The sequence below is a fragment of the Lepisma saccharinum genome, chromosome 5 (genome assembly GCF_977018435.1).
Source record: "Lepisma saccharinum chromosome 5, izLepSacc3.1, whole genome shotgun sequence".
NCBI classification, from domain to species: Eukaryota; Metazoa; Arthropoda; class Insecta; order Zygentoma; family Lepismatidae; genus Lepisma; species Lepisma saccharinum.
The window spans coordinates 26,832,654-27,121,011 of record NC_139233.1 but is presented as its reverse complement, the minus strand read 5'-3'; the positions used below and the strand labels follow the sequence as shown (position 1 = coordinate 27,121,011).

The following is a 288,358-nucleotide window of genomic DNA, read 5'->3' as shown; positions in this document are numbered from 1 at the left end:
AACTAGCTACTATTAAAAGTAAGTAACTATAACAATTACTATTTTGCTATAGAGTTAAAGTTATCAACAGTTACTTTCTTACTAAACTTAAAATGTTAACTTGAACAATTCTAATGTGGATGAGGTGCTAAAATAAAATGAATGATCATTCAACCACTCCTCAAGCACAAGTTGACTTCTTGTTCCATCATTTATTTGTTGTAATAATATAAATATATGAAGATTTTACAGTATGTACAACCAGAAATAATACTCCAGTAAGTCATTACTTATTTTTTTCATCACTATTAGCAATTTTAGATTGTGTGCGATTTGTTTACATGAAAATTTCCAGCAGAAATTAACTGTAAAACTAAATCATAGTTAAGTTTCAATTACCAGCAACTTTAAGTAAGCTACTTTATAACTGACAAGGGAGGTTATCTAAGTGTCCCCCTCCGATTTTCATGAAACGCGGCAGGTGTATAGAGGGTCCCAAAGGAAGAAATACGTTTTTGTGTTTCGGTTAAAAAAACGGTTTTAGGGGGCAACCTCCCCCCCTTCAAATGTCAAGATGAGGATAAATTGAAGTGGTGATCTGACCCCTGTGTCCCTCTCCGATTTCCATGAAACTTGGCAGGTGTATAGAGGGCCCCAAAGGAAGAAATACGTGTTTTTTTGTTTCAGCTCAAAAACTGTTTTAGGGGTCAACCCCCCCTCTCAAATGTCAAGATGAGGGGAAATTGAAGTGGGGATCTGACCCCGAAACCACGTAAATCTGGCATAGGAAGAACACGCACATATAATTGGAACACACACAGCACAGAACTGTAGGATTGTCGGTACCAAACGCAGTGCAATTGTAGAGGGATGCTGAATTCATAGACACCGTTGTTCCCGGATAAGCATGGGCATAACAATAGACGGACCAGAGCAGGGTAACGGAGCGTCGTTAGCTGAAACAAGAAAACACGTATTTCTTCCTTTGGGCCCCTCTATACACCTGCCACGTTTCATGGAAATCGGAAGGGGACACATACATAACCTCCCTTGTGAGTTACTTTTTCAATCAAGTATCTGTTGTTGGTGTAATAAAAGAATATCTACAGTTTATTCTGAGAAGTTTATTGTGCTTCTCACTCGGACGAACGAAAGTGCTACAAAAAAATATTCGAGAACCAAAACAGTTGAACATAGATAGTGCAGCTTTGCACAGACTGCAACCTATGTAGTATATTAACTCTTGAATTCCAGTTTATACTGACAAAAACACCCTACATCTGTAACTTAGTTACTTTTAATCAGTAACTTTCGAATACTCATATAATTTACACCCTACATTTTGAAAAGTGGCCATTTTGAACAATCTTCAATCTGAAGGGTTATTATTTTTCACGTCTTGCTCTGAAATGATTTATATTGTGTTGTATGCTGTGCACAGAATGGCATCTTTCGTTTAACAAAAGCCGCATTTATCATGCATAGAGTTTCCATACTAAAGATCTAAATTAGGTAGTTCAATACTGATTTATCTGTAGGAAGAGAAATGAGAACCTTTTGTGCGAAAAGTTCGATGACCTATCCACACTCACTGCGGCTGGAAAAGGAATTGATGAGAAAATGATCTTCATATTGTGCAGGAAATAAGAAAAATTGCGTCGGAAAAGAAAGTAAAAAAACAAAATGTAAAAGCCTCCCCTACTCTAAGGATATATCTCGCAGCTCCAAATCGGTACCAATGAGAAAATGATGACGGAGAACATGAACGAGATAAACTGAAGTGTCGAAAAGGGATCAGAGACCCTTTTTCATTCCCCTTAACATCTCTGGAATCATCCTGGGAATTTCTGTCTTATTTGTTTTGCTGCAGGAGCTTTCAAAGACGATCAGATTAAACTAGAAACCAGGACACGTTTTTGTTTAGGAGAGAGGGAGGCGTCCATTTCAACACAATTCCGTTTGACATTAATGACAATGCGATGTCGGCTAAAGTTTATTATATTCCTATGGAATCTGAAGGAAATAGTTCCTTATTTTTTTGTGCAGAGAGGAAACCGGAAGTTTCCAGCGGTTCCTCGGAATTCCTCATCCATACAAAGCCGGCATTGCAAAACCACGTCGGGGACGTCCCATCAGTCTTTCGCCCTTTCCCGTCATGCATACAACACTTCCGCGAAGCTGTCATCTTCGTAAAAAATGTCCCTTCAGAAATGCCAACAAACCCTACGTCACGAACGACAAACATTCATCTTTCTCATGAAAAAAAACCGGGATCAATAACATGCTAATGTGTATTGCGAGATGGTTTTCCTGGGAACGTATCCAAAGTATACACATTTCTTCCCAGCAAAAATACATGAAACCTCATTCCGATAACCTCAATTCCATTGCACATTGTTGCTGTTAGCAGACCACAGTTGTTAAATTTCTGCAACTGAGACTCTCGATTTCGGTGCTATTGTTGGGCTATTTCCGGTACGGAGAAAGGGCTGCTGACAACAATGACACTCAGCTTCCCACAGAGATGTGCTCCATATTGAAAAATATGTCCACCTCGTCAGCCAGTATAGTTACACAGAACTCCTAAATATCCTGAAGGCACTGGTCATTTGTAATTTTCAAAGATTACATTTCCACTTGGGGTTAACCACGACAAGATGCTTAGATAAAAAAAAATTAAAGAGCATTCAGAAAGGAATAGCCTGCCCAGATCAGGACTCGAACCCAGAACATATGGTGCTCAGATCGTGATTCGACCACTGAATGTGCTCGGTAGCCAAGACAGTCATCATCAATTCATCATTCATCCTCAACACCGTGATTAACCAATGAGGTGGAAAATACATACCAAATAGCTATTATGAAAACCGCAATATAAGAATGATAAATTTTCTAATACAACAAGAATAACTAATCTTACAGGAGGGCCTCCCCGATGACGCAGTGGTAGCGTCATTGCCATGTAATCTAGGGGTTTCGGGTTCGAATCTGGTGGAGGCACATAGTGGTTCGGATCCCACTTTAAACTGTAGGTCTAGTCCCGATTAGCCTTCCTGTGCATAAAGTGGGCTTAAAACACCAAATCAAATCAAATCAAAATAATCTTACAGGAAAAGTTAATCTACCTAGAACTGAAGAGAAGGTAATTTCCAATAATATGCATTTATTATAGGACACGCAGACTTGTAAAGAAAGGGACAATTAGGGATACATAGCATTCCACCAACTTGCAGGAAAAATCTTTCCAAACAATTTTAACCATAGTTTTCACCATAATCATTCCTTTACTTCAGTAACCAAATGCATTAATATTTTATCAAAAGACGATTTATAATAAATGCAACTATGTATAATTGTATTTGTATATTATTTATTCAATTTACTTAGAAAATAATCTAAAATATTTACAATGACAAGGTCTTATGTATAAAAATATAAACTTTAAATAAAGTCTGGTAATAAAAATCGAAATGTATCATAGAAGGAATCTAAAACGTAATATATTCTCAAATTACAAGATTGATTATCAGCACATAATAGTACTACAAAATGTCGTGCATTGAAAAGGTCTTGAATCAAATTGTACACATGAGAATGATTTTACATCATACTTCCAATCAATTCACAGTTGGTATCAAGAGATGGTGTTACAATATTAAATTAAGGATACATCACAATTTGAATAAGTATTAACAACGATCTTAGCATGATCAATATCATTATATGAGCTGTCAGTAGCTGCTATGTAGGTTCAGTGTGATATATATATATTTCTTTTATCACCTTCTTTTTGAGTGGAAGGTAAAGTAATTCGTACATGGGTGGAATTCGTAACGAAAGTGAAAGTTAAGATACCTGTACTTTGCAACTTACATGATCTACACGCAGAACTCATAACTCTGTAATTCCGTTAACCTCTCAATAATTATTTTCGTCCATTTACTGTTGAAACAAATTTCCCCTGTCCCCAGCATCAAGCGACAAACCATGATGATGGCCATCGTTGTCGTGATGGTCGTTTCCCCAATTCCCCCAATCTCCCCAACCCCAATCATTGTGATTTTCATCACTTTGACCTCCATGGTGTTCGTCACTGTTGCCATTATCATTGCTGTTGTTGTTTCCACCATCTTCGCCACCCTCATTGCTGTTGTCATTGCCGCCATCTTCACCGCTATCACCACTACTCCCGTTACTATTTCCACCATCTTCACCGCTATTACCACTGCTCCCGCTACTATTTCCACCATCTTCACCGCTATCACCACTACTCCCGCTACTATTTCCACCATCTTCACCGCTATCACCACTGCTCCCGCTACTATTTCCACCATTTTCACTGCTATCTCCACTGCTGTTGTCACTTCCACCATCTTCACCGCTATCACCATTCTCATTGCTGTTGTTGTTTCCGCCATCTTCACCGCTATCACCATTCTCATTGCTGTTGTTATCCTCACCTTCTCCACTGCTGTTGCCATTATCTTCATTGCTTTCTGTAGTAGAATCTGGTAACTCTGTAGTTGAATCATGTGCATCACCAGATGTCGGAGCATCAGTGGGCGTTGTAGGAGCAGCAGTGGTCGTTGTAGGAGCATCAGTGGGCGTTGTAGGAGCAGCAGTGGGCGTTGTAGGAGCAGCAGTGGTCGTTGTAGGAGCATCAGTGGGCGTTGTAGGAGCAGCAGTGGGCGTTGTAGGAGCATCAGTGGGCGTTGTAGGAGCAGCAGTGGTCGTTGTAGGAGCATCAGTGGGAGTTGTAGGAGCATCAGTGGGCGTTGTAGGAGCAGCAGTGGGCGTTGTAGGAGCATCAGTGGGCGTTGTAGGAGCAGCAGTGGGTTTAAGGGTAGTTGGAGGAGATGCTGTTGTGGGCTGTCCTGTTCCACTATCTCCATCATCCACTCCCTCAACGCTTATATTGTCGATTGCTACGACGTCATACTGCGTTCCATTTCCCAAGTTTCCATATATCCATATCTACACAAAAACGAAGATATAATGTTATTACTATATATGCAAATATATATACATAGAAAAGCTCTTTTAGGTGTTATTGGTGTGTTGAGTCGAAAACTCAATGGGTGTGTGTGTGTGTGTGTGTGTGGCCAGGTATGACTGAAAAAAGTATTTTGTATGAGAGGTGGCACATTGTGTTGGTCTATATGAATCCCCTTTCATATTGCAAAGCTCGAAAAACTGTGCTTTTTAAAAAGTAGCCACAATAATGCATAAGTATTGAAATATTTATAAGGATATTTAAGTATTTTTATCAGAGTTAACATGTCAAAGTTGCAGTTTGGAATTACTTTCAAATTGGTTAAGATATATTTTACCTCACTAGTTAAAGGTGTGTATTCATATTTCCACGGACGATACTCAATGCCGGCGCCAGAACAAAACGAATATGGAGACTGAAAGGGGAGGGGGAAATATTTTATGGAGTTCAGTCGCATTCAGCACACCCTTAAACACAATGAAAATACATATTGCGGATCTCTTTTTTATTTTTTGTTGGCGAGGAGGTAAAAGGGCGTTCGCCATCTTGCCCCTACGGTGCAGTCCTCGTAACGGGATGAAGCTGAAGAACCTTTCAAGATCTCACGTTAATAACGCCACATACTTGATACTCTTGCGCTCCAATAACCAATCAAAAGCCTAACTTCAATGTTACTACCAGAAAAGCATATATCTATACTCTGTCCCAACTATCTCTGGAGCAGGCGAACGAAAACAAGTAGTTACGCAAGACGGCTCCATCAATGGACACGTGAGAGGGAACGGGAGCGACTTCAGTTACCAGCCATTGTAACAGCGTGCACTGCTTCGCTCTGCCCACTCGATTTCCTTCCTTTCTCTGACGCTGTGCGTGGCCTTGCTCTACAGATACCTGGGACAGGGTATATACCGCGTGAGGCACCTAAAAGTACCACCTGAAATAGCGAAGAAACCAGAAACAGTAGCGATGTGAGGTTTGCGGGAAACAATAATATCAAATGGGGCTCGTAAATCGGAGGTATGGGGTGGGTCGAAAAATATCGACAAATGGGGCATCTGGAGCAAAGTCATATTTTTTTTTTAATGAAACGATATACGATAACATGCATAATATAAAAGAGCACATGCAGAGAAACACAACGCCGTTGGTCTCATGCATCTACTGCACATAGGAACGAAGATATGGCCATGTGAAAATATGTAAACAAACTAACAAGTGGCCCACTTGACCGTCAGTACCACGGCATGTACAAATATGAGATGTCGGAAGCCATTGGACAAGATGAAGACAGAACGTGTTAAAGAAGAAAAAATACAGTAGACATCGTCAGCACCATGTATTTGACAGTGTTACAGCATAATGAAAATGACAGTATGTCGAAGAACCACTGCGTAAGAAGCGAAAACCTGTCAAAGTGTGTGTTCAAAGTGGTGGTCGTCAGCTGCGATACAGGCAACGAGGCGCCCACGCAAAGATCGTTGCACAGAATGTAGCATCTCGTAGGGAATGTCCCTACAGGCCGTGTTATGCGGTGTTGCATATCCTCTGGAGTTGTTGGCACATCCCGGTAGACAATGTCCTTCAGCTTTCCCCACAGGAAAAAGTCTAACGGTTACAAATCTGGGGAACGAGCCGGCCATTTGACAGGCCCTCCACGTCCAATACAACGATTTACAAATGTATTTTCCACACATGCTGTAGCGCATCTTGCACTGTGAGCTGGACACCCGTCATGTTGGTACCACATTTCCCTCCTTGTCTGAAGTGGTATGTCCTCCAATAGTACAGGCAGTTCATGTTGTAAAAACTGTATGTATCGGTCAGCATTCAGTGTCCCTTGTATAAAAAAAGGGCCAATGAGATGTTCACCCACTATACCACACGTTCACACTCCATGGGCGCTGGCGTTCCACTTGGCGAAGCAAATGTGGATTTGTCACCGACCAATAGTGCATGTTCCTTAGATTGACATTTCCATGATTGGTAAAAGTTGCCTCGTCAGTGAAGAGGATACGTGACAAATCGGGTGTGTCGTGTCGTAACATCCATGTGCAAAACCGAACACGGTCCACAAAATCATTCCCGTGAAGTTCCTGATGGAGGGAGATATGATATGGGTGAAACTTGTGTGTGTGCAGAATGCGCAATACACTTCGCTGACTCATCCCAGCATCCCTGGCAATTTCACGGGAGCTAACGTGCGGATTCACAGCAACAGCGGCGAGAACATTTGTTGCACCTGCCTCACCTGTAGTTGGCTTGTTCCGCACACGTGCTCGTGGTGTTACACTTCCGGTGTCTCTTAATTTAATAAATAACTTACCAAACAGACGTCGAGATGACTGTCGTCTGTCCGGATATCTCTCTGCGTACACAAGGTAGGCTTCTGAGACATTCTTTCGGCATTCCCCATAAATCAGGATCATGTCCGCTTTTTCTATGTTTGTGAACACCATAATCTTCGCTCTTACCACTACGACTGCTTGCTATGAACTAACACGATCTCGTGGACCTGCTATCAAAAACTTGCTCTGCGTAAAGGCAGTTCTGTCAGGCACCTGAGAAATCTTACATGCCGTGGTACTGACGGTCAAGTGGGCCACTTGTTAGTTTGTTTACATATTTTCACATGGCCATATCTTCGTTTCTATGTGCAGTAGATGCATGAGACCAACGGTGTTGTGTTTCTCTGTGTGTGTGCTCTTTTATATTATGCATGTTATTGTATATCGTTCCATTAAAAAAAATATGACTTTGCTCCAGATGCCCCATTTGTCGATATTTTCCGACACACCCCATACCTCCGATTTACGAGCCCCAGTTGATATTATTGTTTCCCGCAAACCTCACATCGCTACTGTTTCTGGTTTCTTCGCTATTTCAGGTGGTACTTTTAGGTGCCTCACGCGGTATACATGCACAATGCGGCAACCACAGTTGTTAGTATACATTGGATCGGGTTGGCTAACCAGGACATGTATAAGCGAGTCACGACAATTATTCTTTCTGGAATAAATTGGTCCATCAATCCGATAAGAGAACAAACAGTGGTAGGAGGAAATACATACATATAGCTTTGAGTATCCTGAGTTTTCTTTCTGCTTTTGACAAAAAATATATTAACATTCGATTATCACCTCTCTCATCGAAATCTTATACCAAATTCTAGATGGCAGCACTATAAAATAATTTAACTATTAACCGAACATTAAGACTAAACTTCTATTTGTACAATGTGAACATGGAAAAAGAACATATTAATTGAATGTTTGAAAGTTAAGCAAACATATATGGTTTTAATATAATATTAATGAAAATTCGTGGTCAAGAATTCAACCATATGTAAGTGAAATTTTAGAACATTTCTTCCTATTAGGTGAAGGTTGCATCTGAATTGAAGTTGCATTTGGAATCTAGTGTTACAAAGATCCTCTTCCATATACTCTATTGAAAGGTTTTGACGTGCAGATTCCGAATATTCAATCGCTTTCACTCTAGCTCAATTAGGGGCAGAGCGTCTGTTTGAAATTTTTTTGGGTTTTATGGAATTTTCTACTTTTTCTTTTTTCTTTTTCTTTTCTTTCGAAAATTTAAAATCGCCATATCTCTATTCCTAATTGAGCTAGGAGCATGGTTGATAGCTCGTTGGACTTGGAATGAAGTCCTCTTTCCGATTCTACAATACAAAATTGGGATTTCCATTTAACATTTTACAGTTACCTACAAGGTGCGGAGGTGGGGAATCAAGTGTGATATCATTGAATAGCTTTCTTTCACTTATTAAACACGATTTTTTTCGTTTTCCGATTCGATGTGTATTTCTCACGATATGTGACCGTTCCGGGACTTTTGTACCACCCGGTATATCTAATCGAGCGTTCATTTCGCAGTTAAGTTGCAGCCTGTGCTTTTTCCCTAACTCTTCACACTGGTAACCTAGGAAGGGGTAGGAGAATAGCTGAATACTTTTATGTACACCCTGTACTATGGCGAACATACGGTTAAGGGTCTTGTGATAAAAATGGCCATTACTTTCGTCTTTCATGTGAAGGGGTGATGAGTTCTGGACGCCAATCCCGATGAGTATCTAGAGTATCAATGTTCAAGAGGACATTTGCTGAAACTGTTTTATAATAAGTAGTTTACTATGGAGTAACAAATCAGAACTTCAATACACTCGCCATGACCCTCAAAATAAATCACAAGATATTGTATTTAACGTAAAAGAGCAGATATTCAAGAGATCGTGTAACATGAAAATGTTTCACAGATAAGTGTATCGAGATTCGAAGTTCTTGATATAAATCAAAAGCGGCAGATAAGGAATGACATCTGCTCCAGTTTACCACTTAACAAAACTATATACACCATGACCATATCTTTGGATAGCATACGATAAAAATCTCAGCGAAAATTGCCCGGTGCACGTTTCCGATATGCGCCATTCGCTGAAATATTTCTAAATTACAATGTCATGCTTCACATAACGATATTCGCAAATAGTGACATGATAAAAGAAAGTTAAGTCACGCCCTAGGTTAATGTTAACGTATCTAGTCTTATGATTTCACGTGAAAATTTGTGGTGTTCGGTGCTGCCAAAATACATCTGATAATATTCGCCTGCAGAAGTGGTGCCGTGGAAACAATCGCTGTCAAGACAATTGAAAGTTTATATCATTCTCCAGCATCTCTTTTGCACGTGTGGAGGACAGTAAGAGCTCCGTGCGGCGCGAACTTTCCGCCTGCACACGACCTGAAGACCAATTAGCAGCACATAAGTGGGGGAGTCCATTGTGCCGAGAGGTAAAATTTTGCTGTCGGGAAGGGCTTTTCACGGAACCACCACCTGCTTCTTCCGCCGTGATTCTCACTGCACAAACGTGACCGACAAAGACTTCTGCTTCGCTCATTTTCTCGGTTTTGTCCTTCCTATAAAGCTACAGTACCGCTGCTCACTCTGCAGTTCACACGTACGCTCTTCCACAAATATGACGGGCAGAGTAGGCCTCGGTTACACAAAACTATAGCCGCTCCGATGAAATACTTTGAGGGACGGACTCGTGATTTGAGGGAAGAAGGTTGGTATAATTGTTCTTTCTTGTGTCTCTTCATCATCTAATCATCATTCATCGTCATCAGCGAGATTAGCCAAAATGTGGTGGAAAGTGATGTTAAGACAACTAAATTTTGAATTTTACGTCCAACGTAGAAACATGTAAATTATGTACACATTTTTATAGGGTACAAAATTGAGTACCGTCTTCCCATTACTAACCCTGAAAACGATTCTTCCATATGAACAGCACAAATGAAATTGTCTCACCTGTTTTGTAATATTATACTTCCTTGCAATAGGAAAGTAATAATTGATAAACATTATGTAAAAATATACATTTTACACTTGTACTTTTTCATTTGTTGGAAGTATCGACACAAATACACATGTATCCTTGTAAAGAGAAGAATTTTTAATCATTCTTTTCTGATCACAATGACACACGTGTATTTGTGTGGTTACACACAAAATGTACATTTTTATTAACGTTGCACATTTAGGAAATATATAAGCAACATGTAATAAATTGCAAAGCAATTATTATTGGAAATAAAAACATTAACATAAAGATGTCATTTTTGACGCTATGCTTTCTTATTTCTTCTCATTTTGTTTTACAATTTACACACATTGCTAATATTTCATTCTACTTTTCTCCTGTGCAGCACGAATGTGATTTTTGCATCAATACTATAAACGTTTTTCTAGCAGGCCTCATCTCCAGGAAGCTGTCAACTCGGGGCAATCCCCGGCACCTACCGACCTGTTGGGTGAGATGAGTCAAGGCAAGGATACTATAAACCTTTTCCTGCTTCCCCCAAAATAGGCAACAGTTAGGCTGGATAGTTCGATGAACTAACCGATCCCCAACTAAAAGAAAAATGTTGAGGAACGAATAAATTAAAATTCAAACAAAGTACAAACTTGGCCTTCATAATTAATATAACACAGAATATTCTTATGGCTACACAGACAATCTTAATAAAATAATTCATTTACCAGTGTTTAAAAGACTAGAAATTAGCTTGTGTAAACAACAAAGATACTATACTGACCAAATTTGCTTATTTTGATTAAGATACTGGAACAGAACGTCATCTGGTGAGATACTTATAGTTAATATTTTACTTTAGAGTGATCGACTGATAATTTGAAACAAATTATTCCAAATCATTATTTTGTGTACGAGCTCCAGTCTTTTGTGGGGCTATTTTATCGAGTAACCCTACACAAGCATTCAATGATTTGAACGTACTGTAAACGTACACGTGATTAGCCGAAGGTAAAGCTAGTAAAGACATTGAATTATACGAGTTGTCAACCCATACCTATTCTAACACACTGGAACTCAGTGCAGAATTTGAGTGAAATAATTCCATTACTAATCAACATGTAGCTGCTTGGAACTGCTCTACCGAGGCAAGAAAAATCCTTTGGCACTGTCGTCGAATTTTCAAACCTAAATGAGCGAGGGTGATGCAATCAGCTGCTTGCTTTGTCATCCTGTCCCTGCCTTGCCAAATGTGGGGAGTTCTTGAACGCACCTCATTGCCAAGTGTATTTGTCACAATGAAGGAGAGAATAGTGCAGAGCGAAAGTACAGTAGTAATATTTAACGTTGTTGAATTTTTGGACAACGAAACATGGGAGGTAGTTATAAGCATGGCAACACGAGGGCAATCGGTACCAGTGGCGTAGCATGGGCATTTCGGGTGGGAACGCCAAGTCCGAAGGAAAGGTCGGCCCTTTTTTGGTTAATAATTTACTTATGGAATTAGTCGCCACAGGTGTTGTTTATTTGCCTGAAGTCAACTGGGTTTGCAATAAAGCATCATCATCCATGCAGTTTTTAGCTAGAAAATTAGATGCCTCACTATGCAACAAATGTTTTGAACTCTGGTGTTTTATACCTTTCGGCATGACACAAATCATTATAAAACCTACCTGAATCACAAGCCTCTGGACAACAGTAGACGTCGTTGTTGTGAATGATCCAACTAATGATTGATTTGGTTTATTTTACTTCGCTTTTCTACCACTTTTGGTTAATCGCGAATATGAATATGAGTGATGATGATATTGATGAAGGGACACTCACAAAGAACACCCGTGCTCACCCCGGGATTCGAATCAGGGGCCTCTGTCGTCTTGGCGCGCTGTGCAAAACACTCTGACACGGAGGTGGGCGGATGATCCAACTATCGTACACTCTACTAACGTAACAGTGCCGATTAGTAATTCAGACCACTGTTTATTACGTCTTGAGAATGTTGATAAACATTTTAAAATAATTTTGTCCAGAGATGTTAAGAGTTTTCAAATGAATGCTAAACATTTCCATTGACACAATATTAAGCAGTTACATAATAACGAAAAAATAATAACCCGCAAAACTATTTTTTTTATTAAGTGGTAGAGCAGCCACAGGCTGAACTTCTACCACGAGGACTTGAGCAACTTATTTGACAAAAACTGTGTTGATCTTTTAGTTTTTAATGCACATCGCTGTTCGCGCGATAAATTATACAATGCAGTGGCAATTAAGAAGTGCTATATTTCAGTTTGGTAAAGTTACGTCAGTCAATATTGCGTATTGTAGCAACACATAGCACGAGTGGCACGAGCGGCACGAGCGCGAAGAACCGGGTAGGAATTCTACCACTGTCGTCTGCTTCAGAAGGCAGGAAGGGTCACGTGAACCAATCACGTAGCCCTCTGCTACATACGCTGGCGTAAGAGAGAGCATTTGGGCGCGTGCTGTAGAGATCCAAGCTTTCCCTCCAGATAGACAGCAAGGAATATAGGGTCCTGTACGCCGAACCTGCTCGGCGTCCGACCAGGAAAGGCATTGAAAAAAAATGCTAGAACTAGTGTTGTTAGTGGAGCGTTGTAAGCGGATCGCGAGAAATAGCTATTATAATGCCATGAAGGTCAGACATATATGAAATTAGTCAAGATTTACTTTATATTTACAGCATTTACGCATTTTTTAAATATTAAATCTGGGAACGCCTTGCGTACGGGCGTACTATAACGCTACGCCACTGGTCGGTACAATGTAAGTGGATTGTTTTCGTCTGCGGCGAAAAAATTTTAGTTCGCGAGTTGTTCGCGGTCTTTCTTTTCTTGATACGAATGTAAATTACAAGAAGGAATTATCAAAAGAACACTTGTTCTACTCATAACCTGTTCCATGTTACATTCAGCAAGAAAGAGGTGACATTTGTTTCTTACCTTACAAGACTAATTGCTTTAAAAAAATGGTTGAATGTATACTTTAAATTAGCTTTGCATGGAACTTTTTAATTATAAATCGCCCATATGTATGTGCTGTTATCGCGATCGAAATGTTTGAAATCTACGCTCTTCATATGTCAAAAAAGCTACGTCCATTTGTGTCCCCTGTGAAAGAGAAAGGGACATTGAAGAGATGAGAGATAGAGAAATACAAAGATATTAATGGAGAAAAAAGGGATGAAGAGAAAGAGGGAGAAAAACAGAGCGAAAAAGAGAAAACGAGAGAAAGAGATTAAGATAGAGGAAAGAATAGACAGGGAAGAGAGAAAGGATATAAGAATTGTGAAAGTAGAGAGACAAAGTGAAAGAAAGCAGAGATGGAGGCATAAAACGAAAGAGAACAAGCAGAAAAAAGAAATAGAGTGAGTGAGAAGGAGATAAATATGAAGAATAAAGGCTGAAGAAGAATTTTTAGTAGGGAGGATTGAAAGATGTTTGTATTGTGAAGAAAATCAAATCATAAAGAAGAAGAAGAAGAGAGAGAGAGAGATAGAGAGAGAGATATAGAGAGGTAGATTTACCAACTTACTTGAATGGGTTGATTTATTCCTGCGGGTATGTCAGCAGAGGCTCTGATGAAGCGATTATTGTCAATGCTGGACTCTGCGTAGAGGTTGAGAAGCTGGTACTGTATTCCGGAGACCTTCCCCAGGTAATATACTTGCACTCCATTGGCTTGTGGAAGCGCCGACCTCGTCCAATAATCCAGCAAGACCTTCCCTCCATTGGGCACATTCAACCATTTGGTCAACATGGCGGCCCCTCCTGAAACCTGACGTAGCAGATCGACAACGGCCAGCCCTTGGCCTCCATCTAAAGGTTTCGGAACAGGCAAAGCGACCAAACTTTCCAACTGATCGTACGTTGTCCGTCTCCACAACACAGTGTTGTATTCGTTCTGTTCAAGATCTCCAAGATCATCCTCGAAATCATAGTGCAGCGAGGTTGCCGAGATGGCAGCACTGCAGAGGCAACTTATTATAACGGCTGCGAGCAACATCTGTGCGATGTGATCTGTGAACGTCAAATTGAACTGTTGAAGACACGCGTGCTACATATCTTTATACAAACCAGCTTATCAGCTGAGGGGTCAAGTTCAGATATCCGATAGCAAGAACTGGTCAAGCACTTGAAGAGAATGACAGCTCTTTTCTTCGTTGCAAGTGGGCAACGCCAGTGTGACGTAACGCTTACTTAGTATTGTGGAAAAATCCTGTTTGATTCTTAATGTTGCGAAGTAGCTTTCTCGTGTATCGGACACTTTTATCAATTAAAAACAATACTTAACTAATTTCCGGAATAAGTCAACGTGCAGTAATTAGCAGGCTTGAATCGGTACCTTTGTGTCTTTCACAATGACGCACTTATTGAACTTTAAGTTTCTCGGTACAATGGAAGGGGAGTATAAACGTGACATAGTAATCTCGCCTTACCTTCTAGTGCGTCTCGTTACTTTATATAGCAAACTTGTCTAATATTGATCGAAGTGCACGTAAGACAAAACTGCTGCATAAAAAGCGGTACAGTGGGATGTACAAATACTGCTCAGCAAATTGTCCATGACTATTATCATTATATATGACTATGTTCATTATAATTGAATTGTTTGTAAGAAATGCATTTTTACGAATACTCATGCACAGATTGTCAGCAACTTGTTTGGTGTTTTCTTTCAATTCTTGACTATATACAAAACAGCTCTTTTCAGTTCTTACGTCGTGCGCTCTAGAAGCTGGCAGGGGAAGTGGGGAGCGGGGAACATGCCGCTGACCAACCAGAGAACAGGCCACCTAGCGGTGGAGCAAAGAATTACGCACTTGCGGGAGGAAGCTGCAGCGCTAACTTCGTTCTGCACGTTGCTGTGTTGCCAATTCACAGCGTTGCTGATGGTCTTTTGCCCCAGTGTTGATTCCTATTTGTTATGAGCGGAATGTAGGAATAACATACGTGGGAGTAATTGTTGTCGCGTCGTGTATTGCCTAACTGCATTGTTTCTTCGATAAACGTGTATGTGGCATGTGATGTGACGTTTATTTGTACTCTCGCTGTTCCATTGGGAGCTTTGTGTTTATCAACGCAGTAAGTATCGTACGATGGCGAACAGGAAGGAGGTAGTTCGTAGCCAAGGCAGGAAAATAATCAGTAGGGTTCATGGATATTTTCAAAAGGAAGCAGAAAACAGTGGTCCCTTGGTAAGTGTGCACAAAGTGCAACAGAGAGTATCGGAAGCTTGTGGAGTGACGCGAACTGTGCAGCATATTGTTAGGGAAGGCAAAGACAGTCTTGAGGCGTCGGGTTCCACGTCATTTGAATCACCGCGCAAACGAATCAAAAGGAACAGTATCAGAAAGGCAATCGACGGTTGCGATAAAGATATAACAAGAAGAATTATCCTCGGGTATTATGTAAAGGGTGAATATCCAACACTGAACAAGTTTTCGTTGATTTGCATACACAAATAAGCTTTCGGTGGGGAGTTTCGTCGTTGTGGAGGATACTGAAGTATATGGGGGGGGGGTTCAAGTACAAAAAGAGCAATGACGGTAGACGATTTCTGATGGAGAAAGCCGATATAGTTACAACCAGAGTAACGTTTTTGCGAAAAATGGATCTTCTAAAAAATAAGGAACCTTTGCCCTATATAGGTATTTCATTTAGATGAAACGTACATACATCAGAATTACGCTCCAACAAAAATCTGGCAAAATAAAGAGGGTACAGGGGGTTTAAAAGTGCCCGTGGGTAAAGGTGGGCGCATTATTGTATGTCACGTAGGTTCCAGTCACACTGGTTTTCTACAGGAATGTAAATTAGTTTTCAGTGGTTTTTGCAGTTTTTAGATACGCTTGACGAAAGGAACATCAAAGACGCAGTGATTGTAATGGACAATGCTAGCTACCATTCGGTTTGGTTGGAAAGAATTCCTACAACGTACACTTGATATCATACACTTATCGGTATTCTACTGACCACAAGATGGGGATAATACGCATTCTCAGGCCATACGCGAACAATGAAACGTCTGTATTTCATGGTTCTTTCGATTTCAACTCACCTTTCCCGCTACTCTGGCAACGCTGCAGTCTCTCTCTCTAACCGGCCTGTCTCGTTGCGCTGGATAGGTCGTTTCCCCGCTCTCCACTTCCCCTGCCAGCTTCTAGAGCGCACGCCGTAACAACTGAAAAGAGCTATAGTATTGAATCCAGCCACTCCTTCGGGGAGGATATCAAACTTCACTGGGCATCGAATTATAATAATAATAAAAAACAATACTAATATTTTTTTTAAAAAAAATCTCTTATATCTGAAATGTAATTAAATTGAAGTAAATGAAGGGTAAATTTCGATTAAACTACATAAGCTTGTCAAAACCATTCAAGAGCAAATTGTTGAATTTCGTTACAACAATAGAATCTCACATTACACCAGTCCTGTCAGCCCTGCCACTTTGCACGTGCCCATTGTTGAGTTTCAATGAAAAGGAATTTTTTTACATATTGTTAGTTAGCATTTATCGAAACGTACGATATTTAAATTCGTTTATTATTTTTACTTTTAATTATAAAGAAGACAATCGGTGCTTATTATTACAAAAAAGTAAAGAAAAAATAAGTACGTTCTACGTTAAATTAAATTGAAAGAAAGGCTCTGTCAGGTTATTGAAATTTTTTGAGGGTGTTCTATTTTCGGAGGGAAATTTTTCCCAGGCCACGCCCTGAATTCATCACTGTTCTTAACGCTTTCACTGTGTAAAACAAATAGAATAATCCTGGCGATGGGCAATTTGCTTGTAGCATTAAACTGTATCACTAAGCGAGGCGATGGCAGACACGGAGAACCCTATTTTTATGCATTGATTTGATTTAGTTTATTTTAATTCGCGTTTTGTGCCTCTTGGCTAATTTGCGAAGATGGGGATGAGTGATGAAATGATGAATTTGATGAATGGACAGTCACAAACAACCATGTCCGAGCGGGATTCGAACTCGGAACCCTTGGCGTCGCAGCCGAATGTGCTAACCACTCGGCTACAGGGCCCGGCCTATTTTTATGCATAAACTGAGTACTCATGTGAACATCCATGTGATTTCTAGTAAGTAGGCACGTGGAGTCTGACCAGTTGCAATCCGCATCTAACCATATCTGACAGCGCTGAAGTTCGCTTCTGTTGGATCCCGAGTCACGTGGTTATCAACGGTAATGCGGGTGATGCTGCTGTTGCTGTCCATCTTCTGCCAGTCAGGGACCTGCAGAATGTGTTTCGTTCTTCCCTTCTTGACACGTGGCAGGACGAGCGGAAACGCTCTGCGTTATCGAACATACCAATAGTGCCTGGCGTTTCTCCTACAGTCCCTTCAGTAGAGAAGGCTTCGCATTGGACACAGCCGTCTTACACATTCAGCAAGGGCTGAATCTTCCGCTGTGCCTTGTTTGAAACGTTTTAGTTGATGAAAAGATTCAAACGTCACTCTCATCTTCATGGTAGAAGTCACTTTCCACAACTCACCTGGCTGATGTCTCGTGAGAATCTTTTCATTATTTGTCTCCAGGAAAGCTTCAAGACTTAAGTATTCGGAACATCGTTATTGAATGTGCCCCGACAAACTTTTCATCTTCCATACTTCTTGGTATGATGAAACAGTATTTTAACGAATGTTTTTAGCTTTTTCATAAGCACAGGTGTTTTACACAGTCCCTGAGGAAATTTTTAATGTCCCTCTTACATTTTTAATGTCTTCTTATGCCCTTTGAAGGCCCCTTTAAAACCTTTCTCAAGAGTCTTTTTTTAAACTTTCAGGTAGGGATTTTACACAAGGGGACTTTTCCTCGTATACTTTGAAGGGTGTAAATTGACCCTACATGCCGAAGTACGCAAACATTTTAAACCCATTCATTCATCGACCCAGGATGTCGGTTGAGGAAAGATCGTCACTGCCGAGATAACTTTAAACAAAGACTCAACCCGTATATCTCTTTATGCATGATAAAATATTGGAATTTAAATAACGGATGTGTCTCGTTTTTGTAAATTAACAGGCCAACCGTTAAATTTTAACGTTACAATACTGCACATTTTACAATAACTTGTAACAGTGTAGGAAAATTTTATCTACGTTGTAGGTGACTACTTCCATAAACAATTCGTAGACGACGTGTCTCCACTACCGATCTCCTCCTTGATCTTCCTACGGGTCCCTCGCCATCACGTTTCCCAACAAGGCACCTTTTATCCAATCACCATGCACTCACAAGTCCTACCCGATGGCGCAATGATAGCGTCGTCGCCTCGAAATCAAGGGGTCCTGGTTGATTGATTTGGCGTTTTAAGTCCACTTTATGCACAGAAAGGGTAATTGGGACTGAACCTACAGTTTATAGTGGGATCCGAACCACCATGTGCCTCCACCGGGTATCGAACCCGTGAACCCTTGATTACAAGTCGACGACGCTACCACTGCGCCATCGGGGAGGCTCAAGGGGCCCTGGGTTCCATACTCGGTGGTTCGGATCCTACTGTAACTGTAGGTTCAGTCCCGATTAGCCTTACTGTGCATAAATGGACTTAAAACATCAACTCAATCAATCAAAAACCATGCACTCACACCGTCGCCATTAAACTCAAAGATGGGAGTAAAGCGCGTTCAGTAACCAAACACAAAACAATTCGGTCATGATGGAACTTGAATTTAGAAACTGGACAGTCTTAAGTTGCAACAGACTTTGCCTCAACTTGAAACTACGGGAACTTAGACTGAAGGCTTGCAGAATTGCAAACGATCTTCAAGAACTCATAACACTAAATCTTCCTTCTTGAATACATTACCAGTCACCTCCCTGACCGCCTCTTTAAGCAAACTTTTCGAATTCTGCCTGTATTAATTTACAAGTATTAACATTCTTTTTCTTCCCCTAAGAGAGATACTGTACTCTATGAATTTTTCATAAAGAGTGGGCATCTCTTGACTGGTGGTATACAAGGCGATCCATTTCCCTGTACAATATACTCAATACTTTAAACTAACGGCGTATCCAAGGAAGGGGCTGATAGGACTACAGGCGTCCCCAAATCAATGTGGCAAAATGAAATTGTGAGAAAAAAAATAGGTAATTTGCAAACAGTTTCGAGGAAAATACTTATCTTAGAAAGTGCAAAATTATTCTAGAGCAATATTTTGTTGCATTCTCTCACCAACCAATATTTTTATTTTATCTGGATAGAGTGATGAGAAGGGTGACAGAAAGAAGAGGAAGAGGTATTCAATGGGATATATATAGCTGATAGGTTAGAGGGCTTGGAATTTTCTGACGATATTTTCCTCCTAGTCCAAAAATTCAAAGATATAGATTCAAAATTAAAAAAAAAAACTTGAAAAAGAAGCAAAAGGAACGGGATTGTTCTTCAATGCAAATAAAACAAAGGAGATGAGGGTAAATAACAAACAAACAAAGAAGGGCTAAAACTTTACAATATTGAGATAGAACAGGTCGACTCATTTGTATACCCACTTATTGGAGACTGGGTGAAGCAAGGAGCTGATCCACGCAGGGATATTTGCTGGAGAAATTCCTGCCTGAAATGACCAACCCCGGGGATCGAACCCGAGTCTCCCACGTGGAAGTCAAGAGGCCCTACTCACTGGACTACCGTGGCATCCATATAAATACAGACAGACAAACAAGCCCGCACAACTTATCCTATCTGCAATGAGTTCGAATTTGTTTTGAAATCAACATTATGCACAGTAAGGCTAATCGGGACTGGACCTTTAGTTGAAAGTTTGATTCGAACCACTACAAGCTTCCAATGAGTATCGAACCTTGGACCCCTTGATTATAAGGAGAAGATGTTAATTATTCCATGTACGAACCTGTTGCATATACAAGGCCGCAAGTTCACCCCTCTTCAAAATAAAATGGTTGGTATCTTACAGCTTTAAAGGAACAACATTCACTTTATGTTCATTGAAGGAGTAACAAACAAGTTTATCGCTTTGTGTGAGTACAAGAAGTATGAAAGATGGCGCCCTAGTAGAGAGTTCAAAAACTGACAGAACCGGAGACTTACAAGACATTTATACAGTAAAACCTGTCTATCCTGGAACATGATGGTTCCGAGCAACATTTTTCGTCTTAACAGTTTTCCTTCTTATACAGGGTTGACTTTAAATACAGTATACAGCGCTGCAGGAAATAATGGAAAGACAGATTTACATTTCGCATGACTTATAATGTAGAGTACTAATGCATGTACGTACATGAATAAAAATGCGAAACATTCATAAATTTCATCATATCATCACTCATCCCCATCTTCGCAAATTAGCCAAAAGTGGCACAAAAAAGTGAAGTAAAATGGACACTCACAAACATTCATGCCCATGTCAGGATTCGAACCCGGGACCCCTGGCGTCGTAGCGCGATGTACATAGAGGGAAAGAGAAAGATGGAATAAGACAGGAGAAGAAAGATTGAGATAAAAGTGAAGAAAAAAGAAAGAAACAAAGAGAGATAACAAGAAAAATAGAAAGATGACGAAAGAGCAGAGGAGAAATAGACAAAGAAAGGTGGAGAAAGAGGGTAAGAGATGTAGGAAAGAAACGGAATCGTAACAGCTATGAGTATTGTAGCGCATTCTTTCATATCGACAATGTTACCGATAAGCGAGTGGCAACAGAGGCGTGTTCGTTCCACTTACAGTATTGCATTGTTTTCTTGGGAGCGAAAAAAATAAAGGAAGAAATTTCCGTCTTACTGAGAATAAAAACATCTCGTTGGTCTAAATGGTGTTCCGTTTCCGCGTTAAGGAGGTTTCAGCCTTAAGCAGGTCATTTTCAGGTATAAAATCGGTCCGTTCTGGGGACGTTTTTTCCCGTATTTACAGGATTCCTTCTTATAGAGGTTCCGGGATATGCAGTTTTTACTGTAATAATAAAGTACTAAGTTAGATATTAACAGTGCTCATAATTTGATGAGAATGCTTGCGTATCTTCAATTCTTAAATGGAATATGAAGGATCTAATTACATTTCACAGAGATGTTTGGGGTTACATGAATAATAATTGGATTTGATTTGGTTTATTTTTACTTCGCTTGTTTGTGCCACTTTTGGCTAATTTGCGAAGATGGGGATGAGTGATGATATGATGAAATTGATGAATAGACATTCACAAACATCAATGCCCAGGCCAGGATTCGAACCCGGAACCCTTGGCGTTGTAGCGCGATGTGCTAACCACTCCGCCACGGGGCCGGCAATAATAATTGTAAAAAAAACAAGAAAAACGTAAGATGCAAAGAAAATCATATAGAATGTACAGTTTCTCTTTTCTGCCTGACAGATATTCGAACTACTTTTTCCACTCTAGTGACATATTATTTGGTAAGAATAGTCGACAAGTTCATTCTTTAGTCTACTTTCTTCCCATGACGTCGTTTTGGCACGTGCCTTATGCCATTGGAAGGCCATTAAAAGCTCAATAGTTCTCTTCCCAGTGTAGTCGTACTGAAACGTACTAGTTTCCTCCGTAGCGACTGCAGCGCCAGTTGTGATGTTCTTGCCTTAATGCACAGTCTTTGCAATAAATATGGCAACAGCTTACACTTTTACTTATTAAAAAGTCCAGTACTTTCCGCTCACGCCGGCTGGAATGTTGTGCGAACATATTGTGCGATTTTATCAAGCAGGGAAGTATATTTAAGACAAATCTCTCTCTTTCCTAAGCTTCTATCTAATTTTGCATGCTCTAAATATTGTAAAATGTGTACTTGAAAGGTCACAAAGTGTAGAAAAGTTTCGCAAATAATTCCAAGAACTTCAAAAATGTACGACGAAACAAGGTAAATTAGCGCCTTCCGAGGTGACACTTTTTATAGCGGACTAGATTTATATTTGGTTATTGGTTTCAATATTTCTTGAAAACTTTTTATACATGCATAAGCATGATATACCTGAGTTCCGACAGGGTTGCCAACTGATATTGGTAAATACAATATGCGCCATTTTTCGATATATTTTTCTGTATCGATCTGAAAGGTTATTAATTTCTCAGGTCTCTTTCAGTCACACAGACAGTTTACTTGAAATAAGTTTGATGCATGTAGCTACTTATTGGTATATCTTTTGGGTTTGTAGCCATAGTGGTTCCTGAGATATATGGAAACGAGAAGGATGCTACATCAGACACCGACATCTACATCAGAGTAATTTTTCAGCTTTACTGATTAAAAGGCAAAGCTACCTCCTGCATATTACAACGTATGGGAGAAGTATAGATAGGGTCCAATACATTCTCTAACTTTGCTATTAATAGAGGTGCTGTGATCAGCACCACACCCAGGCCGCCTTTACCCTCCCACAGTTGTCCCCACGTACCCGTTTATTAGAGAATTAGTGAGCCCCAGAGCAGCTCCATGCCGGTACGTTACTAGAAAAATTCCTATCTGAATCGAACCCGGGTCTCCCGTGTGACTCTCTACCGACTGGACCATCGCAACTCTCAATTTCCTGTTTGGAGCCTAAACAAAGATATTAGAGAGATTTTTACGTGCTGACAGAAAGACAATATTCGACTATAGTTTATCATCTACTTGAAAGGGAATTGGTAGTTTCAATTCGTGTAACACTTGTCTGTTATCAACAATTTCGAGGTATGTACAAAGCGTTCAGCCTTATCACTAAAACATGAAAGGTCTTGGTTATATTCAAGATAATCCTTTCGAGCCATAGACGTCACTTTGTCTTGACTGATCAGGTGATTATGAAATGGCGTGTAAAAAAATTGGCATTGACCTTCCATGGAATGCTTATTCCGTTTTTTATGCAATGTTGTCACACGAAGGGAAAATTTTTCCTTTTGCACAAGGACATTCAAATACAATTTTAGACGAACGAGAAAACAAGGATGGGGATTCACAGCAACAAGCAGTCTCAACTAGCTTTTCTGTTTTATAAGTATGAAGAGATGAAAGGACACAATCTACACAGGTGTCATATTCGAAATTCACAATCACACTTTTGGCTAATTTGCAAAAACATGGGAATGAGTAATGATGTGATGAAATTGATGAATGGATACTCACAAACATCCATGCCCTTGCCGGGATTCGAACCTGGGACTCCTGGCGTCGTAGCGATGTGCTAACCACTCGGCCACGGGGACCGGCTGAGAAAGAAAGATACTTCAAACAGAGACAAGTTAAGATAATTTTATTATAGGTGTAAGTTCAGCACATACACTATTGCCCTAGAAAATATTTGAAAAAAATTGTTTTTGACCAAGCGAAATATGTGATATGAACTACATACCATGTAATGAATTATGCTGGTCTGAAAATTATGTAATGTAATATGAAAAACTATTTGTTAAGTAGTGAAATATAAAATATGTTATGATTCAAGTCTTTTACAATCAAGTAATGTATAGGCATTCTTTAAAATAGAAACTACTGTAACAAATAATGTAATAAATATACAGGCTGTCTACACCGAAATGCCCTATTTTCAATTTGCTCCATATACAAAATGAAATTAAATTAATTAATTTTTTTCACAAAAATAAGTTGTATGTCTAGTTAAGTTTCAAATAAAAATTTACAACAACAAATCAAAACACTTCCACGTGAGACCCTGCGGTGACACGAAGAATGTCTAGTCTATATTCAACTTCCATCCAGGTCCGCTGCAATCACTTCCACAATCCGAGTACGGAGATCTTCAAGGTCCCGCACTGCAATGGCGAACACCCTGTCCTTCACGTAGCCCCAGAGAAAAAAATCTAATAGTGTGATGTCTGGAGAACGTGGAGGCCAATGCACGGGTCCATCTCGTCCAATCCAGCGTCCTGAAAATGTTTCATTCAGAGTTTTCCGAACATCCAGTGACCAATGAGGTGGAGCTACATCTTGCTGAAACCAAAGGTTTGGTTGCAGGTCTTCAACGTGGGGAAAACAAAACAACTCCAGCATGTCTAGGTACGTCGTTCCTGTGACAGTCTCCTCAGCAAAGAAGAACGGTCCAATGATATTGTCGCACATGAGGCCACACCGAACGTTCACTTTCGGGCTATCTCGCACCTTTTCCCTGATACTGTGTGGATTCTCTGACCCCCAAATTCTAACGTTATGCTTATTCACAGTACCAGAGACATGGAATGTCGCTTCACCGGAAAACATTACACTTGACAAGAAGGCAGGATTCCGGTCGATTCGGTTAAGCATGTCACATACAAAGTCATATCGTCGTTGCTTGTCATCAGGCTTGATGGCCTGCAGAATCTGCATCTTGTATGCATACAGATGCAACCGCTTTCTGAGGACCTTATGAACAGTTGCACGTGGCATCTGAAGTTCCCGTGAAGCCTAACGAATTGATTTGCGTGGACTTCGCTGGAACGCTTGGCGGACATTCTCAACTTGTTCTTCGGAGACACTCCGACCCCGTCCATGCCGCTTCAGAATGCTTCCAGTGTCCAGAAACTGTCTGTGCCATGATTTAATCCTCTTGGCGTCTGGTGCTGCTTTCTTGTAAACACAACGAAAGTGCCTTTGCACCATCACAATGGATTTAAACTCCGCGTACCAAACCACAGTTTGTGCCTTCTCCTGCACTGATGCCATTTTGGTTTCGATGGACAACTACACCAACACCAATGCGTGCCACACGTTGAAAAAATTTAGGCAGCAACTTTAAGTCCTTCTGCACCCAACGGAGAAGTCAGACCTGAAACAAGAAAGATTTACTATTTTTAAACTGCCTCAAAAAATAGGGCATTTCGGTGTAGACACCCTGTATATATATATATATATATATATATATATATATATATACAAATGGAGGTATGTGTGTGTGTGTGTGTGTGTGTGTGTGTATATTTGTTTCTTCCGACATAACTCTCGAACACCTGGAGAAATTTCAACCAAACTTGGTACACGTATCACTTGCAATCTGGAAATAAATACTGTGGGAGTAAGACTCCCCTGGTACCCCTAGGGATGGGGTGGGAAGGGGTGACATGTAAAAATAATCGAGAACCACCGATATTTAATACCGCACAAACAGACATCCGTTACTCTATGCAATCCGCACATCGATAGTATCGTAAATAGTATCTTTTAATTATTATGGAGAACGAACTCCAACTTCCAGTCATTCAACCATCGTTTTCCAATCAGGAAATATTCAGAAACATCACAGGAATGCAGTGTCAGACAGCACTGAAGCTCTTCCTGGTCATCAGCTGTAAACAGACGAAATCCAGGAAGAGGCTACAGGCCTGACTGTGCATTCGTTTATTAAATTGAATTGCAATAAATGTCTGGGAGGCAGAGAGTTCGGGGTCAGTTCTAATTCAGTTATTGAGGAGCAAGTTACGATTGAATAGAGAGAGAGGAGGAGGTTCTAGGGAGAGCGTGTTAACGCTAGTCGCAAGTCAGACTCTACGTACAGTCACAGGCATAACCTCTCACGGCAGATCTTCAGTTGCAGTACAGAGACAGGTATATCCTTACATTACCCATGCTGATCCAATCTTTAGGGGTGTGAAACTCAAGTGTCATGTGTTGCCATTCAAGTGTGTAAATTTAGTACCTCTAGCACCTTACCACCAAGCTCACCACGAGCAGAGAGTGCTTTACCATCAAGGATGAATGATGATTAGTGAGCTACATTCCCAAAAGATCCCACATACCTAAGGGTATGAGACGGTATTTCCCGAGTTGTCTAACATTCAGGCTGTGTTGAGAATGGAATCCATAGTTTTCGTGACGCTCCCAATGCGGTTCAACTCCAAGTTCATCACCTATCGGCATGGGGGGTGAGAGGGGGTGAAAAATAAAATTCCACAAATGACCTAGATTAGTGTCGAATCCATAGTTTTTGGAGTCGCTAAGCTAATTGGTGACATTCACGATCACATTTAAAATTATTTACATTTTACACTATAGTTAGAATTCATTATTTTCCTGTCTAATACAAGATTGGGGTAAATATATACCCGGGCAACGCCGGCTAATCAGCTAGTTATAATATAAAATAAGATTTGTAATAGATTATTTTACAGTCAAATACTGAATTTGAAATTTAACTGCATCTAGAGTTAACTTTATTTTTTGTAAAACTGAAAGTATTTTTTTATTGTTCAATATTTTCATTGGAAACAGACGTAAATCGTTCTTAAGAACTGTTGGGAACTCCGGAACACAGTGGTCTAAAGCACTACTCGAATCCCAATATTAATCTCCCCCAATGAGATCAGTCAGTAACCAAAAGCTGCTTTTGGAGCGCCGCAGATCATGTTTGATTATAAGGGATTACAGGCATCATTAACTAATGTTTGTCTCTACTCTCACGACACAGAAAATGTCATAAAACGTGAGGGCGTCATCCACCAGAATTGATTTAAGGGTTCCAAAACGGCGCTGAAACGGGATAACTAGAAATCCTATCACAGGCAAAGGAAAGGGGTGTTAGTGGGTTACGTCAAAAGGTGAACAATTGTCAAACTCTCTTGCACGTGTAACACTATGGAAACTGGCTTACAATTCGCAACCCCGTCGTCGCTTTGTAATTAAGTAGTCCTGGGTACGATACCCGGTGGAGGCATATTGTGGTTTGGATTACACTTTAAAACTGTAAGTCCAGTCCCGATTAGCTTTGATTTGCATGAAGTGGATTTACGAGTAGAAACAAACTCACAATCAAGGTAGGCCTATTCATTCATTGCAACCTCCATGCTAAAAATGCACCTTAAACTTTGTGTCAGCGGAGGATACACGTAATATATTCTTCTTCCAAAGTTCCTTTTCCCTTTAACCTTTCCTTCCAAGTATCCAGCGTCCCAATTTATTTTTCTTCTCTTAATCTCTTCTTTCAACAACTATTTGCAACACAAATTTACGTCTTATATTACATGTCAACTAGAATGCTGCAGAGAGAGAAATTCACTCGAGAGCCAAATAGTTCGAATGGATGACGCTAGATAGCGTACGGAATTGAGAGCTTCTTCGCTCGAGCGAATAACGCTCGAACAGGCAGAATGGGCGGTATACGCTTGAAGCCCTGTAGTAGGCACATAACCGCAATTTGTCTGTGCTAGCGGGCCCTCATATATGGATCGTGAAGCGAAAGACGCAGTTAATTTTAAACGTAAGTGAACATAGTCATTATCTTCATGTTAAAGATGTAGTTTGGTCTATCTTACCGACACAGTGATATATGTAAATGAAACAGATGATTTTGGGCTGAAACTGCAAGAACGGATATTTTGCATACTCGAACGGGTACGAGCGAGCGAGAGTGATCCCATTCAGGACTCACTCTAATATCCACTTCACACGCTTCATTCTTCACCATTGCTTAATTTCTAGAGATTATAGTTGCTTTTCCTCAATTCTCTGTAGCGTTCAGCTTTTTGTAACACTCCGCGCAGACACGTCACTAGTTTCTTACTTGGTCCACAAAACACGCTTCTTCTTCTACTAAAGGCTTTCCCCCAGCCTTCCTATTCTGACTGCAGCTCATGTCGCTGCTTACGGTGCATCTCAGTTATCTGGAGCTGTCCATATGGGCGATGTTCATTGGCGGACAGCTTTAGTCCTTTCTACCCAGTCGTAAATCTTTCGCTGGTTCATGATGCTTGCAAATCCGTACTGAGTCAACACCCAATGGTGAATTTCTACAGGTTTCACCCCCCCCCCCCCACTGCCTCAAGAAAGCGCACCGCAGCGCGTTGTTTTTCGATGACCAAATCAGCAAGGGAGCATTTATGTTAGTGTTGCCACTCGACGAGCCCAAGCAATGCACGGTCGTTTTCCGGTTACCCGTAAATTTAAACTTACCTTTAATTTTTTATTAACCCTCGTATATAAGTAGTCACCTCTACAAATAAGCTGGAGACAAAATGTTAAAAATTATATTCTACAAGTACATCATCGGAATGTCATCACTTTTGTCTTCTCTCAACGGTCAATAAACTAAAGCGAACTTACCATTCATGTTTCTTCAAATGAATATTCTGCATATTGAATTAATAGGTGTTTCGAAAACTCCTGAAAGGCACAGACAACATTTAGGGGTCTCTACACATTGCGACGGTTCTTGCTGAGTTGGCTATCGCATCTCTGCTGAATAACCACTATGTCCAAATGTCCACGTTCATTTGGCATTATTTATTCTCAGACCTCCTTAGATTAACGGTGGTTTTGATTATCGTACTATATTTTATGTTGCTACACGTGATCCTTCAGTCACAGGTGTTGTCCTCTGTGTGTGTGTGTGAGGGGGGTAGAGCTCTAGTCCACCACCTTGCCAACCAACATATCCTACACCAGTTGACAAAAGAAAAGAGAGAAAGTTTTTGGATAAGAGAGAAACAGAGGAAGAAAGAGAGAGAAAAAGAGAGAAAGAAAGAAAGTGATAAGGAAACAGGATGAAAAGGAGAGGGGGAGAAGCGTGAAAAACAAGAAAAAGAAACCGAATAAGAAAGAGATGAAGAAGCAGATGGAGAAAGAAAAATAGGAAGAAATAAAGGGAAAGAAGCAGAAGAAGAATATAATATAGAAAAACATTGAAATAATGAAAGAAGGAGAAGTATATAAAGAGGATGAACGAAAGAGATAGAGAGACATATAAAGAAAGAGCATAGGAGAAGGAAAAAGAAATATAAAGATATAGGCCTAATGGTACAGAGAAACAAAGGACAAACTAAAATAGGATTGAAGAAAACGAAAGAGAGAAACAGAGGAAAATATCAATATAGGAAGAAGTAAAGTTAAAGAAGAGAGAGACAAAGAAAAAGAAAGACAAAGACAGAATGCGAAATACATAGAGAAATGGTGAGAATCTTAGCAATCACCGAAGAAAGCAGAGCCCACCTGGAATTATTTTTGTCCATCCTAGAACCTACCAAGTTCACTGCCTTCAAACATTCACACGGATTTAAGTCTGGCGATTATCGAGACCATATTCATTCGAGCCCAAAAAATCCAGAACCAATCACAATTTTTTAAGTTCTACACCCTTATTTGATTAAGGATACTAATGAGTAAAAAACTGAAGAATATCTTTATGTGATGATCTCATCTGCCTGTTCGTTTGTATCAAATACCGATACCTAGCAAACCTCAAGAGAAAAAAGTCGAATACTCCTACGACCCAAAACTTCAATGTGCATTAATTGATCGGCCTCTTTGTCCAGGAATAAGAATGATCAATATATCTGAGATGTTTTTAAAATCTCTCGTAAAGCAACAAAAGTGAAGATCTAAAATTTTCTGAAAATGAAAACTCATGAGCAAGCAGTACACACAACTTGAACTTGTTTTAAACTTTACTAAAGATGATTTTAGATGGCAGCAACTATTACATTACATACAATATACAGGTTAGGAGGACATTTTCAAAACAAGCATAACTTTTCAATGTCACTTAATACTATTCATACTGCTTTTAAAATCTGTTTTCTTTTCTACAAATGTCTTAATATCACAAATATTTTAGATAACTTCAACTTCTTTCAATACTCGCTGATATTTCATCGAGAAACTTTAATACAAACAGGCAACGATATAGACTGGCAAGACATTTTAGAATTTGTTAAGTTATAACTCGTGTATAAGAAAAATAGGTGGAATTTCGAAGTAAATAATTACAATGTAAAAGGAACTAATGTATAATTACTAAGGTGTGGATTTTGCCTATTTGCCTTATTTATTTATATGTAGTAAAACATAGGCTTTAATGTTTTAAGTTCTATGCCTAAAATGCCTATTCTGCAATTTTTGTTTACTTCAGTTTTCTTTATGTGCCTTTGGCTCTCCCTACATTGAAGAAGGTACGCCTTTGTTTATGTTTTAACTGACTGAAATTTGGTATTCGCCAGATTTGAGGGTCTCAAGAGATGTCAGATCTTTGGAAATGCCAAATATGGCTTAATCAGGGTAAGCGAACTGTAGAAACCTGTTGACTACTCATACTTGGACAAAACGACGCCAAGCCGCCTCTTCTCTTTTCCGCCTGAAAGCTTGTAGGAGTGAATCAATACTCATTTGCTTTGTTGTGTGTGTCCAAGGAAGTAGATAATTATATTTGGAGATATCGTGTTCATGTGTTTAAAAATGCCTAAGCAAAAGATGGTCAGATGCGTATTAATTATAGAAATGGATTTCTGTAAGTGTTTAACCGCCGACTGAAAATTTGATTTTTGTTCTTTTCTTTTCTTTTCCTTTTGACTAATCGCGACAATTAGGATACATGAGTGATGACGTGATGAAATGTATAAAATAACATTCACAAAGAATACACTGCCCAGGCTGAGATTCGAACTTGGGACTCCTTGCATCGTAGCCATGCTATGCTAACCACTCCACCACTGAAGTCGGTCCCACTAACAGAATAGTAATTGTCAAACTTGTGTTAAATTACTTTACAAATAAATATTTTATTCCACATGTACGTATAGTATATGTAGTTTTATGTAATAGCCTTGTTCAAAAGCATCAGCCTGCTGACGTGATTTCCGACCCCTATGAAAATATTTTCCTACCTCTTGCGTTAATCGGAAACAAGGCGGAGTCCTGCACGTTGAACCTGGCCCGGCCAGCAAATGCATTAGAAATACAGTATGCTATAACGAGAGCTGTTAGTGGAGCGTTGTAGGCGGATCGCTAAAAATACCTATTATAATGCCGTAAAGCTCAAACACAAATATAATTAGTAAAGTTTTACTTTATATTTACAGCATTCACGCATTTTTAAAATTTTAAATCAGGGAACGACGTGGGCGTACTATAATGCTACGCCACTGGTTAGCACAAGCTCTTTATGTGAGAATTACTTCTAACTGACGATTCCCCGCAAATGTGAATTGCGATCAAAGTAGTGTTAATAGGTTGTGAACCGTTTTCGCACTTTTATGTATAAACTGTAATGCTAATACAGTAGCATTCACAGGATTTTCGAAAGGTAGTGTTACGTATATGCACTTAGTAGTTAGCCCTAATTTTACCATATTTTCCTGCCTCTGATGTTCTTAGGAATATTGAGCCAAAGGGGGGGGGAGGTTATGTTCCCCACTTCCCACTCGCTTGGGCACACGCTCTGAGTTTAACTGTGCATTGGAAGAAGAACATTGAAATTGAAATAAGTTCACATTCAATGCCTGTTTTAATGTCTTTTTTAAGCATTTTTGGGTGCCTATTAAGTGCCTATTTTAGTACCTTTTCTTATTTTATCCTAACTTTTTAAGTGCCTATTTTTATCATTTTTGGTGCCTTTTTGCCTGCCTATTTCAGAGGTTTTTAGTGTCTATAAATCCGTGGTAACAGTTTCATGCATCGGAGACACATTTCTTCAATTTTACACAAGAAACTACTTACGGAAATGAGTTTCTCCAAGGTTTACAACCTTCGTCGATATATATTATTCCTGAAACTTCATCCTACAATGCAGCAGAACAATAAATAATCACTTTTCATGTAATAATATTGCGCATTTTGTGAAAATCGACAACATCATGCCGTTGTTTCCAAGATGTACCTGCAGATGGCTCTAGCGTCGGAAGTCACGCGATCTCGCTAGTGGAATCAGGGTTTCCAAACGCGCGAATTTTTTTCGAGAAACGCGCGGTTTTTGGTCGAGAAAGAAAAATGGTTTTTCGATTAATTTAGGGGTGAAATGGGTGCTAATGGAACCTAACCTAACAGGCCTAACCTAACCTCATGTGAATGGTTCGTGGGGCTACCCGTGGATGGTTTTTGGGGCTAACGTCAATGGTTTGTGGGGCTACCCGTGGATGGTTTTTGGGGCTAACGTCAATGGTTTGTGGGGCTACCCGTGGATGGTTTTTGGGGCTAACGTCAATGGTTTTTTGGGCTAACGTCAATGGTTTGTGGGGCTAACGAACAATGTTTCATCGAAATGTACAATTTTCAGGCGTGATCCCCGGTTTTTTACAACTTTCATGCACAATAGAGTTGGAAACATTGATATTCGAAAACAAAAGAAGCGTTACAATTCGCAAAGCAAGCGATATCGCACCGTGACGTGCTTTCCGTAGCATTAAGGAAAATGGTTTATTTTAGCAGAAAAAGTGTTTGTTTTAGTGCAAAAAGCATATTGGCACCTTCCACTATGTTCCGCAATACTTAATTGGTAAGTACAAACCACGAGAAAGACAAAATATCCAATTTAAATGTGTCTCCGATGCATGAAACTGTTAATAAATCCGTTAATAATTACTAAGAATATAGGATTTGCTAGATACACTCCATTATTTTAAATATTCCTATAGTGCCTAATACCACTAGAATAATTATGAAAATGTTGAAAAAAGCATCGATTTATTTAAAAAAATCGGATAAATAAAAAAGACATGTACGTTTTTAAACTACTACTTGAATTTTATGCGACCTTGTCATTATCCCATCATATAAACAGTCTAACTTGAGTCTTATCAGGGAATATGGTCCTAGAAACAGCACACGGGTATTCTCAAAGGGTAATGAGGTTCACGTCAATCAATACAAAGTTAATTACTAAATTCCAGGAAACTGGCAATACGTTCAAGGAAGTTAATTGCATTATTGCAAGTGGGCGGACACTGATATCCAACGTGTTATGGCATAACTTCACTTCCAATATCGTTCAACTGATATTCAATGTTTCTGAATTTAATATGTTCTACACATGTCATTGGAGACGCGTTTTTCGTATGGAAAGAGCATAACCAATTTTTTCTCTGATATAAAAAGTCATTTCGTGATCAAACCAGAAATCGGATATCGTTTATTTGTTTCTCTGGTCAACCAAAAAGCAAAAATATTAATTTGTTTCAAACCGCAAATAAAAAAAATGGCCTTTTCAATGACGCAGTGGTAACGTTGTCGCCTTGGAATTCGATATACCCGGTGGAGCACCGAGTGGTTCGAATACTACATTCATCTGTAGGCCCAGTCCCAATTAACCTTCAGGTGTACAAAGATGCCTTGAAAACAAAAATCAACAACAAATATTATTTCATTTGTTCGTCAGATCAAACCACAAGCATGTTTTTCATTTGTGTCTGTAATAAAACCACAAGCAAACATTTGTGACCAATTTAGAGTTTCTCACAAGAAAATATAACAGTTGTAATCTACATTTAAGGACTGTTGTACAGTATTGCGCTTGGCAGTATTTGTCAAGGTGTTTTAAGATTTCAATCTATAATAACAAAACTTGGAAAGTACACTTAGTGTCGTTGTTGAGGTAAAGAGATATTTTATGTTTTAATTTGCATTTACTTTCAGTACGTGTCCAATAAGTGTCTCTAAGTAAAGGGAAAAAGTGAAATTGCTAAATTATCATTATATGATTGGCGTTTGTTGGGTAGGTACGGGGTGGGATAAGAGAGATAGAGAAGGGGAAAGACGGAAAGAAGGAAGGAGAGAAATAGAAAATAGAGGGAAGAGAGGATAGAGAGTGACATGTGGAAGGAGAGGGAGGAGGAAGGCAGGGAATGAAAGGGGTTTGGATTGAGGAAAGGGAGGGCGAGAGAGCAGAAAGGAGAAAAAGAGAGAGAGGGTAAATAAAGAAAAAGAGAAAGGAAGAGAGGTAGGCAGGCATAACAGAACACAGCCAATTCCCAGCACGATACTCAATCCATGCAAATTATTCAGCCCGCAGTCGATACATTGGCTGCTGAGAGAACCGTTCCCGCCTTTGGCAATCTGCGTCGCGATACACGAGGGCCCATTTTTATTACCTTCCCCTTCTCTGCTGCACTTAGCGGGCACGCTTCCAGCTGCGTTGATATCAAAATCCGTTACATTTCTCAAGGTCTACGTTCGTTTCACCGTCAAAGAAAACTGACAACGGCGTTTGGCCGTAATGAATACCGTGATTTACGGTTTTAACGGTTTCCGATTAATTCTCCTCGGGTTCCAATTCGGTCACGCAGCGGGGAGAGGGAGGAGAGAATAGGAAAACCGGTTTCCTTCCACTTGACAAATTGAAAATAAGTAAGTGTACGTTCGACAGTGATTTAAGTCTGGAGATACGGTTGGCAATACATGAGGTATGGTCCGACCTGCTGAAATAATCTTTAGTGATTTCCTCCTATGGGTGTCGCCAGTAAGATGGGGGTTTGTGGTTGGGTGATTGATTTTGATAGTACGAAGTTGTGTATTTTAAGTCCATTTTATGCACAGACAGGTTAATCAGGACTGGACCTACTTTTTAAAGTGGGATCCGAACCACTATGTGCCTCCTCCGGATATTGAACCCGGAACCCGGTTTTGATAGTATAGTCACATCAGCACATTGACTATTTTTGTCAGTCACGCAATACGGTGATAAGCCCTTTAACTAAAACTAAAATTGAGGATGGGCCCTGTCTGTTAGAAACTTCCTTACTCAATTTTTAAAACTAATTCGTTCACTCACTACTTAACAAGAACTGATTGATTGATCGATTGATTTACTTTATTTTACTTCGCTTTTCTGCCACTTTTGGTTAATTCGAAGATGGGAATGAGTGATTATGTGATGAAGTTGATGAATTGACACTCACAAACATTCGAGCCCGGGACCTCTGGCGTTGCAGCGCAATGTGCTAACCACTCTGCCACGGAGGCAGGCTTCAGAAGAACTAAAACTATACTGTTTACAAGGATAAATATACTTTCCTTAAAAGTTGATTTGATTGATGGATTGAGTTGGTGTTTTAAGTCCACTTTATGCACAATATGGCTAATCGGGACTTAAAATGGGATCCAAACCACTATGTACCTCCACTGGGAATAGAACCCGGAACCCCTTGATTATAAGGCGACGACGCTACCACTGCGCCTTTAACGTTGATGCTGTAAAGGGGCAGTCAGCACAAAAGAGAACAAACACACGACTCAACAGAATATTATCCTGAGCGGGGGTCCCGACGCCAGGGCTTCGTTGGCCTGCAAGAAGCAGTTACAGGGGTGTACCACGTGGAAGCGAGGCCGGCTTTTGGGTGTCTTATCAAAAGTTACCTCTTACACAGCACGGAAGGTCGTATATATTAGCATGCAGTAAGTATTACTATCTAGGATTTGATTTCAAAATACTCCCTCTGTATCCAGACTTGTAGAAGAATATATGAGCAGTAGCAAACATGAATTGGCACTGGTTGTCATTTTTCCACTTATGGTAACTTCAGAAGACGTGCAAGAAGGTATTTTTCCTTAACCAGATGGGGAAGTTAATAACTGCCACATTGTCATCCATTTCTGACGTTTAAAATGATCGACTGCTGGTTCTTTTCAATATTATATTCCCGATTACGTGAAACCAGATGTATTGGTGAGTAATAAGCTCACTGGAGAAATGGCCAAGTTACATAAATACATATTTACATATAAAGCTTAAATTAGTTATATTTTGTAATCTTTGCGCATCATGTCATGTAGACTCAAAAAATTAAGTTTTTATTTCCATATTTGTACATATATTAAATTTTGCCTCATACTTTACATATTTTAGTTATTTTTACATGTGCATATTTTAGAACATTTCTCAACATATTCTCCATATTCGCGTAATAACTACATGCCCCCATGTGACCGAAAGAGTTAGGTGAATTTCTTGAGAGTAACTGACAAATTGAAATACACTCCCATTATTTCTTGCGAATAAACCCAGTTTCAGTCAATATACATAAATCCATCTTAAGAGACAACGGAAGGAAATCCACGTTCGAACACTTACAACAACATTTCGTTATTCATTGTTTTGGAAACAGAAAATGGAAAACATTTTTTCTTGTTTTACAGTTAATGTCAATGTAAGCGTACTGTATTTTATGTACGCTCGTGCAGTTTCTTAGGGCCTCCGTCGTCGCCTTGTAATCAAGGGGTCCCGGGTTCGATACCCGGTGGAGGCACATGACACAGTGGTTCGGAACCTGCTTTAAACTGTAGGTCCAGTCCCTGTTAGCCTTTCTGTGCATAAGATGAACTTAAAACAACAATTCAACAATCCTGCAGTGTCTTATATTATGAAAAAGATAAAATGTTTACAATTTTAAGTCCGTATTTAATTCATATTTTGGTGAAATAACTAAATATGTATTTTTTACTACATAGAAATCCGTTCCTGCTAATGTGCAAGGTGTATCAAAGGGTATACTATGCATACCGCCATATACCCCTGTGTTGTAGGAATTCCAGCAATCCAATTAACGACATCAGAATGTTAATATCGAGATTGCTTCACCGAATCAATAGCATTGATCCAGAACTTTCACGCCAGAATAAATACACGACAGAGACCGCCTTAACCCAATTCTCTAAGTTACAAGACATGTGAAAAATTCAAGGCCCGCTCCGACCAATGGTAAAGAACTGCCATGATGATAAATTCAACACAGGGATCAATGACGGCTTCCTTGACTCATATTCGCTACATGGAAGAGGCTGGGATCAGAAACACAAGACCGGAGAGCGAGACAAGAGGATCGCGTGTTCGTAGCCGGTTCGTGACACCGTTGCCGATTCATCGGAGAGGGGATGGACATGCGAGTGAGAGTGAGCGTTCGATCAATCGATAACGTCAATGTTATCGTGCGAACGTCAATTTGGTGTTTATTTCAAACGATTTCGCCTTGATCTCTTCTATATCCTGATTTCCCTTTCAACGGCTGATTTGAAATAGTGCTCGCTCTACAACAAACACCGCTTTAGTGCTGGAAAATATAATTTGCAGTCACGACAAAAACACTGAGAAATGTAAAAGCTCACCATTTTATGGAATGTGTTGCACATATAACGGAACTTCCTTTATTTCACCCTCTGTACATACAGACTCGAATTTAAACGGAGGGGACCTTCACTGGGGAAAATTGCTTTGAAAATAGCCTCATCTTTTTTTTTAAAAAATAAAATATTCTGGCATATGTCCACAGGCGCCGACTACAGGGGGCAAAGCACTTTGTGCCCCAACAAAATTCACGAGAGGGACAGATATATTAGGTTTTGTTATAAGAAATTCTAGAGATTTTAAGAGTATACATTGTATTACAACTCTATATAACAGCATAGTAAGAAGTACACTGGAATACGCATCCATTATTTGGTCTTCAATGCATAGCTCATACGAAAACAGAATAGAAATAATTCAGAAAAGGTTCTTAAGATATCTGTTTTACAAAAAAATATGATATGTCACCACGACAAAATAACGTGAATTATAATAATCTGCTTGACATATTTGGTTTTAAGAGTTTTAGTAATAGGAGGAAAATATTAGAACAATTGTACTTGTATAAAACAATTAATGGTGTCTTAGACAACAGCTCCTTTCTCGGTCAAATACAATTCAATAAGAGAAAATATAATTTGCGCAATATAAATATCCTAACTTCTAAAATTTTAAAAACTCAGAAATATAAAAAACTCACCAATAAATAGAATATGTCACAGTTATAATATCCTTGTTGCAAACAACCAATGTGTAGATTTTTCACTTCCATGTGACAGATATAAAAGAATATTATATTCAGTGCTATAGAAAATGAAACTCTGATAGAATATGGATTGTTTAATATAAATGTTACCATTTACAGTGTGCAATACCTATGAATTGCTTATAAACCTCTTGCCTAAACATATGTGTTGTGCGTGAATGAATATGTGTTTATATATTTCCATGTAATTTGTATTGAATCAACTAAACGCATACTACGCCTTCTGTAATTGGAGGCTCAATCCTCTGTAGAAGTGCAACGCATAAATAAATAAACACACACACACACACACACACACTCACATATATATATATATATATATATATATATATATATATATATATACACACACACACACACACATATATATATTTACATACAGAAAATTTTGTTTGTGACAACCTTGCACCCCAAAATTTATTTTAAGTTGGTGCCTCTGCATATGTCCTAATGTAGTTACAACTAAAATGATTAATTGTAATATTATGGGCATATCATTACACAGCCTATATTTGTCCGACACACATCACGAGAAAAAACCCTTTAGCTGGAACAACATTGAGAACATGGCTCTAACAAGAAAATTGAAAAACTTCCTCAGTTTATAAAACTAATACATTCATTCATTACTAAACTGCCATGACTAAAATTCCCTTACCTAGGTTAAAACCCGAGACTGAAAAGAGGCACTCAGCACACACAATTACAAAACAGAACAACATAACTCCAAAAAAGATTATCCTGACTGTGGGTCCAGGCGCCAGAGCCTGGTTAGCCTGCAACATTGCAATTATCGAGTTGTACTACGGGAAAATGAGATTGACTTTCGGGTGCCTTATCAGAAGGTCACCCCTTACACTCCGTGCGTGCGTGTGTGTGCATTATACAAATTCAAATCATGAAACTAAGAGAATAGTTAAGCCAAGGATTGAATACATATTTTAACGACCCTAAGTGCTCACCACATTTAACGATCCTACGTGATCGCCATATTGTTTAATGTATAATTATTAAAGCATGCTAAATGCCCTGCGAGGCTTAGGGTATCCCGGGGCTATATCGATCATTTCACATTGAACAGTATATAAAAAATTGAAAAAAACTTTTCCTTGCAAGACTGTTAATTTATTCTGAAACAACATTCTTTTGGCTACGAAAGTGCACAATTTAAAATTATATGTTTCTATTTATGATAGTTGTAAGAATGGAAAAACTGATACACTACACATTGCAAGATTTTCCAAAACTACGGGGTAATTCTGATCATTGACGGGGCTATTCTGATCACTTGCAAAATCACATGTCTAAATGCATTTTCCATAAATCAATTAATTCTTACCAAAAGACCCAACACATATTTCATGAAACCAAGTTTTGCATCGTTGGCATCGTATCCAGTCACCTTTGAGAGCATTTTCGTTGGAGTAGTACAACTGACCGCAAAGACCGCAAGGGATATTGACTTCATTGTTACCGACATTCTTAATTTGCTGTCGTTTTTTTTTTCATTTTCTTCCCTACAGGCGTATGCTCGTCAGATGTTAAATAGCATGCTCCTGCTTTTTTCCTACACCGTTTTGTCTTTTTTGGCTGTTTGGTGGGAGATGGGATTATTTCAGAGAATGGTGAAGTAGAAGAGGATGTGCTTGGTAAATTTGTAGAGGCCCTGAGAGGGGAAGATGGTGCAGTAGAAGGGACAGACTTAGGGCTAGGCCTATCATTAGGTTGTGGAGGTTCTTCTAGCACTGGAAATCCTATTCTGTAATGACGTATATGGCACGTTGAAGAGGGCCGCCACAGCACGGAAACTTAGATCTCCGCACAGTACGCTTGAAGCAGCCTTATTCATATTGTCCTTCGACCATGTCATGCGAATCCCTTTCGGCTTGTACGTGCGCACTATCTGCAAGGATAACAAAAGTTATCGTAATTAATTTTTGGAGTGGATTAGCACAAAATATGCTGATCGATATAGCCCAGGAAAAATGATCGTAAAAGCCCCAAAAGCCGACATTTCTTTCATTGGTTGGCTACACTGCGCTATACAACTTTGGCGCCATGAACGTGTATGACTAACAACTAATATACCTACCCCATTCTTACATATATAGTTACTCAGTTACTCATAATAATGTGGCTGGTACAGCTTACATTATAAAGATTATCTGTTTAACTATGCGAAAATGCACGTGCACCTTGTTTTCCAAACCAATGTTTTACAGGCACATCAATTTACAAACAGCAGCAGTGTCGTGCGCGTCTCAACTGTGTAGGTTCTCCTTCTCCACTGATGCCATGCAGTTCGCCAACCCGAGCATTAAAAATGCGCTAGGATCGAATATTCTTTCATCGATCGGAATAGCCCCTTGGTCGAAATAGTCCCGGGCTACCCTACGTATTCAGTGATTTTTTGTTTAATCTTATGCACAGTAATTGTTGCTTAATATGTAACTTGCATTGTTGAATATCTTTGTCTTGTGTATAGATTGTAAAATCATCACTGTAACGTGTTTAGTTTAGCACACAAGTGTTAAGTTTGTATCGCCACATGCTAGTGGATTTTTACGATAAAAAAACATGATAATTGTTAACGCACGAGTTGCATCTCGTAAATTGAAGAGAGTTTTCAACGCTGCAGCGAGCTTAGTTCCGATCTTCTCCACTCGCCACTAGACAGTATATAAGCGAAGCAGCGAGGCCCGGAGCTCGCAAACATTCTCATCTTTCGAATCCACGTACGTGCACTGCAGAAATGACAGGCACGAGGCCGTAGTACCTCGTCCGTTCAGCCCAGCAGAGGTAGAGAGGAGACACGCCCGATCCTGGAAACCCCCGGTCATGGACAAGGGGAAACCAAGGAAGAGAGTCCGCAAGAGACGACATAGAAAAGAAGTAGATGATGAGGACTCTACCACCAGCGAGTACGACAGCGACCGCCAGCCCGCATCGCAGCCTAGCAGTCAGACACGGGGACAAAAGGCCGTTCCCGCAACATCAGAGACGACACGCAGGCCCCCCTGCATCTCCATATACAACACGACTAGCTTAAAGATGGCAAGCCAAATAACTGCACTCGTCGGCACCACGGTGGATTATAAATTCACCAAAGGTTGTTGCAGAGTATACGCATCCGACCACAAGGAATTCATGGTTATACGCGAATTCCTACAGACCCACAACATTGGACATGCATACGGCTCATCAGCAGCGGCAAAGATAAAAGTGGTAATACGACACCTCCCGGTGGATTGTTTCCCCGCGAAAGTGAAGGAGTATTTGATAAACGACCTTGGGTATACCATTCATAGTGTCAGCCGACTCACTGCTCCCATTCGACGTCAGGAACAGACCAACCCAGTGGTCCAGGATTCCAGTGGCCACACTCAGACCAGGCGACCATTACCCCTTTTAATGGTCGTCCTTCCTAAAACTCCGCAGTCTCATCGAATTTATTCGCTTGAGTTCCTCAATCAGTTTAGAATCCGAGTGGAAAAATACCGCTCCAAGCAAATACTCCAATGCCACGCGTGCCAGCGGGTCGGGCACGGTCAGCGGCATTGCTTCGCTACACCCCGTTGCGTAAAGTGTGCGGGGCCACACAGATTTGCTGACTGTCCCGAGAAGGACCTGGACACATAACCCAGATGTGCTAATTGCAGCCTTCAACATTATGCCAGTTATAGGGGATGCTCCCTATTCAAAAAGGTAAAAGCAGAAGTTCGGACCCAATCGAACCAAAAACGCCCAGTTGCACCAAGGCCCATTCGACAGGACGTTCCCGTGAAGACACCCGCCCGGGAACATCGTCCGAGAACTACACCCGGTTCGACAAATCAGAAACCCGATGCAAGCCGCAGAGACCGTCGTCCTAACGCACCTCGACAGGCCTCTCGCCCTGCAGCATCTTCAACTTCACATCAAGCGTCATTGTTAGATCTGCTTCACCAACTGGCACAACCTGACGTGATCCCAGGACTGCTACGATTACTCCAGGGACTACAGAAAATCAGGGAAGCTCCTGACTCTTCGACTCGGCGAAGGGTAATTACCCAACTTGCCGATGAAATGGTGCCGTAAGGCAAAATGTGTTGTAATGTTTTGTTCCTTTATGTTTTTTCTTTTTTTCATGTATGGGTTACTTCTAGGGAACAACAGCTAATTCCACCTCTTGCGACAGATGCAGAGGACTATTGTATATGATGATTGTTAAACTTTTATTATTGTAAATAAAAATTGTAAGACACCTGTTAATGAATAGTGAAAACAAGAGGCAGGTTCCCTTAACAGATGACGTTCCGACCGACTAAGGTCATAAAAAAAAACAACCGGATATCAGTTATTTTTATTAATTTTGCCTTGACTCATCTCAATCAACAGGTCGCTAGGTGCCGGGGCGTGCCCCGAGTTGATAGCTTCCTGGAGATGAGGCCTTGCTCGAAAAGGTGCACGGAGGGAAAAGAGGAAATGACCCTCGGTGGTTTCGTCTGACTGCCACACGGGAGACCCGGGTTCGATTTCCGGGGTGGGTGATCTAATATCGGAGTTTTTTCTTGTTCCCGCATAAAGTGGTTCTGGAGCTCACCCAGCCTCAAATCAATGGGTACCTGGAGGCAATCGTTGGGGATAAAGGCGGCCGGAGCGTAGTGCTGATCATATCACCTCCAAAATGGTCGAGATCGAGAATGTGTGGGGCCCTACCGCTACATCCCCTAAACGTGCCTTAATGGCACGGTGCTATATGCCGGGGAACTTTACCTTAACAGTATTGTGAATGACGGAAAGCCTTGTTGGGAAACCAGGTGGTAAGAGACCTGTAGGGGGGTTCTCCGATGGTGTAGTGGTGTCGTCGTCGACCTGTAATCAAGGAGTCCCGTGTTCGATACCCGGTGGAGGAACATAGTGGTTCGAATCCCATTTTAAACTCTACGTCCAGCTCCGATTACCCTACCTGTGCATGAATTGGGCTTAATACTCAAACAAAGAAAACGAGTTTGCAGGGATATTTCACTTCTTGATACGACGGTTCTGGCTATGCTTTAGGTGCCAGATCGTCGTCAGCCTGAAAGTATATCGGTTCTAGGATGTGACATGTGGAGTTATGTGGACATGTGAGTGCCTTCATAAAAACAAATCCGTAGACTCAAATAACTAGGGCCCAGATATAAGTACAATCAAACAGTAAAATAAGCAAGTTAATAAGCATAAAAAATGAAAAAAAAGCACCAAAATAAGCATAAACAAGTACAGGAAAATCTGAAAAAATATTTGTTTATTTGATCTCTTATCTTATTCAAAGCTGTTACAGTATGTAAGGAAGGTCATCCTGAGATTTTCTTTTGTGAAGCTCCTGTGTCTGTCAGTGAACAATGATTTGTACGTAGCATGACATCACAGGCGCATGTGAAAAACACCACAGTTCTTCTTCGGTGAATTCCTCTTCAATGTGTGTTTCTTCACCAGAAATATTTTTATAAATTTGATACAGTGTTTAGTAACCGTGGTTTTTCAGTAATACCTGACTGAGCTTGTCTGACACATTTTTAGCGACACCGTGAGTTTCTGAAGACAACGTTACTGAAATTTCATCAATGAGAGAAAGCGAATGTTGAAATGCATTATTTCGAGCTTTCAACTGTGTTATAATATCACGAAATTTGAAAAATGATTTTGGATGGACTGTATCTTTTCTTAGATGCCGTTTCTCCCGTGCGGCTATTTAGAAGCATTGATCTCGTCATCCCAATGCCGTCGTGTGATTGAAATAGGATTGAAATATGACAGATTTGGGTAAAATATGCTATTTTAAACCAAAATCATAAAATGAGCAAGTATAACCGTTTCCTGCAGAAACAAGCATTTATAAGCACTTTCAACCTTAGTTAAATAGCTCATCAAGGTATGTAATACGAAGTATAACCTTTCTCCTTACCATTAGAAGTCTGGAAAAGAATATGCATTTCGCTTACAAATCTGGGCTCTACCAATAACGCATATAAATACACACATACAGGTAGCCATGTACAGATACAAACATAATTAATCATAGTTAGTTCTATTCCGTTATTGTTAGTTTTCCTATCTCTGTCGCAACGATTATTTGATGGAATAGATGATACCTTATCCTGGTCTAACCAAGGACCTTTGACGTGGTGAACTACACAAACCACACCTCTGCAAATGCCAGCTACAATTTCCAAATTGCCATACGTCACAATTTCAAATTCCAGATGCCGAATTTCGTATCGAAACAATACCAAGGTTATTTCCCCCGATAGGGAATAGATCGAAGCAAACTTGGATTTACATACAGGTTCTGGTTTGAGGTCCTGCATTAAATAGAGATTAGCTCTTAATCTCCCGCTTCCGAGAGTGGCTTATTAAACGGGGATTTCAATGCCAGATGAACCGTCTAGAGTAATAATTAATTTTCGATTTTGTGGGTTACAGGGGATGTCAATGAGGGCGGTAAACTTTCTCTCAAGCGTTAGGAAGTTTAGGGATTAAATTAGGCGGATTGCGACCTTGTAATAATTAATTAGAATCTTAACCTCCTCTGATTGAAACGATGTACAGTCACGGACAGTAACGACCCCATGGAAGACACTGTACATGCTGGGCCGTATACACGATGAGCGACAAATTTGGGGCGGCAAATTTGAAGAGTCACCTTTCACACTTGTTATATTACGCCTAGCGGTCGTAACCAGAGGTGGTAGTGGTAGCGTATAGACTGAGTCAAATCTATCATGTTCATTCAATTTATTTACATTCTTCATATAATCGAAATATACAAGAAGACACGTACCGAAAGTCTTGAGCCTTGTTTGATTTTTCTCAGGCCTTGAACATTTTGGTTGTAACCACACGTATGCAGAGACGGCGCTACAGTCCCCCCCAAAAAACAGGTCTCAGCCCCCTTGTAGCCCCCTAGAGTTTTGTAGTACGGTAGATGTATTTTGACCGAAAACTTAAAAAGTAGAAGCACAGATAAAGGTACACCCTTATCTGTGGTAGAAGTTTACATTTTCCATTATAAAACTTCAATTGTGGCAAGTACAGTATTCAAGTAAATTTTCTAGTTCGGTTGGATTACAAGGTTACTTTATTAACATGTGTTCTAAAATCAAAGGAGGGGCGAGGAGGGTGTCTGCAGATATGCCTGGATAACAGTGGCCACTGATCATTTGATACCAAGTAATTGGCCAATCATGAGTCGCCAAACTTGCTACGAAATCTGTTGCCTTCCTTGTATAGGTGGACGTATCCAGTGGATATGAGATTGTTCTTTGATTGTTGGCATATACAGCTAAAAATGCACAAATTATTACCCTCTATAAATCGTATCGCTATATTTCGAAATAGGTCTATCGGGTGTGACAAATAATTTTTTATAAGTACAACGACGTTCAAAATCGAAATAAGTGTTATGTTTCTCTTCTGTTTGTTAGTTCCTCATTCGAATACTGATAATTGCACGAGTGTTAGCTTTTCAATGTTCTCTCATTGGTTTTATCGTTATATCTATTTTTATCGTAGCATAATTCTGGAGGGAGAAATACAATGTTAAAGAATCAAAGAGTGTACAAACTACATAATTCTTAAATGCTAAGAATTGGAAAGATTAGAATTGGGCTCCCAGCCCCAATATTCTATCAATAAAACTGCTGCCTTGATATCAAGGGACCCCGAGTTCGATGCCAGGTGAAGGTAACATTCCACTAGAAGCTGTAGGTCGTTCCGATTAATCTCTGTGAATATAGTGGACGTTAATACAAATGCATCAACTAATCATTGCAATACGGTGAGAAAATCAACACTCTTGGGCAATTTTATTGCTCGCAGCCCTAGGCCATGTTAATTAATTATCATGTGTGAGGTTAGGAAATAATTTCTGTAGTACCATCATAGTGGTCAAATTTGATTCAATGCAGGAGAATTAATCTTTGAAGCACATCTCAAACTGTTGATCCAATTCGGATTAGTATTTATGCATAGTATATTCTGAAATAAAATTATAATCTTCAGCAGTTATTTTCTCTAATCAAAATGCCCAATGCAAGAGTTCTAATTATATTCATTGCTTTCATGTCAATGTAATGGAGGTGAAAATGTAGTGAAAAATGTTTTTGTTTCTTGAGAGTGGCACTTTCTCACACCCTCCCCCTTTTTAGCCCGAAGTTCTAAATTTCTGTCGTTGAACAAGAAAACGTAAGATATTTCATCATGGCAGAGATAACGGTATCATTGATACACTTTCTATTCAAGAGCGGTATTGTTTATTTTATTTATTTCAAATTATAATAGAAAGAAAGTCAAAATAAAAACCTTTAGCAGCTGCTTGCAATGGTTGAAAGCTTGAAACATTCAAAATTGCCTTTCACGAACTTCAAAGTTTTGTGTCATTGAAATGTGAGTCCCCCCTTCAACCGCTGCTAATTGGGACTGGACTTACAGTTTAAAGTGGGATCCGAATACTATACCAGCACCAGATATCGAAACCGGGGGTAACGAGAGGTTGAATGCTCTATTAGTTCTGTCCTATAAAGAGCTTGCAACATTTTTGGATTTAAACAAGGTTGTAGCTGCTCATTAAAACATACGTCTTATCCTAGTTTCTTGTGGTCCATTTTTTCAATTTAGCGAGAAGATGTTCTTACATGCAAGTAGTGTTACGTGTAGTATTTATATGTATATCCAGCGAGTTGTTAATGAGTAGTTTTTATTATGTATTTTGTACGGTTCATATGAATAGTAAGTCTGTGATATTATTCCACTCAATAATGGCTTAGGAAAAGAAAACAATATAATTATAACTAACTAACTCTCTAGCCTTCTTAAACCCGAAGGTTCATGGCTGCTGCAACACAGGCCTTCCATCTGTCCCTATCTTGAGCAAGATCTATATACTCTTTTCCATCCCTACCGATTTCCTTCAGGTCCATCTGAACGTTGTCCCTCCATCTTCATCTTGGACTTCCTATAGGTCTCTTACCATCAGGTTTCCCAACAAGAACCCTGTGAACTCCTCTTTCCTGTCCCATTCGTGCCACATGGCCTGCCCACCTAAGTCTTCTTGATTTAATTATTCTAATAATATAATTATTGCATTTTATTTGGCATAAAAGATTCATATCCCAAACTACCTTTCTATATAATGGAACAAAATACACCATCTCAGTGATTTATCTTCAGTTCTGACTGTCAAATATACCAGTGGTAAAATTATACCGTAATAAAGTATTAATTAAATACATTTTAGCCGGTATTAGTTAGTCCCCCGAGAATTTGATCCCAAAATCCCCACTTATTTCAGGCTGGCGCCGTCACTGCACGTATGGCAGGTGCAGCCATTTGTTGTCCACTGCATGAACCACATACGGGCGCATGCGCACTTCCGCTGTCAGTTGGAGAAAAATGGCTTCCACAGACAGTTCGTTTCGTCAACGTGCTGTCCTGGAATTTCTTGGTAGTGAAAACGTTAGAGCTGCAGAAATTCATCAATGTTTACAGAACTTCTATGCAGATGCTTGCATGAATTACAGTACAGTGAATAGGTGGGTGAACCATTTTGGAGATGGTAACACAGTAGCGGCAGACCGAAAACAGCTTCCATGCGCAACACCACGGAAGAGATTGACGAGCTTATTCAAAGTGACAGGAGAATAACCGTACTAGAAATTGCATATTATCTAAACATTGGACACAGTGCTATGCAGGACATCATAAGGACTCTTGGTTATCACAAGATTTTTTCAACATGGGTGCCAACGTGAAGGATGAGATTCGTCAGTGGTTACGTCGTCCCAAAACGGACTTCTACAAGGGTGGCATTTCCCAGCTGCAGTTACGGTTGCACAAATGTTTTGGTCGATCTGGATATTATGTGGAAATGTAAAAGCAAGATCCAAATTATATATTACCACAGGTAGAATAAAAATAGTGGTTTCTGACTTCGAGTATTCTCACTTGCCTCATTACTTTCAGCACATACTTTGTATTTATGATGGAGAAGGCAATGTTCGCTGCTGCTTTTATTTATTTCGTCTTGTTTTACATGGCGAAGTTAAGGCTGTGGAGAATTTTCTTCAATTTGAACATGATTGCTTTGCAATCAAATGGACCCTGGTTCGGTAGTCCAGCCTTTCTGAGTATAAGGGTGTTAAGGGTGTCAGTCTCTCTTTCACACTTTGAGCTGCATCCTCACAGGTTAAGAAGGATCCGGTGCCTGGTTCCACAGCCAGTACAATATCCTGTACTTTATCTACTTGTATGCGGAGTGTCAGTTTACAGTTTCAGCTTTTAGTCAGTTTTAATTAACAAGGTTTGTCTCACCAGTTATTGAAAAGAGGATTGTCACTGTATAATTTGACGAGTGCAAATAGCCTTAGTGTTGAGTCACCCAAAATGTTAAATTCAATTAGTACAAAATGGATTTGAAACAAGTTCTTTCTAAAACAAAATGGTAATTTGTAGTGCAAGAAAGGAAGGCAATGAAAAAGGGGAAGATAAAGAAGGAAATATTGTGCATTGCACTGTATCATGAAGGCCCACACAAGTTGCGAAAATAGGGTTTCACACGTGTTGAGATGATGTTGAATTGAATTGTTGTTGTTTTAGTAAGTCCACTTTATGCACAGGTAGGCTAATCGGGACTGGAGCTAGACTTTAAAGTGGGATCAGAACCACTGTGAAATGTATCTCTACCGGTTGATTGATTCGCTTTTGTGCCACTTTTGGCTACTTGCGAAGATGGGGATGAGTGATGATATGATGAAATGGATGAATGGACACTCACAATCATCCATACCCAGAACGGGATTCGAACCCGGAACCCATTGGTTAAAAGGCAACAACTTTTACCAACACGACATCGCGGAACTACTGAGATGATGTGATTAACTCCTCGGGCACCCATTGATTTGATTGAGTCTCATCTAGTCTCGACACCATCCGTACAAGGAATTTAAATGTGTATTTTAACCTCATTATCACAATCCAAGACATGTGAAGATTCATCACAATACTAATGAAACGATTACTTCCCACTAGTAAATTGGTTCGTAAAGCAAGAAAATAATATACCAACAAGTTTCGATTTATTGATTGATTTGGTGTTTTAAGTCCACTTTATGCACAATAAGGTTTATCGGGATTGGACCTACAGTTTAAAGTGGGATCTGAACCACTATTTGCCTCCACCGTGTATCGAACGCGGGAACCTTTGATTACAAGGCGACGACGCTACCACTGCGCCATCGGGGAGGCCTCCCCAAGTTGCGACAACTTGTCTATACTGAGCACGATTGCCAAACCGATCTGGAAGCAGTGTTACGAACCATGACACGCTATGTGCCTGTCTGCATTTACGAATACACGGTGGCTTAATGTACCAATTGAAATTCAGCATCTTTTTCCTAAAACCTACTTATTATATTTAAAGCCACTAAGTTAAAATAGGTTTGTTGTAGATGTCGTTCCCTTGCTCAAATATTGTAAATGTATCATTGTTACCTTCTCAACTTATTTCAATTTCAACTCGACTATCACAAAAAAATATTTAATTGCAACGGTTTTATTTTAACTGGAACTCTGTTACTTTTTCAATTTATTAAGACTAATAAATTACTGGGTAACTTACTTTCACTGCTATTTCACTCAGTTTTTAATTTATTTCAGTTGGAACTCACTTCTGTTTGAATTTATTTTAACTTGAACTCACATATTTTCCAATTTATTTTAATTGCAATTCAGTTATTTCAAATTTATTTTAGCTGCAACTTTTTGCATGTCAATTTATATTAATTGCAACTTGTCTTCTGGTGGTGGTGTCGTAGCCTTGTGGTCGAGATGTTTCGGATACTATACCCGTAGGAGGCGTATAGTGGTTCGGATCCCACTAAACTGTACGCCCGTTTCAAAACAAACTTTTTGAACTGAAGTTGAACTGATTGTTTCCTATTCATTTGAACTGCAAATAGGTAATTTTTGAAATTACTTGAACTGTGACTCGATTATTTGTCATATTTTAGCTGCATGTAGGATACTTTTTCAATTTGTTTTCACTAGAAGACTATTACTTTTCAATTTAGCGCCGGCTCTCGTGGTGGAATGGTTAGCAAATCGCTTTACGACGCCAGGCGTCCTGGGTTCGAACCCGGCCGGTCATGGATGTTTGTGAGTGTCCATTCATCGATTTCGTCATATCATCACTCATCCTCATCTTCGCAAATTAGCCAAAAGTGCCACAAAAAGCGAAGTAAGATAAAGCAAATCAATCAATCAATCAAACTCATTCAATTTATTTCAGGTGCAACTCGGTTACTTTTCAATTTATTTTACGTGAAGCCAGTTACTTGAAAAACATTTTCCGAACGAGCGGTTACAAGGATTTTCGTTGAACCTTTAGACTTTCATGCATCTAGCCTCAAAGAGATAGCTGATCCTTTTAACATTAATCTAGGATGAGTGGTCCATCCCGCTACGTAGGTGTCACTTCGAAAGTAAGGGAGCAGACAGAAGAGAGAGAGAGAGATCACAGCATCCTTCCAAGGACGAACGGCTCCATCCGCAGCCGAAACGGGAGTGTGGGTTAGGTTAGGGAACTGATTCTCCAAGCATAAAGTGCGCATGCGTCGTCCAAAACCACCCTCTCGCACCCTCAACAAGGAAAACAGTGCCCTAGAGTTACGTCAGTGTTGCCATCCGGTATAAAATATCACTGGATCAAGTTTATTCCCAGAAAGCTGTCCATATCTAGGAAACGCTCAAGACAGGTAATGAATAGAACGCAATGCACATTAATAGCAAGTGTAAGCAATAAGCAGAATCTGAAATGAAGTCCCTATGGAAAAAAAGTGAAAAATTATAATCGCTTAATAGATTAAGGAGTAAAGATCTTAATACGGATTAAAAATAAATCGTAAAGGAAAACACAATCCTGGCATGTCCGAATTTGTGGGGAGGGGTATAAGCCCAGTTATGGGGGGTACGGGCCTGGCTTGGGGGCTATAGGACCAGATCTTCATCTGCAAAGAGGCTCCCCCTAGGGAAAATTAGGTCCCTCCGATGACGTAGTGGTAATATCGTTGCCTTGTAACCAAGCGTTCCCGGGTTCGATACCCGATGCATGCACAGTGGTTCGGATCTCACTTTAAACTGTAGATCCAGTCTCGATTAGCCTATCTGTGCATAAAGTGGACTTAAAACAACAAGTCAAACAAGCAAAAGTAGGGAATATTGCTTTGAAAAGGATCATAAAATGAAAGGAATGAGATGCTTGAAATGGGAAATTATAAACATATAACCAATCATCGTGGCCTAAAGGTTATAACACAATGAACATTGGGAGCCTCACGATGATGTTATCCTCTGGCCTCCATTATTAGAAAGAATTGTTTGCTAAGCTTAAACTATGTATTTCGAGACCGATACTGCTCGTGTTTATAAATAGAAACAGACTGAGAACAAGGCGGACCTCTTCAAACACGAGACACTCGACACTCGACAACGTCCATAACGAAATGACTTCTATTTGCTCCAAGCGAATGTTGGGACGGTACTTTCAGTAAAGACCAGGAACGTATCAATTGCCTTACCAGTTATAATCCCTTCAGTTGCCCGCTTTCGTTCACCAAACGGTATTCAACCGGTCACTCACTATTCTGGTAACTTTCCAAGTCTCTTGGTTGGCAACACTAGCAAGGCCGATCCTCTGCGCAGCGTCGTTCCCCCACCTGTTGCGAGGTCTCCGTCCGATCTGGGCGACGCTAGAACCCGTTCGTAGTAGTAAAAGACCGGACTCAACCACCAGCCGCCACCACTCCACACCTCCGTAACCCGACGCTCACGTGTGAGCGAGGTGACGTTTTTTGACCAACACACACACACACGTGCGCGCACAACTACACAGCACGTCACACACGTATATAAGTTAAGGGAACTGCACCACGAGACATCAGTCACACACAGCAGGTCCTAGTTATAAGCATACTCAACTTCGTGTCGTGATGTTACACGAAGTTACAAGTCAGGACTTGCCCTGAAAGAACTCTGCACCAGGACAAATAAAACAGTTCTAACCTTACTCGGAACTTGTGTTCATACAGCGACATATCCACGACTGTACGAAGTGAAATGTCTCGTGGCAGTGCATCTGTGCAGTGACAAACTTGTTGAAACAAGTCCGGGCAAGGACAACGCGTTTGAAATCCCGAAAAATACAATCCCGAAATGGACATTTTGTTCAGTATGGAGGGGAACCAGGTTCTAGAATCCTGCACTAACCTCACCCCTGCACACAACAATGCTCTGACTTTCCCGCAGGTCACCGCTTCGAACCTTGACAACAGCATGGACACGTTGAAGCACTATTCTTACGGAGTCGCTTTACCAGTTATTTCTTCCTTAGGGATTGTTGGGAACTTGCTGAATCTTGTCGTCCTCACTAGGAAAAATATGAAGGGGATAGCCTACGTCTACATGAGGGGTGAGTACTATACAATGACCCTAACAGCACTCGTTGTTGCATGCAAATAAGATGTAAACGCTAAAGTTTGGAAAGTTCGTAAAGATGGCGCTAACCTTAGTTCAATCTTCTCTTGATAAGAACGATAGTTTTCCTAGTTTTACTTTCTAATGAAAGAGGAAAACTATCCCAATTTTATTTCTTCTTATTAAAAAATATTCACATCAGTTTAATCTCCTCGTGAAAAAGCAAACTTGCTCCACTTCGATTTCCGTCTCATAAATAAATAAATAATAAATAACTAAAAGTTATTCGAGTTCAAACTGTTTTCTTAAGCAGAGTTTTTTTGGAGTTTAATTTTAATCAATTGAAAGGGAAATTTTCTTCCACTGCGATTTCTTCCTAAAAAATTAAATTGATCAATTTGTTGTTTTAAGTCCACTTTATGCACAGATAGGCTAATCGGGACTGGACCTACAGTTTAAAGTGGGATCTGATGTGCCTCCACCGGTTATCGAACCCGGGACACCTTGATTATAAAGCGACGACGCTACCATTGCGCCATCGGGAGGCCATAAGAAAATAAAGTTGTTAGAGTTGTCCCAGTTCTATTCTCTCAATTGAAAGGGAAATTTTGTTTGAGTTCGGTTTCCTCCTAAAAGAGAAAAGTTGTTTCGAGTTCTCCAAAACAAATTGTTTCAGTTCAATTTACTCATTTGATTTTGAGTATGTTTTTTAAGTTCACTCTATGAACAGATAAGCTAATCTGGACTGGACTTACAGTCTTAAAAATGGAACCCGGACCACTGTGCCTCTTCCTGATATTACCCGGAACCACTTAATTATGAGGTTACGATGTTACCACTGCACCATAGGGGAAGCTCTTTGTTTCATCATAAAAAGAAAGATGTTACGAGTTTTATTTCCTGCTGATACCAAGGAAAATTGTTCCAGTTCGATCTTCTTGCAATGAAGATAAATAGTTACAGTTCGATTCTCGAGTAATAAAATCAAACAAGTTGCTTCGGTTTGGTGTCCTATTGGCAAAAGAGACTTATTGAAGCTCAATTTTCTTCTTAAAATGGAAAGCATTCCACTACAATTTGTTTCTAATAAAAATGAAACTTGACCCAGTTGGATTTCTTCTCAATGAAAAAGGAAATTGTTCCGTTCAGTACTCTCCTAGTGCAAACGGAGAGTAAGCACGAACCATTAACACACAAATATAACGAAAAATTACACAATAAATTGACATTTTTGCACGATGCACGTTAATGAATCCACACGGGTTTTGTACGCCGCCATCTGGTGTGGTATTACTATTCTGCAACGTCAACAATTACGGTAAATGCAATTGTGAGTGTAAACAGGTGACGTCACGTTACCAGCAATACTATTTGCTAGTGATATTCAAACTGTAGGGACGTAAACATTTCGATTAACATTTCTACGCATAGTTGAGCGTGAAACAAAATACTATTTGCTCTTGGCGCAAATAAAAAAAAAGACAAGGGTGTGTATAAATCAGGTTAGTTGAGATTAGCGGATGATAGAATGAGTAATAATTTGCCGTATCGTGGTGGGTTATTCTAGTGACTAGGAAATTCTAAGGTTTCCAGGGATATTTGGGAGGGGGTCGGGTCAAGGCCAGAAAACTTTCGCAAATTATCCCCTTATTCAGAGAAAATGTTTGCAAAAATTTAAAAGGCGCATTGCATTCTGTGGCATATCCCAACTCCATTAGAAGACTAAATATTGTATTCTTATACTACTTGAAGCTCATGATGAAGCTAAATGATACTACTCCATCCTGTTTACTAAACATCGTTTATCCACATCGTCGCGACTGGTCCAAAGTAGTAGAGAAGCGGCACAAAATGAGAAAAAATAAAAAATTACGATCTTAATTATAAGTTCAAGGCATAGTTTTCTTAAGTTTGGTATTGCGATAGAGTAAAAATTGCATGTATAATAAGTGATCATAATCCTTACGAGTTACGAATGAACGCTTTCTAGTTATTAGCGGATGGGCTCTTGAAAAAGCAACTATTAAAAAGATGCTTCTAAAAAGATTCAGTTTGGCTGTTTCTCGTTGACTACTGCGTTTCGCAAACATTTTATGACTATACAAATATTCAGGATGAATTTGTATTCAATTTGGAGTGGAAAATTCTCTTAATTTAAAGAACGGTTGGATATAATGTAAACTATGTACCTGTTCACTCCAACACTGCCATCTCACGGTGACCGCGTCCGCATGTATCGATTTACGATCTCAACAACGGTAGTTGAGGGTTCGAGTCCCGATAGGTGAATGGCTATCCCATGAATGGGTTCCATTTCCAATTTCATCTAACCGTACATCTCAATCGTTGGTACGAGCCTCAGGAGGCAGAGAAGCAATGCCAAATAAGAAAGAAACTCGACATTCATGCACTCTCATTGATTTCTATGGAATCGTTACAACCCAGAAGTGTCGTGACTGTACACTATACTTAATCTGAGATGAATATTAATTTATACTGCAGACCAATTGTTCCTGATTCAGGGTGGCCACTCTAGGACCATGATAAAATTCAAGTATAATTCCCGGTTTTCAAGGCGAACTTTCCAAAAATTCAAGCAGATGTTTTCTCTATTTCAACCTTACGTATTACCTGCTCTCAACATCCACACACAAATATCTTAATAATATAAAGGGTCTATGTGATTCCAACATCCAAAAATTATAATTCAATGAAACGGTATATGTAATATAATTAAAATATTTAATTTAAGGTGCTGAGTTTCTATTTACAATCAGAGGCGCAACCACGAATATTTGTCTGAGCGGGTGGGGAGAAAGTGCCATGATGAACGTACTAATACTAATAATAATAGTCTTTAAATAATAATATTATTATAACATTATTATTATTATTATTGATTTGTTTTATTTTACTTCGCTTCTTGTGCCACGTTTGGCTAATTTGCGAAGATGGGGATGAGTGATATGATGAATTGATGAATGGACAGTCACAAACATCCATGCCCAAGCCAGGATTCGAACCCTTCGGGACCAACATTGTTGTTGTTATTATTATTATTAGCAGTAGTAGTATCAAAGACGTTATTATCCTCGTAAATTATGCAAAAAGGGGGGTAGAAGTTGGTGCAAAAGTATTTGTGTTCGAACAAACTATTTAAATTATTTTTCTCCACACTGTACAGTAGTTCGGATCCCACTTCAAACTGTAGGTCCAGTCCCGCTTAGCCTTTCTGTGCATAAAGTGGACTTAAAACCAGAAATCAATCAATCAATTTTACAACATTTTTCATTAAGATAGTTCGGCGCCCAGGGCGGACTCCCGCCGCCTCCTAGCTATGGTTATAAACTTGATAAGACTAAGAAAAGCAGGAAGTGCGAGCGAAGCGATCAAGAAAATGTTACGGAAATAATTTTTATTTGCATAAAATGTGAATAGGATTTGGATTCGAAAAGGTTGTAATTTTTCACGTATACGGAGAAAAATTCAAGTAGAATTAACGCATAATTCCCGGAGCCAATAATTCACGCATAATTCTCGGAATTCAAGGAATTCCCGGTGAGTAGCCACCCTGTGATTGGTGCTTCGTGAAAATCAGCGGGTCAGGGAAAACGTCCACGTCGGAGGTGGGTCTATTTTAGTACAGCGAACTAGGCCCGTATTCAGAATATCTTGAGGGTTGAAGAAGATCCGAAAATGTAGATCGAATATATTCTTGATTTGGTATATTTTACTTCGTTTTTCTGCCACTATTTGCTAATTGCGAAGATGAGGATGGGTAATGATAGAATACAATTGATGAAAGGACAATCACAAACATCTCCCATGCCCAAGTGGCGCGCTGTGTTAACCACTCTGCCACGGAGGTTGGCTTGGAACAAAGAGAAGATCCAAATGTTGTTGGAGAATTAAATGTGATCACCAATGCTATGGTAATATTGCAACCAAACGTACAACTTTAGCGTTGCAACATTATGGTAAGAAGTAGCAAAGAAAATCAACTCACCGATAGACCCTGATTCGACAACCAGCAACACAGGCGGTTACAGTATAGGCTGTCACAGGAGGAGCTTTAGTACTAAGAATGCGCATTGGCTGTAGCAGCCATGTGACTCTCCACTGTATACCGCGCATAGGGTTAATCGGCCATCATATATGGCAAGCTGTGTTGACAAGTGTAAAGAATATACATATCTATATATATTAATTACTCAGAAGCTACTAAAGATGGAAACATAAAAATAAACAGGCTGAAACACGTACCTAATACGCACCTAACGTGATATAAAGGATCTTAATCAGAGTTTATCTTTATGTATGGATTCCACGGCAAATACAACTCAAATTTGTTTTATTCCTTAAATTTGTAAGCCTCCCCGATGGCGCAGTGGTAGCGTCGTCGCCTTGTAATGAAGGCGTCCCGGGTCCGATTCCCGGTGGAGGCACATAGTGGTTTGGATCCCACTTTAAACTGTAGGTCCAGTCCCGATTAGCCTTACTGTGCAGAAAGTGGACTTAAAATATCAAATCAATCCAATCCAATCCTTAAATTTGTTTGGTATAAAAGGACGGTGTGGAAAATATGGCTTTGTTTTATCTAAGTAATCTCTTCGTATAGGTAAAGGTGATCTGAAATTGCTTTTACACTATACAAAACATTGCTGCCAACCTTTGCAAATCCATTGAAGAAATCGGAGAGACAGGTAGCGAGAAAACCATTTTAGATAGGCGCTCAGTGATAAAATTTGTAACCAAATAGTTGTACAGCTATTGAGGAATGCATGGCGTTTAAAAGTAAAGTGAAAACAATCTTATTGGAAAATATACTTTATAGTAAGTTAGAGAATATCAGCGAGCGAATAATTTTATGTACTTAATAATAATAAATTTAAACTGTACACATTACTATAAAATATGAAGTGTCGAACTCAATGGCGGCGTGATTATCGCAACTTGTATGACACCAGGGGTCCCTGATTCGAATCCCGGCTTAGACATGGATGTTGGTGCTGGTCTTTCCTGAATGGGAAAGTACAGAATTAAGTCAAACTGAAACGAGAAGATGCGGAAGAAAATACTAAAAAGTCTGTAGAGCGTCTGCCTCCTACTCGGGAGATCCGGGTTCGATTCCCGTGATTTCAATTGGTTGGCTAGAGCCTTACAGCCCACCCTCAACATATACCATCACAGCAAGTTGCCATCTGTAGGGGATCGTTTTACCTTTTCCTTACATTATACAGTGCGTTCGTTTTGACTCTGGGCCGAGATAGCGCTTGACATGGCGCAGATGCCGACATTTTCGTCCAGTAACGTCTCGCTTATTTACGCACATATTTTTAGCATGCAGACAAGTATATTTATATTGCATAACGAGTACTAACCTCTGTTATAAGAGTTGTTCAAGGTTGTTCACGCGCCATCTCAGCCCGTAGCCAGAACGAACGCACTGTACAATGTTGTATTTTATATGTTACCAGTGCACAATATAATAGTAACTTAAAGACCTCACGGATGGCGTATTGATAACGTCGTCGCCTTGTGTTCAGGGAGTCCCGGGTTCGATTCCACTTTAAGCTGTAGGTCGAATCCCGATTAGCCTATCTGTGCTTAAAGTGGACTTAAACAACAATTCAGCAATAGTAAACTGAAAACAAATTGCCTTTGTGTGCTTTTACATTGGTTTTACGGCTATGGTACGCACACACACACACACACACACACAAATAATATATATATACACTCATACTGTATATAGTTTATAATGTAAATGCAGCAATACCTCTCAGGCATCCAAAGTTCAAAATCAATACTCAATATATTCACCATCTGTTACCTCCAATTCACACCTCCTTCCCTTCTTTTCCGTCACCTTGATATTAAAAAGCCCGCCCCAAGCGTCTCTCGCATTACAAGAAGGTAAAGACAAAGTAATACGTCATCAGCCGATAAATCAATACAGAGCATCATCCCAAATGGACTTTTGAAAAGCGCCGACGGCAAAGACAGCATAAATATTGCATCAAAAGACGCCGCCGTGATGGCATTAAACTGGGTGAAAGACTGCCTTTGTGTCGTGGTTCAGTGACATTGGCAAATTCGATTTCCGTACCCCCAGGTTTCTCCCCGTTCTTTCTCTTCTTTACTCCTTTTTGACGAGCTGTCCGTTGCGTGCGATTATACCCACACAAAGAACTCGGATCAGCCGCACGCATAAAGGGTACGAAGCCACGCACTCCATGAATGAACATGTTCCGTTCATATGCGTCCACCTTGACGGATATTGACGAATAAGACGTGAAAATATGTAAAGTCACCGGCAATAAATATGGGACGTCTGTATCCTGAAATAGCTGCTACTGTGCAAGGCGTTGTGTGTGTTGCCATTGAAAATTTGCCATCATTATGCGTCAACGTCCTAGAGTAATGAGTATTTTAGGATCTGCGTGTCCCATATTTATTGCCAGTGACTCCACATGCAAAATGAAAGTGATTATCATTTTTGAAGTGCTCCGTGAACAATGCATCGTACGTTGAAGGTACATGCGGTAGGACTCAGCACATTCACGATGGTGGATGTGATCAGCACCATGCTCTGACGCCTTTACTCCCCACCCGCATGGTTCACCTCAGGTGAGGCCGAGTGAACCTCAAAGCAGCTTCATGTAGGGCCATTGGAGGAACAAATCTCACCTCAAATCATACCCACCGGAAATCAAACCCAGGTCCTCCGCGTGGCAGTCAAGACGCCTTACTGACCACCGAAAGTCAATATTTATACCTGGATGCATTGTTTAAGATATATTTTTTATGACCTGCAAATCACAACGACCTACTAACCTAAACCTTTCATAAACGTGCTTCAATATAACCGCACCACAACACTCTTCTATTCCCACTGTTCCACAAGGGAGTTCAAGTCCATTCCATAACAGTAGTGGAGTAAGGTAGTGTTTGCCAATTTCCAAGTAGCAAAACTAATGCAAGCTAGGGTGACCTCGTCAGGACACACTGACATTAGAAGAAGAGCAGTTTCTTTCTCTGCTACTGTCTGGCAGGTCGAAAAGTCGCCGGGCTCTTTAGGCGAGATGTCACCACGACGCACTTCGAAGCCAGAGGTCTCGGTTGAAAACGTGGATAAGGCATCGTATACTTCACCATTTAACCTCATCGTGGCGATTAACCCAAGATTAAGGAAAGCGATGTATAAGAATAACATTTACATATGGATTAAGAGTTAAAACTACCATGCATGTTGCAACATACTATAAAGCCATAAAGGGAGGGAGTATGGAGGAAGAGCTCCCCACACATCGATAGTCACGAGATATTTTGTGGAGGTCAACACCATGCTTCATTATCTCCCTGGTATCCATTTATCAGAGGCTGTGTGAACTCCAGAGCTTCTTATTGCTTGGACATTACTGGAAAAATTCGCACCTGAAATCACTCACCCAGGAATCGAAGCCGCACCTCCTGCTTGGCAGTCCCATGACATACTCACTACACCACTGTAGGTGGATACATTATAGTAGTATATAACTAGAAATGTAAACCCCGTTGCCCTTTGAAGGCGTGCCAAAAGACGTTTCACTGACTGTACCCCAAATTCTAAGTAACTTCTTGCCCTTCTATTGGGTAGTCTTTAGTGTCTAGAAATCCCGTTTTATGTATAACGTCTGACCATTCTATTTCTAAAATTGTTCACAATGGTGATAAAGTATCATTAAACACTTGGGTGCGATTAGTAAGCCATATTTACAGCATGAATACATAGAAGTTTAAAATATGAAAACTGGCAATGCTGCTCTTACGTCACCACCAAGTTACATTGTCTACGACTATAGTTACGACGTTGCCAATTTTACATAGATAATGCCTTTTAAATAAATATTTAATGACATCGACACTACCAATGTTCTTATAGAGCTATCATCTGTACACTGAACCACGCTCTGTTGAACGAAACGTCACCATTGACTAGAACGTTCAAATTCTAGCCAATCAGCAACGTCTATCCCGGAAGCACAGAGAGAACCTTATCGAGGCTGAAAAATGGACTAATAAATTTGCGAGCATGTCCGAACCTGCTGCCGAAATGAAAGGTCCTCGCAATATTCGCACGAATAAGGAAGCGGTTTCGAAACTCTTTCGCCGTCGTCAGCGTTCTGGGGGGAGCCCAGAGACTTTGCAAATTCCTGCCATAGACTCTTCGTCGCGGGGAGATTTCCCGTGAGGAATAGCCCGGAAAAGCTTCATCAGCAGATGCAGAGTTATTGTCGGACGGATTAGGAGAGGACATTGCAAGGATTAATGCTGGAAAACAGGGGCGTACCTAGGAGGAAATCGGTGGGGGGGGGCAAGGTTAGATCATAATTTTCACAAATAATAATATGGTGGGAAATTCTTGTTCTCTGTACACTTTCATGCTCATATACGCTAATCGGGACTGGATTTAAAGTTTAAAGTGGAATCTGAATCAATCACTGTACAAAGTACAGTCAGCGGCAATAAAATTTGGACACCTATATCCTGGAATAATAGGCGACACATAACACCTTGAAGGGAAGCGAGTATATCAGGTTCTAGGTGTCCCATTTTTATTGTAGGTGACTCTTACCTCCAACGGGGATCAAACCCGAGAACTCATGTTTACAGGGTATACAATGTTTACCATCACGCTAGGGTGGAGGCCCAAATTGGATATTAGTATTATTTTTTCAGCACTGCATGATACGACTCCTAGTATGCATTTGCACATTAGGAATTTACCTTTTGAATTTTTTGTATATGCATTGTTATCTCGTTACTTAACATGGCTTTTCTGCCACTTTTGGCATTAATTGCGACGATAAGAATGACCGATGCTTAGATCACTGCCCATGGTCAGGCGAGTACTCGAACCCGGGTGGAATGTTTACCACGCTCTCGGCCACCGAGCCGATAAGTTTGGAACTTTTTACAGAATGCTGAAACAATTTACTTGTGTTTCTGACACAGGCTACCCAGTTATGTTGGTACATGTTTGCTGTGTGGAGAAAAGGATTTCTTCCACAGTGACCTGCCACCAAATCCACGCCAGATTACAAAACGGACTCAAATCTACACCACTCACATTTTAGTCCGATTTGAACCTGACCCGCCACCATCTTGAAATGAGACGCCATCTTGAATTATTTACATCAATCACTTTAAAACTCATTACCTCGAGAACCAGTGGACAGATTTTAACAGTTCTTGATTTGAAGTGAAGTTAAAAGATCAAAGATTTCACATTTTAAAGAATTTATATGTGTATACATTCATTCATGCATTTTTCAGTATAAAGAATAAAATTAGAAGTATTTAAAAATTTACTTAAAGTTTAACCGTTTTACCGGAAAACGTGTTCAATAACTTTTAAAGTTAAGGTATAACGCATGGTATTTAGTTAGAAATTGATGAAGTTGCAGCCGTTTAATTGAGATGTGCAGTGCATTTCTCGACACTGCAAGGAACATACTAAATTTTAAGTTGGATGCTTTGTAAATTGAACACGAGGAACCCATACAAACGCAGAGTGATCAAAAATTCAATCAGTTCTTACGCCATTTTAAAATATGGCGGCAAGTAATATGCTATGGACTAAATGAATCTACGTAGTGGAATCAGTAACAGTTGTTATCGTTATGTGAACGATTGATGTACGGAACTCCGAATATACTATCTCTACCCCTAATAATGGTGTCTGATCTGGAGGCGTCCGATCTACCCTTCCGCCATCTTGGAACAGGATGCCACGTTGACACTTTCGCTGTCCTCTCTTTACAGTACGATTTCGCAACAACCACTCGGACAATTTGCACCAAACTTTATAAAAATCGTCCATCGAAGTTCAGATTGTCATATCGAAGTAAAATCTGCTTTGAAGATGCGGTTAAACAACTGTACAAAATCGAAAAAGTATATTTTTCAGGAAATTTTTCTTTTCTAGTTTTCTAAAAGGTTTCCTGGTTAACCTATAACTGAGAAAAGCAGCGTAGAACAAAAAACACAAGAAGCGGAGATGAGAGTCGAAAGAGTAAAAACAAATGAGTAAAGATGGGAAGAAAAGTTCTCAAGAGAAGAAGGGTGAGAGGCAAACCTGAGAGTTCGGCGGGTCGATATAATCAGCAGGCGGCCAAGAAATGGCACGATCTGAGCAAGCTAGAAGGAAATCATTAAGCATTGTTTACACGCTCCAAAGGTACATAGGGACGGAGATTTCCACGACTGCAGGCAAGGCTAATAGGGAGTGTAAGGTGAAGGAGGGAACGTTAAGAAAAGAAAGTGGTGGGAGGTGATGAACGAGGAACGTGGCATTTGCTGAAGGTGCGTTATATGCAGTTTGACTGCAGGAAGGCTCGTAGGGAAAGAAATGCTCATTTATCTTCACAAAGAGCCCAGATTCATAGCATAAAACAGGTGCTAAAACTGAGAATTGATTGACTGAGTTGATTCATTTTACTTCGCTTTTCTGCCAGTTTTGGCCTATGAGGATGATGATAAGATCAGATGGATTAAGAGACAATCAGAAATATACATACGCTGACCTCCGTGGCGCAGTGGTTAGAACAGCGCCCTAGAAAATTAGAAGTTCCGGGTTCGAATCACGGCCTGGGCATGCGTGTTCCTTGTGAGTGTCTCTTTATCAAATTTCATCATATTATCACTCATCCTCATCTTCGCGATTAGCCAAAAGTGGCAGAAAAATTATGTAAAATGAACCAAATCAATCAATCAACAAACACACATGGATAGAATACAACACTAGTCCCACAGAAGCTTATAATGGGTACTGAGTCTAGACGCCAGAGCCTCGTTAGTCCGCAACAATACAGTCCAAAAAGTACTATGTGGAAGTGAGGCTGACATTTAAGTGTCTTCCGGAAGGTTCATAATTTACACCTATACAACTGAGAAGAATTAAACCTAGATTTTATAACATTTTAGGTCATACAGAGACGTGCTCTGTGTTTTGACGGTCTCAGAACATAGATGCTGATTATTCAAAATCATCTTCAGGGCCTCCTCGATGGCACAGTGGTAGCGTCATCGCCTTGTAATCAAGGGGTCCTGGGTTCGATACATAGTGGCACATATGTGGTTCGAATCCCACTTTGAACTGTAGATCCAGTCCCGATTAGACTTATTCTGCATAAAGTGGACTTAAAACACCAAATCAATCAATCAAACAAAATCAAAATCATTTTCAAGTCTCCGTAGGGTAACCACAATCCATGAAAATGAATGATCATTGGAAAAACGCAACGAAACACAATGCTCTTAGAAGTATTGAATCCTGGGGTACGAGGGTTGCTGGAAAGGTTTCTGCAAACTACCACCAACAGTGGCGCTAGTGTTCCGCTATTATAAAAATCGGAAGAATATTCCATTTTTATGTAAATTATCTTTGATTGTTTGTTTAAGACTATTCGTTTATTGACGCATTCCGAACAGCGGTTTCTGAGACATCAGCTTCAGAGTGGAAAAAATGCATTCAAAATTGGTTTGAGTGTATGCAAAAGTGTATCGATCTTAAGGGTGAATACTTTGAAAAACAATAAAGTCATTCCTAGAATTCCACATGTCTTTTTTCATATTGATTGCATAATCTTTTCCAGCAGCCCTCGTATAAGGGGTGACCCGTTCTCAACACACCCAATTGCCAATGTTACTTACAACCTGGGCTGCATTTTAGCAGATTTACGAGGCTCTGTCGTCTGGTCTCACAGCCAGCAAAATTCTCTGAGTTTTGTGCTGTGTCGCCCCTATCTGTTTGTGATTGTCCCTTCATCCATTTCTTCTCATCATCATTCATCTTCATCTTCACAATTAGCCAAAAGTGGCAGCAAGGTAAAGGTAAGGTAAAGTTTCCAGTGCACTTTGCACCATGCCATGAGGCATGTATAGGGAAATGTGGACGTAGGGCCCCACACATTCTATCGATCTCTGCCATTTTGGAGGTGATGTGATCAATACCACGCTTCGGTCGAAAAGAGGCATCAAAGGGAACTAAAAAGAAAGGAAATCAATCAAGAATTGAATCCTTCACCGATCCCTTGAAGGTAAGCAACCTGCAACACACACCGTACAAGAGGGTTGCATATTCGGTGATAATATCCTTTTCGATTGATTACAACGAGAGTACTTTTGCACACTGTGACAGGGGGCGCCACTTCAGCATCTTTTCCTTGGAGTTACCTCTTAAGGCTTTGCCTTTGTCGGTGCTTCTTTCTCTGTCATTTGCAATGTTTATCTGACGTCACAAGATATTTACCTTCGTTCCCGTAGCAGAGAGCGAGCGAAGAGACTAATTAGGCTTCTATGAACTTTTTCAGGCGGTGTTAATTAATGGAAAGTACTATTTAAACCTTTAAAGGACGTTTATTATTCAAAGGCTGGTTTGCAATCTCTTGTACAGTTTGTTGGCACTTCTGTGGCCAGCAGCTGACTGAATGTCCTCAATTCCGATCTATTCCATTGCTGGGTCCTGTTGACTCGTCTTCAAGGAACACAATCTTTTAATTATCAAAATATCGTTGTCAGGTGGCTGCATACAGGTACGTCGGCGATCTGCCATCTCGAGAGAACGGCATATCACATAATATACGTCATACATATCACATTATGACATTTGATTTTTACGAACATAAAATAAGTTTCTAATTCGAATTTGTCTGAGAGTTTAGCAAACCTCAAATCGAAGACAAATAATCTTCTTTAAATCTGTCTCAAGGATTTTTTGATTAATTTTGATTGTTGTTGAATAAACCTATTCGGTACCCCCGGTAATGTATCACAAGAAGATACGTTCGGCTTGTATTGATTGATTGATTGATTCTGCCACTTTTGGCTAGTCGCGAAGATGAGGATGAATGATGATGAGATAAATGAAGCACAAACACAAATGGACAGCACACAACACGAGCCACACAGAGGCTTATACTGGCCGTGAGTGCAGACGCCAGAGCCACGTTAGTCTGCAAAATGCAGTCCAGGGTGTACTACGTGGAAGGTTTACAACAAACATTCGGCTGCAACGTATTAAACCAAACAAACGTTTGACCATCGCAGACAACATATATCCTTAAGCGTTATGTAACCTGCAAAATGACCCTGTGTTGCATGTCTCCAGACCTTTGGGATAAGGGATTGATTTACTGCAGTCTTCATCTCCAGTCCACTTACGCTAGTGGCTTAACTAAAATTGGTTAAGTCTCGAGACAGACTTAGTTGTTCACGAGACATTATGGTATTTCTTATGTACAAACGACATCGGCAAAAGTCATAGTGTTTCCAACTCTAAGAAAATAACACAAATGGAAAAAAAAATTTTAACGTATCATTTTGCAAGCAAAGCTTGCAACACTGCCGCGACACCTTTGTAAATCTAGTACCACGGAGCTCAAGCTCCTATCGACTTCCAGAAATCTCGCGCGACCTGATACAACAGTTGCTTTCTTGCTTCGCACGTGTTATCTGGAAGGTTACAGGCGTTACATGTTTTATGGTTTGTTTTCGTGACACATTTAACCGGTTTACCTGATGCTGATAAGCATTATCAGCGTTGGCACTGCCACACTGAAGTACAAACCTTGCAACATTAAAGCAAATTCAATTTTGTAGTTGATTCAAGCGCTTTAAATAATATTAAGTGACGAATATCACGTCAAGAATTTAATATGCTTTAATATACAAGGTTTGTTCAAAAAGTTATCAGACTTTATTTTTTCATGACATTGCAGATATGATTTACTTAAGTTATTGTTATTTATTTCAATTATCCTGCTTCAGACAACGCTAAATAATTACTCCGTATTAATTACGAATAATTTTGTTCTGAGAGACTTGGGTTGATTTTACTAATGGTAAGAGCCCTGTATGATGTGATGGGTGCAAATAGCCTAAGTGATAAGGCACCCACGATTATCGCTTCATTCATTCATTCATTACTACTACACCATCCGGAGATTGTACTAATTCTATGGCATTAGATTGATTTTCTTAAATTTTTTCTCGCTTTTCTGCAACTTTTGGCTAATCTCAAAGATGATTTATGATGATATGATGAAAGGACACCCCCAGAGAACACCCGAGCCCAGTCCAGGATTCGAACCCGGGACCCTTAGCGTCGTAGCGCAGTGTCATAACCACTCCTCCACGGAGGTGTGCCTATGGTATTAGAAAATTGCTTATGTTGGCTGGAAAAACAAATACTGATTTTCTCATTACTGTTACTAATTTTTGGATAAGCATAGAGACGTATCTAAGGCTTGCTACAGATTTGAACCTATTACGTTACGCTAACCACTCCGCTACAGAGGTTGGCGACCAATCCAATCTTACGTGGCGATGGCTGGAGCTTTTGGCATGTATCTTAGCCTGTCAAGGTTCGTTAATGCTATGCACAAAATACCCTAGTTTTATCGAAGGGGCGACAGTCTTATCGACTAAGTTTTATAGCATCGTTAAAACAAAAATGGGGTCAGCGGGGCAGGGTCAGACCGAGGATCTGATTGTTGACCCACGCATCCGCAACGCACGGCGTTTCAACAATGGATATCGGGAATTTGAACAATAGATCCCCACCGCTCGATAACCAACGGAGATGATTGGCACACACATCACGCTAATGGACTCGCAAACATAGTGGGTGGGAGCAGGAAATTTCGCTGTGACGTAAAGATTCCAGATTGGCAACATCCCTGCGAACGTGACGACGATGGATGTAGCATTATGCAAGATGAAATTTCCATATGCTTCATTTATCAGTCGATTTTGGGTCGCTGTGATAATGAAGGTTGTTCCTGGCGCAGTGGTTGCGATCATCAATTTGTAATCAAACGAGGTTCCGGCGTCGATTTTCGACCGTGTCACTTGGTTCTGATCCAGCGATTGCGTTAATGGCGTTAAGGGCATGCCTTATGCATGACAATAGCGGGTAACGCATCTTAACGGAGATACAGCCTAGAGATGAGGAGTAATCTCGACGGTAACATTATAGTAAAGGGGTGACGGATTTCTTCAAATTTACAGGAGAAAGTACTTACGGAAATCATTTTCTGTAGCGTTTTGGAAGTTCGTGAATGTAGTTTTGATCCATTTTAATGCGAATACATGTCGTTTTCTGTGAAAATTTCTGTCCGACACGATGTTCATGCTGCCGCCATTTGCTTTCTGCACTAGAGCACAATGTTCCGTGTGTTACATGACGTATTGCCTTAGTCGGTGTTTCAAACTCGCCGTGTTTTCACTAGAACATGACGTGTCGAGTATTTTTTTTAACTATGCTTGCCTAACCTAACTTAACCTAACCTAACCTTACGGAAAATGGTTTTAGAGGCTAACGTGAATGGTTTTTGGGGCTAACGTGAATGGTTTGTGGGGCTAACGTCAATGGTTTGCGAGGTATTAGCATAATTTCAAATCCGGGCACGAAAGTAGGTATTTTCCTGTTAACGAGGTTGCAACACTGCATAAATCGACAAAACACTCGCACAACGCGCCCTGAACCAGTACGCTATCGCCCGCCATAATGTGTTACAGAATCGAAATAACAAGTAACAGTAAGTACTCGTAAATGTAACAAATATACATACATTATCTTAGTTAGAAATGCTTAATTTACCTTAGGAAATGTTCCGCATTCCAAAATAGCACGTTAGCAATGTAAAAAGTGCGAAATATATGATTTATAGGAGTCACCCCCATAGTATAATAGTATCATCTGGACTGCAAATTCCGGGATTGGCATTAGTCCAATTTCATTGGTGAGTGCCACTCCATCAATTTAAAAGAACTGTATGCCTCCAGTAGAAGCTTTTTTTTTTCAAAACACTTGTGGGGTGTAAGGGATGATTTTCCACGTAGTACACCCAACTGTCAACCTCACTTCCACGTAGTACACACTGGACTGCATTTTGCACACGAACGAGGCTCTGGCGACTGGTTCTATGGCCAGTATAATTTTGTGTGTGTTGTCCTGTGTTTTGTCCTTGTGTGTGATGATTAACCCTTTACAACCTCAGCTTTTAACGGAAGTCAGAAGATTTTAAGATTTTAGTTATGTAACGGTAAGGGGCTGGACCCCGTATAATGTGACGGGTGCAAAATGGCTTAAGTGCTGACGCACCCAACATTTTGAATTCAAAATTCAAAAATTCAAAAATTCAAAATACTTGTGTCACTTCGAAACATGCTAGATAGCATGTTGTCGGTCCATGTGACTTTTCCGTTTATTAAGCTTTCAAATGAACTCAGAACGAGATCTGTAGCTTTGAGCGTTTGGGAAATTAAGATTTCTTAGAGTATCCTCCACAAAACTCAACATGTTGAAAATATACTTTAAACAAAATGTTTTTATTTAATTTCATTTTATTTATTTGTCCATCACAGAATCGAAGTTCCATTTACGTTGAACAAAGATAATGTTAATAATAATGTCATTGTTAATAATATACATAAAATAATATTAAAATTTAAAATAGTTTAACAACATATATAAATATTTAATATAATAATTTGCGAAGATGGGAATGAGTGATGATATGATACTCACAAACAACCATGCGTAGTCGGGATTCGAACCCGGGACCCCCTGGCGTCTTAGCGCGATGTATTAAGCACTCCACCACGGGGGCTGGTAAATACTTTTAGAGATGATTGAGCAAAAAAAAGTTCTGCATAAATAAAATCCATTTCTACCACATGTAACTATTTGCACTTCTCAGACACATTTTCAGGGGATACTTTAGTACAGTAAAGTGTACCCACTCACGTATTCCCTGATCCTCCGCAGTTGAGACCAGTTTCAGCTTGGACTACTTAAGAATTTGTTCATAGATGACACCGAAATTACATCAGATAACCAAACAATTACAGAAGGAAGTTGTGATAGAACAAGCAGTTCCAATCAAAATTAAATACGTCTTTCAATTGCTCGAAATTGTTCTGATCCATTAGAATGCTCCTATGAGGAAAATTGTGGGCCATTTAGCTCCTCGAAGTGAAACTCGTTTATCTATGTATGAAAGTTTTGAATATGAAATGCTTATTACTGGAGATAGACCCAATAGAAAAGGTTATAAAAAGATAAACGACTAAATTCTGGGACAGCCTTAGACGGCACATCAACGCCGCAGTCAACGAAATGGGAACAGCGGTCATTTTTAAGCTCACACGTCGTACCTCTAGGCCACAGTGAGGCCTAACAATAGAAGATGACCAAAACCTCGAGCGACAGTAGCAAAGGAAAATAAAATCAGGACAACATAAACGCCAATAGAAGGGGGAAAATTCAAATAGGAGTCAAGAAAACGGCACTCCCACATCAACAAAACAAGAAAATTCACAAACTCACTCACTCGTTTATCAGAATATAGTCCTAAAATTCCGTATTCGTACTATTGTCCTCACGAATTAGGCTTAACAACTCTCCGGGTCTCCCGAATGAGCGGATTTATATATATATATATATATATATATATATATATATATATATATATATATATATATATATATATATATATATATATATATATATATATATATACATATATATAATGTTTTTTTGTATGCATTTACCAAGTGAAGAAATTTGTTATTGCAAACGAAACCATTAAACTTCACAAATGAGTCATTGTTTAAGTAATGTTTCAAGAAAGCGTATACGCTAGTGATGGGATATGGCCGTTCCTTTTCGGGAGGCACTTCACCGGAGCTCCCTCACCAACACCACTCGCCGTTGGCTTCGTGCATTGCGAGGAAGGGCAGGGGGTAGGGGAGGACTGTTGCTGGAAGTTAGTTTGAGTGAAAAGGATTAGGGGGAAGGGAACTCCGCCTACTACTCCACTTCACACAAGAAAACCAGAGAAGAGAACATACAGAGCAGTAAGAAAAGACTGGTGGGAGAGGAAGATGTTAATGTATTTTAACTTCTAGTTTATTTTTTTAGGTTAGAAACGTTTGTCAGATTCTGCATCCTTTTTTTGTTCGATTCGACACGTAGCCAGGGAAGAGGCTCGGGAAGCTGAAGGCCCCTCCCCGAAATCCTACAAATGTGTAATTTAAATAGTGTATATTGTTAATTAATGTTACTTCCTTGGCAGGATTAAACATCTGCATAATAAGTTGTAATATACTGAGAAATTCATGTTCAGCACTTCTACCCCCCCCCCCTTTTTGTTCACCTTTAGATGGTGGCTGGTGATAAAATTCTGGCTATGGGCCTGATTGGATTGGTTGGTTACGTACCGTTAAATTAACTGTGACAATTAATCATGGACGTACACAGTAATTTCTTTTTCTGGAGGGAAGCAAGCGAGGCATATCTTTCCACATAATAGTGGGAGACTCCTTCAGTTTGAAATTGTCATGTTCCTTTTACGCCCTTCTAGTAATGAAGAAATTAATGCGACTGAAACGAAATAACGTGTTGAATAAATAATTTTATTTTGAAAATCATTAATTTGCAGGGTGTCGTCACCCTCTTTCTCCTCCACTTCCGGATGTCCATGCAACTAAATGGATAAACGGTGAAACAAACACCCACAAGAGATTGGAGGACAGGACGCTAATCCTTGGAATACAAAGAATAGCACTGTATTTCGCACGCTCTCCTCCGTAGGAAGAGCACAGAAAAGGAACCCTGTATGTTTCATCTGAGCTTGTTTTCCACCTACCAAGTTCCTTTTACATTTCTTCTCACGTTGCGAGAACATGTAACAGAAGCGGCTAAAAGTGAATAACCCGCCTATCCCTCCCTTGGTGTTTCGCTACTGTATTGTTTCTATAAATAGAGTTGCGCGCATTGCTTTGTGGCAAAACCGCAGCAACAATACAGCAATCAGAAACAAAACATGGTCGATCTCCCTCGCAGGTACTTTGGAGTCGCCGACTGGGAGTGGGAACTGCGGGAACGTGAAGCGATTGGCAACACATGCAAAGTTCACGACTTCGAGGAACGAGAAACGACCACAGAGGAACTTATCGTTCACTCCGAAGGAGCGAGCCGTTCACACTTCCCAACAGGGAGTCGTTCAAAAGGAACGACTCGCTTACGAACGACCTGCTGAGAACTGAAACAAATGCATTTGTGCTTCAAAGTATCGAAACTTGTTTAATCCATCCATCCAATTTTGATTCATTATTGATTTATTTCGTAGTATGTTACAGTCGCATTGAGTGTGTTTCAGAAGAGTATTGATTTTGTTGTGTTTGCTTACAAATTGTGGTCGCTGTGTTGTTTTGATCAATTGTTTATTCAGAGTAGCAAGACCGCAAACATATAACATCTGATATTCTGAAACTTTGTATTTCAGAATAATTTAATGTAAAGGGTTTGAAGGCTGTAAGGAAATCTATGGAATTTTATTTGGAATTTTGGTGTTGCAATCTTTACTTTTCAACCTCTACAATTGTTGACTAAGGCATGGTTCACTGCTCCGTTCTCCGTACTTCATATCTGCAGTTCCCGCATCATATGCAAGCAAACACTGCGTGTGTTAATAAAATTCAGATGTGCCTGGCCAAGGGTTATGTTGGTGGCGTGGGAACCTTTCGCAGTCACGTGATGAGTCCATTCTCGTAATTGCTCCTGAAATGCGTGCGTATTAAGCGACCGCTGTGGGGAAAGACAATTGCCTTGATGGCCGAGTACGGGATTCGCATGTTCACTCTTAATAACCACTATGATTACAAAAAAGCATGTGGAGTTTGCGATTAGGTCGATGCAGTAATTGTCGTATTCAAGTAAGGAAAAGTCGTGGTGGCCATGTTCTAAGTTTGAATCCTGATTAAGGAGCCATTCCTTAACTGTGCTTTCCATTCATTTTTGAAGGAGTATATTGGAAATGCATTTCCAGTAATACATTAAGCGAAATCTTGAGTGTTAGGTCACTGAAAATAGATTCCTCGCATCTCATTTCTCATTTACATTCTTATGTTTCAAACTGTATGTTAAGGTTCCTAGGAAGAATCATGTTGGTAGAAGCTGAACCCTTGAGGAACATTATACAGGGTACTTAACGCAGTTTTAAAAATAACCAAAACATAAATCTGTTTGTGTCTGTAATTATAGATCTATTTATTGATATTTTGCATGAAATGAAGACCTCGCGCATATAGCGCATTTGCCATGAAAGCACATTTAGGGGATGTACATTTAGGGCCCCCAAACATCCTCGATCTGAGCCATTTTTAGAGGTGATATGATCAGCACCACGCTCCGGAACCTTTAAACACCCCCGGTACCCATTGATCTAAAGCTGGGCGAGCCAAAGAGCCGCTTTATGCGGGTACAACGAAGGAAAAATTCCGATCTTAGATCACCCACCACCGGGAATTGAACCCGGGTCTTTCTCGTGGCAGTCAGACGCCCCACCCACTAGACCACCGAGGCACAGAACGCAGTTGTAGTATCTTAGGTTACATGCTGGACTTTAGTTTAATTTTGCCTGTATTACCTCTGTCTCTATAAAACATAATCTTATAAATAAATTCCCGTTTCACAATTGTTATTAAGTGTAAATTGTAGGTTGAAACGTCATACTCCCTTGTCATTCATGTTAATTACAGTATATTCATTTCGAGCTCATGCAATAACAGTTTATCTGTGGTGGTACTTAGTGGATATATAAAAATTTAGGCTCAAAATCTCTAAATATGTGGTGGCATTTATCGTTGTCAAAGGATCGGAATTTGATCTCTTAGTAAAGAAAAACTTTAATATCAGGCATGAAAGCAACTTTAAATAACGGATTTCAAACAGCAAATGCCACTTTAATCCCTCATCATTACACAACAAGCACGGTTGTTTACGCAAATGGACAAAATCACTTTGTTTACATTTCTGTGTCACTGTTTATCGAAGTAGAGGTCAAGCGCCTGCAAATGCCGCAACCAAACACACCGCTGAACCCTTTGGGTTGCATACACTACAGGATATATCAGGAATCCTGCTTTACCGAATGTAACATAAGTTTATTATTCTAGGGCCAGGAATTAACTGAATACAGAACAATGAGCCTGATACCGCACTCGGCGACTCTAAAGTGCGTGGAGAATTTTGTTTCAGGAAGGAAACTAATACAAACATGCCGTTAGATTACTGTTGGCAATTGGTGAAAGATACGTAGAGAAAGGAAATGAATTGTTCATAGTATGTGTGGACCCAGAGGAAGCATTTCATAGAGTTTAATGGGATGAAACGTACTGAGTCAGTGAAGAAACTTGATGAAGATACAAACTTGAGCAATCTGTATATGAAACGAGAGAAAGGGAGACAAAATGACAGAGGGAAATGAAATTGGGAGAAGAGTGCAATAAGTATGCTGCATATTGCCTACGATATTCAATATCTATTTGGATTGGTTGGTTGGTTGATTTGGTGTTTTAAGTCCACTTTATGCACAGTAAGGCTAATCGGAACTGGACCTACAGTTTACAGTGGGATACGAATCACTATGTGCCTCCACCGGGTATCGAAACCGGGACCCCTTGATTACAAGACGATGACGCTACCACTGCGCCAACGGGAGGCCTAATATCTATCTATTTGGAATAATTAGTAAAGAAGTGTTTCTATAATAAGAGAGGGGTAATACTAGGAGGAAGAAAAACAAAACGTATAAGATTGGCAAGTGACATGTCCTTGTAGGCAGAAGACGAAATGACGGCGAACAGTATGTTTGAAGACTTAAATAATTCGGCTCTGTAACCCATAGCGTTAAGTAATCGACTTTCGATCCCGCCCGTCGATGTTTCTGGATTCGAGTTCCGGCCATGCTACTAGTAATTCTTCATTGATTTAATCTAACAATCACTCATCTTCATCGTCATGATTAGGCAAAAGTAGCAGAAAAGCGACGCGAAATAAAAAAATTGAAAATACCAAAAGGAGATTTAAATACCCACTGTGAGCAGTTCGGGATGAAAATAAGTGTGAATAAGACAAAGGCAATGGTTATTGGGAAGAAAACTTTAACGTGAGAATTCGAGGCGAAATGAATTAAAAAGGTTCGCAGCTTTATATACCTAGGATGCATGAGAGGAATGAGCAATATGGAAGAGAAAGTAAGAATTGCAGGTATCTTAAGCACTTTGAATGCGTTCGAGTCCTTGAATTAAATATTTTTGAATCGGATTCAAGATTAATACGGTGTATTCAGTTTTGAACGAGCGTGGGAAGTTTAAAGATCTTTTGTTGTCTCTCTATTTCACTGATCTCGTGTCTTGACATGATAAATAAAGAACCACATGTATCTGCACGCATCATTAAGATCAATTTCAATATTTTCAGGAAAGAGAAGGTACAGAGCCTTTTTCGTGACATGAGATGTGTGCCGACATTTTGGATTAAATCTCCAACTTGTTTGATATAGACCGCGAGCCAAATTAAACCCCATACGAACATGGCTAAAGTGGTTTGGAAGCACCAAATGTTGAATCCCTAGATAGTGTACCGCCGTGGCAATTAGTAACAACAAACGATAGAAAATCCTACCTAAGTGACCGACAGGTACCGGGTTCCGAGTTCAGGCCTGGGCATCAGTGTCTCTCCCTTCGTAAATTTCATCTGATCAACGTTTATCCTTAACGTCGCGATTAGCTCAAGGAGGAGGAAAAGGGAAGAAAATATAGGGTTGGCAACATTGCGGAGGGCGAGGGCGGAAGCGATGGACTTGACACACTTCCAGCGCCTTCGTTAAGTGGTCCGGTGGAATTACCCCTCACGAGGGAAATCCAAACATTTCCCGGAACCTCCCCCTTCGCCCTTTGTGCCCTGAAAGCGATCAATACGCGTACCTCTTTGTTAAACCCCCGGAGGCAATTGCTTTACGTCTGTGAGCAGAGCGGTGGTAGGTTGAGAAAATTTCTCTTCCGCTCAGAAAACATCCCTCAGCACATTGGAGAAAAGTAAAGGAAATGGGAATTTTTTGCCACAAACGGGAATTTTTGGAACGGAAATGCATTTTAAGTATAGTTATAAAAACATATATACTTTTTCTTATTATAAGAACGTTGTGGAGGGAGGGGTAAAGGCTGCCGGACCGTGGTGCTGATCACATCACTTCCAAAATGACCTACGTCGAGAATATGTGTGGCCCTACCCCACACATCCCCTAAATGGTACGGTGTTATATGAACGGGAAATTTACCTTTTATCTTACCTCTTTTGGAAATATACAGTTTTCGTAGAAATATCCATTTTGTGAGTTAAAAATTAACTTTATCATACAATTTATTCTTCACAGAAAATAAATTTTCCTTTCTTGTAGAGAGACTTTTCTCAAATATATTTATTAGGAAATTCTTTCCTAACAGAATCTTTTTGCAGAAATAGGGATTATTAAGAGAAAAAAGGATTTTTATTTAAAAAGTTAGTTCTTTTGAAATGATGTTTCAAATCCACTTTATGCACACTAACCTAACCAGGACTGAACCTACAGTTTCAAATAGAATCCAAACCACTATGTGACTCCACCGGATATCGAACTCGGGACACCTTGGTCCGTTCTTTATAAAAAATAGTTCTGTTTGGGGAAAAAATGGAATAAGTGAAAATATTTTAGAATAAATTTTACTTATTTTATTTCTAATAGGGGCACATTTATATGTAAAAATGAAATTTATCTCTAGAAAAGGGAAATTTCTATCATAAAGCGAATCATTTCTCATAATGTGTAATATATCATATGAGATAAATATTTTATTTCAAAAGAATCTTTCCCTCGTAAAGGGAATTTTTCTAAGAAAGGGGAAATTTCCACCTTTGTGCGAGGGAATTTCCACGAAAGGAAGCGGAGCATGGCACACAATCCCTGGTGCCATTAACTACGGAAAGGAGAGTCCGAAAAGAGAGAGTGGAAGTGAATGCTAAACTGAAGGGAAAGGAAAATGCAACTGAAGCTAATGAGAGAGGATGGAGGAGGATTCTTCCCTTAACAACAGCCTGTGTTGGATAACAAAGAGACGGTGCGTGAACCGAATCGTATATTCACCTAAGCCACCTTCTACGATCGCTGTCCACTCTGACCTACATCTCGGCCGCCATTAGTATGAACCGGAGCGTGTTGTCCAAACCGCAGTAGGCTCTAGAAGGAATTTCTAGGAATGTGGTTTCTTCCTTGTAGTTGCTTGCGCTAATGAGCCATTTGTAATGTTATTTGAACGAAAATAACGCCGTGTGGTGGTTATTCGTCCCAGGTGCGGCAGAAAGATCTACCGAGTTGTAGCACGTTTGGCTATTTGCAACATTCGCATTATTTAGGGAGAAACCGCCTTACGTAACATATGAAAAAAATGTCTCAGTGCATTACATATGAATGAACCTGCAAAGATCAAACGAAACACATCAAAAACATAATGAGACACTAAAACATATGTATCTTCTACAGAAATTAGTTTAAATGCTGGCATCATCTCCAAACATGGATAGTATTTCTTTGTATTGGTTATGGCTTCTTTGCGAATTTTGGCTAATTGCGAGGATGGATATGAATGGTGATTAGAGGATAATCAGAAACGCACATGAACGGGGCAAAACACAAGCACCACAGAGGATTATACTGCGTGTGGGTCCAGACTTCAGAGGCTAGAGCCTCTTTAATCTGATATTAGGTGGGGGAACTCAGGAAATGAAAATACTGTCTGGATATAATAAAATCTGGACATTGAACAAACATATATATATATATATATATATATATATATATATATATATATATATATATATATATATATATATATATATATATATATATATATATTGATATATATATATATATATCGTACACACACACACACGCACACTCAGAAACATAGGAGAGAGTGGGGCAAGTGACACCCCTTAAGAAAAGAAAGGTCATAGTGTGCACATTATTCATTTAAGAAGAAACAAACTTTTACCAGGCTACACGTAGAACAGTTATCAAAATTTTTATCTAGTTCAAATACAAAAAAATAATTAAATTCTCTGTTAAAAAAAATGAAATAAATCAAGTCTGCATGTGGACGCACTTGCCCCACCGGGTGTGGCAAATGAGACCAGCCAGATACAGAAATTGAACAATAAAACTTGGCAAATAACTTTCACAGACAAATGTTCTAAATCATTTAAATCGTGAGTCCTTCCTATAGCAAAATTAACTGCCAAAAGGAATGAGTGGGCGTTCCCCAGAACGAAAAATTTAGTATGCATACTACTCAACACACATGGGGGTATTGTCGTTAAAATTAAACTAACGGTAGTAAAGCAACGAAAAATAACCTAGCAGTGAATCAATCAACCTTGGAACAAGTGCGACCCTCTAACATTCTAGGTGGACGCTCTTACCCCACCCCACATGTTTAATTTACTCGACCCCTATATGCGAGTCTAATAATGCTACATTCACCGTATGTCAGTATGAGGTTCATAAAGAGATATATTATGCAATAAATATATTACAAGTGTTAAAATATATTGATGAAATGGAATGCAGGCTTCCGTATACACCATACTCCTTATAAAGATAACATCGAATATAAACATATATACATATAAAATCTCAATTTTCAAGTGAGCGTAAAACTTGTTCACACACAGCCTCTCCAGCTTTCATGATACCAACTAGCTTCTCGCGAGGGTCATTCCCTGTCGTGGTCTACAATTTAGCTAGGATGGACGCACTTGCCCAAAATGCCTTACATGTCCCACCCTCCCCTAAATGTATGTGTGTGTGTATGCATATAAACGTGTGAACTCCCGCGTAGGCAAATGATTAGTGCTCTCGCCTTGATGCGATCTGTCCTGGTTCGATTCCCGGTAGGAGTCCCGAAAATTTCGGTACTGACCCAGCATCTTGACGACAATTGGGGAGGGGACACTTGATGAGAAGTATCGGGATCAGGTCTCTAAATCCAGAAAACAGCGGCGATGGGGCTCGATGTGCTGCACCAAGCGTCACCCAATGAAAAAGCCGCTTGGCAAGCCCTGGTCTGCAGTACCTCTCATATAAGATTGACAAAAATAGTAACAAAATATTTCTGAAAGATAAGAGACCTATAAAATTTCGAGACTATTAATTGGAGCACATTTTACAAGAAAATATTAAAAATTAAAACTATGTAGTTTTCCTAATAGCCGCCATCTGATCGAATGAACTGACCTCGCAACCAAAGGTTCCGTGTTAAATCCTGACCTGAACATGGGTCTTCCTATGTGAATATCTCGCATCTTTCAACCTTAATTTTATCATCTTCATTATAAGCCATGTAATCACGCAATTGCAAAATTTACAAACATTTCTAATTTATAGAGGAACGCTTTCTATAAATATTAATTTGAGAAACAATAAACAAAATCGTTACACGTTTTGTAGATCTCGAAATATTTTTCAGCGAATATGCTTAGTTTCACGTTGATACTGAATTGCAGCTTACGAACATTTCCTATATGATGCACTGTACACCAGATTTCCCCCTAAACGAAATTCTATGTGCAACAGTGCATGTAAACAACTACAAAGGAACGTGGACGTGTACTTCATGCTTTGAAATTTCTCTTTTGCTGAAAACGGGGGCAATATCGGTTACTTTGGAAACCCTATTCAATAAACAAGTAGGTCCAGCCTCTGGAAGTCACTGTAGTGTGCGGGGAAGTTATCGATGAATCCACTTCGCTTAATATCTTTCCTAAGATAGCAGTTCCAGGCTCGGTACTAGGAATTGTAGCTTGGGAAAATTCAATGACCAAGAGGTGTTTCCACCACGGTGATCTCTTTCCGCGAAATCGAGGCAGGAGTGCAATTTCCATGAAGTCGGAGAGGTGGAGTTTGGGGAGTATTTCACGGAACTTATTTTTCCTCGCCGTTTCCTTGAGCTGGAAATAGACGGAGGGAAATTGCATTGCGCGTCCGAAGTGGCCAGCTTCGATAGCTTTCCGAGACATTACATATGTTTATTATCATCTCTAGAAGATTTCGTTTCTAGAAATCAGATACACCTGCGTCTTTCCCAGTGTATTAATAGGGTTTCATAGTGAATGTTTGTCTTGTTTCTTTCTCGTGTTTTTTTTCATTACACATCATCGGAACTTTCTCGATATTGCCTTTTCTATTACAGTTTTATTTTAGTCTCTGTACTCGCCGCTGCGGTATAGTCGCTCGGGCGTTTGATTGGCACGACCCTGATTCGATTCCCAGGGTGGGTGAATTTTTCGGGCCTTGTCCACGCCTAAAGGACTCTCTAATCCAGCCTCAAATCAATGGGTACCTGGGGACAACCCTGGCGGCCGGAGCGTGTTGCTGAGCACATCACCTCCAAAATGGCCGAGATCGAGAACGTCTGGGGTCCTTCCCCCACATCCACTAAATGTGCCTTCATGGCACTGTGCTATACGCACAGGAAACTTTACCCCTTTACTCTGTGCACTGTGTTATTCAATTTCCTTATTATACCCTTTGTTTTCCTTAACATATTTCAATACTGTAGTGACGTATATTAAAATACTACAGCAAGAACTAATAATACTACTAATAACAACAACAACCGTGAGGGTCTACCTACCGACTGCCGATCTTACTCCAGGAGAGGTGGGCGATCATCCAACCAGTTACGGAGTGACGTGTGGTCAGCACGACGAACCCCCAGGCGTTCTTGTAGGTTTCCGTGACCGGGTTAAGCTACTCATTCGTAACTTCTCAATTTCTCTCACGATTGTGGGTGGCCACCGGTCCCATACACAGGCCGAAATCTCAAGAAAAAAATTGTTACCCTTCCCTCAGGAGACTCGAACTTGCGAACGTCTCGTTACCGGAGCCCAAAGCCTGACGCCATGGGCCGCAAGTTAAATTAATATTGTACTAATTATTTCATTTAACCAGACACAATAACAATAAGCCGGCTTCCATAGCGGAGTGATTAGTATAGCGCGCTAGGACGCCAGAGATCCCGGGTTCGAATCTCAGTCTGAGCATGGGTGTTTCTTGTGAGTGTCCCTTCAACAATTCATCATATCACTCATCCTCATGGTCGTGTTTAGACAAAAGTAGAAGAAAAGTTACGCTAAAAAACAAAAATATAATGAACAATAACAAAGGCAATATGTGTATTGTATTACTTTAAAATGCCTTCGCCTTGCAACTCTCATAATTTGCAGTTTTAATAGCAAAACATAATCAGTGTAGTCACATAATTTCTATCGTGTCTATTCTTCTATCAAAAAAAATACCACTGATCTGTTCTATTGACTTTATGCTCGTTACTATTTTAATTCAAGTTTCTATTGGTTTATTTTGCAACTTTATTATAGCACTGAGCATAGAATACACTATTAAACAAAACTGAAAAACAAATATCTATAAAATCCCAAATCATGAACAATAACCCACTGAAGTAATGCTAAAGAGAACAAGTTTTCCTTTTTCTGTAATTAATTCAATTAGAACAATTCCTAAATTATCTCCAATATCATTGCTTTCATCTTATCAATTTCGTCTCACTGTCACTATTTACGAATGTGCTTGTCCTCGGCAGTATAAATTAGAGAGACGTACTTCGCTGACTCATTGGGAGTTGTTTTGGCATTTTGACGGTGACGGCGCCACGTAACGACCTCTTTAATTGAAATGTTAAATATCTCGTTCCATCACTTGAATGCCGTCTGAGAGAAATGAAGAAATTCTTCTTTATGCAGCAAAGACTCACTTGTTGTGTATCGAACCTCGATGCTTATAAACTGCGACAAATGCAGTCGGGTCATTGGTTCATTGTCGAACGTCGAGTGCCCCAGTTTCCTTAGTGGCGGGCGCGGCCTTGCCAAGAACTTGTTATCCGAAGCGATACGCTGTACTTTTCTTTGTTTTTCTTTGTCTTCAAGTAAAAGTCTCATTCGACTTCCAGTCAGAGAGACGGAGTACGGATACGCTAGTTTCTTTCCCCTCGCAACAACCCCCCTCCCCCCCGATAACCCACTTTGGAAACAAAGGCAGTTGAGCTCTGTTCCCGCTCTCGCTAGAATCTTTCCTTTTCTTTCTTTTCTCTGTTTATGGAAACGTTTATTGATCTCCCTTTCGTTTCAGTTTCGCTATTTAATATGTTCCCCCTTTTTTTCTCTTTCTTCGCAACGGGAAATTGCCACGATTCTTCTCCGCTCGGCTGTGCCTTCGAGAGGACCAAACACTTTTATTAGTTCTTTTCTTAGAACGTAGAGAAAAACTCTTTCAAACTCACAAAACCAGGTAGCCTCGTAGCAGACGCATATGAAATCATATGATGTTAAAGGCGGAAAAAACAAAAAAATAAAAAATCAATTTAATTCGTGTTTTTTTCTCTAAAAGTTATCATAATAATCTGACAAAAATAGTGCTAATAACGATTTAACAACTGAATTTGATGAAAATATTAAATCACAAATTTAAAAAGTCAATTATAATAACATATGATTAATGATAAATCATTTGGATCTCCGTTTATGCTCCATGAGTATTAATCATTATCTTTCATGTAAACAAGTCACTGTTTACAAGTAACGTTATGGAACAAACTATTGAGGAAAAATGTATGCGTAATGAGTTAGTTCCTTGTAGCTATTTTATTACACTTAAGAAAATGCTAGTAACTCTGAATACGCTCAAGTCCTGGGAAATACGTATATTTTGCTCAGGGCCTTGCAGATATGGTTTACGCAGAACCTGGCGGATATATTTGTTTTATTTCCACGTTGCTTTTATGTTAATTTTGAATAATCGTGACGATGAGGATGTGTAGGTGACATTGGAATAACCACGCCCAGTCGACCCTGAGAACTTTGATGGCGAGCTCCAAAGTCAACCACTAAAATAATCTCGTCAACCGAGCCTGTACGTGAGGAGTATACTTAACTCACTACATCACAGATATAGTTGGCTTAGAACCTTGAGCGTGCAATTGGCTCAAAACCTCGCGGATGTAGTTGGCTCAAAACCGCTAGGGTGTGATTGGCTCAGAACCTCGTGGGTACACCTGGCTCAGAACTGCGCAGGTTAAGTTGGCTCAGATCCTCGCTGTTGTAGTTGGCTCGGAACCTCGCTGTTGTAGTTTGCTCGTAACCTTGCTGTTGTAGTTTGGGTCGGAACCTCGCGCGTGTAGTTGGCTCGAAACCTCGCTGTTGTAGTTGGTTCGAAACCTCGCGAGTCTAGTTGGCTCGAAACCTTGCTGTTGTATTTGGCTCGGAACCTCGAGAGTGTAGTTGGCTCGGAACCTTGCAAGTGTAGTTTGCTCATAACCTCGCTGTTGTAGTTTGCTCGTAACCTCGCTGTTGTAGTTGGTTCGAGTTGGGTTTTTTGAGTTGGTGTTTTAAGTCCACTTTATGCACAGTAAGGCTAATCGGGACTGGACCTACAGTTTAAAGTGGGATCCGAACCACTTGTGCCTCCACCGGGTATCGAACCCGAGACCCCTTGATTACAAGGCAATGACGCAACCACTGCGCCATGGGGGAGGCCCTTGTAGTTGGTTCGAAACCTTGCTGTTGTAGTTGGCTTGGAACCTCGCTGTTGTAGTTGGCTCGGAACCTCGCTGTTGTAGTTTGCTCCGAACCTCGCTGTTGTAGTTTGCTCCGAACCTCGCTGTTGTAGTTGGCTCGTAACCTCGCTGTTGTAGTTGGCTCGAAACCTTGCTGTTGTATTTGGCTCGGAACCTCGCGCGTGTAGTTGGCTCGGAACCTTACTGTTGTATTTGGCTCGGAACCTCGAGAGTGTAGTAGGCTCGGAACCTCACGAGTATAGTTGGGTCGGAACCTCGCTGTTGTAGTTTGCTCCGAACCTCGCTGTTGTAGTTGCCTCGTAACCTCGCTGTTGTAGTTGGCTCGAAACCTTGCTGTTGTATTTGGCTCGGAACCTCGCGCGTGTAATTGGCTCGGAACCTTACTGTTGTATTTGGCTCGGAACCTCGAGAGTGTAGTAGGCTTGGAACCTCACGAGTGTAGTTGGGTCGGAACCTCGCTGTTGTAGTTTGCTCCGAACCTCGCTGTTGTAGTTGGCTCGTAACCTCGCTGTTGTAGTTGGCTCGAAACCTTGCTGTTGTATTTGGCTCGGAACGTCGCGCGTGTAATTGGCTCGGAACCTTACTGTTGTATTTGGCTCGGAACCTCGAGAGTGTAGTAGGCTTGGAACCTCACGAGTGTAGTTGGGTCGGAACCTCGCTGTTGTAGTTTGCTCCGAACCAAGCTGTTGTAGTTGGCTCGTAACCTCGCTGTTGTAGTTGGCTCGAAACCTTGCTGTTGTATTTGGCTCGGAACCTCGCGCGTGTAGTTGGCTCGGAACCTTACTGTTGTATTTGGCTCGGAACCTCGAGAGTGTAGTAGGCTCGGAACCTCACGAGTGTAGTTGGGTCGGAACCTCGCTGTTGTAGTTTGCTCGGAACCTCGCTGTTGTAGTTGCCTCGGAACCTCGCTGTTGTAGTTGGTTCGAAAGCTTGCTGTTGTAGTTGGCTTGGAACCTCGCTGTTGTATTTGGCTCGGAACCTCGCGAGTGTAGTTGGCTCAGTATTACACGGTCATAGTTCTTCCAGGACTTTACGGGTATACATCTCTCGATACCTCGTATGCACAGTTGCTCAGAAATTCTGATTTAAATTAGTTCAGGTCCTTGCAGATCTATGACAGTTCACTCAGGCCATATCGTTGATCGGTCAGTGTTTTGTGTTTTCTAACAACATACCTACATTCTACAAGAGGATAAAAGCGCTTCCTAAGGAAATATCCACAGTACTCATTGCACAGCGAGGCAACCGGCAAAGGGAAATAAATCGCGGAAAAGCTACAATAAAAGGTAGAAAATAACCATTCTCTGAAACTAAATCGAATTCTCGTCTTCCGTCCTAATATTGACGCTGTTTTCAAAACGCTTCTAGTCCCCCGAGCTGAAGATGGGCTTCTGTATCTCCAGCGAAAGAATGCTCTCTTCTCTTCCTCTGACAAGCAGATATATATTTTCCATCGTCCTTGTTTGCTGCCCCAGGGGACCGTGATGACGCTCGCAGTCCCTGCCTGCCTCTTCTCCGCCTACAAGATCGTGCAGTGTAAATACAGAGAGGAAGGTAATGGACGAACGAGATCCACATCAGGCGCAATGTGAGCCGGGAATAACACGGATGTTTGTCACGTTACACTGAAGATTCCAATTAACTCTGTCTTCATTGCATCAAAGAGTCGGAGTTTTATTCTTAGAACGTGTGGTCGTCTAATGAAATTTATCATACAAAATGGGATACGACTTAGGATGGGTGTCTCTAGGTTGGCGTTTTAAAGGTGTCACAGTTTTGGACACTGAGTGAATAAAATAGATGCGTCATAACTTGGGATCGGAAGTTGAAGACCTATAAATTGCCAAAGAAAAAGACCTAAAAATATAAAAAAAGGAAATGAAAACTGAAAAAAGGACGTATAAGTGTGATCCAAATGAATTAATAGCTTCAGTTTTAATTATGCTACACATTTAATGAATAAAAAAATACAAAATTCTGGTTCTATGGAACACAGTGCGAGAAAACTATATGAATGAAATGCATCTTCTTTCAGACATTATATATTTTTCAGATTAACATAATTTGCAAAATCATATTTGAAGAATCATGTTTGGCCTAACCATATATATATATATATATATATATATATATATATATATATATATATATATTATTTTTTACTACAGAAAGGATGTTTAAGATGTGATGAACTGATGAGATTCGAATTGAGAATGGGCAGTAAAAACGTAGTCGAAAGAAGGTAAAGTTGCAAAAAAAAGGCGTTAAGACCTAAAAAAGGCTAAATAATGACCAATAAGCCAAAAAACGCCGAAAAAGGAAAAAAAGGGACAAATAAAACCCACCTTTTTCTGGCCTACAATGACCCGAAATGAACATATATTATGTTGGGCCTCGTCTTCGGACACTAGGAAAAAAAAGGATTTTTCCTCAACTTCCGAGACCTAGTCATAACAAAGAATCTATTTTTTTAAATGAAAATGAGGCTACCAGCCGTTTGCAGCAGTGCGCGCTGTATTTGTCCGCGCACTCGCCTTTTACCCTGCGTGCTCTTGCTCTACAGATTCCAGAGACAGCTTGTAGAAACCAGAAAGTTTTAGGACCTTCTTCCTCTTGTGACGTAAAGCATCTACAATGAAGGGGTTTTATGTAGTTCAAGCCTTCAGGAATGAAAAATTGATATTATATTTTTATTATTTCGATACGCTTACAGTCCAAACACCTGCTTGGGGAAGTCCACACAAAGAATCAAACTAGGTTCTCCCGTCTTGCAAACACCTTGCCACGTGTCCTCAAGGCGGAATAATACACGTGGGAATATTTACTTAGAATGGTATCATCAGGAAATTTCAATAAGATATGCAGGACTGCATCGTAAATAACATTCAAGTCATGCCTTCCTGCTCTGACACTCAATATATTCTTCCAACTTCATTATTCAAATATCCCATGCCGTCAGCTTAATTTTTTATTGGTTGATAACGCAGCGAATAGAATGGAGTTTCGATGAGGAACAGTGATGCTCGAGAAGATGTCGACAAGGTGAAAAAGAGCCAGACTGGAAGCAAGGACTCTGCAAGATGATCTCTCCTTAATTATCCAGGTCTTGAGAGGATCAAGCGTCAGGGTCATAAAGATTTCATCTCTAGAGCTCAGCCTCCTGTCTGGAACTCCTTCCTCTTTCGAGATGAAGTGGCAGCATCAAGAGGATACTCTGCAATTGGCAAGTCTCAGCTCTGGCATGTTCAGGAAAATATCTTTAAGTTGCAAGTCGAGAAGATATCCAGCTCATGTACTTTTAAAAATGGAATTGGTTCCAGTTCAGGTGGAACCAGCGGCGTGCCGAACGATGGGCTGGTGAGTGATAAAATACCCATTTTGACATAGATACATATATTTATGGTAAAAATGCAGGGTGTTTATAAATATTTTTTTTTCACAACGTCGCAATGTGTCTGTTAATTTGCATATATGGTTCAAGTGATACAGCAACTTCAAAAATTATTTTGAACGGATATTGAACAACCACCTCATCGGGTATTGATTGTATTGATACAAACAGTCTAATTGCACAGTGTTGTATGATATGAGTCACACGGGTGGGGAAGAGGGAAAAAGAGTGATTGTTTGATTGAGTGAGTGTTGTAAGCCCACTTTATGCACATTAAGGCTAATCGGGACTGGACCTACAGCTTAAAGTTGGATTCGAACCACCATGTACATCCACCGGGTATCCACCCCTTGCTTACAAGGCGACGACGTTACCACTACGCCATCGGAGAGGCCAACAGAAAAGGGGTGATGGCTAGAGGGAGACAGAAATGGAAGAGGAGAGAGTGGGAAAAAGAAACATGAAAAGAAAGAAAGAGGGAGAAAGCGAAAATAGAAAAGGAGAGGAAAGGGCGAGAGAAGTAAACAGAGAAAGAGAGAGAGAGAGAGAGAGAGGTAGGAAAAGAGAAGAGAAAGAAAGATTGGAGGGGTAGAGAAAGAGAGAGAGAGAGAGAGAGAGAGAAGGACAAAACTTGACAGAAAAAGTTGTCTTTATGGTGTTACGTCAAAGGGTAAGCATACCAAACACCTGTGTGTGAATTAAGGACCTGAATGCAATTGCCGCTGCTGTAACGGCGAGATGATACGTCGAGTATCGACACAGAATGTTCTAACTTTAACATATGGAAGTGAGGTAACCACAAAACAATTCAGTGATGTATGACTAAAACCACAGTATCTCAAATAAACGTCATGTTATTAAATTGTGAAGTTTTAAACAACCTTTATAGACACCCTGTATGAAAATAGTAAAGATTTAAGTCCCCTTTTTTTCCTACATCCAACAAATACAGCCCCTCCGAACTGCAGCATCTTTGAGTATACTCGTCTCGCTTGTGATCTAATATTGGCTACAATTATTATTTTGCAAATTGTTATGTGATTGATTACATTAGTTACGCTGTGGTTGTTTAATATAGCCCTACACTACGCAGAGAATGGGCAACACAAGGTTTTTTGTTCATGAATGTCAATTATGTGATTTACCTGGCTGCAATGTTCCATATTCATGCACTCAACTCATACACAATACATAAATTAGGCACAGGGCCTCCCCGATAGCGTAGTGGTAACGTCGTCGCCTTGTAATCAAGGGGTCCCGGGTTGGATACCCGGTGGAAGCACATTGCCCAGTGGTTCGGATCACACTTTAAACTGTAGGTACCGGGTCAACGAAGTTAGTAATAAGGTGTGTTTTATACAGCGTATATTGATACACGTGTAGATTAGAATTGTATCTTATGCAAATATGCTGTATAAAGAAACAAACTGCCGGAGTACTTGATGAGGCCAGTGTACAGTCCCGATTAACCTTCCTGTGCATAAAGTGGGCTTAAAACAACAAATCACTCAATAAGCTAAGCACAATATAGCGCTCCAAGACAGCAGTGTTGTTGCCAATATTCAGATGCATTGATTTTGCAAACGAATGAAACAAGCAAGCAATCGAGAATCAACTATGCTGGAAAATTTTACTAAGAAAGAGAGAGAGTGATGAAGACAAAAGTATTAGGGAGGAAGGGAGAGCGAAAGGAGGGTACAGATAAAAGATGGAGAGCGAGAGCAAGAGAAGGAAGATATAGAAAATGAAGGAAATTAAAGAGAGGGGAGATATAATAATAAAGAAAGAGGTTAGAAAGGGAGATAGAGGGAAGAAAGATGGAGAGCAAGGGAAAAGGAGAAGAGAAGGAAATTAAAAGTGAGAGAGAAGTAAAACTTGAGATCGAGACAGAATGAAGAGAAGATATACAGCGGAGAAAATAGAGGGAAGGGAAAAGAAGACAGGGAAGGAGAAGAGATAGAGAAAGCAAGAGGGAGAGAGAGGATAAACAAGAGTGGGAGTAAAATAAAAGGAAGGGATAGAGGGAGGATGGAAACCGATAGAAAAATGGAAGAAGGAACAGAGGAGAAATAAAGGAGGAGTGGGGAAAGAACGAAAAGGAAGAGAAGGAGGGAGACGAAGAGAAAAGAGTAGGAGAGATAGAAAGGAAAAGAAAGGAAAAGAAAGAAAGAAGTCGGGAGGAAGAGAATGAAACAATAAAGGGGAAGAAAGAGAGAGGAGAGATAAATGCAGATGAAGAGCGAGAGAGAGAAAAACTCTACGTGAGAAGATGTCGAATATTGTTCTAAGGTGTACTAAGAGCAGGACATATTGATACTTGCTATACCATTACCAGCTTTCCAACATCAAAACTTACGACGGTCCTATTTTTGATATTCAAGTGTATAACAGCCGTCCGACTGAAGCTGTGGGGTTACATCAGAAGCGAAGGAGAAGATCGGCAAAAGCGAATAAGGTGCTGCGAAGAAGTGGAGAGTTAGCCGAGAGAGAAAAGCCCCTTCTGGTCTCAAGAATCACCTCATCACCGTCCAATTCCGCGACAACCCCCAACCTCCTTTTCAGACACCGACCTCAAGTGATGCTCGTAACAGCTCCGCGGCACGGAGAAGTTGAAAACTATCCGAAAGTTTCTCCCGAAAGTCTTCGTAGTCCGCCTCGAGGGGGCATCAATGCTTAAAATAGATCCTTCCCCGGAGAAGTCCGGGAGAAGGGGAAAAAACGGTGATCCGGTAATTTGAGCTCCGGGGCAGACTGTTCCGGTTTTGTTTTCCGAGGGACCGGAGCAAGACGGAGTTCCTTGAGGAGAAGAGAATGCGTTTCCGGGAGGATTAGGGAGGGGGGAGGATGCTGCCTGTACCACGAAACGGGAAGATAAGTGGGCGGAACTAATTTCAGCGTTGTTGATCGTTCCCCCTTTTCAATTTTGTTCCTGAATAAACTCCCAGAGTCGTTTGAACTGAAGAGATAACTGCGTTTTGACGCTTTAGTGGAAGAGGACGTGTGGACAGCAGAGCGAGCAGTGCTGCTGTAGCGTTGTAAGAGGTACAAAAAGGGAAGGGAGTGAGGCAGGAGGTTTCGTCGGCGCGTTCGTGCAGTAAATAACAGTGAAATGCGGAATTGTAATCGTGGGAGAGGAAAGGAGAACACCTTCTCTAGCATCTTGTACCCAGGATAGCTTACTATGAAGGGCTAGCCTTGCCTCCGCAAATGCATGCAAGACGCTCAAGTCTCTCATGGATGGTGCGATCAGCATCACGCTCCGGCTGCCTTCTACACTCCCAAAGCGACTGTCCACAGTTGGTCGCTAATATAGGGTTGAGTGAGGTCTAGACTAATTTACATCGGCGCAAACATTCCTACCGCCTCGATGCTCTAAGCACGTTGAGTGTTCGTCTCACAATGTCTTCCGGTTCGAATCATAGTCTTGGCACGAGTGGTCTTTCCTCATCAATTCAATCTGGTTGTCAATTATTCTCATTGTTCCGATTAGCCAAAATTGGCAAAGAAGCGACGCAACTCGAAAGCTTGGAATATTTTCCACAAGTCACCTGTTCGATAGCCCGAGAGAATCTATTCATCATTCGTCACCAGGAAAGCTTCAAGTCATACTTCAAGAGAACTCCCATTCAAGATCACCCACTCAGAGAATCGAACACGGGTTTCCCCGCATGGAGTCACATATCCTACTGGCTGGAGCACATCAGTCCTTGTCTAGTTCGAGGCAAGGCAAGATAATAACTTTCGACAGCTCAGTGGTCAATGCTGTCGCCTTGTAATCAAGAGCAAGTCACTTGTATTCCCAGTGGGGGCACGATGTGACATGAAGCCCACTTTAAGCTGGAAGTGCAGTCCCGATTAGCCTTTTTTAACCGAAACGAAATTGAAAACGTACATCGCCAACTTGTGGTCAACAATAAAGTTTCAGGAGTTTGCGCGTTCAATCTTCACCGCTGACTATCTTGACTGAACGTTTTCTGTAGTTTTCTCCAGTAGCTCCAGGCAGATGATACCTTCAACGAACGTCATAGTTGCATCCTGCCTTTTTCTAATCTCACAGTATACTCATTATGAAGATCGAAAAAGCACACCAGAATTACACCTGAGACAAACAAAAAGAGACAAAAAAAATCACTAACCCATAACAATAAATTCACTTTGATAATTAAGAAAACGTCCCATAGATGGCAGGGGAGAACTAAAACAATAACTTAAGGAAACAAGTATTGGATAATCACACAATACGATCTATATCAAAGAATTAAACACATATTTGAAGAAGAGATGTACCGTTATATACTTATGTGATGCGTCTCAAAGTAGTGACCCAATGATATTTCTGTTCTGAGGTATCCCAAGGTCATAAAATCACTACTCTTGTCTAATGAACAGCTGACGACCTGTACGTGTTCGTTATAGATATCGTGGCTTTACTTCATTTTGTGCTGTCGCTATTTTATCTCTGAAGAATTGCCTCCGTCAGTGCTACAGCGACTGGACCATTTTGTCTTTGAAACTTATATCGACTTCGCCTAGTTTCTTCCAGAGTAGAGCTACGCTTACATTACATTACGATTTGGCAAACATAGGAGATGTACTATGCTGAAATTTCAGCATATGTAAATCGTAAAGTTAAATTTAGACAGTAAAATCGTACATCTCTAGGTGGTTTTCCAAATGTTTTGTTAGCAAATTAATTTTTACGTAACTTGAAGCAGCAATGTCAAAAGGAATTGTAAATAACCTGCTTCTACTGAGTCTCTAGCCAATACCAGTGTTACAAACTAGTAAAAGAAAATATCACTACTTACCTAATCCACAAAAGATGGCGGTTCCGAAAAAGTTCATTTTTGGTTCACCAGTAAACGTTACTACCTGTAGAATAAAATTAAATATGTACTATATTTTTTAAAGAAAATTATTCTCTCTCTACAGTTTCAGTGTAATTTTCAAAATTAGAAACAATGTTGAGTCAATGAGCAGTAAATACGAAAATTTTTACGAGAAACATATAGTACTTTCAGTACATATATATATAAGAAAAAGGAAAAAGATCGGAGATAAATTTTACATTGTCGTTTGATAAAGGCCTAATTTGTATATTCCATCTTTGTCGATTGTAATCTCATTAGTAAATTGTTCTACCTCGCCTTTCTGTACTCCCTACTTTCTTTTCTCCTTTGAAAAACCTTCGTTCTCCATAATTTCTGTTTTCCTCACCGTCGAAAACATTATGCTATACAGTTTTTATATCTTCTCTAAATATTAGTTTGCACCTCGTTTCGTCACTTCTCTCGGTCGAAATCCTAACTTTTATTTGCATTTACTTATGCCCTTCTCTATGTCGAAAGTATGTTTCTTTTTATTTATTTTCTTCCATTTGTTGAAACTCATTATTGCTTACTTGTTTTAGCATATCTCCGTCTAAAAATCTTGTTATTTTCTAAATATATCAGATTCGCTCCGTCGAACACTCCGTTAAACACTTTATTCAACCGTTCAGTTCCGTTGAACATGTAGTCAAACTGAATTTACGTTACCTGTAAATTGAGGGCGAATTGTGTTATTTATATTTTTCCTTTGCTCATTGGACAGTCGAATTACAGTATATGCCTACATTTCGTGCTTCGATGCGAACTGGGTAACATTGACATCTAGCGGAAAATGTAGCAAACTTGTTGATTATATTGGCGACAAGCTGTGCATATATACGATGAAGAGGATTTGTGAAAAGATCATATCCATTGTCATTCCGTGCGCAAAACTAGAATCCCTGCTTGTCTCTCAGTGCAAAATTACCTTTCCTAACAGAGTACCATAAACCACGGAGGCTGGTATATTCATCTACGGATCTAACACAGGCGAAAAAAGGATGTTATTGATGCCGTAACAGGACATTTGTTCTCGCAAGAACAAACAGCACGCCACTCCAAAATTAAAGGGGAATAAATTGTGATTAAAAGATGGCCATGGTGAGAATTTATACGTGACCGGGGGGAATGAAAGAAGCCCCATCAGCATGCAGCCAGAGAGAGGGAGAGAGCCCCCTGGCGGATCATACCGCACGATAGCCTCGCGTGCGGTGCTGGGTTGCATAGCACGCAGGATGAGCAATATTTCTCCGGGGTATTAGGCTCAGCGCGGACGGAGGAAGATTAATGTCGGAGCAACGCGAGGCGAGCATAATCATGGGAACAACTGTTGCTCCCTGAGTGGGAGGGCGCGACGCTTTTGAAACGTTACGTGATCCCCCCTACTGAAAAAGAAAGCTAATTTGGAATTCAGAGCCAGGAACGGAGAAAAAGCGAGTTTTTTTAAAAAAAAAAAAAATAGGCAGGAATGTTGCTCGGTAATTGGTGCTGTAAGTTTTCAACTTTAAAGGGTGGAGATTACAGAATTCTGGGAGGTCTTCATTTAGTACAATGGAGGCCGCGGAATGGAATTACTTCGTGGCCTGAGCGTAGCTGAAAGGAAGATGCATTTAGAGTAGGGAAAGTATTTCCGCATTTTTAAACTCAACGAAAGCTTTTATTTTAATTTTTTATAAAGGAAAATAATTAGGTTAGTGAAATTGTGCTCTTTCCTCGGACAGAAGGATTGGATTGGATGCCTAGAGGAGTAGGCTATGATACAATGTTTCTAAATCTTATTTTGCCTGTCCAACACTACCGTCTCTTAAACGGAGCTCTCGCAATTTGTTTGCAGAAGGTCTTGGTTTTGAGTCCCAGTCACAAGATATCTGATTCATGGTATTTGCTCTTCTACCTATCGCAATGTTTCTAACAGTGGCGTAACCATGAGGGGGTTCATAATCCCCATCCTCGTGTAACATTCCTGAACAAAAAGAGCTTAAAATGCAAGACATTTTAGTAAAAATATAGGACTTAGTGAATTTACCGATTCAGGTTTTGTACGTGTAAAGCTCTTGCACATGAAAGACGTAATATGCTTGAGTGATGAGTCACATGACATGTCCGCGATAATATACGGTGTAGAAAGGCCCTAAGTTTTATTGTCAGTCATACATCAGCAATAGAAAGTAATAATTTATATAAATTATAAATAGTGCAGAAACGTTTCTGATTTATGAGGGTACAATTTCAACCTCCATGTATATTGGATTGATTTGTTTTTTAAGTCCACTTTATGCACAGTAAGGCTAATCGGTACTGGACCTACAGTTTAAAGTGGGATCCGAACTACTATGTGCCTCCACCGGGAATCGAACCCGGGACCCCTTGATTACAAGGCGACGACCCTCCATGTATAGCTACATATAAAAATTATTTGTGTTTTATGGGATTGTGCGCGAGCGTGTCTCCTTCGTTCCAGGACCGGGCACATAGCTTTCAAGTCTTAAGTAAAATTTGCATAACTTTATACTGCCGACATTTAAAATAAATTCCAGATAGTTTTAACAGGTTTAAAAACATGTTCCATTCTCGAACAGCCTAGGGTGCGTTTCATCGCTTTTCACTCATTTTATACACAAAGAGAACACAGACCAAAGTGTTCATAATGTTGTATAAAATAGATTCACGTTGATTTGAATTCCTTTGAATAACAAGATAATGTAGATATCATAACTTTTGCGTTTAACAATAAGAAAAAAAAACTTGTGGCGCAACAGCCCATGAGGGCCAGGGCCTACATACCGACTACTGAACTCACTCCCACATGCCTAAACAGAGGTGGGATATCAACCAACCAGTTACGGGCTGACGTGTGGTCATCACGACGAACCCCCAGGAGACTCGAACCTGCACGCGTCCTCTAGGCCGAGTCCAAATTGTGACGCCCTCGATCTCAGCCACGGTGGGAAATAAAGACTTTCCACTAGCTATGAAAAATATATTTTTTCAACGTCAACACATTGCGCATGTAAACTACTTGATCGGAGATTTAGAAATGATACAATTCGGGTCTAATGGATTTAGAGAGTACGGTACTACCTTCCCAGATGTAGTACCTTGTACTCACCCTTCCTGCACATCAAAAATGATTAACGTTTTTAAAATGCATTTTTTGAAGTGTACAATGTCTCTACTAATATTCGTTTTTGCCTAAAAGGGTCACTAGAGGTGTAAGGGGTGACACTATATCAAGACACCCAAATATCAACTTGAAATCCACATAGTACACACTGGACTCTATCTTGCAAACTAACGAGGCTCCGGAGTCTAGACACATGGCCAGTATAATCCTCTTTGGGACTCTTGTCCTTTATATGTGTGTTTGCGATTGGCCCTTCATCTCCTCATCTTCGCAATTAGCCAAAACTGGCAGAAACGCCAAATGAAATAAATCAGTCAATTAAAAGGGCCACTATTCCTAACCCGAAAGTGTTCTGGCTGTTAGACAATCTTTCAAAAGAGATGTACAAGTATGCCCAACAATTCGTCTTTTTTCACCGACTTGTGGCATTAATATTACCTGCTTGTATTTCAATAAGTACGTAATAGTACAGCGTCTAGAATAACGTAGTGTGGAAAACGGCATGGTTCTGCGCTCTCTGGCTGGTTCCACTCGAAAGTGATCCGCTAGAGGCGCTGGTGTTGACCCCGGTGCTTGGTGTTCGACGGCTTATAATGGAAGTAAATGGAGTTTTCGCTGCAACGTCTGATTCTTTTACATGAAGCATTTCTATGAACGTGATAATTGCTATGATATTTGGTAAAGTGCTCGCGAAGATATTAACGAACATTCTAGACAGTCGACCACGTCCTGTTATCGTCATACTTTCGTTAATAATACGGGAGAAAAAATACGCGTGGGATGTTCTTGGCAACTAAATTTTTGTGTATGAATTAGGTTCATGATTATTATCATCATCATCATTTCTTTTAAAGATATACACACTGAAGCATTTGTATTTTTGATATTTACTGTCTCTTTCCTTCCGCTTTAAACTAATCGCGGCGATGATGGTAATGATGATTGCATGAAACGACAAGGGGAACCCCACAAAACTTTCTTAGTGCCATCGACATGGGTGTAAGGCAACTTTCAAACCAATGGGACAAACGACACGGGATGTTCACACTGTCACACTAGGGACACACTCTTCCAGACTGTAAAATAGCATTCATTGCACATGAGGGTCCAAACAGCAAACGACACGTTCATATGGCGTATTCGCGTGCTACTTGTTACTTCGGTCGGAAAGCTCCTTAAAGGAAGGGTGCTGAGACCGAAGCGACGCGCTACAGGGGGAGTTCCCAACTAAGTGACAAGCGACATGGTGCCTTCAGTCTATTAGCAAGCGTTACTTGCGAACAACAGATAGGCGACACGATAAACCGCACATTACAACAACAGATCTAGGCGACACGATAAGCCACACGTGTCGTTTGTCGCTTCTGCGTCGCTCAAACTGGGCCATTTCCTCAATAGCTTACAACATGTTCCCGTGGTTTGTTGTTCGCGCATGCGCGATGCAATGAGTGTCTTGCTTTAGGGACATTGCTCACCAAAGCGACAAGCGGCACGCGACACTTGTCGTTTGAGGATTTCACCAACCGAACGCTGGCCTGTGCTTCCCGTCATGCCGCTACGATGTGAAATGTTGCTCTTGATTGGCTCCTTTCCAAGCAACATGTGTCACTTCGGTATGACAGTTGCCTTGGACCGAATGACCCGTGTCGCTTTGGTGTGAAATCCTCGTATCGTTTGTCGCGTATCGCTTTGGTGTAAAATCTCCTTGAGGAAACGGTGCAGTCAAAGCTTTCGTCCCTACGGTTCGAAAGGCTGCATTGATTTCCGACTGCTCGCTTTCGAGCGACATTTGTGGTTTGTCGCCTCGGTATGAAATATCTCTCAGGATACTATTTATATTCTAATAATATAGAAAAATAAACTCTTTACACACTCCAAGACCTGACGTCCGGAATCACATTGCGATGTTTCTTCTTGTGTTACGCATGCTATTTATTTATTAATTTTATTTTACTTTTCTTTCCAAATTAATACCATTTCGTGACTGCAAAGCACTCCACAAATATAACTGTTTCCATCAATTCACTTACCGCCTTTCTAGAGAAACAAATCTACACAATATATTCCAAAAACTAACTAAGCCGCATTACTTTCATAACAAAATTAGCACCTGGGTCGATCGCACTGCCATCTACTTGTCATCGTCTCGGGGAACCAGTTTCTTGGGTCGTTTTCCACTCTACGTTATTCAAGGCGCTGTAGTAATAGTTTACACGCTACTTTGGCATACACACACCATTGCTAAAAATGAAGGATCCATCAGCTTTCGAACACGGGTCTCTGGCAAGCTGTGATATTGTTTTAACAATCGAGCCAGCAATACTGTTTGCTTTTTCTGCCTCTCCCGCATGAACGGACAGCATCATGCAATACCCGGATCTCCGCCGGGAGGTACTTGTCACTGTCGACCTCAGCGGGGGTTCAAATGCAACGGATCCCGTTTCAGTTGTCACAGACGAAGACAGGTTTTTATTGTGTCAACCGCTGCGGCGACAGCCACAACCCAATACCTTCCCCCCCCCTTTATTCCCGTGTATCCCCGGTAGGTACCACTTTCGCCTTTTCACAGGTTCGTTCCCAGAACGCACAGTGGTTCGGATCCAGTGCCGATTCTGAACATACAACACACCTAAAGCGATATTGTACAGAGTTCAGCCGATACGCAACCAGTGCTATTGAGCTGTTGCCAAACTAACTGCCAGCGGAAGGGAAAGGCAGAGAATTTGTTGTGACCAATATTCAACTATTTGTTTTATAATACATAACTAACTAACTCTCTAGCCTTCTTGAACAGGAAGGTTCATGGCTGCAGCAACACAGGCCTTCGATCTGTCCCTATCCTGAGCAAGATCAATATAATCTTTTCCATCCCTACCAATTTCCTTTAGGTCCATCTCAACATTATCTTCGTCTTGGTCTTCCTACTGTTCTCTTACGATCAGGTTTCCCAACAAGAATCCTGTAAACTCTTCTTTCCTTTCCTATTCGTGCCACATGGCCTTCCCACCTAAGTCTTCTTGATTTAATCATTCTAATAAAATCTGGACATGAATAAAATTACGTACTTCTAAATTATGTAACCTTCTCCACTCACCTGTCTCCTCATCCCTTTTAGGCCCATTTGAATACAGTGAAATAATATAGTGAATATTTGTACACAGGATTTTAATATCATATCACTGCAGCATACAAGAACTCAAACTAGGCCTCCCCGATGGCGCAGTGGTATCGTCGTCGTCGCATTGCAATCAAGGGGTCCTGGGTTCGATACCCGGTGGAGGCACATAGTGATTCGGATCCCACTTTAAACTGTAGGTCTAGTCCCGACTAGCCTTACTGTGCATAAAGTGGACTTAAAACACCAACTCAATCAATCAATCAAAACGGCCACAACAATGAAGGGTCATTGTGTATATTGAGACGAATTTAACACCCATTTTTTAACAAGACTTAACAACTTAGCTGTGTCAACGAAAAAAAAGACGGAAGGAAAATGAAAGGGCCATTGTGTCTGTATTGAGACATGTTGTTTGCCAGTGTTTCTTCATGATGCTGTCGCCGGCAAAATTTTATGGGTTCAAAATGTCTTGTCCCATCTTATGATGAACTTTAAAGTGGCGAGTTTCATGAATACTTCTTGTGCGCAAATACAAATTATGCACAGAAAGGCTAATCGGGACTAGAGCTATAGTTTAAAGTGTGATCCGAAGAATAGTTTTCCTCCACCGGGAAAAGAACCCTGGACCCCTTGATTACAAGGCGACGACGTTATCACTACGGCATCTGGGAGACTGAGTTCTGTTCGAGCCTACATTTTCAGATGAACTTCTACACATTGCGTACTGTAAAATGCAACATTTTCAAAACTTGATTGGTCTCTCCGATGGCGAAGTGGTAACGTCGTCGCCTTATAATCAGTGGGTCCCGAGTTAGAAACCCATTGGAGGCATATGATTACAAATCAAGCAAGCTTTCACATAGAAACCACCGATATTTTTCCATTTCTAATCAACATTCTTGCTCTGAATGTCGTAATCTGTCAATAAATTCAACATGGACTTCTGATTTATCGTCTGCAAGAAAAACACGAAGTTCCTTATTGACTAACCTCTCACAGACCTTCCTTGTACATCGAAACGTGATTGACCAACCTGTTATCCACTTTCCTTCCAATACAGAAAAGATAGGTTGGCATTTGTAGTTGTAATATTGACATGTCAGACTGCTGACAGGGCAACTCCACGCACTCATCCTTGTCCGAGATCCGGGAATAACTGGAAAACGTTTTGCGAAATAGAATTAAATTATTACCGCTGTCACGACAAGAAACGGACCCATTTTCTTCCCTTCGGATGCAGAGGCGAGAAATCTGCGTGACGTCAATGGAAAGAACACAGAGCATAGCCTGAATTATTTTAACACGCCGTCGTCATGGCAACGAAATCTTCTCCTGGCCGAAACAGTAGGCTCAAAGGCGCCAGTGATGCGGACAGCTCGCTTAAACTGCGAAAATTAAATTGTTTCCAACAGGTTGTGCATTTGGGCTCTTAAGCATTACGGATTCTTGGAAAGAACGTACATTTAGCCCCATTTCTTCCACAAGCCAAACAGCTTTATACATACTGTACATCAGCACAAATTCAGAGCATTTATAAAATGTATTTTGTAATCTAAACGTATTCGCATTTAGTCATCAGTGGCGGCGTTTGGGTTCCAAACTGAGGAGGGGGGAAATTTGTTTACTTTTTCTTATTAGAAAAGGGTGGCTTAGCATTAAAAGGTCATGGTAAGGGAGCAACTGCCCCCTTGCCCCTCCTAAATCTCCGGTACTGCCATTTACCTTGTTTATGAAGATTCATCCACATAGGGTGGATTGAGGTCTGGCGACCCGGGAGGCCACTCAAAGGGCAACAACAACGATTAATGGAGCCGGTGAGCTGTAGTGGCACTCCAAATTTGATTTTAATTTCTTTATATTGTTATCTTGCCTTTCGTATTTCTTAGTTCGTGTTGTTCTTCTAAATTTAATCCAAGCCTCCCCGATGGCATAGTGGTAACGTCGCCACCTTGTAATCAAGGGGTCCTGTGTTAGATACCCTGTGGAGGCACATTGCACAGTGTTTGGGATCCCACTTCAAACTGTAGGTCCAGTCCTGATTAGCCTATCTGTGCATAAAGTAGACTTAAACAACAAATAAATTAATATTGATTTATTCCAAAGTTTCATTGCTTGATTTGGATTATTTTTCTTTGCATTTCTGCCAATTTTGTCTGATCGTGAAGATGAGGCTGATATGATGAAATTGAAAAAGTGACACTCACAAAGAACTAAAGATCACCCATGCCTGGCATCATAGCGCGCTTTGCTAAACACTCAGCTACAAAGGTTGTTCCTCTACGTATGATACTACTACACCTTGTCTCATCTATCTCTGCGCAAGTAGTAACGCGATATGTTTCAACCAATGGAGACGTGAGAGGAACAGCATTGCGTGGAGGGGAGAGGAGGGAGCCTTCCCAGCAGCGTGTACTGCTTCGCTCTGGCTATTCTATTTCTCCCGCTTCTCTGACGCGACCTTGCTCCAGAGATAGTTGGGACAGAGTATATCTGACCTTTGACGATTTCCTTTAATTATGTGTATTTTTTTTTATTCGAAAGCTGTCAGAGCGTTCTTGGCCAATTCTGTCTAAAAAAATAGACTAACATACAAGAATTACCCCCAAAGTATCTTTCACAAATCCATGAAGAATCGGGTATCATCTGTGGCATCAAAGTTACATAATATTTTTTCCTGCAAATGATACTTCTACATCACAGGAAATAATTAGCGAAAAACAGAAGTCTCAATTTTCTATTTAGTGTCAGAAATGCGTTGTAGTACCAAGATAAATTAACGCAACCCTACACGATGAGGAAACCCGATCTTCCCTAGGGATTAACCTGGAAGATATAGAGTTTCCAAAAATAGAAACAAAGCTGGAGATCCCTGGAGAGAATTAACTACATTCTCCTCTTTTTTGTTGCAGTGTCTCGACATAGTTTTCCAGGTTTGGTGTGTCAGGGGCGGGGATTGTTTTACGCTTAGTACTCTGTGAAGAAGGTTGAGCTCCCTCGTATCTGATGCTTGTAGCACTCGTCCTTTTCTGTTGCAAAAACACTGTAAACTCCAGCTAACAAGCGATTACGTTAGTGCCCCTTATTTGAAAGCAACACAAAACTACAGGCTTTCAGAACAAATATCCGTTGACACAAATTTATATATAGGGTGTCCCAAAAGTCTCCATGCATAGGGAACTTCATATGAAACTGGAAATGTCATATTATGTGTTTAATATGGCACCTTCAAGAATCAACTTGAACCAGCCAGGATCAAAAATCTCTGTTTGTCACGAGTCAATTGCATTTTGGCATCTCGCATTCAAACAAAGTAACATTAATCCTATGTTTGGAGACCTTTTGAACACCCTATATGTAAATTCTAATCTATATGACACTTTAATGGAAGAAATTGCATGACAATGGAGAGAATAGTCTGGCGATTCATCTAGATATACTTGTGACGTATTTTTTACCCCCAAAAAACTGTGAATTTTGTCCAACTAATCAATCTATTGTAGTTATTTTCATGAGAGATAAAGATTTCTCCTGAGAAACGTATGTGGAACGCATACCGGTTAGCTTGCAAGAAGTTTAAGTTTGTCTTAGAAAGATCAGGATCAACTTTTCTAACATTTCTTGTTGCCGATATGTTGACAGTCACCTGTAGAAAGTCCATAACAATATTCAAGTATTTCAGAACCTCGTTCAAGAAATCATGAACTACTTGAAAGAATTGGCGAAACTCTTTCAACAACACATACAACTCCTTTAAAAATTCTTTCCTGAATACCCAACGATAACTCACGAGCCTCATTGGATAAAATCTGAACTTGCTGCGAAAACCCATATGCCTAGTTTGATAACTCGTGAAGCTCGTTAGATAACTCATGAGCGTCTGTCAGTAACTAATAAGCCCCTTTCGATACCTCATGCACATCCTTCGACAATACCATGGAACTCGTTAGATATCACATGCGCATCTTTAGATTACTAGTAAGCTTCCTTCGATAACTCACGAGCCCCCTTCTACATCTCACGAGACTCTTTCGATAACTCGTAAGACTCCTGAGATAACTAACGAACTTCCTTCGATAACTCATGATCATCTTTCGATAACTCATGGAAATCTTTCGATAACTAATAAGATCCCATCGATAACTCACGGACCCCCTTTGGCAACTCATGAGCCTCATGGATATCTCATGAACATACTCCAACAATCCACGGACTCCTTCCGATAACTCGTGCGCATCTTTCGCTAACTCATTCGATAACTTACGAGCCTCATTTTATTAACTCATGGCTCTTACTCAATAATCAATAGTGTTCCTTTGAGAACACATTGCTTCCTTTCAAGAAATAGAAACTCTTATTTGAGAACTCGCCCGTTTCTTTACATAACTCACAAGCCCTTTCAACAATTCCAGAAATCACTATTACTAAAGAGAGTACAAAAGAAAACAGGAACAAAAAGTAAAACGAAAAAGAATAAAGCTTCGAACCCACCTTGGAGCCCCTGGTTTCGATATTCTGAAATCCGTTTCCACAAACTCGGAACATCGTACTTTTGAGAGGATTATTAATAATTCCATACAACAAATTTTGGAGTTGGCTTAACTTTGTACATCTTTCTCCATCTCCAGTTTGAGCTCGATAATGATAATGGAATCCACGGGATAACATGAACAAAGAGAAAACATTGACTCTCCCGGAAACTGAATCATGTTTTGTAGAGCAATGAACTTAGGATTAGTTCCAGCGAGGCGGGAAAACGGTCGATTATATTAATGCGAAACAATACCAACCGAAAACTGTTCATTTCCTCAAACACTGGATTTCAGCAAAGACGTCTTCTTATTTTCCCAGCCAGCTTTTATCGTTTCCATCCAACTGATATATGCGACATTTCAATGCTCCACCGTCCTTGTTGATAAGATTTCACTGCGCACTAGATTTCCTCCTATCGTCACTTCCATCGCAATCTTCAGCCATTCCGTGTCGACGCTCATGGAGCGAAATTACCCCCCAGCATCCCTGGAGAGAGAGACAATGCTCCAGACGCAGCTGCCCTACATCCAATCACGAAACAGACTCCAGTGTGTCAAGCGCAGAGAATCCTTCACCTGGTTCTTTTAGTTTTATTGCCGCACGCACTTCACCGTGTCCCATCAAGGGGATCTTTCTTGTCGTGTTTTAGCTTCAGGGTCTTCCTTCTGTTTCCGTCTCCTCTTGCTGTGTATGCTTCTTGTTAACAATGCATCGTGTTCATTGTTGGCTTGGGCAAAGGCGTCGAGATTGCTTGATGCGTGAGGGTTTTCATCTGTTGGACGTGTTGGCCAGGACAACACCCTCACCTTCTTCAAGTGTGCTGTTCTTGCTCAGGCCTGACTTGCTGCTGTAAATATTTGTAGGATCCTACGCTGTTCGTATATTTGAAGCTTACTGTTAAGGTGCCTGTCTAACCAGAGCTGGCGTAAGACCCAGGGGACTAGGGGAGGGTGTCATCAGCACAGGATCACTAATTATTGATGCGTACAAACTTTGCGCAAAGATATACGAACATTTTCCTACAAAGTTGTCAATCTAGATGTTGAAACACTCTTTTATTGACTAATTTGATTTCTCTTATTTTACCTCGCTTTCCTGCCACTTTTGACTAATCGCGAAGATAATGATCAGTAATGATATGATGAAATTCATGGAGGGACACTCACAAAGAACACATATTCCCAGGCTGGGATTCGAACCTGAGACCCATGAAATATGGAGAGAGAAACACGAGTTGAACATCCTGACACATGATTCAAAAAGGGAGAGGGGAAACTTCTTAGGATATGTTACCATATTGGAATGCGCCATCTTGGAGTCAAGTTCATTTCGTAAAATGGAAAGGTGGTATTGTGACATATGAAAATGGGGTGGAATTTCACAGGAAACTAGAAGGTGTGCTTAATTCCAAGGTACCTTAAACTCTATTTTAACCCCAATGATTTTTCTATACTTGTGACTCGATTGGCGACGATGTTAATCCAAGAAAAACTCGTTCAGATCGTGTTATATTAATGTGAGAGATTTCAACGAACCCAGCTTAGGCATATTACCAAGTTCATTAAGAAATTTGAGTAATAGGTAATTATAGTTAACATCATCTATGAAGCCACCTTATAACGGTAAACATTCGTGATAACATCATTAAGTCTTGTTTCCATGATAACCAAAAACTCAATATGCTGACCAAGGCAGAATTTATTTTATTTTAAAACATAAACTAAGTGTTACGTTTCAACCTTCTAGCAAGGTCTTCTTCAGACTCTGTACCAAATACAAATGAAGTAAGGTTCAAAACAGAGAGAGAGAGAGAGAGAGAGAGAGAGAGAGAGAGAGAGAGAGAGAGAGAGAGAGAGAGAGAGAGAGAGAGAGAGAGAGAGAGAGAGATGGGATATTTTAGCACACGAGAGAAACAGGACATGAGATAGAGTGGGATGAGGCTAAGCAGATAGGAGAGGAGAAGAAAGTACTAGTGAGAAAATAGAAGGAGGCCAAGGAAATAGAGAAGAAAGGTGAGGAAGTCACAATGAACTGGAATGGGGGACTGAAGATAAACAAAGAATGGAAGAAGGTGTTAGAAAGAGTGGAAGGACAAGAGCGAAGGAGGAGAGAAGAAGGAAGAGGAATGAAGAAAGAATGGATAAGGAAAAAGAGAGTGAATGAAGGAGTCCATCCACGTTCCAGATGAAAGGAAATGCTTATCTAAATCGCCTGTCAGGTGAAACAACAGTTGACAGGAGAAGGCCGGGACTGGAACTACAGTTTAAAGTGGGATCCGAACCACTGTGCAATGTACCTCACCCTGGTATCAAACTCGGGACCCCCTGATTGCAAGGCGACGACGTTACCACTACGCCATCAGCGAGGTCCAGGTATTCATCTCTAAATAAATTACAACGTGTAGTATCTTGAGCACTGAAGAAGTGTGGGACACACTACTTGCGTTAGTAAAAATTGTGCAACAAACTGAATTTGAGATCTTAATGCTATCTCCACTCATTTTCATCGTTGCGATTAACCAAATGTGGCAGAAACGCGACGTAAATACAAACTAAATACGTTCTGATATATATGTCATGTCATTAAGTTGTTTCATTCCACTACCTCAAAGCAATACACGCGTGCGGTGCGTATTCGCAGTGCTATATTGATCACGCAGCTTTCGGAAAGCATCGTCGTCCTTGTGTCTCATTCGCAGTCATGGCAACACAATAGAGACAGGAAACGAAGCATGAACGAGGCCAAAGAGGGGTTGAAGAGAAGAAAAGCAAACATGAGATACGCGTACCTAAATCAAATTCGCCGTCCACCCGCCCACGCACGAAGCTATTTTTAACCTCGTATCCCTCTCCTGTATTTCACAATGAGAGCGACTTCAACTTCCTTACGAGTCAAATCTTAGGATGCGAAGTCCCGGAGAATTATGCCTTTAACGAGAGAGTAAAATCTTTTCAAGAGTTCCTTTCGCCTTAATTTCCTCCAGCAGCTATAGACGGAAGGCTCCCCTTTTCACAACTCTTAGCGCTTCTCTCCATGCACCCATAGAAATCTTTTACGACACACAAAAAAAAAGTCTCCGGGGAAATAAGGCACGTTTAAATCTTCCCTGTGAATCGGCTCCGAGGTCGTCAACCGAACAGCTATTGACGAGATAGTTTTCTTTCATCAAGAATTCTTAGTGACTTTTTTCCTATGCTAATTTTTGTTTTGCAACCCCCTTCTCTTTCTTTGCTCTTTTCTTCTATTAACTTTATTTCCTCTGAAGCGCGTCGTCACGGTGGGGGGGAAGGGCAGAGTGGGCTTAATTCACTTTTTAAAGACTTCATGATAATTTTTTAGGTAGAGTAAGGTAGAATCAAAAGCAAAAGAGAAAGGGCAAGGAGAGAGAGAAAACAGTAAAGAAGATAGAAAGAAAAAACGAAAGAGAAAACAGAGGGGGAGAAAACACTAAAGAAGATAGAAAGAATACACGAAAGAGAAAACAGAGAGAGAAAGAGATTGTAAAAGATAGACACCAATAATAAAGGGAAAGGAAGAGAAAGAAAGAGAAACGCACAAAAACAAAGGGGGATGCAGAGAGAAAGAGATAGAGAGAATCCATCATGAAAGAGAAACAAAGAGAGAAAAGGGGAATCCAGGAAGGAAGAGAATGAAAGAGAGATAGAAAGAGAGCGAGGTGTTCCATCAATAAAGAGAAAGGAAGAGAAAGAGATAGAGAGAAAAATAGAAGAGGAAAGAAATTAAACAAAGAAAGAAAAAGGGGAATCCAGTAAGGAAAGAAAGAAAGAGATAGATATATAGAGATGATCCATCAAGAAAGAGAATGAGAAGGGAATGAGAGAGAGAGAGAAATAAAAGAGGATAGAAACAGAGAATAAGGGAGTATAGAAGAGGAAAGAAAAAGAAGGAAATACAAAGGGAAAGAGACTAAAAGAGAAAGGAAGTTGATCACAGAAGAGACCAGCTGAAAAATTCGTCCCCTCGAGACGTACCCCACCCTGCTTGAATAGAAATTATTTACCAACACCAGTGTTACTACTATTTCTCTTATTTTTCACGATTTCCCAAAACGTTTTTAGATTTATCATTCTTTATATTTGTATTATTTATTTCCTAACCTCCACATTGTCTTGGCCATAATCTCCCTTGTGCGTACTAGTCCTATATTTTTGCTAATGACTTACTTATGTTTCCGTGTATATAAAGTGTTAACTATTTGAAATGTTCTTGTCCATTGTTTGTGCTTTTCACGTAATGGCATGTTTTTTATCTTACACGTTTATCCTTTATTCAATTGTTTAACTTTATTCTGTTGAACCGTGGAATTCTTATATTAATTTGCATTTATATGTTGCGCCATCTACTTGTAATATTCTTCTTGCTGCATCCCATGTAGTATGCACGTAGCATGTTACCACAGCACATTCCTCCTTACTTATATTGTACATTTTCATCAATCTACCCCATTATCCTCTATCAAATACGTACATCCGGTTACTACAGGGTTCTTTTATCGTATGCGTTTTGCTATGCCTTTTTTTCCCTCATCTACATACGCAAATTTTCTATCTGCTTCATTTCATTCACCTTTCCTTACTGTTTTGTGTATTGCCATTTTCTGATTTATTATCAATATTCAGGTCAACTGTGTCAAAATGGTAACAAACAACGTCGAGTATGACCATGTAAAATCACATGAATTTCTTTTTCTATGAGTGATGGATCGTCATCTGATTTTGTAAATGAAGGTTCTGGGTTCAAGTTCTGATCTGGGTGTTTCTTCATAAAAAATATTTTATGGTAACGTCGTCGCCTTGTAATCAAGGGGTCCCGGGTTCGATACCCGGTGGTGGCACATAGTGGTTCGGAGCCCACTTTAAACTGTAAGTCCAGTCCCGATTGGCCTTACTGTGCATAAAGTGGACTTAAAACATCAATTCAATCAATCAATCTATGGATGTTAATTCACGTTCGCCAAATTTTAGTGATTCGTCGTCGAAGTTGGCAACTCTGGTCGTTTGGCAGGAAATCAACTTTCCCGGTAGTTGCATGGGTAAAAAATCGCGCCGAAAGTGCAATATTTGCAAACGCTTTCCCCTTCTTCGTCCGCTTGCAAAAACTCCAAACCCACCTTTTCTGCCGATGGACTGGTCCTCGCTCGAACCTCATCACGTAGTCCCCCCCTCCCCCGAACCACTCCCTTCTCCCTTAACCGCACGAATCATCCCCAGTCAATATTCGATGAGTGACGGGACTTACAGCGTGTCGTGCATGTGGGGGAGATTGCGTGAAGAATACATGCGTGAGGTAATGGCGGATCCTCCTCTCCAGCTGTGCGTGATGGAACTGGGTCAAAGACTGCAGCAACTCCTATCCACCCCTCCGCCTCCCCTGTCTGCAACGATCCATCTCGGATTACAATTTTACAAGTTGAGAATCGGGTGCGTGCCTCGCCCGCAACCCCTACGGTGCCATACTGAGTAATAGTTTCCTAAGATTGATGAAGAGGCAGTTACACTGCTACACGGAGCTCGGTTTACTAGCTGCCAGACCAAATGAAACTTCATCCTGCACGGAAAATGAGCCTAGACGCGTGGTTATTTATTAATTTACGATGCTGCATGTTCCAGTTGTGTCTGTCTCGGTCATAAACACAGAGTGCAAATTAAATGTTTTTTCTTTATGTATGTGTGTGTGTGTGTGTGTGAAAGGGGGGGGGGATTCTTGAATTCAAGCATGTTGGAAAAATGCATATGGTTCCCAAATCGTACCTGGTCTAAAAAACAATGTACGGAACATTGATAAAATCTAGCGGCTGTATATGGAACCTCAGGCACGCCCAAGGGCCTCGCCGATGGCGCAGTGGTAGCGTCGTCGCCTTGTAATCAAGGGGTTCCGGGATCGATGCCCGGTGGAAGCACATAGTGGTTCGGATTCAACTTTAAACTGTAGGTCCAGTCTCGATTAGTCTTGCTGTGCATAAAGTGGACTTAACACACAAACTCAAACTCACGCAAGTCCAAGAACACTACATGTCAGTTATAGCCATTGGTGAAGAGATAGGCGTTGTATGCGCATTTGAAGATAACACCTGTCCTTTACGCTATTTTTTGCACCTTTTCATAAGGATATAGGAGACGAATGAGTTATATTCTTTTAACTTTAGTTATTTGTCAATTCTGTTAGATTAATTTTAACCACATTCGCATTGTGATATGCTTACGAAAAGATGCAGGGATTTTTTTTCTAAATTGTGGGAGCTCCTAAATCGCACCACGTCGCGTCTGCCCAAACAGCACCACATTTCGGGGTGTAAGGGGTGCTCCTTCCACGTAGTGCACCCAACAGTCAACCTCACTTCCACGTAGTACACCCTGGACTGCAGACTAACGAGGCTCTGGCGACTGGTCCCATAGCCAGTATAATATTGTTTGTGTTGTCCTGTGTTTTGTCCTTATTCGTGCGGAGTGCTCCTTTACAGCCTCAGCTTTTAACGAAAGTCAGAAAATTTTAATATTTTATGATTTTAGTTATTCAACGTTAGAGTTGTTATGTGTAACGATAAGAGGCTGGACCTCGTCTAATGTGACGGGTGCAAAATAGCCTTAGTGCTGACGCACCCAAAATTTTAACTTCAAATTCAAATTGAAGCACCACATTTCGCTACTAAAACTATATGAAGATTCACGTTCGTGGAGAGACAGGGTCCCTCATCCTCATCGCAGGCAAAGAACCATACAAAGAAACAGATGAAAGGACTCAAACAACAACCTGCATCTATATTTCAAGAGCTCAAGACTACCAAGAGAGAGACCAAAGGTTAACAAGCAGAAGAGAAGAATCCCATGAGGCCTACAATTGGATCTAAGAAATTGAAATGTTCTGACCTATGTAAAACCCAAGCTGAAAATTACACACAATGGTATTGCTTCATATATGAAGAAACTGTGGAAGAAAACATGATACAATGCATTGAGTGCAAGAATCGGGTACACGTCGAGGAACTGCACTTCTACATTTCTGCTTTTGCTAATAAACTGCATTATAATGTTACGTTTACTTTTTTCTAATTTTCCATTTCTTATACTGAAGATCTGATATATCACAAATGTTAAAATGATTGCGGCTCTAAATGCACATACTTTCAATAGAAAATGTGGCACTGTATATAGTCTTGGAGCCCTTGAAACATGTTCTCTCTCAATATATTTAATAGCGGTCCGATTTGAGCTTCCTGTGGTACGATTTAGGAGACCAGTTGCCTAAATCGTACCGTTCGCAAGGGTTTGAAATTTCATATTTTTATGGTGCTTCCAATTGGAACAAAATTTTCTAAAAAAAAGAAGAGATAAAGAAAGGCAAAAGATCCCTTTACGAGCTGGTATATCAAAACCCTACGCCCATTTATTTGAAAACTGGTGCGATTTGAACACCTTTCCCATATACAGGGTGCGGCAATGAATCGGGCGATTTTGCAACACTGGATATAACTAGTTGTTGCGTTAGAGGTAACACGTTACTATCCTGCAGCCCCTGCTTTACCATTCAGTCAAGATGGAGTCGGGAATGGGGCACAGCGCGCATTCTCTGTTAAAGCGCATTACAAAAACAATCCACAGATCTATACTGAACGCAACTACAACTGGCGGTTGACCTTCATGGTTGTTTCTGGCGCGTCCTGTCCCCCAATCACTTTCGGGGGCGTGTGGTCCGATGGGCGTCAACAAACTCAGTTGCGAAGTAAAACCTGAAGGGATCACATCGCTCTCCCGAAGCAACGTTGCCAAGCGTACTTCTGTTTTTGCCAGTTGCCTTTATATGACTGTGTGTCCGCCTGCATTCCGACCTGTGGGTGGTCCTTCTGGAAACTTCAACGTGCAGAACCACGTGTGCAGTCGAACCCGCTTATTTCTGGTGTTGACTGAGAAAACTCTTTCTCCCTTTACAGTACGTTTGGCAACATGTGGTGAAGCCAGCGCTCATTTGTTTCGTCCAGCGAACAACGCTCGGTACCTTGTGACTCGAAAATACCCGATCTCAGTCGAAGAAAATTCAACTGATTGCTGATTCGCTGTTTCCCAGCTGCCAATTGGAGTTGCGTTTAGTATAGGGGCATCTATGCCGAGGCGCGAAACTATTTTCAGTTAGTGCTTCTTCTGATTGGCTACTCGAGAACAACATTTCTATGTTTTATCTTTCAGTCAGACCCGTTGCCAGGATTTTATTTCTGGGGGCTCATCCCTTATCAGCAGAGGTGTTGCCAGAAATATTTTACGGGGGGCAGGCCATTGATAAAACTTGATTAGTATAAATAATAATGACAATAACAATTCTTACCATTTTACAATAACTATCATAAGTTATTAAAAATAAACCAATTTTAATCCAACTTTATATTATTATTATTATATGAACTGAGAGACTTTGCTAGTCGACCACCGTACGAGTGAACTTTGTCCATTATTTTTCTTACATTTTGTACAATTAGTGTACTGTAATTCATACTTATTATATTTCGTTATTAACTTTTGCACGTTCCGTTCAAAAAAGGTCTTTAAGAGTTAGGGGCAAATCTTACTAATAAAGTTTATATTGTGTGACCTCTCACAAAGAAAACTATAAATTTTGGGAGATGTGGATGCATTTATTCTTTGGATTAAATGGCAGAATATAAAAAATATAAACTGGTTCCTGTATTATACAATACACTTTTCTTATCTAATATTTAATCTTGCTAAGGAAGTTATATTAATTATCACTATACACTATTTAACTTAGATATCTGTAGGATTTCAAGGAGGCGCTCAAGCCCCCCTTAGTTCTCCCCCTGGCTACGTGCCTACTTTCAGTATCTTATAATTTGCTTTTATTTCATTTTTATAACGACAAGGTATAGGTGTATTAGTTATTGATTTTAGCGTAGGGAAAATACATCACAGTAGAGACATCTGTTGAGCTACTGCTACACTACTGATAGAAACGTACGTAACATTGCTCACTGAGACCAATTGAACAGTTTTACTCCTCTCATTGTCTTTGGTTTCCAATTGTAATGCGACTTATCTTTGAATGTATCGTCACTAGTGTTGGACGATATATCGTCCAGACGACATATCGCGATATTGAAATAATATCGTCCACGCGATATCAACTAGACGATATGTCGTCACGATATTTTGGCGATATATATGGTGTCTGAGATATATCGTCATGATATTTGGCGATATATATCGTATCGACGATATATCGTCACAATATTTTAGTGACATATATCGTGTCAGCGATATATTATCACGATATTTGGCGATACTTATCGTGGAGACGATATATGCAACCCAAATCGTCACCAATAACATCATATTTTATTTTCAAAAAAATTATCAAAATCTATCAAGATCCTGCAGTCGATGCGGCAGATAAGGAAAATTTATAACCATTCATGGTCATCCCACTATACATATTAACACGTTCTTCAAAATAGTATAATAACCCCTCTTGAAGAATCACTGAAGAGGGTCGAAATGCTATCTTCATGACAAAATTTAAAACAAAATAGACAGCAATTCTCAATTTGCACGAGATGTGTTTACATCTAGCCCACTCCTATTGGAAGCGTCAGTTTGTAATGCAATTAACTACAAGCTCACATAGTGTGTTGACAAAGTTTTTGCTAAACAACAAGATACACTACAAACATGCATACCTTTTTATTACCCGTCATGGTATAATATGGAAATGGCTCTGACAGATTAAAGTTAGTTGTGGTCTCGAAGATAAACAAAAAGTGGAAAGTGCAAGGGAGATGGTAATAAAGACAAGAGATAATATAAGAGAATAAGGCACGAGTGAGGAATTGGAAGAAAACGGCGACAGAAGAAAGAATAAAGGTAGTATGCAAATCCCTTAACAAAGAGAAGAAGTGACAGAGGGGTAAGAGGGAGGAGGCAAGACAGACCAAAATAGGAAAAAAGTGTGTGTGTGTGTGCGCGCGCGCGCATAGAGATAGAGGGAGAGAGAGATATAAAAGAGAGAAATAAAAGAAAGCTGAAGAGAAATGGACAGTGACGGATATAGAAATAGTGAGAGAAGAACGAGTACAAGTGCGAAGAACAGACAGAGGGTGTGATAATGAACGAAGGGAATAATGTCAGTGTTATGAATGAGAGAAGGGAAGAAAATGCGATTGAGTGTGAGGGAGATACGTGGAAGGAAGATAACGATAGAAAGAGAAAACTAGTAAAAGGAATATAGTAATACAAAGAAAAAAGAACTAGTGGAAGAGAGATGGTGGTAGAAATGTGAATCAAAGATAATTATAGAAAGAGTGCGAGAACTAGTGGATAGCAACTAGTGATAAAATAGAAGGAATATAGTTATAGAAATAGAGACAGAACAAATGAAAGGTAGATAGTAATAGCAAGTGATATAGAACTAGTGGATGGAAAGTGGTGATTGGAAAAGAGAGAGGGAGAGAGAGAGAGAGAGAGAGATAGAGAGAGAACGAGAGAGCAATGAGAGGTATAGAAGCTCAGAGAAGGAGAAAGAGGAAGCGAGAGAGCGAGAGAGAGAAAGATTGCGTTAAGAGAGATAGAGAGATGAATATTAGTGAGAAAAAAACAGGGAAATACAGGAGCAAGAGAGAGAAAATGAAAGCGTATGTTTATGTGAGAGAGGGAGGGATGAATTTCTGGCTCCATCTCTCAACATTAAATGCAATTAAGGGGCGGTGATGCATAGTGCAAGGGTGCTCCATGCAGCAAAACTTTTCCTCAGTTTGCGATGCACCTATCGATTGCACACGCAGAGAAAGTTTCACCTCCTCTTCGCACCGAAACCAGCTTTTTTCCTCTCCAAAGCGTCTATTTCGTCGTTTTCTGTTTTCATGCGCTCCGTGTTCTATAAATGAAGTGCAGTTTCATTCGCTTCGAAAGCTATTTTCCTCCCAGAACTTTTTTCATTGTTCCCGGTGGAGCATTGGAAATTGCTCACAGTTGCCCATTTTTCATCAAGTGGAAAAAGGTTGATTTGTTTGAAGCGTGTTCCAAAATTGCCCAGAATGGTAATTATAAGTGTTAGTGTGCAGCGAGTGACCTATTCGAACAAAAAAACAACTAGTTAACAATGACGTAACGTCGTGGTTCCCAACTGTCCGTGCACAAACCTTTAGAGTAGGGGGAGATTATTTACGTAACATCTTTGACTGTTGTCCATTTGAAGCTTCGGAACGAGTCACAACTCTCGAAGCAGCCAATCAACTAAGCGAGCCGCTGACGTCATCTCAACGCAGAACCTATCGTTAAGACCTCTGCTCAGGCTCTACACGCCCACTAGGCTCGCTAGACAGACTCGCGTAGTTCGCTGGAGATGTTACGAAAGTAATTCGACTCTAATAATGTGAATCATTGTGAACTCTAAATGCAAGACTACATGATATGCACTGATACAGAGGTATGGAATAAGAACATTATGTTTGACATGTTCCATACGTACACTACTACATTCGTGTAGCTTACACAACGAGAATCAAGGAAGATTTAGGATATCAGTGAAGATATAATTTGTAGCAGAAAGTATGAAATATACTGTTTTCAGAAGGAAAATCCACATGCTAAGTATCATAAATTTAAATCTTTTGAACTGATATACTTATAGTTACTACTGATTTCACACCGCTTTTTAAGGTTTTAGCTTATACTGATTTTTAATAAATATGGTCCAATACTATCTCTTCCCAAATCCTTTTAATATGAAGTTCTAAAGCGTAAACTATTAATGATCCTCAGACTATATTACATTAGCATTTAATTAATCCCACAGTATATGGATTTACACAACACTTCTTCTTAAGCAAACATCTATGAACGTTACAGCTTTTCTTCCACTTATCCAGTCAAAGTCTACTCCCTATTATTCTTGGCCTTGCCACTATTTCGCCATTTCTGTCCTGACAAAATAATAGCCGGGGGGGGGGATTTCTTTCCATGATTGGAAACTAGCAATGAAAAACCAGAAAGAACGTTGAGAGCAATGGCGTGCCTAAGGTAGTTTAGTTGGAGTGGAGTCATAGCCAATACGGGAGTTTCGGGATTCAACACCCTCTCCCTAAAATGCCTACGAAATTAGTACTAATAATATGGAATGAAAATTATTTTTTGTTTAATTCTTTTATGAGCAATGCATATTTTGAGAGAGAGCAAAGTTCTCCATTTCTTGCCAACAGATGGAATAGGAGTGTCACATAAACAGCTGAATGAGCTATATTCAAATTAAACTTTCCCAATATCTAAACTATTCAATTAATAAGAATCTAACTTACGAAGTCTACTATCTCTCAAATCTATCTGACAAAATATATACAAAGATTTATTGATTTGGTTTAATAACTTCGCTGTTGTGCCACTTCTGTCTAATCGCGAAGATGTGGATGACCGATGATACGATTAAATTGATGAAGGAACACTCACAAAGAACACCCATTAAAACCCGGGTCACCTAGCGTCATAGCGCGGTGTGGTAACCATTCCATAACGGAGGTTGTCTTGGAAGCATAGAGACGCGGTACGTTTGGAGATAAAGTAACGGTAACTGTAAACCATTAGGTTTGAAGGCAAAATAATGCTAGCTGTAACGCATTACGTTTCGATGTAGAATATCGGTGACTGTAACGCGTTAAGCTTGGAAGCAAGGCTACCTCAACTTTAACGCGTTACGTTTGGAAGTAAAGTAACGATAACTGCAACGTGTTATGTAAGGAGGCAACGTAACGGTGACTGTAACGCATTACTTTTGGAAGCAAAGTAACTGAACCGCGTTACGCTTGGAAGTAGAGTAAAGGTAACTGCAACGTGTTTCGTTTGGAACCAAGGTAACGGTAAGTGTAACAGGGACGAAATATAGCACTGGCTACTAAAAAAAGGTACATTGCGGTAATAGACCCCTTACAGAAAGCCTGAGCACGCCCTGACTGAGAGAGGAAAATTCCGTAGCTTCCCTCAGAATTCAAACACTACATCAATGTACACGGAAACGGGCTAAACTGATTGTTAAGAGGATTTGCCAACAATGTTGGTTCTCTTGGAAGCAAGAGTTCAAAGCACGCCGGGACTCTCCCGCACATCTTTCACTTCCCTTTCGCAATGGCTGTTCTGCAAGGGAGGCAAAGACACGCCAGGATCGCTAATTACCCCGCTTTTAAGCCCCAACACCTTGGAGTTCCGCAAGGACGCCTTTCTTGAACGCTCGGCGCCCGCTGTTAGGCTTCGTCAGGGAAACTCATTATTTTCACGACAGGTGGCGCGCAAACGAGCTTTCCACCAAATATGCTTCGCAATCCATAAAGGCAACGACGGTTAAGGCGAGGTGAAACTTCTTGACGTTGATTATAACGCTGCGCAATTTAGTTTTGATATTTTTTACTCTCACTTCTTGTACATTAACATTTGCATAATAAGGATGTCATAACTTATTTTCAAATCATTCTTTACTATATTGAATTATGAACTTTCCAGGTTTACAATACAACACAATCCTATAATGTCCAAATTCAAATTAATTCAACTAATAAGAATGGATTTATATGTACTACAAAGTGTCAGATATGTTAATAATGTATATATTTATTAATTAATTAATTTAAATCGAAATATGGACTTACAATTGTGAGAGATGGAAATTTTTATTGAAAAAACGACTCACGTAGCTAAATAAAATGCATTAGGCTTACAAGACATTAATTGTGATCAAAAATTCAAATACGAAATGTGCATTTGTTTACCAAAACAATGGATTACCTAATATCTTTCAAGCGCTGAAAAGTAATTCTCCTGTTGTCCATAAAGATAGGCTGATATTGATTGCAACTGCGTTAATTATAGCACGAAGAAATGGGAGCATATTTAAAATATGCAATGTACGTATTCCACCGCGAAAGCTTCTTTATTGTTGACAAGAATGTTAGTATAACATATATTGCTAATGTAAACATTTAAAATAAACAAAGAGTATAAAACGAACACAATACAGAAAACTTTGGTATTTAAAACAAGACGGAAAACTGTAGTAATAGCATGAATATGGAATATACGTCGGAATATGTTTGAAAATGTGAAAATTATATGTAAAATAGCTAAAATGTGTGTGCAAAATAAGCGCCAAAAGCTAATATAAAATAAACATAGTATTTTCAGGCTTACATAGCACGATTCGCAAATTTAATACAAAATAACATTGACTTTAGCATCATATGAATTTACATCTCGTATATCAGTTCAACAACTACTCATTCCTTAACTTTTGGAGTAGATGCTAGATTTCGTATTAGATTTTACATGGGGAGCAACTCCCTCTGTGAAAACCTGTTCCAGTGGTGAGTATGTACACTTGTAGTTTGGAAATTATAAGGTGTCTGTTCTTTTACAGGGGAAAAGTGTTTTTTTTTTGTCGATGACCACACAACATGCATGCTGTTCCTCGTGTGCACATGTCTCCGACGGACCTCGACAAAATACACGCCTCACCGTAACATGTCTCTGTCTGCATCTCAGTGCAAATGCCACAGGCCATTCAATTTTTTATGATCTGTCCCCGGAATCTCTGAAGTAAACAAACGAAGACAAGTGTGTGAGCAAGTAGTGACTCGGAAGGGTTCTACCAATGAACGTGCGATAGGGGAAGTGAGTACATGGAGGGGAAAACGCGGTTGCGGATACAAGCCGTTTACAGCAGCGTGCAATATACTCCAAATATATTACAGGAAAGAACAAACGGCCGTAAAGAACAGTACCTTTGATGCAAATGGTTATGTATGCTCATAGTATTTCAGTTATAGTTGAAGTCCTGATTCGAACGCCACTTTACTTCAAAGAAAGTTCCGAAAGAACAGTTTCCTCATGACGACTCTATGTCAAGTCCACGTGGAGCCCAGTATATTCTCCCCTCAAACCTTTTCCATCAATAGCGTCCATTTTAGGAATAGACAGCTCTTGTCAAGAAGACGTGGAGTAAATCAGATGCTGCCAATTTTTTTCCCTGAGATATTTCATAACGTGAGGTTACGATTTTCTTTGCTAGCTTGTGCTATTGTGTTGAGCTATCATTTTAAACAATGTGGAGCCCTTGTGAGTGTAACGTCGTTGCAGTGAATAAATGGATGTCTAGACACTGCAGACAAAAGTGAAAATAGCTCTTCTAAGGAAAACAGGCGCTAGCTCGAAACTAGCTTCCTCTCGAGCTATGTGAAAGATACCGAGCTGCTATTCGTATCAGAAGTTGGACTATAACGTGCAGTAAAGATGAGAACCTCTTAGAAACAGGTTCTCACCTCTCCCCCTTCCCTCCTGAGGCAGCGGTTCCTGAGTTGGGAACATTCTACTTCAAACATTCCACGTGAAGGAATCGGTTCCTGAATGGGGAAATTTCGTCATAGTTCCTGAATTGGTGCTTCCTGAGTTCGGACATCCCCTGCCAGAACCCGCTATCATACACTAGTATGTCAAAGAATCTTACCATCAGCGCCGCCATGGAGAGAACTACCGTACTAAAATCCAATCTAAACTTAAAACACTCTTCATATATAGGACACTTTCCCTCCAGCGAGAAAGACAGCGGCGTGTCCTCAATTCCTCGTCCGGGAGGCACGAGATTAAAGTCAAAGCTCTCCTGCAGAACGAATCGTCGTATTCCGAGCTTAATTTGTCTCCTCCCGTGCAGATGCATAATCCCCGGGGCCGTCAGGGGGAGAGATCTAATCGAGCAATTTATCATCCACGCAGAAGGTGAGCGCGCAAAGCAAGCTTGCATATCTGCAGGGGGAAAAGATTATGAAAGTCCGCAAGTGAGGAAACAAACAAAAAAGGGTCACGTTTGACCTCATCTGTCGCAAGATTTTTTTATAATCTCTAAAGCCTTGCCCGCGGCATGGTACCGGACGTGCTTAATTATCCATATAGGGTCCTAAGTTTCCCGCGCTTATAACGCGAGGGTTAGATAATCGGCTTCCGAAAAAAAATAAAAGTTCACCATTGTGGGATTTTATCCTCTTTGTCATTAACATAGAAGTACTGGTGATGTTTCTTTAGATGAACTATTGCGGAAATGCTCATCTTGAATCTGAGGTCTGGACCATGTTTTAGGTAAAGTTACTGACTCCCACATTGTTTGACTGATTTGGTTATTTACGTCACTTTTCTGCCACTTTTTCACTAATCGCAACGATGAGAATGATTTGATGACATTGATGAAGGAACACTCACAAGAAAATATCCATGTCTGGACCGGGATTTCAACCCGGGCCGTCGATATTATAGTGAGCTGTCCCAACCACTTCGCCACGGAGATGTGCCTCTACATATTGCAACATACCGTTAAGGTATATGGGGGGAGATCAGGAAGATCAGAGACAAAATAAGCAACCATTCCCGTTGGAGTCAGACGTTTACATGTCTTGTCTCTTACGTAAAACTGTAGGTCCGATATAGATTATCCTCTCTACTTAAAGTGCCAAGTTGAAAACAAATATCGATATTATTTTGTACTAAGCAGCAATTACATATATGAATTAGAACTATGCAATGAGAAATAGTTCCAGTGAGAAAATTGTACCGGGTAAAATTTCACATTATTACTACTATGATATTTCATAGCGCTGGCTTATAAATGTTAAAAATGCGACAAAATGTAAGGTTCACTTTATGCAGAACTAAACGTTACTAATATTGTGTTTTTTCTCTTTTGCAGGTGAGTAATTATTCTTTCAATGACAATTGAGTGCAGTTAAAGTAAGTAAAATATGCACAAATATATATGTAAACACTCTTGTTGGTTAATATATGAAGCACACAATTTCAGAAACACGCGCTTCGAGGAATTACTGTGGGCTTGCAAAACGAATGTGTCAAAACCGAGCTACACTACCGCCACTAACTCCATTTTTCAACACTTCTGTATTCCTTACTGTTACTTCTTCCTTACTTTAACCTACAGTCACAGTTTCACGCTTTGGGACTAATTGAGGACTAAAAGTGGTAAACGTTGTAAGTGCCAAAAGCGAATGTGTTGGGAATTCGCATCCTGCAGCACATCAGCCCGTAAGAACGTTCACACTAGTGACCTCTTTACATGCCCTTTGAACTACTTAGAGGGCTACCAGCTACATTTCACGTTTACCACATTATAAAGCATGGCACATGTCACAGTTTAACGCGGAAAACGGTGTTTGAATTATTGTGGCACTTACAGCGTTTACCAATTTTAGTCTTCAATTCATGCTAATTAATGCCCTTTGCTCAATGTTGAATTGTTATACTTCTAACCACAGCAATTGTGTATGTTTATATAGGAATATGAATGCTGCAGTGATAGGATTTTGCTCGAGCGTCCAATAGTTCGCACGGACGACGCTAGATAGCGTATCGTACCCAAGGTATTGGGTAAGAAGTATAAAGTCTTAGCATAGAAGGAAGCAGAGAGGAATGCAGAAGAAGCAATTAGGCAAACGTTAGGTGAGTGACTTGGGAGACGGGTATGGAATGAGTGTTGGAATTGTATGGGGGTGTGATCAGTTGGCGAGAATACGAGAGAGAGTAAGGTCTGCGGATTGTGAGAGAGGAGCAAGTGGAGAACGATTAGTGGACGATGGTGTGTGATTGAATCGATGTCTGACAGGGAGGCCAGACAAGTGACATTTGAGAGGACAAGTGTAGGAACAATCTTCATCTATTTGTAAGGCAAGTAATATCCTTTTCTAAACCAATCCATATCGGTTCAGTCGTGGAGAGTATAAAACCCATATCTAACCTAAGTTAATTTCTATCGCCATTCCCTTAAATGTAACCTCTTGCATTTATCACATTTAGGTCAAGCGAGTGATAACCATCTGAAAGATGAATGAGGAATAGCTACATCACCCAATACAATCTAGAGGTTCTTGGTTCGATACCAAACGCAGCATGGGAGTTGCGTTACGATAGCGTACGGAATTCAGAGTTGCTTCGATCGAGCGAATAGCGCTCGAACTGGCAAACGAGCGGTATACACTTGTGGCCCAGTAGAGTACACGTATAACCGTAACTCGTATTTGGTAGTGGGCCCTCAAATATGGATCGTGAAGCGAGAGACGCAGAGAAATTGAAACTTAGTGAACATAGTCATCCACGTTAAAATGCAGTTTAGTCTATCTTACCAAAACAGTGATATATTAAAATGAAATAGATGATTGTGAGCTGAAACTACAAGAACGGGTATTTTACATACTGTAAATGTGTCTCCGATTATTTTCACACTAAAATGATATTCCATTGTAAACGCTCGAGGCTGGGAGACTCGAACGTGTACGAGCGAGCGAAAGTGGTCCCATGCAGTACTCTAATATAACGGGTGGCAACCCTGTCGGAATGCAGGTGCGCATGCGCAGAAGTTTCCCATGCTTAGGCAGCTGCAAGTCTCGCAATTAGTCTGCCATGGAACGTTGGCCGGTTCAGGCATGAATCGTGGCAGTAGAGGCGTTCATCAGAACGGGTCCCATTCAGGAGACGCAGTGGGTACTCCACTGGGAAGCATCAGGGCGCTAGAGAATCCGACTCCTTCGACCTGGAGACTTCTGTTTCTGCACGCTGCCATTGGCTCTCTATTGTGTGACCCATCGTATCGTGTTGTGACTCTCTGGCACTGGTTGATGGCAACCCTCATTGGGCCTTCGTCGCAGTCTCCTGCGTCTCCTGAATGGGACCCGTTCGGATGAACGCCTCTACTGCCACGAATCGTGTCTCAACCGGCCAACGTTCCATGGCAGACTAATTGCGAGACTTGCAACTGCTAAAGCATGGGAAACTTCTGCGCATGCGCACCTGCGTTCCGACAGGGTTGCCAACTTCTATTGGTAGATACAATATGCGCCACCCTATAAATATAGTCTATATATTCTATATGTATAAGAAACTATTAGTCTACCTTTACATGTGGTCTACGTTTACTGCCTTGATATAGTTTATATTACGTCATTTTGTGCCACTGATCGCGACGATGGGGAGGAATGGTTATAAGATGATGGGTAATCCGAAACACATAAGGACGATACAACACAATTCCCATGGGGGATTGATTATACTGGCTTTTGGTCCCGTAGCTAGTTTCTCGTGAGTTTCCACGACGTACCACGTAGATGAGAGGTTAACATTGGAGCGCCTTCAGATCCCTTATACACGATGTGATCTGCGTGTAGATACTGTTAGCTTATAGTTTATATACGTAAACAATGCTAATTACAGAAAGGAAACAATTATCAGAAATGTTTTTGAAAGGGAAAATTACATTTTAAATATAATATCTCTTCATATCTGGCCGCAAACCTATTTACAATATAACATTCCTCAAAATTGCCTCTCCGATGGCGTAGTGGTAACGTTGTCGTCTTCTAATCAAGAAGTCTCGGGTTCCATATCCGATGGAGGCACATAGTTGTTCGGATCTTACTTTAAACTGTAAGTCCAGTTTCTCGATTAATCTATCTGTGTATATAGTGGACTTAAAACTCGAACGGAAATGGCAAGTGCAGGGACATATAAAATGTAGGAGGAAAATCTAGAGTGTTCGGAAAAAAGCATTAATGTCAAGAAATGCAATTTTACAGCAGAATTTTTTTAAAATTTTTATTCTTGTAATAGCAAACATTACAGATTTACGAACATATACATATTGGATCTTTACTGGTTGTAATCATTATACATGCCCAATATAAAATATTTTACTTATAAATTCAATTTTGGAGAATCTCTGACAACAACAGAAAACAACCGAAAATCGTAATACGTGACTAATATGTCTTTTCCCGAACACACTAGAAATAATAGAGGTAGTAATTTGTGATTTCCTTTACCGTTATGATCTGCTTTAAGCCCGGAATTGCAGAGATACCAGAACACAAATTTGTTCCCAATCAGTTTCTGCTTGACTCCTTCCTTCGCTCGCACAACAGACCCGCAACTGTATTTTTTATTTGAACACAGTTTGTGTTACATTTACGTGTGAAAAATGAAACCCACGCCGAAACTCTTGGGGTTGTTGAACATGCTTCCTACCCCCACCGATCCTCGGAGCGAGAAGATGCGGTTTGGATATTCACGAAGCCTCGAGCAACAAGTGAGAGATGACGATTCCTCCCATGACTCATGCCGCGACAGCTCGAACGAGAAAATCGATTTGTTGTTCGTGGATGGAGGCCAACAAGCCATGATCGCTCGATCCTGACGACTCAAGTAGCTGAAGATCTTATGTACAACAAGCCTGTAACCGCTCAGTCCAATCCTGCCTTGGACGTCTGACGTCACAGGTCGAACATGATCCACCTAACCTACCCATATAAGATGCAAGTAGGTTAGGCACGTCAAGATCGGTGTTTCTAGCTCACGATATATTGCTCAATGCAAATACTTACTTAGTACTCTTGATTTCTATTGAATCTTGGTCTCGTTACGTCTAATTTAATTCGCCCAGTTCCTACCGGACACTGCTTATCCATATCCATTTTGGTATGTTTGTTCATTCGTCATGTTCTTTTGCTGTACTCCTTGTCTTGCAATGGTGGTGCTTGTTTTCTCAATTTATGACCAATACAGCTCCATTTCCTTCTTTTAATTGTTCTTTCACATTTCTCTGAAGGCACATAAATGCCAATCTTTCTTCCACATGGTACACCTTTTTCAGGCTGACGAGGCTCTGGCGCTTGGGCTCTGACTGACTTGTGGTGTGTCGTCCTTGTGTGTTCGTGAATTTTCGTTCATCCATCTCATTTTGTCACTCGCCACCGAAGTTCGAGTAATGGCCTGGCGGGGATGGGTGTTCTTTGTGAGTGTTCCTTCACAAATTTTATCTTACCTACACTCATACTCATCGTCGCGACTAGAAAATAGTGGCAGAAAAGCGACCCTAAGTAACAAAAATTCAAATACTTCATCTTACAACTTTTGGTTCTTATTGTCGTGCTTAGAAAAAAGTAACAGGAAAACTTCGTGAAATAAACTGAATCAAATCATTTTAAATCAACGTATGTTATTGGTCTACTATTCTTCATATTAATCTTATTGATAAATAATTATATGTCCATTTCGTTGTTGCAAAATCTATACTTTTTTATATTTCCTGTCGTTGATTCTGGTATGTGTTTTTTGGAGTGAGAGGAGTACCGCCTTAAACTCAACTATCCATTTACAAACGTCATTTTCTTCTAATTGAAATAAGTGAAGATTTACTTTCGGCACACCAAATAAGAGTGTATAATTATAGCTCGACCACAAGGAAAAAAACCTTCCCTCAAAAGCGTTCGCGCATTTTCCCTGCCGTTATCGGTGCTCGGGGCAGTGTTGCCAGGTCAGACTTGAAAAAATCGGGAGATTGTTCCTTGGGATACCAGAAGATCTGCTACAAAATCCGATGATCTAATAGTAGCGGATGAACGACCTTCTCGAAAGGGGGGGGGGGATAGGCGTGCGCACTGGGGGGCAAGAGGATGTCTGCAGATTTTTTCCAGCGAGGGGGAAACAATGTATTTTTATCAGGCGGGTAAACGAGGCATATTGCCCCGTAATAATGTTGCCATCTCAGAAAACGCCACTTGAGTTTGAAATTATCACGTTCCTACATCCCTATTATAATAATGGATGTAAATTACTGTGACTGAAATCAACTCATACGTCTGAAATAATAAGTACTTCTACGTCAACATTCATTTTCCAGAAGGGGAGGGGGTGGCGACCATCCTTGCACTTCCTTCTGGACGTCCATGCCGCTTTAAAATTTTGTAGAAAATTAAGTATTTAAGTATATAATAGTATATTAAGGATAGAAAATTAAGTATTTTCAAGCCGATGAAAGTTCCAAGCAACTACGGGGAAGGGGGTGCATTATTTCCTTTGTAATTGAACTATGCCGCTTCGTTCTCTAGCAAATTTCTTGTTATTAACACATGCTTTATTCGTCACTTATGCTGCCTCTATGTTGCTGCATTTAATATATAATAGACACACACACATACGTATATAAAATAATTTGCCCACGCTACGAAGTCAGTATTTCTACTTAGTAAGGCAAGGACGTTTCACTGTGTTTGTGTCACTTCATTCATTTCATCAGTTTTTCATTCATCCTTGTTGTCGTACTTACCCGTAGAGGCACAAAAGCGACGTAAAATAACTAAAATAGAAATAGATTTTCGCGTGGGATAAAATACAACCATCTAAAAATAGTAATGTACATGGACGTCCGCAGGATTTTTTCCAGGCAGGGGCAAGGAAGGCACATTTTCTCCAATAATAGTGTTGTTCCCTCAAAAAACATTGCTTAAATTTCAATGTATCATATTCATGCAAAAATTAACACACATTATTGCAGCTGAAATGAAATTATATGTGAAAAATATATAATTTTTGGTTGACTTCCGGACGCCCATGGTAATGTAGTAATAGTAATAAAATAATAATAATGTCCTAGCACATCGTTTGGCATAATTTCACAGTTCAAACAGCACTTTTCATGGCTGAGTGGAGTTCCACTCTCCCCTCCATGTTCAAGTAAGGTGACCAGGAAACTTGTTTTTGAGCAGGCCGTCGGAGGTGCCATAGTAATAGTTTATTATGGAATCCTACCGAGAAATCAATAGGTATGGCAACACTGACGTTGGCCGCTCTGAAGGCTCCTTCCTCCTGTCTTTTCCCCCCACCCTCCAGCGCGATGGGGTCTGCGCAGGTTTCTTTCCTTGTGGTTCCACTATAGATGTTCGTTTCTTGAGCACCATCTTATTGTTTGCCCAAGGTTACTTCGTTATAGGTATTAACTTTAACTTCTTATTACGTCTACTTTACGTTATGTTACGTTAAAACTCACAAGCCATTCGGACTCATACCACCTGCGCGGTAGCTTTACGCCTGATTTCTCCAACGAGGGTCATGGCAACTTTTTGAATCCCTATTAAGCGAACTGTTTTAATTAAAAGACGACAGGTGGCAGCACATAACGCCGTAACCTACATTTGCAGAGCGTCACTTCAAGTATCATGGGATTAAAAAGTTAGTTAAAACTCATTACAGTACTTTATGCAGTGCGTAAGCTAAATGGAACATAAAATAAAATGTTACAATTCCACTTCCTCTTTTCTGAGAAACAAAACAAACTCGCTTTTATACGTATTTTTGTCGTTTTGCTGTCGCTGCCCTCCAAACGTCGTTGCTAAGCAACAAGTCGCGATGCTTCTTTTTTTCTCAGACGGAGCATGTCGGTCGGAAAATTACGTAATAACCTCTAAGTGGCGCCGATTTCAAGATCCAATTATAAGCTTATTCCCCTCTCGCGGATTTCAAAGGTGTTAAATAAATGAAAGTGTGTGCCTTTTTTGTGTGGAAAACATTCCCTTTTCTTACTGGGTCACTGGTTCCGCTGAATTAACATCTTTGGAGAAAGGATTTGATGGGGAGTAGAGAAAAAAACGTTTCTCCCTGAGTAAAAAAAATAGAGGAAGAAGAAAGGGAGATCACATGGTACATTTCGGCAAGGGAAAGGAAAACCACAGACCGTCGCGGGGTTGACAAAAGCGCTCTGCAGACTGGGTGCCTGGTTAATTTGTTTTCCACGTTTCAGCGATTTTCAGAGTGATGTTTTTTTTTAAAGATTTGACCTTATGACCTGCTTTCGTCGACATTAAGGGGATGAGGAACAGTTTCGCATAAGACGCATATTAATTTTCTTTAGGTCCAAATGCATGCGAGTATTAGAATTATTGATTTAGTTTATTGTACTTCGCGTTTCTGCCACTTTTGGCTAATTGCGAAGATGAAGATTTATGGTGATAACATAAAATGGATGAAGGGATAATCACGAACATATATGGACAGGAAAGAATACAAGTTCAATAGAGGATTATACTGGCCATGAGTCCAGACGGCAGAGCCTCGTTAGTCTGCAAAATGCAGTCCAGGGTCTACAGTTGACATTTGGATGTATTGAGAAAGCGTCAACCCTTATACCCCACGAGAATTAGAAGAAAAGAGAACAGTATGTTCTAGGTTATAGATTTCACCATACGTTGCAGTTGTGAACGAATCTTTAAAGTTCAGTATACGTATTATTAATAACGTGTATATGTGTTCCGACTCCTATGTACTCCGAACAGCCTTATGAAATTAGACTAACATGGAAGTTTTATTTAAGTTCACATTCTCCATATTTGTATAATGAATGCTAAGACTTATGGTGCAAATATCTATATATGGGAGGGCACTTCATCAACGTCCATTTTCTGCTACGAGCCTCCATTCTTACTTAATCTCCTTGTTACGGGCTAAATCCGCTGTCGCTATGGCGACTCTTCATATTATCTTGATTTATCTCTGCTTCTCTCTCTGTCTCCGGCGAAGTAATCTCCTGTCTCTACCTGTTGGAAATTCAAGCGTGTTGTGTGTGCTTCAGAAATAGCCCATGAGTCACATTTCTATGGTAATTGACATCGTGTAGGTCAGACGGAGCGTCTGTTGACTCCAACGATGGTTGACAGCTGTAATATATCTTCTGGAAATCCTCTCACATGGGTCCATGCTTTGCCGAGAGGGAGAGAGAGATGGGGAATATATAGAGAGATAGATAGAGGACCATGTGGGATATATATAGAGAGGAAGGGACTTAATGAGAAGGAAAAGAGGGAGAGAAAGGGAGGAAGACAACGAAAGAGACAGGCAGAGAAGGAAAGGAAGGAAGAGAGCGAAAGAGAGGGGTACAGAGAAAGAAGGAGAGAATAAAAAGGGGAAAAGAACAGACAGTGAGGGAAAGGAAGCGAAAGAGAGGGTACCAAGTAAAGTTAACTTTTTGGCCGATATAGCCATAAATCTTGCCTTTGTAAAAATATTTAAGGGGGTGTTAAGGAAATTTTGGGGGTTATTAGGGCATGGTTTGGGGGGGAGTGTGGATAAATCACTGGTATGCGGTAAACCCCCAAACGGAGGCGGTGGAAATATACGGGTGGGTTTTTCCAAAAAAAATCCCAGCATGCCCAACGGACCTTAGAGAACAAATGCCGCAAATTTACTCAAACTCGGAGGGGAGGAGTGGTAAATTTGACATGAATGACTCATCATTTATAAATATACGGGAAAACTTATAAGATAATTTATAATGCTGAGCTTACCTGAGCTGGCAAATTAACTCCTACTGCCTGTGCATTATCAGCTCCGAAATCTTACAATTAGCACAGCTTCTTGGAATTTCGTCGCCTGGCAACAATTGCATCTCGAACGGAAACAAGAAAGAAATTGGCAGTGACAAACGACAATCGACATTCGCTTCTTCTTCTCCCTCCTCGTAATCCTCAATCCAATCCAACACCATTCAGGCGTGTCTTTTCTGGAAACTTTCCAGATGGAAAGGAAAAACTCCAATCCATGGCAGAAAAAACAGAGTTCCATCACGTTACGTGATCATTAGGTCGCTATCAATCAATATTTGTCTGCATGTGATGGAGTCGTTAGAGAAAATAGGTGGTTCTCAAGTGTTCTTCTACGATTCAACACGTGATTTGGACCCTTCAGGTTGTTACACGACCGGATTCAATTACAAACTTCCTGAGAGATTCCAGTCTTAAAGGCCATTAATGCAGGAAGACGATCTAATTACATCTATTAAGGAAGACAAACTTAGTTCACTTAATCTCTTAAACAATTGGGTGGTATTAATTAAATAAAAACATGCGTATAGCCTAAGTACTGGTGCCATGTACTGAGGCTGATATGGATAAAAGTGATAAGAATCTTGACTTGCATGAATAAAACTGAGCAGCTGGTCATAGCTCAAGTTCCTGGAGTATATACTGGAGAGGACATGAATAAAACTGATAAGTAGAGCTAGGCTTTTTATGACCAAAAAATCACCAAAATATGGAAAAAATATGCTCTTATGACCTAAAAGTTTACCAAATATGCACAATAATTTGAAAAATATGTCCTCATAGCTGGACTGTTTGAAACATCAATATCTAAATGCTGAGATATTTTCACATACGTACTATTTTTAGTTCACTTTATGGGCCTTTAGATGCAATGGACAAAACACTTTCTGTAAATTTTCAAATGAAAATGAAAAAAGATTTCACTGCAGTCCAAGAAAAAATATAACCCTCGAGTGAACATGGGACTAAGAACGAATCCACTACGAAAATGACTGTATATTTCTTGAAAAAGCGAAAATATGCTGAATATGACCGAAAATACATCAAACTATGCTCTATCCCGTAGAAATGGCTAAATATACAATATATTCCCATAAAAAGCACCTTAATTCAATTAGTTTCTTCACAATATAAATTTCCATATATTTAGGGAACACATCACCCTTATATAAAAAAAAATATGCTATGTCATGAAAATCCTAGCCCTAGTGATACGAATCTTTGGATGTAAGATTAAAACTGAGAATCTTCTCTTAGATCAAGTTCTTCAAGTATATACTGGATCTCGTATGGATAAAAGTGATGAGATATTGGGTTGTAGGAATAAAACTGAGAACCTTCTCTTAGATCAAGTTCTTCAAGTATATACTGGATCTCGTATGGATAAAAGTGATGAGAATATTGGGTTGTATGAATAAAACTGAGAACTTGCTCTTAGATCAAGTTCTTCAAGTATATACTGGATCTCGTATGGATAAAAGTGATGAGAATATTGGGTTGTAGGAATAAAACTGAGAACCTTCTCTTAGATCAAGTTCTTCAAGTATATACTGGATCTCGTATGGATAAAAGTGATGAGAATATTGAGTTGTAGGAATAAAACTGAGAACCTTCTCTTAGATCAAGTTCTTCAAGTATATACTGGATCTCGTATGGATAAAAGTGATGAGAATATTGGGTTGTAGGAATAAAACTGAGAACCTTCTCTTAGATCAAGTTCTTCAAGTATATACTGGATCTCGTATGGATAAAAGTGATGAGTATATTGGGTTGTAGGAATAAAACTGAGAACCTTCTCTTAGATCAAGTTCTTCAAGTATATACTGGATCTCGTATGGATAAAAGTGATGAGAATATTGAGTTGTAGGAATAAAACTGAGAACCTCCTCATAGCTCAAGTTCTTCAAGTATATACTGGATCTGGCATGAATAAAAGTAATGAGAATATTGTGTTGTATGAATAAGACTGAGAACCTTCTCTTAGATCAAGTTCTTCAAGTTTATACTGGAGCTGGTGAATAAAAGTGATGCGAATATTGGGTTGTCTGAATAAAACTGAGAACCTGAGAAAAATCGAGAAAATTTTGGGTTGTATGAAAACAACTGTATTTATTAAACGGGGAACCCCTTCTCATAGCTCACGTTTTGGGAACATGAACTACTATGCGAATCATAAACGGGACCATCGAGTTCATCATATTAGTTATCCAGGAACTACAGGAAAAACAAAGGTAAAATTTGGTGGACTATAGGATTACCAGGAACTGAATTAATCAGAATACATAATTATATATATATTCAACGTTTATAACTTATGAACAGGGTACTTTATGTAATTGAAATAGTTGGTTCCACCATATGTCTGATTCAATCTGAGGAATTGATACTTATCAATTTCTCAAAAACTAATGGAGATACAAAGACAATATTTTAAGCACCTAGAACCATTCCCTCAAAATCCAGTTTTTTTAATCAGGTAATAATTTTGTCTTCTAGTCTACTTACAACCAATTGGAAAATCGCACAGTACTTTTTCCTGAAACCTACCACTTTCCTGTTCAAATTGAAGATGAAAAAGTTGCTGTTTCATCATCCGCCACAGCCATGACAAATGTCACCATTTTCAGAACCAAAACTCGCGACGTCCCTGTCGTCCAATCCGTTCGCAATACTGAATGACGTGACCATTCCCAGCATGCTCCACTGCATCCACATAACTGACACTGTCTGTCAGGGACGTCTGAATGGTTGTAATATGAATATTGTGAGAAGAAAACTCAGTTACATTGTTTTTCAATGTGGAGGACGAACGATGTACAATACAGCTAATACAATGAACTCACTATTTAGGTAATAAACCTATTTGTAAATCTGTAGACAAATTACGTTTATTTACCCCTTCTGATTTCAGTAGAATAGAAATTCGCAGCGAATATTCATATTGTACACAAATTTGGAAACAAAACCCGCAAAATCCCTATTTTGGTAACAGAATCCGCCATAGCCACTCATTACTTGCCTGTACTTTGTTTATAAAGTACGACTCATAAACTTCCGCCGTGGCGTGGGTACCTCAGAGCACTGAGACACCAAAGGTGCGAGTTCGAATATTGGTTTGGCATGGGTGTTCTTTGTTGAGTGTTCCTTCATCAATTCATCATAGGCTATAATAAATCAGCTTCATGGTCGCGATTAGCCCAAAAATTGCAGAAATGCGACGCTAAATAATAATCCAAATGAAACTATACAATTGTGCAAAGGTAGCTACTTTCAAGCATGGAAAATCAAGAAATTAAAACGATGCAGTTACACTACACAGTTTTATATGTACAATGTAACATATTCTGTAATTATTTTCCTCATTATGGCGTGTAAACTGACCTAACAGTACTAGCTCATATGAAAACAAACTCACCTTATTGTTCAGTTAGTCCAAGAATTTGCAATCAATGAAATATAGACTTACCCGTTTTTGATTAATTTCCATGGAGCATACCGCGGTTGTACAGCAAACTTAGTTCCAGGTTGTATTAATACTGCCACTGGGCTGAAACCGCCCACCAATTCAAAAGTACTTGTTAGCAGTACAGATGGTCTGACAACAGAATACTGACCTGGTTTCAAACGCGGAATTTGCTTACACCAGCGAGAAACACACAAAACACGTTGCCAGGCTGCACAAGGGGTCTACTCGTGCCTCTCTGTGTGCACCACTAGACGCGACAATAATTTCCCAAAGCGGGATGCTGGGCAACGCTCCCTTTGATGTCCTCTTTCCGGGCCTCTTTAATTCGGTGACATCTCTCCACTGACAATTGTAGCGTCCATTCCGGTTTATTTATAGATCCGGAGGTCCTCTCCAGCTGCAACAAAGGCCTCTGGTGGAAAATGATACAGGTGGCCCACATTCTCTTCCTGGAACAGAACTCACCGAGGATGACCAGAGAGAAATTTCCCTTTGATGAGAAAGATGACGCTTGGGAATCAGAGGAATGTAACTCCAAATGTTAGGCTTTTAGTTTTGTTTAAATAAACTTATATTTGGAGTCGGATCGATATACTATTTCCTCTTCTAATCCACGGTAAGTTGGATTCACGTATCTCCACTTTACTAACTCCTTTTAAGAGTCAGATATTTTTGTTAGAGAACATTATTTCCCCTCTTCTGTAAATGTGATAAATTGGAATTATGTCCCGGTGATTCTCACACGACGATTTGAAAATTTAAGGGAAAATGTTAAACTAAAAATGGAAATTCTTATGGAGTAAACTGGAGAATTTCTAGTAAAACAAGTGAGAGGTGTGTTCATTTCATAAGCCCAATATGCTTTATAGATTCTAATGGTATTTAAATATTCTGAAAATTGAGATTTTTATAATTTCAGGGTTATTACAAACGATCATCCCGATATCAGACAAAAGTAAATCATGTTTAATTTAAATATTCTGAAAAATGAGATTTTTATAATTACAGGGTTATTACAAACGATCATCCCGATATCAGGCAAAAGTAAATCATGTTTAACGACACTCAGATACAAAGAGGTTAAATCAATGTAAAGAGTAACTCATAAAGTTTTATTTCATTACCTCATTACGTCAGTATCTCACAAGTGGGTCATTCCACGTCAAATCATCCAGGCCATGTCACCCACCATCCCCGATTTTGATGAAATTCGGTATGTTTATAGAACTTTTGATGCTGATTACAAATATGACAACTTTTTTTAAATTGGTCAAGGGGTTCAGAAGTTACGCACTTTTTAAGATATCAGTGTACGCCACATGCGGCTCTACTTTGAATGACACGCATTAGGTTATAAACGATCGTATCTTCCCTCGGGTTTGCCGTGGAAACTTCAACTTTGTTTTCTTTTGTTCAGAATAGTATAAGATTTCATTTAAATAACGTTTCAGATGAATGCATAAATAAACATGTATTTTTATATATAGTTTTATGTATTTTTTAGAAAAATAAATGACTAACTTCAAGAGCAAATTTCATGCAATGCCCCCCTTCAATTTCTCCCCAATTTTATATGTAGGTAGCTCAGAGTGTGTACTAATGCCTGATGAAAAAATTGGGATGGGTTGTTCAGAGACAGGGTGATAAAAAAATCATTTGCATAAAATGACATTAAAAGTAAATCTTATTAAAAATGCTTATGTATCTAGCACAAAGCCTGAAGTACAATATGTTTCAAGTTACAATATTCAAAATTTATGTTCACTATGTGCGAATGTAAGCATAGGGTTAACCTGGTAGGGGCAAAGGGAAGCACTTGCCCTATCCCAAATTTATAATAAATTTTAAATTTGCAAGTAATAATTACAGTTGAACCCCAATTTAATTTCCTCGATTTTACATTTTCCTTCATTTTGCATTCAATCTTGGTGGTCCCAACATAGCAAATTGTTTAGAAATTCTCCAAGATCTTACATTTTCCCGTGTATTTAGTTTTCAGCTTGATCTCCTGGATAACGTAAAATCGAGGTTCCACTGTATCTAAGTTAGTTTCAACTGTCTTCAATTTTTTTTAATTATATATATAATCATTATTAACATTCCCAAGTTTAGCAAATTTATCTTCGAGAACATTCTTTTTGTGCATTTTATCTCAATATGGAAGTTCTTTTTTGGCTACTCTTCATGGGGATACGTAATATGAAGTAAACATTAATACTAGACATTTGTGCTGATTGAAGTTTTTTCAAATGGAGCTTTTTCGCCACATACCACTGAAATATCCTTGTGACGGGATGGGTGGAACAGTAAAAATACTTCTATAGTATAAAGAAACAAGTACGGCAATTATGTACCAATTCCGTAGAAATAGTATTCAAGGCATAAATTTCTTAGTAATGATCTAAGGCGAAATGACAACAACCCACAGTACAATGTGTCAGCGATTGCAAAGTACTACAACAGAACCATGAAGTATGCAGTATTTTGAACTTACAGGTTCCGTAAGTTACTTTTTACAAGTAACTGAGTTACAGTCACTCATTTAAAAAGTTACTCAGTTATTGTTACTGGTACTTGAAAGTAACTGAGTTTCTTTTACAGTTACTGTAACAGTAAAATACTGTTAATGATCATTGATTTGTGTAAAAGTTACACACAATCAATGACCATGAAGACTTCCGTGTTTTAATTATGTTTCATAATATAATATAATATGTATTCACATATTTACATTATTACTGCTAATAAATGATGGAAAACACAGTCAGCTTTGCTTGAACGATTATAATTTTAAAAAAAACATTTGTATGTTGACAGTATTATGAATATGGTGTCATTGATTGATTCCCCTTCCATCTATTTCTCTCTCCTCCATTCCAAGTTCAACAAGATCCAAAGATCCACTCCCTCGACAATGACATTTTCCTAGCTGGACAACCACATTCCAAACGAACACAGCAGTCTACCAAAAACAATGGAGTTTTCACATACAATTAGAAATGAATTACAGTAAAGCGTGGATGTTCTAAATTTAGCATGCAACAAAGCATAGCTTCCTTGCCAGCAATTCCAAGAAAATCCTTTCACGTAGCATCCGGAGAAGGTACATATTTTATTTTTATAGTCTGGAACAGAATTGTCCAATTTTGCTATTTCCCTACTGCAAAAAATAACTTTGTTACCGTTAACGTTACTACTACTTTTAAAAGTAGCTAGTTGCAGTTAGAATTTCTAAGTAAAAAGTAACTGTTACTTGTAACTTTGTAACTAGTTACTTCGAAACACTAGTTGTTTAACAGTCAGAGCAAAAATAGTAAGTGCTGATGTAATATGTTTTGTATAACTGTATGGTTTGACTTTTGTGAAGAAGTGGCATTCCAAATTCCAACTGTAATGTAGTAGCATGTGTGTGCGTGACTCAAACTTGTTTGTAGTATTGCTTCAAAAGTCGACATGAAAATGGAGATGCAGCTATTAAATTCTTGCATCCACTTGGTCCATCAACTTCCTACTACTGGCCAAAAAGTATGCTGTATCCAGTGGACATCAACAACACAAATGAAAGGACATATTTACTTAGTGATAAGTCAAATACTTTAGTGTGTTTGAAATGGTCAAAATATCCATCTAAAATGTGAACGGCACAATTTATAGTACATTAAATTTTGGCAATGCATAGAGTACAATTTTTAGGTACTATATTAATGGGTGTAACTTGGAAACTATCTTTGGGTTGAGATAATCATGAAGTTTTCCATCGCATAAAAATAATGTCCTGGTTTATTTGATAAATACATTTGAAAAATCACAATTATTACTCTTTATTCATTTCTTCCTCAAGTGCCAGGAGGATCACAAAATATAAGGGGTCCCGGGTTCGATACCCGGTGGAGGCACAAGTGGTTCGGATCCCACTTTAAACTGTAGGTCCAGTCCCGATTAGCCTTACTGTGCATAAAGTGGACTTAAAACACCAAATCAATCAATCAATCGATCACAAAATATATTTAACTTGTAAATTTTAATTAATCTATAAATTTGGGAGGGGGCAAGTGCTTCCCTTTGCCCCTACCAGGTTAACCCTATGCTTACATTCGCACATAGTGAACATAAATTTTTGAATATTGTAACTTGAAACATATTGTACTTCAGGCTTTGTGCTAAATACATAAGCATTTTTAATAAGATTTACTTTTAATGTCATTTTATGCAAATGATTTTTTTATCACCCTGTCTCTGAACAGCCCATCCCAATTTTTTCATCAGGCATTAGTACACACTCTGAGCTACATACATATAAAATTGGGGGGAAATTGAAGGGGGGCATTGCATGAAATTTGCTCTTGAAGTTAGTCATTTATTTTTCTAAAAAAATACATAAAACTATATATAAAAATACATGTTTATTGATGCATTCATCTGAAACGTTATTTAAATGAAATCTTATACTATTCTGAACAAAAGAAAACAAAGTTGAAGTTTCCACGGAAAACCCGAGGGAAGATACGATCGTTTATAACCTAATGCGTGTCATTCAAAGTAGAGCCGCATGTGGCGTACACTGAGATCTTAAAAACTGCGTAACTTCTGAACCCCTTGACCAATTTAAAAAAAGAAGTTGTCATATTTGTAATCAGCATCAAAAGTTCTATAAGCATACCGAATTTCATCAAAATCGGGGATGGTGGGTGACATTTTTAAAAAATTCTGGATGATTTGACATGGAATGACTCAAGAGTTCAACAGTAACTCGACACACATGTAGCCTGTAGTCGAGTTCCTGCCAAACAGGCTGTAGCATATCACGATCGACTTCTTCCTGTAGGGGTTTGTTAAAGATAGAGTATACCAGCCATCATTTCTACAGACCATACTTGATCTGCAAGCACGCATCACAGATTCTATTGCAGAAATCGATCGTGATATGATAGGCAGGAACTCGACTACAGGCTATAGGGATGCTGGGATGGATTTGGGAAGAAGGAGTCGAGGGGAGGGCGGGTATGCAGGAAATGGGGGTCATACGGGACAGCTTGGAGGACATCAGCAAACAAAACATTTTGCGGGGAAAGTATATTTAATTTCGGCACACATCGTGGATGGAGATAGGCAATGGGGAAGGCGAAAATACGTAGACGTGTGTGGAGCGAGTGACAGGACGGGTTTGGCATGGTTCAGGCTAGGGGCTGGACACAATTCAAGCGCCTGAGAGGGGATGGGAGTGCAGAATGTCCAATATGTGGGGAAGACGAGTCGAAATTCCACATTCTCCTCCAGTACAAGGAATCAGCAGAGGCTAGACAGAAATACATAAGGGATATGAGCGAATCAAAAATGGAGGGGCTAATGAGGGCCATTACAGGGAGGGGAATGGCTGGAAGGGACGAAACTCAAATAAGGGACCTGGGAACCTTCCTTACGTCTGGACAAAGAGGGCGAATAAGATGAGGGACGGGAGTGAAAGTGCATGAGAGAAGTGTGTGCAGATAGCTTCTTTTTTGACAATATAATAACTAGTGCTATAAGTGTAAAATTATGAGAAAAATGAAACACGTTGATAGATTGTAGTGAGAGATGAACCCTCAATTAGTATGAAAGGTAAATTTAAACATGTCAGGGCATAAGGAGAGGGGTTATGGGTGGAAAAAAAGAAGGAAGGGGGAATATATATTTGAAAACAGGAACTTGGTCTAAAGGTAATATTTTCGGAAAGGGTTTAAGAAAATAAATTAGTTTTAAGAACAGCGTAATCTCTAGAGCAAGGCAACGTTTCAAAATGATATTTATAACGAAATAATGGTTTCTAGAAGGGATACTGGATATTTGGATATTGTCGAAAAGTAGGATGTTTTAGAAAGAACGGATTTTTAAAGCAGTGTTTTCTTAAAAAGAAAAAAATATGTTTTAAGTTAGTCATTTTTAAGTAGAACTTTTTAAAAATGTACAAAGATTAAATGTTTTTAGTAAATGGCGTTTCCATAAAATCAAGGGAAAAATTCACGGTCCCTAAAGGGAATTTCCCTGCCACAGTCCACGACCGTACGAACCACTCAGTAAGAGGATAAGAGGATGCTGCAGCTGCTCATCCCAGGAGATCAGCTGATGGGGTTAGCGATTCGTGGAAGGGACACGCTGCCACCCGAACTCATTGAAAATGGACGGAATTACACGAAACCTCCTATCGAACGCGCATCCCACGTTACGACGAGCTTTGAAAGTGAAATCTAAGCAGATTTGTTACCGTACCACACATACGTTCAAGTTACCCGCAAAACACAGCACGCAGGGTCCAGGCTTGAGGTTTTTTTTTCCTGCTTAGCTTGTGACAAATTTAGATGACAACGGACCCGGATGTTTTTCCCCTAAATAGCTTTAATTTCAACGGATATGCTCGTCAGCTTGGAAGGTGAGCTTGGCGAGTTTCCAATGCTAAGAGCTAAGGGGAAAAACGTGTTTCTCCATAAAAGTGAATAATTTAAAGGGACGACGTGTTTGTTTATAAGTGGATAATTTATATACCTTGCCAACTAGTGTTTGCCTAATTAAGGTACTGTCCCGGCAAGTAATTAGATTGTAAAGGATAAGAGAGAGCCTCTGTGGTCTAGCGGTTAACATAGGCGAGCGTGAACCTACGCAAGGATCTTGGATTGTTCTAGAGATAGAAATAAAAGATGCTCGAGGAAAGGAGAAATAGCGGAGTGGAGAGGAAAAAGGAAAGAAAAGGAGAAACAAAAGTTGTACTTGAAATAGAGAGAGAAAAGATAAATGATATAGGTTTGAGATAAAGAGATAGGGAGAGAGAGAGAGAGAGAGAGAGAGAGAGAGAGAGAGAGAGAGAGAGAGAGAGAGAGAGAGATGGAGGATAAAAGAAGTTCGAGAATCAGAGAGGGAAAGAATAAAGGAAATAAGAGGGATTCCAGATAAACAAAGAAAGAGAGAGAGAGAAAGAAAAATGAGAAATTAAAGAAACGAGAGAGAAAGAGGCGGGTTAAAGAAGCTCGAGAATGAGAGAGAAATGATTTGATTGGCTATTTATTTGAATTAGTTGATTTTACCTCGTTTTTCTGGAACATTTGGATGAGAAGACAATGGGGATAAAATAAGATGAAAGAAGAAACAATCACGAACACGTGGAGGACTGAACACAAATCCCAATACTGCATGCTCGACCAGAACTCGAACCTGGGTATACCTTGTCATTTCTTTACGCAAACGTGTGATAAATTTTAACGTAATATACAGCTGGTAGATTCTAGGAACCATCGACGTCATCAATGTTTCAAAGGCAACAGACTCCGTTGCAGAATCATTGTCAGAGACAATTCAACACAGATAAAAACAGCAGATATATTAAGCTGATATCTTACCGCATATGCTTTCCTTTCACACTGAATCATTTTCGAATATTTTCCTTTTCGTTCTTATTTCACTGTTAAGAAAGGACAACACTCATAAAATAGCTGACATTCTTCTCCATATCCTATTTCTATGATATCCCATTTCTTCCTTTCGCTGCTCCAATTTCTTAACTTCCCTACTTTTATTTGCTTCTCGCAACACAGGCCGAGCCAATCCCCTTTCATTTCCGTTCGACACCGCCTCGCTTCCCCTTAATGTAATGAGTGGATCTTTGGGTGTTCAGAATGCGTGAACGCAGATTGGAGAAAGCGATCCACTTAGGGAGAGCGTAGCATCTCGGGGCTCGTTCATCCTGCAGCTTATATCTCCCGGCGAACAATACTGCTCGCCGGGTTGCCTGCGCGGTAGGAAAGAAGCAAGCCGTGTGTATTGAATGGCCTTCTCCGGGCGTTGTGCTTGAATTATTATCGCTTGGAAGGCGAGAGACGGTATCTGATCCGACGGAAGTGTTACCAGCACCAAGTGTTTTATCAGAGTTTTGGTGGCTAACGCTTCAACGTATCCTTCATTTTCCAACATGGCAAACGACGCTCCAACGGAATCTGTGGCATTTACGTATTATGTTATTCTTCATGAATTTCTAAGATTTCTGATAAAATTTTGAAGTCTTTCGCAATCCAAATAGTTAATTTTAATAGAATATAATGAAAATAGAATACGAACTTCATTACCTTTTCATTTAACTTTCACAAATATGTTAGACTTGCATTGTAGGTGTAAGGGGTGATATTCGCTGACTTCCAAGTAGTATAATCCGGGCTGCATTCGCAGGCTAACGAGGCCCTGGCATCTGGATCCACATTCTGCATAATACTCTGTGGAGGTTTTGTGTTGTGTCGTTTAAATGTGTTTGTGATTGTCCCCTAATACATTTCATTTTATCACCATTCACTCCGATCGCCACGAATGCTCGAGAGAGAGAGAGAGAGAGAGAGAGAGAGAGAGAGAGAGAGAGAGAGAGAGAGAGAGAGAGAGAGATAGAGAGAAAGTTAGAAACTAAAAGGTTAGAGCAAGAAAGGAAACATACATGTTCATAAATATTTTGTAAAATAAAACTAAAAGTTTAATTGCAAAATACTAAACGCAATGACTAAAACCTTTTGTAAACTTTCACACTTTCCTTAAACAACGAAATAGCATTTTCCCTAATTTATACGAAAGAAAACGGTAGAGGGAAGGTCCTCTGTTACAAGTACGAAAAAAAATACGAACGTTTCATTCTGTTTAGTACCTCATTTAAACACGGCCGACATATTTTCTACGTTACGTGATTCTGAAAACTATCTGGTGTAAGTTACGGCAGCTATAATGAATTATTATAATAATTAAATCACGAGAAGATTTCGCCGTGGCACACAAGTGAAGGCAAAGAGCACCAGATTCCTGGGAAACATTATGGTGAGAGAGAAGTACGAATGCCATCATGAAGTGAAAATAGACCTGATGGAAATAGCAAGATTAAAATTGGATTGAACTTTGTAGGCCAGGAAGAGATGGCAGGCCTGTTTCCTGACCAAAATAATATTTTGGGATTAGAAACACAAGAGATTGAGTTTTTAGTTTTTAGTAGACAAATTAGAAAAATAAACGATTTAATGCAAGAATAACTATAAATACATTAAAGCAGATTGAAGTATGCAAATTTAAAGTTAATGTGATTTCTATTAGGGTACGTAGTCGAAATACGAATACATAAGATGTCTTCAAATACTCAACTACATACACCTTATGTTCAGTATGGGATGATTAGTTATTCCTTTAATAAGTATTATACGAGTACATTACTGATTGAATACCTACTCTTACCCGCTTCTTTGGCCGAGCGTTTGGTCTCGCCACATAAGTTCGCGGGATCGAATCCCGGTCTGGGCATAGACGTTCTTTATGAAGGTACTTTCATCAATTTAACCTAATCATCACTCATTCTCATCCTCGCGATTAGCCAAAAGTGGCAGAACATCGACGATAAATAACATAAGTACAAATAATTATTCTCAATTTTCTTGGAAGATTTCATTCATTGATTTGGTTCATTTCACTTCGCTTTTCTGCAACTCTAGTTAATCGCGAAAATGAGGATGAAATTGAAAGGGCACTCACAAAGAGTGGATGGATTCGAATCCGGGAACCCTTTCGTCGTAGCGCGCTGTACTAGCCAAGATGCAATGTATGGATGAGGATTGTGGACAGAGGCGCACGCAGAGGGGAGTGGGACACCTGCCCCCGTGATATTTCTGGAAAGAGTAAATGTAATTCGAAGGATGAAATTGTAGCGATATTTTATAACAAAAAATATTGTTTTCTGTGACTTACAGGCCGCAAGTTACAGAAACTATTATTATTATTATTATTATTATTATTATTATTATTATTATTATTATTATTATTATCGTTATCATTATTATTTTACAGTACCCTTCGGCATGCAAAAACATTGATTAGAGGTACAATGAAGGACAGTAGATTAGGTGGTCTCTGACTCTGATTGATATCTGTGCATTGTGAAAAAGTACAAAAAGAAAAAAAATACTGTTCATCAACAAAGTGATAGGCTAGATGTTTATCTAAATATGAGACTCGAGTCTGTATAGCTACAACGCCAAAGTATTTTCAATCCAATTTGAATTTTATGATTTGTAAAATAGTATAGTAGTAGTAACTAATAATAATAATAATAATAATAATAATAATAATAATAATAATAATAATAGCAATAATAGGGGTCCCGGGTTCGATACCCGGTGGAGGCACAAGTGGTTTGGACCTCACTTTAAACTGTAGGTCCAGTCCCGATTAGCCTTACTGTGCATAAAGTGGACTTAACACATCAACTCAACACAATAGCAATAATAATAATGATAATAAACGTTTCAATGACTCTGCTCCCCCTAAGAAAATACCCTGGAGACGCCCTTGGTTGTGGGTTCGAATTCAGGGTACGATTGGCTTGGCACAGATTACTTACAAAGATGACTGTGACCCAAATTAGTGAAGGAAATCGTGAGGCGAGTAGTGTTCCAAATACAAGAACTCACTTTTCACTGCAAAATATGCTAATTCTATATCTTAAATTAGCTTCCAGTTCGGTTCACTTAACTTGCTTGATTCTGAAGACAAATTGTCTAAAATTGGCTCAGCATTACAATGCGAGCCAAGACGTTGGTAAGGAGTTTTACATAAATCAAATATACGTTAGAATAAATCAGAATATCTTTCTCAGTTTCCGGATGGGAATGACGCATAATCGAAGAAAAATAGTGCCGGAAGAATGAGAAATGAAGTTGATATTTAGTGCGTTGTAAAAGAGGATGGGACACGTGCAGAAAGGATGGCTTTACTTTACGTTGCAGACGCTAGAGTGAAGCACGTTCGCATCTACATCAAAAAAGGAGCCATGGTCGTTACTTCGCATATATTTCACTCGAGGCGCTGTATTTTATTCGAAGATGCGTGCCTCGAATTTAATCTAGTTTTGCTTCGAGTCTCGATTGGGAAATATGCAGTTTTTTCTCTCTAAGTTTAACCTCTTGCTTCTCATTTGTTAAGATCTTTAGTTATGTGCTATTCGTGAAGCTGAATTAATTGCGTTCTCACCTTTGGTTGCAAAATGGTGTTCTTCAGAATGACGCATATAGGGATAAAGAGTGACACATATAAATCGAGAAGAAAGGAAGAGAGGAACACACACAGACACACAGAAATGTAGAAATAAAAGGACAGAGAAAGATGAAAAGATAGAAAAAGAGAGGAACAGAAGAAGAAAGAGTGGAAGATAGAAACAAAGGTAGAAAGAGGGAAAGAGAATGAAAGGAAATAGCAAAGGAAGAAAAGAAAGGAAGTGATAGAAAGAGAAAGGTGTTAGGAAAGACAAAATATATGAACAGATAAAAAGAAAGAGAGGGTCAGAGAAATAAGAAAGGGTAGAAACAAAAGGTAGGGACAGTAGAAGATAGAAGCAAAGGAATAAATAGAAAAGAAGAAAGAGATGTGAAAGGTTGAGCCGCGAAAAGAAAAAGAGATAGAGAAAAACTGAAAAGTGAAGTGAATGAGAAATATAGAGGAGTGCAAGAGAAGAGGAGAATGTTAGTATCCATGACCAGCCAAGCAGAGTCCAATCGAAAATAATTCGTCCACCCTGAGGCCCACCCCAACGATATTCCTCGGCAACACTGCTGTCCAGGACTCGATTATACAACTGGAATTGCAAAACTGCGGTATCAATCCCGCTCAGATATAGTAAGTCAAATAACAACGGTGATGGAACTCGATGAGGTGACCGCTCAGCAGGCACTGGCTCTGAAAGAACTCTTCCACCACGGAGTACAGTGTAGCCTCCCATACCATACTATTTTTGTGCGTCTGAGGCAAAGTCAAAACCAGTGCATTGCACTTTGACATGAAAGAGATAGAATCAGGCACATTCTTAGTTTTGTTGGTGATGATCAGTACGGAGCGGAATTTTAGGTAAAACAATATTTTTGTCTTGTGGTTTAGGAAATTGGCCATACTTCGTAGCAGTGCCGAACATACGGCTGCAATGTAATCTGCAAAGTCTTATTTCACATAAAAATTCACAATTTTACCTTATGAAAATAAAACACTATTTCTAGGGAAAGAACCTAAAATGTACTTATTGTAGACATTCCAGACAAAATTAAGTTTCCAAATTCTTTGTGTAAATACATATTTTGGAGTTTTTGCATAAAATTGAGAAAACATGGGGTTAATTAGTAAATTACTATCCTATTCTGGCATCCACAGTCATTACTGCCGATGTTATTTTGTCAACCATGTGACAAAGCAATTCAAGCAGAACAACGTTCTCAAGTCACCAGCATTTGTAATCAAACAGAAATTGGGATGCAGCTTTACATGTGCTTTCACGACAAGAGCTAACAGGAGTCTCAATATGCTCAAATGAAGGACGTTCTAAGTGTTCGCAATATTACTTAGACTTAAGTAGAACATTTGTTGTAGTGGAAATCCCACTGAAGAGAATAAACAATCCGATTCTGAAAAACTAACTAACTCTAACAATACATTCAATTTACGCCTTCTGATGACTACGCGATATGTAAACACTACCTTCCACAGTGTTACGAAGAAAATGTGCAAAAAAATTAGATCCGTGTGTGAAAAAAAACACATAAAAAGTTTGGTCCAGTAAGTGTTTTGAATGAAAATATTGTTGACTTTTACCCACATATTTCCGCTGTTTTAGAATATAAAAAATAAATATTTTTCAGCTTTCTCGCACTTAAAAATCCGCTCCGTAGTGATGATATGAGTACGATGCTCCGTTCGCCTGGACTAAGAAAAATGTTTCGCCTTGATGTCTTGTACGTTCTGTATAATCTCTGCTCCCCTTGGAGTATTTAGGGAAAAGTGTTTCGCTCCCCCTTCTAGAGCCTGTGCTTATGAACACGATTCCTCCTTATGACGTCTGGCTTGGTGACACGTTACACAAACCAAGGAGAAAGTATGAGAGTCATAAATGAAGAGTTTGAGTTTTTGCTTTAAGTCCACTTTATGCACGCACAGGCTAATCGAGACTGGACCTACAGTTTAAAGTGGGATCCGAACCACTATGTGCCTCCACTGGGTATCGAACTCGGGACCCCTTAATTACAAGGCGACGACGTTACCACTAATACTCCATCGGGGAGGACCTCATAAATAGGGAGAAAGAGAGGTAAACGAAGAAGAGGAGAAATAAAAAAAACAGGAAGGCACACAAAGAGATACAAAGAAAAAGCATGAAAGGAGGAAAGATATAAAAAAGAGGAAGAGAAAAAGACAGGAGAGATTGAAACAAATACAGAAATAGGGAGAGACAATAAGAGAACGAAGCAAAGGAAAAGAGAGAGAGGCAATGAGAGAACGAAGAAAAGTAAGAGAGGATAAGGGAGAGGCAATGAGAGAACGAAGCAAGGGAAGAGAGAAAGAGGGAGACGAAATGAGAGAACGAAGCAAAGGATGATAAAAACAGATGCAATGAAAGAAGGAAGCAAATGAAAAGAGAAAGAGGCCAATGAAAAAGGAAGCAAAGGAATAGAGAAAGTTGAGAGACAATGCGAGAACCAAGTGATGGAAGAGAGAAAGAGAAGAGAGAGAGGCAATGAAAGAAGGATGCAATGGAACACAGGAAAAGAAAGAGGGAGGAGCAATGAGAGAATGAAGCAAGGGAAGAGAGAATGGGGAGAGGCAATGAGAGACATAAGCAACGGAAGAGAGAAAGAGCAAGAGGCAATGAGAGAACCAATCAAAGGAAGAGAGAGAGAGACAGACAAACAAATGAAAACTAAGTATAGAAAGATAGGTGGAACTAATGAGAAAGATGCAAAACTATATGATTAGCATCACATATTTTAAAGTGATGCACAATTTCCACAAGTTGAACCACCACATGATCGAGTTACAGGTCATTCTTCTCCAACGTTTTCCTGCTTCAAAAATACCACTATGCGCAGATTCCATTTCATCTGGTTGCCACATTTTCCCGCTTTTAATATTACACAAAGCGGCCATTCAAAAGGAAAATATGGAGCGAATTACGCTCCACTTGGAAACTATTCATAATGGTCTGGCGGATATGGGGAGCGCGTTGCATGCAGGGTAATTTTCAATTTGCAAACTTGTGCCGTCATCGGGCAATAACTGCGTTCAACAATACATAAAGTGATAATTGTGTGCGTGCGGTTCTACCATGCTCCGTTGCAATATTGTTCGACGCTATCCCTGCGGCGCTGTGAAAATCATAATTCGACATGCTCAATGTAATTATGGTACGCCACGTTTCAAAACTGCACACTCAATAGCATAAGTAGGTTTCACAAACACAATTGCATCAGTTTGACATTTTTATATTCAATTTTATCCATACAATTATGAATATTATATATATGAATATTAAATTTAATTATAAGGTAGGTAAAATTAAAGCAAGCCTAATTTTAATTTGTTGTAAAATATTAGCAATCGGCATAAAAATAAGACACTTTACTACAGAATGTTCCACTCGTAAGGATGTTATAAAAATTTTAATAAAAGAGGATATGAAACCAAATTTGTACATGACATACCTTTATGGTTGAGAAATGAAGGTACATTACAAGAAGTCCTGGAAGTAACCTCCCCCCATCTGTATACACAGTTCAACACGGCGCTGCATATTTCGTGAATGTTGCTGCCAGAGTATTCTTATCTTTCAGTCTTATCGCTGAAAGGCCAGGGATATTGCAGTACACGTGGTACAGTGATGAAGCGTGGTTCCACTTGTCAGGATACGTGAACTCACAAAACACACGTTTATGGAGTAGTGACAACCAGCATGCAATCGTTGAGGAACCCCTTCATTCACAAAAGGTGGGCCTGTTCTGTGCATTTTCACAGCGGCGCTTCATCGGGCCAATTTTTTTAAAACTACTGTCAACAGGTATGTGCACCAGGTATTGTTTCATGAATTTGTGAACCAGTTAGATGACAAGGAACTGACACTTGCCTGGTACCAGCCAGATGGGGCAACACGCCACACGTCTGACGCGAGTATGGCTGCGGTGGAATCATTTTTCCCTGACCGAGTGATTTCGAAAGGATTATGGCCCCCAAGGTCACCGGACTTGACCCCCTTGACTTTTTCTGTGGGGTCACCTTAAAGTTAGTGTGTACAAGAACAAACCACGCACAATCGACGAGTTACGTGAGAACATCCGCCGTGAAATCCAGGCAGTCACGCCGAATACTCTGGCTGCAACATTCACGAACATGCAGCGCCGTGTCGAACTGTGTATACAGGTGGGGGAAGGTCACTTCCAGCACTTCTTGTAATGTACCTTCATTTCTCAACCATAAAGGTATGTCATGTACAAATTTGGTTTCATATCCTCTTTTATTAAGATTTTCATAACACTTTTTACGGGGACCCTTACGAGTGGGACACCCTTATAATTTGCTGTATTGTCTACAAATTAATATAGGCACACGAAAATTGGAGAGTTTCTACTGGCTCTTGTTACTTAAAAGCCTACTTTGGAACACACTGTTCCAATAAGTCCCATCTGTAAAATGCAAAGAAGCCGAAATAAATCAGATTTTAAGTCAATAATATTCGATTCTCTTCAATTCATTACCATTTTTGGTTAGTTTCAGTGCTTGAAGTGAGGGAGGAAATGGGTGGTATATCCCAGTTAGCAAATTTTCGAAAAACTACTGATGCATCATTGTCACAGTGATAAACCATAGAAGCATCGCCCCAACTAGACCCAAGGCTTGAATAAACATCCCCCAGATAGCAAATTTCCACTTCAAGCGCTGCTTAGTTTAACATTGAAAATAACACAAATTACATTATAATAATGAGAATATCAGGATAGATATGCTGACTTGTATTATATCCATTCAGCTATGAATTAAAATTAAAATAACAAGTTTTCTTGTATTCTATTCTAGTGAAGCGCTTAATCTGAGTTTTAACTATATCTACAGTTTAAAGTAGGTTTTGAACCAGCATGTACTTCCACCGGACATCGAACCCAGGCTTGATTACAAGATGAAAACGTTACTACTAGTGTTGGCCGATATAGCGTTCAGACTATATCAACTAGACGATATATTGTCACGATATTTTGGCAATATATCGTCACGATATATATCATATATCGTGGAGACGATATATCGCCGATATCACGATACTAAAAAAATATCGTATCGTATTGTCTGTGACGATATTTTCTTGACGATATATCGCAATATCAAATTTCCGATATCGTCCATCCCTTGTTACTCCTACACAATCGAGGAGGCAGTCTCGCTACATTATTGTAATTCCATAGCTAATTATTATTATGATTCTATTTTTATTCTATTCGTTCCTAATTCAGAAGGTCTTCTTACTTAAGTTTCTTACATAAGTTTCGGAAATTACCAACCGCTATGTACTTTTTTTGCTAGGTAGGTCGATGGATTTTAAGTTCCATGTTGAAACTGTTCAAATCTCTTAAAGGATTGCCTTACGCACAACACGCTCTTAAACAAAGTGCGTATCCTCATCTTCTCCTGTCCATAAAAATCAGGATACATATATAGTTTTTTTTAAATTTCTCATTTATATATTGAATGTATATTATTACAAACCTCTTTTATGTATTTTTAACCTTACCCTGTAAAATAGTTTTATGCATATATGTTTAACACACGGTGTTCTATAAAGGTTAATCTGTTAACAACACTTAAATAAACACATTTCAATTCAATTCAATTCAATAACTGGTCGCACACTTCTCAAACATCATTTTGGTCAAGCTCCGCCCTTCGTCTTCTGACGTCAGGAAAAATACCTTCGTTGTTTAGGTTTCTTTTTGGGTCAAGCCCCGAAAAATAGCATATTTATGCTAAGGGAACTAAACCTAACAAGGAAGGCATTCTGCACTTAAGAGTTTCTAAACAACTAAGGCATTTTGCCTGACGTCAGAAGACGAAGGGTTGGGCTTGACCAAAAAGGTGTTTGAGAAGTGAGTTACTAACAATTATGCATGCATACGAAGGAAAAGAACTCTGCAACACACTGGGGAACACTTTCCTACGTTCGTTTATCGTAACGGCCGTGCTCTGACTCAAAACAAGGTTTCCTTGCTCAAGAAAGCAAACACAAGATGCGAACGCGTGCAGCATCTTCCCGCAAGCCAGGGGAAGCCCCGTGCTATCCCCAGGCCGACTGTAAGTTAGCACAATCGAGGATTGTCTGGAAGAAACAGGAAAAGGCTGTTTCCGGGAACGAGTCCCGAGGGAATGATGAAAACGAAGGCGATAGAGAGAACTTGCAGCGCCTTTGAGTGCAATCCTGGCTCAAGGTGATAATGAAATTTTTACAACCGCCCTAGAGTTCCCTTGCGTCGGGGAAGCTCTTAACTTATTGCAAAGATGATTTTAGAGATGTTTTACGTCGCTTATTTGGGCATCTATAGTTCAACCCGGACGCTTATTTACAAAAACCTGAGTGGAAATTCGCAGCTAACGTAAAAAGCAACAAACACAACCCACGTAACGTAACGAAAACGTAAAATACGAAAAAACTAACGCAAAATTCTAACAACAAACATAACTCCGTGGCAAAGTGGTTAACAAAGCGCGCTACGACGCCAGGGATCAGGGTTCGAATCCCGGTGTTCAGGTGAGTGTCTCTTCATCATCAATATCATCTATTATCCTAGTCGTTGCGGTGAACCAAAAGTGGGAGAAAGTGACTCCAAAAATCAATCAGCCGATCCCAGCACATTTAACAAAACGTTAAAAAGCTAACATAGCATCAAACACAATACACCTGACCTAACTAAAACGTCCAAAAACCCAATGAAAACGTACAATACTAAGATCAAAAGTAACAAGCCTAACCTAACGCAAAACAACTAACTACTATTTATAAGACTTCTAGCTTGATCAACAGCTGGGGGGGGGGACACTTTTTGACACTTTTGCATCCGCAAACTAAGCTAAACCTTATCTAACAAGGGTTTAGTACCTTTCCCGCACCCTCCCTTCCCAGTCTTGGAACCCAATCGCCGCCACTGTTTAGGTCGATGCCATTATGACAATTTTACTCGTAAGTATCTTTCTAATTTTTTTACTCTTATGCATTAATTAATATGTTGATTTGATTTTGGTCACTTAGCGTCAAATTTCTGCCAGCTTCGTTAATCCTGATGAGGATGAGTGATGATATGATGAAATTGATTAAGGTTTTGCTCTATTTTACTTCACTTTTGTGCCACTTTTAAATTGATGAAGAGACACTCACAATGAATATCTATGCCTAGGCCAGAATTCGAATCCGGCACCTCTGGCGTTAACGCTCTGTGCTAACCACTCCGCCACGGAGGACGGCTTTTGAAATGAATGAATACGTAACCTTACAATTAAGTATTAATAAATAAATAAATAAATGTATTCTAAAACTAGTTAGAATGACGTGTATTCCGGTAGTTAGGGTAAAATATAACAGACATTCTTGTTTGATAATTTAGGGTGCTTATTACGGCATTGTGTCCCTCACCGTGGCCGAGCAGTCTAAGGCTTCATGCTTTGGGCTGCAGCTAAGGGGTGCGCACAGCTTCGAGTCTCCTGGGTAAAGCGTAATATCCTTTCCTCCTGAGATTTCGGCCTGTGTATGAGACCAGAGGCCACACACCATCGTGAGGATATTGGGGAGCTACGAACGAGTAGCGTAACCCGGTCATGAAAACCTAGAACGACTGGGGGTTAGTCGTGCTGACCACACGTAACCCCGTAACTGGTTGGACAATCTTTCACCTCGGTTAAATCACTTTAAATAGTGATCTCGAATCTCTAACAACATATATTCTGCGAAGAATAAAACCCCTCTTAATGAACTTGTAAAGATACCTCTAACATGGTTTCTTTACACAATTCTTTAACATTTCAGTCACAATTGTTCATGCTACGCGCAATTGGTGGAAATATGGTAATCACAGAAATCATAGAAAATCACAGTGATTGACTGGCAAAATGTGATTTTCAAGTAGCAATCACTGTTTAATCTGTGATCGTAAAATCCATCTCTATTTCAATATAACATTCAGAATCTAGTAACAACGTTAAAAATATAGCACGTTCTGTAAAACTGTAATAAAACTTCTGAATAAATGAACATAGTGTTTAGATAATAAATCTTTGCGAGCAAGGCCTCATCTCCAGGAAGCTATCAACTCGGGGCAAGCTCCTGCACCTACTAACCTGTTGGGTGAGATGAGTCTAGGCCAATGGATAATAAACCTTTTCCTGCCCTACAAAAGTAGGCAATAGTTAGGCTGGAGAGTTCAATGAACAAACCAATCTCCAACTAGACCTACTTATAAAAGAACATAGTGTTTAAATTGTGGACAGCAATATCAAGCTGTAACCTAGCTACAAAACTGAAGAATTCAATAGAATATATCTTTCTTAAATGTAGGTTACATAATACATCAGCTTAAAACTGAGAAGGTTAGAGAGGTAATAATTTCGTCTTTCGGAAGCTATGCAGTAACCTTGGTACACATTATTTACAAAACAAATACCCCAGCAGGAAATCTGCAGGCACGTGCTACCATCTGCCGGCAAAATAATGGAGCATGTAAATTTTAATCTTGAAGGAAGTAGGCCACAAAATCTCGCGCAGCCCTTTATCTCAATTTAGCAGCAGAATTTTCAGCGCCTCGTGGAATAATTTAACCTTCAGGCCTTCTCACGGTCGAAATATTTTCTCCCACAATTCCTTGCGAGTGAAGATAAACGGGACGCAATATTTGCTGTGTTGTGTACTTTAGAAAGTATTTTTTCGCGGTTTTGCATCAGAGCCATCTCGTGGTAACTTGCTGTAATGCCTTTAAGTGTGATTGCTGGTTAAGGTAATGCACATTACGGAATGTCGTAAGTTCTTTCTTATCTGTGTAATTATGTTGTTTTTTTGCTAATTTGATATAATTATGCAATATGGTTTACATTAAGTCCGCGAGATGGAAGTAATCCTACCCAAGGAAACACGAGCGCCGCGACTGTAGAATTTTTTGTTAGGCTCACGTGGTAAGGAAATATTACAGTTGAAAAGTTGAAATAAACATTATTAACGTTAAGGTAACGGCCGATCTATTCTGAGTTGTATCCCGTAGTATCTCCGCATCAATACATTTTAGCTGAACAAAAAAAGGACACCTAATACAGTCAGATTACTTTCTAGAACATATGCAGAAGACAGCCCGAGTCCAGCCAGCGAACCTACCAGCAATGTAGAGCGTGAACAAGAGAGTTAGTGATAGGTTCTGTCCTGAGATGACGTCATCGGCTCACTTGTTGATTGGAAGCTTTAAGAGTTAAGAGTCGCTCCCAAGCTACAAATTCAGAAGAGCCAGATATGTTATGGAAATAATTTCACTTTAACAAAAATCAGACAATGAGCAAAATTGAATTGAGCACATGATCTGAAAGTGTTTGAAATATCGTTTTGTTACGATATTGTCCATTAGGGAGTCTACATCTTCAAACGAGAGTACTAACACCGTTCTAGCTTGAGTCGTTTCCAACATATACAAATACACTCGCTCACAAAAAAATGTGTTGAAATCTTAAAGTTCGAGGGTAAACATATGCATGGAATTACCTCAAAATAAAATTTTACAGCCGCTTAATATCTTGCTCTGCATGGGACGATTGGATGTGGCAGTAGATATTTTAAAAAATAAATCTCAGCATAAAAATTACCTGCGGTTAGAATGTTCCGCGTGAAAGTAACAACACGAGGTTGGAAACACTGTTCAAAGAACATCTTACTTGGACCAGAGCGTATAGAAGAAATAGTGTGCGCACTCCCTGAGTTGCCGTGGTCCACCACCTAGATGGCAGTGGTGACGTTTGAGACGGCGCGGAAGATGCTCGCGTTACTTACATAACTAACTACATAAGAAACAAAAATGCATGTTACTTACGTTTGGAGAAGAGCTCAGCAGCTGGATAGTTTGGAGAATTTCCGAGATGATTTTGCTGTGTTCGAGGCACTTAATTCCTTTCTTATCCCCTTGATGCGGAAGAAAAATCGACATTTCAGATAGTGAAATACGAGTTTATGTAGCGCACGCAGCACATGATCTTCACAGCATCCTAATTGCGAAGTTTTTACAGCAATTATATTTAAATTGTCCAAACACTCAAAAAATATATCCTCCCATAAACTATTAGCACATGATATTTTTTCTGCAACAAATTCTTCCACTCGTAACAGCACATCATAAACGCTTTTCGATGCATATGTAAGGTATTTACAGCCGTCGCCCGAACCATAGTCTTGGATTAGCGTAAGTGGGGCAGGTACATTAGTTGGTTCCCCGTGCAGAAAAGTTGTACACAGTTTACAATCTGTCACTTTGGAAATATACCGCAATATGTATCCTGCCAAATGAGACACCAAGTATTATTTACCAACACTTTGTTCATTTAAGTTCGGTATGTTGTTTTCCCAGTCCGGTATTTGAATTTCATCTTCAACAATGGAATTTTTTTCCCTTATTTTATTTTCAGCTTGCTTCTTCACCGAAAGATTTTTATTTTCGGTTGTTCTAAAGAGTTCGCATTTGATTAACAAAAGACGTAAGAGGAGATTCAGTCCTGTATTCACAGTTTCCGCCCGAAAGTAAAGCAAGTTTTGCTGGTACGTAAATTGATTGCATAAGGACATTTAAGACCCTTCACCAATTTTTTCAAGTGATCTTCAGAAGGCAAAGGTAGCAAATCGTGATGCAAACAGTGTCTAATACCCCTTGGGGGACTTAATTTTTAAAAGAAGAGAATCCAATATAAACTCAGAACTGTGTCTCATTCCTCTCTTACTTTTCAGTTGTCATTTCTTTAAGATTGTATCAATTACAATTTGTTGATTTTTGCTAAGAGACGCGAACTGTTTTGACTGTGTGACCGTTGTCTTTAATTTAGCATCTTTAACGCCTTTCTCAAGCAAATTTATTTTAGCGTTCTAATTATTTGCGTTTCTGATTCTTAAGTTTTTTCTTTAGCAATGCTATTGCATTGCTAGCATCCGCAGTGTGAAGCAAATCATCCTCTACTGATAAGCTTAATGATACATTGCGACGAGTACCTACTTCATTATCATCTGTCCGCAAGGATTGCCTTTTCATGGGAGATTTTCGCTTCTTAACTGTCTTAGAGAGGTATTTAGGCAGATTAGGAAATATATGATGAACTGCTTCTGGTTTTAATTTCCATCTTTGTCGTGGAAATTCTACTGTTTCGCCATCCACTATGAACGAATCCGCTTTCACTAAACGGTCAGAGGAAAAATGAATATCACACACATAACAATTATGACTTAGTTTTTTATTCTAGGGATGGCACACTCCCATTTTGAGAAACCATTACTGTCTTTAGGTGGCCTAAAAAAATGTCTACTACCTGAAGAACAGAGATCATGTCCAGATCTAAAGCCAGGTACGAAACACGTAGACATCTTGTAGTTTTCGCTCGCTGCTGTCTCAAACACAATAATAATGCCTTGAACACAACACAAACTAGTCACAACGGATCAATCACAAATCTAACAACACTAAACTGAATAACGTAACAACGTTGTAATTAATAAAAGTACACAATGTTATTCTAGTACAACAAAACACAACGCTCTACATAAAGCGCGGTCGCACTGCAAGCAGAAGACGCTCGTCGCAAGCTAAGGTGCTGCCAGTGTTTCGGTGGGGCACCGCTCTATTCACTTGGCTTACGGGAAGAAACCGAAGTGCACACACTTTCTCTTCTATACGCTCTGCTTGGACGTTGAAAGATGTGAGGCAAGGATCAGAAACGCATTGGAAGCCTTTCGCCAAAGGGAGATCTTGGAGTGGGAGGAAAAAACGAAATTGGACTTCACTCACTACCTTTTCTCGGTTCATTTTTCTCCCTCTTCTGTAAAGCCACTTGAACACTACCTTACGTCGCTTCTTTCTCTCTTTCCCTCTCCCTCTCTCTATTTCTCTCACGCACACAAAGACGGAGAAACGGATTGGATGACATTCAAACAGAGAGAAAGAGAAAATGAGAAATCGAGTACGCAAGAGATACAAAGAGGGGAAGAGAAAGTGAGCGAGAGAATCAGAAAGGAGAAGAGTGATGGAGATTGATTGTTTAAGTCCACTTTATGCACAGATAGGCTATTATGGACCGGACCTACAGTTTAAAGTGGAATCCAAACCACTGTGCAATGTGGCTCCATCGGGTATCGAACCTGGAACACCGTGATTACAAGGAGACGACGAAAAGTGATGGAGAAAAGACGAAGATAATAAATGAGAACAGGAAAAATAGATAATAAGAAAGAAGAAAAGTAATAGAGAATGAGGAAGAAGAGATAGAGAATGAGAAAGAGGGAGAGAATTAGAGCCTTAAAAAGAGAAAATGTCAGAGATATTTTGATTATAGTGGAAGGTACAGATAATAACAGAGAAGGAAGGAAAGAAATACAGAAAAAGTAAGGCTGGGGGAGGAAAGAGATTTATAAAAAGAGAAATACGGAAACAGAGAGGACGAACTTGAGAAAGAGACAAAAAGAGAAAATGGGAAAGAGGAAAGGAGGAAGAGACGCGGTAACACACAGACAATAAAATTAGACAATGAGAAAGAAGAGATGCAGATAGAAATATATTGATTAAATTAATTGATGTATTTTTCTTCGCTTTTCTGCCATTTTTGGCTAATCGTGACAATGAGGATGAATGATGATAAGATGAAATGGATTAAAGGACAATCAGAAATATACAGGGTGTACCAAAAGTCCCATTACCTCCCTTTGAATTGTAGACAAACCTGCAAAATGTAATTTTAACAGCATGCGTATGATGAGAGGTTGGTATACCATTAAATCATGCCACCATTTACTCCAGAGGATCTGTGTGCACACCTCCATTTTCATGGCACAGTATTATTCGCCTCCAGGTGCGATGTGAAATCCTCCGTAACTTGGCTGGCGTGAGGGAAGCAAACGCACTGCGAACAGCTTCTTGAAGTTCCCCAGTTGTCTGATAACGATTATGGGCGACTTTCTGTTTGATGTGCCCCCATAGCGCATTATCACAAGATGCCAGATTTGGACTTTGGGGTGGCCATTTTAGAGGTGCTGGTAAATTTGGCGATACTCGTCCAATCCATGTGTCTCTGAACACATCATTGAGGTATTCTCTTAAAATGGCCACCTGAAATCCAGATCTGACATCTTATGTTACGGAGGATTTCACATCGCACCTGGAGGCAAATAATACTGTGCCATGAAAATGGCGGTGTGCACACAGATCCTCTGGAGTAAATGGTGGTCATTGGTCTGATTTAATCGAATAACGCATGTTGTGAAAATAACATTTTGCAGGTTTGTCTACAATTCAAAAGGGGGGGGGTAATGGGACTTTTGGTACACCCTGTATATGGACGACCAAACACAGGTCCCATGGAGTATTATACTGACCGTGAATACAGACGTCACAACTTCGCTAGTCTGCAAAATAAAGTCCGAGGTGTACTATTTGGGTGTCTTTGGAAACGGCCACCCCTCACATCCCAGATAGAGATAGAGAGAGAGAGAGAGAGAGAGAGAGAGAGAGACACCCAAATAGTGAATAAAATGACAGAATAAGAACGAAGAAGAATTGCAGAAAAAGAGAGAGAGAGATAGAGAGAGAGAGAGAGAGAGGGAAAGAGGGAGACAGAGAGAGAGAGAGAGAGAGAGAGAGAGAAGTGACCCCTCTACACAGAGAGTGAAATAACAGAATAAGATATGCAGACAGAAACAGACAGACAAAGAGAGAAATGTGATAGAGACGCACATATGGTGAATAAAATGACATGTAATGAGAAAGAAGAAGAGGCGCAAAGAGAAATAGAGAGAGACTAACAGAAAAAGAGATATACAAAAAGAAACAGACAGAGAGAGAGTGGGATATAGTTAGATTAAGAAAAAGAATCAGAGCAAAAAGCATTTGACGACAGGTAGAGCAAGAGAGAAAGGGACATAGAGGAGGACAGAGCGAGAAAGAGAGATGGAGACGTACGCTTTTAAAGAACGAAAACCCTATCGATTGACCCACTGGCGCTGCTCATGGGGGGATTAAGGACATCTCTCGCGAACCGGTCTGAAGGAGCGAATTGGGAAATGACAAAAAACATCCGTCCCCAGAGTGCCACGTCATGCTTTCGGACAGGGGCAGAAAAGGCAGCAGAACTATGAAATGAAAACTCCATTCCTTAATGGAACTGAAGTAAGTGACAAGGAAAATGCCTTCTCTAAATTTTATTATTTTTATTTTTTTATCTCGAGCTACAAGGAAATTATTACAGCTTCAAAATCGCAATTAAGTAGAAGTTGTAACGAGACCCACACATAACATCAAGGTTCATTATAGAGAGAGGAATATTTATGAAATAGAGTGCACTCTGGTGGTCAGATATTAGTCAATAATTAAAAATCATATAAAGCAGTGGTTCACAACTTTCGTAAATTTGTTTCTTAATAGTCAATGACCCAATTCCAACGATTCTACTTTTAAATAGCGTACTTCCTTTGAAACTTGATACGTTCATTAATTTGTGTACTTGAAATGTAAATTTAATGAATAAGTTGTGACATAGATCATCATATAGAGTCTTAAATCGATATGTCTACGTTTCTTGATAAAATATAAAATTTGGATTAAATTACTTGACAACGACTGGATTTAATGTAATCTTTTAGTTTCTCTGACAATCATATTAAATTAAATAGTTAAGTGCTAATTTTCATTGGAATGTTCCATTTCGGACACCGGAAAATCCCAAGTAATCAGAATATTTCTATGCAGTATATTTGTTGATGGAAATTGATGCACAAGCTAAATTGATCGTGATCCCAATCTGTCAACCTCTAAATTTGGAATCGGGAAGCAACACCGCCCCGCCCGGTTAGATCGTTCAACGCCACTGTCGCGAAAGGATTTCTCGTTATCGCAGTCGAAACCATCTTTCCAGGTAGTTGCCAGCTCAGGCTGCAAGTCGCTTCACCCGGCTCCACATCAAGAAAGACCAAACCATTAAAATTCAAATTTCGAGGCTGCACGGGGGACAATCCTCTCTCAGTCTCCTTGAATCCTCAACAGCACTGGCGAGAAAGGATTTCCTCTTAAACGCCGAACGAAATGACATCATTCCAGCTAGTTGCCAGCTCTGGCTGCAAGTCAAATCTTCAGAATATCCGTATAATTGACCGTACGGTCCCGCGGTTTAGAAACATTGATATAGAACCATGAGATACCGACCTAATAATTTGTTTCCATGTTGCTTCTTGGCACATTCAAGTAAATGATGTGCACTATAGTTAAGATTGAAGACATATGGACAAAATATGCTTGTCAACTGGAATATTGATTGCACGGATCTGTAGTGGTTCCGTTTTTGCAGTCGTAAGGACAGTTCCAGGTTATATTTTGTGCCAACTTGATTTATACACTTCCTAACCTCATTCATCAATTTCGTCTATAGCCTGTCCCAAAAGTCTGTGGAACAACGCCACTCATAACGGCAAACATTGGGAGAAATCGATTGGGCTGAGCGAAATAATACGCGCTTTTGCAAACGGCAGGATGCTGCAGTCACGTTGCCCTCCATGCAATCCCTTTGACACGTTCATTGGTCGAGTACTGTCGAGCCACTAATTGTACAGAGGACTTGTATTTGTTTGCTTGCTCCACAGACTCTTGACACCGAATATAATCGCCATCCATCTTCATCGTCCCGATTAGCCAAAGGTGATACAGAAGCAACACAAGCACAAAATGCAACAGGAATAATCTGGACCTCCTCGATGGCGCCTCCTTGTAATCAAGGGGTCCAGGGTTCGATACCCGGTGGAGACACATACTGGTTCGGATTCCACTTTAAACTGTAGGTCCAGTCCAGATTAGCCTTATGCCGGCTTTAGACGAAAACATTTCCAATAACATTTTTGGTGGCATAAATGCTATGTAAATGCTTCCAAAAATTATATAGCACTACTTTACACGAAAGTATTTCATGGAACGTTTCGGTTAGCTGTTGAGATTACAATGCATAATGCATACAGCACGAAAGGCACGTCGAGTTACACCATCTATGGTGAGAGCTCGGTGTTTACAATTGAAAAAAACTATAATATTCTTCCATACGAGTACAGTAAACGTTGTAAAGTATGTATTTTATCAGCGCCATTCTTCTCTACCTAAATCCATTTAATACGAAGCAATATTCCTCTCGGTTGAATAGTTATAGTATTTTAAAAGTGTGAAGTGATACATTGTTTACATCTCACGCGGCCGCCATTACAACTGCACACGTGACCTAGAGGTCGCTTCTGATTGGTTACGCTAAGAAAAATGATTCGGACCGAGCCTATCCTTGAGAAATGCCATGAAATATGCCATGGCATCTGAAATCCAATAAAATTTCTCACTTTACACGGTAACATTTTGGTCATGGCATAAATGTTACGAAAAATGCTAAGGAATATGCTTTCGTCTGATGTGAACCTTACTGTGCACAAACTAGACTTAAAACACAAACTCAATCAATCAATCAAGACAACATTTAGTCGGGAATTGAACTCTTGAAATATTCCTAAGTGGCAAAAGAGCATTACCTAGAAATCAATGACTGGCTAAAATTATTTAAGTACAAAGACACGTAGTGCGATAGTTCTTCGAGCTGCTTTCCATTGGGTGACACGCATCGAGTACCATCAAGCCTTATACACCAGAGTACAGCGCCTTGAATAACGTAGTGTGGAAAACACCCAACATAGTGGTTCCCGAGACGGATGACAACATAGATGGCAGTGCGATCAGCACAGCTACTAATTTTCTTATGAAAGTAATGCGGCTTAGTTAGTTTTTGGAATATATTGTGTAGATTTGTTTGTCTTGAAATGCAGTACGTGAATTGATGGAAATAGTTATAATTGTCGAGTGATTTGCAGTCCCTAAATGGCATTAATTAGGAAAGAAAAGTAAAATAAAATTAATAAATTAATAGCATGCGTAACACAAGAAGAAACATCGCAATGTGATTCCGGACGTCAGGTGTTGGATTGTGCACTAGAGTTTATTTTCTTTGTCATTAGAATATAAATAGTATCCTGAGAGATATTTCATAACGAGGCGACAAACCACAAGTGTCGCTTGGAAGCGAGCAGTAGGTAATCAATGCAGCCTTTCGAACTGTAGGGACACAAGCTCTGACTGCACCGTTTCTTCAAGGAGATTTTAGATCAAAGCGGCACGCGACAAAGGATACGGGGATTTCACAACAAAGCGATACGGATCATTCTTTCCAAGGCAACTTTCATACCGAAGCGACACGCGACACATGTCACTTGGAAACGAGCCAATCAAGAGCAACGTTTCTCATCGTAGCGGAATGAAGGGCAGTACAGGCTAGCGTTCGGTTGGTCAAATCCTCAAGCGATAAGTGTCGCGTGCCGCTTTGGTGCGCAATCTCCATAAAGCAAGACACTCATTGCATCGCGCATGCGCGAACAACATACCACGGCAACACGTTGCAAGCTATTGAGGAAAAGGGCCCTGTATGAGCGACACGCAAGCGACAAAGCGACACATGTGGCTTATCGTGTCGCCCAGATCCGCTGTTCGCACAATTAGCAGCAAATGCTTTCTAATAGACTGAAGGCACCATGTCCCTTGTCACTTAGTTGGGAACTTCCCCTGTAGCGCGTCGCTTTGGTCTGAGCACCCTTCCTTTAAGGAGCTTTCAGACCGAAGTAATAAGTAGCGCGCGAATATGACATATGAACGTGTCGTTTGCTGTTTGGACCCTCATGCGCAATGAATGCTATTTTACAGTCTGGAAGTGTCGGTGTCACTAGTCGCATTGGAAGTGTCTGTGTCACTAGTCACATCAGTGTGAACATTCCGTGTCTCTTGTCCCATTGATCTAAAAGTTTCCTTACACTCATGTCGATGGCACTAAGGAAGTTTTGTGGGTTTCCCCTTGTCGTCTTATGCAATCATCATTATCATCATAGCCGCGATTAGTTTAAAGCGGAAGAAAAGATACCAAAAATACAAATGCTTCAGTGTGTATCGTATATCTTTAAAACAAATGATGATGATGATAATAATAATAATAATGAACCTAATTCATACACAAAAATTTAGTTTCGAAGAGCATTCAACGCGACCGTCTAACCAACTGCTCCAGGAGATTTCTAACGTGAAACTCTGTAAAACAAGTTGATCTCAGTTGAAAGAACATTTTGCCGGAGTTCCGAACAATTTTTCGCCAAAGATCAGCGAAAAGACGCACTTTGTAGAATCATCCGTTATTGTGCAATTTTCATTACTGTAATTTTGCCTAAAATCGAGAGAAATTTGCTTCATTGCATTGAAATGTGATGTCAATTCTCTCCAGGTGGTGGAGAACCAGGTCAGTGTTTCCAACTGCACATAAATTCCTCTATTTTCAATTTCAGAACGAATACTCTTAAAAAGAATATCAATATTCGTATTTCCAATTTACAATTTTTGTTTAATTACGTATTATATTACTGGTTTACGGTTTCTGACTTCATGGAATTTGAAAGAATGAAAGAAATTCACATGAGTGTTTTCGTTTAGAAAGAAAAAAACTGTTGCTAAGTTGGATACTATTTGTGGACTCTGAAGTGCTACGAATTCAGGACTTTGAATTCTTTCAGGGCGGTCAATTACGATGTTGCGAAGGGTACGTACGTGGCCGCGGTGGCTCAGTCGGTAACGCGTCTGACTACCATGCTCAAGGTCCCGGGTTCGATCCCCGGCCGGTTCAAATCCGGGAACTTTTCTAACGTTGGAAGCGGCTCCGGCGCCCACCCAGCGTCGAATAACATGGGTACCTTGGGGGAAACCCTGGGGGGTAAAGGCGGTCAGGGGCGTGATGCTGATCACATCACCCCCACTCATGACCGGATCAAGAAAGTGTGGGGCGTTACCCCCACACCCCCTATACGCCTTCATGGCGTGGTGCTAAGCACAGGGGAACACTTTACCTTTTTTTTTACGAAGGGTACGTACATTTTACATGTAGCATTCCTGACTCTACCGTTTGATTTTCCAAGATGTGACGAAGAAGACACATAACCATCATATACAGTCGCCGGCAATAAAAATGGGACTCCTAGATCCTGAAATAATAGCTTCCCTGCAAAGCGTTACATGTGTTGACTAACTGTACGACGGTGGTAGATGTCAGCATTGAAAATTCTATTAGAATCCATCATAGAGTTAGGCAACATACATAACGCCTTTCATGGAAGCGAACATTTAAGAATCTGGGTGTACCATTATTACTGCCGGTGACTGTACATTTGCATTCGTTACGATTTACTTTACTGTTTTTGAATCGTTAAATTGGGATAAGTAGAGAACGGATTCTAAGCTGCAGCAACTTTCCAAAAACATAGCTTTTTTAATACCGATCGTTTGAGATATGTATTTTAGGACATGAAATCAAGTGAAATGAACACACTTTGTCGTACCTTTTGGCACCTTTTCGTAAGATTAGCACATTTATACTCTTTTTTTTACCCCTCTTTGATGATTCAGCAGCTTTTTCCTTTCCTTTTCTTTCATGTTATGTAAAAGAAAAATGGACAGAAAAATGAACGATTTTCACTCTTCTTGTGCAGATATATACCTAGTCTTACCATAAATACTGTCCCAAAGTTGTAAGTAAATAGAAACAAAATGGTGAGAGATATTGTAATATCAGAATAACATGAGGTGCATGGATGCATTATGAACCAAAATCACAAATAATTATTCGAAATGGCCACCTTTAGCACTGACACACTTCTGAAGTCTTCGTGGCCACTCATCAATGGAATTACGCAACACATCAAGTGGATACTCCACAGCTGCCTTCTAAAGAGACCGCTTTAAACTGTCAATATTGGGATGTCTCTTCTTGCAAGCCATCTCCTGAAGCTTGGACCACAATTTGTAGTCCAAAGCGTATAGGTCCGGACTTGCAGAAGGCCAATCTTAAGTGGAAATGAAGTCTGGAACATTTGCTATGAGGGCACGCTCCATTTCTGTGAAAAAGGGGTAAAAACATCAGCCAAAGTGTACCAGCAGACAGTGCTTGAAAAACGATGCAAGAATCTTACCGACACCATCTTCCATGGAGAGAACTGGAGCTTCCAGCAGGACTCAGCCCCAGCACACAAAGCACTCACCACCCAGCAGTGGTTGGAGGCAAATGTTCCTGACTTAATTTCCAAGTCAGATTGGCCCTCTGCCAGTCCAGACTTAAACCCTTTGGACTACATATTGTGGTCCAAGCTTCAAGAGATGGCTTGCAAGAAGAGACATCCCAATATTGACAGTTTAAAGCGGTCTCTTCAGAAGGCAGCTGCGGAGTTTCCACTTGATGTGTTGCGTAATTCCATTGATGAGTGGCCACGAAGACTTCAGAAGTGTGTCAGTGCTAAAGGTGGCCATTTCGAATAATTATTTGTGATTTTGGTTCATAATGCATCCATGCACCTCATGTTATTCTGATATTACAATATCTCTCACCATTTTGTGTCTATTTACTTACAACTTTGGGACAGTATTTATGGTAAGACTAGGTATAATCCTATAGTCTCATTTTGTAGAGCAGAACGAAAGCTATAAAATGATGTAATGTAATCATTGCAGCTCCATTAGTTCCCAAGGGAATGTAACAAAACCCGAGACAAAACAAAAACAACAAAACCTACTCCGCAGAACCACAGTTCTCTATCCAGTCCGCGCACATTATACCGGGTGGTCCATTTATAACGATAGTATGGAATATCGCATGCAGAATGCATCCAATCGAAAAATTGCAAAGAATAAAAGTTTGATACTATTGAGGGGGTAAGTTAATGCTGCAAAAATTTCGTCGCCTCCACTCACTCCTTAGGGGGGGTGGGGGGTAAATGTGAAATTTCAAATGGAACACCTCCATTTGTTTTACATATTTGGAATCCGAGTTGAAGAAGAATTAATTTTTGTTTGAAATAACAAAATTGCAACCTTCGAACATTTATAAACATTTGGTAGTTTCATTTTGTTCCCTTTATGTAATAACCGTTTTGGTTTCCGTTGAGAACATTGCAAAAACGAATTTTATTCAAAAACATGTGTGCAAAGAATTTGACAAAAGAAAATTGTTTGCAATTTATGTTTTTGTGTAACAATAAATAATATTAATTTGTTACAACTCTTTGGTTTGAAGGAACAATTTCATATGAACAACAAAATTGAGTATGTTACTACAAATTAGTTATAATTTGAGGTACACAAATAAATGTTTAAAGGATGACGACATTTTTGCGTTCCCCCTCAAAAGTATCAAACTTTTTTCTGTGCAATTTTTCGATTGGATGCATTCTGCATGCGATATTCCATACTATCATTATAAATGGACCACCCGGTATACAGAAGGCGCAGAAAAAGAGACCATTGTTGATTGACAGTAACTAATTACTAATTATGTTATTTGCTTCTGTTTTGAATAAAGAATGTTAATGTAACTGGTTTAGACCTGAATAAAGGATTTTTTATCAGTACCTCTTTTTGCACCTTCATGAAAAGCTTTTTTTTAACCATTTCCGACCATAATTTTGCACCTTAAAATCCTTTCCCTCGTGATAACGAACAATTGTTTTCCTTTCGAACACTTTCAACCGTTGAATTAATTGCAGTTCCAATATTGTTAGCCTAAGCTTTGTCTCTGTGCACACGCCCACAGAACAGCCACGTGTCGCAACACAATCAGCATTGTTGGGACAGCTTACCCAAGCAGAACGTCCATAAATAAAGCAATATCGCCTCCCGGCAGGGGGGGACGGCTGTAAAATACATTCTATTGTCTCTGGCGACGTCCGACTGTCGCAGCCTCTGTTTTACTTCGCTGACCGAGACACCGGCTCACCTCAATTTCATGCCGCCCCTAACCTAGTTTCGCGGCAATGACTTCGAATTCTGCATCGGACACGTGCCAGTTCAATTTTACACAATTCCCGTCTCCTGACATCAAAGGTTGCGTCCGCGAACTGGAAATTGGATTTCTCACCTGACGCTGAGGCTCCGAGATTAAGTTAACAATTCACATTCTCTTTCATCGCACCAACAGCAATACAATCAACACACATTTATTCATTGGCCTCCAGAAGAAGTCTACCCAACATGCGACAAAGTAAGAGGACTCTCTCTCCGTGATTGCATACAATGTTTCAAGTTTCCTCAGGTAGGCTAATTGGAAAATCAATTTCTCTTAGAAAAACGTTTGGGCCTAACATATCATGAGAATTAAATAAGTTATTCATTTGATGGATAATCATAATAAAATTATCACAATAAAAAACACATACTTGATTAACTTAAATCAAAGAAATATTGGCAAATTATTTTATTCCAAAAAGAGAATTGGGCAAGTTACCCGCATAAAGTAACGCTTTGCAGCTATCTTGCTCCCAAAAGTAACGCGTTACATTAACCGTTACCTTGCTTCCAAATGTAACGTGTTACAGTAGCCGTTACCTTGCTTCCAAAAGCAACGCGTTACAGTAACCGTTACCTACCTTCCAAAAGTAACGCGTTACAGTAGCCGTTTCATTGCTTCCAAAAGTAACGCGTTACAGTAGCCGTTACCTTGCTTCCAAAAGTAACGCGTTACAGTAGCCGTTTCATTGCTTCCAAAAGTAACGCGTTACAGTAGCCGTTACCTTGATTCCAAAAGTAACGCGTTATAGTAGCCGTTTCATTGCTTCCAAAAGCAACGCGTTACAGTAACCGTTACCTACCTTCCAAAAGTAACGCGTTACAGTAGCCGTTTCATTGCTTCCAAAAGTAACGCGTTACAGTAACCGTTACCTTGATTCCAAAAGTAACGCGTTACAGTAGCCGTTTCATTGCTTCCAAAAGTAACGCGTTACAGTAGCCGTTACCTTGATTCCAAAAGTAACGCGTTGCAGTAGCCGTTTCATTGCTTCCAAAAGTAACGCGTTGCAGGCGTTGCAGTAACTGTTACCTTGCTTCCAGAAGCAAATCGTTACAGTAATCGTCACCTTTCTTCCAAAAGTAACGCGTTACAGTAGCCGTTTCATTGCTTCCAAAAGTAACGCGTTACAGTAGCCGTTACCTTGATTCCAAAAGTAACGCGTTACAGTAGCCGTTTCATTGCTTCCAAAAGTAACGCGTTGCAGGCGTTGCAGTAACTGTTACCTTGCTTCCAGAAGCAAATCGTTACAGTAATCGTCACCTTTCTTCCAAAAGTAACGCGTTACAGTAGCCGTTTCATTGCTTCCAAAAGTAACGCGTTACAGTAACCGTTACCTTGATTCCAAAAGTAACGCGTTACAGTAGCCGTTTCATTGCTTCCAAAAGTAACGCGTTACAGTAGCCGTTACCTTGATTCCAAAAGTAACGCGTTACAGTAGCCGTTTCATTGCTTCCAAAAGCAACGCGTTACAGTAACCGTTACCTACCTTCCAAAAGTAACGCGTTACAGTAGCCGTTTCATTGCTTCCAAAAGTAACGCGTTACAGTAGCCGTTACCTTGATTCCAAAAGTAACGCGTTACAGTAGCCGTTTCATTGCTTCCAAAAGTAACGCGTTGCAGGCGTTGCAGTAACTGTTACCTTGCTTCCAGAAGCAAATCGTTACAGTAATCGTCACCTTTCTTCCAAAAGTAACGCGTTACAGTAGCCGTTTCATTGCTTCCAAAAGTAACGCGTTACAGTAGCCGTTACCTTGCTTCCAGAGGTAACGCCTTACAGTAGCCGTCACCTTGCTTCCAAAAAGTAACGCGTTACAGTAACCGCCACCTTGCTTCCAAAAGTAACGCCTTACAGTAGCCGTTTTATTGATTCCAAAAGTAACGCGTTACAGTAGCAGTTACCTTGCTTCCAGAGGTAACGCCTTACAGTAGCCGTTACCTTGTGTTCTATAAGTAACGCACAAGCATGGGAGATGAAACGAGAGTTTTTCAGGATTCTTGTTGGGAAACCTGGAGGTAAGAGACCTGTAGGAAGGCCAAGATAAGGTCTGAAACGGACCCGAAGGAAACTGGTAAGAATTGTCAAATCTGGATTGGTATTATTGAACTTATGTTGCTCTGACGAAAAACCTTCGCATCTATGACTGCCAGAGAGTGCAACACGGTATGTTCCGCTCTTTCATTTTCTTTTGATGTCTTGTTCCTACCCTTCGCCTGGCTTTTCTATTTTCTGTATTTTCGTTCCTCCCTCTCTTCTCTGTATTCCTCTTTTCTCACTGTCTGTCTGTCTTCCCATTTGTTTCAACTTTCCATCTTTTTCTTTTCACTCTCATACGTATTCTTTCCTATTTTCTCTCTTTTCCGCTTTCTCACTCTGTCTCATACAATCTCTCTTTCACTATCTCTTCTTCTTTCTCATTACCTCTTTCGCCTATTTTATTTTATGAGGCTTCTTTTCCTCGACATTTCTCCTTTCCTCATTCTCTGTCTCTTCTTTATCTTATACACACTCTTACTCTCCTCGCTTTGTCTTTCTTTCTCTATTATGCTCAATCTCTGTCTTCTTCTTTCTCATTCTTTTTCTCTGTCGCTCATTCTCAATTGCTACATCCAATTTTCCTCAGTATTTTCATTTTCTCATTATCTATTTTTCTTTCTCTCTCCCATTCGATCTCTTAGCCTATCTCCCTCTATCCCTACTTCTCTTTTCATCTTTCCATTTCTCTGTCTGCATCTGCCTTTGGCTCGAGCTTTCTCTCTTCCTTCCCCTATCTTCCCCTCTTTCTTTTGTATCTCTTCTTTATTCTTTGACACTTTCTCTCACCAATGAAATACCAGCACGACACGTTGTGGTTAGTACCCAACCAGCATAAAGCGATTGCCCATTAAATCGAGTTCAAACTTGTGCTTCGTTGCTACTCACTTCCCCTTCACTCCGGTGTTGGGTTTCACCATTCCTCTTATCCCTTCCTTTCTGTTATTCTCATCGTGCTTGTTTTCACGATATCCAAGTAGGGCTATCGATCTCCTTCCTTTGACCCGGAGAAAATGCGTGTGTGTTCGTCGAAGTAGCAAAAGAACGCATATATCAAATTTTCGAGTGCTTTGGACACAAGAAAAAGACACCGGGGGACGCCTGGCAGCCTACGCATAATACGCATGGCTGCGAATACCTCGCGAGCGACTTTCCACAGGGAGCAACGATTCAAAATCACGACGTCCGGAAATAAATCAAATTTTCCCCCCAGCAAAGTACGTCAGGGAACCGTTGACATGGAAATTTGAAATGTGGTCCTTTCCCTCTCTGTAGGTCGTGAAGTAGGTTAAAGGCTTCGGGGTTGAGTTACGGCTCAAGTTACTCTAGCGTGATGCGGTTTGACCCGGTAAATATTTGCGTCCTTGATGCTGTGGGGTGGTCGAAATCGTGTATACCCTCGGTTTTCAATACTGGGTAGATACAACACTATTCAATTCACATGTTTCTAAAATTTTGCTGAAAAACACACGTTTTCTCGTACTTTGTGGAAACACGACTTTTGATATTCGGGTTGGTCACTCTAGGACCATGATAAAATTCAAGTATATTTCCAAATATTCTAGGATACAAGTAGACGTTTTCTTTATTTCAACCTTACGTATTACCGCCTCTCACCAACCACATGTACACTATTACACCCAACTATTTGTATGAGAGAATGCAAAGAGACCAAAGAGAAAAAATAACAAGAAAGGAAATGGACAGAGAGAAAAATACAGAAACAGAAACGATGAAGTGACGAGAGACAAATAAAAGAAAAGAGTTAGAAGGAGAAGAGAGAAACCGAGAGGAGAAGGATAAAGCGAAAGAAGTGGAAAGGAGAAACGAGAGAGATGCGGTGGAGGAGGAATGAGAGAAGATAAAGATGCAAAAGAGAAAAGTGGCAGTACAAAGAGAGAGATAGAGAATAAATAAAACTAAAGAGAAATAAAGAGAAAAGTAGAACGAGATAAACTTTTATTTTCGTTTACCTTCATTAGCGTCCGTGCTCATTTTCAAAACTGTATATTTTTAGCAAATGTTTATTATTTTCATGTGCACGTTTAGTGATTTATCTTATGTTGCCATGAATAGCACTGGAAAGTTTCTAATTTTGGAGAAAGAAAGATCTACCTCTCAGATAAACTCAAAAATAACTCTTAGGCTTCATTTTCTCTGGATATTTTACCAATATCTGGAAACGTCTTGCAGAAAAGACACTACAGTAAAAATATACAATAAAATTTGAAACCAACACAGCGAATACTGTTTGCAGATTGTACAATTTTTTATGGTTGCTCTTAGGCCTAAAGTTGGCGAAAAATGCTTTGCTCTACTAGATTATAATTTCCCAAAATTTTGAAGGGATGCATTACTGGTTGTCATACTTTACAGTGAAACCAGTGCAGCGAGGAACCAACGAGAATGCACTAATGGCCTGCAAATTAATATAGTTCTTAACTTCTTTTCAAACGCACATTCCACATGATAGTGACTGGAACAGTGTTTTCACATGAAGGAAACATTTCCTACTTGCAAGGAAATTCCGAATGAATTCTATGCGATAAGGGAAAAATGGATATTTGATGAAATATCAAAATTTCACGGATAGAAAGTTTAACCTAATATAATTGGATGATAGAGTCTGAAGACTCCAGACTTGCTATTAATACCTATCGTAGTACGTTTCAGTCATATCCGTAATTTCTTTTATGCTACTTCATTTTTCACTCTTTTGATTAATTTATTGATTGATTTACTTTATTTTACATCGCTTCTTGTGCCACTTTTGGATAATTTGGAAAGATTGGGATGAGTGATGATATGATGAATGGACACTCACAAACATCCATGCCCAGGCCGGGACCCCCGGTGTCGTAGCGCGATGTGCTAACCACTCCGCCACGGGGGCCGGCTCGCTCTCTTGATTGATTATATGTCTAGTTACATTTGTATTTATATTTTTTCCCGTTTCTCTTTTACATCCTTGGTTAATAGCGATGATGAGGATGAATGATGAACTTATGAAATGGGTATTGGGACAAAACAATTGCCTGACCAGGATTTGAACATGAAACATCTGATGCGGTAGGAAGGAGGCTTACAGTAAGCATGCGTCTGGTTAATTTGTTTAAAAACTTCATATATATGAACATGGACCACCTCTGTTGCTGATACTACTACTAATCATTATTATAATACAATTTATTCAGAAAAATGAAAACAATAACGAAAAATGGATATTTTGCCCTTACAAAGGGAAATTTGCGCTTACATTGTGGCAACACTGGGCTGGAGTGTAGCTGCAATCAACGGAAGCTAAGCAATACCAACGTGTCGTTTCCACAAACTTTGAAAGAGAAAAGCGGACCAACCCTAACGCAGCAAGCATCCGAGGAAGACAGGAGAGTCAACTCGAGATAACTCTAATCCCCGCAGCATCCTCTTAAGGAGCTGAACCCTTAAGATGGATACCAACGTGACAGTACCCTCCCCCTCTATCTTGACTCCTGACACAGAAGCCCGAAAACATCAGGGAACGGAGATACAAGCCATTAAACAAGAATACATCCAGCGAAACAATGTCAAAACTTCCTGAATATCATTCGACTGAGATTTATCTGTTCTAGCATTTGAATAGCTTCAGGAACAGAACGTGCCTCATGTCGAATTCTATGGAACTTTACGGACGTTTCTCTTCTGAAAGAAGAAGTCTTCTCTTTCTTCTCCCCCCCCTCTCTCTCTCTCTCGGAAGAAACTTAGAAACTGTTAGAGATTAGGGAAGAGGAATTTCTTTACATTATTCAACAACGTCTCCCGTCCCTTCCTCCGAGTCCCAAAGGAATGGAGACTTCAAAAAGAATGTTTCTTGGCCCCGCCCTCTGAAGGAATATGGTGTATGCTGATTATTGCATATCGTTAAGGTGTGCTGTGTACTATATTTTAATACCGTGGCGCACTTGTCCCCAGAGAGGGAGGAGTAGAAAAATATGCAGAGATCCTACCGAATGGACCATTGCGGCTCCAAAACACACATACCCTATCTATAGGTAATATAGATACGAGGAGATAAGATATTCCAAGTGGACCATTACACAAGCAGACAGACACATACACACACCCTACTTTGCAACAGGGTTTTTTCAGCTATATTGATTGAATAGTAAAGCTGCCCCTTACACAGTGTTACATGTTGTGTAGACATACAGTGAGAAGTGGAAGTAGGTCATTTGAGGGGGTGGTGTGATAATCACCACGCTGCGCCTTCACTCCCAAGTCGCCATTTATTACAGGATGAGTGAATCCCAGAGGGAATTCCCACATGAAATCGCCAAACCGAGAATCGAACCCGGATCTCCCGTGTGGCGGGCAGAAGTCCTACCCACTCCACACACACATCCTATCATAACTTTTCTGGCATTTGCAAATATGTCACGTAGTAAATCAATCTTTCTTGTGTGGATTTTGCAGACACCGGTTGCCTTCTGTGTTTATAAACGACCCTTCGTCTCGAAATTCCAGATGAAACCAAGAGATTTGTCTCGACTCGCACTAAGCCAACCTACGGGGAAAATTCTTCAGAACCTTTCTCCCACATTTTTCACCATGGCTGCATTTGACTGGCACATTGTTACAATGTGACGCACTCGCAAAGTCCCACGGGAAAGAAAACACGAGTGCATTGATCCCTACTTTATCCCATAGACTTCCCTTCGGGTTCAAATTCTCAGGAATATAAAGTTTGAGAAAGAAAGAGAGGAAGTGTGACTCTGCAAATTGTCCCATGCCAACGAGCACCGAGTATACGAGAGTAGTTGAAACTTCAAGAGCCTCGAAGCCAATCGGGATGCGAGCACTTGCTCAGAAATGCAAGGGAAAGTTCTTGCATCCTTTCCCATTTGTTTACTGCCGAAGAAGATTGTGTGCAATAACCAAGGTAATGCCACTTCTGCATGCGTTCTCTGCAATAACCGAGAGTCGATCCCGGTATGATGGCAGTTTTGCAAACTCATTTACACTTTCCTATTACCCTGACAAAGTTCACGAAGCGTATCTAGTGGTCTATTTGTAAATATTAATATCTGAGTGCTTGTTTAAAGTTTTTCTATATATTGACTCGTGGGTGGTTGCAAACTACAATATTTGTCCAGTGTAATGAAAGCTGATGTCAATTGAATGTATTTCAGTTAAAGTTTTTTGTTCTAAGTCTACTTTGTGCACAGATAGGCTAATCTGGATGCAACTAGAGTTTAAAGTGGGATCTGAATCTCTAGTACATCGTCTGCCGGGTATCAAACCCGGGACCCCTTGATTACAAGGCGTCGACAATACAACTGCGCCAGCGGGAGGTCCTATTTTATCTCTATTGTTCTTATTTTATTAACTTAATACTTAATATAATATTCATGTAAAATAATACACTTGGTGCCCTATATAGCAAAGAAAAGTGAAGGTCCGTGGGGGAATAGGTACGTCACACTCACGATCTCGCCCATTTGTTTCCCGGCCTAATGTGGTCAGCACCACGCTCCTGCCAGAACAACTTAAAAACTAAAGTAAAACATACAAACCCCGTGTTATGGTGCTTTTAATATGTAATTTAGAACTGAAATAATGAGAACTATACTGTAAAACTGATTTAGGCGAAAATAATATTGTGTCATTAAGATAAGATCTTTTCAAAAAGATAACATGAAACGGATTGCAGACTTAACGTTACGGCGAACCCTCCAAACTGGCACACGTCATCACGAAAACATATTCCTGCTTGGATTCGAACTGCGGATTGTCGGGACGAAGCATTACAGCACGGAGCAAGCAAAGTTGGTTGGTTTTTACCCCGCGTGTAACGGTAGACTTTCAAAATCAAGATGTATAAATTCTGTATCTCTCAGTGTTTCCATGCATTTTGAAAGATAAGAGACGCGATAGAACACTAAGGCTAATTAAGATCCCACAAGTAGCACACTAGCATAACGTATAAAGCAATAAATCCTTACGAAAGCAAGCATGCAGTTATGTGGCTTCAAGATTTATTAATTCAGGAGAGAGAGAAACAATATCGCCAGTACACATGCTTCTTCCTCACATTAAACTCGCCCCGTGACAGTTATATGTGCATCCGTTCCCACAAACCCGTTCCAACCACCATATTACCAGAGCCTCACACGAATAAACAACAGGATTTGCATTTCCTGTCTAGTTTTATGGTCCTTTATTTCATCGACGATAGGAAGTATTGCTCCAATTATAAAGGAATTTACAAGCCACCATTGGAAACTTATGCAAAATACATTTCAAATAATTTTTCACGATTTTCCGGCCGTGTTAACACTACGCACACCTCATGATACTTACTTATGGTGAGTTTCGGAGGGTTCAAGGGGACAAAACTGACCCTCTCAAAGTTGCAAGAAGGGTGAAAGGGGTGATTTTTTTGCAAATCACTAAAGTTTAAACTACATTGCAGGCTAACAAGGCCCTGGCGCCTGGAACTAAAACCACGGTATTAATCATCTGTAGGGTTGAGTTAAGGTGACCAAATTTTTAAAACAACAAAACGTTACATTTTTAACATTTTCCTGCCAAACAAACGGTATGGTAAAATGTGCACATTTTAATACAAAAAACTCTTTCGTCATAAATACTTATGTTTGAATTATAACACCATTAAGCCTTGTTTCCATGATTATGAAAAACTAAATATGCTGACCAAGGCAGTAATTTATTTTATTAAAAACATAAACTAAACGTAACGTTTCAACCTTCTAGCAAGGTCTTCTTCAGACTCTGTATCAAGTACAAAAGTCTTTTTATGTTTGAAAACTAATTACTTATAAATCACTAACATAATATGGTGATATTCATGCACTCCAACCAATGAGCGCTTTAGAATTACAAGTTACTCATTGATATTTTGTTGATGAATGGATTTTCTTCAGTACATCCTTTCGTTAAAATAAAATATTGTAAAAGTTTACACACGTCTCTTAATAGTAATAGTAACTCAATTGTTTTTGTATGTACTTACGTTTATATCCCTTCCGATATCTAAAGAATTATAAAGAGGAATCACTATACTAGTGCCATGTGCATGGCATCTGACCATATAAACAAAACAATAATTTTCACTGTCAATATTTGTTCTTATCTTGATGAAAACAACAGACTCCTAGTTTACAGTAACAGTAGAGAAGGTGTATTGTTGCAGTAATTCTATGCTGCACTTTGGGACACTTTGGCTTCCCGTTTTTAAAACAATCTGGACAGACTCTCAAAAATAGGACTGTCCCGACTAGTACAGAATGTCTGATCACCATAGATTGAGTGTTGTCCTGTACCATGTCCTTGTGCGTTTTGAACTCGAATTCTTGACTATCTTGTCACTACTACTTCTGAAGTTTTCTTACTCGGTAATCTTCCGCCAAAAAATGGTGTTGCTGCATGGTTAACTTGTATCAAAGTAGTGCGTTTTTCGAAAATAATAAGAATGATATAAGACTCTTTTTCACATTTGTGCTTTATCAAGGTGAAAGATACAGTTATCACACAAACAGCCAACCATATCGCTTCTCCATTCTGTCCGTGCTTCGTCATTTCACGGTACTTCTTGCGACCGATTCCATTGTTTTGTGGCTTCCTTCGTCTCGGTTCTTGCATCTTCCAAGCATCGATTTCCGATCTCTCAGTGTCCCTTTGCTCCTCTGTGGTTTTATGATTCATTACGGTTTCGTATTCCTTCTCTCTTTTTTGAGATGAAAACGAAAGCAGATCTGGGAGAAAGTCAATGTCTAGGGAAAGGAATACGATCGCTAAAAACTCACGCACCCTGTCCGCTTCCTGACAAATTCGATTAAGAAACCGAATTATTTCGTGCAAGTTTCTTTTCCATTATCTTTTAACTTGGTACTTTGAACTGACACTATCTCTTCCCGTCGATCAGCACGACTCTTCACGACGAATCGAAACTATCTGGTTAATTAGTTCCACTGCAGTGCTAATTCAGAGGGCAATTCCCCTTCGCTCTTAAAAGCAACAATAGAATGTACGCTTTCAGTAGAAATATATGAATATATAGGTGTTCACAGCTCAACACACTGTTGCATACAATAGTCATCCCCGATGGAGTAGTGGTAACGTGGTCGCCTTTAAGCAAGGGGTCGCGGGTTCGATATCCGGTGGGGGCACATAGTGTTCCTATCCAACTTTAAACCGTATGCCCAGTCCCGATTACCTTCACTGTGCATAAAGCAGACTTAAAATACCAACTCAATTAACCCAATCAATCAATGTTAAACGCAATAACCGGTGCCGAAGTTCTGGATATCCAAGAGATATCCAGGAATATCCAGTGAATACACATTATATGCCCCTTGGATATCCATATCTCCGTCCAGAACACATCATTAGGATATCCAGCAAGGATGTGACATCCAGGACATCCAAGGAGAATAAAGGTCCTGCTCGGAATAGGTTTTAGTAACTTTTCTAAGAACGCGAAAACGATCTTCAACGGTTGATATGAGAGTCAAACTACATCATACATTAATTCTAAGTTTTTAGTTCCTCGTTAAAGCACCAATCTGCTCTCCTCCAAACCATTTATGGAACGGAAAATTGCGCCGTCAGAAATATCATATCACCTTCTGCCTAGTTTCGCTTCTGAACACAGATGACAGCAGTGCAAATATTAGGAATCAAATTTTCTTTTTCCTCTAAGATCTTTGGAAGATAAATCAATTTTCATTATTTTTATTGATAAATTTATGTCTCTAAAGTTCGATAATCGATATTAAACGATCATTTACACTTTTTCTTAGTGCCTCTTCTACCTTGTGGTATCTTACGCTTAGACACGTGGTATTTTTCAACAAGAGTTCCACACAATCTCTTCACTGTCAGGAAGCGTGTGGATATATCCCTGGAGAAACTAATTCCAGGAATCCCGAGGCTTCTTCCGGGACATTGAAGTCAGGGATGGGACTCGCAGGAGCGGAGATATGTAAATTCGGGAGGTTATAACGCATACGCGAGAGCCTAATGTGGATGTTCCCGGAGAGTTGGGGAAAATCTGGGGCACGCATCATCTTAGCAAGCTGGCGTCAGGGAAGAGAGCGGAAATTGTGACACGCAGATTCTACATGATATGAGCTGGGCTTCCCTCGATATTGTCGCGTTACCCTTGGTTACCGACTCGCAAAACGAAATAGCCGGCAGCTGGGTTGCGTTTACGACGTGCGTTCCCTTGCTTCACGTCGGTCAATTGTATAGAATCGTGATTTAAGTGGAAGCTAATTTGTTTTTCTTTTTTGAGGTCGAATTTCCGATGTCGTCCGAAATGACTTTCTGGAAACCGATACGTTTCGTTTAGAGAAGAAGAGAGTTTCTTTTCAAAATCAATCTCTGCTTTTTCGTTTCTCTATTTCTGTCTCTCTCTTTCTTCTTGACTCTTTCTACCTGCTTCTCTATTTATTTAGTGGGTTTACACGATTTCTCTCAATTTCCCTATTCCCCTGCTTGCTTGCCTCATTTTTCTCTCTTTCATTCCTATTATACGTTCGTCTCTCTTTCTCTCTCTGTTTCTTTGTCCCGTTTTATTCCTATTTGTCTCTTTCTCCTTCTTTCTGTTGCTCTATCTCTTATTTTGCCCTTTTCTGTTTCACAACCTCCCTTACTGTGCGACTTTACTTATCTTTCATTATTTTGCTACTTCGTTACCGTTCCCTTCTTTCTCTTTCTCTCCTTACAGTACTCCTGGTAGTCTGATTCTCTAATTATCTGCTTCTATACTCCTTTATCTCTCTTTTCCTCCTCTCTCTTTCCTACCACAGTACTCTTTACGCTCTCTGTGCTCCTCTACCTTTGAACTTCTCCCTTTCTCTGTATATCTCTTTTTCTATTTAACTCCGCTCTCTCTTTGTATGTTTTTCTCTCTCTTTCATTGACTCTGTCTCTATATCTCTGCCTATTCATTTTAATCTCCTTCTATTTACTCTCCATCTCATTTACTGGACATTTCTTTACTTCTTTTACCATTTAACTCAGCTCTTTCTGTGTATTCTCTTTCTTTCTTTCGCTGTTTCTCTATATCTCTGCCTATTCCGATCCATCTCTCCATATTTCATCACTATCTATTTTGCTGAACATTCTTAAGCAAAATAGTGTTGGATAAGATCTAACTATGATAGAATGATGGCATGGTGGTTGACTCAACAACCCACTGCCCTCTGTAAAAGAACCGTTCGTTACACCGCCATCTAGTGACGTGTCCACATACTACGGGTTTCTGGGACATAACGATCATATTGTGGTATCGCCGTTTAACTAAGAAAATAATAGTTTTCATCACTAATACCCAAGTTCTCGTATAATAACTTTGAAGCAATTTTGAAAATGAACATCCTAGAACACCTAGTGAGCAGTCCTGTCAAATAAAAGGAGCTGACGTTATACAAATGCACGACGCTACGAAACGAAACCCTAGTAACACAAAGAATAACAATATGAAACGATATAGCTTAGCAAAACCAGCACGTTATTTCCCCCTCTTTTGATATAGAATAGAGTAATTATCGATAATGACCCGCGGCGAGAATCGCACCTCAAAGAAGCGACCGTAATGAGGAGGCGCATTGATTTGTCGAAACACGAAAAAACATCAGCGGAATTCAGGATGAGACAATTAAGCATCCTTTGTGGGAAGGAGAAAATGACAAAGAGAGGTAATGAAGTCGGGATGGGCCTGTAAATCATCGATAGTGTTACACGCGGGAGAAGGGCGGACCTGTAATTATTACACCCCAATTTAGGTCACAAAATGTTTCCGTCATCGGAAAAAAGGTAACGAAAGAGACAAATGGGAGTCGTTTCTGTTGATTCGTTATCCGATCGTTCCGCGAGTTATTATATTGCATTCCTTTGTTTATGTTCATCTCTTCTTTGTTCTATGATTCTGTTAACGTTAATGGATTTACTTTAAATTGAAGCCTGCTTTCTCGTTTTTGGGTATTCTATTGCACAGTGCGGCCCAATGCAAACAGATATATTTTTAAATTTACTTCTATCAAAGGCTTGCAGAATATGTAAGCAAGATGAAAAAATCAGTGTGTTCACAAAACTTCCCAACCACAAGTCAGGTGTTCTGTAACACATAGGGAGCCATGAAAGGAAGCCAGGATGACCATCTTATTGTTGCTGTTACTTGTCGAAATATTATTTTAACTCCAGTAGCTTTCCTGTAATCCATCTTCTTCTCCTTTCTCTACTCCTTATGCCATGGATGCCTCGACCCACTGTTCCCATCTTCTCTGATCTTGTCCATCTTCCTTACTTCTTGGAATGTCTTCCCTCCTTTTCTTTCTATTTCTTCCACCATGTCCTCGTATGACTTCCTTGGTCTGCCTACTGGTCTTGCCTCCAAGAACAGCTTGGGTTTCCTTTCCTCCTCCATTTTGGTTACGTGGCCAAACTATTTCATTTGTCTTTTCATGAGTTTGTTTGTAATTGATGTTTGCTCTAGCTCTTCGCTTATCCTCTCATTTCTTAATGAGCTTTCCTGTAATAACACATGAAAATATATGCATTTTCAGTGGGGACACACTGTATGTATTTAAAATTTTCCCAGAGCAGTGAATGGTGAAGTGATGAAGTAACTATACAATGGAATTTCCAAATTTTTCATAGGGTTCCACCCTACTAAGACCGCAGATAGAGCAGTTGCCTTTAAAACTACAACGTCCTAGTTCCTTTATCGAGTTGCAAAGTCTCATTCGTGCTCGATCTCATATACATTTAATAGCCTTGAGTCTCAGTCAAGGGGGCGGAGCAGTAACGTCGTCGACTTGTAATCGCGGGGTCTTGGGTTCGATACCAGGTGGAGCCACATGACACAATGTTTCAGTTCCCACTTTAAACTGTAGGTCCAGTCCCAATTAGCCTATCTGTGCATAACGTGGGCTTAAAACAAGAACATCATTCAATGATTGAGTCTCGTTCTTATTACAGTCTCTTATTTTGTTCGACGAGTTGGTGCTGTGGCTGCATGTGCAGGAAATATTTTATAATTTGCACTTAGTTACGTAGAAAAAGTAGTCTATTCGGCTTTTAAGAAATACACTAGCGCAAGGTCACCCAAACTACGGTCCGCAGGGTGTGACTCGCCTTACTACTTATAAAAACCTGTAAATTTGTATTTATACATTATCTTTAAAGTTCCCTTTAGGAGCAGATAGACTATTTGGGACTGGACTTACAGTTTAAAATGGGATCTGAAACACTGTGCAATGTGGCTCCACCTGGTATCGAACCCAAGACCCCTCGATTACAAGTCGACGACCTGGAACCCGGTAACAACGTCAGCAGTGCGCCATCGGCGAGGCCTTGAGACATTATCTGTCCTACGACAAATTGCTGAATTTGTTTTTTAGCCCCACTCGTATGTTTTGACACTAGACACTAGATGACGTAGTGTTAATGTTGTAATCGTTTAACCTGGTTTCGATCACCATGGAGGCACAAAGCTGTTCAGGGGACACTTAAAATTGTATATCTATACCCGATTCAGATCGAAACGCGTGGCACGCAACACGCCACCTGTGTCATGCCACTTTGATGCCAACATATGCCTCTCACGAAAATACATTGATACGTCCAACGAAGTTCTTTTCCGTACCGATACGGAGCCGTATTCGTTCCAATCGGATCGAACCGAATTGAAAACCTTGTTGACCTATTTCTACTCCCCGTAATTTTCCGTAGGCCGGGTTAAAAAGGTGAGAAGATTAATTAGACTGCGGGGAAACAAAATGCTAATGCGACCGCGACAGAACAAGGGGCGCTGTTTCCATGGCAACCACGCTCTGTAGTCATCAATTACCGATACCCTTCGCTTCATTAACGGGGAGACAAAGGTTGGGTGGAATCTCTCGCCACGGTAGGGTGTGTAAAAAATATAATGGTTACCGCCACAAGTTCACCATTTTGATTATTCTGAAAAGGACTATATGTCTGGATAATTTCATATGGTGATGCTTCCTGCCAGGTAGGTTGCTAGAGAATTTCTTTCGAATGGGCTCAAGGGTGGACGCCATATTTTCAGGTGGTCATAGCCATGGGCGTCGCCAGAAAGTTTTGTAGGGGAGGGGGAGAGTCAGGTCATTGATAAAATTTGAATAGTGGAAAAATTAACAATAATTATAATGGTTATGATTATGACTGTAAAATAATTATTATAAACTAATAAAATATACATTTTTTCCAAAGTCATTATTATTATTATTATTATTAGAGATATAGTAGATATTGTGTGGCGTAGTGGTTAGCACTACGCCCTACGGCGTCCCGGATTCGAACCCCCGTCTGAGCATGGGTGTTCTTCCAGAGTGTCCATTCATCAATTTCATTACATCATCATTTATACTCATCTTTGCAATTAGTCGAAAGCGACAGAAGAGCGAAGTAAAATAAACCAAATCAACACAACAATGAACAACAATAGGAGATCTTGTAGAAAACTATATTTTATCCGTGTAAGTTTGTAGTTTTTTGCCTGACTTAGTGCTATATTAGATTTTATGCTGTGTTCGGTATTTAAAATCAACTATTAAAAAAAAAAAAGTAAAAAAAAAAAGGTAAAGTGCTCCCCTGTGCTTAGCACAACGCCATGAAGGCGTATAGGGGGTGTGGGGGTAACGCCCCACACTTTCTTGATCCGGTCGTGAGTGGGGGTGATGTGATCAGCATCACGCCCCTGACCGCCTTTACCCCCCAGGGTTTCCCCCAGGTACCCATGTTATTCGACGCTGGGTGGGCGCCGGGGCCGCTTCCACCGTTAGAAAAGTTCCCGGATTTGAACCGGCCGGGGATCGAACCCGGGACCTTGAGCATGGTAGTCAGACGCGTTACCGACTGAGCCACCGCGGCCACCTAATCAACTATTATTATTATTTATTATTATTATTATTATTATTATTATTATTATTATTATTATTATTATTATTATTATTATTATTATTATTATTATTATTATTATTATTATTATTATACCCGTTGGGAGACTTCTCTACTCGATCCACCATATGAGTGAATATCCAGCACAACTCTTCTTGTATTATTGTTTTGACATTTCATGTCGTCAGTGTACAGAAATGCAAAGTTATTGTATTTTGTTATTAACTTTTACACGCCTCGTTCAAGTAAAAGCTTTAAATGTTGGGGGCGGGGGGGGGGGTGAATTTTAGTCACAAAGTTTATGCTGTTTGGCCTATCACATAAAACACTACTTTTTTATTAAGTTTTGAAAACCTTGAATTAAGTGATACAATATGAAAATATAATTTCTGCGACCCAACGAAGTTTTTCTTTGCTTATATTTTTCGAATACTAACTGAACATTACTTTTGTCGTTAACAATAAAAAATAACAACGTATCTGCTGTTTTTGTAACTTGAACGATGGCAATTTCCAGGGGAAAGGCCAGACGGACAGATTCCAAAGAAATCCATCTTGGAATGGATGAGAAAGGAACAAGTGCTATAGTTGCCACTATTTTCAATTTTTCCAATTAAAAGTTGCAATTTACCTACCAAGTACGAAAGAACGGCAGTTAAATCACTGACTTTTTGAAACAGGTAACTGTAAAAGTTACTTACAGTTACTTTACAAGTACGAATAACTCTAAATAAATCACTTACGTTTTGAACCAAGTAACTGTAAAAGTTACTTACAGTTACTTTACAAGTACGAATAACTCTAAATAAATCACTTACGTTTTGAACCAAGTAACTGTAAAAGTTACTTACAGTTACTTTACAAGTACGAATAACTCTAAATAAATCACTTACGTTTTGAACCAAGTAACTGTAAAAGTTACTTACAGTTACTTTACAAGTACGAATAACTCTAAATAAATCACTTACGTTTTGAACCAAGTAACTGTAAAAGTTACTTACAGTTACTTTACAAGTACGAATAACTCTAAATAAATCACTTACGTTTTGAACCAGGTAACTGTAAAAGTTGCTTGCAGTTACTTTCCAAGTACGAATAACTGTAGTTAAATCACATACTTTCTTAATCAGGTAACTTCAAAAGTTACTTACAGTAACTAATTATTGTTCATTGTTGTTTATTGATTGCTTTATTTTACTTCGCTTTTTGTGCCACTTTTGACTAATTTGCGAAGATGGGGATGAGTGATGATATGATGAAATTGATGAATGGACACCAACAAATATCCATGCCAAGCTAGGATTCGAACCCGAGACCCCTGGTGTCGTAGCGCGACGTGCTAACCACGGCGGCCGGCACTTACAGTTACTTTTCAAGTACTAATAACTGTAATTAAATCACTTACTTTTTGAACCAGCTAACTGTAATAATAACTTGGTTACTTTTCAAGTACCAATCACTGTAATTAAATCACTTTTTGAACCAAGTAACTACAATTCACTTAATTTTTTAAAAAACCTAAATTTCCGAACACTATTTGAAACAAAATAAATAATATATTCCCTCATCTTATTTCTGAATATGTAAAATACATATTTCAATGTCATACTTTAGAACGGAGGGAGTAAGGTATTATAAAATTTATTGTAATATACTTTTAAAGCAGATAAATCTTCACAATTGCATAAAATTCCATTCTGTTTTTAATATCAGCACAAATATACGGATTCGACCTGTGCTTCGAAAGCCATTTTAAACTGTGGGTTCCACCCCGATTAGCCTGTCTGCCATAAAATGTACTCAAACAACGAAAAAATACGGAATTCTAGAAAATAACCAACAAATTTTAATTTCATGAGTTATATACAAATAACTGAGGAACTAAATTAACGTATATGATAGTTTGTGGAAAAGCAATTTTTAATAAAAAAGAAAAGCTGTACTGATCAACAGCGGGATAGTGAGTACTACACTGTAAAAGAGTTGGCATGTGACATCACCATACAATTACAGTTCTTCCGTCGTCAGAATAACACCAACTTCAAAATTATCAACACATATTACCACAAAAACAGGGAAAGCAAGGCATCAGCATCCCTTGACTTTCGGTCATTTTCGCATGCTGCCTTCCAGTGTTGGTACAGTAATCCTCGTTGTTATAGCTCTTTTCAGTTCTTACGGCGGGCGCTCTAGAAGCTGGCAGGGGAATTGGGGAGCGGTGAAGCGACCAATCCAGCACGATAAGAAACGTAGCGGCCAGTAAAACGAGTTTCACGTAGTGCTTCTTCCGGCCGCGTCGTGTCTCTCGGCGCCACTGCTGTTGTCTGGTTGGTCTGTTGCGTAATTCCCGATCCCCACTTCCCCTGCCAGCTTCTAGAGCGCCCGCCGTAAGAACAGAAAAGAGCTATAAATAAATGTCAATTTTTACTAACTTTACATAAATTATTGTGCGTCTTACTAACAGTTGCATTCTTCGCGATAGCGGAAAACGTATCACAACCGCTGTACAATAAAATTTTATTTATCGGTATGTATGCTATTTGTAATTTAGAAGTTGAATTCATTTTTAAAGGTTTCTCTTATTTATAGCTAAACGGCGGCAAAGCATCAGTAGATTTTCGGTATCATCTTGGCAAAGTTAGATAATTTATTTTTGGAATGTAGAAAAATACATTTTTGACGATGAAATTTATTTCTCATTACTTCAATTACTATGAATATCGCTACGACACCAGAGATCTCGGTTCGAATCCTGGCCTGCGCGTGGGTGTTCTTTGTCAGTGTCCCTTCATCAATCATCATATCTTCACTCATCCTCATCGTTGCGATTAGCCAAAGTGGCAAAAAAGCAAAGCAAACTAAATCATATGAGTCAATTACTGTGAAAAATAACTCGTACGTATTCCTCTTAAAAGACAGATAATTCTCTTTCAAATATATGTATTTTTTCATTCTAGTTTTTTGGACTTTTAACCACTGTTATTTTTTAAAAGAGATTTACCTACGTTTCGGAGGCTGAATCTGCCTCCGTCTTCAGGGTAGCGTGTAGCCTGTTAGGTCACATAAATGGTTGCCTAGGAGGATTATTCTTGGTGGCCTAGGCTCCACCGTGTCTGTCGGTCACAAGGACCTCTATATACAAAAAATTGCCAGGTAAGATTATGAGTGGCCCAGGCTCCACTTTGTCAGATGACCACGTCAAGGTCATCCTAGGCAACCATTTATATGACCTAACAGACTACACGTTACCCCGAAGACGGAGGCAGATTCAGCCTCCAAAACGTAGGTAAATCTCTTTCAAAAAATAACAGTGGTTAAAAGTCCAAAAAACCAGAATAAATAAATCACCACTGATTAGCTACAAAGAAGAATATGTATTTCTTGTTTACGTCTGATTCCAGCAGTGTGCACATAGCAAATAATAATAATAATTCGCACAATGTTAGGTATCATGTCCAGATATTATTAGAATAATTAAATCAAGGAGACTTAGATGGGCAGGCCATGTGGCACGAATGGGAGAGGAATGAAGAGTTTCAGGATTCTTGTTGGGAAACCTGATGGTAAGAGACCAGTAGGAAGGCCAAGACGAACATGGAAGGATAACGTTGAGATGGACCTAAAATAAATCGGTAAGGATGGAGTAAGATAGGATTGATCTTGGATAAGGGCAGATGGAAGACTTGTGTTGCTGCAGTCATAAACCCTCGGGTTTAAGAAGGCTAGAGAGTTAGTTAGTTACAATGTTAGGTACTATCGCTTTTCACACGTAACCCTAGATCAAAATTAATGTCACTGGCAATCACGAACCTTCCGCATGGTTGCAATATACACATAGTATAGTGTGCACCATCTGCTTGTGGTGCAAACGGTTCATTTGCCGCATGGTTTACCACCACTAACACGCGGATGGTCGTACACATGTAAACTCAATACGAAATCGCACCTCCCAGTAGCAACCATAGCCAATACTATTCCAGCGTCCCATTGTATTGCACCACAACGTGGTGTCCGATCTTGCAAACGCGGTTTGCGAAACCATTTGTCAATTCGAGAACCGCCTTTCCGGCACGACCGGAAGTGCGTACGGTACCGGGAAGCCATTACGTGAAAATTTATCGCTTGTTATTTTGTCGTTCATTCGCGCAAAACACACGCCAACAATCAGAACTCTCAAAAGGCCAAATCACCTATTCAGATTTACGGTTCGACCATTGATACGTTCTCCCGTGCGTACCTCAGCGCATGCGATACGCCCCCCTCTCCCCCTCAAACAACGCCATGATTGTGCTATACAATTGCAAACAGTAGCGCTTATTGACGTCCTATTTACTCCCAATTGGCGGATTTTGAGAAATAGAACAAAACAGCAAACGCCAACAAAAAAAACCTCTCCCACTTTTTTTTCCAATATAATCAATTTTGCATTCATTACTCATCCGGAAATCAACTGGTTATTTTGATTACAGCTTGCTATGAAATTTCATGAATAGAAACCAGGTTATTCATTAAGCGAACGGTTAAAAATTACTGAGAGAAAAATACTTCGTGCTGAAGTTATGAAACGCTAATATATTGCCTGTTAAATATTGATGCATATTTCATGGAAGAACGCACAATGAGCAGGACAAGTTCGTAATGAAGAGACGATTATTGGAATGGAATTTTTATGTACATGTGTCGGTCTGTAATTCCCTTAAAATGTCAATATTTTTCTGCGCTGCAGAAAGGTGTGTTGTCAAATAAGGCGAAGGGAAGGGATTGCAATAAAATCGAATTGAGGCTTTATTATGAGTGTCTTTCGACACCATTAACGTAAAATGACGTCATATTTTAATGGCCATATACACTGGCAGATTTAGAGGGAGGGCTCCCTGCCCCCCATAGATTTCTGGAAAGAGTTAATGTTATTCGGAAGGTGAAAATGTAGAGATATTTTATAACATAAAGTATTGTTTTCTGTGACTTACAGGTCGTAAGTTACAGCAACTATTATTATTATTATTTGAAGTAGGGTTACATTTAAGCTCACAGCCTATTTTACACTGATTACTGTTAGACACAGCTTTTTGTCCTACATGAATTAATGTTAAGTATACAGTTCTGCAAATTGTATGTAGATAAGGCTACAGAATATGGAAATTACAAATGTATGTCATTTAAAAAAAACATTAGTAGTAGTAGTAGTAACGTAATAATAATAACAAAAAATAAAAACAATAATATCAGCAATACTACTACTACTACTACTACTACTACTACTACTACTACTACTACTAATAATAATAATAATAATAATAATAATAATAATAATAATAATAAAAGTTTCTGAGACTGTTCTCTGAAAAAAATCCTGCGGACGCCCTTGATCTTCTCCTCTGAAAAGAGATGATATAGTATCATGAAAAGTAATGATAGCATTATATTACAACGATCAATCCTTTGACAGATAGTACAAGAATAAAACAAAATTAATGTTTATGATTTCGAGCGGTTTTTGTTAGAAATCCCATTTTTTCGTTGGAAATAAGAGCGTGCCACTAGCGCTTCACCTAACTCCAGAGTCACCAGCCGCTTCTGTATTACGTAAAAAAAACGATGAATGCAAATTCTAGGGAATGATAAATCACAACTCATATATTGAAAGGATATCCTTGCATCGAGGCAACACACAGTACACATCGGAAGTACCTGGTCCATAACCATCAAGGATATATCAAGTTCCATGCATAAAATGATATTTTTGCTTATTCTAGATTGCTGGTTAGTGTCAGTTGGCGACACATTTTTACTTTCCTACGTGTCAAATTATACAGTAATGAACGCTGTTCCGAGAAAAGGAACGTACTGAGAAAAGTAACGCAAGTGTTGTAGCTGCCATTGGGCCGCTTGATTTGTCCTCTTCGCTCGCTAGACTAATCAGAAGTGTACATTAGAGACCTCACAACACACAGATACTTTGCAACAAATTACAGTACATATTTGTTTTCTGAAGGAACCACGAGAAAGAACCAAGACAAACAACACGAGAATCCTTGAATATTCGCTGAAGTAGAACAAGCAAACAGACACCGTTTCCACAAGTTCCCTGTCTCCGGTGCAAACATGGAAATGCTGAAAATATCTACGAGTGAACTACTCCAAGTTTGGCGCGGTTAGGTTAATTGTGTAATTAACGTTCTGCAGGTTTCTCCATAAACAGTTTTGACTCTGGGAGAGGATATTTGTTGTCGACGTAACCAAGGATACCAAGAAACCATTATGCGAAACTGCAGAGAAAAGCCGCTTTCCGTGATGTAGTGGGTAGAGTAACACGCCGATATATTTATGATCTCGTTCTGAATTTGTTGTGTAAAGGACTTGAATACGATTAGACCAACTCCGTTAATAAGGAGAAAAACATTGTCGTTGCTATGTGTTGAGAAAGGTTAACTGGACTGGACCTAATGAACCAGTGGATGGTGCATCGGCCGGAAATTGAAATCGGGTCTCCATAATTATAATTCTAAGCTATTGAGTAAATACTGGGTATATGTTAGTATTATAGGAATAAGTGTAGAATGTATATTGATACAGTAAACCCTCGTTAACACAAACTCGCTTAAGACGAACACTCGGTTAACATGAACAAAATAATGGTCCCGGCAGGGATGTATTATATCTTATAGAAAGTTTTATCGGTTAACGCGAATTTCTGTTACCACGAATTACGAACTGTTTTTTAGTCCGTTACGTCATTAGATCTCATTTAACACGAACTTTCAAAGTTTTTCATAATTTTTTTCCTTTTTTCCCTCTGCTAAGTATGTAAGAAATCGCTCAACAATCTCTATAATCTTGTCAACAATGAACTTATCAACAGATTCACATCAACAATGTGTTCAAATGTGTTTTTCTATTCTTTAAAACGTAGCCAGTACGAGTAACATCAAGTAACATCAAGTATGGAATTGCCAAATCTACATTATCTACAATACTTAAATACATAATACGTATTCTAAATGGTTAATGTGTAGAAAGAACTGTATTGCAACAATAAAATTTGAGTGCCTGGTTAGCACAAATTTTTTAACACGAACTTTTGATTTTTCGGTCTCTTGGGATTCGTGTTAATGAGGGTTTACTGTATTTTTTTCACTAACTGTGTAATGTATTCGTATTGAGTTAACTAGAGTTTATGAGCTGTATCTTTTCGGGTGACCATGGCTATTACTCGAGCGAGGGATATATATATATATATATATATATATATATATATATATATATACACACACATATATATATATATATATATATATATATATATATATATATATATATATATATATATATATATATATATATATATATATATATATATATACAGGGTGTCATTTTAATGGCGCCCACGGACCACGGAAACGTACAGAGGACATCAAGACAAACAAGTTTTCTCAGTAACATTTTTCTCGTTCGTGCGTAATTTCGGCGCTACAGTCGCCCAAAAAATCCCGTTTTGCCGCCTGAATTCTGGCAACCACACACAACATTTGATTGCATTTGTGACGTCATATCCCGTCGTGAAGCGATGCGTACCAGGGTTGCCAGGAACACATATTCTGTGAAAAATGACATCAGCCACATTATGTACCGTAAAACAAAACGAGAAAACAAGTTCTGTAACCTAACAGGAAGTAAACAAACGATACGAAAAATGGTAGAAAGAATATAGAATTCAAGTCATATAGAATTTTATCTCAGCTTACATGTCAAATATTTGCAAATCTAGTTACCAAGTTGGCACCTACAATATCTATGCACTTCGTCCTTCTGATGATACTAGTTGTCTGTGACACACTGAACAGATGACAAAATCCGATATTGACACTTCATTTTGAATACGTTTTTACGTTTTCTCATATAGTTGGTTCACTTTCCCCTTCCCCTGAGATGACTGCTGATCTTCTGGCTGGTAGAATATGATGTTCGGTCTACTGGACGCCTTTCTCGCTTCGTTTTACAGCAAATAATGTGGTTGGTAGTTTGTCATTTTTCACAAAATTTGTGTGTTCCTTGCAAATTTGCTGTGTGCTGTTTCGTCGCAGGAAATGACGTCACAGATACGATCAAATGTTGTGTTGGGTTGCCAGCATCCAGGCGGCTAAACGGTCTTTCTTGAGCGACTGTAGCGCCGAAACTACGCACCAACGAGAAAAATGTTACTGAGAAAAGTTTTTTGTCTTGATGTCCTCTATATGAATCTATGGTCCGTGGGCGCTATTAAAATGACATATATATATATATATATATATATATATATATATATATATATATATATATATATATATATATATATAGAGAGAGAGAGAGAGAGAGGGGGGAGTGAGAGGGAGGGAGAGAGAGAGATTTCCTTAGTTTCCACCTATTTGCCTTTTGAGTGGTCGACAACCCATTCAAAGTAAGAGGATTGATCGATTTGATTGATTGATTTGCTTTATTTTACTTCGCTTCCTGTGTCACTTTTGGCAAATTTTCGAAGATGGGGATGAGTGATGGTGTGATGAAATTGATGAATGGACACTCACAAACATCCATACCCAGGCCAGGGATTCGAACCCAGTACCCCTGGCGTCGTAGCGTGCTGTGCTAATCACTCCGCCACGGAAGCCGGCTCAATGTAAGAGGAGAATGACAATTAGTGGTTAAGGCAGCTTATAGATCTTCCCCTTGCTACTGCGCATAATGGCTTCGTCAGGGCTCAGCCGCAAAGCTACAACTCGTCAACTCTAGTATCTTAAAATTCCTAACACCACAAGCGCCAAGTCTGTTCCTGCCCTTGGCACTATCAATCTAGTCACTGGCAATGTCTACTAAATTTTTCAGACGTGTTATACAGGGCGTCCATATTTTTTTTCCAATTTAATAATATGACTAACTGACATACTTACACGTACACTGTGGTTTATACAATACACCAACTAAAAAAGTCAGCTCGACGTAGCAGTACTGTTGTGCTGTTTCTAGCGCACCCTTAATGGGTGGAAGAACTCACGTGATGTTTAGGAAGGTCTTCCAGAAGACGACAGACCAGCGAGTGGCGGGAGCTGTACCTGAATAAACCTTCTGAGGTGTAGAAGCCTTCAGATAGGAACAGAGAGATTTTGAGAAGAAAATTGAATCAAGAGCCGTACGGAAGATATAAAGAGAGGAGACAAAAGGTAGACACTAAGAAAGCGAGACAGGAAGGAAATGCAGAAACAAGGTGTAGGGAGGGGAAAAAGAGGATCAAGGAATAAAATGGGAAAATATAAGAAAACAAAATGGCCCAGTCTAGTTCGTTGCACATTTTGACACTAGGTGTAGTGCAGGAGTCTCAGGGTGGTGTAAGTAAATAACGTTGAACTAAGTAGTCGAATAGAGGTTTTCAAGTTCAGAAGATTCAACAAATGCCTGTTCGCTGCTTTAAAAGTTCATTTGATTAGCTAACACGCACCATGTGAACACACACAACACATCACACCGCTCCAGAACGTAATGCAAACGGTTATAGACATCAAATACAGAAAATGAAAGTGAAGTTCAACAAAGGGTGCAAGCGAGAGACTGTGTTTCACATCATTTCACCAATCATTTCCATCGTCGCGGTACGAGAGCAACTTGAAGTAGCAAGAAGCTCACCTGTTCCACAATCCCATATTCCTGCTCGTCGAACAGGGAACACACTGCATATCCAAAATAGAACCTGGAAGAAGCTGGACCGTTGGGAAATTGGAAGTCTTGCAAAAGAAACGGCGGACGGAAGACTTAAATCTTGTACGTGAAAGGTTCTCCACAGAACTCTTCGTCGCGGTGTGCGATAGTCGTCTGTGCGTGACTCCCAGGAGAGTAGGGGGAGCGGGCTGATAAAGGAGTGGGCCCCAGAGACCGAAGACCAATACGACCCGGAGACCTTACGAAAGACCGTAGGACAGAGCGTGGTTGCTCCAAGAGTTGCGACTGGTCACCACAACAGGCATTGACTCCTTCTGCAACATCTTTTCAATAAACTAGGTCACATTTGACGGAAGACTTCAAAGAGATGCCTTCTTGACTCTTGGTTGTGAAGAAATATGGTTCTCTGCCCGGCATTCACTTTTAAGTTAATGGGTTTCTTCAGAATGGCCAGTACGTTATTATTTTGGAAGGTTTCTCGACCCACTTTCTTATATACAGGCTACTCTTAAGTCCTGGGAATTGGCATGTGCAATGAAAAGTATACATCTATATATTTTCTTTAGTTCTTGTACCCATACAGAAACTAAACTGCAACAGCTCTTTGAGATCAATGCCTGCCCATGTGGATTGTGATTGTCGTACGATTCAATATTGAGCATTACCGGTATACTGGCTTTCGGAATAAGCAGCAATGTATACACAGAAAATTAAATGCATCAAGCTATTTGATGTAGGAGAAACGCATTGATTGCGACATTCTTCACTTTTGAAAAAAAAAAAAAAAAAAAGTTTATATTTTTATGTATTGTTGTATATTATTTGTAAAAGTAACTCCAAAGTTCATCATATGATGCAGGTGAGCATTTCTTCCTCCAGGCCTCTGTGGCGGAGGGGTTATCACACCCAGGACTGGACATGGCTGTTCTTTGCGAGCGTCCTTTCTTCAATTTCATCATATCATCACTCATCCTCATCTTCGCGATTAGCCAAATGTGGAAGTTAAGCGAGGTAAAAGGAAGCAAATCAATCAATGTGGGGAATACGACAGATCGTTTTTCGCAGAAGATGCAGGAAGTAATCAGTAAACTTATCTTTTCCCCCCTCTCTCTCTCTCTCTCTCTCTCTCTCTTTTTATTGACTATTTATCTCTCTCTATCGAAGAAAGAAGTGAACCTTCTTCAATAGAGAGAGAGAAAGAGGGAGAGAAAGATAGACAGAGAGGAAAGAAAGAGAGAGAGAGAGGAATGAGAGAGAGAGAGAGACGGAGGGAGAGAGAGGAGAAAATCAGAGAAAAAGATGACGGGGAAAGAGGTTGAGGGATCGAGAGAACTTTCTTCATCCTTTTCTCTCTCAGAAAGTGAGAAAGTGGGGAGAAGAGAAAGAGAAAAAGCGAAAGAGAGAGAGAGAGAGAGAGAGAGAGAGCAAAGAAGAAGTTTTCTCTTCCTCTCCCAAGTTTATTTTAAGTCCACTTTATGCTCAGCTACGCTAATCGAAACTGAACTACATGTTTAAGTTGGTATCGAACCAGAGATCCTTTAGTTATAAGGAGAGATGTCCAATATCTACATACTTCTGAAAAAGGTACAGATTTGATTCATGTAGAAAACGCATTGAAATATATTAGGAGCAACCATAGCCAATGTTCAAAAGTGTGCTTTGTTATTCTTCTTGCTTTCCTCATGTGGCAAGGTTCTCAGGAGTTAGTTCTTCATTACTCCGCTGTAATTTGCCGACTGCCTATGTGGTCATTAACTAGAGTCCTCTGTTTCAATTCTCAAGACGGAGAAAAAGAGAGAGAGGAAAAAAGTAACAACAGATGTCTCTTGCTGAGCAATTTGAAATGCAAATAGAACTATGCAGAGTTCTTAATTCCAACTCCGAATCTGTTTTGGAGAAAGAAGAAAACCTATTGTTCACTTAAACGGATAACTCGAAAATAGGAAATGTTACAGATGTATCTCTAGAAATTAATGGCAAATTTATGTTATGCTTCATTAATTTGTATTCTGAGATATACTAAGTGACATTGTTGCATTGTAATTTAAGAGTAGCAAGTTTAATCTCCTTTGGGGATACACTTTAGGTTAGGGTAACACTTAAACGGTAGATCGTCTCGATTAGCCTATCCGTACATAAAATTGACTTAAACATTTTTCTTACTACGATTCATTTCCTACCACTACTAGTAAGCATTATTTTAGTAAAATATCTATTGATGTACAGTCAAGGACACTGCTGGATTTTAATGATTTAACTGAAAATCAATGGTGTTGTTACAACCCAGAAGTGTCCGTGACTGTACATAGATACGATTACGGACAGGCCTAAAGAAACTTGGACCTCATCTTCCTTACCAACTTGACGAAACCTGACGAATGGTGTGGCCATCACATGTCCACATGAGTAGGGTGTCTTTACAAGAATTGGCATCGAAGGGACCAGTGGCGTGCCGAAGGGGGGATCTGCGGGGATCATAACCCCCCACTTCGGCCCAGTATTCCTAAAAGAAGAACGTCAAAGGTAGAACTAGATGATAAAATGAGGGCTGGCTTCTTCCAGCAGAAAACAAAATTTTCAGACATCTAGGAAGGACAGTTGCATCGTGTACGTACACTTTCTTTGTAACAATTATTGTTTTTCAATATTTGCGAAAATTCAAGATCACTGGCTATGAGGTGGCGAAGCGCGGGCCACAGTGTGTAAACCATATTAAGCTGCATCCCAGCCGAAATCTAATTTAGATATATGAATGGGGAATAAGGAACTGGGTCGGCATCCAAGTTTGAAACAGGCACCGTAAAAGGGGGCGCCGAACTTGCAAAAGTCTAGCGAAAAGTTAATTTCGCGATGCAAAACCAAGTGCTTTAATTTAATTGTTTCCAGAATAATTCATGCTCTACTTCAGTGAAAAACTCGTTATCTCGGTTGGAAAAATACCGGCCGGTTCCCGCCAAGACACAGGCCGAATTAAATATTCAAATCTCATAACGACCTTCGTTCAGAGATGGAGAACAAGAATGTGATAAGCTTGCCACCAGACTTTTCCAGAGAGGTTTCTATTCATTAATTACCTCTTCTTGCAATACGTCGTCGTTTCTGAATCATTAATGGTGCTTGAGATTTTAACACAGCACCGTTAATTTGTAAACTACCACCAAAAGAGCCCTTGATTTCATCGTTAATTGGCATAACGCTCGAAAGCTATTAAGTACGTTTTCTGGCTAAGAGATGTCGCTAGCACGATATTTTAATTGGTAGTGAGTTTTCCTCTGAACATAGCATAAAAACACAATCTTTTACATGTAAAGGTAAAGGTGGTACTATGAGCCATTCATGTATTATAAGACCCCCCCAATATCTGTTCATGGAGTGGCCTCAACCTGGCGGCGACGATTTGAACTGCTAATTTAGTAACGCCTTTTGCCGCCAGAGAGTTCTCGGTCAGTTGCAGCTGATAGTTTATGAGTGAACGTGTTCTTTTTGTTTTCTCGATCTGAAAAACTTTGAAAGGTAAGTTTTTTGCTTTTAATTGCAGTACTTATTCATTTAAATTCATCCTAGTGCATTATTGCATTGGACAAAGCATGTTTAAAAGATTGTTTTTGTGTAGATACTATGTAATTTTGCAAGTAACAAAGATTTGTTATGCGTGTTTCAATTCCAATATGGCGAGGGTTGTAAAATGAGCCCCCATCGTGCTTAGTATATGAGCCCCCAAACTTTAAGGGGTTAATATTATATACACTACAGGAGTGTTTTCAACTTTGTCTTTTCAGATGCCACGAAAAGTGCTAGGTCCAAAAAACAAGACCAAAAGAAAAAACTGGAATACTGAAGATATGGTTAAGGCGATCAAGGCTGTAAGAAACAAAGATATGGGATTGAAAAAGGCATCAAAAATGTTTCTTGTTCCAAGACCTACTCTTCAAAGACTTGTTCGAGTTGACAAACCACCGGAAGAAGCCGCTTTAACAAAATTAGGGAGAAAACCTATAATGGGCGAGGATTTGGAAACAGATAGTCGAGTATTTACTTATCATGGAAAGTAAATTCTATGGTCTTACCAGACAAGATGTTCGCAGGGTAGTTTACCAACTGTGTGAAAGAAATGGAATTAATCACCTATTCACAAAAGAGGGGTTAGCTGGTAGAGTTTGGTTCGACCACTTCATGAATCGTCATAACAATGTTTTATCTCTTTTGAAACCTGCTGCGACATCGTTGTCAAGAGCAAATGGCTTTAACAAAAAGGCAGACTACAATTTCTTTGATATCCTGAAAGTCGAGTATGCCAAACACAACTACCCGGCAGATAGAGTATTTAATGTCGTCCCTCGAATGATTGGGTTGGGTTGAGAGGAAAAAGACAAGTGGGAGCTCTAAGTTCTACTGAACGGGGGTCTCTCGTGACAGTAGTCTGCTGCATGAGTGCAGGGGGAACTTTTGTACCTCCTATCTTCATTTTTCTTAGGAAAAATATGTCTGAGCTCCACCTGGGGCGCTCCACCTGGGGCAATTGGTAGATGTGACCCGTCCGGATGGATACAAGCAAACATTTTCCCAGACTGACTAACGCACTTTATTGACAAAACTAAACCCTCAAAAAATTACCCTGTGCTCCTTATTCTATATGGCCACAACTCCTACACCAAAAACATTGACATTGTGAATCTTGCTCGAGAAAATGGCATATCCATTGTAAGTTTACCCCCACACACATCGCATAAACTGCAGCCTCTTGACAAAACATTTCTTGGCGCTTTGAAACATCACTACAGTGAAAACATACGCAAGTGGATGCTTCACAGTGAGAGACCTGTTGGACCCTATGATATTGCCGAACTATTGGGAAAGGCTTATTTGACTTGCCAGACCGGATCCATTGCTGTGAATAGGTTTCAGGTTACAGGATTATATCCATGTAACCAGAATGTTTTTTCTGCTGTGGACTTTGCACCTTCCTCTCAAGAGGTACTGGATTTGGAAACCCTGCAAAAAAGAAAAGGGAAAATACCTTAATCCTCCAACAATGCAGTAAGAGGACAAAACACAGGTACCGAAACTCCACAAGAAGATGGTCAAAATGCATCTGGGACGACAATTGTAGAATCAAACCGCGCTGGAACTGCAAGTTCACCAGTTTTGGAGAATGTGCAAGTAACAAGATTGCAACCAGCTGCTGCAAATTTGGCATGGGCAGGGCCTTCCGGTCTGTGTAAAGATAAGGAGAAGAAGATTCCCGGACACACTGTGTCTCCAAAAGATATCTGGCCTGTTCCCGATCCAAAGAGGAAAGTGACTAACAAAGGTCCTAACCCCTCCAAAACAGCTTTGATTACATCGTCTCCGTGCAAAGATGCTCTGTTGGCTACTGGAGAAAAAGAAAGAAGTCAGACTCAGCTGAAGGGAAAATAAAACTGAAGGATAAAAAGCAAAAAGATGATCAACAGCCTACTGAAAAAACACAAACTAAAACAAAGCATGCAGTGAAACCGAAGCTTCATAAAGATTCAGATGAGGAATTCTGTGAATCAGATATCGATTCTGGGGAAAATGTCTTAGAAACACAAATCGGAGTGGAAAGTCCCGGTGATGAAGAAGCAGTTTGTCTGTTCTGCGAGGGTCTATTTTCGGCAGATGATCGAGGAGAACTGTAGGTGCAATGTCTCATCTGTGAAATGTGGGCACACAACGACTGCGCTGGATGTGAGAAGGATATTTATTTACATTTGCGACTTTTGTAAATATACATTACAAAGAAAGAAAATAAAACTTTTCAAATGGTTTCTTAATGACCCTTTAAATTCATTTTTAATTACCCTTACAATTGGTTTTGTAATGATTTTTTCAATGATCTTGTTATGAACTCTTTTATCGTATTTCACATCATATCTTTTTTAAGCTTTTGTAATGAATAAAATGTTGTTTGTATGATTTAATTTGTCATACACTTTTCTAAACCAGTTATTCTATTATTTTTTTCCTAGGGGCTCATATTACCAGTACAAAACTTTTTTTCCACAAATTGACTTGTTTTGTATTTTATTTTTTCATATCCTTAAAGTTGTTAAATTGGTTTATATTTTAACGGTAGTTTCATGAAATGTTGAAGTTAAAGTTATCATAAGAATCTGAACAAGAAAGATAAAAATCAAATGTTAAAAAATAAAGGTAAAGAAGATAAGGTAAAGTGCTCCCCTGTGCATAGCACCACGCCATGAAGGCGTATAGGGGGTGTGGGGGTAACGCCCAACACTTTCTTGATCCGGTCATGAGTGGGGGTGATGTGATCAGCATCACGACCCTGACCGCCTTTACCCCCCAGGGTTTCCCCCAGGTACCCATGATATTCGACGCTGGGTGGGCGCCGGGGCCGCTTCCAACGTTAGAAAAGTTCCCGGATTTGAACCAGCCGGGGATCGAACCCGGGACCTTGAGCATGGTAGTCAGACGCGTTACCGACTGAGCCACCATTTTAAAAAAATACAAAACAAAATGGGGGTTCATAATACCACCTTTACCTCTAGAAAAATAAATGTTTCAAGATTATAAAAAGTGCTAATATTTTGCCCAACTCGTAATCTATTCACTCTTGCATTCAATAGCAAATCTGAATATAGATGAATTATTATTAAATAAATGTTAAGTTGCAAAGCTGTGTTGTCAATTATAATTTTAGTTCCTGGTATTATTTAATGCATTTTTCATGGTTACACAAAAACGTTGCAATACCCAGATATAATTATACGATTAAAAATTAAAATAGATAGTAAACAAATGTCACCTATCTTTCGATATGAATGAATTTGCCTTCAGAAGAAAAAACGTTTTGTTGGGACAGAAGAAAGAAGCAACACAAAAACAATCAGAAGAATATGCGAATATACAATGCTCAGAAAGGGAACAATAATCAAATATATGCGTGATTTCACATGCCTATTGATTCATTCAAAAATCTAATCAAACTGTGGAAGATTTAATCGAGAGATTGAAAATATATGAACGCAAATTTACAAATTTTGTATTTCTTCCGTAATTTGTATGCAGTTCATACAATATGCACATTCTAGGGTATCAATTAAGTAGAGGTTCAACGGTACTTTATCGCCTGCATAGGCTAGTGTCTTTCTGCATGTACTCCTTTTATACTAACAAGGGACGTTATATAAGTGTCCCCCTCCGATTTTCATGAAACTTGGCAGGTGTATAGAGGGGCCCAAACGAAGAAATACGTGTTTTTTTGGCTAAAAAACTGTTCTAGGGGGAAAAACCCCTTTAAATGTCAAGATGAGGACAAATTGACATGGGGATCTGACCCCTGTGTCCCCCTCCGATTTCCATGAAATTTGGCAGGTGTATAGAGGGGCCATATGCCCCCTGTTTCTTCCTATGCCATATTTATGTGGTTTCGGTGTTAGATCCTCACTTCAATTTCTCCTCATCTTGACATTTGAGGAGGATTTGCCCCCTAAAACCGTTTTGTAGGTGAAACACAAAAACACGTATTTCTTCCTTTGGGACCCTCTATACATCTTCCAAGTTTCATGAAAATCGGAGGGGGATACAGGGGTCAGATCCCCACTTTAATTTCTCCTCATCTTGACATTTGAGGGGGGTTTGCCCCCTAAAACTGCTTTTTAGCCGAAACAAAAAAAAAACGCATTTCTTCCTTTGGGCCCCTCTATACATCTGCCAAGTTTCATGGAAATCGGAGGGGAACATTTAGATAACCTCCCTTGTGAGTACTGTAAATTGGTTTAGAACTTTTGTATTCTCTTAAATGAATGAATGAGAGTGAGGAAAAACATGAGATACAAAGATACAAGACTGAGCCAAACATAGAGTTCCTACGATTTTTTGAATACGAAATTCCCTGACATTTCCAGGTTTTCTAGTCCAAAAATGAAATTTCTCCAGACATGTTTATTATCATGATTTTTGCTTTTCAACCTTGTGTCTTCAATTAAATACATAATCCGTTAATTATTATGAATATTCACTTTCACAACTTTTGTTTAGCATGTTTCATTCTACACACACAACGAAACATGAAAATTTGAAGAATAAAATGTAAAATTCCAATCGGCATCAAATGTATTGGGTGCTACAATCACGTGCATCTAGCCTTCAGGCTAAGGTAACAGAGGTACATTATTTCACCATAACAGATCTCCACAATATAAAAACAACAGAAAAAGTTCATAAACCATACACAATATTTCATTTCCTGGCCTTTCTATAGTGTTGTAGAAAAGCTGTTATTTTGCTTACATTCATAAGTACACAGCATCTGGAGAAATCTTTTTTGCATAGAGGAATTTTATAGGAAATGCCAACAAGACTAAGATCTATAAAATAATAGACGATAACCTCATATTTACAAACCTTTCCGATAATTATGACCATATTGTCAATGTACTTTAGTTATCAATCAGATATCTGGACTGCAAGTTCTACTTTGATATTATTTCTAATATCTAGCTAGTATTATAAAAGTGAATATTTATTACATAAATTAGAAGGAACCATAATTTTGTACACGACTGAGAATCATAAGAACGAAAGAAACAAGTTTCTGTACTGAATTTTTTTTGGGAGTGGAATCACAAGAACCAAAGTGGAAGTAAAGTGCTTATTCATTTCACAACATTTTCTCTTGCAGACTCCAAAATGCACGTTCCAGACGATCTGCAAAATTCCCTGACATTTCTCTGTTTTCCAGACGCGTAGCAACCCTGAAAACAGGAAGAGAGAGAAAAAGGGAGAAAGAAAACAGTGTGTGTGTGTGTGTGTGTGTTTGTGTGTGTATGTGTGTGTGTGTGTGTGTGAGAGAGAGAGAGAGAGAGAGAGAGAGAGAGAGAGAGAGAGAGAGAGAGAGAGAGAGAGAGTAAGTACATGAAATAACGAACAAAAACAATTTTGATAAAATGCTCGGGCAACCCACTGAAACCTTCAATGCACAAACATGAGTATATTTATTTTGAAGCAGCTGGGGCTTGCAGGTATATGATCCACATATATATCCTATACAAATCACAACAGCATTATGCTTTACTGAAAACAAAACAAATGAAATATTGATCTTTACTGTGTATAGAGCTAGCTACTAGTTACAAGGATATCCTTGTCGTCACGTAATTTTTCCAAGTACAACGGTTTATCTGAATTTGCTTACCTGCATATTTTCATATTTAAATACACGAGAGTAAATTTAATTAAACAATATTTTTACTCTTACATGTAATCATTAGTAGAATACAGGAACAGTCTGCTTGTAGTTCATTTGTGAAGTATGAGTCATATCTTAACTCGAATATGATAAAGCAGTGGCGGCGATTAGGGGGGGGGCGAGGGACGGCACTTACCTCCACTTTTGTCCCCGCACAATGCTAAACCTTATCTACAAAGGAAAATATACTGTCCTTGCCCCCCTTCCAGTTTTGGCAACTGATCCGGTTTTGGAACCCAATCGCCGCCACTGCGATAAAGTATTTTGCAAGAAACTTACAGTTAATTCTTAAAGTAACGGTGAGATATGTTTCAAAATGAGTAAGATTTAATCTGAGTTACCTTTACCGAGATATAACACCATTAAGCCTTGTTTCCATATGAAAAACTCAATATGCTGATCAAGGCAGAAATCTAGAAAAGTCTTCTTCAGACTCTGAACCAAGTACAAATGTAACAAGGTACAAAACAGGACGATATATATATACACAAAAATACTCCCCTCCAGACTATTAGAAAGTAGTTTTGGAACATTCTAGCAGGTGGCTAAAAGAGGCTGAAAGACAGGTTGAAACAACACAGGGATGATGTACGACTTAAGGGAGAGAGAAATGCGAAATTTAAACACAGAGAGAAACAGGACATAACATAGAGTGGGATGAGGCTAAGCAGATAGGAAGGGAGAAGAGAATACTAGTGAGAAAATGGAAGGAGGCCAAGGAAATAGAGAAGAAAGGTGAAGAAGACACAATGAACTGGAAGGGGGACTGAAGATAAACAAATAATGGAAGAAGGTGTTAGAAAGAATGGATAGGACAAGAGAGAAAGAGGAGAGAAGAAGGAAGAAGAATGGAGGGAAAAGAGCGTGAGCTAAAGAGGAAAAGCCACCTGCTAGAATGTTCCAGAACAACTTTCTAAGTTTGTGTACATAGATCGTCCTGTTTTGTACCTTGTTACATTCGTACTTGGTGCAGAGTCTGAAGAAGACCTTGCTAGAAGGTTGAAACGTTACGTTTAGTTTATGTTTTATAATAAAATAAATTTCTGCCTTGGTCAGCATATTGAGTTTTTCTTTGCCGAGACTGTCTTGTAAAACTAAAGACGAGAATGAGACAGATTCCTGTAAAATCAAGACAAGAACGAGACTTATCCAGGAAGACTTTCAGTTTAATTCGAGACTTTCCTATAATGCCAGAGACATTTATCTTCACCAAGTTGAATTTTCTGTGAGAGTCAATTAGGACGTGCCATGAGGATATCTGCCCGATTAGGAAAATATATTTCTTTTAATGTCATGGTGTGGCTGTGCTTAGTGGCCGCATATATACTCAGGATGAAAATCCGTTTTATCTCGACGGTTCGTACAGTCGAAACGAGCCACCGAAATAATCTTATTAAGAAACTTCCCATATTCTAAAAGTCAGGTCTAGTAAATTCGATCTTAAGGAGGAAGGGATATAATACAAATTATCTATGTGCTTCCCCACCATGAATTTCCCAATGAGGAAGTAGAAACTGACCGATCCATGCTCCTGTCATCAACTTCCTCATCATTGTCTTCTGGTGCGGAGATTTCAGGAGCCGTGAAAATGACATGGGCAAAATAATAGAGATATTAAAGCGCTGCTTTCTCATAAACTTTCTCAAAACATTGGATATCTATTTACAATTGATTGACTGAATGAATTTGGTATTATGACACTTCAGCACATAGGCTATATTGGCCCATCACACAATACGGGGATATACAGTGTATATACCCCTTAACTAAAACAAAATTGAGGACAGGCCTCTAACAAAAAATCAATATATCTGTTAAAAACTGAATAAGGAAGTTTTAAAACTAATTCATTCATTTATTGCTTAAGACGATCTAAAACCATTCTGTCGGTGAGTTAAGACGATCTAAAACCATTCTGTCGGTGAGTTAAGACGATCTAAAACCATTCTGTCGGTGAGTTAGGACGATCTAAAACCATACTGTCGGTGAGTTAGGACGATCTAAAACCATACTGTCGGCGAGTTAAGACGATCTAAAACCATGCTGTCGGAGAGTTAAGACGATCTAAAACCTTTCTGTCGGTGAGTTAAGACGATCTAAAACCATACTGTCGGTGAGTTAAATCGATCTAAAACCATACTGTCGGAGAGTTAAGACGATCTAAAACCATACTGTCGGTGAGTTAAGTCGATCTAAAACCATACTGTCGGTGAGTTAAGACGATCTAAAACCATACTGTCGGTGAGTTAAGTCGATCTAAAACCATACTGTCGGTGAGTTAAGACGATTTAAAACCATACTGTCGGCGAGTTAAGACGATCTAAAAACCATGCTGTCGGAGAGTTAAGACGATCTAAAACCATACTGTCGGTGAGTTAAGACGATTTAAAACCATACTGTCGGCGAGTTAAGACGATCTAAAACCATGCTGTCGGAGAGTTAAGACGATCTAAAACCATTCTGTTGGTGAGTTAAGACGATCTAAAACCATTCTGTCGGTGAGTTAAGTCGATCTAAAACCATACTGTCGGTGAGTTAAGACGATTTAAAACCATACTGTCGGTGAGTTAAGACGATCTAAAACCATACTTCCGGTGAGTTAAGACGATCTAGAACCATACTGCCGGTGAGTTAAGACGATCTAGAACCATACTGCCGGTGAGAACTAAAATACCCTTACCTAGTAATAGATGAGACTGTAAAGGGCCACTCAGCACACAGGACAACACAGCCCCACGGAAGGCTACACTTGCCGTAGGCCCAGACGCCAGAGCGTCGTCGGCCTGCAACATTGCAGTAACCGGAGTGTACTACGTGGAAAGGAGGTTGACTTTTTGGTTCCTTACCAGAAGGTCGCCCCATCAAGGACGTATTTAGGGGCGGTCGAGAGGGTCCGGACCGCCGTCCCCCCGAAAAAAGACTTACCAAGTACTAAAATTAAATAATCAAAATATTCTTGTTTAGCATTTGTTGTATAATCGAGGTTTATTCATTTCCGCCGAACTTATTGGAAGGCAAAGATTAGATTTGACTCATGCGGCTTTGAAGGACAATTCCAAAGATGTATGCACATTACTTATGATAATATGCATGAAATATTAATCAGGAACTTTACTATTTGTCAATTGGATCTAACTCTTTTTTTAATTCAATAAATATTCAATTCTTCATCTTTTTACATTAATTTCATTGCAAGGACAGTTGTTGTTTTACAAATTTTAGCGATATTATTTAATTAGTATCATTTTATCTAAACATAATAATAATAATTATTATTATTATCATCAAGACACTTGGTCGGACCCACCTCCCGAAATGTATTTCTAGATACGTGCCTGTACTCGATCTGTCTACAAGATATCATAGGCTTCCCCACACGACTTTATTCCTGTTACACGTTCTTCTTCCCTGTGAGGAAATGGGGAAACCCTTACGTGTAATACACCCCATTAAAGAAAGACAGGCTTTTTCCTCACATCATCATTCCAGGCTGTCGCAAGAGCCCGTAGCCGCACGCTGGACCATCCTTCAAGGAAAACCCCGAGGTTCGGCTTTACCAGCGCCATCTACGATATGATGACGTCATCGCTTTAAGCCACTCCTGAGTTTATTACCCTTGGAGGGAGGGAAGAGGCGAGATTTTTATCGGCAGATTGTTTGTCGTGGAAAAATAAGGCGCGGAGAGTGGAAAACTTATTGCAGTTTTCATGGCTGTTCCAAATCCTGATGTAGGTAACTCTATTGTATTATCGACACGTATCTCTACCATTATATCCCGCCAACCATTTACGAGGTCTTTGTGGCCAATTTTATGAAGAAATCATCTCCAGTTTGATAGCGGAAGCGTAGACTCGCACACGATTTTGGCTTTTGCAATGCGAACGCAGTAAACTTATAAAATTGCTTTTATCAACGTTAACATCTGTGCGACCTAAAAATCGGCAGTTCACAGCGTCTGTCTACCTTTTATCTGGTTCTAAAAGTGAGTCCGCATTAGTTTAAGGAGTTTTTTTATAGAGTGAAAAATAGGGATGGTTTAAATCATCCAGGAAGGGTACAGTATGACAGCTGGGTAGTGTTTCCAACTAATGGATAGTGTTAGCAATCCTGCTCTTGGACCAGTTTTCATTTAAAATACTGAACTCCAAAAGATGAAACTGTTAAACAAAAGAGGGTATTCCTGCACACGGCACTGTGCATTTCTCTCTCTATGTGTATATTCCTTCGCATAATTTCATTGATTAATCAATCATACTATCATACTTATCTCTCATCACGACGATGCCGACGGAAGAGATGAAAGAACTGAGACAATATACAGACAAAGTACTGCCAGAAACTTGAATTTACACTCTAGTGTCCATACGGAATACAAATATCCAGGAGACATCTTGTGGATGTCTTCTGGATATCCGTACCGAAGTTCTGGATGTCCAACAGATATCCAAATGTATCCACTAGACATCCATGTGTCCGTCCAGAGGGTATCTATAGGATATCCATGAACTTTGGATATTCCTTGGATCACTTCGGATTATATTTCGGACATCAGTACTACTTGGTTCACGTGAAAGAGGAGTTATCTCGATGTCTTTTTTTTTCAATTCATTGTGAATAAGGATATATTCTGGACTAGAATTGGACCTAATATGGACATTATCCTGATATTATTCACACACATTTTGGATACGAAAAGAACATTCATTGACTAGATTTATGCATATAAAAGATCTCGTGCACACACGTTTATAAAATATACTCCTCTCCCTCTCTCTCACACACACAAGCACAAACAAACGTCTACATATTCTGAAAAAATGTTAATTTTAACAGGCATATCCATGACAAGTAGAGTATGCACCGAATTTGGATTTATTCTTCACTGCCACGGGTAAGCAACGCAACTTCCTAAATGCAAAATTGCCTTGTGCGCATGTGTCAGACAGTCAGTGGGCTTATTCACTACGCTATGCCTTCGGGTGATGTTTACGAGCTATGATTTAAGATAGCATCATATTGTTCGAGTCCTAACATATAGCTGAAAGACTACAAACCATGAATCTCTCCACGGATGTAAAACTATTTGTCAATTTTGAATAACATGTGGACATATACCGTAAAGAGATGCACACTGAAGATCCAATGGATAACCATCACTGGAGATCATCCGGAGAAAGTGAGAACACACGGACGTTCTATAGAATGAGATCTCTCTTGACAGTTCAAAGCTGATGAGAGGAAGAAAACTTTCTTCTTCTAGTATGCCTTGTAACTCTTAACTACTATGAACTACCTCTCAGACATTATTTCTTGCACCCCTCCAACCACAAGTGGACCCTTCTACATACCTTTCAGTCGGGGTGCTGGCTACACCTTCTGAAGATCATGACGTATTTCCTTTGTCTTTTTTCAAATCTTGCTGAATTTTATATTAGGCGAGCGTCTGACAGACGTACCATACCAGTTGCGTTTGTTTTTTGTTACGTTATGTTTCCAATGTTCATAACTCATTTTCAATTGAATCAAAATATTACATATTACTTTGAACTACTACAACATAAAAATGTAGAAATTTTAAGAATTTGGAAAATGCATTTTTGACTGATTTGTTTCCTTTTTGCATAAGGTACGTTACGTTTCTTTAACTAAACAATAATAATTGGAAACTGCTTTACAATATCCTTCTATATCCATGTCAAGGCACGTGAAACGCATCAGAAATTGAAAGTAGTAAAACAGCTATAGTGGAACCACAAGCAAAACAACCTGCGCAGACCCGCGACTCCTGTGCACCGTGGGCGAGGGGGAAATTGGACCATACTTCTTTATGGCCCGAGCTGAAAGGAAGAAGGGAAAGCTGCGCGGGGACTTTTTGTCCAAGGTTTTTTTCCTTGTGGTTGATCTTTAGTTCACAGTTCAAAATCAAAACGGCGGTCTAACAGACCTCTCGACAGTAGAGTGCATAGTAGTTAAGGGTTAAGGGTTACTCTGTCTAAAATTAAAACAATAAATTTACTAATTCTCCGATTTATACCCATGAAATTAGTTTTCTCTACTAAGTTACTCTGTCTAAAATTTAAACAATAAACTTACTAATTCTCCTATTTATACCCATGGAGAACTAACTCACCTTCAATATGTTTATTACTGAAACGTGATGTTTCAAGTACGGGTACCACAGGCAGTGGCGTGCCCAAGGTGGGGTTGATGGGGATTATAACCCCTCTTTCGACCAGTATTCCTAAAAAGATAGGAAAATAGGACAAAATGAGGGCTGACTACCAAGAAAAAGTATACATAACCCCTCCCTTTCGAAAATCCTGGGCACGCTACTGACCACAGGAGACATAAAATAACTTTCATAGCATCGATAGTTGAGACATATGAGTATAGATAGTATCCTAATAAAGAATAATCACTCACCAAAACCTGGTCAAGAAGGCAAGTCGATCCAAAGATGAGTCAAATGTAGTCAGCGTTCCTTTACATGCCGTGCAAAAACGAAGAAAAAGTAATTAAAAATTTAACCAGGGGCGTCCGCCATATCGTAGGATACAGTCTTAGCTAACCTTCCACCACGAAAATGGCAGATTTTCTGTTTCATTTACAGAAGGACAGAAGAACGAGAAACATAGAAAGGGGAAGAGAGACAAATGAAAGACTGAAATAGAAAGAGATAGGGAAACAGGGTAAGGAAGAGAGAAAGACCAAAGTGAGAGATGTAGAAAAACAATAAAAAGCCATGAAGAAAGAACGAAACGGATAAAGAGAAGGAAAAATGGGACAATAGAAAGAAGGAACGAAGCAAGGAAAGATAGAATTTTGGTAGCCATAGCAACAGAAGGAAGATCTCACCTGAAAATATTTAGTTTCCTCTTAAGACCACACTCGAAGAAATACGAAACGTAACATTATTTTCAAAACATAAAGATATGTATTTCCAAATTGTGAATCATCTCTCCTTGCTTTGTTTCGGAAAAGTGGGATAATATTTTTTCATTATTGAACTGTACAATCTGACTTTTCAAAATTCGGATAGAAAGGTGTGTAAAATTAACTGGAATTTATAGAATCTTCCATTCTTAATTTTTTTGGACAGCTTTCGTTCTGTGATCGTTTCCGTTTTATGACAAATATAGTGGTTGAACTTTTGTAGAGCGAGAGAGATCTACGAGTTGTAAATAAATATGCATGTGGCAACGCTGATTCTTAAAGAAAAATTACAGTTGACTTACGTGAAGCATTGTTCGGTATAGCGAGTTCTGTTAAACTCAAAATAAAATAGATAACATGGATAGTTTTGGTACCATTTGTATAATGATACGATTTGTCTAATCAGTAAACTTCATGGTTCTACGTAAGTGCTGACATCTATCCGGAGAAAGTGAGAAGTGACGATCGGATTAAGAAGGAAGATAATTTGCGACGAAGACCTGTAGCGATCGTTAATCACATCCCGGCTAAAGAGGGCTTCCGGGGTTTTGAGGTGACGGATCCTTTGCAAATGAGAGTTCGTTGTTTCAGGGCTTCTCAAATTGCCTGGCTTTAATTTCTGCATGATTTTCAAGGTGATGAAGAACCTCATCTTTCTAGATCCGACAGGCGACTTAGGTCGATGCCAGGACATTGAACTTACTGGTGTGTCTTTTCATTTTTTCATTGGAAAAGCGGTAAGGTGTGATAATACTTCATGACAACTACTGTGCGTCCACGGTAAAAATTAAATCAATGTAAGCAAACACACGTGTCTTACAGGGTTGTTAAAGGTCCAGGACCGGAACCTTTTTTCGCGCACAATATAAATTCGGTCCAAGTTGCGTATTGTTACATTGAAAAAGGTTCCTGGACCGAATTTAAATTCATTCTGGAAAAAAGGTTCCTGGACCGAATTGAAATAATTTAAATATGAAAAGGTTATACACTGTCTAGAACTCATTTACGTTTGCTGATTTTCTCTCCCAGTCCGGGATTTAATTTATTTACAATTACAGACCAGTCTTGACCATTTAAAAGTTTCCTTCTAAAAATGTCTCATAGCACGTTTTACATTGGAATGTCACACTGCGGTTGTAAAAAAACGTAGCGCAGAGAATAAATCAAAATGCTATTGTTCTCTCGTGGGCCAGATTCAAAAACTCCCTTGTCGAAGAGTTACTGTACATAACGCAATGGACTATATGGCGTCACATTGAGTTCAAACAAACCCGTCAAGTGTTGCTCCGGCATCCGATCCAGGAACCGCAGCCAATAGGAGCCGTCGATGAGGTAACGTGAGGCTGCTGTGTTCCCAGCATATATTACCACAGGGACGGGCAGTGCTGCTACAAACAAGTGAAGGAACGCGCGCGAGAGAATGGGGCTACATGGAGAGGGGTAACGTGACTGTAGCGTTTGCGTTTCGCTCATTTCTACATTGAACCTGAGACAGCCAGCACGTGGATTAGTCTTTCATGCTCACAAGTCGATAATTGTTTATCGTCATGTCCGTATCCGATCCAAGTTGTGTATTGTTTCATTTTAACACGGAACTTGGACCCTATTTAAATTGATCGGGAAAAAAGTTCCTGGACCGAATTGAAATACTTTACGGTCCAGAACCAGTTTACGCTTGCTGATTTCTCTCCTGGACCGGAACTGAATTTATTTAAAAGTCTTGGACCTTTAACAACTCAGGTCTTGGCTCAGCTCGCTTTAACATGCTCATTTATCAACCGTATGTATGCTTCATGAAATAGGTCTCACAACTTCACTGTATGATTAAGCTTTACCATGCCCTCTACAGTCCCACGTGCAACTTTCTTGCGCGCAACAGCTGTCTTTGGAATAAACCAATAGGTTTATCACAAGTCACGTGCATTTGTTTAAATCTACTTCATTCTTGTGGTGAATCGAGAATAGACCTTGAGGTAAATTTGACCCGAGAAAGCACGAAACTTAACACGAACGTCGGACTCCTGTTCAGTTAATCATGGGATCCAGTTCAACGTAAAAGCTCATCTGACAATAAAGAGCAGGAACCAATCACAGGACAGAGTCTAAGCTCTTTATCTCCACGCATATTTACCCTTACACTTGGTCTCTAATCAATCAACATTCCCTGATAAGAGCAATGTCTACGCTTGACACGTTGGAAGGTAACGCTGACTGATAACCCGAGAATACTGGTTTGAATCACGCCACCAGATACGCTACGATTCTTATTTATTTCATTCCAGTATTTCCTCTTTTCAACTGCATTTAATTTCTTGGCCTGTTTCAGCCACTTTCTTAAAACATATCTGGCCGTGCATATCACCTTTCGGCCTTTGAATTTCAGTATCGTGAAATTCCGACCTGAGCCATGCAATGAAGGCACCTAAGGGATATGTGATGATTCACGATCTGGGCCACTATGGAGGTGATGTGATTAGCACCACGCTTAGGGCACAGGATGCCTTGTACCAATTTCTTAGAACACCCAAACCAGTTTATGCAGAGACGAGATAGAAACATTCCGGTTATCGAACCCGAGTCTCGCACGTTGCAGTCTGACGCTCCATAAACTGGACCACCGTTAGATGTTGCGTCAGAATTCGAGACGAGACGAGATGGACATTCAGATCACAAATCAAGACTTATTGAGGCAAGAACGAGAATGAAACGTGTGTCTGTGAAATCGTAATCCAGTAAATTAGAATGTACAGTTACGGACACTTCTGTATTGTAACAACCCCATTGACTTTCAGTAGAGTCGTTACAACGTAGAACTGTCCGCACCTAAACCAAATTTCCTACTAATTATACTTGCGGCCACACCAAATGGCACATGACTTTGATGGGCATTTATTTCAACCAATCGTCTTTGTGGGGGTGATCCTCGGTGAGGCAGCAATCTCAGTTTCAAAGTAAACGTTGGCTATCCTTGTGGCAAAAGTTCTGTAATTGTTACCATTACAAATAGCCATTCAGTTTTTCATGAAATGTTTATTTGAATCTTGTCTCCTTTTATTTTTAATAGTCAATTCCGCTGTGGCAGAACCTATGTACGTGCAGCAGGTTTCGCAACATGTGTCCGGCATTCATTTGTTTCTCCCGCGAGCAGCGTTCGGCACCTGGAGAGTCGAAAGTGAACTATGTCAGTCGAACACAATTAAACCGATTACTGATTGGTTAATTTCTAAGCGGTGCACAGTATAGTACCAAACTCAGTTCCTTATCGCACCAAAATAGCGCTGCGAGTAGATAAAGGCAAGGAACTGGGTCAGTGTGTACCTTTGGTGACAAATGGACTCGAGTATCGCCACCGTTCAGGATTCCATGATGAATGTTCCCTCGTCCACTTCCTAATAAGAGTCAGCAGACATTGTAATTGTAATTTGTGAAAAGGAGAAGCGAGGTGAAACGGTCTGTAACAGTGAAAGGTGGGCAAGACAGGAAAGAAGCAAGACTGAAGATGATCAATGGGAGTAATTTAATTCCTCGAGACGGGAAAGGGGTCCAGCTGAGATTTTCACCCCCACGTCATTCCACAGAACGATCAAGGAAGATGGAACGGAAGGATGTGGAAATGGCTGCGGGGATTGGAAATGTTTTTTTTGTTCCTGTCTGACCCGCAGGAACCAGCTCGGAGACAGCCAATTTTTCGTTGGCATCTTCCTGGTTTCAAAAACTAGAGTTAATCTATTTAATTCAGAGTGCTTGGAACCTGGCGACTGAAACTCGTTTCTCCGTTCACAGGAAGCGCCCTCTATCCACTTGAGATATAGATAGAGTGATTTCTTGTGTAACTGTTATGGTTCTCTAGTTCATGAGATAGCCATTGTGGTAAGCGATTGCTTTGGGTGGAATACCTCTGGACGATTTCATCTCAAGAAATGAGGAAAAAACAAAGATAAAAAACCTGATGTTCTTTCAGAGGTAACTTAATTTCAAAGCAAGTTTGATTGTCACGCTTATCTTTACTTGTATGTGAAGGGTCGGGGAGGGAGGAGACAGCAATTTCTCTGTCGTAAGGGAAGCATTGGTGTCATTTCCTGCCATGTGGATGCTGTACTGGACTTTACAACATACTTTTTTGGTTTCATACACTTGACAGTTCCAATCATCCATTCTCTTACCTTCTCATTTACATGTTCAGTAAGGTAAAATAAGATAAAGCTTCTCCTGCACGTTGTAATATGGCGTAAAGGCATATGAAGGGTTATGGAGAATAGGGGCCGCACACATTCACAATCTCGGTTATATTGTGAGGTGGGGGTGATGTGGTAAGCAACACGCTTCAACCGTAGCGTTCCAACATGAACGCGGGGATCTTAAATAGGGATGTAACTTGCCCCTCCCGATTAGTACTATTGATGGTAGAGACAGCCCTGAACGGGCCAGGTACAGATATCTAACATAACATTAATATAGACTCATGATTAGGTTTTATACTGAACTGAGCAATGCGAATGGCAGATAAAGGGTGTAGGATAGCTTACCCTGTTCGGTTTAGGAAACAGACCAATAGCTCCTGCTTCTCCGATGATTCCAAGTAAAAATACCTCGTGTCGCTCTCATGCGCACCTATTTAAACCCTCGTTTGGCCTCTCGTCACCTCTAGTCAAGGGCCAGCGTTCTTACCATTTTCTGTAAAAGGCTTATCCTACACATTTCTGAGCAGGAGCTGGCAAGGTCTGCCAGGGTCAATATTTCTGAAACTGAACGGATATGCTACGATCCCCCCCTTGCAAAACAATTTCCAAAATTGAAATTGTAATCATTAAAAAAATTGAAATTGAACCTTCTGCCATTCACCAAAATTTAAAAGGTATTATTTTATTACATAAGATAATAATGTCGGAAACCCTTCACCTAAAAATTAAATTTGAACAAAATTGAAGCTCAAAGCTTGAGTGCAGAAATAAAGTCTTTTGTTTTCAATTGCCACACGCTGGAAGAGTCTTTCGTAATGAGAAATGCTGACGTTTGATCAACATGCGATAGCAAGTGTTGTTCGCAGGCCCGCGGAGTCAGCGGAAAGTTCAACACACTGGATCGTAACTCGAGACATGCGAATGGCTTCTGCGTTTCGCATAACAACTCGGAGACATAAGTAATGGCCACTGAACAAGTGCTAACTAAGCGTCGAACGTAAGCCGTGAGAAACCTTGAGGCCGTATGCTCGCGGTCTTTAGTCTCGTCAAGATGACAGTTCAAGAAGCGATAGAAAAAGACCGTGGTAAACACCAATCTCCGCCTGGATTGCTCGGCATTGAAATGGATGCACTGAAGCCAAACAACACACTCAGTATTGGCTACCCACAACCACACGAAGATAAGAAGATAGTTGAAGAATAATTTTTCACTTGTCATTGACGTTCGCAACACACTATATTGAGAATATCGGGAAACGTAAGATACCTCGTTGCACAACATGTGAAGTCAGATGACAGGGCAATCCGGACACACGCGAACCCTGAAGTCCTCGGGTAAGAAGTACTGTTCCGGGAGAACCACGGTCCTTGACCGAACACAATTGCACTGGGGGACCGGGTTTGAATCCACTCCAAGTAACGTTTGCAAGCCCCAAACTACATATATATTTTGTAAATATACACAACCCTCTCCCCCTCTAAGGGACAAGTTAGCACAGTACCTATAATAATTCATGTCCGTCAATCTTGGATCAGCTGGCGTCTGACTCCCACGCGAGAAATCCTGATTAGATTCCCGGCAACGGTGCTCTTATCCATGCATAATGTAGCTCTGCGGTTCATCCAGCCTCTAAAAACCGGATACTTGGGAGCAACTCTGAGACGTAAAGATATCCGGAGCATGGTGCTAATCACACCACCTTTAAAAATAGCAGAGATTGAAAGTGTGTGGAATATTACACCACAAATTTCGCTGTCTCATCAAGCCAGGGCGCAGTGGGCATGGGGAACTTTACATTTATCCATGTATACCAATCTTCCCCCCATATATATATATATATATATATATATATATATATATATATATATATATATATATATATAATAAATCTGATGTTAAATTAAGTCATTAAGGTTCACGAGCAGCAATGTCTGGCCATCTGATGTTTGTTTAGAAGGTTTCCAGCAGCCACGAGGGTCTGAAATGAGAACCTCTCATCCCCCAATCCCCCAGTGTTCCTATTCCTGTTCCAAGCTCTGCAAGCAACCCCCCAAGGGGCGAACTCCGCTTAAGCCACGCGTGCAACGTTAACCGTCGCGAGGTCCGGTTAAGTTAACTCAAGTCCACAATCTACACAAACGAAGAGACAAGGCGTTTGCACACAAATATCACGCTGGGAGGAGAGGAAGTCGGGTGGCGGCGTTGCAGGATACGCTTCTTGCTTCCCTGCAAAGGGAACCGCAGTTCCTGGTGTATTCTTGTCCCGTGTGTGCTCAAGCCTTGATCGGGAAACCGGAATAAGTTAATTACCAAGCCCTTTACTAATGTTTCGGGGATCTTTGTTAGAAATGAAGACCTTGTGCTTGCTTAAAATGTTTGCAAACGACGTTTCCACCATTATGAGTATGTAGAATGGAGGGCAAGTGCAGATGGAGAGAGAGAGAGAGAGAGAGAGAGAGAGAGAGAGAGAGAGAGAGAGAGAGAGAGAGAGAGAGAGAGAGAATGTGACAAACAAGAGAGAAAGAGAAATATAGAGGCTTAGGGAAAGAGGGAGAAAAATAGAGAGAGGCAGAAAGAGAAGAAGAAAATAAGATAAGTAGGGAAAATGAGAGGGTGAGAGTGGTAAAGAGAAGGCATATAAGAAAGAGAAGGAATGTAAGACAGGAAAATGAGAGAGCCAAACAAAAGAGGCAGAAATAAAAACTAGACTGGGAGATTAGACATCTGGCAAGACCGAGTAGTTGACAAGTTTCCTGATTCACGAGAAGAGGCTGTGAAAGTTTTGTCTCGGTGCATCCATATTTAAATTGTCTTTGAGATAAGTACACACATATCTAGTGAAAGCGTAATGGTAATAATTGTAATTTTTTTGTGTGTTATAAATTTTCCTAAAGTGTAGGATTTGATATCAAGAATCTTACTGGTGCTTCCTCGATGGTGTACCCAGTCTGCCTGCAGCTCGTGCAGGTACCAGTTCGTACCGAGCTCCGCTCTTCGCGTGAGAAGGCTTAGCGATCGAACTGTCCGAGTTAGCTAGGGCCGTATACGGTTTGCTAGTGTTGTGTTAGTTCTTTTTTCCTTTGGAGTGCAAGCGAGGTTTTGACTACAATTACCGTGAGCCAGTGAAGATACGATGAAATAGTTCACGATGAATACACAAAGAGAAAACACCTTGAAATTTGTTTTCCGTGAGGTCAAAACGCGACCTACGTCATTGGATTTTCATCGATGGTTTCATGATGTCTACCAAGTGCCTACGAACCAAGTGCTCAGTTTTGAAATAGATTACTTTCGTAAGTGTTTGTACGTGAAATTTGCGACAAAAGTGGTAGGAGAAAGGTTACTAAATGATTTTGGTGCTGAGGTAATCTACAGTGACGTAGATGGTGATCATAAAGTTGAAGTAGAATGGGCCCACCAGCGGCATGTAATCGTCAGAATCCATGTAGTCCCAATTGAATTAAGTGCAGAAGTGATAAGTCGTGTCATGAGGTCTTATGGGGAAGTGTTAAAAATTGAAGACGAGACATACTCTGCAGATCACATTTACCCTACTCGAACTGGACGTGTCTTGATTAAAATGATACTACGTAAACCCATACCCTCATATGTAACAATGAATGGAGACTCTTATTGGGTAACATACCCTGGGCAGGTGCGTACGTGCCTCGCGTGTTCGGGGGAGGATCATGTAGTTGCTCAGTGCCCTAAGCGTCGATCCTCAGGGAACCAGCCCCGCAGGGGTCCGGTTAATATACCCGCTGACAATGTACCGATGGTATATGAACCAACTGTGCTACCCGTACGGACTAAACCAAGAGATTCAGCTCCGTTAGTTGCAGAAGTCCCAGCGTCAGGAGATAGCAATGGAGGGAACACGGATAGCCCCAGAATCACCGACGAGGAGACAGGTACCAGACAGGAAGTTAGTGAGAAGAATGCACCAACAGGAAGGGAAGAGATGGAGCAGCCAACATTGACCACTTCAGAGGAGATGCATCACATACCCCCGCCCCCACCCCCAAGTGCTTTGTTCGCGGAGGCAGAATTCCCCGTAGTTACCTCTCCTAGGAAATCACGGTCAAGATCTGTATCAAGGTTACGGTCAGTGGCGGAAGAGTCCATGGTGCTACGTAGAAAGAAGAAGAAAAATAATGAATGCGTAAGTTCCACAATAGTTCATAACGAATTTAGAGTAGAACCTGGTACCCCAAAACAAGATGTTTCAAAGGGTAGTTTAACAAGTCATTCAGGAAATGTAATTAAAGAGAAACCTTCGACGAGTAACAAACTTACCCCAGATTTATTTAGTGGAAAGCATAGTTAATGCATTCTAGGCAGAAATTAGAGTTTAGTAATGTTGAAGAATGTAAGTAAGTTTAGTTTTCTTTTGTGGACAGTTCTAATCATGCAAACATTTACCTTGGCATCTATAAATTTGAATCAAATGCAAAGTAAGACCAAAATAATTGCTCTCAATGACTTTCTCATTAAATCGTCTATTGATGTGGCCCTCTTACAAGAGGTAGCCATAGACGATTTTTCTGTACCGAACATGTTTAAAGTTTACAACAATTTTACTCCCTTTGCACAAGGGACTGCCATAGCATGTAGGCGACACTTGGATTTACGTAATGTAGTGCCCCATCCCACGGGCAGACAAATAAGTGCCAAATTAGGCTCAGTGTTTCTCTGTAATGTGTATGCTCCGTCAGGAAGCCAAAACAGACGGGAAAGAGAAGATTTTTTTCAACAGTTGTAGGGCCCGAGTTGACATCCCACACACTAGACACTATACTAGTGGGAGATTTTAACTGCGTAATTCGTTCACAAGATCAAAATCCAGGATACAACTTCTCACGTGCGCTCTATGAATTAACGCAGGGGTAACAACTGCGTGACGCTTGGATACACACCAATGGCGAAAGTCAAGGTTACACACATATCACCTCCAATAGTGCGTCAAGGATCGATAGGTTTTATGTAGCACCAAGATTTCAGGAATATATCATTAGTGTTCAAAATTTTCCAGTATGCTTTAGTGATCATAGTGTCCCAATTCTCAAAATAAATTTAGATTTGATCAAACCCCGACAAGGTAGCAGATACTGGCTTTTAAATAGCACATTATTACGCAATGGTAGTTATGTCCAGCTAATCAGGGAAACGTGGAACGAACTCAAGGCCTCTCGGCCAGTGCACAAGACCCTAATCGAGTGGTGGGAAACTCGAGTTAAGCCTAAATTTCGTCAGGTCAGTAAATTCTTCAGTGCAGAGGTTAGTAGAGATCAAAGAAACAAATATAATTTTTTGTATGCAGTCTTGAATGATCTCCATCGTTTAGCATTGCAAGGTAATTTCGATCGTCCTTATGCAAATGAAATAAAAGCGCAATTACTTGCTATATATAGGAAACGAAAATCTGCAGCAATAATAAAGAGCAAGATTCTTCCTATAGACCCAGACGAGCAAGCCACACTAAGTCACATTCTTCAAGAACATAAACACGCCAGGAGTCACGTTATTCATAAATTAACTTTAGATTCCGATGAAGTTGTCACCAGCCCTCATAGTATACACGACAGGTTTTTGCAATACTATAAAAATCTTCTTGGTCAAGCCTTTAATCCAACAGAAACGCAATGCAATTTTTTGAACTACCTCCCTGCGTCACTGACAGAAAATGAAAGAACTGAGCTCACACAACCGTTTAGTAAAAAGGAGGTTCATGATGCAGTATTCAAAGCTCCGAGGAATAAAACTACAGCCGAAGATGGATTACCATCAAAATTCTATCAATGTTTCTGGGATCTAATAGGAGACGAATTAACGGAATGGGTCAACGGAGTGTTGACAACAGGGACCATAGGGAAGAACAGTAGCACGGGAGTTATAGTGTTAGTTCCCAAACAGGCAAATCCAAAGTTCGTCACAGATTTTAGGCCAATTTCCATATTGAGCAGTGACATCAAACTTATAAGTAGGTGCATAAATCAGAGTTTAAAAAAATATATGGTTAAACTTATTGGCAATTTACAGTTCGCTTGTAATACGTCCCAAAGTATACATCACTTGCTACAAACGATAAGAGACGTAATTATTACCAAACAAAATAAGAATGCATCAGAGGCAATTCTATCTTTAGATTTTTCTCAAGCATATGACAGAGTGAGCCACGAATATCTGTACAAAGTCTTAGAAGCATATGGCTTCGGAGACACTTTTCTTAATTGGATAAAAACATTATATAATCATATGCTGCTAAAACTCAAAATAAATGGTTTCTTGACAACAAGTTTTAAAATGCGACGAGGTGTACTACAAGGTAGTCCCTTGAGTAGCACATTGTACGTCCTCACAATAGCCCCCTTTTTGTTTAGTATCCAGCATCATTTACAGGGCATTTCTATGGCTTCCACCACAATACAAGTTGGCAGTTTCATGGACGACGTTACGATTTTTCTCAAGGATGAAAGAGATCTGTACAGTGTTAAAAGCCAAATACATACTTTTGAGCTCACATCAGGAGCAAAAATAAACAATCGAAAGTCATTCCTAATGCCCCTTGGCAAGGAGAATCCTTTCACAAACAATACGGAGATCCCTGTAGACAAGAAAATAAAAGTTTTAGGTATAAACTTCTATGCAAATATCGATGAAACGATCGAAGCCAATAGTAATCTCACGTGCGAGAGGGCAATCTACGTCCTCAGAGTGAACAAGATGCGCTCTCTGACTTTAAAAACACGAGTAAGATTTATCAACGTTTTTGCTCTCTCTAAACTTTGGTATGTAGCAAAAATCCTGCCCTTCAAAACACAGCACTTAGCCAAGGTCAACAAAGCTGTTGGCTGCTTTTTGTGGCACGATACAATTTTCCGGGTGGCAATGAATGAGGTCACGTTATCAGAGAAGACAGGTGGTTTGGCACTAATACACGTGAACACACAGGCAAGAGCATTGTTTGTACAGACTGGCCTTAAAACAGCTTTCTCACTGCACGAGTCAACGACCCAAGCATGTATACAGACGATAATACAGGACATTCCATTAGAAGCTCCCATCGATATCCAAAGTATCCCCAAAAGATTTTCGTTTTATAAGGACATCGCTTTAGAGGTATGGTACCAGCTATTACGACATGAGACAATTACACCATCTGTCAAAAAGTTATATAGTGAAATCAATAGTTTCAAGCACACAGTACCACGAATAGTCAGGGATTTCAATACACATAATTGGCCACAAATATGGGAAAATGTCTCCGCCAAACACCTTTCAAAAGCTGGCCAATCAATATGGTACAAAGTGGTTCATCGTGTTATAGTGACAAGAGATAGGACATACCAATATGGAATCAGTGACTCTCCTAACTGTATATCATGCAACGTGCCTGACTCTTTAGCCCACAGGATAACCAAGTGTCGAAACTCCTCCACGGCGTGGAACAAATTGCGAACAATGCTCAGTCGTATATGCCGCACCTCATTAACAAAGTTTACGGATACAGATATAGTTTTTCCTGCTTTCAATTTTTATCCACCAACAAAACAACGAGCAGTACAATGGTTGATAACAGAATACTTATTATATATATTTCACAATGACGAGAGCAGTTTTAAGAAACAATTCAGTATCTTCTTGCAAGAACAATATGAAAAAATTCCTCTCCAAGCAAGGAAGAAATGGTATGCAAATTTCTTATTAGTGCTTTATACTTAATTTAGGTCAAACAAAAATGTAAAGGTTAACCAGATAGAAATACGAATTGTAATAGCAGTACTACACTTATGTCAAAAACAATGTAATTCCATAACTTGTATATCAGAATGAGACAATAAAAAAAAAAATAGTGGAAGCGTTGTTGCCTTGTAATGAAGAGGTCCCGGATTCGATACCCGGTGGAGGCACATGACACAATGATTCTCATTCTACTTTAAACTCTAGTTCCAGTCCCGATTAGCCTTTCCGTGCATAAAGTGGACTTAAAACAACAATTCAATCAATCATTAATATTTTCTTCAATTCAATCACTTTAAGTATTTCTCTAATGGTATAACTAATAATAATGGTAAAAGCCTATGTTTTTTTTTCAAGTTGATGGGAAGGGAGACAGACAAAAGGAAATTGTGCACCCGTAAATGGGATACTGTGCTCTTAGAGTGTGGTAACACTGAATGAAAGTCTCCACTCTTCACTCCACCCAGAAATGGAAATTACAACACAACAGGAAATTCAGGAGGATGAAAATTCTTTAAGTTAACCCCTGACATAAATTATTGAATTCTTTGTTGATTATTCTCTCGGCATCTCTTCCCCACATAGTTTTTTTGTTTCAATAAAGTAAGAAGTACACAAAAGATGGCAGCACTGACGTAAAAGTCAACAACTTCGGTCTTCTAGAATAAAAAGTCCCGAATAAATTGAATCCCTGGTTGGGAAGCGGCGAAAAGACAAGGCAAGAAAGAAACCACTTCTTATGAACACAGAAAAATAGCTCTTAAAGCAAACGAGTTACTTTTCAAGGGAGAATGCCACAGGAGGAACCGACCTCTTCCATTATGAATCTTCCTCGATGTTCCATTTCCTTCAATCAGTCATACTCCATTTTCGGATAGTAGTGCAATTTCTCTTCAGAGGCGAGATGTCGATAATGTCACGTAAATTTCTCATTTCAAGTGCAAATTCATCATTGATAATGTGAAGTGCAGATCATAGGTGCACATATTGCATATTATAAAGGTCGGTACTTTTCTTTGGATTTAAATCTAATAAATAGGATACGTTCTAAATCAAACAGGGAAACGTATTTGATTCATTGATTTGCTTTATTTTACTTCGCTTTTCTGCCACTTTTGGCTAATCGCGAAGATAAGGATGAGTGATGATATGATGAAACTGATGAAGGTACACTTACAAATAACACCCATGCCCAGACCGGGATTCGAACCCGGGACCCCCTGGCGTCGTGGCGCGATGTGCTACCCACTCTGCATATAGGGAAACGTGAAAACAGCTGTGGTCCGAGTGCCACGCTGGAGCGTCGGGTTGGTGATGTCAGTCCTGCATAAATCGTCTCTGGGGTTCACCCATTCTATAATAAATGACTACCTTGTGGGCAACCTTGGAGAGTGGTGCTGATCACATCTATAAATGGTAATTGTAAAGTGTGCAGGTGGTAGTTTTACCTTAAAAACAGGGCAATATAATTATTTTGCCCCAAATAGGCATTCATAATTGCCACTCATAAAATTTCCAGTGGATCTCATGTATCGCATAACGCGACACCAAACTTGCGCTCTGAAGTCAGGTGCTGAATGCTTACGTTCACTGTGCGAATGAAACCTTTTGCTTTGGGGGAGGGGGGTGCACATTCCAAGGCCTCCCGCAGGATTTTTTCTCAGGCAGCATAGTAAGATTTGATATATTGTCCTTCAGTCAAAAAAACCTTTATTGTTTTGGTTTTTATTAGTATTATTACTATCATTTATATTATTATACTAGCTGATTGCCCGGTGCTGCCGGGTATTGATTTATCCCAATCTTCTATTAGACAGGAAAATAATTAATTCTAACTATAGTGTTGCTTGCTGAAGTTGGGTTTATCAAATAATTTAGCGACTCCGAAAACTATGGAATCGACACTAATGTAAGTATTTTTTTTTACTATTTTTACATGTCACCCACCCTCATCCCTAGGGCTGCCAGGGGTTTGAACGGCATTCGTAGTGTCACAATTGATCTTAGCGACCCCGAAAACTATGGATTCCACACTAATATCGGTCGTTTTCGATTATTTTTGCATGTCACCTCACTTCCCAGCCCCACTCCTAGGGGTGCCAGGGGTGTCTTACCTCCACAGTATTTCTTTCCAGATTATTATTACTACATTATTATTATTACTTTACAAATCATAAAATTCAAATTCAATTGAAAATACTTTCGCAATGTGTACAGGTTCAGACTCGAGTGTACTATTTAGATAGAAAAGGATTCGCCTGGCTTCCTTTCCAAAGACATAACTTCGTTGAGTTCTATGTCTTTTTTGTACTTTTTCACAGTGCACAGATATGAAACTTAATCTACGTCCTTCATGGTACCTCTAATCCATGTTTTTACATGCTGAGTGAAGGGTACTGTAAGAAAGTAATAATTCAAAATGACGTGGTGTGAATTATGAAGGTCAGATCCAGAAATTTTTGGAATCCCGAACGGCCGAGAAATTCCAGGGGATCTTATTTCAACTAGGTGGATTCTTGGTATTTTCTGTACTAGCTACTCTATAAGCGTCTGATTTTTTTAAAAAAATTAACAGTTTTTATTCCAGAAGAGCAAGAACAATCACTTGAAGAGGAAATAGCGTGTAACAACTCGAGATTTTCACCGCATCGGGAAATTTCGAAAATGTCCCGAAAATGTTTAGAATTTTTCAGTCCCGAATGTCAGAATTATTAATATTTCCTTCCCATCCCGATCAGCCCTGCGCATCCCTAGTTACGACAGTCAACATGATTCTAATGTATTTTGTGTAAACGTTCTCTAGTTATTTTGTTGGATATGGCAGTTAATTAATGCAACTGACAGCCTGTCAATTGCAGAAAACAATATTCTTTGTAATAAAATATCGCTACAAATTCACCATTCGTATTACATTAACTTTTCTAGATATCTCGGTAGGGGGGCATTGCTCCTCCCACTTGCGGGCGACATTGTTCCACTCAGGGGCGGATTTGTGAATTCAATTTGGAAGGAATTTTTTGGGGGGTATGCAAATTTGTATATATGTTATCAGTCAGTAAACTAAACTATTGTCTTGCTATTCTACGTACCTTCGACCATTTGTTCTAACCAAGGTCATTAAATCTTACTTAATACATTTTTATGACGTAATTTAGAAACAGTGTATTTAGATTCTCAGAAAACCAAAACGCGTACACAAGAAGAGCTATCGAACTAGTAACAACGAAAACTTAACCAATGGTTCAAACTTTTAAATTGTACACAGGAAACTTGTATAAGTAGGTTAAATGGAGATGAATACATACTAGGTGAGAGTGGTCTGTTGTAGGTCCTTCTTTAATCCACAAAGCTGTATATTTCGGCATGGAAATCTTTGATGGCTGGACCATTAATAGACACTATTGATTCAGTTGGTTTATTTTACTTCGCTTTTTCTGTCATTTGAACCACTGGAGTAGTAGCGTGATGTGCTGGACACGAATTGGAATAATAAAATAGCTAATTCTTTTTCTTATGTTTGTTACATAGTTACGAAATGGTATACTGAATGCTTTCAATTCAATTTTATTTGAGGGGGATAAAAACATTCCTGGTAGGGACAACAATAATTATCATTTGTCGGGGACAAAATGAAGACTAAAGTTGGTAAACGCTGTAAGTGCCAAAATAATTCAAACACGTTAGAATGTGAAATGTGCCATGCTTTATAATGTGGTAAACGTTAAAAGTGGCTGGTAGCCCTCTAAGTAGTTCAAAGGGCGTGTAAAGAGGTCACTAGTGTGAACGTTCTTACGGGCTGATGTGCTGAACGATGCGATTTCCCAACACTTTCGCTTTTGGCACTCACAACGTTTACCACTTTTAGTCCTCAAATGTGTTTTGGGGGGAAATCCCTGGCGTTCCCCCCCGTTAATTCGCACACTGCGTTTGTTTTCTTAGCATAAATACATTGCAAATGAATAATTTATGCTTAGAGAACTAAACCTAACAAGTCTAAAGACGTAGGCATTTATAGCCTCACAATGAAAGCATTCCGTGGAGACGACAGAACGCAAGTTTGGTGTTGCCAGAAAATTTTGTCCGCGATGACTCAAGGTGACATGAACCACAGTTAAAAAGTGATTCCTACCCGTGACTGATATTAAACAATACCTACAAAGATGATCGTCATTTAAGATTGAATATCCTGTCAATTTTCTTGCATTAATTTAGAAATAAGAAATATTGTGATGTGAGAATGCGCTTAATTTGTATCAAATTTCGATATTATCAGACAGAGAGACAACCTTTCATTTCATTTCTCAACATCACGTAATTCAAAGCCTCTAGAATTAATCCTCAATTATATTAATGGTGTGTATACGAATTCGAAATCGTCGAATTGAAAGATCATTTATGCTCAGAGCCATCTTTTATCGCCTTGTCGAAGGTTAATATGGATTTGTTTTCCTGTTGTCTTCATTTTGCAAAAATCAAAATTTCTGCCTTTTTGATTCCGATTCCAGCTCAGCATATTAGAGTTTAATGCAAATGGAAGCTGAATCATTCAATTGGGGCTTATCGGTGGTAGAATAAAGACTTTCTCTTTCTGTGGGATGATCTCTTTCTACTTCTTTTTTCATCTTTTTTTGTGCTGTCGCAAGTTATATTCATTACTGGCTTTAGTATGGGTGATATGCAGATTTATCTTATGTGAGGAGGTCTGGTTCGTCTTTGATCTCTTCCAGACATATTAAGCTTACTGCTGATACTAATATTTTGTTTTTAGCTTAGTTTCACTGGACAGTAATATTGGCACAGTGGTAACGTTGTCGGCTTGTTATTTTCAAATGTTTGAAATGATAGTGAGAAAAATAGGGCAATTTTAATAATCATACATTACTTATCTCCACCCTACACCGGAAAAAAGAAAATAAAACAATATTGGCCGAGTGGAGACTCGAACATGGGATCAAAATGCCGTGTGAGTTTATAAGTTGGACGCCTTAACAAACTACTCTAGATTTCTCTCTTCTCTTTCACTCTCTCTCTCCACTCAACATCCTCTTCCGGTCTTGCTCGGCAGATACCGCATGGCACGTTTCGTCCAGCCACTTCTTGCAACTTGATATTTCGCAAGAGACATGTTGACATATTTGCCCCATAAATTACAATTTGGTTTGTGGCCATGATATTTTTATGTCCTTACGTATTATTCTTGTAGCCTGTAGGAATGTAACCAGCTCCTACAAGCCAAAAGCTGAGAATGAAAGACTGCCATGATGATCGACGGTCTTACAAACTGTGAAAAACTCGCACCATTTGCAGTTTCATTGTCGACATGGTAGGACACGTAATGAAGATCAACACGCGTGTTGTTCATGTGTCCAAACACCCAATTGCTATTGTGTTCATTTCTGGTTATATATGCGTTTTGTGGGTGCGTGTTTGCGTGCGCGCATGTTTGTGTATTTTTTTTTCAATATTCATTTTATGCGAGAATTCAGCACGTAATGTTTATCAAGTTGAAAAAAATATATTTTATCATTTTTTGGAACCAACATAACAATCATCTTTTACATCTTCACCGAGTTTTAGAATATATCTGCAGGAATAGCAATGTTGACGAATGAAGCAATAGCAAAGAATGTGTTGCGAAATTTATCAATTGTTTAATTATATGTAATTATTCGTCAGAAATAAGTAAATACATCAATTACATATGTTTTGTAGACTTCGACGTACTGGCGATGCTACTTTCGTTCATGTGAGGTTTGCTACACTGCTCCGCCCTGTTGTCACATCGTGCAGATTTGGACTTTGAAATTTTCGAGGGTGGGCGGTTTTTTCGCTCACGGGTGTACATAGTGGTTTTGCATTTTAAACTGAAGTTTCAGTCCTGATTAGCCTTTTAGTGCATAAAGTAGACTTACAAAACAAAAACCCAACAGTACTATTGAATTTACTGCAATGTGTATTGAGTGAAAATATCTAGGAATCCTTTTATGGGAATGAAAACTAGAAGAACAAAAAGAAATGGCAAAACGGTTTACAGAACATTTTTATTCGTCTTTAAATATAAATTGCAACATATTGACTCAATTACACTCACAATCAGTAAAGTACGTATTGACAAAGATACGAGTAGTTTTGTGATCGAATGGTGATCGAACGTCATAGCGAGAAAACTTACCGGGCGGAGGATGTCCACCCAAGACAAAAATGTTTCTTAAGGTACCTACTAAGCATCGTATCGTACCCAAGGTATTGGGTAAGAAGTATAAAGTCTTAGCATAGCAGGTAGCAGAGAAAGGAATGCTGAATAAGTAATCAGACAAAGGTCGGGTGATTGACTTGGAAGGCGTATGTGGCATGAGTGTTGGAATTGTCAGGAGGTGTGATCGGTTGGCGAGAATACGAGACAGAGTAAGGACTGCGGATTGTGAGAGAGAAGAAAAGTGGAGAACGATTATTGGACGATGGTGTGTGATTGGATCGATGTCTGACAGGGAGGTCAGACAAGTGACATTTGAGAGGACAAGTGTAGGAACAATCTTCATCTATTACTTCTCAACTAGAACTTTTAATTAATCGGGCGTTTATATCCTAAATCATGGTACGCCACTCAAACTATAGCGGACATTAAATGTACAGCGTCCCCAGGAATATAATTAGCGTTTCGTTTCTTTACGTATAAACATGAATTGAAAATTTGAGGCAATGTATACGTAAGTTAAGGTAACATAAGGCAAGTGACTATCTCGTATAAACTTGACTATCTCCTTAATCTAAGCTCCCTTCATGAGGTGCTAGGAGACTTTAGTCATTAAGAATATAAATGAGTGGTCCTCGGGACCTTATTCGTTCCCAAAACCATATATTTATCAAAATGTAATATCCTCGTTACAATAATCTTAGCAGTTATAGTTCAAGCATTCTAAATCATTTACAAGTTACGGTCAGTTTTAAACCAAATTTAAATTAAACTTTTAAGGAATTTCAATTAATAATAATAACAAAAACAAAATATTGACTCAGAAAAGCATACTCTCTGCTATGACTCGTTAAAATGCACCATAGTGCCACTGAGTCAGAGTCAATAAACTCTAATTTATTTTCCTCGTTCATAATATAACTTCAATATTAACTTTTAATCCACATTTTTCCGGTAGTTCTTTAAATAAACTAGCTGTGAATGAAAAACGAAAAAAAATATCTTACGCCAACTTTCCTACATAACCATAGGTGGGAACAGGACTGTATCAAGCGTATCATTAAACAGGTTTAATCCGAGTTTTAAGTCCACTTTATGCACAGAAAGGCTAATCGGGACTGAACCTACAGTTTAAAAGTGGAATCCAGACCATCGGGTATCGAACCAGGGTTGTGTGCAACATGGGATTTTCAGGACAAAAGTACGGTTTTAGATAATTTGTAGAGTCCTAGTAAGGAGTACAACAGAATAAAGAAAAAGAAAAGTTATTTGCCTTTGTGAATTTGATACGCTGTGAAAGTTTGTAGTGGTATGCCGTGTTTATACTGTAGCCTATATTTCGAGATTCGATACGAGACACAGGCGGGAAGGAAAAAGTCTTAAAAAAATTAAAGGAGACAGGCATTTAGAACTTAAGACGATCGGAAATTTAAGGTAGATAGAAGTTTTAAGGGTTTTTTCACAAGTCCGAATTTAAGGGGTTTGAGGATACTGTATTGCCGGGCGCTCATCTGCAAATGGAGGGGCACACTCGGAAAAAAAATCTTTCAAAAGGGCCACAAAATAGGAGAAAATGAGAAAATTGAGTACAAGATATAAGTGCATCTGGTATATCCTTGTCTAACAGTTATAATTGAAGTTAGGAGGCCCGTCATGATGATCATAGAACGGAGCCTCCACAGACTGTATATATATTCGGTCTTGGATTTTCATTGCATGTTTTCAGCACTGGCGTCGTTAGCCGAGGAGACGCGTTCCCCCAATAATTCAGAGATGTACAGTCATTTAGAATTGTTACAAAAGGTGAAGAATGTATACTTAATATCAACCACATCATATTGCTGTTGGTCTCAGTCAATAGGATTTAAGCAGGAAAGCACCCAACGCAGTTCCGGGACGTAGATTGCATTGAATAGCAATCTCTAACCAATAAATACAATATTTTATTACAATGTTACAATTAAAATAACAACCAGAAGCACATCTCGCAAGCCATTTTTTACTAAACATTGATATTATAAATTAATAATAAAATTCCAAAATGAAATCCACATTAAATATAATAATAGCCGCGGTAGCTCAGTCGTTACGGCGTCTGACTAGCATACGAGAGATCCGTGTTCGATCTCCGGCGGGAGGAGAACCGGGATCTTTTTCCATCTGTTCAAGTGGCTCCGGCACCCACCCAGCGTCGTATAAAGTGGGTACCGGGAGGAAACTCGGGGAGGGGGGGGGGTAAAGGCGGCCAGGGGTGTGGTGCTGATCACATCACCGTTTTACATACGCATGTACCAAGATTACCAATGGTTGCACGTAGTTAGTGGTCCCAATAGTCTTATAAATTTTTTTCTGTTACCTAATGCATGTACATTTCTGGTAAAAAACTTTTACCACATCTTGAGTGTGATTTGTCGTCATTATAAGTTCAATCAAGCATCTGGCTTGAAAAGGATATTTTAATACTGTGGGAAATTTCATCGAACTGCTAAAAAGATGGTAGTCAAAAGTGGTCCGTTAGCAAGAATGTTTTGTAGACGAAAGGGGGTACTGCAAGCTTCCTAGTTTCAATTTTGAACAAAATAATAAACAAATTAATATTTCACATTTATCATTAAATACTTGCAATTCTTAGAGACCGTAATGTAACACGTTTCACAGTATTAATCAATATATATCCTATTTGTTCTTATGAAACTCACTTGTATTAGTTTGAACTTCTCCACTGTCAATGTATTAGTTCATTAATTTATCATATGTGTATGTATACACGTAATAACAATGCATACACTTCTCACGATTAACCTAAAACGTTAGAAGAGCGACGTGAAATTAACAAATGAAAATTAAAAAAATCAATAATAATAATAGGTTTATTACTATCGTTATCTCTAATCATAATGATGATAAAAATTAATACTAACATTTACAATTTCGGTTAACTCAAGGACGCTTTGTTTTCCATATTGCTTGTACAAGTATTTGCTTTTCCCCTCCTCCATAAAATCATAGAAATCTGCGCCTATGACTGTACTCCACAATAATTTTAAGCTAGTGATGCCTATGTTTTCAGGCCACGTTGAGATTGAGTTTGAAAATAATCTACTTCGCGCCTGCCGTACTGAGAACGTAGTTCTCTTAAATTCGAACAGATGGCAGACCCAGTCCATGAGACCTCTGCCACCATGCGGCGTTCTGCACAACTACCACAACCAAGATAGACGTGAGAAGCTTCACTCAATTAAGAAAGAACACACCAAAAAACCGTTATTGGAATTTTGTCTGAATTGAACCACGAAATAAAACTCATAATATCTGGCATTTTTTCTTTAGCAATTCAAACAATGACAATATTGAAGTTTTGCGAAAAACTACGTGTTAGGAGAGTTACAAAACAATATTGGATTACAAAGTTTTGAAATTTCCATAGCGCACTGTAGGATGAACATTTAGCGCTTGATGTAATTATACAAGTAATTATACTCGTAAATTTATACTCATGTATACACACGTTTATGTGTAGTTTTAAGTGTTAGAACCTAATTTAAAGTGAGAAATTGGTAATTGTATTATCCTTCCAGGACAAATTTTTACATTCAATTATTTACATTTTTTCTTACTACGAGTACACAATTCGAATATCCTTCATTAAGTATATTTGTAAGTCACAACACTATTAAAAATACATATGCTATTTGTTCAATTTGAATACTTATCTCATTGTCTGAATATTTGTAATTTGTTATTTAAAGTATATTTTAGCAAACGCAAACATTTTAAAGAACAATGTTTTGTCTTCTAATTCCAGGTTATTCCGCAGCGGCGCTTCTGGCCATCATTTTCGTCATTCCTTTCGGAATTCGAGTTCTCATCCACCAGGAGATTGGTCCTTGGACGAGTCTAGCACTAGCCTTCTATCACACGCACCTAGAATTGTTTCTAGGCAATGCTTGCCTAGGTAAGATATTGTGATGCTATAAAAAGTCTAATTGATTTAAAGTAAAAATTTATGAACTGCGATTTTAAATAAATATATAACGGGTATTAATTTTATCGGGGAATAAAGGAAAATCTAATTATTTTAGCGAGAAAAATTCTCATTACTCATGAAATAGTTGACTCGTAGAGCAAAATATTTATTTTCCATAATTTATTAGAATATAACTTATAAATTTTGTATTTGTTAAGAATTTAGAGCTTGTGAGAATCTGCTTCTAGTGGTGCTACCTAGGAAGTGCGTACTGAACCAAAAGTCTTTTCATGGCTTTCACAAATGGGAATGCCGTTTACGGATATATTATATGTCATTCTATCAGATAATATCTCGCGCTCTTTCTGACGCCTCGCTCTGTTTTCGGCATTTTTGAACAAAATATTGACTGAATTTTCGGAAAGTAGTACCTTTTCTCAAATAATACTTTTCAGTACAGAAAATGCGGTTTAAGATTATGTAAAATATTGTCATGTACTATAAAAATCTTTAAATATCCTCCTTAATTAAGTAATATTGAAATTAATGTTTCAAGTATGAACATAATATTACAGTAGAACCTAGATAACTCGAACTTGAGGGGGGGAAAGAAAAAAAAAGCGAGGTATCAAGGATATCGACTTACCAAGGTTCGAGTTATTGAGGGCCAAAAATCACCGACTTCGAGTTATAGAGGTCTAACGCACACTAAGCACATTAACAAGGATGGTTACATACACGGCAGGGTGGGGGAGTTCAAGTCCCGACGCGATTGTTGATCACCTGACTTTGTACCTACGCACCCTACACTTCGAATTATTGAGGTTCCTTGCGACTAAAACTTCGAGTTACAGAGGTGATTAGAATCTAACTTCGACTCATAAAGGTTTTTCATACTCTACCTTGGAGTTATTGAGCTCGAACGGCATCCCATAAACTGTAGAAAAATTCGTCTTATCAAGGTTTTATTCGAGTCGTTGAGGTGAAATTAGTATTGAGTGTTATGGACAATTCAAGGAGATTACAAAAAAATCGACTTATCAAGGAATTCGAGATGTTGAGGTTCGAGTTATAAGGTTCCACTGTATTTGTATTCAAATACACACATAACTCTAGAGGCATCAAATCAAGGTTGATGCGCCATTTGTACATCAACTGACACAGTTAAATGTATAATTTTGATTTGTTTGAAATGATCGTGTATGACTCTCTCAATTGGTGCATTTTTGGTACATTACGCGGAATAGCGTGTATTTCATTGATGTATTTCGATGCACCAAAAATTGCAAAGTTATGTGCGTTGTTAGGTACCTATTCAAAATGTGCATAACATTCTATTTAAAATAATAATGTCTCTTCTTGCATTTGTTAATCATATACATTGTCTTATATGCGTGTTTGTTCACACTTAAGGTGTAAGCCTTTCTCTTCTGTAATTGAATACTCTTTCTTTTCACTGAAAATAAATAAGCCAAAAGTTTGTTTGATCACCACTTAGTGTTCAGATAGTCTAATCGAACTGCACATAGCCTACAGTTTAATAATAACTAAGTACATGTGTTTAAGTTTGTATGTGCGTGTATAAAATTTGCTTCCTTCCAATAATATCAGCCAACCTGCTGAGATACTCAGGTCTTCGTTCTGAGTAAGTTCCTTGATATTCGTAATAGTTAAGTGCCTTATTGATTACCAGAGATACGATTAATATGTAAATATATACTTTTTAGTTTGACGAATTACCACTGAAATCTTTACGAATAGTAATGTTTATTGTGATTTAAGTCAAATTTTATTGCCAAATTTCCCTATCTGCCTTTAATACATGCTATTACAAATTTCAACATCTTAATTTCACATATTGTTCATATATATATCTTCATTTCGGAATTGTTCAAAATAAAGTAATTATGTTGCTCCATGAGCATTTCGACTCTCGGCTCCGGCACGTGTTCTTCTAAGAATTGTATAAAGGAGGCTGTCATCTTGCTGCTTAATGTGATATATATATTTTTTTTTAAAAAAAAAATTGCCATGTTTTGGTGGGTGACAAGTTCAAAAAAGAAAATGAGTAATTGAAGGTTACTATTAGAACATTTGTGTGCAAATAAAATAATGTCTGAATAACATTAGTATCAATCCATACTGAGTTAATCATTTTAGAAATGGTTATAACACTATTAAGCCTTGTTTCCATGATATGAAAAACTCAATATGCTGACCAAGGCAGAAATTTATTTTATTATAAAACATAAACTAAACGTAACGTTTCAACCTTCTAGCAAGGTCTTCTTCAGACTCTGTAGTACAAATGAAACAAGGTACAAAACAGGACGATATATATACACAAACATTACTCCCCTCCAGACTATTAGAAAGTTGTTCTGGAACATTCTAACTGGTGGCTTTCCCTTGTCTAGTGTACTTTCACCTAAAAGGCTAAACATATTTTCTTCCATCTAGAATGTGATTGGACTCTTTATCTCACGCTCTCTTTTCTTCATTCTTCTTCCTTCTTCTCTCCTCTTTCTCTATTTTCCTTTCCACTCTTTCTAACACCTTCCATTCTTTGTTTACCTTCAGTGCCCCATTCCAGTTCATTGTGTCTTCTTCACCTGTCTTCTCTATTTCCTTGACCTCCTTCCATTTTCTCACTAGTATTCTCTTCTCCCTTCCTATCTGCTTAGCCTCATCCCACTCTATTATAAATTGTTGTGTTAAAAGATTTAAAAATGAATAATAAGAATGATTTTATGAAGAAGTATATTCTATTAAGAATGTCTTGCTAAATTGTTCTCAAACTATTGTACTGCGCACCTTTGTTTTGTTATTATTATTAGTATTATTCTTTTAATTTTGTTATATTTTCTTTCCTCGTTGGCAACCCGATCAGTACTTTTTCCCCCTTCGTTGTTCTTAGTCGACCATTTCTTGTTTCTTTGCCCCCCCCCCCCCAGAAGACAGAGAGGCCGTAGGGCTAGCCCAACCACTGCATTCCAGCGACATCCCATGACCCAGTATAACCAAACCCTATATAAGTAACTAAACTTTCCATTTACATAATTTGGACAATTGAAAACTGAAATTGGTACACACTTTGTAAGTACCACAATAATTCAAACACCGTTTTCCACGTTAAACTGTGAAATGTTCCATGCTATATAATGTGGTAAACGTGAAATGTGGCTGGTAGCCCTCTAAGTAGATCAAAGGGCGTGTAAAGAGGTCACTAGTCTGCACGTTCTTACGGGTTAATGTGCGGAACGATGCGATTTCCCAACACTTTCGCTTTTGGCACTTACAACGTTTACCACTTTTAGTCCTCAATTAATTAATAATAGAATCGTCTATCCATTGCATATGAGTGAAGGGTGATTATATACACGTATGTAATAGTTGAGTACAAAAGCTACCACAAATAATGTGTATAGGAACTAAGCTGGGGGTAAAAAAGGACACGAGTTGGCAGTAGTGTGTGTTACATGAAAAGGAGGGGTCTCGAAGAAGTGACTTTTTTCCTGTTTTTTTTGTGCAAAACCCGGCAAAAAGAGAGGAACCACAAAAGACGGTTGACCATTGGTCCAAGGGAGGACAGAGGAGCCAAAGGGCGATATAACTGAGGGACTGATTGGCTGTTTCTTCCTTCCTTTCAAATTTGTTGGAATAGGGGCGAATATGTGTTTTTCCAGACAAAGTGTGTTACAGAATCTGACGAGAGGACGAGAGTAACTGTGTTAAGTGTGGGAAGGACAAGAACGTTCGTTGTTCTCGTGCTGTGTTGTGTCTTTTGGTGAGGTGGACGGAACAAGAGTACGTTGGATGTGAGGATTTATCTTCTACTGAGTTGTGCTACACCACGAGGTGAGAGCTCCTACCACCAGAACAATTTAGCGCTCTGCAGGCGAGGATAGCTGATCCAGACATGTAAGTTAAGCCAGACAGCAGTAGTGGCAGTGGCACTTCCTACTATCGCCCCTCGTCTCTTAGACCCTCACGGACAGAGGAAATGTGGCAGCCAAGCAGCGTGTGTACCTCCACTTTATCAATTTGATTTCTTAACTTGCAGGAACTGCATAAAACTCACAATTCCATTTTTTTTCTTTGGCCAAGTGTGTTTTATCTTATGTAAAACAAATGGGTGGGATATTTGGTAATTATTGATTTTGCTTATTTCGTTATATAGAATAGATTATAGTATAAATTGACAGATATTTATTTTCATTGTTGACCAAGAATAGTAATAGAAAATGACAGCACCCCTTTTCCAGTGATTGGTTGTAGTGGTAACGGAGGAAACTTAACCCTGGTAGTTTCATGCTCTGAAAATTCTTCACCCTTTCGCTACTGCTCTGCCCAGCACGCTATCAACTAATGAAAACCATGCACAAATACTTATTATTCAAATTATTATTTTGTAAAATACATATCTTAAGTTTGCAACAAGCTGGCTTTTACAATCTCACCTATTCGATTAGGTTAAGTTCGTTTTCTGTGGCTTGAAATTTTTAATCATTCCATATTTTGCCAGTTTTTAGTCCATATGTATGTACGTACATGTAAAGCCATTTGTTAGTACATATTTGTCCCAGCCCTGGTGATTCCACATTATGGGTAGAATATTTCTTACTACCACCGTGCTTTACTCCGAACCTGGCAGTTCAAGGTCACACGCAGTAGTCGCTTGTTAATTTATTTTGTCACATATTGAATAGCAACAATTTTTCCAGCTCTGACATGAGCTTCCAAACTGACTTATCTTATTGACACACAAGTGATAGTCTACCGGTTCTAAATTTTTCAGCGGAAATCAATGGTGCTTATGGGACAAGTTACAAATTTTGATGACATCCCCTCGTTACTTCAAAAGATTCTTTCAATGGTGACCTGCCCGTGACCGTATTCACCGTTTTCTTATACCTGCACTAGTTACCATATGATTTGGTATACGCCGTAGAAATTCAGAGCTCCGGTCTAGTCGATAGGGCACCTGTATGTCACTCGGGAGACCCGGATTCGATTCCCGGGTGAATTTTTCCGGCCTTATCCCCGCATAAAGCGGCTTTGGGACTCACCCAGACTCAAATCAATGGGTACCTGGGGGGCTACCCTGATGAGTAGGGCCCGGGACTTTATGTTATAACATATTTTTCATTTGGCTTCGGATCTAATATTGGGGTGAGATCTTTACATATCTGATGAAAATCAGCCGAAATAGACAAACTTGACAAATCATATTTTGACATATTTCACCAATTTCGCGTTTTTACAACATATTTCTTCAATTTTGTTGTAACAAGACATATTTCTGTATAATTTCGTAATTCTCTGGCGTATAATCGGTTATTTCATATTGTTTTCTTCGTAGCTTTAGCATAACGGATAGTTCATATTTAGTGTTGCCCACGGGACGAGACGGGACAGGCTTTTAAAAATTCGAGACGAGACAAGATTAACCATGTGTCATAAGACAAACGAATATTTTCGAGACGAGACAGCATTTCCACGAGACTCCACGAGACGAGACAGGCCAAAATCTCGTCTCGTGGGCAACACTATTCATATTGTCGATGGCAGGATATTGAAGTTATGGAGGAAGAAAGGTGCCGTCTCTTCTTAGTACAGAAAAATAATACCCCACTTTTTTTTTATCCTGCCGACAATTGATAGCCATGCAAACATTATTGAGGAAATATGTTCTCTTTCATTGTTGCACGGGAAGTAAAGAAGTTTCGTTCTCTTTTCTTTGCCTTTCTCGCTTTTCACAAAAATCAGTCAAAAGTAAAAATAACATTCGGTACATTGCACCCCCTACTCTACTCTATCGGGTATGGGAGAAATTCGAGAGTACTGTTGTATATATTTTTGACTTTACTGGGAATATTTCTGCATTTTTATGACATATTTGTAAATTTTCATGACATATTTTCCAATTTATATGACATAATTACATACATATTTTACAGTTTTATAGGACATAAAGTCCCGGGCCCTACTGATGAGTAAAGGCGCCCGGAGCGTGGTACTGATCACATCACCTCCAAAACGGCCGAGATCGAGAATGTGTGGGACCCTAATCCCACATCCACTAAATGTGCCTTCATGGCAAGGGGAACTTTATCTTACCGTAGAAATTCAAGCGGAGAATAATGCAGCTTCGATCAGGACTCAATGGTTTCCATACCAGGGTGTCAAATACGCTGGTGGATTGGTACCACGTGTAAGTACAGCAACCTGCTTAATGGAAACGGGAATAGTGTTCTAGACAGACTCAAAGGCTCTACGTAAAGTAACTTTCACATGGCCTTACGCGCATGCGCAACTCGCTGCATCAGCCAATGGCATTTTTTGCAATTTTGTAGAAACAAAATTCCATGACTTTTCGAGATTTTCCGTACCAAAAACCAAAATTTTCAAGACCAAATCATTAGGGCAATTGGTGTAAATGAACATGTCTGGAAGAAGTTCCACTATATTTCATCTAAATGCACACTTAGAATACCACTTAACCAAGTACTGAAATATTTACTTCACATGTAAAAGTAATAACAGTAGTGCAGGTGGCCCGGTTCTAAAACCTCATTTGGGGCTCGAATCATCATGTGGGGCTCGTCGTAGCCTTTTATGATGTATATTTTGAGGGCAGAGTTGGCAACACTGTGGGCTCTTACTGTAGCTTTTTATGAGGGGGGTCCATTGCCCTCTGTTTACATCTGGTAATACTGCCGTAGATTCTTTGACAGTGTTGTTAAACCTACTGGGTTTTTCACTGTAAACTTTTATCAAAGGACCTGAGGGGCCCATGTATTTTTTATGTCTGGCAACACTGTTGGGGGCCTAGTGTTGACGACCTGTGGGCTCTTATTGTAGCTTTTTATGAGGGGGACCTATTGTTTTTTTTTATATTTGGCAACTCTATTGGATGTTCCTTTTTTGAGGCTTGGGTTTTACCAACCCATCCGAAGAAAATTCCACTATATGATCTTTCACTGGCTAAGCTAACCTACAAATAGGAATTGGCAACACTGACGAGGCTCGAATTATCATTTGAGGCTCGAATCATTATTTGAGCCTCGTCGGTGTTGCCTACCCACTCTACAAAAATTCTACTATATGATCTTTCACAGGCTAAGCTAACCTACAAATAGGAGTTGGCAGCACTGACTTATAAACCCATTGGGTCCTCTTGGCATGTTTTTTCATGATGTGTTGCTAGGCTATTGAGCATCTTGGCGTATACAATGTATATATTTTGAGAGGGGGGTTATAGCTTTTTATGCTGTACGAATACTGGAAGCTTGACAGTGACAACCAACAGAGTAGGTAAACCTACATCCAGGAACTGGCAACACTAGTTTCTGACAGTGAATTTGAAATAAAATATTAAACAAAATACATGAGTAAGCACTGTGAGTACAAATAGTACCAGTGTTATGCCCCCAACTCCAACTGGACAACTGGGGGAAATAATTGTACAACAATTTGTACCTAATTGTACAATACTTGTACCTAATTGTACAACATACATATACACAGACATAAAAGAGAGAGCCTTCCCGCAACTTACTTCATGTACAATTTATATGATTTTACAACTGTGAAAAGAAAGCATATGTGTTCTGTATGCACACATTTATTCTTATTTTTCGAAGTTGAATGAAAGCACATGTTTTTACGCTCTCGTAATACTAACCTCGCTCCACTGATTTTAAATTGCTTCCATCCGCTTTTTTTTTCTGTGTTATTTCCGTATGCACGCAACATTCGCTTTCAATAGTATAATGAAACACAGAAGGAATGTTAGTATAGCAGGCTTCGAGTTTACAATTTATTAAATTAAACAATAATTTATGTAAGAATATACTTGTACTTACCGAACACAAAATAATAAAAGCACATGTGAATGTTTGCGTGTGTTTATGTTATATGACGACTGAGTAAAAAAATAATGTTGACTCCCCGAAAGATAAAGTTCCTAGTTCGACATCAGATGCATGCAAATTTTATGTTTTGCTCTCCAAAATCTTGATTTTATGTTTGTGCTATTTGTCATACAGCAGAGGAGGAGGAGGAGGGAGAGGGAGGGGAGGGGGTACTATCAGCGCCATCTATTAGCAAACAATAGAAATAAAAAGTAAGTCAAACTTTTTCAACACCCAAACATTTTAAACGTCTTCGCTTAGTAATACGATCTAGCTGAAGACGTTTAAAAGAGTACTCTTAGTCGACGAAGCTAATTGCTAGGGCCCTTATATTACTAAAATATTCTTTAATTTGCATATTTCTCATACCGCCATATGTTGTTCTAGTTGACTTCTTCCAAAAAAAAATGCTAATTAGTGAGAGTTAATTAAGCAAGGCAAGTAAAAGAAGCAAAATAGAACAACATATGTGCCGGCGTGAAAATATGTAAAAAATCGATTCAGAGGTGGATCGAATTAAAATTGGGGGAATATTTTGAATTTTTTCCCTATAATGTACAAAACATTTACCGTACATAATCTTTTCCATTTACAACAGTATAAAATAAGAGGAATGTGTGACAATATCCATATTAATTAGGAAGGTATGTTGTATGCTAGGTTAGCTAATTGTGTCTTCTACAGCTTCACTGTATAGAGGGAAGATGGAAAAAGAGAGCTCTACGGAAACTGACGCTCTTAACAATATTGTACGTTCGTGAAAATTATATATAAATAAGACTTAAGCGTATTATTTGCTTTCATATCAGATTTTGCCAACCTGTAAGCTGTAGTGTTTAGGTGACAAGCGACCTGCTCAAATATGATACTGTTGACAATATTGTACGTTCGTGAAAATTATATATAAATAAGACTTAAGCGTATTATCTGCTTTCATATCAGATTCTGCCAACCTGTAAGCTGTAGTGTTTAGGTGACAAGCGACCTGCTCAAATATGATACTGTTGACAATATTGTACGTTCGTGAAAATTATATATAAATAAGACTTAAGCGTATTATCTGCTTTCATATCAGATTTTGCCAACCTGTAAGCTGTAGTGTTTAGGTGACAAGCGACCTGCTCAAATATGATACTGTTGACAATATTGTACGTTCGTGAAAATTATATATAAATAAGACTTAAGCGTATTATCTGCTTTCATATCAGATTTTGCCAACCTGTAAGCTGTAGTGTTTAGGTGACAAGCGACCTGCTCAAATATGATACTGTTGACAATATTGTACGTTCGTGAAAATTATATATAAATAAGACTTAAGCGTATTATTTGCTTTCATGTCAGATTTTACCAACCTGTGAGCTGTAGTGTTTAGGTGACAAGCGACCTGCTCAAATATGATACTGTTGACAATATTGTACGCCCGTGAAAATTACATATAAATAAGACTTAAGCGTATTATCTGCTTTCATGTCAGATTTTACCAACCTGTGAGCTGTAGTGTTTAGGTGACAAGCGACCTGCTCAAATATGATACTGTTGACAATATTGTACGTTCGTGAAAATTATATATAAATAAGACTTAAGCGTATTATCTGCTTTCATATCAGATTTTGCCAACCTGTAAGCTGTAGTGTTTAGGTGACAAGCGACCTGCTCAAATATGATACTGTTGACAATATTGTACGTTCGTGAAAATTATATATAAATAAGACTTAAGCGTATTATCTGCTTTCATATCAGATTTTGCCAACCTGTAAGCTGTAGTGTTTAGGTGACAAGGGACCTGCTCAAATATGATACTGTTGACAATATTGTACGTTCGTGAAAATTATATATAAATAAGACTTAAGCGTATTATTTGCTTTCATGTCAGATTTTACCAACCTGTGAGCTGTAGTGTTTAGGTGACAAGCGACCTGCTCAAATATGATACTGTTGACAATATTGTACGCTCGTGAAAATTACATATAAATAAGACTTAAGCGTATTATCTGCTTTCATGTCAGATTTTACCAACCTGTGAGCTGTAGTGTTTAGGTGACAAGCGACCTGCTCAAGTATGATACTGTTGACAATATTGTACGCCCGTGAAAATTACATCTAAATAAGACTTAAGCGTATTATCTGCTTTCATGTCAGATTTTACCAACCTGTGAGCTGTAGTGTTTAGGTGACAAGCGACCTGCTCAAATATGATACTGTTGACAATATTGTACGCCCGTGAAAATTACATATAAATAAGACTTAAGCGTATTATCTGCTTTCATGTCAGATTTTACCAACCTGTGAGCTGTAGTGTTTAGGTGACAAGCGACCTGCTCAAATATGATACTGTTGACAATATTGTACGTATATTGTATTGTATAGGAGACTAGAAGCATATAATTTGGCGAAAAAAAACAAACCCAAATAAGGTCATAGAAAATAGTTAAAAAAAAGTGAACAATTATATTTTGCATTGCACAGCATTGGATATTAAATAACATACCCCCAAAAAATCTCTGCATTATGCGTTCTGTAAAAAATTGCCCTACGTGCCAAACTGCTGTGTCAAGTAAACATTTTCAAAGGCACTGTCGTACTTGTGTGCCGGGAAAACAAATATGTGCGACCAAACTGTGCTCTAAGTGTGGAAAAAATATTTCTATTGCCAACTTCAAGCGACACCAGCTTACTTGCAAGAGCACTAAAACATCTCTACCGCAACCTTCCAAGCGAAAGGTAGACGTAACCTCCCTCGATGCATCGCCACCTGCCAAACGCGTCAAGCTGGCGAAGAAAGCAGACCGATTTGCGTTTGAGCATTTATTAGAAGACTTTAACATAACATCAGACAGCTTCTGCGATTTGCGTAGTTTTCTGGAGAGCGAGCGAGCTAAGATAATATCCATCCTCAACGATGCATTGGCTACACACTCCACTAAATTCTATGCTGTGCTATGCTGCAAGTATAAGAAACCGTCTGATGAAATATATAAATTCTTCCATGCGACAAAAGCAAAAACACTGCATCAGGCAGATGTCACTGACCTCGACAGCATCTACGACAAGTTTGTCGAGGAGTTTGTGGCAAAGCACAAGGAGCATCAGGCTGAAGGCTCGGGCGGTTCGCTGTGTGGCGACCCCCACAAACTTCGTCTGAAACTTAACAAATTCCTGCCACTGGCAGGGTCTAGCTATATTGCCCTGCCACCCGAGGTTAAAGCAAGGAAAGCTGTTCTCAATATTCAGAACAAAGACACCAAATGCTTCCTCTGGTCGGTGCTGGCAGCATTACACCCTATACCTAGGGAAAACCACTCGTACCGTGTTAACCACTACACGCTGTATGAGTCGGAACTGGAGGATGCAATGGCCGGGATTGCCTACCCTGTAGAAGTCTCGCATATTCGCAAGTTTGAGGTTCGTGCTCGTGACTTGTTGGGCCTGCAATTAGCCATCAATGTTTACGGTCTCACCGAGAACAAACATGAGGTCCACCCCATCCGGGTGAGCAACGTGAGCAACAACAACGAGGTACGAGAAATCAACCTCCTGCTCATCAAGGACGAAACCCATCACCATTACACCCTTATCCGTTCCCTCTCTCGGCTTGTTTCGACCCAACGGAGCAAAGACAAAACCCACGTCGAGGTGTGTCGCAGGTGCTTGGCTACATTTCATAATCAAGAACAGCAGGATTACCGGCGCATCAGAGGACCCAACATTGCTGCTGAGAAGCTAGCTCGCCACATGCTCTACTGTGGTACCAACAAGCCTGCACGAACTATCCTGCCCGAACCTGGTGCAGTAGAGTGCTTTCGCATGCACAGTGCTATGGTGAAGCATCCTGCCTATATTGTAGCAGACTTCGAGGCCTTTCTTCAACCTCTGTCTAACTGCGAGCCCAACCCCGAAACATCCTCTACCATTCCTTTCCAAATCCACGAGGCCTCGAGTTACTCCTATGTTGTGGTGTGGCGAGACCAACATATTGCCTCCGAGCCCTATGTGTATCGCGGTCCCGACCCGGTCAAACACTTCCTGCAGAGAATGCAACAGGAAGGCATCAAGATAGGGAAGGTGCTGTTGGCCCCCAAGCCCATGCTGCCTCTGTCTCCGGAAGACAAGCATCAGCACGAAATGGCTCTAAATTGTCCTGTTTGCAACTCAGTCTTCAATGACGATAACAAAAAGGTCCACCACCATGACCATTATGGGACCGGAAGCTACATTGGCCCGTGGTGCAACAGGTGTAACTTGAGAGCCAGGGACCCGCGCTTCATACCGGTTTTTTTTCACAATGGCTCGGGATATGATTTCCATCACTTGGTCACACATCTAGGGTACGACAATGCAAGAATCAATATCCTGGCACAAAACGAGGAGCACAAAACGAGGAGCGTCAGCAAGTGGGTGCCGATCCCCGACTCAAAAAGCAGGAGCATCGAGCTTCGGTTCCTCGACTCTCTGAGGTTCCTCCAGGCAAGCCTGGATGCTCTTGCTGGGAAGCTCAGAGACGACCAACTAGCCATTACCACATCAAGTTTCCCGAACTTAGATGTCGCACTCATCAGACGTAAAGGGGTCTACCCCTACGAATACGTCACCGACCCTTCCAAGTTCGAAGAAGAGTTGCTGCCTCCCCAGGATAAGTTCTACAGCCAGCTGAGAGGTTCAGGTATTACCGACGAGGAGTACAAGCATGCTCAGTCTATGTGGGTCAAGTTGGGTTGCCGAACTTTTGGTGATTACCACGATGCATACCTGAAGCTTGATGTGACGCTTCTTGCCGATGTGTTCCAGGCGTTTCGGGCGACTGCGATAAACATTTACAACCTGGACCCTGTATATTTTTACAGCCTTCCTGGACTGGCATGGTCGGCCATGCTCCTGCTGACTAAAATTAAACTTTCACTTATCTCCGATATTGATATCATGCTTTTCATCGAGAGAGCTATCCGGGGCGGCATGGTCCAAGTGTCGCAACGCTTCGCACACGCCAACAATCACCACATGGCCACTGGTTATGACCCCTCCCAACCATCAAGCTACATCATGTACACTGATGTGAATAATCTTTACGGGCACTCCATGATGCAGCCACTCCCAACAGGACAGTTTAAGTGGGTTGATCCTTTATACCACGACATCGAAAAAGAGTGCGACGAGTTTGGGTTTTTTGCCGAGGTGGACCTTGACTTCCCCGAGAAGCTGCAGGATACATTCTGTGACCTTTCGCCTGCTCCGGAATTCAAGTGTCCACCTGGCTCGGATCAACCGAAGCTCGTCATGGACTTGGAGCCCAAAAAGCGTTATGTGCTACACTACCGGAACCTCCAGTGGTTAATGCAGCAAGGGGTCTCGGTCAAAGCAGTTTACCGCGTGCTCTTGTTCAGGCAGTCTCCATGGTTGAAGCCGTACATCGAACTGAACACCAAACATCGCACTACTGCCACTTCGGAACTTGATCGCGATTTTCTCAAATTAATGAACAATGCGGTATTTGGGAAGACCATGGAGAATGTGCGAAATCGCGTTGATGTGAGGTTGGTGACGAAGAAAACACAGTGTCGTCGACTTGTTACAAGCCCGCTGTTCAGGTCTCGAACAATTTACAACGAACAGATGTCTCTGATTCACATGAACCGGGGCGAGGTGCTACTCAACAAGCCCATCTATGTGGGAGCTGCAGTTTTGGATCTGAGCAAGTTGTGCATGTTCGAGACATATTACGGCATACTACGTGCACACTACAACCACAATATCTCGCTCCTCTACACAGACACAGACAGCTTGGTGTACCATGTTCGCACGGCCGATGCGTATGGTGATATAGCCAAAGTTCCAGCTCTTGTCAAGCTCTTCGACACATCGGGCTATCCCCAGCTAAACCGGTATGGAATTCTGCCCCGGAACAAAAAAATACCCGTCAAACTCAAGGACGAGAAAGACGGGGATGTGATTGTGGAGTTTGCTGGACTTCGTGCCAAAGCCTATGCGATCCGGGCTGAGGGTTCTGTAACAAAAAAGGCAAAGGGTGTAAGCAGGCAAGTGGTTCGGGAGCACCTCAAGTTTGAGGATTACCTCGAGTGCCTCAGAACAAAATCGCCCATTCTACAAAAAGAGCATCGTATCCAAAGCGTCGATCATGTGCTTACAACTAATATTGTCAGGAAAGTTGCTCTGGATGCACACGACGACAAGAGGTGTATTCTTGAATGTGGGGTCCATACACTTCCGTGGGGCCACTATCGCCTCCAAACTAGTAAGGCCTGCCCAGAGTGTAACAAAAAGTAATAGGCAATGCGAAAAAAAAAACAATTTTAATTTACTTCCACTTCCTCGATTACATGCATGCATGGCACAGCAAAATTAAACTTCTGGAAACTGCTAATTGCAATTTGTACTTATATATATAAAATTCCACATTTCTTATTGTGTGCTATTTTTTTTTATTTATTTAAAACTGTTCAGTCACTCTTTCATTCTTGACGTCATACACAAATGTTTTCTCTGAAATAAGAATGACACTGCACAGAGTATCTGCAGGCAAGGCGTCGTGGAACTCGCATACAATCTTGATGTTGGTACGATCGTTGACCACCACTTGCTTTCTTTTCGTGGTGTTGATAACGAACATCGGCCTGCGTGTTTTGAATTCGCTGGGCGCGTAGTACACGTCCACGCTTCCCTCGGTCACGCGTTTGTAAGCCGTGTAAGCTTCGTAAAGTTTGAGGTAATCGTCTTTGGTCATGTCGAGGTTGTAATTCTCGCGCGGGAACACTTCGTTCCTACCGTTCTTCAGATAAACGTTCTTGATCTTGCAGTCGTCGAACTTGCTGGAATCTTTTTCCTGATTCTTGTCCCTCCCGGTCTGAAAAAGCACTACGACGAAATCTGGCATGTCGAACTGTATGTTGTTGAACTGCGTCGTCACGTCGAATTCCATGTGACTTCCCGACGCCATCTTCTGCACGCACTGGTAACCGTGAAAGTGAATCGGCACCTGCGGACTTTTCAAGATCTCCGCTTTGTACTTGAGGGCGTAGTTCGTTTCGTATTCCACCACCGGCATTCTCAATTCCATGCTCCGGATGACGCATTTCGCTGCTTCGGGTAAAGTGTTGGCTATCGGCGTGGTGCCGTCCGGACCCAAAGTAGCGTATCGCATTAGTGCGTCGTTGTCGTTGGCCGCTCTTCGAAACGTGATCTTCAGTCCTCCCTTCCACATGATCTCCTTGTAGTCCGAGAAGAAACCAGGCAGCAGACGCATGGGAAAGAGCACCGTGTGACTTCTCGTCGATATTTTGGTTCCGGCTTCGAATCCCCCGGCCTGGTAGTACGCTGCGTCCGTTTTGGATAATTTCAACGTTCCCACTGCCGTCGACGTGATGCCTGGATAATCTATTCTGTCGATGACGGTGTTGTGTTTCCTCACCTCCACCTGCGAGAACAGGTGAGGCACGAAGTTGTCCACGAGTATCAAGTTTGCTGCTGCAGGAAACGCGTCTCCGCTTTCCTTCTTCACCACGTCGAATTGAAGGTAGAGGTCCGCTCTGTGAGGATGAATGAACCCGTCGCCTACGTCCACGTCGTATTCGATCTCCCTGTTCGCTTCGTTCAGATTGGCGAACGTGCGACGGTTGGGAGGGAAAGATTGCAATTCGTAACTTTCGATTTGCTCCATTTTACATGTATGGTTATTTATTATACGTTGATCTCCACGATGGCCGTCGTAGTGGCACCTGCGAAATCCACCACGTCTCCTTTCTCGTTCGTCACCACCAACTCTATGTCGTCTATGCGGTTGCGACATACTGGAAAATAGATCGGCGAAGAGGGCGTGTAGATGATCGGTTCCATGAACTCGGAACTTGGTTTGAAAGTGGCTATGATTCCCGTCTGCTTGTGACTTACTAATAATCCGTCCGAAGATTTCGTGATCATACCTTCCGCCACGTTGCAGTGTACGTTCAGAGTCTCTATGGCCAAGAATTTAGGAATGTTGGTTGCTACGTGCTTGATGCCAGCTTCGAGTTTTGGGTGGTTGTTCTCGAAACCTAAAAGCTCTCCCATGGTGCCCAGGTCCACGGTCTCCGTCGCGGATAGGATTTCCACTCTGTGCGTGACCGAATTTTGAGAAAGGTATGTGCCTTTGGGTAATTGAGCTTGCAAAGTGGAAAGATTTTATTGTCCTGGCGTGACGACGATGTGTTCGCTTCCGACGCTAATTTTGTTGTTGTGCTGCGTGACGTTAGGTATGAGGTACATGCTGTAGAATGCACGCAGAGCCACGGATTTAGGATAGACGATGTCGTCGTGCAGCGTGAGTTTCAAGATTGAAGATTCGCTCGTGAGATGGAACACGCCCATCCTAGTGATGCTGTTTGAGGTTCCACAATGCTTTCTGGAAATCCTCGATCGTAGGGTTATTTATTTTAGAGAGAAACGCGAGCACGGAGAGGCAGAGATGACCGCAGTTCACGTCTCCGAAATTTTGAATGCGTTCGTCGTTGTAGTATATAGAGGTTTTGTTCGTTTTCAGATAATGAATTAAATTTGTAGGTGGAACACCTCCGAAAGAATCGAAAACAAATGCTTTATCATTATTTTTGTGGTAACATATCCAATGCGTGCCTGGATTTTCTTGACCGTCCAAGTTGACTACTCCGCATTCTCTTCTTTTAACGCTTGAAGGTAACGAGTCGGACATGAAAACTCCTCTGAAGTGTTTGATTTGTAACGGTTCGATCAGAGATTCAATGTCTCGGTTGGTGAGTGCTGTTGTTTCTTTTTTTTAAACTTCTTCATCACGCCCTTCCCCCCTTTCTTCTCCATGGCCAGGTTGTGACGTTTCTGTTCTTCCAATTCCGCCTTGTTCTTCTTCGAGTCGATGACGGTTTTCGCGATGGCGGCACTTCAGCCAGCCAAACTTCCAACGGCCCCCAATGCTGCCAGGATGGCCGGGATGCTGAATATGAAACCTCCGATCTTTTGCTGTTTCCGCGAACGCTGCAAGCGTCTCAATTGAGGTGTGCTGAGCAGCAATTTCATTCCGTGTCCTTTCGACAAGCAAGAACGTTTCTTCTCGCGTTGTTTCTTGGTGAGTAACCCATCGAGGGCACCTAGATTTTTTAGATTCGAATATGGTATCTGGTACACGACACCCTTGGGCTTCATGTTGATGCTCTATGTGTTATTTTTTCACGGTATGTTATTTATATATAAATGTTCTGAGATTTTTTTTCAATGGATGTTATTTTATATATACTCCGCGTAGCCCCGTTGCACAAATTCTATTACATGCTTTGTTTTCTTACCAAGAAGTTCCTTTGCCCCCTTGTACACGATTCGAGTTTTGTTCTCGATTAAGATAGCTAGCTTCTCGTCGGATAACATGATAGCGTATCGATCTGGTAAAAATAGACTGTATTGCCCGTTGAGCAACAGACGCACCTTGGGACCATACTGGGTAGAAACGATTGAACCGGAAGTTATCGTGTAAGGTTTGTCAACTTCCAATTCCTGAATTTTTACATACTCGACTGATAAATTTAGCATTTGTTTTAATGCTTGGAGGTCACTCATTTTTTCACTCGTCATATCAAAGAAAAATTTTCAGGATGTTAGAGAGAAATTTAATTTTTATTCACGATGTGTGTTATTTATATATATATTTTTTCACGAGATTTTTTTTTGTATCGAATATTTTTTTAACAGAGGAAGAAAGTTCGTGCTTCCGAAAACGCGATGATGTGCGTGATGATTTCTTCCGTCTCCTGCTTAGATTTTCTCCAATCATCGGTGTTCCGTCTTCTCCCCTGCCTCGCCTCGTACAGTTCGTCCAACCTCTCGTTCAATTTCTCCCCCGCGGCCGACAGAAGAGTGTCGAGATCACCGCACCTCATTCCACTGATCTCCCGAAGACGGTCCTTGAGAACTATTTCGCATCCCATGTGAAATGCCGGCGTCAGTAGACCTAGTGGCCGGGTTCTGGGCCATCATTTGAGGCTCGAATCATCATTTGAGGCTCGTCGTAGCCTTTTATGATGTATATTTTGAGGGCAGAGTTGGCAACACTGTGGGCCCACTGTAGCCTTTTATGAGGGGGGTCTATTGCCCTCTGTTTACATCTGGTAACACTACCGTAGATTTTTTGACAGTGTTGTTAACCTACTGGGTTTTTTTCACTGAGGCTCGAATCATCATTTGAGGCTCGTCGTAGCCTTTTATGATGTATATTTTGAGGGCAGAGTTGGCAACACTGTGGGCTCTTACTGTAGCTTTTTATGAGGGGGGTCTATTGCCCTCTGTTTACATCTGGCAACACTACCGTAGATTTTTTGACAGTGTTGTTAACCTACTGGGTTTTTTTCACTGTAAATTTTCATCAAAGGGTCTGAGGGGTCCATGTATTTTTTATGTCTGGCAACACTGTTGGGGGCCTAGTGTTGGCGACACTGTGGGTTTTTACTGTAGCCTTTTATGAGGGGGGTCTATTGCCCTCTGTTTACATCTGGCAACTCTATTGGATGTTTTGTTTGAGGCTTGGGTTTTACCAACCCATCCGAAGAAAATTCCACTATATGATCTTTTACTGGCTAAGCTAACCTACAAATAGAAATTGGCAACACCGACGAGTCTTGAATTATTATTTGAGGCTCGTCGGTGTTGCCTACCTACTCTACAAAAAATTCTACTATATGATCTTTCACTGGCTAAGCTAACCTACAAATAGGAGTTGGCAGCACTGACTTATAAACCCACTGGGTTCTCTTGGCATGTTTTTTCATGATGTGTTGCTAGGCTATTGAGCATCTTGGCGTATACGATGTATATATTTTGAGAGGGGGGTTATAGCTTTTTATGCTGTACGAATACTGGAAGCTTGACAGTGACAACCAACAGAGTAGGTAAACCTACATCCAGGAACTGGCAACACTAGTTTCTGACAGTGAATTTGAAATAAAATATTAAACAAAATACATGAGTAAGCACTGTGATTACAAATAGTACCAGTGTTATGCCCCCAACTCCAACTGGACAACTGGGGAAAATAATTGTACAACAATTTGTACCTAATTGTACAATACTTGTACCTAATTGTACAACATATACACAGACATAAAAGAGAGAGTCTTCCCGTAACTTACTTCATGTACAATTTATATGATTTTACAACTGTGAAAAGAAAGCATATGTGTTCTGTATGCACACATTTATTCTTATTTTTCGAAGTTGAATGAAAGCACATGTTTTTACGCTCTCGTAATACTAACCTTGCTCCACTGATTTTAAATTGCTTCCATCCGCTTTTTTTTTTTTCTGTGTTATTTCCGTATGCACGCAACATTCGCTTTCAATAGACAGAAGGAATGTTAGTATAGCAGGCTCCGAGTTTACAATTTATTAAATTAAACAATAATTTATGTAAGAATATACTTGTACTTACCGAAAACAAAATAATAAAAAGCACATGTGAATATTTGCGTGTGTTCATGTTATATGACGACTGAGTAAAAAAATAATGTTGACTCCCCGAAAGATAAAAGTTCCTAGTTCGACATCAGATGCATGCAAATTTTATGTTTTGCTCTCCAAAATCTTGATTTTTATGTTTGTGCTATTTGTCATACAGCAGAGGAGGAGGAGAAAGAGGGGGGAGAAGAGGGGAGAGGGAGGGGAGGGGGTACTATTAGCGCCATCTATTAGCAAACAATAGAAATAAAAAATAGGATCAAACTTTTTCAACACCCAAACATTTTAAACGTCCTCGCGTAGTAATACGATCTAGCTGAAGATGTTTAAAAGAGTACTCTTAGTCGACGAAGCTAATTGCTAGGGCCCTTATATTACTAAAATATTCTTTAATTTGCATATTTCTCATACCGCCATGTGTTGTTCTATTTGACTTCTTCCAAAAAAATGCTAATTAGCGAGAGTTAATTAAGCAAGGCAAGTAAAAGAAGCAAAATAGAACAACATATGGCGGCGTGAAAATATGTAAAAAATTCGATTCAGAGGTGGATCGAATTAAAGTTGGGGGATATTTTGCATTTTTTCCCCATAATGTACAAAACATTTACCATACATAATTTTTTCTATTTACAACAGTATAAAATAAGAGGAATGTGTGACAATATCCATATTAATTAGGAAGGTATGTTGTATGCTAGGTTAGCTAATTGTGTCTTCTACAGCTTCACTGTATAGAGGGAAGATGGAAAAAGAGAGCTCTACGGAAACTGACGCTCTTAACAATATTGTACGTTCGTGAAAATTATATATAAATAAGACTTAAGCGTATTATCTGCTTTCATGTCAGATTTTACCAACCTGTGAGCTGTAGTGTTTAGGTGACAAGCGACCTGCTCAAATATGATACTGTTGATAATATTGTACGCCCGTGAAAATTATATATAAATAAGACTTAAGCGTATTATCTGCTTTCATGTCAGATTTTACCAACCTGTGAGCTGTAGTGTTTAGGTGACAAGCGACCTGCTCAAATATGATACTGTTGATAATATTGTACGCCCGTGAAAATTATATATAAATAAGACTTAAGCGTATTATCTGCTTTCATGTCAGATTTTGCCAACCTGTGAGCTGTAGTGTTTAGGTGACAAGCGACCTGCTCAAATATGATACTGTTGACAATATTGTACGTTCGTGAAAATTATATATAAATAAGACTTAAGCGTATTATCTGCTTTCATGTCAGATTTTACCAACCTATGAGCTGTAGTGTTTAGGTGACAAGCGACCTGCTCAAATATGATACTGTTGACAATATTGTACGTTCGTGAAAATTAAATATAAATAAGACTTAAGCGTATTATCTGCTTTCATGTCAGATTTTACCAACCTGTGAGCTGTAGTGTTTAGGTGACAAGCGACCTGCTCAAATATGATACTGTTGATAATATTGTACGCCCTTGAAAATTATATATAAATAAGACTTAAGCATATTATCTGCTTTCATGTCAGATTTTGCCAACCTGTGAGCTGTAGTGTTTAGGTGACAAGCGACCTGCTCAAATATGATACTGTTGACAATATTGTACGCCCGTGAAAATTATATATAAATAAGACTTAAGCGTATTATCTGCTTTCATATCAGATTTTGACAACCTGTGAGCTGTAGTGTTTAGGTGACAAGTTATTACGTAATATAATGATGTCATATCAGTTGTGTTGTTTTCTGATTGGCTTAGTGTCTCGAGTAAAAAACAGAGATTTTGATTGGCTAATAATTTATACGTGGTGTTTTCTGATTGGTTTAAGTAAGCAAGATTTCTATTGGCTGTCTAAATCTCACCTTTACTAAATTAACAAAGGAACCCACATAATGGGGGATAGAACCTGAACGGGCTCCACCAAAGTATAGGAGACTAGAAGCATATAATTTGGCGGAAAAACCCATGTAAGGCCATAGAAAATATTTCAAAAATAGATTTTTCATAAAAAAAAATTAACATTTATATTTTGCATTGCACAGCATTAGGTATTAAATAACATACCCCCAAAAAATCTCTGCATTATGCGTTCTGTAAAAAATTGCCCTACGTGCCAAATTGCTGTGTCAAGTAAAAATTTTCAAAGACACTGTCGTATTTGTGTGCCGGGAAAGCGAATATGTGCAACCAAATTGTGCTCTAAGTGTGGAAAAAATATTTCTATTGCCAACTTCAAGCGACACCAGCTTACTTGCAAGAGCACTGGAACATCTCTACCGCAACCTTCCAAGCGAAAGGTAGAAGTAACCTCCCTCGATGCATCGCCACCTCCCAAACGCGTCAAGCTGGCGAAGAAAGCAGACCGATTTGCGTTTGAGCATTTATTAGAAGACTTTAACATAACATCAGACAGCTTCTGCGATGTGCGTAGTTTTCTGGAGAGCGAGCGAGCTAAGATAATATCCATCCTCAACGATGCATTGGCTACATACTCCACTAAATTCTATGCTGTGCTATGCTGCAAGTATAAGAAACCGTCTGATGAAATATATAAATTCTTCCATGCGACAAAAGCAAAAACACTGGATCAGGCAGATGTCACTGACCTCGACAGCATCTACGACAAGTTTGTCGAGGAGTTTGTGGCAAAGCACGAGGAGCATCAGGCTAAAGGCTCGGGCGGTTCGCTGTGTGGCGACCCCCACGAACTTCGTCTGAAACTTAACAAATTCCTGCCACTGGCAGGGTCTAGCTATATTGCCCTGCCACCCGAGGTTGAAGCAAGGAAAGCTGTTCTCAATATTCAGAACAAAGACACCAAATGCTTCCTCTGGTCGGTGCTGGCAGCATTACACCCTATACCTAGGGAAAACCACTCGTACCGTGTTAACCACTACACGCTGTATGAATCGGAACTGGAGGATGCAATGGCCGGGATTGCCTACCCTGTAGAAGTCTCGCATATTCGCAAGTTTGAGGTTCGTGCTCGTGACTTGTTGGGCCTAGAATTAGCCATTAATGTTTACGGTCTCACCGAGAACAAAAATGAGGTCCACCCCATCCGGGTGAGCAACGTGAGCAACAACAACGAGGTACGAGAAATCAACCTCCTGCTCATCAAGGACGAAACCCATCACCATTACACCCTTATCCGTTCCCTCTCTCGGCTTGTTTCGACCCAACGGAGCAAAGACAAAACCCACGTCGAGGTGTGTCGCAGGTGCTTGGCTACATTTCATAATCGAGAACAGCAGGATTACCGGCGCATCAGAGGTCCCAACATTGCTGCTGAGAAGCTAGCTCGCCACATGTTCTACTGTGGTACCAACAAGCCTGCACGAACTATCCTGCCCGAACCTGGTGCAGTAGAGTGTTTTCGCATGCACAGTGCTATGGTGAAGCATCCTGTCTATATTGTAGCAGACTTCGAGGCCTTTCTTCAACCTCTGTCTAACTGCGAGCCCAACCCCGAAACATCCTCTACCATTCCTTTCCAAATCCACGAGGCCTCGAGTTACTCCTATGTTGTGGTGTGGCGAAACCAACATATTGCCTCCGAGCCCTATGTGTATCGCGGTCCCGACCCGGTCAAACACTTCCTGGAGAGAATGCAACAGGAAGGCATCAAGATAGGGAAGGTGCTGTTGGCCCCCAAGCCCATGCTGCCTCTGTCTCCGGAAGACAAGCATCAGCACGAAATGGCTCTAAATTGTCCTGTTTGCAACTCGGTCTTCACTGACGATAACAAAAAGGTCCACCACCATGACCATTATGGGACCGGAAGCTACATTGGCCCGTGGTGCAACAGGTGTAACTTGAGAGCCAGGGACCCGCGCTTCATACCGGTCTTTTTTCACAATGGCTCGGGATATGATTTCCATCACTTGGTCACACATATAGGGTACGACAATGCGAGAATCAATGTCCTGGCACAGAACGAGGAGCGTTATATTAGCATCAGCAAGTGGGTGCCGATCCCCGACTCAAGCAGTAGCATCGAGCTTCGGTTCCTCGACTCTCTGAGGTTCCTCCAGGCAAGCCTCGATGCTCTTGCTGGGAAGCTCAGAGACGACCAACTAGCCATTACCACATCAAGTTTCCCGAACTTAGATGTCACACTCATCAGACGTAAAGAGGTCTACCCCTACGAATACGTCACAGACCCTTCCAAGTTCGAAGAAGAGTTGCTGCCTCCCCAGGATAAGTTCTACAGCCAGCTGAGAGGTTCAGGTATTACCGACGAGGAGTACAAGCATGCTCAGTCTATGTGGGTCGAGTTGGGTTGCCGAACTTTCGGTGATTACCACGATGCATACCTGAAGCTTGATGTGACGCTTCTTGCCGATGTGTTCCAGGCGTTTCGGGCGACTGCGATAAACATTTACAACCTGGACCCTGTATATTTTTACAGCCTTCCTGGATTGGCATGGTCGGCCATGCTCCTGCTGACTAAAATTAAACTTTCACTTATCTCCGATAATGATATCATGCTTTTCATCGAGAGAGCTATCCGGGGCGGCATGGTCCAAGTGTCGCAACGCTTCGCACACGCCAACAATCACCACATGGCCACTGGTTACGACCCCTCCCAACCATCAAGCTACATCATGTACACTGACGTGAATAATCTTTACGGGCACTCCATGATGCAGCCACTCCCAACAGGACAGTTTAAGTGGGTTGATCCTTTATACCACGACATCGAAAAAGAATGCGACGAGTTTGGGTTTTTTGCCGAGGTGGACCTTGACTTCCCCGAGAAGCTGCAGGATACATTCTGTGACCTTTCGCCTGCTCCGGAATTCAAGTGTCCACCTGGCTCGGATCAACCGAAGCTCGTCATGGACTTGGAGCCCAAAAAGCGTTATGTGCTACACTACCGGAACCTCCAGTGGTTAATGCAGCAAGGGGTCTCGGTCAAAGCAGTTTACCACGTGCTCTTGTTCAGGCAGTCTCCATGGTTGAAGCCGTACATCGAACTGAACACCAAACATCGCACTGCTGCCACTTCGGAACTTGATCGCGATTTTTTCAAATTAATGAACAATGCGGTATTTGGGAAGACCATGGAGAATGTGCGAAATCGCGTTGATGTGAGGTTGGTGACGAAGAAAACACAGTGTCGTCGACTTGTTGCAAGCCCGCTGTTCAGGTCTCGAACAATTTACAACGAACAGATGTCTCTGATTCACATGAACCGGGGCAAGGTGCTACTCAACAAGCCCATCTATGTGGGAGCTGCAGTTTTGGATCTGAGCAAGTTGTGCATGTTCGAGACATATTACGGCATACTACGTGCACACTACAACCACAATATCTCGCTCCTCTACACAGACACAGACAGCTTGGTGTACCATGTTCGCACGGCCGATGCGTATGGTGATATAGCCAAAGTTCCAGCTCTTGTCAAGCTCTTCGACACATCGGGCTATCCCCAGCTAAACCGGTATGGGATTCTACCCCGGAACAAAAAAATACCCGGCAAACTCAAGGACGAGAAAGACGGGGATGTGATTGTGGAGTTTGCTGGACTTCGTGCCAAAGCCTATGCGATCCGGGCTGAGGGTTCTGTAACAAAAAAGGCAAAGGGTGTAAGCAGGCAAGTGGTTCGGGAGCACCTCAAGTTTGAGGATTACCTCGAGTGCCTCAGAACAAAATCGCCCATTCTACAAAAAGAGCATCGTATCCAAAGCGTCGATCATGTGCTTACAACTAATATTGTCAGGAAAGTTGCTCTGGATGCACACGACGACAAGAGGTGTATTCTTGAATGTGGGGTCCAAACACTTCCGTGGGGCCACTATCGCCTCCAAACTAGTAAGACCTGCCCAGAGTGTAACAAAAAGTAATAGGCAATGCGAAAAAAAACAATTTTAATTTACTTCCACTTCCTCGATTACATGCATGCATGGCACAGCAAAATTAAACTTCTGGAAACTGCTAATTGCAATTTGTACTTATATATATAAAATTCCATATTTCTTATTGTGTGCTATTTTTTTTATTTATTTAAAACTGTTCAGTTACTCTTTCATTCTTGACGTCATACACAAATGTTTTCTCTGCAATAAGAATGACACTGCACATAGTATCTGCAGGCAAGGCATCGTGGAACTCGCATACAATCTTGATGTTGGTACGATCGTTGACCACCACTTGCTTCCTCTTAGATGTGTTGATGACGGTCATGGGTCTCCGTGCTTTGAATTCGCTGGGCGCGTAGTACACGTCCACGCTTCCCTCGGTCACGCGTTTGTAAGCCGTGTAAGCTTCGTAAAGTTTGAGGTAATCGTTTTTGGTCACGTCGAGGTTGTAATTCTCGCGCGGGAACACTTCGTTCCTACCGTTCTTCAGATAAACGTTCTTGATCTTGCAGTCGTCGAACTTGCTGGAATCTTTTTCCTGATCGTTATCGCGTCCGGTCTGAAAAAGCACTACGACGAAATCTGGCATGTCGAACTGTATGTTGTTGAACTGCGTCGTCACGTCGAATTCCATGTGACTTCCCGACGCCATCTTCTGCACGCACTGGTAACCGTGAAAGTGAATCGGCACCTGCGGACTTTTCAAGATCTCCGCTTTGTACTTGAGGGCGTAGTTCGTTTCGTATTCCACCACCGGCATTCTCAATTCCATGCTCCGGATGACGCATTTCGCTGCTTCGGGTAAAGTGTTGGCTATCGGCGAGGTGCCGTCCGGACCCAAAGTAGCGTATCGCATCAGTGCGTCGTTGTCGTTGGCCGCTCTTCGAAACGTGATCCTCAGTCCTCCCTTCCACATGATCTCCTTGTAGTCCGAGAAGAAACCAGGCAGCAGACGAATGGGAAAGAGCACCGTGTGACTTCTCGTCGATATTTTGGTTCCGGCTTCGAATCCCCCGGCCTGGTAGTACGCTGCGTCCGTTTTGGATAATTTCAACGTTCCCACTGCCGTCGACGTGATGCCTGGATAATCTATTCTGTCGATGACGGTGTTGTGTTTCCTCACCTCCACCTGCGAGAACAGGTGAGGCACGAAGTTGTCCACGAGTATCAAGTTTGCTGCTGCAGGAAACGCGTCTCCGCTTTCCTTCTTCACCACGTCGAATTGAAGGTAGAGGTCCGCTCTGTGAGGATGAACGAACCCATCGCCTACGTCCACGTCGTATTCGATCTCCCTGTTCGCTTCGTTCAGATTGGCGAACGCGCCACGTTGCAGTGTACGTTCAGAGTCTCTATGGCCAAGAATTTAGGAATGTTGGTTGCTACGTGCTTGATGCCAGCTTCGAGTTTTGGGTGGTTGTTCTCGAAACCTAAAAGCTCTCCCATGGTGCCCAGGTCCACGGTCTCCGTCGCGGATAGGATTTCCACTCTGTGCGTGACCGAATTTTGAGAAAGGTATGTACCTTTGGGTAATTGAGCTTGCAAAGTGGAAAGATTGTATTGTCCTGGCGTGACGACGATGTGTTCGTTTCCGACGCTAATTTTGTTGTTGTGCTGCGTGACGTTAGGTATGAGGTACATGCTGTAGAATGCACGCAGAGCCACAAATTTAGGATAGACGATGTCGTCGTGCAGCGTGAGTTTCAAGATTGAAGATTCGCTCGTGAGATGGAACACGTCCATCCTAGTGATGCTGTTTGAGGTTCCACAATGCTTTCTGGAAATCCTCGATCGTAGGGTTATTTATTTTAGAGAGAAACGCGAGCACGGAGAGGCAGAGATGACCGCAGTTCACGTCTCCGAAATTTTGAATGCGTTCGTCGTTGTAGTATATAGAGGTTTTGTTCGTTTTCAGATAATGAATTAAATTTGTAGGTGGAACACCTCCGAAAGAATCGAAAACGAATGCTTTATCATCATTTTTGTGGTAACATATCCAATGCGTGCCTGGATTTTCTTGACCGTCCAAGTTGACTACTCCGCATTCTCTTCTTTTAACGCTTGAAGGTAACGAGTCGGACATGAAAACTCCTCTGAATTGTTTGATTTGTAACGGTCCGATCAGAGATTCAATGTCTCGGTTGGTGAGTGCTGTTGTTTCTTTTTTTTAAACTTCTTCATCACGCCCTTCCCCCCTTTCTTCTCCATGGCCAGGTTGTGACGTTTCTGTTCTTCCAACTCGGCCTTGTTCTTCTTCGAGTCGATGACGGTTTTCGCGATGGCGGCACTTCCACCGGCCAAACTTCCAACGGCCCCCAATGCTGCTAGGATGGCCGGGATGCTGAATATGAAACCTCCGATCTTTTGCTGTTTCCGCGAACGCTGCAATCTTTTCAATTGAGGTGTGCTGAGCAGCAATTTCATTCCGTGTCCTTTCGACAAGCAAGAACGTTTCTTCTCGCGTTGTTTCTTGGTGAGTAACCCATCGAGGGCACCTAGATTTTTAAGATTGGAGTATGGTATCTGGTACACGACACCCTTGGGCTTCATGTTGATGCTCTATGTGTTATTTTCACGGTATGTTATTTATATATATATTCTGAGATTTTTTCTTGTGTAGTTTTTTACGGTATGTTATTTATATACCCCACCCCAATTTTTGTTTCGTCTTCATGGCGATGGTGGTACCCAGTGCGGCGACCCGTTCACCCAGCGATGCGTCTCTGCTCACGAACCTTTCGAAAGCTGCATGTTCCAATTTTTTGTCTGCTTCGTGACGTGCGTCCAGATCCGTCTGCGTGGTGTTGTAAGCGATGTCGTGATCTTTGCATGCCGCGTCCAACGGATTCACACCCTTGTCTCCTCTCTCCAATCTTTTCTCGAGTTTGGTACCCGGTCCGCAGTACTGGTAGCCAGGTAGATGCATCTCGAAAGGTAACTTGTTGATGATGTCGTTCACGAGTCCCTTTCCTTCGGCCACGTTCCAAAATTTCGGAGGCAGCGTGTTGATGATTTTGATCAGGTAACCTATGCCCTTGTCGTCGTTCACGATGAAGTTGGAAAGTTTCGTGCTGATCATGTCCACGATGCCAACCTTCTCGTTGTAGAAATTACGATTGCCTGCATTCTCTTCGCCGGCTATCACCAACAATCGGTCCACGAGTTTCCTAACGTCGTCCACCCAAACGAATTCTTTGGGTAACGTGTTGTAGCGTTTGACGCCGCTGCCTGTTTTGACCTGGTTCCAAATCGGTTTGATGAGATTCCTGTACTTCTCGCCGCTGCTCGATTTCACCCTATTCTGCGAGGCGTCGTTGTTCTGGTACAAGGCATCCGTCATGATCAGAATTTCCTTGTAACTTTGGTAATCTTCGTCGGTGTAATCTTTCGGCTGCTTTTTGGCGACGAGCTCCCACAGTCCCACCGTACCCGGATACCTGTTCCAACTATCCTTGTCGCCTAAATTGACTTTAATGTCGTTGCCTTCGAAGGTCACCTTCGATTTCCCAATCTTCCACACCACACCGCCGCCTTCGCTGGTTTCCATGCTGGGATACAATCCGAACACTTCATCCTTGTCGAATTTCCCCGTGCTCAGGTAGTCTCGTGCCAAAGGTCCCAACTCGATTTTATCCGAAGACGTGCTGCCTATGGCTCGACGTCGTGCCGGTGCATCCTTCAGTTCGAACGGCGTCGAAGGAATGCTCGAAATAGGCGTGGGTACGGCGTAACTTTTAGCTGCGAGCGGTACGAGTTCGTTGATCAAATTTTTATTTTGTTCCGTGACACTTTTAATTTCTTTACCTAGACCGCTGATGGCATCGATCACAGGTTGATCCTGACGTTTCTTCTCTTCGTAGAATCCGCGATTCTCGGATTTCCAACCTTTGAAGCGTTTCGCGAGGTAATCGCGAAGCTCGAGATTTTCGTCTTCGATTTTTCGTTTCGTCATGACGTTATTTATACACGTCGTTTCTCACAACGTTGCAACGTTTAGAAAGTCGTTGATTTTGTTTCTGTATTTTCCGTCGTTGGGTTTCCTCGTCATGTCGATCGTCGCGAATCCGAAATCGTCACCGTTCCAGCAAGTAGAGCAGCAGCGTTCCGAAAATTGATTGTAGTTCATGTCTCCGCCTACGTAGTCATCGTACGCGTGCTTGAGGTTGGTGTGATCTTGACGAAACAAACATATGAAATTAGCGTTGTCGCGTACTAACTGTTTTGGAATTTTGGAAAACGTTTGAGCTAGGTAGAAGCAATCCATTCCTTTGTGACGACCTTGCGTGAAAAAGTTGCGAATTTCATTTTGATTTTCCAGGATGGCGTCGTCGAACACAACGACTGAATTTTCACGACAATCGTCGAGTGGTTTTATTTCCGAGGCGAACGTTGCAATGTCCAGACCATCGTACAGTTTCATCAGTTGCTGGTATTTGGATTGCTCCAAACTTTTCGAGAACACGTACAGGTGCCTGTTCTTCCAATCTAACCAATTCGGTGCGAGGAGAAAATTGTCCACGAGCAGTGTCGTTTTCCCACACCCCGAAGGACCTACGATCAGACAGCGGATGCTGTCGGGAAGCAACTCCCCGTTCTTTTTTTTTCTAGTTTGACTTTCCGGATCCGGTAGACGCTTCACCACGTTCCACGTACTCACAAGATCACTTCGTTCGCGTCGATCCAACTCTTTTCCGGAAGTCCCAGCCATTTGACAAACAGTTTGTCACCTTTCCTACGCAATACTTTCTCGATGAGGTACGTGTCGGGGTGTTTCGTTTTAGAGAGTTCCTCTTCGTAAAATCTTCCTTTCAAAATCTCGCCGCTACTATCTTTTATTATATACGTGTGTCGGTTTCCAGGTAAAACTCGAACCACCGTAAAGAGTTCCGTGCTCCAATTTTTTGTGAATCCCTTCTCGAAGGTGCGTTTGAATTTGCTGATCCTCACCTGGTCTCCAATTTTGTATTTAGCTTTTTTGTCGTGGGTGTGTACTTTGGACAGTAAACTGTAGAAATTAAACGCTGCTCGTCAGACTTGGTAACGTCGGCTGGCTTCATGCCTATCGTTCTGTGTACCGTATCATTATAGGTGTCGACGAGTTCCGGCAGGATGTCGACCCATTTGTAATTTCTCCGAAGCGTGAATCGTTTCCACATGTGTGTTTTCAAGGTTCGATTGAATCTTTCCACGATGCTGGCTTTGATGTGACTGAAGGTCGAAAAATGTTGAATCTTGTGTTTTTGAATAAACTTTTGGAATACGGCGTTGTAAAATTCTTTACCGTTGTCCGTTTGCAGAAACCGTGGTTGTCTGCCGCCGCTTTCGCGAAAAATTAATTTGAATGCTTCCGTGACGCACGATCCCGTTTTCGCCTTCAAAGTTAGAGCCCATGCGAATTTCGAAAATGTGTCTATGACGGTGAGGAGGTACTTGTTGCCCTTGTTCAATTTATGTACGTTTTTCAAATTGCCGCTACTCATCTCCACGAGGTCACTTTGCCAGAGGTCGTCGATGCCCTTGGTTACCACAGCCAAACGTTCGTAGTTACGGCGTGCAGGTTTATGCAATTCTTCGACGATGGCTTGCCTAGACATTTTTTAGAGATTACGTTTCAAGAGAAGCACAAGCGTGATGGGATTCAAAGAGGGTGGCACTTCGCTCGTGTTTTGAATGATCAGCTTATCGCCGGCACTCACGTCGAAAACGGTAAGATCTTCGTCTTCGTGTATTTCATATATGTTGCGCGTTTCGTTCCAACGTGCCAGAGGAATGTTTCCTGCTTTCTGAACACCACGATTCGATATCAAGGTCATGGTGGGAACGCTAGCTTTTCTACCGTGAGACCAGTACGAAAATTCGTTTATCTGAATCGTGCCATCGAGGAGAAACTTGTAGTACGGATGATAAGGATGTAACATGTACAGTTTGTTACCTTCGACGAACGTGGAGATTCTCTGTTGATTGGGAACGCTGTTGATTTCGATGGCTTGCAAGGTGAACAATTTGGCGAATTTAGTGTCGAAGGTGACGAGATTACTGTGAACTTGTCCAAGTTTATTTTCGATGGGCAGCAAATGCTCGATTATGGTATCTGTTACGGCAGAAAACGACGGTTTGATTTTCACTTCCACGTTCAACTGCTTGTAGTTTTCGTTGAGTTCTTGCAACTTGGCACCGAAAGAGGCCAGCGTCGATTCCTGCGTGGATTCCAGCACTCCAACTTGATCTCTGATGTTGACGACAATGTTCTGAAGGTTCTCGACTTGATTCAATTTCGAGCTCTTCTCGGTAAGATCGTTCACAATCCTTCGCATCTCTGTAAACTGCGTGTGAAGGTCGGCGACGCTCTGCGAAGTGGGCAGCGTCGACACCAGCGAACTAATTTCGTCTCGAATCTGTTCCACGTTCGCCGTTTCCGTTTCTAGTCGTTTCAGCATTCGAGATATGTTTCTTTTCAAAGCGTGCAATTCTTTGGAGGTGGGGAGATTGGCCACCCTACTCTCGAGATCGCTCAATGAACTTTTGATGTCGTTCGAATCGGATAGTGCCGTCACCGCCGTTTTCAATTTTTCCAAATCTTCGCTCGAAGGCACGCTCGTCCGTAACGATTCCAAGTCACCCTGTATGTTGTCGAGTACGTGATGAAAATGAGCGAGATTCGTTTCGACGTTCAAATTTTCTAAATATTCGATCTTCTGCTGAACCGTGCCCAACGTGTCTTGAATGCTCGTCAACGCTCTTGCTTCAGCGTGAATATTTTTAATTTCTTCGTTGATCAATTCCAAGGACGCCTGAAGCGTAGCGATGGTGGTTTGAATGTGTTCGAAATCTCGATACGCCTCCAATTGAATTTTTATGTTCGCGACGCTTTTACCGATGACCTGCAGTTCGTCCGACGATGGTAGGTTCGTCATTGTATCTTCCAAAGTCTGCAACTTGGATTTAATTTCTTCTAACGTGCTGGTGAATTCTTCTTGTAATTTGGAAACGACGACATGTAAGCGTTCTGCATCTATATCGTTCACGACGGTTTGAAGTTCAGAGAAATTCTTTTCTATTGCGGAAGTTCGTTCTTCGATTTCGAGTTTCAATTTTTCCAAATCTTCATTTTTCGATTGAAATTGCTGTAATTTGGCCAAATCATTTTGAAGCGAATACACGCTCAACTGTATATTTTGAACGTTGTCGTAAGAAGGTACGTCGACATAATTTTTTATCAGCGTCTTCAGTTCGGAATCGATTTTCAGAATGGGGTCGAGACATTGCGTTTGGAGCGTAGCGATTTTCGACTCTAAACTTTTGTTTAAGGTCTCCTGCAAAGCAATCAAATCGGTCCTCAACTTCTTAACTCGAATGTCCAACATGAGAATCTCTTCTGCGTGGTCTACACGCTTGGTGTTGCCGAAAATGTCGTTAGGCATTTTTGGTTAACGGTTATTTATAATAGGATAGACGATTCGTAATTCTACAAAGAGAGGAATGAGTTTGTCGTAATCTCCGAGAAGTTCCATGTAAAGATAATCTCCTGCAGAAACATCGTACGTAATGTTAGAAAGCATCTTGTCGTGCTTGATTCGAAAAATGTTCTTGCCGGTAGAAATTTTGATTTCGCCTGCGTTTTCCGGATTCACGGTGATTTGAAGTTTCCCGTCGATCGGAATTTCGTAGAAATGTAAATTGTTATTAAAAACATAAAACATCTTGCCCACATCGTCATTCAGTTTCGTCCAAATGCTGTTGAGATGAACAATCAGTAAACCATTGAGTTTAGATAACACGGAAGGTAAGAGGTTATTGAAATTTGGCGGTGCAGTCTCCATGTTGATCTGTTTGCGGAAGCCAAAAAGATTCATTGTCCTTGTTAGTTATTTAAGAATACGGTCAAAGTTTTTTTTTGTAATGACAGGCAAAGTTTTTTTTTGTTTGCTTGCGTCACAATACAGGCACGCGCGCGCGCGTGTGTGTGTGCGACACATTGTTCCCGAAAAAGGTTTACAAAGGTCACGATATATAAACATTTGGTCCCACAGTTGGAAAATTACGATAAGGTGCATTCATCCTTCAAGGATGAGAGAGTGCATTCGTCACAATACACGCGCGCGCGTGTGTGTGTGTGGTACATCGTTCCCGAAAGAGGTTTACAAAGGTCACGATATATAAACATTTGACCAGGACTTGGAAAATTACAATAAGGTGCATTCATCCTTCAAAGGATGAGAGAGTGCATTATTTACTCATCACGCTGTGTCAGCGCAACGAATAAATGCGCGGAACGTGGAGAGAAAGTGAGGTTTTGAGGTTTTGATGAAATTTTCGTAGGTTTTGCAACACTGTGGCTCACTTCAGTGAATTGAAGTGAGTTTTTTTGATGTTTTGGTGCTGTTTTCTTCGCTGCGAAACATCATCACCGCAATAAATGAGTCGCGGAACGTGGAGAGAAAGTGACTTTTTGAGGTTTTTTTTTTGATCCTCACTTAATAACGTTCAACCGGCCCACCTGCACTACTAAAGCCCTTTTTTTTACCCCCTACGTATGTTTGCTTCGTACAAAAAAAATTAGGTTAAATTAACCTCTCTCCGAGAACTGACCCCGAGCGTCCATTTTCAGCGAGCATCATTTCAGCAAGCGCCATTTCAGCGAGTTTAGTGTTTTGTAGAGCGAGTTGGTAATACTGTTAGTGAGGTTAACATACATTATCAAAAACACATCGTGAAAAGCTACGTTTTGTTCGGGCACACATACACTCACACACACACAAAAAGCTAAAAAAATTATACACCGTGAAAGGCTACAACAAGTTGGAAACACTGCTAGTAGGAAACACTGCTAGTAAAATTAACATACACCGTGAAAGGCTTCAAAATATCATATAGTGGAATTTTTGTAGAGTGGGTTGGCAACACCGACGAGCATCAAATGATGATTCGAGCCTCAAATAATAATTCGAGCCTCGTCAGTGTTGCCAATTCCTATTTGTAGGTTAGCTTAGCCAGTGAAAGATCATATAGTGGAATTTTCTTCGGATGGGTTGGTAAAACCCAAGCCTCAAAAAAGGAACATCCAATAGAGTTGCCAAATATAAAAAAAAACAATAGGTCCCCCTCATAAAAAGCTACAATAAGAGCCCACAGGTCGTCAACACTAGGCCCCCAACAGTGTTGCCAGACATAAAAAATACATGGGCCCCTCAGGTCCTTTGATAAAAGTTTACAGTGAAAAACCCAGTAGGTTTAACAACACTGTCAAAGAATCTACGGCAGTATTACCAGATGTAAACAGAGGGCAATGGACCCCCCTCATAAAAAGCTACAGTAAGAGCCCACAGTGTTGCCAACTCTGCCCTCAAAATATACATCATAAAAGGCTACGACGAGCCCCACATGATGATTCGAGCCCCAAATGAGGTTTTAGAACCGGGCCACCTGCACTACTAATAACTAGAAGGAAAACTCAAAAGTAATTGACTGCTGGGTACGGGGAGAGGAAGCAAGTATCAGGGGTGTGACACTTGTCATGTATTGAGTAATAAGGTAGGTGAGCCAAAGGTAGCCTGTGTTCCCAACGTGGCCCACATTACGAAAATCATATTAGTATTTAACACAGCTAATAAATGGCACTACATTAATATACCCAGTCCCCCTCAGGTGCACCATGCAGAAAGCGAATTGTCTCGGCCTGCCAGCAGCCATTTTATTTAAGTTCTTGTGGATCCCCTGGCGTCGTAGGGACTGTGCAAACCAGTCCTCCACGGAGGTCGGCTATTCGTCGTTACTGTCTATAATGCATGTCAACAATCAAAAGTTGGACATCAAGAATAATATACATGAATAAATATGTTTTCCTGAGCACAAGCATCATTTCCTGTCAACTATAAGCCGTGGGTCACCTTAGGAACAGATGTAACAAATTTGTAATTCTTTTTTATATAAAAAAGTTACATGGAATGTTACAAAATATCCACTTGGTACAAGTTGTTGATTAGTTATAGGAGTTATCTCTCTTAATTTCAGAAATTTATCTCTCATGAGAGATTTTGTAATTTGCCCTAGAAGCTTAACTAGAGCCACCTTTGGCTCACCTACATTAATAGTTTTTTTAAATAAAAAATCACAAACTATTGCATAAATAACACATAATTTACACAATTTAGTAACATACGCATTGTTCACAATAAGTATTTACCAAACGAATCAAAAATGGAAACAGGAAAGTGGTAAATTTCAATAGCCACATACTATGGTAGATTTCTACATGAAAATTATATATATTTTACTCTAACTACTGGTAATATCCAGGATATACGAGGGTCACTATCTATATTTTGAGCCTTGGCAACACTGAGTGAAGTTAGGCGCGATTTGACGTTTGCACGGAATCGTCTGGCATTATTGACCATAACGTACTTCAAATGTTTTGTCAATAGCTTCGTTTGTATTGTTTATGTTGCCTTGGAGATTGCGCGACAACAATAAAATACAATTAACTCGTGAACATTTTCGTGCGATGATTTTTACGATTTTCGACGTGGATTATCACGACAAGAATGCATCGATCAACTTACTTCCACATTTGGCGATGAAGACCCAGCCTTTGCCACTGTGAAACGCTGGTATAACGAATCTAATCGTGGCCGCCATTCGCTCACCGACGAGATTCGCGAAGGTCGTCCAAAATCAGTTGTTGTTCAAGAAAACATTGATGCTGTGCAAAACCTAATACTGCAAGATCGTCATGTGACATACTGTGAGATTGAGGCAACCATAGGCATTAGTTCCACCAGCATATATAAAATATTACATGATCATTTAGCTGTGAGAAAGGTATGTTCTCGTTGGATCCCACACAATTTGACAAAAACTCGAAAAGACGCTCGAATCAATTGGTGCAAACAAATGCTCAATAAATACAATCGTGGTGCTTCAAAAGACGTATATAAGATTGTAACAGGTGACGAATCATGGATATATGCATATGAGCCGGAACGTAAACAGCAGTCGACTGTATGGGTGTTTCAAGATGAACCCAATCCAACAAAAGTTGTTCGCGCTCAAAGCACATCGAAACAAATGGTCGCCTGTTTTTTCGGGAAAACTGGTCATGTGGCAACTGTGCCTTTAGAGGAACGAAGAACGGTCAACTCTGAATGGTACACAACAATTTGTTTGCCAGAGGTCTTCGGTCAAATACGGAAAACAAACAAACGCCGTCGGATCATTCTTCATCAAGACAATGCCAGCAGCTGTCACACATCTCGTCTAACAACCGACTTTATGAACAGTCAAAAAATCGAATTGATGGGTCATCCGCCCTACAGTCCTGATTTGGCACCTAATGACTTCTTCTTGTTCCCGAATGTCAAGAATAAATTGCGTGGACAACGATTTTCGTCGGCGGAAGACGCCGTTGATGCGTTCAAAAACCATATTATGGAGGTGTCTCAAGAAGATTGGAAAAACTACTTTGACAAATGGTTCGAACGAATGCAAAAGTGTATTGACCATACAGGAGAATACTTCGAAAAACAATAAAGCAGTTTTCAATGCCAAATTCCTGTTTTTTCATTGTTAGGCTCAAAATATAAATAGTGACCCTCGTAAAACTAAATATAGTTTGTCAACAACTAGTTTTAAATTTCTTGACTGTCATTTCCTTTTTAAAAAAAAACAACTTTTAATGCACTACTACAAAAAATGTTAACTTTTTCCAGAAATATAGTAAATTTCCCTGACTTTTCGAGATAGAAAAATTCCCTGACTTTTGCAGGATGTCCTAACAAACAACTGAATGTGTAAACACTATGAATAAATCTCTCCACGTATATCAATAACCTTAATGTCAAATTTTCGATAACGTGGACATATACACTAAATATCAAGTGGTTATCCAGCATTGGAGATCCGACGCTTATCCAGGGCCTTCTGCTCTGTCAAAAAAATACCGGGAATTGTTCACTAAAACTCAAAATATTGGTGTAATAATGCAAATCTATTTTGTCGATTTCAAAATAGTCCCCATTTGATGCGATACACTTATGCCAACGAATAATCGAGTCGTCGAAACACTTCTTATAGGCACTTTCAGGAATGGCCTTCAGCTCCTTTTGTTTTATGGCTTCAATGGACTCAAAACGTCTTCCACAAAGTGGAAATTTGAGTTTGGGGAACAAACAAAAGTCATACTGGGTCATATCTGGCGAAAACGGTGCTAGATCGATGACATTCGTTAAGTTTTTCGTCAAACATTCGCGTACAAGGATCGATGTGTGAGACGGCGCATTATCGTGGTGCAAAATCCAGGAATTGTTCTTCCACAAATCTGGCCTTTCCGGTGAACATTCTCTTTCAAATGCCTCAAAACGCCTACATAATATTGTTTCTTGACTGCTTGCCGCCCCCCCTCCCCGACCCCCTTGGATAACACCACGATAGCCAAAGATAACAGTCAAGAGGACTTTGATTTTTGAGCGGCTTTGACGTGTTTTCTTCGGTTTCGTCTCGTTATCAAAGCACCATTCCGAAGCTTGTTGGCTGGTTTGCATGCCAAACTCTTAAACCCACGTCACGTCATCCGATTTGATGCATCTCATGAATGTAGGGTCAGAATTGGCTCGTTCAAGCATGTCTTCAGAAACCTGTTTGCGGTGCTGTTCTTGAAGAAAATTGAGCTTCTTCGGAACAAGCCGTGCCGCGACGCGTCTCATGCCCAAATGATCAACTAAAATGGTGCGAACGGGTTCGTGAGACATTATCAGATCCTGAGTACGATTTTTCATCACCATTTCCTTCATTTTGTCGATGTTTTCGTTAGTCGAAGACGTTGAAGGTCGACGGAACGAGGTAAATTTTCAACCACTTCTCGTCCTTCTTTGAATGCTTCGCATCACTCGTTGCTTGTGTTTTCGATAAACCTGACTCACTGTAGGCCTTCTCCAACATTTTCAATGATTCAGCACAAGAAATTTCGTTGGCAACACAAAATTTGATATTTTTATCCAAATGGAAATTCGCAGGGCACACTTCAGGTCGTGTAACTTAACCAACAGCTGTAAACAAACTGGTCGACAGATCGCGCCAAAACTCTACGTGACAATCAGGTACATTGGTATAAACTTACAATTATTTTCGTCATACATTTTACACAAGCATTTTTAAATGAACAATTGCCGATATTTATTTGACAGAAAGTATATCTTACGGACGTCCAATGTATATCCAGAAATGGGTATGCAAATTGGATATCTCATGGATGTCAAATTGATATCCATGAATATGATTGTAGACATCGTATGGACATCACTTGGAGATTGGTTCTGAATGAGATGTAATTAGGTTAGGTTGTTCAGGTGTGGTTCTTATTGAGTTTTGTCGCTAGATCAACGGAAAGCTGGTTTAATGGATGGTGTGAAATAAGTATGACCCAATGTTAGGCGTGGTGTGAGGATGCAAGTAGGGTGTCTATTGTTTTTTGGGGGGGCGAAGTTGACCTTGAACTGCCAATATTACGTTGTAGTTAAATCGACTAGACATTGGCTGTGTAACTTAGCATTCCTCTTATACTTTTCAGGTGTTGGAGTAATGATGCTGGTCGCCCTCACGCTGGAGAGGTACGTCTCTGTGTGCCAGCCCGGAAGAACCAGACCGTTGGAATCATCCTCCAGGGCCCACCTGTCGGTGGTCTTCATACCAGTCTTGACGTTCCTCATCTATCTTCCGTACGTCTTCAGGTCGGAGATAAAGACGTGCCTGTCTCCTATCGGTGACGTAATCTACCAGAAACAAGAGAACGTCGCATTCGTGGACTCTCTCTTCTACTCCATCTACATCTGGACTCTCGAAGTGGTGTTCAAGATTGGACCAACCATCCTCCTTGCTGCGCTGAACGTGAGGATCATGGTTGTGTACAGACGATCCTGTAACAGAAGAAGGCAGATGACTCTCAAGCCCTCTGGTGACGATTCTAGGAAGTTTGCCGAGGAGCGGCGCCTCGTGCTGCTTCTTGGCAGTACCTCCATCTTGTTCTTTGTCTGCGTGTCGCCCATGGTGATCCTCAATGTCACATTGTCCGACAAGAAGATCGCAGACTATCCTTACCAAGTGTTCCGTGCGGTAGCTAACGTGCTGGAGGTTACAAATTACTCAATGACCTTCTATATATACTGCCTCTTTTCCGAGGACTTCAGGAATACCTTCATCAGGACATTCAACCTTCCAATATGCCTCTCATTGGGCAAGCAGAAGTCCGCCACTTTGCAAACGCACACGACCACTCCAGCTGCCACAAGCACGGTCGTGGTCAAAGAGTGTCTTCCAGTGCATTCCAGCAGTGCGATCCAGAAACTCTCCAGGGTCTGGAACTGCCTCCTGTGTGGGTGTGGGGAGCGTGTGCCGTGCGCGAAAGGACTCAGTCCAGGTAACAGCTCGGCGGAGAGAGTGATAGTATAGTTTTTTGTTATCAGATGACTCTCAGTACGTTGATGAACTCTTATCAAGGTCTTTCGACGATGCCTTGAAGTTTTCCTTACGACGAATGATACAAGGGGTTCCCCTGTGTTAACAAGCAGGTGAAGATCTGAGGAAGATTGTTAGCTTTCAAAAGATAATGCCACTCTCATCGTCAGGGTCAGTGCCGAAGAAAAGCGTTAACTGTGTTCTCACTGGTAGCTTAATAGCCAATAGAATTCGACGCTCTCTCCTCAGTCCGCGTTTGGAATCGACTAATTCTCTTCACAGGCTCTGTATAGCAGTGCTACTGCAACCATCTTGAAGATAAGCTCCAACTTGTCCAGTACGAAGTACACGAACTTGAATCTGAATTTTCGGGATTTCATGGTGGAGAATTCAGTTATGGGGTAAAACTGGCGTTCGCTTCAACCCAGTGGTCCAGAAAATTAGCCATGAAAATACCATATTAAAGCTCCACCTGGCAAAGTCAAGCAACTTTTTAGCAATGTAGCAGCTGGGTAGGTGGTAGTGCTGGCAACTATTTCGCCCGTCGCCTATTCAGGTTTTTGGATTTTGGGCCTTATTAGAATCATTTCTAACTCGCCGGACTCTATTGGAATGCGAGTAGATGAACTGAATTAGGCAATAATGGACTATATTTCTATGACTTTCCTGCAGACACATCAGCATCTATAACCTCATCATTCTTACATACCTTTCGGCACAGATGCAACAAAAAACTTCCAGTTGAGACATCCAGAGTTCTAGAAAGCAAAGGAAACCGACACTTCTCTTGACGCGCCATGTCAAGAAGTACCGACATGCCTTCTGTGAGCTGTATCCACCCACTTCAATGTCAAACAAGTGTCTGACGTAAAATAAAATGTGCCTGCCACATGGTTCTAACCGCAGGTATTGTCGAAGCAATCTCCAAAGACATAAGCCAGAAGGTGCGAGTGGGTGGTTTCTAGCCCGCAATAAAATCGGCTTAACTCACCCAAATGACCTAGATAGAAAATTTTCTAACTACAAAGAAAGAGGGGGAAAAGATACGTAGAACGAGGGAGACGGAATAATGAAAGCAAACAGCGAGAGAGACGTTTTTCGGATAGATTGGAAACACGACAGAAAAACTATGAGCGAGAAAAGTAAGTAAAACAACGAGCCAAATGAGAAAAAGAGAATGAGAGAAAAGAAAGAAGAGAGATGATAAAATATTTAAAAAAGAATTGAAGAGAAGGCAGAGATAAAGAAAGAAAAAGGAAAGCAATAGTGTGTGTGTGTGTGTGTGTGAGAGAGAGAGATAGATAGAGAGAGAGAGATATGAAAAGAAAGAAGCGGAAAGGATAAATGAAAAATGAAAAAGAAAGCGAGAGACAAAAACAAGACGAAAGGAAAGGGATAATCTCAGCAGACATGACCGCCGACGTAGATCTTCACCCCAAATGAAATCCTGCACTGACGTCACTGCTTACATCTCATCTGGTAAGCATCTCCAAATGACTAAATCAAATCGAACAGACTCAGAGACTCGGTTTAGATCTACGTCAACATAACAGTCTCTGAAAATGAGAGTGGCATCAGTTCTCCAAAGATTCGCATCTTCTTTGCTAACAGGTGAGAACATCTTGAAGAACAAGAAAGAGTCAATAGTAAAATAGGATAGTTATAAGACATTAGTGATACAATGGATATTATAGGTATGTAAGCAGATTCACATAATGAATGCCCAAGAAAGTCTTGCTAGAAACCGCTTAGCTGTGAATTTTATAATGAACATAACGATACGTTTGTTGAGAAAATATATCTGACTGTTTTATGATGGAATATTTCATCATGTTTTTCTGGTTTATTACGTATTGTCCCGTGTATGTAGAAAGAGAGAGAGAGAGAGAGAGAGAGAGGTAATAAGTTCCTGGTATACTTATGTTTCCTTGTCCCATTGTCTTCAGTCACATTATTGCAATACAACCATTACAATAATAAGATCAACCTGTCCATACATTGTACAGACATCTTCCTTTTTTCACAGTGACGGCACAAGGAAAAAATGATTGAGAGGCACAAGGGAGCGATTTGAGATTCTTTTCTGTTTGAGTTTTAAGCCCACTATGTGCACAGATAGACTAATTGGGACTGGGCCGACAGTTTAAGGTCGGATGCGAACCACTACGTTCCCGCAACGAGTACCGAACCCGACACTCCTTGATTACAAGGAGACGAACTTACCATTACGCCAAGGAGAATGTTTTCTGGCGTGCGGTTATTTTTTGCATATACCTGAATCTTAATATAAAAATAATTTGCCCTCTTTACTGACTCAACACTGCACAACACAAACCCAAACATAAGCATCCACCAAGAGGGGGATTTCCGTAAATTCAACCTCTACAAGGGTAAAAAGGGAGGGCGTTATTTTTATTTACATTTACAACAGAAACCCCTGGACCAAGGAACTTGAAAATACATACAATATAAACAAAAGTTCTCAAGAGATGGCGTTGTGTGCATTATACAACTCGGCGGGCGATATTATTGGCGGGTTACTAGTACCACTAAACATAAAGAGAAACGTATTTGCCTAGTTTTTCTTGTTTGCCGGGAAAGTTAACATTTAACATTTTATTTTTATTCTATGAAATTTTTGCAGCCTCTCCATACAATAGTTGGAGGCAATAAAATAAAATAAAATACTCTAGAAATCACCGCTGTTGCAGTTGCAGCGGAAAAACAATACATCCCGACTAATCAAACAAAATTCAACTCTTCTATCCAGCACTTCCACACAAAAGAGTCCTACGGGCCGATACCTACACCACTTCCTACCAATGAAGAATGATGATCATGTTCAAATAATTTATTTCACTAAAGCACAGTTTATGCCGAAGTACAGAAATACTATAAATATTAATTGGTGAAAAAAATACCTTCATTGTTGTTTTCTTTGCATCATTGGTTCTAACATTAGTCTTGATCATGATGGCGGCCCACACTATACACATGAGAAACCATAAAGTTAAAGTTGAGTTAAGCGTATTACGTCATTGAGAGCTCTCTTGACATAACACAAAATACTTTCTGGAACTACGATTGTCATTTTGACACAAACAGTGCAGGGTATCAACTCAAAATATAAATGAAAATGTGTAAATAGAGTGCCCTGAATTCGAATTCCATACGACACGAATGTTTTCGTGTTAGTTCCTCAACATAATGATCCTGGTTGGCCGCGGTGGCTCAGTCGGTAACGCGTCTGACTACCATGCTCAAGGTCCCGGGTTCGATCCCCGGCCGGTTCAAATCCGGGAACTTTTCTAACGATGGAAGCGGCCCCGGCGCCCACCCAGCGTCGAATAACATGGGTACCTGGGGGAAACCCTGGGGGGTAAAGGCGGTCAGGGGCGTGATGCTGATCACATCACCCCCACTCACGACCGGATCAAGAAAGTGTGGGGCGTTACCCCCACACCCCCTATACGCCTTCATGGCGTGGTGCTAAGCACAGGGGAGCACTTTACCTTTTTTACTTTACCTTTTTTACATAATGATCCTCAAAAGTTTGTTCAAGTCCACTTTATGTTGAAATAAGCTAATTGGGTTTGGACCACATCTTGCGATAAGAGAGAGGTATAGTAAAAGCATAGATGAACAAAAGAGCGCACAACAATTTACAAAAGTTAATTATAGGATACTATGTGATGATCTATTATGTAAAATTGGGAAGGTAAATTGTGATTTTATCTTAAAAATCTGACGAGTATTCAGCATAATATCGTGCATTCTTGTCATTGTATTGTCAAATTCATGCATATATGACACAACACAGAACGACTGTAACTAATAATATAGAATTACAAATAGTTCTAATACCGCTGAAAAAAAGATATAGGCTGTAAGATTCATAATTGGATTAATGATACATCCGTCCACCCTTTATTGTTTTTCGATTTTTGTATTTAAGAACGTTTTAGCTCTTGAAAATACTTGTACCGTGGGTACATGTATTTAGCGAGTTACCGACGGAAGGTGCATGATGAGGTAACAGTAACAAGGGATGAACTCTAAAATTCCGTTTTGGTGCTATAATCGGTACAGTTCACGTAAGAGAGTTGAATTTCGACTTTGAATATAGTAGGTTGAAATAATAATTTTCTAGTTTTTTGGAAGGAGACCAAACCTGATCTGAATATTTAATCTGAAAATATATGTGGGAGGAAAATCGAACTTGATTATCTACTTCCTGTCTCTTCACCAGATGGAGACTTTGACTTACTTGACTTAATTTTTGTTATTCTCTGTGAAACATAGGGTATCAACAAATCATCTCTACGTGGTCCTATGGACGGTAATTCTCTTCACTCTATTCCAGCTCTTTCCTTCCTCCAACGCCTTAGCGTGAACATATCTTCGCCACGTCTGTCTAGGTCTTCCTCTTTTCCTTCTTCCTTCTCTCTCGACAGCCTCATTTTCCTTCGTCTACGTATGCCCTATCCAATTTCATTGTCGCAGCTTTATTTGCATGGACACCTCGGTTTCTCCAGATGTTCTCCAAAGTTCTTGGTTTTGAATCACTTCTGGCCAAAAGACATTCAAAATTTTTCTCAGGCAGCGATTTATGAAGGTCTGTAGTTTAGAGGTAATCGTTTTTGTTACCTTCCATGTCTCAGACCCATGTAACAGTACAGACTTAACATTACTTCGAAAAATACGAAGTTTGGTCTTCATAGATATTTCCTTGTTTCTCCGTACTGGATAGAGCCTCACAAAGGTACCATTTGCTTTGTGGATACGTTGAAAAACATCCTGCTCAGCCCCTCCGTCTTTTGCCACCACACTACCCAGGTAAGTAAAGCTATCCACATTTTCAATAATCTCTTCACCGATACTAAACGGGTCTGTCTTTATGGAGTTAATCCTCAGTGCTTTGGTTCACTTGAAGTTAATCACAAGTCCTACTTTTTTGCACTTTCTATCAAATCTGTTAGTTTTGTTTGCTTATCACCATGTGCTTCAGACAAGAAGCACAAATCATCTGCAAAATCAAGGTATTCTAGTCTGTTATTCAATCCCCATTGTATACCACGTCTTTTCCCTCCTACTATATTTTGCATCACTGCAACGATCACAATGAGGAACATCGTGAGTGATAATATACAACCTTGCCTCACTCCAGACTACATCTATTGGCTCAGATACACGGCCTTTATGTATAAATCTACATGTATAATCACGATAAGTTTCTCGGATAAGATCAAGAATTTTTGTAGGCACTCCATATCGTTTCACTTCCTTCCACATTGCCTTTCTGTTGACCGAGTCAAATGCTTTCTCGAAGTCAACGAAAATTGTATAGAGACGAGATGACCATTCTATACATTGCACCAAAATTATCCGCAAGGTGTTAATTAGTTCGATACAAGAGCGATTTGGTCAAAACCCTGCCTGTTCTCTTCTTAGTCTCAAGTTAACATGTCCCTTAATTCTGTTTAGGATAACTGTAGTGAAGATCTTACTCGGAATGGAGAGAAGTGCTATCTATACCTCTCGAGTTGTCAAACTTTGATGTATCCCCCATTTTCGGTATCTTCACCAACAGGCCACTCCTCCAGTCCTTAGGCATCTCTACCTTTATCCACATCTTCTCAAATAAGGGCTGCTGTGGTGTTTATGTCACTTTTCATCACATCCGGTGGTATGTTGTCAACACCTGCTGCTTTACCATTGCGCATCTCTTCCAGAGCCTGTTTAATTTCTCCTACTGTTGGAACATCAGTCCTAATTCTTACACTGTGGTCAACATCACCATCATTATCATTTTCCTCTTGCACCTGGTCTATCTGAGCATCCACAGAGAGAGTAAGGGTTGCAGAGAAGTGATCCTTCCAAAGTTTCAGTTGGTAAGGAGGGTACCATCTTTACTTCTCACTGGTCGATTTCTCTGCATCTGTTTCCTTGACAGAACTCTTTTGATGTTGTATGGTTCTTTAATATTTCTCTATTTTGCTGCTTCCTCCGTCTGTTGGGACAGATTGTCTACCCAATTTCTTTGATCCTACGAACACTACTCTTTACTTGTCGATTCTTCTCTGTATACTTTGTTTCTAATTCTGCCTTTATTGCCTTTGTCCTGCTTGAGTTCATTGCCTCCTTAATTATTTTTCGCTCGTTACCCCCACACCCCCTATACGCCTTCATGGCGTGGTGCTATGCACAGGGGAACACTTTACCTTTTTTATCATTAATTTGTCCCAGGTCTGCAGACACGTCCCATTTTTTCCTCCTATCCTTAAAGCAAGAACCTTTTTCACTTACTTCTGTGAAAGCAGATCGGATTTTTGTCCATTTTCTTTCAATGGTTTCATCGGTTAATACTTCAAACCGATTTCTCAGTTCAATCCTGAAGGTTTCCTGGAGAGTCTTATCGTTCAACTTACTAACATCATACCGTTTCCTTGGCTGTTTCGTTCTATTCTTCTATGCTTTAATTTTCATTTTAGAGTTAGCCACTACCAAGTTATGATCACTCCCAATATCTGCAACTCTCTTGTTTCTTACATTCTGTAGAGAACGTAGCCACCTCTGTCCAATTGCCACGTGGACTATCTGATTTTCTGTTATATGGTCTGGTAGCACATACGTTATTTTATGGCATTTATTGTGAGGAAATATAGTACCAGCAATAACTAAGTCATGGCTAGCACAGAAGTCCACAAGAAGTTGTCTATTCTCATTTCGCTCTTCTAAGCCATGTTTACCCATGGCATGCTCAAGGCCTTCGTTGTCCTGCCCAACCTTTGCGTTTAAATCTCCTCCAATTATTATGATATCCTTGCTTTTTTGCTTCTTTATTGTGTTATTGAGCTGCTTATAAAACTCTTATTTATCTTCAAGCTCTGCTGCTTCTGTGGGTGCATAACACTGCATCATAACGATGTTTCGGATATTGGTTTTGATGTGAGCCACAATTATCCTCGCAGACACTGGATATCATTGAATAAGGCTCCTTTTTGCTTCCTTGTCCATCAATATACCCACACCTTCACCCTCAGGTCTTCCGGAATATATGAATGTAAGTCCTTCATGAGTTCTCCAAACTCTGACCATCTCACTTCACTTATACCTAAGATGCTCAGACAATAGCTCTTCATGCAGGCCACTGCCTGCCGTAGTTTTCCACTCTCCCGCAGGGTTCTTACATTCCATATTCCAATTCTCATTGTCCTTTTCAGGCCAAATGTTGCCGTCTTAGAATCAGTTCGGCTTCCTCTTGTTGATGTTTCTTTAATAGTGTGATTTAAAGTGTGCGGGTTATTGGCCCACAGAACCTGACCTTGGTGATAGGGCTGCCACCTGAGTCTCCAAGCAGGCTAATTTTCTGTCGGGGTATTTTCCCCTAGTCTTTGAGGATCCCTCCTCTCCACAAGACAGAGACTTTTTCTCATATTTCTACTCGATGAGAATGAGTGCCTCTTCCGCCAGCTATGCCGTTCCGAAGGTCTCCTTCTCCGCCATAGTTGCCGTTGAGGTCTTCACCGTAACCCTGGCAAAGGTACTAATAGCAGGTGCCAGCTACACCAAGGTTTTTGAAACAGGTGTTTCTCTTCCTGGTTTCTGGTTCTTCCACCTCCTTTGCCGATGAGATGGCCATCCATCTTCTTCCGCCATGGGAGCCGTTATCCAGTAGGTTGCTTTTTAGTCTGACTCTTTACCACTAGCCTGCCCAGCATGGGAGACCCTACCAGTAGCTATGCTACCGCTAGTATAGCCTAGTGGATCATCAAAGTACGCAAACCTCACCACTAACTACAAGGTCATGCAACCACTAGGTGCGGCAGATAGAGACAAACTTCATCCTTTCTCCATAGTAAAAATTATGATGCTGAGCGAGAATTCAAGATGGATGGATGCATCATTCAGCCAAATAATTTTCTTCTTAACATGAACTAAAGCATGGAACATACACATAAAATGGTGTTGAAACTGACACAGTTATAAGATATCATCCAGTGGCTTTAATGATTAATTGTTTAATAATCAATGTACAATATACTGTACCGAATAACAATTGGATCTTTACCATGAAACAAAATATCGACTACACTCGGCATCGCGAAATTAGGCGACCTGTAGAACCTGCGCTGTTACCACATCGGCGCAGCGGTAACGCTACATAATTCTGTATGTTCATAGGATTACATCAATGCATGTCATAATTCTATATTCCATATTAAGTGATGCAAAATTTGGATCAATATTTACTGGAAAGAGCAGTGAAGATAACGTTCAAGGGGGTTTAATGCTTCGACTAGGCAACGCTGAACTTTAAACTTTGCCATATCGAGCACAAGACCAACCTCGTCAGCTTTGCCTTATGTACCACTTGCGCACTTCTGTTAAGTCGCCTAATTTCGTAGCTAACGGTAGTATAAATACAGTTCTATATACTGTTAGTAACTTATATTCTTAGAGATTTTCACTGATATAGTGTACATAGTAATACAATTACTTAGTCTATTAGAGTAAAAAAAAATTCAAGTTGCGGGTAAGTTTTCAAACAATAAATAGAAATTTTAATGTGTATTTTCTAATAAATAAAAAGCAAACAATACACTTTGCATTTCTCTATGTTCTTCTCCAGATTTTCTACTAATTAATATTCTTGTCAATTTGAAGTAATTCTTTGGCCTATAATACAGTGATGCATTGTATTAACACGTAATGGGAACAAAATATACTTTTGGAATATAATATTATGAGTATTTGATTTATATTCAAATGTAATTTTCTGGCAATTTTATTGTATCATTTAAGATAAAAATGCTCAAATTGTTGCAAATTATACCTCACGTTGTCAATGGTGTACCCTTAAAATTCGTTTAATCAGTTATGATTTCTTGTAGCGGTTTGTTTCGTATTTCATCATTTCAGGGAAGCTGGGGAAATGGGGGATATGTCCTCATCAGCCCCTTTTGGGTACGTCACTTCACATCGTGAAACAATGATAAACAGTACGAACACGAAACAACTTGTTGTGTTATGTATACAATATATACACTAATAATTCATGTTAAACGTATATACATGTTATATACATATACTGATGTATTTAGTTTCTGAACTCAAAAATACATTGTTTGGAATTGTAATATTGTTTTATGTATATATTATGTTAATAAAATAATCGTTATATTATATTGTCTTATGGTTTGTAAATATTGCTTGTTTTATGCTACATTAGAAATAAACTTTGTTTGAATTCTATGACGAACTTGCAGCTAGAACATAGTGGCTACTTTTGAGCAACGAGATCTTATAATTATGGCGGCGATTGGATTCCAAACCCGGGATGGCAAGGTGGCAAAACTGGGGGGGAGGCAAATACAGTTTATTTCTCTTTGTAGATAAGGTTTAGCTCAGTGCTGAGGCAAAAGTGGCGAAAAGTGGGGGGCAACTGCCCCCCTAATCGCCACGACTGGTGTCAAGTAAGGTGACAGGTTATTAAAACAAAACGGGACATTTTCATATTTTTCTGAACGAAAAACGAGGCGGAAAAATGGACACATTTTATTAAAAAAAAACGGTTTCATCATAAATACTTATGTTTGAAAATTAATTAAATAAAAAAATACTTTGTAAATAACTTATATAATATGGTGATATGCACTGCACTCCAACCAAGCAGTCCATTAGAATTAGAACTCACGTATCGATATTTTGCTGATGAATGTATCTTCTTCAGTACATCCTCTTTTTCAAACAACATTTTGTTAAAGTTTACACACGTGCGATTAAGTTTCATCTTATTAATCAACCTAGCTTAAAAAGTTAGTACTGAAAGAACATACTTGTCACTTGCCCAGTTACTTAGTGTATTAGAGTAAAGAAAAACAAATTTTTAAGTTGCGGGTAAGTTTTGAAACAAATATAAAATTTTCATGTGCATTTCGTACTAACTAAAAATGATACAATACACTTTACATTCCTCTTTGTTCATCTCCAAATTTTCTACGAATTAATATTCTTTGGCCTATAATACAGTGACGCATTGTATTAACACGTAAGGGGAACAAAATATACTCTCGGAATATTGTACCGGGTGATCCGTAGGAGATGTCAGTAGAGTTGGAAGTGGTCAAAAAAAGCGGACTTTTTTGGGAAAAAAACGAGTTTTTTCCCCGCGGCTTTTTTGGTTAGGCTTTTTGGAGCTTTTTCCACAAAACTGTCTCAAATAAATGAAAATACAGGAGTTGGCAGTATTTTTCCTCTTCCATGGTTTTTGTTTATCTCCCTACTGTAAAATAGACCTAATTTCTAAATGTAAAATACAATTTACAATTTGAAATTCGTAGCTAGACAGACGCTAAACAGTGTTTCCAAGAATGCTGGCTTTTTTGAATGGGCGGTTCTTTCCGAGTGTTTTCATATTTCGGTAGGCATATTAAATACAGGGTGTTTCCGGGCTGATGATACAAACTTTCAGGGATGATGGAGAAGGGCACACGTATCAATTTGAGATACGGAACCCTGATCCGGAAACGACTTAGTCGAAAGTTATAGGCGAAAATCGGTGGATGAACATGTAATACTTTTATTACCTGCACAAGTTTCCCATGCTGCTACATTCAAAACAGTTGTTCAAAGTGGCGTCCCCCAGCTTCACTGCAGGCATGACATCGTCGCACAAAGTTCTGGCGTACCCGTTGGAACAACCCCGGGGTCTTTCGAACAATGTCACAGGCAGCGAGACTTCTTGCCAGGAGATCCTCTTCAGGCTCGACAGGTGTCTCGTACACAAGACTTTTCACTTGACTCTACAAGAAGAAAGCAAGTGGAACAACTGTTGTGAATGTAGCAGCTTGTGAAACTTGTGCAGGTAATAAAAGTATTACATCTTCATCCACCGATTTTCGCCTATAACTTTCGACTAAGTCGTTTCCGTACCAGCGTTCCTTATCTCAAATTGATACTTGCCCCTCTCCATCATCCCTGAAAGTTTGTATCATCAGCCCGGAAACACCCTGTATATATATATATATATATATGTGTGTGTGTGTGTGTGTGTGTGTGTGTGTACCGTAGTAGAAACATATTAACATACCTGGAGTAGTTATGTATGTGTTTTTAATAGAACCTAATAGTATGATATGATTTTTAATGATTGAATTTGTTACACGAACATGTACATGAAACAAAAAGAAAATACTGCTCTACCTTTTAAAAATCTAGTATCAGATCTCTTTACATTAAATTTTGTGTTCAGTAAAATATATATTTGTATTCTGCTTTCCAGTACATCATGCATAATTTGTATAATTTGGTTAAATGGCCGCTAAACCTGGTCATGGAGCAACTAGTGATGTATTTTGGCGGCTTGGTGCAGTGGTTCTTAACCGTTGTGAGACCACAGCCCAGTAAAGTTATTTCTTGTAAGTCAATGCCCTGATCCGAACTATTTCACTCATAAATTCATTTCTGATCTTTAAACTTTATATAGAAATTAATATTAATATATCAAGTATGGCATAATCATAGTTCAATCATGTATAGACTTGTTGTCAAATATAAAATTAGATTTAAAAAATTAGTCGTCAACCCTTGGGTGCAACAGACTTTGTGCGCCACGGCCATTGAAATACACTGGCACTAAAACTGAAGTATAAAAGCAATTGAGACTCGCCACAAATCTGGACTGGACCTACAGTTTGAAATGAGATCCGAATCACTGTGCCTCCACTGAGGATTGAACCTCAGACCTCTTCTGACTACAAGGCAACAGCATTACTTTATACCACTCCAGAGGGCCATTCATGACTATAAAAGGAACCTTCTTTAAAAAATCTGGCCTTTTTCCATCAACAGTACTTGCAATTTATTCTCTGTAATTTACAGGCTAAATGAAATCTTAATCTATTATGAAGTAGCTAACAATCTGGTCAAATATAGAGAACATTCAGACCAAAGCAATACATTACAGTGGGGGGCGGGGGTCACATTGAAGTGACAGGTAACGTGGACCCCTTCAGTCTGTAAGCAAGCATCCACCAAACATGCACAAAGAACGAGCCTACATGATGTGCGCAAATGAAGGAGCTTTCAGACTGAAGTCACAGATGACAAGCGACACAATCTCCTTCAGTATAAAAACCAAACGTTCACAGTACATGCAAGAACAACAGACCGAAGCAGCACGATGCACGCCATTGAGAAAACAGTGTAGTCTGAGCAACATGCAAGTGACATGTTTAGCTCGTTGGCGCACTTCGGTTCAAAAGTTTGAATAAATTACTCAGGGTCTGCTTCCAAGTGACACATGTCAATTGTTTCTTCGGTCTGAAAGTTCCCTGAGAAAACGGTACAGGCCAAGTGACAAGCGACACTTGCAGCTTATGTTGCTTCGGTTCGAAAGGTTGCATTTACTTCTAATGGTTGGGTTCCAAGCGCCACGTGTCACTTCCACCTCAAAGCTCTGTTAAACAGGATATATACACCAATTCACACAATACCTATACTTCTGCATATGTGTTGTGAACAGTAAAGATTTTTAATTGTCCCGAAACATCGAATATTTTGATTTTAACATTTGTTTCATATTTTATGACATCAACATTTGAATTCAGACACAAACATGTAAAATCTTGTTTTCATGGTCAGATGTGCTCGTCGGGACTACATGTATAGTTTTAACCCTAGCTTACCCATACCATAAAATAAACTTACATATCGGGAGGCTGCCAAGCCCATATTTTTTTTCACCAAAATTCAATAAATCATTTTATTATTGAATATGCTTCCTTTGCTGATTATGTGCAGTTATTTATGAATTATAATAATTACAAAAATTACTATCAGTAATAAAAATAATAAACAATTATTGCATGAGTGTCTCACATATATTTTATCATTCACTAAAACTCACAAAATTCATAATATTTTTTTATTAATGCTTTTTAGTTTGTAGAAGTGCTGTTGTTTATTAAATATAATAATTACCAACCAATTATACACTGTCAATGGTATGAGTGGCTCGAATGAGACTTATTCAGAGATGGCGCCGGATATGCGCACCAAGTGTATTTTGCCTCCTAATTACATTACATTTGTTTTTATGAACAAAAGTAATAAATAAGTAGTGGGAACATCCTAGGAAACAATGTAATATTGTTTGTAATTGAAAAAAAAAACGTCCATTCAAAATAGCCGTCTTTTTTGCAACTCTAGACGTCAGAAAACTAAACCTTTATACACAAGAGATTAATGTACGTATCGAGTGAGTGGAGGTTTACAGACTTCAGCCACATGGCGGCGCTAATGTGCATGGTAACAAAGGTGGTGATCACATCACAACAGCGCACACAGTATGTATGGTATGCGAAATTTTCGAGTATTGCATGCATGCTACTGCCGCCACGCAGCTGAAGTCAGTAAACTCATTCGAAACTTACATCCTTCCTGCTTATATTACAACAAACTGCTCACAGATACGTACATTAACCTCTTGTTTATAAAGGTTTACTTTCCTGGCATCTCAAACAGATCACCCGGTATCATGATTGAAAAACACTCGTTCATTGGAGGCATTTGTTGCAGGTAAACAGAAGAAACCCCAATATTTTAAGAAAATTGGAATATGGCACACTGTTGACATTGAAATGTGAAATAATTTTCACACGACAATGCCAGTTCATAGTAGTAGAGAAGGTGTATTGTTGTAGTAATTCTATGCCGGTAAGTTATTGTCACAAAAAAGGAACCATTTAGACTCGTCTTTTAGGGGACAGACTCAAAATAAAGGACTATCTTTGGTAATGAACCTTAGGCCGAATTCACACCGAAGAGACAAGATGCACGGACACGCGGAAAGCGACACTTGCTTCTTTACTCAGTGCCGATATAAATGCATTAATCAGTTTATTAGTCACCCGAAAAAACATAACAAGAGACATTGTTACATCTGAATCGCATTGTAAAATTTGTGCAAGTTATTGAAACTCGAGAGAGGCATGTTGTACATGAGAGAACAGAAATAATATGATTGATTGATTGATTTGTTGTTTTAAGTCCACTTTATGCACAGTAAGGCTAATCGGGACTGGACCTACAGTTTAAAGTGGGATCCGAACAACTTGTGCCTCCACCGAGTATCGAACTCAGGACAGAAATAATATGCACTGACCTCAAACTGTATACGCTAGACTTTCCAGCCTGAATAAAGCGAATACCTAAACACTAGAGAAATGGTTCTCAACCTTCGTGAAACCATGTCACGGTATTTTTTTTTAAGTCATTGCCCTTAGCCGAAGAATTTTCCTCGTAAATCTTTACAGTATTGAAGATTTTATGCATGAATTAGCATCGTACCTATGAAATTAAATAGTGATAAATCAATTGTAGCATAATCATAAAGAGTAATAATAGTTTGATTACGTGTGTAGGATTGTTGACAAATATAAAAATATGGATGACGAAGTGGTAACGTCTCCGGGTTCGATAACCGGTGGAGGCACATAGTGGCACGGACCCCACTTTAAACTGTAGGTCGAGTCCTAATAAGTATATTTGTGCATACAATGGACTTCAACAACGAAAACTCACAACTCAAATATGATATTGGGATTATGATAGTTGTCAACCACTTTAAGCAGATCATTTCGCAGCTCAGTATAGTTGATGCGAGGGTAAGGTATCGGGTCGCGGCCCCATGTGTCGCGTGCAGCTTGTCTCTTCGGTGTGAAACTCTCGTGTCGCGTGTCTCTTCTGTGTGAATTCTCCGTTAGAGTTAACACTTCGAAGTCTTTCAACGTAAAAACACAACCCAGCACCTTGGTAAATATTTAGAGTGGAAAATAGTAGGCCTACTTCAAATTGCCCTGCACCGTAAATCACATTTGTGGATAGAAAATGAATATATATATTTTTTTCCAATCTTGGCGATTAACCACAACTGGCTGATCTAAGAACAGACCACAAAACGATTTGAGAAAAGTAACTTCATTTCGAAACAATTAAGAAAAGATCGATTTCTACTCATTCCCATATCAGTAAGCACCCCTTTTTATGAACTGTTTGTTTACAACTTTGGCACAGAACAACAGAAAGTGTTTAGAATCTACCCAGAGCCGAGTCTTTAGTACATCCAGCTGGAAACAGTCACTAAAACTAATGACTAAGAGCTCCATATCTGGCACTCCTAACCTAACTACATATGAATTATTAGAACTAATCATAATTGTAGGTTAGGAATTGTTAGCTTAGGAGCTCTTAGTAATTAGGGCTTGGAAAATGATGACCTAAAAAAATCTAAAAATAATGATCTTAAAACTAATAAAAAATGACTTAAAATGATAAAAAAAATGACAAAAATAATTTTTGGCTTAAAATGAAATTTTCTTATTTCAGAAATTATAAGAGTTGAATAATTCGATAAAACCCGTTTGTTTGGTTGTTCAAACTACCGAAGAAATGGGAAAAAATAAATTAAGTGCAAATGTAGTTTTCTTTATTTTTACTTCAAGGTCACATAAAATGCACTACAAGGATTTTACTGTGTAAGTCAGTGGTTCCAATTTTTTTTTCCTTTTAAGGCGCCCGTAGTGTTCGAAGATTTTTTCCGCGGCGCCCAAGTCAGAATGTAGGCCTATCTACCACTTGCAACGCTTAGTTATTGTGGTTAGGTTGCTTGCCTAAGTGGAAAAATAAACACATATTTGAAATTCAGAAACATTTTATGTGCAAGAGGTACTAAATAAGCACATATTTGAATTGATACGATGGTCGGATTCTAAAACCATGTGTAGACCAACAAATAAGTGTCATTTCAGTGAAAATATTGGTACATTTCCCTGTTAGGTGGCGCCGCGGCGCACAGTTTGGGAACCACTGGTGTAAGCCATTCACCTCCCTTCAGAATTGTGCTTGAACGATACAGTAGTCGGTCAGCATCTGAAAATACAGTTGTGTTTCGCGTACATCAGATTAGATTTGTTCTCAATATTGCGACTAATTTTACTTCAACACACAGATTAAAGCGATGGCCAGCAAAGTACGCTTCACACAAAGTATTTTAAGTTTGCTGGAGGAAAAATAAAATTACTACAATTAATTATTTAATCCATTGCCAAAAATTTAAGATTAAAAATATTGGGCTTTTGCATTGGGCCGTATTAATAGTGAACTTGCTGAAAAGACCATAGAAGGAAATCTAAATATTTAAATTGTGGTAGCAAATGCATTTAAAATTCAGGAAACAATAGGTGAACGGAAGAAGACAAAGAAACGATAAAAATGAATAAAGTGAGACAAAAAAAAAAAAACAGAAAATTTATCTAAAAGCCAAAAAATGCAAAAGATATATATATATATATATACGTATAAACCAAGTTTTCTGGTTCTAACTGAAGGGAAACGGACGGCTATCAGGTTGAACATTATTTTATAAGCTCAGAAAATAATATAATATAATAAATTCCGGGCCCACTTTTACAGGAGCAGCATGTGCCCGCACCAGACCCCCAGCGCCGCGTAGCTGCCAACAGACGAACAACGCAAAGGTACAGCCATTTTGTAAAAGACAAAACAGATAAATGATTGAACAGACATGAATATTTGTTGCGTGTGTTCTTGGATCGTTCACTGATGCATTATGCATTTCAACCACTGACAACTGACACTTTTCTGACGTCAGTTTTCTTGAGAAACGAAGACAAGAATCGAACTCTTGCTGTGTAATTTGTGGCTTCCTGGGACATGCTTTTCTTAAGCGGCGGACGGAAATTGTGACAGGCGAATCGAAAGCAAGGAAGGAAGGTTTTCTCCAGACGTCACAGTGTGTCGGAATTAAAGTATACTGTGACAAATGCTCTTCTGTTAGCGACGATGGTCTCTAGCCAGCGCCGGACTGAGAGAGCAAAATATTCAGGCATTGGTTTGCTAAATCGTCACATATATAAATATGACATTTTTCTTGTTCAAAGTCTGTTTTTCTAATTGTGAGCAGTAGTGACGATTGGGTTCTAAACCTTGGGTAGGGTGCAAGGTGCCAAAACTGGAAATGCATCAGAATAAAAAGAAAAATAATTCATCACCATGCTATTTTCTCCTTGTTTTACTAAAGGATAACTTCACGAATTGAAAAAAAAGGTCACACAACCTGCTGTCAACCTCTGGACCAGCATACGTGAATACCCATTTCTTAAAAATATGTAGGGTGCAAGAGAAAGATTAATGAAAATGGCTATGGACAATTTACCAAGCAATACTTATGCTTCCCAATGTACATGGTCGGGAATCCAACATAGGTTTCCCACGTGGTAGTCAAATGTTCTACCAAATTGACTGCCACTTCTCTTACACACACACTCATACCAACGCCCCTCCCTCCAACACACACACATTGTGCATATTACGTGGTTAAAGGGGACTCAGAGAGATTCTAATAGCATCTCTTCCTGTGGAAAATGCACTAAAAAGCAGTTAAAAAATCTAATTTCTCGTTATACTTTCTTAATCTCAGAAGTTACGTCACAAGCTAACAGTTTTTACAACACAAGAAATGGCTTATTGACCCCACCTGTATGTGAACGCCTTGGCTGAAAGTCATTGGAAAATGTAGCATCAATATTCTCTTTAGTCAAAAACGAAAAGGAGGAAGAAATCGATAGTTTGAAATATGTATAGTTCAGTCTACCCAGTCTACCCCTGTTTCCCAGTGCACCAATTGCTCGGCGAACGCTTTCGTGCAACATGGAAGAGATCTGAAAAATGAAGTAGGCCCTTTTCCTTCTGGACATCAATCAATATCTTGTAGTGGGAATTTTACCCTTGTTCGCGACAAGGAATGAAACGCAGGGTTTCCATATGAAGAATCACTAAAATATACCGAAAAGCACGATCTAAAGAAATAATAATAAGAAAACCACTGTTTATATACCTTAATTACTACTTGTGCTTTGTTTTCATGTAGCAAATCTAAACTACGCATTATGAACAGACAGGGTACAGCCTCTGAACCAGTGGCGGCTCGTGGTCTGGGTCAATGGGTGTGCACCTTGGCCTCGCGTCCAGAAGAAGTGTTGTTATTCTCACTCAATTATTCCTGCCCGTTTTTGCTAATCGCATTTGAAATCCAAGTTACGATGCAACTTTCCCTGATAATGAGACGATAGCAGTTATATTTCATGATTTTATTTTAAAAATAAGGTTTATTAAAATATCGAAATACCCTAGTGATTTTTTTAATCGATCACGAGAGAAGATATGTTGTTTGGTCTCTTTCGTGACCTGTAGAAAATTCAGCATTCGACGACCTGACAAAATCACTCGCAACGCTAAACCGATAAACTGCCATGATTTGTAAAGGCTAATAATATTGCTAGAATTTTGTGTAATTTCCGTGTTTTAATAATGTACATTATCTTTCTTTAATGTAAATATGTCCCATCAGAAACCCAAGTTTAATGCCACATAAACACTTCATCGTACACTTATGTTAATTACTATTTTTAATAATAATAATAATAATAATAAAATGTTATTGTCATTAGGCCAAGTACAGCAACAGACATAGTCAATAGTTAAGATATGCACATAATAGTCTGAAACCTATAGGCTATGCAATGCCAATTAAATTATGTACCAAAAACTAAATCATATATCTACTAGACATTCAAAAAACTCATTAATATCATAAAATGGGTGTAAAACTAACCAGTTGTACAATTTGTTTTAAAAACCCTGTAACGATTCATTATGCAAGTAGAATGGAATTTTGCTGAAAAGTTTTTGGCCAATTACTTCATAACTATTTAAAGATTTAGACAATCTATGATGAGATAAGTAAAGTTCTCTGTTATACCTTGTATTGTAATTATGTACATTTTGTTTATATTTCAATTCAGACAACCTATTTTTAGTATAAATCAAAACAGAGTAAATATATAAATTTATTACAGTCATTATTTTGTAATGAATAAACAAAGGTCTACAATGTTCTTTATAAGAAGAACCTGAAATCTCCCTGATGGCTTTCTTTTGCAATAGCAAAACGTCATTGACCTGACAGGAATTCCCCCATAGGATTATTCCATAAAGTGTAATGCTTTGAAAAAATGAAAAATAAGAAGTTCTAATATAGTCAACAGGTACACAATTTTTGAGACGCCGTAGCAAATAAATAACTCTCGACAACTTAATACTAATATATTTAATATGCGGTTCCCACGTTAATTTGTTATCAATTTGTATTCCTAAAAACTTAACACAAATGTCATCTAAAGGTGGCTTATCTCTTAAACTAAAGATTAATTGCTGTGTTTTATTTTGATTTAATAAAAAGCCATTCGCTCTATAACAACATGATGCTTCTTTTTAATGAACTTATTCACTTAAGATATTGTAATGAGGATCCTCGAAACCCTAATCAAATGCAACTAGTTCTTGCCAGCACCTCTACAAAAATTATCTCAAATCAATGACATAAGAGTACAAGTTAAAGATTCTCGTATGCACTGAATAAAGAATTGGATTGATTGTTCTGTGACAAAAATACAAGATTAAACTCTGATTATTTGAAACTTTCGTTGAACTTCCAAAAACAAGTCAGAGCGTCTAAATGCACCAATTCCTACGACATTGTGAATGTGTTTAATTCAAACGACTGACATTTTATAAAACTATTTTTCTAGCACCTGTATGAACGTATTCCACTCATTGCATCTGGCCTTGCATGGTTAAATACGCTCGTCACAACACGCCACGCCCTCTCCCCTCCTTTTCCCGCCCTCCCCTCATTCGGATTTGAATGCTTTGCTCAGAACCGCGTGAGGTGAGAGAGTTCAAAACTTTCCTTGCTGAGGAAAAAATCCCCCAATTTGCAATGATGCATAGGTTGTTCTCGACTCCGTCACACGGCAAGGAGTGGAAAGATTCCAACACTACATCACGGAGAGGGAACAGCGCATGTCCGCAGCTACTATGTCACAATTATTTGTACGAAGCAAGTCCGAAAGCCCTTGATCCAAGCCATAAGAGCCTTTCTGCTTCCTCTACCCACCGTCGAAAACAGCGCCATTTCAATGTGCAGCTGTGTGCACTTCCCAATTGCGTTCATGCCCATTCGTCACGACAGAAAAGCTGCCGTAAGGAAGTAAATGGAAGGTGATGTAGCCCGGGAACATTTAATGTTTTGAAGAAATGACTTTCAATGAATAAATATAATAAAAATAAATTACATTGCAAGTAGAATTGGCCCGAGATAAAGTCGTTTTTCTTCGATTATCTGTTATTTTTAATTGACATTATTGGTTTTTTATTCATTTTCGAGGGGTGACGCTATTGTTAATTAATCTAGCGCCACGTGTCGTGGGTGGAGGAGGAGATGAGTCATCGATGACTCATGCACACGTGTGAGTTTGAAATTAATGGTTTTCCATTAGTGCACAAAAGACACTATTATGTATTCCGTTTTCGGCCTAAGCTAACCTTTTGTTGTATATTATTAATGCGTTTCTGCCGGATATGAGTCACAGATGATTTATACTGACGTTGGAGTTTGGAATTAATGGTTTCTCCATTAAGGTACAAAAGACACTATTATGGAGTTCGTTTTCGGACTATTCTAACACTATTGTTGTATTTTATTAATGCGTTTCTGCCGGATATGAGTCATGGGTGCTTTAGGCACACGTGGGAACTTGGAATTAATGGTTTTTCCATTAATGTACAAAAGACATTTTCGGCCTATTCCGGCCATTTTGGCGTCATTGGTGAGTCATATTTGGTATAATTGAGGAGCTCGAACGGTCCTGGGTAGAGGCTAGAAAATATTAACCAATGAGAGAAGGTTTTTAATAAATGATTCAACCAATCAGAGAAGAGTAATGAAAATAATATTTATATTGACTGGCCTTTTGTCTAAGAATCTATAAATATCGAGCGGAAGACGAAGCGGTCCAACAGAGTTCTCAAGTGTTTGGCTTGAAAGTCGTACTGATTTTTTAGCGTGACTGAGTTGTTGCAGTGCAACTAAAGGCTTTTTAACTTGGTAAGTATATTTTTTTTGTGTACTATTCTTTATTTCAAGTTGTTTTTTAGCTGCCATGCAAACAAAGTTTAAGCGTTTTGCATTATTTTTGAAAATAACACTAACAATATGTATTGTTATTGTTCCAGGTTCTGTCACTTTCTCTCTTTCTGAATTCCACCCATTCTTTTGTCACGGCGATGTTTTTTAAAAAATATTATACAAAAATATTAGAAAATATCACTAACAATGTGTATTGTTATTGTTGCAGGTTCTTTCTCTTTTC

At 39.9% G+C, this 288,358-nt stretch overlaps 2 protein-coding genes across 2 annotated transcripts; one reads left to right on the top strand and one right to left on the bottom strand.

Moving 5' to 3' along the window:
• Positions 1–3,918: 3,918 nt before the first annotated feature.
• Positions 3,919–14,344, bottom strand: LOC145987959 (uncharacterized). The gene is made up of 2 exons (XM_083122801.1): positions 13,857–14,344; positions 3,919–4,953 (listed from the first exon to the last, which is right to left on the bottom strand). The coding sequence occupies exons 1-2, from the start codon at positions 14,325–14,327 to the stop codon at positions 3,919–3,921; spliced, it is 1,506 nt and encodes a 501-aa protein (XP_082978927.1). The 5' UTR covers positions 14,328–14,344.
• A 37,703-nt stretch (positions 14,345–52,047) lies between these two features.
• Positions 52,048–267,056, top strand: LOC145987958 (putative G-protein coupled receptor B0563.6). Its single transcript, XM_083122799.1, has 3 exons — positions 52,048–52,285; positions 227,235–227,384; positions 266,179–267,056. The coding sequence occupies exons 1-3, from the start codon at positions 52,048–52,050 to the stop codon at positions 267,054–267,056; spliced, it is 1,266 nt and encodes a 421-aa protein (XP_082978925.1).
• Positions 267,057–288,358: the final 21,302 nt, after the last annotated feature.

Excerpts from the sequence above, each read along its gene's own strand:
- LOC145987958 (XM_083122799.1), top strand. The coding sequence starts at position 52,048 with ATGGAGGGGAACCAGGTTCTAGAATCCTGCACTAACCTCACCCCTGCA. Across the intron at positions 52,286-227,234 it reads AGCCTACGTCTACATGAGGG|GTTATTCCGCAGCGGCGCTT; the intron begins GTGAGTACTATA and ends TTCTAATTCCAG. Across the intron at positions 227,385-266,178 it reads TCTAGGCAATGCTTGCCTAG|GTGTTGGAGTAATGATGCTG; the intron begins GTAAGATATTGT and ends TATACTTTTCAG.
- LOC145987959 (XM_083122801.1), bottom strand. The coding sequence starts at position 14,327 with ATGTTGCTCGCAGCCGTTATAATAAGTTGCCTCTGCAGTGCTGCCATC. Across the intron at positions 4,954-13,856 it reads GAATAAATCAACCCATTCAA|ATATGGATATATGGAAACTT; the intron begins GTAAGTTGGTAA and ends GTTTTTGTGTAG.